At 37.4% G+C, this 213,313-nt stretch overlaps 3 protein-coding genes across 18 annotated transcripts; 1 reads left to right on the forward strand and 2 right to left on the reverse strand.

Annotated features, from left to right (window-relative positions):
- Positions 1-58,085: 58,085 nt before the first annotated feature.
- LOC122230427 (zinc finger protein 569) lies at positions 58,086-91,727 on the reverse strand. The gene is made up of 6 exons (XM_042968937.1): positions 91,638-91,727; positions 90,017-90,172; positions 79,658-79,715; positions 67,006-67,132; positions 66,598-66,693; positions 58,086-61,270 (listed from the first exon to the last, which is right to left on the reverse strand). Exons 3-6 carry the CDS (start codon positions 79,670-79,672, stop codon positions 59,445-59,447), a joined length of 2,064 nt encoding a protein of 687 aa, XP_042824871.1. The 5' UTR covers positions 79,673-79,715; positions 90,017-90,172; positions 91,638-91,727; the 3' UTR covers positions 58,086-59,444.
- An 86-nt stretch (positions 91,728-91,813) lies between these two features.
- Positions 91,814-130,343, forward strand: ZNF570 (zinc finger protein 570). 7 transcript variants are annotated; one of them, XM_042968978.1, is made up of 7 exons: positions 91,814-91,992; positions 92,675-93,128; positions 93,667-93,717; positions 101,134-101,217; positions 107,249-107,375; positions 107,701-107,796; positions 127,808-130,343. In XM_042968978.1, exons 2-7 carry the CDS (start codon positions 93,075-93,077, stop codon positions 129,163-129,165), a joined length of 1,770 nt encoding a protein of 589 aa, XP_042824912.1. In that variant the 5' UTR covers positions 91,814-91,992; positions 92,675-93,074; the 3' UTR covers positions 129,166-130,343. The 7 variants fall into 7 exon arrangements, with proteins under 7 accessions (XP_042824912.1, XP_042824914.1, XP_042824915.1 ...); XM_042968980.1 differs by lacking the exon at positions 92,675-93,128; XM_042968981.1 differs by lacking the exon at positions 92,675-93,128 and having other exon boundaries at positions 93,706-93,717.
- A 23,863-nt stretch (positions 130,344-154,206) lies between these two features.
- LOC102959756 (zinc finger protein 420) lies at positions 154,207-193,182 on the reverse strand. 10 transcript variants are annotated; one of them, XM_042968933.1, is made up of 5 exons: positions 193,161-193,182; positions 189,869-189,919; positions 174,211-174,299; positions 172,792-172,921; positions 154,207-157,359 (listed from the first exon to the last, which is right to left on the reverse strand). In XM_042968933.1, exons 3-5 carry the CDS (start codon positions 174,217-174,219, stop codon positions 155,429-155,431), a joined length of 2,070 nt encoding a protein of 689 aa, XP_042824867.1. In that variant the 5' UTR covers positions 174,220-174,299; positions 189,869-189,919; positions 193,161-193,182; the 3' UTR covers positions 154,207-155,428. The 10 variants fall into 10 exon arrangements, with proteins under 10 accessions (XP_042824867.1, XP_042824865.1, XP_007096932.2 ...); XM_042968931.1 differs by lacking the exon at positions 193,161-193,182 and adding an exon at positions 191,799-191,818; XM_007096870.3 differs by lacking the exon at positions 193,161-193,182 and adding an exon at positions 191,380-191,684.
- Between the last annotated feature and the right edge of the window lie 20,131 nt (positions 193,183-213,313).

Consider the following 213,313-nt stretch of genomic DNA (forward strand, 5'->3'; position numbering starts at 1 on the left):
TCATGGGTTCCTTTCCTATCTGGGAGACAGGAGTTCTGCCTCCTTCAAGAAAGATACTTTCATTGCTGTTTCCGCAGCTCTCACAAGTCTTTCTTCTGCTCTGCCCGGTCTGAGTCGAACAGTGACACCAGGAAAACCAAGCCTCCCAAAGTTTATCTCCATGCTTCTGAGCTAGGTCATAAGGCAAGAAGCTGCCAAAATTAATATGAACTTCGGGCTCCTTGGCTTACTGGTACCTTTGGACGAGCCCCACTAGAGCGCTCCTCTCCCAGGAGGAGCCTCACACTTCCAGGGCTTCTTGACAACAGCACCTGGGGGCTGCACTGGTGGGCAGGGGTCCATAGAACTGTCCTTCCTCCACCCTTCAGAGTTGATTCCTTTCCACCTCTGACTTCGGTGCCCTTCATCCGCCCCCCGCCAGTACCCCTTCTCTTGTGCAAGAACACCACTTGAGGCCCTAGCCCTAGCTTGGCTGGCTGGAACCGGAAGCCGAGGGGATTTGGCTCTGGGGCGCACCAGTGCCCGCCAGTTGTGCGGGTTAGATCACTCGGAGCACCTGCTTCTCCCTCCTGAACTACGAGCCCCAACGCCCTTCGAGACGGATCGTTTCCAGCCTTCCCCCAACTACATTTCCCAGAGTCCACCGGGGCCCTTTTGGGCCCTCTGATGCGCGTGGCAGCCTGCGTGCCTGGCCTTTCTTTAAGGTGAGAGGAGGGGGCGGGGTGTGTGTGTTTCGGTATGATTTTCGCAAAGGCGTTGGGCGCTGCTTCTCTCCTGCTGCACGTGAGGTGGTGCGGCCTCCTGCCCCTCTTCCTCCCTCCCACTCCCCGTCAGGAAAAAAAGTTGTGAACTCAAACTCCCAGAGCCTAGGGGCAAGTTCTGTGGAAGAATGCAGCCGTTTTGACCCGGATGCAGGCCCTCTTTGGTGTTTGAGTGACTCAAAACCAGACTTTTGGGGTTTTTTTTGGGGGGGGGGGCGTGAAGAATCTTAATGTGTATCAGGGGCCAGAGAAGGAAGCGGAATGAGTTTGAAATCATGCATGTTTGGAAGCTGCGAGACAGGTGTGGAGTCTTCTGTCTCCTTTTTCTTCCTCCAGACTTCTAGAACTCTAGTCCTAACAAGAGGAGCCTGAGGGAAGAAGTTTGCACTACTTAAAGCCTTAAAGTCTTGGCCAGGTGAGTTGTATCTTCCCTCTTTCTTCAAACACCGTCTTATTTGTCATGACTTATGCTCCATATTTTGTCTAAAGGTTGCTATCCTGACAGGCTTCTCTGGGCAGTTGGTCCTCAGTCCTCTCACTACAGTGGGTGAGAGGGCTAAAGATATGCTCGCAATTAGCCCACTCCCCACTCTGATTGTTCCTTCCCTCCCCACCCTGTCTTCATGTAATTCGGAAATTATTCCACACATCCAGGGAACTCGGTGCTCTGCACAGCTCTGATGGTGCAGAAATACATACCCTGGAGAGAATTAGCTTTGCAACTTGTGGGGTCATCTGGAGTATTTACCAGCCTATGAAGCACAGGCACTACCCAGCCAGAAAGACACAGGTCCCGGATGAAGCAAGGCCTTGGAAGCCGCCTGCTAGATCTGATGTTAACCTTTAGTTTCAAGATTGGGGAAATTGGGGAAGGGGATTTGAATAGCTCAGTTTGGAGGGTGGTTGGTGCAGCAGCTGTTTACCAACCATTTTATCAATCTGTAAGGCTCTAAGACTGACACATTCTCTTTGCATTTTAACATTTCTGAAGTTGGGATGCTTGTTTTTCAGTCAGTTCAGTTTAATGAAATAACAGTAACCTTGCCAGCATCATGCATAGCAGTTTTTAAAGCCACAAAGGAGATAGTCCTGACACCTGACAGGGGCCACCTGCTTTAGGAGGGATTTAAAAGGTTTGTGATTGAGGCCTTTAGCACAGAGATGTGGGTCAACAGGTAAGTTTGGGCAGAGAATTGATGGGGGATGAAGCACAGAGTTCATTATTATTTCTGAAGGGTCCGGTTAAAGTTGAAGGTTTGGGCAGTGAACATGTATGTGCAACTCTGGGTCAGCCTCCCCAGTTCGTCAGGGTGTGGTGGTGGACAGTTACAAGTCACAAGTAAGGAGATGATCTCCTTAACCTGAAGTTTGGGGACTCCCTAGACAAGTTCCTGGAGGCCCATGAACTCTCGATGTATGCACAGTGAGTTGTATATATTGCATGTTGGGGCCTAGCTGTATTTTTCTAGGCACCAGGTCTGAAATTTGGCTTAGATTCCTAAAGAGATATATAATTCCTGTCTTAGTTCAGGCTCCTATAACAGAATACCATAAACTGGGTGACTTACATAACATTCATTTCTCACAGTTCTGGAGTCTAGAAGCCAGATTCAGAGTGTTAGCATGGTTGGGTTCTGGTAGGGACCCTATTCCAGGCCGCAGACTGGCAACTTCTTATATCCTTACATCGCCCAAAGAATCCCTTTGGGCGCTCTGGTCCCTTTTTTGTCTTATATAAAGCACCCCCCCCCCCCCCATTCATGAGGGCTTTATCCCCAAGGCCTAATTGCCTCCGAAAAGCCCCACCTCCAAATACCATCATATTGGGTATTAGATTTCAACATGTGAATTTTGGGAAGATGTGTTCAGTCCATAACAACCCCCAAAGTGTTAAGAACCCCTAGACTATACTGTAAGAACTGGCAAGGGTGTTTGCAATAATCTTGCCCTAAATTGGTATATAACAGTGAATGTATAGCTAAGTAATTTATACATACCATAAACATGTAGCTAAGTAATTTGTACATACCATAGAACTTTGTACAACCATAAATCATATTTGATTGTTCACAATTACGCTGAATATAGACTGGATATTAGGTGATGTGAAGACTTATTGTTAATTTTGTTAGTGTGGTGCCATTTTGTGAGATGCTATTTTATTTATTTATTTATTTATTTATTTTATTATTATTATTTTTTTAATATATGAAATTTACTGTCAAGTTGGTTTCCATACAACACCCAGTGCTCATCCCAAAAGGTGCCCTCCTCAATACCCATCACCCACCCTGCCCTCCCTCCCACCCCCCATCAACCCTCAGTTTGTTCTCAGTTTTTAACAGTCTCTTATGCTTTGGCTCTCTCCCACTCTAACCTCTTTTTTTTTTTTTTTTCCTTCCCCTCCCCCATGGGTTTCTGTTACGTTTCTCAGGATCCACATAAGAGTGAAACCATATGGTATCTGTCTTTCTCTGTATGGCTTATTTCACTTAGCATCACACTCTCCAGTTCCATCCACGTTGCTACAAAAGGCCATATTTCATTTTTTCTCATTGCCACGTAGTATTCCATTGTGTATATAAACCACAATTTCTTTATCCATTCATCAGTTGATGGACATTTAGGCTCTTTCCATAATTTGGCTATTGTTGAGAGTACTGCTATAAACATTGGGGTACAAGTGCCCCTATGCATCAGTACTCCTGTATTCCTTGGATAAATTCCTAGCAGTGCTATTGCTGGGTCATAGGGTAGGTCTATTTTTAATTTTCTGAGGAACCTCCACACTGCTTTCCAGAGTGGCTGCACCAATTTGCATTCCCACCGACAGTGCAAGAGGGTTCCCGTTTCTCTACATCCTCTCCAGCATCTATAGTCTCCTGATTTCTTCATTTTGGCCACTCTGACTGGCGTGAGGTGGTATCTGAGTGTGGTTTTGATTTGTATTTCCCTGATAAGGAGCGACGTTGAACATCTTTTCATGTGCCTGTTGGCCATCCGGATGTCTTCTTTAGAGAAGTGTCTATTCATGTTTTCTGCCCATTTCTTCACTGGGTTATTTGTTTTTCGGGTGTGGAGTTTGATGAGCTCTTTATAGATTTTGGATACTAGCCCTTTGTCCGATGTGTCATTTGCAAATATCTTTTCCCATTCCGTTGGTTGCCTTTTAGTTTTGTTGGTTGTTTCCTTTGCTGTGCAGAAGCTTTTTATCTTCATAAGGTCCCAGTAATTCACTTTTGCTTCTAATTCCCTTGCCTTTGGGGATGTGCCGAGTAAGAGATTGCTACGGCTGAGGTCAGAGAGGTCTTTTCCTGCTTTCTCCTCTAAGGTTTTGATGGTTTCCTGTCTCACATTCAGGTCCTTTATCCATTTTGAGTTTATTTTTGTGAATGGTGTGAGAAAGTGGTCTAGTTCCAACCTTCTGCATGTTGCTGTCCAGTTCTCCCAGCACCATTTGTTAAAGAGACTGTCTTTTTTCCATTGGATGTTCTTTCCTGCTTTGTCAAAGATGAGTTGGCCATACGTTTGTGGGTCTAGTTCTGGGGTTTCTATTCTATTCCATTGGTCTATGTGTCTGTTTTTATGCCAATACCATGCTGTCTTGATGATTACAGCTTTGTAGTAGAGGCTAAAGTCTGGGATTGTGATGCCTCCTGCTTTGGTCTTCTTCAAAATTACTTTGGCTATTCGGGGTCTTTTGTGGTTCCATATGAATTTTAGGATTGCTTGTTCTAGTTTCGAGAAGAATGCTGGTGCAATTTTGATTGGGATTGCATTGAATGTGTAGATAGCTTTGGGTAGTATTGACATTTTGACAATATTTATTCTTCCAACCCATGAGCACGGAATGTTTTTCCATTTCTTTATATCTTCTTCAATTTCCTTCATAAGCTTTCTATAGTTTTCAGCATACAGATCTTTTACATCTTTGGTTAGATTTATTCCTAGGTATTTTATGCTTCTTGGTGCAGTTGTGAATGGGATCAGTTTCTTTATTTGTCTTTCTGTTGCTTCATTGTTAGTGTATAAGAATGCAACTGATTTCTGTACATTGATTTTGTATCCTGCAACTTTGCTGAATTCATGTATCAGTTCTAGCAGACTTTTGGTGGAGTCTATCGGATTTTCCATGTATAATAATATCATGTCATCTGCAAAAAGCGAAAGCTTGACTTCATCTTTGCCAATTTTGATGCCTTTGATTTCCTTTTGTTGTCTGATTGCTGATGCTAGAACTTCCAGCACTATATTAAACAACAGTGGTGAGAGTGGGCATCCCTGTCGTGTTCCTGATCTCAGGGAAAAAGCTCTCAGTTTTTCCCTGTTGAGGATGATGTTAGCTGTGGGCTTTTCATAAATGGCTTTTATGATCTTTAAGTATGTTCCTTCTATCCCGACTTTCTCAAGGGTTTTTGAGAAAGGTTTTTAAGAAAGGGTGCTGGATTTTGTCAAAGGCCTTTTCTGCATCGATTGACAGGATCATATGGTTCTTCTCTTTTTTTTTTGTTAATGTGATGTATCATGTTGATCGATTTGCGAATGTTGAACCAGCCCTGCATCCCAGGAATGAATCCCACTTGATCATGGTGAATAATTCTTTTTATATGCTGTTGAATTCGATTTGCTAGTATCTTATTGAGAATTTTTGCATCCATATTCATCAGAGATATTGGCCTGTAGTTCTCTTTTTTTACTGGGTCTCTGTCTGGTTTAGGAATCAAAGTAATACTGGCTTCATAGAATGAGTCTGGAAGTTTTCCTTCCCTTTCTATTTCTTGGAATAGCTTGAGAAGGATAGGTATTATGTCTGCTTTAAACGTCTGGTAGAACTCCCCTGGGAAGCCATCTGGTCCTGGACTCTTATTTGTTGGGAGATTTTTGATAACCGATTCAATTTCTTCGCTGGTTATGGGTCTGTTCAAGCTTTCTATTTCCTCCTGATTGAGTTTTGGAAGAGTGTGGGTGTTTAGGAATTTGTCCATTTCTTCCAGGTTGTCCAATTTGTTGGCATATAATTTTTCATAGTATTCCCTGATAATTGCTTGTATCTCTGAGGGATTGGTTGTAATAATTCCATTTTCATTCATGATTTTATCTATTTGGGTCATCTCCCTTTTCTTTTTGAGAAGCCTGGCTAGAGGTTTGTCAATTTTGTTTATTTTTTCAAAAAAACGACTCTTGGTTTCGTTGATCTGCTCTACAGTTTTTTTAGATTCTATATTGTTTATTTCTGCTCTGATCTTTATTATTTCTCTTCTGCTGGGCTTAGGCTGCCTTTGCTGTTCTATTTCCTTTAGGTGTGCTGTTAGATTTTGTATTTGGGATTTTTCTTGTTTCTTGAGATAGGCCTGGATTGCAATGTATTTTCCTCTCAGGACTGCCTTCGCTGCGTCCCAAAGCGTTTGGATTGTTGTATTTTCATTTTCGTTTGTTTCCATATATTTTTTAATTTCTTCTCTAATTGCCTGGTTGACCCACTCATTCGTTAGTAGGGTGTTCTTTAACCTCCATGCTTTTGGAGGTTTTCCAGACTTTTTCCTGTGGTTGATTTCAAGCTTCATAGCATTGTGGTCTGAAAGTATGCATGGTATAATTTCAATTCTTGTATACTTATGAAGGGCTGTTTTGTGACCCAGTATGTGATCTATCTTGGAGAATGTTCCATGTGCACTCGAGAAGAAAGTATATTCTGTTGCTTTGGGATGCAGAGTTCTAAATATATCTGTCAAGTCCATCTGATCCAATGTATCATTCAGGGCCCTTGTTTCTTTATTGACTGTGTGTCTAGATGATCTATCCATTTCTGTAAGTGGGGTGTTAAAGTCCCCTGCAATGACCACATTCTTATCAATAAGGTTGCTTATGTTTATGAGTAATTGTTTTATATATCTGGGGGCTCCGGTATTTGGCGCATAGACATTTATAATTGTTAGCTCTTCCTGATGGATAGACCCTGTAATTATTATATAATGCCCTTCTTCATCTCTTGTTACAGCCTTTAATTTAAAGTCTAGTTTGTCTGATATAAGTATGGCTACTCCAGCTTTCTTTTGGCTTCCAGTAGCATGATAAATAGTTCTCCATCCCCTCACTCTCAATCTAAAGGTGTCCTCAGATCTAAAATGAGTCTCTTGTAGACAGCAAATAGATGGGTCTTGTTTTTTTATCCATTCTGATACCCTATGTCTTTTGGTTGGCGCATTTAATCCATTTACATTCAGTGTTATTATAGAAAGATACGGGTTTAGAGTCATTGTGATGTCTGTATGTTTTATGCTTGTAGTGATGTCTCTGCTACTTTGTCTCACAGGATCCCCCTTAGGATCTCTTGTAGGGCTGGTTTCGTGGTGACAAATTCCTTCAGTTTTTGTTTGTTTGGGAAGACCTTTATCTCTCCTTCTATTCTAAATGACAGACTTGCTGGATAAAGGATTCTCGGCTGCATATTTTTTCTGTTTAGCACACTGAAGATCTCGTGCCAAGCCTTTCTGGCCTGCCAAGTTTCAAAGGAGAGATCAGTCACGAGTCTTACAGGTCTCCCTTTATATGTGAGGGCACGTTTATCCCTTGCTGCTTTCAGAATTTTCTCTTTATCCTTGTATTTTGCCAGTTTCACTATGATATGTCGTGCAGAAGATCGATTCAAGTTACGTCTGAAGGGAGTTCTCTGTGCCTCTTGGATTTCAATGCCTTTTTCCTTCCCCAGTTCAGGGAAGTTCTCAGCTATAATTTCTTCAAGTACCCCTTCAGCACCTTTCCCTCTCTCTTCCTCCTCTGGGATACCAATTATGCGTATATTATTTCTTTTTAGTGTATCACTTAGTTCTCTAATTTTCCCCTCATACTCCTGGATTTTTTTATCTCTCTTTCTTTCAGCTTCCTCTTTCTCCATAACTTTATCTTCTAGTTCACCTATTCTCTCCTCTGCCTCTTCAATCCGAGCCGTCGTGGTTTCCATTTTGTTTTGCATTTCGTTTAAAGCGTTTTTCAGCTCCTCGTGACTGTTCCTTAGTCCCTTGATCTCTGTGGCAAGAGATTCTCTGCTGTCCTGTATACTGTTTTCAAGCCCAGCGATTAATTTTATGACTATTATTCTAAATTCACTTTCTGTTATATTATTTAAATCCTTTTTGATCAGTTCATTAGCTGTTGTTATTTCCTGGAGATTCTTCTGAGGGGAATTCTTCCGTTTGGTCATTTTGGATAGTCCCTGGAGTGGTGAGGACCTGCAGGGCACTTCCCCTGTGCTGTGGTGTATAACTGGAGTTGGTGGGCGGGGCCACAGTCCGACCTGATGTCTGCCCCCAGCCCACCACTGGGGCCACAGTCAGACTGGTGTGTGCCTTCTCTTCCCCTCTCCTAGGGGCGGGATTCACTGTGGGGTGGCGTGGCCCGTCTGGGCTACCTGCACACTGCCAGGCTTGTGGTGCTGGGGATCTGGCGTATTAGCTGGGGTGGGTAGGCGAGGTGCACGGGGGCAGGAGGGGCAGGCTTAGCTCGCTTCTCCTTGGGTGATCCACTTCAGGAGGGGCCCTGTGGCAGCGAGGGAGTCAGACCTGCTGCCGGAGGTTTGGCTCCGCAGAAGCACAGAGTTGGGTGTTTGCGCGGAGCGAGCAAGTTCCCTGGCAGGAACGGGTTCCCTTTGGGATTTTGGCTGGGGGATGGGCAGGGGAGATGGCGCTGGCGAGCGCCTTTGTTCCCCGCCAAGCTGAGCTCTGCCGTCTGGGGGCTCAGCAGCTCTCCCTCCCTTTGTCCTCCAGCCTTCCCGCTTTCTGAGCAGAGCTGTTAACTTATGACCTCCCAGACGCTAAGTCGCGCTTGCTGTCGGAACACAGTCCGTCCGGCCCCTCCGCTTTTGCCAGCCAGACTCGGGTCTCTGCTTGGCCGGCAGGCTGCCCCTCCGTCCCGGCTCCCTCCCGCCAGTCTGTGGAGCGCGCACCGCCTCGCCGCCCTTCCTACCCTCTTCCGTGGGCCTCTCGTCTGCGCTTGGCTCCGGAGACTCCGTTCTGCTAATCCTCTGGCGGTTTTCTGGGTTCTTTAGGCAGGTGTAGGTGGAATCTAAGTGATCAGCAGGACGCGCGGTGAGCCCAGCGTCCTCCTACGCCGCCATCTTCCGGAACCGAGATGCTATTTTTTAGAGATGTAATCTAAACTATTTAGAGCTGAAATGTAGTCATATCTAATTTAAAGTAGTTTAGCAATATACATAAATAAAATATGGCACTATGTGAACAATCATTAAATATAAGTGATGATTATGAACCTGTTCATTGCTTTCCTTTGTATATTAGAAAAATTTCACAATAAAACCATTTTTAAAAATCATTTTTAAAAGATTTTATTTTTTATTTTATTTTTTAAAATTTTGTTTCATTTATTTATTATTAAATTTACATTCAAGTCAGTTATCATACAGTGCAACAATGACTTTAGGAATAGATTCCCTAATGCCCCACACCCATTTAGCCCATCCCCCCTCCTACAACCCCTCCAGCAACCCTCTGGTTGTTCTCCACATTCAAGAGTCTCCTATGTTTTGTCTCTCTCCCTGTTTTTATATTATTTTTGCTTCCCTTCCCTTATATTCATCTGTTTTGTATCTTAAAGTCCTCATATGAGTGAAGTCATATATTTGTCTTTCTCTGACTAATTTCGCTTAGCATAATACCCTCTAGTCCCATCCACGTAGTTGCAAATGGCAAGATTTCATTCTTTTTGATTGCTGAGTAATACTCCATTGTATATATATATACCACATCTTTTTTTTTAATGTTTTTTTAAATTTATTTTTGAGACAGAGACAGAACATGAGCAGAGGAGGGGCAGAGAGAGGGGGAGACACAGAATCAGAAGCAGGCTCCAGGCTCTGAGCTGTCAGCACAGAGCCTGATGCGGGGCTTGCACTCACAGGCTGTGAGATCATGACCTGAGCTGAAGTCGGACGCTTAACTGACTGAGCCACCCAGGCGCCCCGACATCTTCTTTATCCATTCATCCATCGATGGACATTTGGGCTCTTTCCATACTTTGGCTATTGTTGATAGTGCTGCTATAAACACTGGAGTGCATATGCCCCTTTGAAACAGCATACCTGTATTCCTTGGATAAATACCTAATAGTGTAATTGCTGGGTCATAGGGTATTCTATGTTTAACTTTTTTGAGGAGCCTCCATACTGTTTTCCAGAGTGGCTGCACCAGTTTGCCTTCCTACCAGCAGTGCAAAAGAGATTCTCTCTTTCTGCATCCTCACCAGCATCTGTTGTTGTCAGAGTTGTTAATGTTAGCCATTCTGACCTGTGTGTATCTCATTGTAGTTTCGATTTGTATTTCCCTGATGATGAGTGATGTTGAACATTTTTTCATGTGTTGGTTGACCATCTGGATGTCTTCTTTGGAGAAGTATCTATTCATGTCTTTTGCCCATTTCTTCACTGGATTATTTGTTTCTTGGGTATTGAGTTGATAAGTTCTTTATAGATTTTGGATACTAACCCTTTATCTGATATGTTGTTTGCGAATATCTTCTCCCATTCCATTGGTTGCCTTTTAGTTTTGCTGATTGTTTCCTTCACTGTGCATAAGTCTTTTATTTTGATGAGGTTCCAATGGTTCATTTTTGCTTTTGTTTCCCTTGCCTCTAGAAGCGTGTTGAGTAAGAAGTTGCTGCGGCCGAGGTCAAAGAGGTTTTTGCCTGCTTTCTTCTAGAGGATTTTGATGGCTTCCTGTTTTACATTTAGGTCTTTCATCCATTTTGAGTTTATTTTTGTGTATGGTGTAAGAAAATAGTCCAGGTTCATTTTTCTGCGTGTTGCTGTCCAGTTTTCCTAGCACCACTTGCTGAAAAGATAGTCTTTATTCCATTGGATATTCCTTCCCGCTTTGTCAAAGATTAGTTGGCCATATGTTTATGGGTCCATTTCTGGGTTTTTTATTCTGTTCCATTGATCTGAGTGTCTGTTCTTGTGCCAGTACCATACTGTCTTGATGATGACAGCTTTGTAGTACAGCTTGAAGTCTGGGATTGTGATGCCTCCAGCTTTGGTTTTATTTTTCAAGATTGCTTTGGCTATTCAGGGTCTTTTCTGGCTCCATACAAATTTTAGGATTGTTTGTTCTAGCTCTGTGAAGAATGTGGTGTTATTTTGCTAGGTATTATATTGAATATGTAGATTGCCTTGGGTAGTATTGACAATATTTGTTCTTTCTATCCAGGAGCATGGAATCTTTTTCCATTTTTTGGTATCTTTTTCAATTTCTTTCATAAGCTTTCTACAGTTTTCAGCATATAGATTTTTCACCTCTTTGGTTAGATTTATTCCTAGGTATTTTATGGTTTTGGTGCAATTGCAAATGGGATAAATTCATTGATTTCTCTTTCTGTTGCTTCATTATTGGTGTATAGGAATGCAACTGATTTCTGTGCATTGATTTTATATCCTGCCACTTTGCTGAATTCATGGATCAGTTCTAGCAGTTTTTTTGTGGAATCTTTTGGGTTTCCCATATAGAGTATCATGTCATCTGCAAAGAGTGAAAGTTTGACCTCCTCCTGGCTGATTTGGATGCCTTTTATTTCTTTGTGTCGTCTGATTGCTGAGGCTAAGACTTCCAATACTATGTTGGATAACTGTGGCAACAGTGAACATCGCTGTCTTGTTCCTGACCTTAGGGGGAAAGCTCTCAGTTTTTCTCCATTGAGGATGATATTAACGTTGGGTCTTTCATATATGGTTTTTATGATCTTGAGGTGTGATCCCTCTATCCCTACTTTCTTGAGGGTTTTTATCAAGAAAGGATGCCATATTTTGTCAAATGCTTTCTCTGCATCTATTGAGACGATCATGTGGTTCTTTTCCTTTCTTTTATTGATGTGATGAATCACATTGATTGTTTTGTGGATTTTGAACCAGCCCTGCATCCCAGGTATAAATCCCACTTGGTTGTGGTGAATAATTTTTTTAATGTATTGTTGGATCTGGTTCACTAATGTCTTGTTGAGGATTTTTGTGTCCATGTTCATCAGGGAAACTGGTTTTCCTTTTTAGTGGGGTCTTTGTCTGGTTTTGGAATCAAGGTAATGCTGGCTTCATAGAAAGAGTTTGGAAGTTTTCCTTCCATTTCTATTTTTTGGAACAGCTTCAAGAGAATAGGTGTTAACTCTTCCTTAAATGTTTGGTAGAATTCCCCTGGAAAGCCATCTGGCCCTTGACTCTTGTTTTTTGGGAGATTTTTGATGACTAATTCGATTTCTTTACTGGTTATGGGTCTGTTCAAAAGTTCTATTTCTTCCTGTTTCAGTTTTGGTAGTTTATATGTTTCTAGGAATTTGTTCATTTCTTCCAGATTGCCCATTTTATTGGTGTATAATTGCTCATAATATTCTCTTATTATTGTTTTTATTTCTGCTGTGTTGTTGTGATCGTCTCTTTCGTTCTTGATTTTATTCATTTGGGTCCTTTCCTTTTTTCTTTTTGATCAAACTGGCTAGCAGTTTATCAATTTTGTTAACTTTTTCAAAGAACCAGCTTCTGGTTTCATTGATGTGTTTTACTGTGTTCTTGATTTCGATAGCATTGATTTCTGCTTTAATCTTCATTATTTCCTGTCTTCTGCTAGTTTGGGGTTTTATTTGCTGTTCTTTTCCCAGCTCTTTAAGGTGCAAGCTTAGGTTGTGTATCTGAAACCTTTTTTCCTTCTTTAGGAAGGCCTGGATTGCTATATACTTCCCTCTTATGACTGCCTTTGCTGCATCCCAGAGGTTGTGGGCTGTGGTGTTACCATTTTCATTGGCTTCCATGTATTTTTTAATTTCTTCTTTAACTTCTTGGTTAGCCCATTCATTCTTTAGTAGGATGTTCTTCAGTCTCCAAGTATTTGTTAATCCTTCTAAATTTTTTCTTGTGGTTGATTTCGAGTTTCACAGTGCTGTGGTCTGAAAGTATGCAAGGTATGATCTCGATCTTTTTGTACTTGTTGAGGGCGGATTTGTATCCCAGTATGTGATGTATTCTGGAGAATGTTCCATGTGCACTGGAGAAGAATATATATTCCGCCGCTTTAGGATGAAATGGTCTGAATATATCTGATAAGTCCATCTGGTCCAGTGTGTCATTCAAAGCTGTTGTTTCCTTATTGATTTTTCTGTTTAGATTATCTGTCTATTGCTGTAAGTGGGGTGTTAAAATCCCTTAATATTATGGTATTATCAATGAGTTTCTTTATTTTTGTAATTAATTGATTTATATATTTGGGTGTTTCACATTTGGAGCATAATGTTTACAATTGTTAGGTCCTCTTGGTGGATAGAGCCCTTAATTATGATATAATGCCCTTCTTCATCTCTTGTTACAGTCTTTATTTTAAACTCTAGATTGTCTGATGTAAGTATGGCTACTCCAGCTTTCTCATGTCGACCATTAGCATGATAGATGGTTCTCCATCCCCTTACTTTCAATCTGAAGGTGTCTTTAGGTCTAAAGTGGGTTTCTTGTAAACAGCATATAGATGGATCTTGTTTTCTTATCCATTCTGTTATGCTATGTCTTTTGATTGGAGCATTTAGTCCATTGATGTTTAGAGTGAGTACTGAAAGGTATGAGTTTACTGCCATTGTGTTTCTTGTAGAGTTGGAGTTTCTGGTGGTGTTCTCTGGTCCTTTCTAGTCTTTGTTGCTTTTGGTCTTTTTTCCCCCCCATCTTTTCTCCCCTCAGAGAATCCCCCCTTAAAATTTCTTGCAGGGCTGGGTCAGTGGTCACAAACTCCTTTAATTTTTGTTTGGGAAACTTTTTATCTCTCCTTCTGTTTTGAATGATAGCCTTGCTGGATAAAGAATTCTTGGCTGCATATTTTTCCTATTCAGCACATTGAATATATCCTGCCACTCCTTTCTGGCCTGCCAAGTTTCTGTGGATAGGTCTGCTGCAAACCCGATCTGTCTTCCCTTGTAGATTAAGGACTGTTTTTCCCTTGCTGCTTTCATGATTCTCTACTTGCCTGAGTATTTTGGGAATTTGACTATGATATGCCTTGTTGATGGTCGGTTTTTGTTGAGTCTAATGGGAGTCCTCTGTGTTTCCTGGATTTTGATGTCTGTGTCTTTCTCCAGGTTAGGAAAGTTTTCTGCTCTGATTTGCTCACATAACCCTTCTACCCCTTTTTCTCTCTCTTCATCTTCTGGGACCCCTATGATTCTGATGTTGTACCTTTTTAATGAGTCACTGATTTCTCTAATTCTTTTTTTTTTTTTTTTAATTTTTTTTTTCAACGTTTTTTATTTTTGGGACAGAGAGAGACAGAGCATGAACAGGGGAGGAGCAGAGAGAGAGGGAGACACAGAATCGGAAACAGGCTCCAGGCTCCGAGCCATCAGCCCAGAGCCTGACGCGGGGCTCGAACTCACGGACCACGAGATCGTGACCTGGCTGAAGTCGGACGCTTAACCGACTGTGCCACCCAGGCGCCCCCTTTTTTTTTTTTTTTAATTTTTTTTTTTTTTGATTTCTCTAATTCTTAAATCGTGCTTTTTTGCCTTTGTCTCCCTCTTTTTTTCTGCTTCATTATTCTCCATAAATTTGTCCTCTATATCGCTGATTGGCTGTTCTGTCTCATCCATCCTTGCTACTGTGACATCCATCTGAGATGGCAGCTCAGCTATAACATTTTTATTTCATCCTGACTAGCTTTTACTTTTTATCTCCACAGAGAGGGATTCTAATCTGTTTTCAATCCCAGCTAGTATTCTTATTATCGTGATTCCAAATTCTGGTTCAGACATCTTGCTTGTATCTGTGTTCATTAAGTCCCTGGCTGTAGTTTCTTCCTACTCTTTCTTTTGGGGTGAATTCCTTCATTTTGTCATTTTGAAGGGAGAAAGAAGTTAATAAGGTAAAAAAATTAAAATTAAAAAATTAAAAACAACACACACACACACACACACACACACACAAACACACAAATCAAATAAATGATGCTAGATCCTAGGTGTGTTTTGGTCTAGTTGTTGAAAGGAGCTTGACAGATTAGAGAAAAAGGGGAAAAAAGAAAAAAAAAGTTTGAAAATTTGAAAAAATGAACACAATGAAATAGAATAAAATGAAATGATGGAAGTAAAATAGAATTTGAAAAATTTACAAAAAAATAAAAAAATATAGTAGAATTAAGGGAAAACATTTTTAATAAAAATTAAAAATAAAAATAAATTTTTTCTTTCTGTATTCAAGAAAAAAGAAATGAAAACGAGAAAAAAAAAAGAAAACAAAAAAAAGAATATTGAATAGGTGGACCAGCAAACAGACTGAAATACAATTGAAATTACATCATTTTCCCCTACAAGTCAAACTATGAAGCAACTTATAGTCCGTAAACTAAGCAGGCAGAGAAACTTGTGGTGTTCCTGAAGAGCGAGGTTGGCCCAGTTGGGCAGGGCTTAGTGTAATGGTTCCATTCTCCACTAGATAGCACTGCTGAGCTTACTGGGGTGGATGGTTGTGGCGCTTGTAGGTGTGTATGTGTATGCGTGGGAGGGGTGAAAATGGATCACCCAGCTACCCAGTCTTTAGTATCAGAACTCTGTTCTCCCTGATCAGCAATTGCGCACCCGTCCTTTGTCTCCGGCTTCTGTCACTCCCTGCTTTTACACTGTCACTGAGCCATCAGGTTGCCAGGCGGCACCTCCCTCCTGAGTTTTATCTCAGATGTGGCTGTGTTTCCCAACCCCTCACTTCTGAGAGACTGCGGCTTTGTCCCACTCAGACCTTCTGGGGGAGGGTCTCACTGAGCAATGGCTGGGTGCCGACCACACCCAGGAACGTTTGAGGGACTGTGCTGCTGCCAATGCCCAGAGACTGCAGCTGAGTGCCAGCCCGCCCCAGAAAACATTCACGCGACTGTGTAGCAGCAGCATTTCAGGATTATGGAAAATCATAACACACATCTGGCACCAGGCTTCACCCTTAGTGACCTTGTTCCAGCACCAGCTAACGTGGTTTTCCTCTGGGGTCTGCTGGCACCTTTGCCTGTAGGGGGGCCACACAGCTTCTACCAAATGTCCTCCCAGCAGGGGAACCGCCTCTCCCCATGTTGCCCGAGGACTGCCTGGACTTCACTCTGCTCTTGGGGATTCGCCCTTCCTACCAGCACACCGCCAGGTATTGAGCTGCGGAGTTTCAGACTCTGTGCTCCCCCTGTTTATAGAGTCTTAGTGGAATTTAAACCCTCTCCTTTCTCCTTTCTCCCTTTTTAGTTCAGTCCCTGTGGCTGTTTCCACTTTCTCTCCAGCTGCTTTTTGGGAGAGTGCTTTTCCCATACTCTCCTCCAGTCTCTGTCCTCTCTCTGCAAGCAAAAACAACTCCCTGCCCCCCGCGTCTACTCTCTCCCCCAGTTTACCTCTCCACGCCGTGTACCTGCTGAGATCTGTGGCTCAGGTTGTGCAAATTGTTGTGTTAATCCTCAAATCAATTTTCTAGGTGTGCAGGATGGTTTAGTGTTGATCTGACTGTATTTCATGGATGCAAGATGCAACAAAACCTTCCGTGCTGTTCCACCATCTTGGCTTCTCCAAGACTTTATTTTTTAGAATGGTTTTAGGTACATTGCAAAGTTAAGAAGAAGGTACAGAGATTTCCCATATGTATCTTGTCCCAAGACGTGCATAGCTTTCCCTATTACTAACATCACCCACCAGAGTGGTACACAGTTGATGAACTTACACTACCACATCATGTCACCCAAGTCCCTGGTTTACATTAGGGTTCACTCTTTGTGTTGTACAGTCATTGGGTTTGGACAAGTGTATAGTGACATGTATCCATTATTATAGTATCATACAGAGTATTTTCACAGCCCTAAAAATACTCTGTGCATCCCTCACCACCCCTCCCCCCCCCAATCTCTGGCAACTACTGATCTTTTTACTGTAGTTTTGTTTTCTCCACAATGTCATATGGTTGGAATCATATTGTATATAAACTTTTAAGATTGACTTCTTTCAGTTAGTAATATGCATTTAAGCTTCTTGCATGTCTTTTCATGGCTTCTTAATACATTTTTTTAGTGCTGAATGATATTCTGTTGTCTGCATGTACCACATTTATTTATCCATTTACCTACTGAAGGATATCTTGGTTATTTCCAAGTTTTGGCAGTTGTGAATAAAGCTGCTATAAACATCTGTGTACAGATTTTTGTGTGGACATAAGTTTTTAGCTCATTGGGTAAATACCAAGGAGTGTGACTGCTTGATCAGATCGTTAAGAGTAAGTTTAGTTTTAGGGCACCTGGGTGGCTCAGTTGGTTAAGCATTTGACTTCAGCTCAGGTCATGACCTTGTGGTTCATGAGTTCGAGCCCCGCATCAGGCTCTGTGCTGACCACTCAGAGCCTGGAGCCTGCTTTGGATTCTGTGTCTCCTTCTCTATCTGCCTCTTCCATGTTCACACTCTTTCTCTCTCTCTCAAATATATAAACATTAAAAAATGAAAAAAGAGTATGTTTTGTTTTGTAAGAAACTGCCAAACTTCCAAATGGCTGTACCATTTTGCATTCCCACCATTAATGTATGAGAGTTCCTATTCCACATCCTTTTAGCATTTGTTGTCAGTGTTCTGGATTTTGGCCATTTTAATAGGTGTGTGGTGGTAACTTTTTTTTTTTTTTAATTTTTTTTTTAACGTTTATTTATTTTTGAGACAGAGAGAGACAGAGCATGAATGGGGGAGGGGCAGAGAGAGAAGGAGACACAGAATCTGAAACAGGCTCCAGGTTCTGAGCCATCAGCACAGAGCCCGACTCGGGGCTGGAACTCACGGACCGCGAGATCGTGACCTGAGCCGAAGTCGGACGCTTAACCGACTGAGCCACCCAGGCGCCCCGGTGGTATCTTGTTTTAATTTCATTTCCCTGATGACATGATATGGAGCGTCTTTTCATATGCTTTATCATCTGTATGTCTTTTTTGGTGAGGTGTCCCGGTCTTTTGCCCATTTTTAAATCAGGTTTTGTTTTCTTATTGTTGTGTTTTAAGAGGTCTTTATATATTTTGTTTAACTCCTTTATCAGATATATCTTCTGCAAAAATGACTTGAACTCATGACCCCAAGATCAAGAGTTACATGCTCTTCCAACTGAGCCAGACAGGCACCCTGGAAGTTTTTGTATCTCTTAATCTCCTTCACCTATTTTGCCTAGCCCTTTTCCCTTTCTCCTCTGGCAACCACCAGTTGTTCTCTGTATTTATGAGTCTGCTTCTATTTTTTGTTTGTTTTGTTTTTAGATTCCACAGATCAGTGAAATAATATGGTGTTTGTCTCTGACTTATTTCACTTAGCATGATGTTGCCAAGGTCCATCCGTGTTGTTGCAAATGGTTTCTTTTTTTATGGCTAACATTCCTTTGTGTATATATACCACATCTTTTTTTTTTTTAAGTTTTTATTTAAATTCCAGTTAGTTAACATATGGTGTAATATTAGTTTCAGGTGTACAATTTACTGATTCAACACTTACATACAACAATTTCCCTCGTTAATCCCCATCACCTATTTAAACCCATCCCCCCCACCCAGTTCTCTATAGTTAAGAGTCTGTTTCCTGTTTTGCCTCTTTTCACCCCCCCCCCCCTTTGCTCATTTGTTTTATTTCTTAAATTCCATATATGAGTGAAATCATATGGTATTTGTCTCTCTCTGATGTATTTCACTTAGCGTGATACTCTATAGCTCCATCTATGTTGTTGCAAATGGCAAGATTTCATTCTTTTTTTATGGCAGAGTAATATCCCATTATATATATACACACACACACCACATCTTCTTTATCCATTCATCAGTCGATGGACATTCAGGCTCTTTCCATTATTTGGCTGTTGTTGATAACATTGCTATAAACATTGGGGTGCATGTATCCCTTTGAACTAGTATTTTTGTATTCTTTGTATACCACATCTTCTTTATCCATTCATTTATCTATGGACATCTAGGTTGCCTCGATATCCTGGCTATTGTAAATAATGCTGCAATATACATAGGGGTGCATATATCTTTTCAAATTAGTGTTTTTGTTTTCTTCAGTAAATATCCAGAAATGGAATTACTAGGTTGTATGGTATTTTGCTTTTTAATTTTTTTGAAGAACTGTTTTCCATAGTGACTACACCAGTTTCCATTCCTACCAGCAATGTACAATGGCTCCTTTTTCTCTACATTCTCACCAGCACTTGTTAAATTTCTTGTCTTTTTGATACTAGTCACTCTGACTGGTGTGAGTTGATATCTAATTGTGGTTTTGATTTGCATTTTCATGATGACTAATGATGCTGAGCATGTTTTCATGTGTTTGTTGGCCATTTGTATGTCGTTTTTTGGAAAAATGTCTATTTAAGTCTTTTGCCCATTTTTTAATCAGATTTTTTTTTGGTGTTAAACTTCTTTTACCCAGCAAAACTATGTCTAGTTCTTTATTTAACTGCTCCATAACATTGCAACTTTATTTGCCCACTGCCTGAGTGATGGATACTAGATTGCTTCTCTCCCACCATCAAACACCACCCCTTCAACAACACAACAAACAAGACTGATTAAAATTCTTCTATATCTCTCTTACGGAAATGTAAAAATTTCTTTGGGTTATATACCTGGGAATGGAATTGCTGTAATATAGGGCTCACTTGTGCTTCATTTGACTAAAAACTGCCAGGCCACTTTCCAGAAGAGAAGGGCTGGCTATTCCTGCCAGTAGCATACAGGAGTTCTTCTTTACCACACTACTAATCAACATCTGGCATTTATCTAGCTTTCTAACTCTTCACATTCAGGTAAGTATAATTGGTATCTTGTTTAAGTTTTATGTATCTATTGAAAAGTTCAAATATTGTTTATTTGACTTGTTAACTATTTGGTTTTCCCATTCTATAAATTGACTTCTCATATCTTTTTTTTTTTTTTTTTTAACTGGGATATTTATCTTTTTCTTTTTGGTTTGTATAGCTTAGCTGTGTATTCTACTTCATAGACTAGTTGATATTTATGTTAGTGTTAGATGTTACAAATATCTTCTCTTAGACTGTCATTTTTTTCCTAGTAACTTTGGGGTGCTTTGCTTAATAAACATTAATTTATTAGTAAATTAATTAATTATTTTTTGTTATTAACTATTAATTATGTAGTAAAAGCCATTAATTCCTTTTGTTTTTACTTACAATTTCTGCTGTTCTTGGCTCTTGTTTAAGATCTCCCCAATTTAGGTCACAAAAATATTCTATAAGACTTTCTCCCATTAATTTTATCTTTCACAATTAGGAGTTTATTCCACATGGAATCTTTATTTGTATATGGCACATGGTAATAACTCACTTTTATTTTTCTCTGTAATGAGCAGTTTCCTAATACTATTTTCTAAAAGTTTATCATTTCCTCATTGACAAAGAGAGTGTGTATATTTATTCCATTCCATTGGTCTATGTTTAAGTGTTGGTTCTCAACCTCTATAGTTCCCCATGTGAAATTTGAAATTGGCCCCTATACACAGAGGGCAAGGAGAGACTCAAGAAAGAGGCCCACCACTCCAGATTGGGTAGGTGGCAGGGTTTTGTTGTTGTTGTTTATTTTTATTTATTTGTTTTGTTTTTAGGTGGTAGTTTTAATAAGCAAGGGAACTTACATATGAGGCTTGTCTTGGGTGGCTGCAAGACCAGTAGATCCCCGCATCTGCCTGCCAGAATCCTAAAGGTTTATATAGAGACCTTAACAGGATTCAGTCACATATACCATCCAGATGGTCTCAACAACACATGACTCAAGGCTTGTCCTTGAAGTGGCTTCTAGTATGGGAAGAGTGGTGGAATGTACATCCCAAGGGCGGGAAGGAGGTAAGGAGCCTCCAAGTGTCTGAGTCCACTCATGGGTCAACTGGAGTCTTGAAGACCTCCTCCTACAGAAAGTAAGCAACTATTAAGTTAGAGGAAAGAGTCCACACAAAATCACACTCACTTCCAATACCAATTGCAAGTTGGGGGGGGGCTCCAAAAACTACCCTCAGTTCTCATAATTTGCTAGATAGGCTCAGAACTCACTGAAAGCTTTTATATTCACAGGTATGACTTATTACAGGGAAAAGATATAGATTAAAATAAGTCAAGGGAAGAAGTACATAGAAATGTGTCCAGGAAAAGGACCAGATGTGAAGCTTCTGTTGTCCTCTCCCTATGAGGTCAAGACAGTGTTTTTCCAACACTGATGTGTAATAATACACAGAGAGTACTGCAATCAGGGAAGTTCACCTGAGCCTTGGTGTTCAGAGTTTATACTGAGGCTCCAGCACATAGGCATCACTGATTGTGCATGTGGTAGTTCTGAGTCTCTTGTTTCCAGCCCCTCCAGAGGTTGATTGAACCCACATGCCTGAAACTCCCACTTTAAATCACATTGTTAGACTCTCCAGTGTGATCTAAAGCCCCTAAGCAAAGACATTCCTACCATGCATGACATTCAAAGATATGTTGAGAGGCTGGAACTAGTGTATTGAATTAAGAATATGGAGATTATGACCTGATGAATGAGGGGGCACAGGCCACCCACATGGGATTGATAGGTAGTTCTCTCAGCATCCAGGCTCCCCTTCTGGGGAAATGGGACCCACAGGGTAATTTTGATTGAAAGTGTAGTTTCAGTACCCCCACATAAAGGAAGTAGAGTCACAAGATTTATTATCACTTATGGATCCCAGAAGTGAAAGGGTGAAGTTGGAAGCCAGGGGGAAGGGGAGTCCTCCATCCCAGGTCAGGAGCAAGCAGGAGGTAATGAGGAGGGTAGTGAGCACCTATTACTTACCAGGTGGTTGGGGTGGAGGTCACTAACTTTTCATAGGCTTACCTCTAAGTGGTTATTTAAAAAGGTGCCTCGAAAATAAAGTGGGAACTTGTGTTTGGCATCCTAAACTCAAGTCCTTATCTAAATGTTTAGACTCTGGGTGTGAGCAGGGTTATCGTACTATAAAATGCCGAGGCAGCACCTCAGAAAAACAAAGTTGTTTTCCTCAAAGGTTGTTTTCTCATCACATAAGGGCCTAGACACTACCTCCTGGAAGCCAAGAGAAAAGGCCAGAACTCCTTTTGGGCAAGGTTAAATTCTTTACTACACAGTCTATTTGTCTGATCTTATGCTAGTACAATGCCATTTTCATTACTACATACAGCTTTGTAGTTTGTTTTTAATCTGGTAAGGCAAGTCACTTCCTGATATTCTTTTCTGCAGTTGACTTAGCTATTCATGGATTTTATTCCTCTGAATAGATTTTGGAATAAGATATTAAGATAACTCAAAAGTCCCACTGGAATCTTCTTGGGAATCTCACTGGATTTATATATTAATTTAGAGAAAATTGGTATCTTTATTTTGCTATGTCATCTGATCCAAGAACATAGAATATCTTTATCTTTATTCAAAATTTCTCCTTTAAGAATTCAAAAGTTTTTCCATAGAGGTTTGTGTGTTCTGTGTTAATTCCTACTCAATGCTCATGTAGAGAAATGCTGTTGTTTCTAATAAAATAATCTTGAATCCAGCAAACTAGCTAAATTCTTTTAATTGTCTAATAGTTTACATGTTGATTTGATTGGATTGTCTAAGTAGATGATCTTAGTTTCTTCAAACATTGATAGTTTTCTTCCTTCCTTTCTAGTCCTTGCACATCTTACTGTCTTAGAGCATTGTTCAGGAATTCTAGTAATATGTTACAGTAGTGGTCATTCTTGTCCTATATTTATATTTAAAAGACTGACTCTAAGGTTTCTTCATTATGAATTACATTTTGCCATGCGATTTTGGTAAGCTGCATCTAATTATCAAAGATCTCTTTTATCTGTAATTTGTTAGAGTTTTTTTTTTTTTGCTTTTGTTTTTCAGTGACTAGTTCTTGAATTAAATCAATTCAGTATTCACCTATTGAGATAATTGTATTTTTTCCCTTTACACCATTAATGTGGGGAATTATTTAGTTGGCTTTTGGTGTGTTGAACCATTCTTATAGTCCTAGAATAAAATTTACCTGAGTGAGAAGTAGGCTTTGATTACTATTTAAATTCCTTTAAAGGTTATTGATACATTCTAGTGTTCTATTTCCTCTTATACCTAGTTTTGTATTATAAATAATTTGTCCAATTCATTTTGGCTTTCAAAGTTAATTGTGTATAGTGGCTCCTAATATTTTATTTCTTTAATGTCTCCTTTGTTGTTATTTCTGACTTTCTTTCCTATTACTATACAATATTCAGAATTTTACTTCTTATTTAATTTCTGTGCCTCCTTGCCCTTGCCACCTAGGCTGGTGTCATCAGTTTCCTTGTGGGTGTAGTTTTTTGGCTTTGTGGATGACAGCAGACTTGGAAATCTATTTGTTCTGAATACAGATTTGAAACAAACTTCCTATTTTCAGCCTCCTTTTTCTTGCATCTCCTGAGTCTAGGGCTCTGTTGAGGCAAATCACCTCAAATTTCACACTGGTATGTCTTTTTACATGTACTAAATTGCAGAATTTTATGCTATGCTGAATCAATCATCAGTATTCCATACTTTAATCTTCTTTGAAAAACTATACAGTCTCTATATGCAACATATGCAGTCCTAAAAATCATCATGTTATGCTAAGTTACCTGATAAAAACCACAAGGCTTTTAAACAAGGATAAAGGCACAATGTCCAAAAATTTCACCAGTGACTCATTAGAAAATACAGGAACTTAATAAAAATGGCAGCACAGTTTTAAATGGCTAAGTACATTAAGTATTACAATATATAGTAATTCACCTCGAAAAAGACCTGAAGTTTTGGATGTGGGTATCTACACTCTCAGTGGCCAGCCAATCCCGCTGTCACTCCCACCACCCCATGTGCAAGAAGTAAATGAAAGAGAGAGAGAATAACAGTAACAGAAAAGACAGAAATACAGCAAAAGACAGAGGGAAAATACCAAACAGGTTGAGAAGAAAGAAGGGGAAATGAAAGGGAGGTGTGAGGCTGCAAGGCCCTGAGGACCATCTTGTTACTGTGAAGTGGTGGGAGGATGCTTATCTGAAATTGGACGGAAAGTTGTAACACATGCATGAGTGTGGCTCATTGTTTTTATGAGGTGTGTGTCTATATGAGGTTAGTGTTCTATATAGCTTGGTTCAGCTGAGTGCACTTATTGCATTCACTTAGTGTTTCTCAAATGAAATTACACTTAAGCAAATCAAAATCCATAGTAAACTCCAATTATTTCCTTATAATCATGTTAATACATTTTAAAAGGATTATTACAGAACTGACAATATTTGAAATCTTTACCCATGTTTTCTCCTTACTTGTTCTCTTTTTCCATGTGAATTAATTCCTACTGTTATTTTATGTGTTTCCAGGAAGAAGACATGTAGTCAATTTATTATGCTTAACCAGAAGTCCTAAAATGACTGTTCTTAAAATGCTAGCTCTGTATCTTGTGGTGTGGAATTAACTAAGGTATGGAATTAACCTCCATTGAGCTTTTTGGCTCTTTATTTGTAAAAGGATGGCAATAACTTTAACCTAATTGTGTATTTTTGAGATTAAAATGCATGCACCTGATGTAGAATAAATAGAAGGAACTAAAAAGGTTGTTACACATACTACTTTTATAGTTGTCAGTTTCTTTATGGAAAAGGTAGAATTTATAACAAAAGTCATATGGTGAGAATTGTTTTTTTAGTCTTTATTGTAGTATAATTAACAAATATAAACTACACATTTAAATGTACAAGTCAAAATGTACATTTTGACATATGTATACACATGTGAAACCATCACAATATTGCTAACACATCCATTACCTCTGAGAGTTTCCTTGTGCCTCTTTGTAATCCTACCCTCCTATCCTCCTGTACCTCCTCTCAAATCCCTGTTCTGTCCCAATAGATGATTTGCATTTCCTAAAGTTTTCTATAAATGGACTCATATGATATGTACTCTCCTTTCATCTGGCTTCTTTTTTTTTTTCTTCAAGTTTTTTTCAAGTTATCTGGCTTCCTTTGTATATATATGGTGTTTTCTTTCTTTCTTTTTTAAAAATTTATATTCAAGTTAGTTAACATACAGTGTAGTCTTGGCTTCAGGCGTAGAAGCCAGGGATTTATTTCTTACATATGACACCCAGTGCTCATCCCAAAAAGTGCCATCCTTAATGCCTGTCACCCAGTTAACCCATTCCCCTGCCTCCAGCAACCCTCAGTTTGTTCTCTGTATTTAAGAGTCTCTTATGGTTTGCCTCCCTCTTTTTTTCCCTTCCTTCCCCTATGTTCACCTCTTCAGTTTCTCAAATTCCACAAGTGAAATCATATATCTTTCTGTGGCTTAAATACCCTCTAGTTCCATCCACATTGTTGCAAATGGCAAGATTTCATTCTTTTTCATCGCTGAGTAGTAGTCCTTTGTGTATGTATGTACACACCACATCTTCTTTATCCATTCATCAGTTGATGGAGGGCTCTTTCCATAATTGACTATTGTTGATAGCGCTGCTATAAATATCTGGATTCTTTTATGCAGCATGATTATTTTGAGATCCATCCATGTGGCAATAATCCATTCCTTGTAATTATTGGTGAATGGAATTCCACTGTGTAGATACTACAATTTATCCGTTTACCTATTGATGCAATTGTAGTTTCTCTTCCCCTTAGGACCTGGCTATTGTAAACATAGCTGTTTTGCACATTTGTACAAGTCTTGATATGGATATGTGCCTTCATTTCTCTTGGTAAATATCTAGGAATGGAATGCTTCAGTCATATGGTAGTTACATGTTTAACTTTAAAAATATTTAAAAAGTTTTCTAAACTGTTTTCCAAGGTGGTTTACCATTTTATATTCCCAAAAGTATTATATGAGAACTAGTTCCTCCACATCCTTGCCAACACATGGTATGGTCAGTCTTTTTATACCCATTATAATAGGTACATAAAGTATCTCATGTGGTTTTAATTTGCATTTCCCTAATAACTGATGATGTTAGAATGTTGAACATGTTGATGTTTATTTGAAATCTGTATATATTCTTTGATCATATCTAAATGTTTTGCCTTTTTTTGTATATACATTAAAAAATTTTAAGTATAGGGGCACCTCAGTGGCTCACTGTCTGACTTTTGATTTCAGCTCATGATCTCACAGTTCATGGGATCGAACCCTGTGCCAGGCTCTGCTTGGGATTGTCTCACTTTCTCTCACCCCCTTTCCCACTTGGATGCTTCCTCTCTCTCTCTCAAAATAAATAAAAAAATTTTTAATTTAAGTGTAGTTGACACATGGTATATTAGTTTAAGGTGTACAATATAGTGCTTCAACAACTATATGTTATGTTATGCTTACCACGAGTGTAGCTACCATCTGCCACCCAACGATATTACAATACCATTGACTATATTCCTTCCCAGTGCTCTTTTATTCCCGTGACTGATTGATTCCATAATTGGAAGCCTGTTATCTCCTCCCTCTCAACATTTTGCCCATCCTCCCTCCCTTTTCCCTTCTGGCAACCATCATTTTGTCCTCAGTATTTATAGATCTGATCCTGCTTTTTGTTTTGTTTGAAAATTTTTAATGTTTATTTTTGAGAGAGTACATGTGTGAGTGAGGGAGGGACAGAAAGAAAGGGAGACACAGGATCTGAAGTGGGCTTGGTGCTGACAGCAGAGATCCCCTTGTGAGGCTCAAATTCATGATCAGTGAGATCATGATCTGAGCCAAAGTTGGACACTTAACCAACTGAGCCACCCAGGCACCCCATTTGTTTCTTAGATTCTATGTATGAGTGAAATAATATGCTATATGTCTTTCCCTTGTCTGACTGATTTTACTTAGAATAATATCACTTAGTTCTATGCATGTTATTGCAGATGGCATGATTTCATTCTTTTTATGGCTGGGGAATATTCCATGTGTGCAGGTGTATGTATCTTTATCCATTTATCTATTGATGGATACTTGGGTTGCTTCCATATCTTGGCTATTATAAATAATGCTGCAGTAAACATAAGGGTACATATATCTTCTTGAATTAGTGTTTTGTTTTTGTTGGGTAAATACCCAGTAGTGGAATTACAGGATCGTAAGGCATTTCTATTTTCAATTTTTTGAGGACTCTCCATACTGTTTTCCAGAGTGGCTGTACTAATTTACATTCCCACCAACAGGGCCCAAGGGTTCCTTGTTCTTCAAATGCTTGCCAACAATTGTTATTTCTTGTCCTTTTTATTTTAGCCATTCTGACAGGTGTAAGGTGATATCTTATTGTGGTTTTGATTTGCATTTCCCTGATGATTAGTAATACTGAACATCTTTTCATGTGTCTGTTGGCCATCTGTATTACCTTCTTTGGAAAAATGTCTATTCAGGTCCTCTGCCCATTGTAATTGGGATTATTTGTGTTTTGGGTTTGGATTAAGTTCTTTATATATTTTGGATATTAACCCCATATCATATATATCATTACAAATATCTTCTCCCATTCAGTAAGTTGCCTTTTTGTTTTGTTGGTTTTCTTCACTGTGCAAAAGCTTTTTATTTTGATATGCTCCCAATAGTTTTTCTGTTTACCTTGCCTTACGAGACATATCTAGAAAAATGTTGCTATGGTCGATGTCAGAGAAATTATTGCCTGTGTTCTCTTCCAGGAGTTTTGTGGTTTCAGTTCTCATATTTAGGTCTTTAATCCATTTTGATCCTTTTATGTATGGTATATAAAACTTGTCTGATTTTTTTGCAGGTAGCTGTCTAGTTTTCCCAGCACATTAAAAAATTTTTTTTCATCATTATAAGTGAATTCTTTAATCCCCATCAACTATTTCACCATCATCCCACCCACCCCCTCTCTGGTAACCATCAGTTTGTTCTCTATAGTTGAGTCTACTTATTGGTTTGTCTTTTTTTTCATTGCTTCGTTTCTTAAATTCCACATATGAGTGAAATCATACGGTATTTGTCTTTCTCTATTTCACTTAGCATTATACTCTCTAGCTACATCTATGTTATTGCAAATGGCAAGATTTCATTCTTTTTTATGGCTTAATAGTATTCTATTGTAGATATATCACATTTTCTTTATCCATTCACCTATTGATGGACACTTGGGCTGCTTTCATAATTTGGCTATTGTAAATACTGCTCTAAACATGGGTGCATGTATCTCATTGAATTAGTGTTTTTGTACTTTTTTTTGGTAAATACCCAGTAGTGTGATTACTGGATTGTAGGGTAGTTCTATATTTAATTTTTTGAGGAACCTCCATACTGTCTTCCACAGTGGCTCCACCAATTTGCATTCCCATCAATAATGTACGAATGTTCCTTTTTCTCTACATCCTCTCCAACACCTTGTTGTTTCTTGTATTATTGATTTTAGTCATTCTGACAGGTTCGAGGGGGATATTTTATTGTAGTTTTGATTTGCATTGCCCTCATGGTCAGTGATGTTGAGTAGTTTTTCGTGTGTCTGTTGGCCATCTGTATATCTTATTTGGAGAAATGTCTGTTCATGTTTTCTGCCCATTTTTAAGTGGATTATCTGTGTTTGGGGTGTTGAGTTGTATCAGTTCTTTTTTTATTTTTTAAGTTTGTTTGTTTGTTTGTTTAGAGAGTGAGCCAGCCAGATGCTCCCCTTAGTTGCTCTTTTAAATTGTGGCTTTCTTGGGGCACCTGGGTGGCTCAGTCAGTTAAGAATCCAACTCTTGATTTCAGCTCAGGGTCATGATCTCACAGTTTGTGAGTTTGAACCCTGCATCATGCTATGCACATTAACAGTGTGGAGTCTGCTTGCGATTCTCTCTTCTCTCTCTCAATTAATTAATTACACTTTAAAAAAATAAAAATAAATTTTGGCTTTTTTTTCCATGCCCCAGCGTATCTGGGGTTGGTGTAAGCTAGGAACGTGGGGCTCAGTGAGGTGACAGGCCAGCTACATATCTGGACCCTGCTGCAGTCTGCACTCTCAAGGTGGAAGAGTAGTATAAACCATAGTGCTCACCAACCCCTCTAACCTGGAGAGAGTTAAAGTCACTCTTCTACTGTTCAGTGGACTCTAGGGCTGGATCTTTTATGTATTAATTGCTCTTTTAAGCCATGGCTTTTTATTTGTGCCCCAGGGCAGATGAATTTGCTTCTGGCCCCCTGTACTATCCCTCCACACTGCAGTTTACTTGTTTGGACATTACCATGTCGCAATCTCTCATGCTATTCTCTGTTGTTTTAGCTTTTGTTTTGCAGAAGCTATTCAGTTATCCATCAGTTTTTCAGGAGGAAATGATCTGTAAATAGGTATTGATTCTGGTCTGTCTGGGGAGTGAGTTCAATGTCTTCCTACATCACCATCTTGGATTGGAGTTTCATGCATTAAATATGTTTAAGTACCTATTTACATCAACAGTGGCAGAAGATATATTCCCAGGCAGGGATAATTACCAAAAAATTGCCGAATTAATCATATAGACCATCCTTATGACAAATAGGAGTTTTATTGAGTCTTAAGGACAAAACATTGTATAGTAAGTGTACTGTGGTGCCAACTAGATATGAAATTGATTCCTTGCTATGCCATTTTCTCCATGTCCTTGGGAAAAACTTATATCTCTAAGTCTCAATTTCCTTATCTGTAAAATGGGGTAGCTGTGAGAATCAAACTGGAAAAAGACCTAAGCAAACTGTACCAAGAATTGGTAGCAATTATTCTTAAAGACAGGATGCACAGTATTTGGGTATAGGGGGTGAGTAGGGATTCTTGGTGAAAAGTGAGTTAGATATTCTTCAGAGTAAAATCATTTGACTAAATTAGAAGGTTATTTAATAAGTTATATTTAATAATGTGGTTATGTGTATTCCAGATGGCATGCAGCCTCAATTGCCTCATCCAGAACATTCTCAGACTTACTGACCTACAAGAGTGGCAGGCAGTGTTCTCTCCCCTGAGCCTTCAACACATGGTTGCTTACAGGGTACCTGGAAGGTGAAGGTAAGCCTTGATGATGGAGGCTTTAGCCATATCAGAGGCTCAAATATTCTGACTTCCTAGAGGCTATCCTTACTTTTCCTTTCCCCTTCACACTCCAAGGAGCATCACTGAGGTAGCACTTTTTTCTCTTATCCTGGGGAGACAGGATATTATTTCTTTTTCACCCCTAACTTTCCTGTATCTCTGTCTTTAATGCAGGGCTTGTCCTTCCACTAGTACAGATATAGGACACTCCACATCCTGCCCTTCCCACGCACAAAATGTCAAACCTACCCTTGACATTTCTTTGTCATTTGCTTGCTCTGGAAGCAACTCTCTTAGAATCAACAAGGTATAATGATGGATTAGAAATGAGCCAGGATTCATTTGACATTTTTCTCATTGTGAAGAGATCTCCAATTCTGCCTCTTGAATCTGGGGTGTTCTTAATGGTTTGCTTGACCAGTAGATTATGGCAGAAGTAATACTCTGTGATTTCTGAAGCTAGGTTATAAGAAGCCTATAGCTTCTGCCTAGTTGTCTTGGAACACTCAATCTTGGGATGCTCCACATGGGAACCGAACCACCATTAAAAAAAAAAAAAAGCCAAAACCCCCCTGGGGTCATATGTGAGTGTTGTCAAATGCACCAGTTGAGGTAATCAACCACTGGCATTAACTGCCATCCATATAAGTGAGCCATAGTGAGTGTCCCAGATTATATGAAACTACACATTGAAGAAGCTCAATGAACTCTAAGGTAGATAATCTCAGAGGTCCATGCTGAGACACAGTATAATTGTTGGAATACAAAGAGAATATCTTGAAAGCAGCGAGAGGAGAGACTTGTCACAGACAAGGGATCACCAATAAAATTAATAGCTGATTTCTCATGAGAAACCCATCTGGCCCAGAAGGCAATGGGATAAAAAATTAAAGTGCTGGGGGGAAAAAGCACTTTCGAGGAGTTCCGGAAGATGGCGGCGTAGGAGGACGCTGGGCTCACCGCGCGTCCTGCTGATCACTAGATTCCACCTACACCTGCCTAAAGAACCCAGAAAACCGCCAGAGGATTAGCAGAACGGAGTCTCCAGAGCCAAGCGCAGACGAGAGGCCCACGGAAGAGGGTAGGAAGGGCGGCGAGGCGGTGCGCGCTCCACGGACTGGCGGGAGGGAGCCGGGTCGGAGGGGCGGCTCGCCGGCCAAGCAGAGCCCCGAGTGGCTGGCAAACAAGGAGGGGCCGGACGGACTGTGTTCCGACAGCAAGCGCGACTTAGCGTCTGGGAGGTCATAAGTTAACAGCTCTGCTCAGAAAGCGGGAAGGCTGGAGGACAAAGGGAGGGAGAGCTGCTGAGCCCCCTGATGGCAGAGCTCAGCTTGGCGGGGAACAAAGGCTCTCGCCAGCGCCATCTCCCTCGCCCATCCCCCAGCCAAAATCCCAAAGAGAACCAGTTCCTGCCAGGGAACTTTCTTGCTCCGCGCAAACACCCAACTCTGTGCTTCTGCGGAGCCAAACCTCCGGCAGCAGGTCTGACTCCCTCGCTGCCACAGGGCCCCTCCTGAAGTGGATCACCCAAGGAGAAGCGAGCTAAGCCTGCCCCTCCTGCCCCCGTGCACCTCGCCTACCCACCCCAGCTAATACGCCAGATCCCCAGCACCACAAGCCTGGCAGTGTGCAGGTAGCCCAGACGGGCCACGCCACCCCACAGTGAATCCCGCCCCTAGGAGAGGGGAAGAGAAGGCACACACCAGTCTGACTGTGGCCCCAGTGGTGGGCTGGGGGCAGACATCAGGTCGGACTGCGGCCCCGCCCACCAACTCCAGTTATACACCACAGCACAGGGGAAGTGCCCTGCAGGTCCTCACCACTCCAGGGACTATCCAAAATGACCAAACGGAAGAATTCCCCTCAGAAGAATCTCCAGGAAATAACAACAGCTAATGAACTGATCAAAAAGGATTTAAATAATATAACAGAAAGTGAATTTAGAATAATAGTCATAAAATTAATCGCTGGGCTTGAAAACAGTATACAGGACAGCAGAGAATCTCTTGCCACAGAGATCAAGGGACTAAGGAACAGTCACGAGGAGCTGAAAAACGCTTTAAACGAAATGCAAAACAAAATGGAAACCACGACGGCTCGGATTGAAGAGGCAGAGGAGAGAATAGGTGAACTAGAAGATAAAGTTATGGAGAAAGAGGAAGCTGAAAGAAAGAGAGATAAAAAAATCCAGGAGTATGAGGGGAAAATTAGAGAACTAAGTGATACACTAAAAAGAAATAATATACGCATAATTGGTATCCCAGAGGAGGAAGAGAGAGGGAAAGGTGCTGAAGGGGTACTTGAAGAAATTATAGCTGAGAACTTCCCTGAACTGGGGAAGGAAAAAGGCATTGAAATCCAAGAGGCACAGAGAACTCCCTTCAGACGTAACTTGAATCGATCTTCTGCACGACATATCATAGTGAAACTGGCAAAATACAAGGATAAAGAGAAAATTCTGAAAGCAGCAAGGGATAAACGTGCCCTCACATATAAAGGGAGACCTGTAAGACTCGTGACTGATCTCTCCTTTGAAACTTGGCAGGCCAGAAAGGCTTGGCACGAGATCTTCAGTGTGCTAAACAAAAAATATGCAGCCGAGAATCCTTTATCCAGCAAGTCTGTCATTTAGAATAGAAGGAGAGATAAAGGTCTTCCCAAACAAACAAAAACTGAAGGAATTTGTCACCACGAAACCAGCCCTACAAGAGATCCTAAGGGGGATCCTGTGAGACAAAGTAGCAGAGACATCACTACAAGCATAAAACATACAGACATCACAATGACTCTAAACCCGTATCTTTCTATAATAACACTGAATGTAAATGGATTAAATGCGCCAACCAAAAGACATAGGGTATCAGAATGGATAAAAAAACAAGACCCATCTATTTGCTGTCTACAAGAGACTCATTTTAGATCTGAGGACACCTTTAGATTGAGAGTGAGGGGATGGAGAACTATTTATCATGCTACTGGAAGCCAAAAGAAAGCTGGAGTAGCCATACTTATATCAGACAAACTAGACTTTAAATTAAAGGCTGTAACAAGAGATGAAGAAGGGCATTATATAATAATTACAGGGTCTATCCATCAGGAAGAGCTAACAATTATAAATGTCTATGCGCCAAATACCGGAGCCCCCAGATATATAAAACAATTACTCATAAACGTAAGCAACCTTATTGATAAGAATGTGGTCATTGCAGGGGACTTTAACACCCCACTTACAGAAATGGATAGATCATCTAGACACACAGTCAATAAAGAAACAAGGGCCCTGAATGATACATTGGATCAGATGGACTTGACAGATATATTTAGAACTCTGCATCCCAAAGCAACAGAATATACTTTCTTCTCGAGTGCACATGGAACATTCTCCAAGATAGATCACATACTGGGTCACAAAACAGCCCTTCATAAGTATACAAGAATTGAAATTATACCATGCATACTTTCAGACCACAATGCTATGAAGCTTGAAATCAACCACAGGAAAAAGTCTGGAAAACCTCCAAAAGCATGGAGGTTAAAGAACACCCTACTAACGAATGAGTGGGTCAACCAGGCAATTAGAGAAGAAATTAAAAAATATATGGAAACAAACGAAAATGAAAATACAACAATCCAAACGCTTTGGGACGCAGCGAAGGCAGTCCTGAGAGGAAAATACATTGCAATCCAGGCCTATCTCAAGAAACAAGAAAAATCCCAAATACAAAATCTAACAGCACACCTAAAGGAAATAGAACAGCAAAGGCAGCCTAAGCCCAGCAGAAGAGAAATAATAAAGATCAGAGCAGAAATAAACAATATAGAATCTAAAAAAACTGTAGAGCAGATCAACGAAACCAAGAGTTGGTTTTTTGAAAAAATAAACAAAATTGACAAACCTCTAGCCAGGCTTCTCAAAAAGAAAAGGGAGATGACCCAAATAGATAAAATCATGAATGAAAATGGAATTATTACAACCAATCCCTCAGAGATACAAGCAATTATCAGGGAATACTATGAAAAATTATATGCCAACAAATTGGACAACCTGGAAGAAATCGACAAATTCCTAAACACCCACACTCTTCCAAAACTCAATCAGGAGGAAATAGAAAACTTGAACAGACCCATAACTAGCGAAGAAATTGAATCGGTTATCAAAAATCTCCCAACAAATAAGAGTCCAGGACCAGATGGCTTCCCAGGGGAGTTCTACCAGACGTTTAAAGCAGACATAATACCTATCCTTCTCAAGCTATTCCAAGAAATAGAAAGGGAAGGAAAACTTCCAGACTCATTCTATGAAGCCAGTATTACTTTGATTCCTAAACCAGACAGAGACCCAGTAAAAAAAGAGAACTACAGGCCAATATCTCTGATGAATATGGATGCAAACATTCTCAATAAGATACTAGCAAATCGAATTCAACAGCATATAAAAAGAATTATTCACCATGATCAAGTGGGATTCATTCCTGGGATGCAGGGCTGGTTCAACATTCGCAAATCGATCAACGTGATACATCACATTAACAAAAAAAAAGAGAAGAACCATATGATCCTGTCAATCGATGCAGAAAAGGCCTTTGACAAAATCCAGCACCCTTTCTTAATAAAAACCCTTGAGAAAGTCGGGATAGAAGGAACATACTTAAAGATCATAAAAGCCATTTATGAAAAGCCCACAGCTAACATCATCCTCAACGGGGAAAAACTAAGAGCTTTTTCCCTGAGATCAGGAACACGACAGGGATGCCCACTCTCAACGCTGTTGTTTAATATAGTGCTGGAAGTTCTAGCATCAGCAATCAGACAACAAAAGGAAATCAAAGGCATCAAAATTGACAAAGATGAAGTCAAGCTTTCGCTTTTTGCAGATGACATGATATTATACATGGAAAATCCGATAGACGCCACCAAAAGTCTGCTAGAACTGATACATGAATTCAGCAAAGTTGCAGGATACAAAATCAATGTACAGAAATCAGCTGCATTCTTATACACTAATAATGAAGCAACAGAAAGACAAATAAAGAAACTGATCCCATTCACAACTGCACCAAGAAGCATAAAATACCTAGGAATAAATCTAACCAAAGATGTAAAAGATCTGTATGCTGAAAACTATAGAAAGCTTATGCAGGTAATTGAAGAAGATATAAAGAAATGGAAAGACATTCCCTGCTCATGGATTGGAAGAATAAATATTGTCAAAATGTCAATACTACCCAAAGCTATCTACACATTCAATGCAATCCCAATCAAAATTGCACCAGCATTCTTCTCGAAACTAGAACAAGCAATCCTAAAATTCATATGGAACCACAAAAGACCCCGAATAGCCAAAGTAATTTTGAAGAAGAAGACCAAAGCAGGAGGCATCACAATCCCAGACTTTAGCCTCTACTACAAAGCTGTAATCATCAAGACAGCATGGTATTGGCATAAAAACAGACACATAGACCAATGGAATAGAATAGAAACCCCAGAACTAGACCCACAAACGTATGGCCAACTAATCTTTGACAAAGCAGGAAAGAACATCCAATGGAAAAAAGACAGTCTCTTTAACAAATGGTGCTGGGAGAACTGGACAGCAACATGCAGAAGGTTGAAACTAGACCACTTTCTCACACCATTCACAAAAATAAACTCAAAATGGATAAAGGACCTGAATGTGAGACAGGAAACCATCAAAACCTTAGAGGAGAAAGCAGGAAAAGACCTCTCTGACCTCAGCCGTAGCAATCTCTTACTCGGCACATCCCCAAAGGCAAGGGAATTAAAAGCAAAAGTGAATTACTGGGACCTTATGAAGATAAAAAGCTTCTGCACAGCAAAGGAAACAACCAACAAAACTAAAAGGCAACCAACGGAATGGGAAAAGATATTTGCAAATGACACATCGGACAAAGGGCTAGTATCCAAAATCTATAAAGAGCTCATCAAACTCCACACCCGAAAAACAAATAACCCAGTGAAGAAATGGGCAGAAAACATGAATAGACACTTCTCTAAAGAAGACATCCGGATGGCCAACAGGCACATGAAAAGATGTTCAACGTCGCTCCTTATCAGGGAAATACAAATCAAAACCACACTCAGATACCACCTCACGCCAGTCAGAGTGGCCAAAATGAAGAAATCAGGAGACTATAGATGCTGGAGAGGATGTAGAGAAACGGGAACCCTCTTGCACTGTCGGTGGGAATGCAAATTGGTGCAGCCGCTCTGGAAAGCAGTGTGGAGGTTCCTCAGAAAATTAAAAAATAGACCTACCCTATGACCCAGCAATAGCACTGCTAGGAATTTATCCAAGGGATACAGGAGTACTGATGCATAGGGGCACTTGTACCCCAATGTTTATAGCAGCACTCTCAACAATAGCCAAATTATGGAAAGAGCCTAAATGTCCATCAACTGATGAATGGATAAAGAAATTGTGGTTTATATACACAATGGAATACTACGTGGCAATGAGAAAAAATGAAATATGGCCTTTTGTAGCAACGTGGATGGAACTGGAGAGTGTGATGCTAAGTGAAATAAGCCATACAGAGAAAGACAGATACCATATGGTTTCACTCTTATGTGGATCCTGAGAAATGTAACAGAAACCCATGGGGGAGGGGAAGGAAAAAAAAAAAAAAAGAGGTTAGAGTGGGAGAGAGCCAAAGCATAAGAGACTGTTAAAAAACTGAGAACAAACTGAGGGTTGATGGGGGGTGGGAGGGAGGGCAGGGTGGGTGATGGGTATTGAGGAGGGCACCTTTTGGGATGAGCACTGGGTGTTGTATGGAAACCAATTTGACAGTAAATTTCATATATTAAAAAAATAAATAAATGAATAAACAGAAATTCTTAATTAAAAAAAAAAAAAAGAAAAGAAAAAGCACTTTCAACCAAGTCTCTGTTGGCAAAACTGCCCTTCAAAAATGAAGGAAAAACTAAGATAAACAAAAGGCAAGAGAATTGGCCTCTACTAGACCTCCCTGCAAGAAATGCTAAAGGGAGTTCTAAAGGCTGAAATAAAAGGACATGAGACAGTAATTCCAAGTCATACAAAGAAACAGATTACCAACAAAGGTAACTGCACAGGTGTATATATGAAAGCTAGTGTTACTGTATTTCTAATTTATCTCATTTTGTTTCCTACATGATTAAGAAGACAAATGCATAAAACAATAATTTGAAACCTGTGTCAATGGGCACATAATGTATAACGATGTAATTTGTGAAATTTCAACAAAAATTTGGGATGGTGTTGGACAGGAACAGAGGTACTGTGTTATTGAACTAATTTGGTATCAATTCAATGTAGATTGGTATAAGTTAAGAGTGTTAACTGTTATACCCATAGTAACCCCTAAGAAAATAAAGAATATACTAAAAAGAAATAAAGAGAAATAAAAATGGTACACTAGAAAAAAAAAAGTATTAGGAGAGTTGAGGAACAAACAGCAGAATGAATCCTGCATTATCAGTAATCATTTTAAATGTAAATGAACTAAACTTACGAATTAAAAAACAGGAATCATAGTGGGTTAAAAAAACCAAAAAAACCAACAATGCAACTGTATGCTGCACACAAGAGACTCATTTTAGAGCCAAAGACACTAGTAGATACAACATTAAGTTATGGAAAAAGAAACTCCATGCAAATAACAACCAAAAGAGATCTGGGGTAGCTCTATTAGTATACAGATGGATTTTAGGCTTAAATTTTTACACGAAACAAAGAAAATTATATAAGGGTCAATTCATCAAGAAGATATATGCACCAGACACTCAAAATATATGAAGTAAACCTGGACAGAATTGAAGGGAGAAGTAGTTCCACAACAACAACAGGTGGAGACTTAAACACTTCGCTTTCAATAATGGATAAAACATATAGACAGCAGATCAGTAAGTAACTGGAGGACTTGAACACTAAAACCCAGCTAGCCCCAACAGACACATTTGGACACTCCATCAACAGCAGCAGCTATACATTCTTCTCAGGTGCACATGAACATTATCCAGTATAGCCTGTGTGTTAGGCCATAAAGCAATTCTCATTTAAAACAACTAAAAGAATACAAAGTATCTTCTCTGACCAATAGAATGAGGGTAGGTTGGGGGGCGCCTGGGTGGCTCAGTCAGTTAAGCGGCCGACTTTGATCTCGCGGTCCGTGAGTTCGAGCCCCGCGTCGGGCTCTGTGCTGACGGCTCAGAGCCTGGAGCCTGTTTCGGATTCTGTGTCTCCCTCTCTCTGACCCTTCCCCATTCATGCTCTGTCTCTCTCTGTCTCACAAATAAATGCTTATTTAAAAAAAAAAAAAAAAAAGAATGAGGGTAGGCATCAATAATAGAAGGAAAACTGTAAAATTCACAGATGTATGGGACTTACAGTCTTAACCAGTTAGTCAAAGAAATCACTGTGTAAACTGGAAAATACTTTGAGATGAAGTACAACAAAAACATCAAAATTTATGACAGGCAATGAAGGCAGTGCTCAGAAGGGAATTTACAGCTGTAAATGCCTACTTAAAAAAGAAAGTCTCAACCTGACTTTACATCTTAATGAACTAGAAAATGAGGAGCAAACTAAACCCAAAGCTGGAAGAAGGAAGAAAATAGATGAAAACAGATAAACAATATGTAGAATAAAAAAATAGAATCAATGAAACCAAAAGTTGGTTCTTTGATATGATCAACAAAACTGACAAACTTTACATAAACTGTTTAAGAAATAAAAGATAATGCAAATAATTAAAATCAGAAATGAGAACATTACCATCCTTACAAGAATTAAAAAGGATATAGGTGAATATAAACAATTGTACACCATCAAATTAAATAATGTAGATTAAATATATAAAATTCTTACATACACAGAAATTACCAAAGTTGACTCAAAAGAAACAAAATCTAAAGCAACCTATAACAAAAGACTGAGTTGGTAGTTCAAGAGCTCCAAAAAAGAAAAGTCTAGAACTACATGACATCATCAGTGAAATTAAACATTTAAAGAAAATTTAACACCAATCCTACTCAAACTCTTTCAAAAGAAGAGGAAGGAATGCTTCCTAACCATGAGGCTAGAATTATCCTAATAACAAAGCCAGACAAAAGTACCACTAGAAATGAAAACTATAGATGAATATCTCTCATGGTCATAGATAAAAAAATACTGAACAAAATATTAGCAAATCATATCCAATAGCACATTAAAGGGATTCTACACATGATCAAGTGGGATTTTTGCTAGGAATGCAAAGTGGTTCAATATATGAAAATAAATCTATATAATACACTAAATAGAACAAAGGGGGAAAAAAAACCCATATCATCCTCCCAATTGAATTTGAAAAATTCAGCACCTTTTCAGGTAGCACCACTCAGCAAACTAGGAATAGAAGGGGATTTCCTTAATATGATTAAGGGTATTTATGAAAAACGCACAGCTAACATCTTCCCCAATAGTAAAAGATTGAAATCTTTCTCCTTAACATGAGGATAAAAATGAGAATATTAGCTTTCACCACCAATACTCAATTTGGTACTGGAAATCCTAGCCCAAGAAATTAGTCAAGAAAAATAAATAAAAGGTATCCCAATTGGATAGGATGAAGGAAAACTAACTCTACTTACAGATGACCTGATTCTCATTATAGAAAACCCTAAAATATTCACACACAAAAACTATTAGAGCTAATAAATTGAGCAAAATTATAAGGTACAGGGATCAGCACATAAAAATCACTTGTGTTGGGGCGCCTGGGTGGCTCAGTTAGTTAAGCGTCCAACTTCAGCTCAGGTCATCTGCATTCTGTGAGTCTGAGCCTCGCATTGGGCTCTGAGCTGACAGTGCAGACCCTGGAGCCTGCTTCAGATTCTGTGTCTCCCTCTCTCTGCCCCTCTCCTGCTTGTCTCTCTCCCCTCTCTCTCTCAAAAATAATAAACATTAAAAAAAAACTTTTTAAGTCAATTGTGTTTCTATTCACCAACAACCCCAAAGGAAATTAAGAATATGATTCTATTTATAATAGTGTCCAAAAGAAAATACCTAGGAATGAATTTAAAGAAATGAAAACTTCAAAATATTTCTGAACACAATTGAAAACATAATTAAATGTAAAGACATTTCATATTCATGGATTGGAAGACATAATCTCGTATTAATGTTCTAGGGCTACCATAGCAAAATACCACAGACTGGATGGCTTAAAAAATTTATTGCTAACAGTTCTAGAGGCTGGATATCCAAGATCAAGGTATTGGCAGATTTTTCCTGGGGTCTCTCTCCTTGACCAAAGGCAAATGGCCTTTTCTCTTTATGTGTGTTTTCCTCTTCTTATAAGAACATTATTCCTATTGGATTAAGGCCCCATCCTTATGCCTTCATCTAACTTTGACTCCTTAAAGGCCCTATCTCCAAATACAGTCACACTACGGGTTAAGGCTTCAACATATGAATTTTGGGGATACAATTCAGTTTATAACAACTGGTAAGATGGCAACATTCCCCAAAGTAATGTAGAGATTCAGCGCAGTTCCTATCACAATTCACAGTCTTTTTTTTTGCAAATTGGAAAAGCTGATCCTCAAAATCAAATGGAATTTCAAGAGCCCCCAAACAGCCAAAACAACATTGAAAAGGAAAGACAAGTTGGAAGACACACTTCCCAACTTCAGTATTTACTTCTACACTACAGTAATCAAAACAGTGTGTTACTATTATAAGGACAGACATAGAGACCAATGGGGTAGAGTTGAGAGGCTATACACTACCTTAAGAAAATGGGGTATGAAAATCATATGATCATTTCAGGAGATAATGAAAAAAAATTTACAAAATTGAACATGCATTCATAATAAAAACAACCAGATTTACAGGGAATATACCTCAACATAATGAAGGCTATATATGAAAAATCCACAGCTAACATCATACTCAATAGTGAAAATAGGCTTTTCTTCTAGGATAAGGTACAAGAGAAGGATGCCCACTCTCACCACCTTTATTCAACATAGTACTGGAATTTCTAGTCATAGCAGTTAGAGAATAAATAAAAGAAATTAAACTGTCACGACTTGCACATGACATGCTAGTATACATGAAAACCCCAAAGATGCCACAAAAAAATTACGAGAATAAGTGAATTCAGTAAAGTTGCAGGATACAAAGTTAATACCTGGAAATTGGTTGTGTGTCTATAATGCTCATAACAAAATAGCAGAATGAAAAATTAAGAAAACAATCCCATTTATAGTTGCACCAAAAAGAGTAAAACAAATAACTAGGAAGATGAAAGACCTATACTCTGAAAACCCTAAAACACTGATGAAAGAAATTGAAGATGACACAAACAAATGGAAAGCTATCCCAGGCTCAATGATTGAAAGAATATTGTTAAAATGTCCATACTACACAAAGCAAACTACAGATTGAATGTATTCCCTATCAAAATACCAACAGCATTTTTCACAGAATTAGAATAATTTATATGGGGCCACAAAAGACTGAGAAAAGCCAAAGCAATCTTGAAAAAGAACAAAGCTGAAGGTATTCCAATCCTGGATTTCAAGATATACTACAAAGCAATGATAGTCAAAACCATATGAAATTGGCACAAAAATAGACCAATGGAACAGAGAGCCCAGAAATAAACCCACACTTATATGGTCAATTAATCTATGATGACCGGGGGGGAAAGACAATCTCTTCAATAAATGGTGCTAAGAAAACTGGACAGCTGCCTGCAAAAGAATTGTACTTGGACCATTTTCTAAAACTATATATAAAAATAAACTGAAAATGAGTTAAAGACTTAAATGTAAGACTTGGGGCACCTGAATAGCTCAGTTGGTTAAAAGTGACCAACTCTTGGTCTTGGCTCAGGTCATGATCTCATGGATTTGTGGGTTTGAGCCTGTGTTGGGCTCTGTGCTGATGGTGTCGAGCCTGCTTGGGATTCTCTCTCTTTCTCTCTCTGTCTCTGGTTATCCTCCACTTGCGTTGTCTCAGTCTCTCTCAAAAAGAAAGTTAAAATAGATGTAAGGCTTATAACCATAAAAATCATAGAAAAGCACACAGACAGTAATTTCTCTGACATCAGGCATTGAAACATTTTTCTATATATATCTGTTAAGGCAAGGGAAACAAAAGCACAAATAAACAACTGGGAGTACCAAATAAAAGTTTTGTGGAGTGAAGGAAACCATTAACAAAACAAAAAGGCAGCCTAATGAATTGGAGATGATACTTACAAATGATATATCTGATAAGGGGTTTATATCCAAAATATATAAAGGACTTATACAAATCAAAAACCTAAAAACAAATAATATGATGAAAAAATAGGCAGATGACCTGAATAGTTTTCAAAAGAATACACAATCAGGGAAATGCAAATCAAAACCACAATAAGCAATCATCTTACACCTGTCAGAATGGCTGAAATAAAAAAGACAAAAACAAGTGTTGGTAAGGTTGTGGAGAAAAAGGAACCCTCATGCACTGCTGGTGGGAATGTAAATTTGTACAGCCACTGTGGAAAACAGTATGGTGGTTCATCAAAAAATTAAAAATAGAAATACCATATGATCCAATATTTCCACTATTGAGTATTTACTGAAAGAAAATGAAAACAGTTAATTCAAAAAGATATATGTATCCTACGTTTATGGCAGCATTATTTACAACTGCTAAAATATGGGAGATGTGGTACATATATACAATGGAATATTATGTAGCCACAAAAAGATGAGACCTTACCATTTGCAACAACATGGGTGGAACTAGAAGATATTATGCTGTGAAGTAAGTCACACTGAGAAACAGAAATACCATAAGATTTCACTTATATGTGGAATCTAAAAAAACAAATAAAGAAACAAAAATAGAATCGTACGTATGAATACAGAGAACAAAGTGATGGTTGCCAGAGGGGAGGTGGGTTGGGGGTATGGGAAAAAATAGGTGAAAGGGAGTGGTGGGAGATACAGGCTTTCAGTTATGGAATGAATAAGTCATGGGAATAAAAAGCATAGTACAGGGAATGTAGTCAGTGATCATGTAATACCATTTTATGGTGACAGATGGTAGCTCCATTTCTGGTGAGTATAGCATAACAGAGAAGTTGAATCACTATGTTGTACACCTGAACACAATGTAACATTGTGTGTCAACTACAGTTAAATAAGAAAAGTATAAAAACAATTGTAGAAGCAATAATGAGTTTCCCAGCTATGCAAAACCTAAAGGAATTATTTACCACTAAATGAGCTTAAGAAATATTAAAGGGACTTCTTTAATCAGGAAAGGAAAGGCCGTATCTAGAAATAAAATATATGAAAGAGAAAATCTCATTGGCAAAAGTATTTAATGTATACACACACACACACAAAAAAAACAAATATGACATAAACAATATATGGGGTTGTGTGTGAAAAAATGTAGTACTTTTAGAATGTGTTTGAACTTAAGTGACCACCAACCTAAAATATACATAGGTTGTTATATATGAACCTCATAGTAATCACAAACCAAAACTAAAGGTATACAAAACTAAAGAGAAAGGAATTCAAACATAACACTAAAGGCCTTAAAAGAGGCGCCTGGGTGGCTTAGTCGGCTAAGCATCTGACTCTTGATTTCGGCTCAGGTCATGATCTCACAGTCATGGGAGTGAGCCCCACATTGGGTTACACACTGGAGCCTGCTTGGGATTCTCTCTCTCCCTCTCCCTCTGCCCCTCTTCCCTACTCGTGCTCTCTCTCTCTCTCTCTCAAAATAAATAAATAAATAAATAAATAAATAAATAAATAAATAAATAAGCAAACAACAAAAAATAAAGTCATTATATCAGAAGGGAAGGGAGAGAAGAAATGAACTACTAAAACAATGACAAAAAAACCCCAACAAAATGGCAATAAATATATACCTGTCAATAATTACTTGAAATGTAAATGGAATAAATGCTCCAATCAAGAGATAAGGTGGCTGAATGGATTAAAAATCAAGACCAACCTACATTCTGCCTACAAGAGACTTACTTCAGTTATAAAAGTTACAGACTAAAGCAAAATGGTTGGGAAAAGATTCTACCAAATGGAAATGAAAATAATACTGGGGTAGCAATATTCATTGAACAAAATAGTCTTTAAAACCAAGGTGTGACAAGACACAAAGAAGGGCATTATGTAACAAATGGATCAATCCAACAAGGTATTACATTTGTATATATTTATGTGTTCAGCATTGGAGTATGTAAATATATAAAGCTAATATTAAACAGACACAATGAGAGAAATGGACAGTCATACACTAATAGTAGGGGTCTTTAACACCCTACTTACATCAGTGAATAGATCATCCATATAGAAAATAATTAAAAAAAAACAAGCAAGGTCTGGAATGGCTTGAAGATGGCAGTGTAGTAGGACGCTGGGCTCACCGCATCCTGCAAATCACTTATATTCCTCCCACACCTGCCTAAATGACCCAGAAAACCATCAGAAGACTAGCAGAACGGATTCTCTGGAGCCAAGCGTAGACGAGAGGCCCAGCCAAGAGGGTAGGAAGGGCGGAGAGGCGGTGCGCACTACACGGACTGGCGGGAGGGAGCCAGGTAGGAGGGACAGCCCACCGGAAAAGCAGAGCCCCCAAGTCTGGCTTGCAAAAGTGGAGGGGCCGGATGGAGTATGTTCTGACAGCAAGCGGGACTTAACATCTGGAAGGTTATAAGCTAACAGCTCTACTTGGAGAGTGGGAGGGCTGGAGGACAATGGGAGGGAGGGTTGTTGAGCCCCGGGTGACAGAGTGCAGCTTGGTGGAAACAAAGACGCTCGCCAGCGCCATCGCCCTCACCCATCCCCCAGCCAAAATCCCAAAGGGAACCAGTTCCTGTCAGGGAACTTGCTTGCACCGCGCAAACACCCAACGCTGTGCTCCTGAAGCGGATCCATCCCTCCGGTGGCAGGTCTGACCTCCTCCTGGTGCTGCAGGGCCCCTCCCGAAGCGGACCTCTGAAGGAAAAGCGAGCAGAGCCTGCCCCTCCCACCCCTGTGCACCTTGCGATCCACCCCAGCTAATATGCCAGATCCCCAACACCACAAGCCTGGCAATGTGCAAGTTGCCCAGATGGGCCATGCCACCCCACAGTGAATCCCGCCCCTAGGAGAGGGGAAGAGAAGGTACACACCAGTCTGACTGTGGCCCCAGCGGTGGGCTGGGGGCAGACATCAGGTCTGACTGTGGCACCGCCCACCAACGCAAGTTATTCAAGACAGCACAGGGGAAGTGCCCCGCAGTTCCGCACCACCCCAGGGACTATCCAAAATGACCAAACGCAAGAATTCCCCTCAAAAAAACCTCCAGGAAATGACAGCTAACGAACTGATCAAAAACGATTTAAACAACATAACAGAAAGTGAATTTAGAATAATAGTCATAAAATTAATCGCTGGGCTTGGAAACAGTATAAAAGACAACAGAGAATCTATTGCTACAGAGATCAAGGGACTCAGGAGCAGCCAGGAGGAGGTAAAAAATGCTATTAATGAGCTGCAAAATAAAGTGGAGATGACCACAGCTCGGATTGAAGAGGCAGAGGAGAGAATAGATGAACTAGAAGATAAAATTATGGAAAAATAAGAAGCTGAGAAAAAGATAAAAAAATCCAGGAGTATGAGGGGAAAATTAGAGAACTAAGTGATGCACTAAAGACAAATACTCTACGCATAATTGGTATTCCAGAGGAGGAAGAGAGAGGGAAAGGTGCTGAAGGTGTACTTGAAGAAATAATAGCTGAGAACGTCCCTGATCTGGGGAAGGAAAAAGGCATTGAAATCCAAGAGGCACAGAGAACTCCCTTCAGATGTAACTTGAATCGATCTTCTGCACGACATATCATAGTGAAACTGGCAAAATACAAGGATAAAGAGAAAATTCTGAAAGCAGCTATGGATAGACGTGCTCTAACATATAAAGGGAGACCGATAAGACTCGTGACGGATCTCTCTACTGAAACTTGGCAGGCCAGAAAGGAATGGCAGGAAATCTTCAATGTGATGAACAGAAAAAAATATGCAGCCGAGAATCCTCTATCCAGCAAATCTGTCATTTAGAATAGAAGGAGAGATAAAGGTCTTCCCAAACAAACAAAAACTGAAGGAATTTGTCACCACTAAACCAGCCCTACAAGAGATCCTAAGGGGGATCCTGTGAGACAAAGTACCAGAGACATCGCTACAAGCATGAAACCTACAGACATCACAATGACTCTAAACCCATATCTTTCTATAATAACATTGAATGTAAATGGACTAAATGCACCAACCAAAAGACATAGGGTATCAGAATGGATAAAAAAACAAGACCCATCTATTTGCTGTCTACAAGAGACTCATTTTAGACCTGAGGACACTTTCAGATTGAAAGTGAGGGGATGGAGAACTATTTATCATGCTACTGGAAGTCAAAAGAAAGCTGGAGTAGCCATACTTATATCAGACAAACTAGACTTTAAATTAAAGGTTGTAACAAGAGATGAAGAAGGGCATTATATAATAATTACAGGGTCTATCCATCAAGAAGAACTAACAATTATAAATGTCTATGTGCTGAATACGGGAGCTCCCAAATATATAAAACAATTACTCACAAACATAAGCAACCTTATTGACAAGAATGTGCTAATTGCAGGGGACTTTAATACCCCACTCACAGCAATGGATAGATCATCTAGACACGTGGTCAATAAAGAAACAAGGGCCCTGAATGATACACTGGATCAGATGGACTTGACAGATATATTTAGAACTCTGCATCCCAAAGCAACAGAATATACTTTCTTCTCGAGTGCACATGGAACATTCTCCAAGATAGATCACACACTGGGTCACAAAATGGCCTTTCATAAGTATACAAGAATTGAGATCATACCATGCATACTTTCAGACCACAATGCTATGAAGCTTGAAATCAACCACAGGAAAAAGTCTGGAAAACCTCCAAAAGCATGGAGGTTAAAGAACACCCTGCTAAAGAATGAATGGGTCAACCAGGCAATTAGAGAAGAAATTAAAAAATATATGGAAACAAACGAAAATGAAAATACAACAATCCAAACGCTTTGGGACGCAGCAAAGGCAGTCCTGAGAGGAGAATACACTGCAACCCAGGCCTATCTCAAGAAACAAGAAAAATCCCAAATACAAAATCTAATAGCACACCTAAAGGAAATAGAAGCAGAGCAGCAAAGACACTCTAAACCCAGCAGAAGAAGAGAAATAATAAAGATCAGAGCAGAAATAAACAATATAGAATCTAAAAAAACTGTAGAGCAGATCAATGAAACCAAGAGTTGGTTTTTTGAAAAAATAAACAAAATTGATAAACCTCTAGCCTGGCTTCTCAAAAAGAAAAGGGAGATGACCCAAATAAAGTCATGAATGAAAATGGAATTATTACAACCAATCCCTCAGAAATACAAGCAGTTATCAGGGAATACTATGAAAAATTATATGCCAACAAACTGGACAACCTGGAAGAAATCGACAAATTCCTAAACACCCACACACTTCCAAAACTCAAACAGGAGGAAATAGAAAACTTGAACAGACCCATAACCAGTGAAGAAATTGAATCAGTTATCAAAAATCTCCCAACAAATAAGAGTCCAGGACCAGATGGCTTCCCAGGGGAGTTCTACCAGACGTTTAAAGCAGAGATAATACCTATCCTTCTCAAGCTATTCGAAAAAATAGAAAGGGAAGGAAAACTTCCAGACTCATTCTATGAAGCCAGTATTACTTTGATTCCTAAACCAGACAGAGACCCAGTAAAAAAAAGAGAACTACAGGCCAATATCCCTGGTGAATATGGATGCAAACATTCTCAATAAGATACTAGCAAATCGAATTCAACAGCATATAAAAAGAATTACTCACCATGATCAAGTGGGATTCATTCCTGGGATGCAGGGCTGGTTCAACATTCTCAAATCAGTCAACGTGATACATCACATTAATAAAAGATAAGAACGATATGATCCTGTCAATCGATGCAGAAAAAGCATTTGACAAAATTCAGCATCTTTTCTTAATAAAAACCCTCAAAAAAGTCGTGACAGAAGGAACATACTTAAACATCATAAAAGCCATTTATGAAAAGCCCACAGCTAACAGCATCCTCAATGGGGAAAAACTAAGAGCTTTCCCCCTGAGATCAGGAACACAACAGGGATGTCCACTCTCACCGCTGTTGTTTAACATAGTGTTGGAAGTTCTAGCATCAGCAATCAGACAACAAAAGGAAATCAAAGGCATCAAAATTGGCAAATAAGAAGTCAAGCTTTCACTTTTTGCAGATGACATAATATTATACATGGAAAATCCGATAGACTCCACCAAAAGTCTGCTAGAACTGATACATGAATTCAGCAAAGTTGCAGGATACAAAATCAATGTACAGAAATCAGCTGCATTCTTATACACTAATAATGAAGCAACACAAAGACAAATAAAGAAACTGATCCCAATCACAATTGCACCAAGAAGCATAAAATACCTGGGAATAAATCTAACCAAAGATGTACAAGATTTGTATGCTGAAAACTATAGAAAGGTTATGAAGGAAATTGAAGAAGATATAAAGAAATGGAAAAACATTCCGTGCTCATGCGTTGGAAGAATAAATATTGTCAAAATGTCAATACTACCCAAAGCTGTCTACACATTCAATGCAATCCCAATCAAAATTGCACCAGCATTCTTCTCGAAACTAGAACAAGCAATCCTAAAATTCATATGGAACCACAAAAGGCCCCGAATAGCCAAAGTAATTTTGAAGAAGAAGACCAAAGCAGGAGGCATCACAATCCCAGACTTTAGCCTCTACTACAAAGCTGTAATCATCAAGACAGCATGGTATTGGCATAAAAACAGACACATAGACCAATGGAATAGAATAGAAACCCCAGAACTAGACCCACAAACGTATGGCCAACTAATCTTTGACAAAGCAGGAAAGAATATCCAATGGAAAAAAGACAGTCTCTTTAACAAATGGTGCTGGGAGAACTGGACAGCAACATGCAGAAGGTTGGAACTAGACCACTTTCTCACACCATTCACAAAAATAAACTCAAAATGGATAAAGGACCTGAATGTGAGACAGGAAACCATCAAAACTCTAGAGGAGAAAGCAGGAAAAGACCTCTCTGACCTCAGCTGTAGCAATTTCTTACTTGACACATCCCCAAAGGCAAGGGAATCAAAAGCAAAAATGAACTATTGGGACCTCATGAAGATAAAAAGCTTCTGCACAGCAAAGGAAACAATCAACAAAACTAAAAGGCAACCAACGGAATGGGAAAAGATATTTGCAAATGACATATCGGACAAAGGGCTAGTATCCAAAATCTATAAAGAGCTCTCACCAAACTCCACACCTGAAAAACAAATAACCCAGTGAAGAAATGGGCAGAAAACATGAATAGACACTTCTCTAAAGAAGACATCCAGATGGCCAACAGGCACATGAGAAGATGCTCAATGTCACTCCTCATCAGGGAAATACAAATCAAAACCACACTCAGACATCACCTCACGCCAGTCAGAGTGGCCAAAATGAACAAATCAGGAGACTATAGATGCAGAAGAGGATGAGGAGAAACGGGAATCCTCTCACAGTGCTGGTGGGAATGCAAACTGGTGCAGCCACTCTGGGAAACAGTGTGGAGGTTCCTCAAAAAATTAAAAAATAGACCTACCCTATGACCCAGCAGTAGCACTGCTAGGAATTTACCCAAGGGATACAGGAGTACTGATGCATAGGGGCACTTGTACCCCAATGTTTATAGCAGCACTCTCAACAATAGCCAAATTGTGGAAAGAGCCTAAATGTCCATCAGCTGATGAATGGATAAAGAAATTGTGGTTTATATACACAATGGAGTACTACGTGGCAACGAGAAAAAAATGAAATATGGCCCTTTGTAGCAACGTGGATGGAACTGGAGAGTGTGATGCTAAGTGAAATAAGCCATACAGAGAAAGACAGATACCATATGTTTTCACTCTTATGTGGATCCTGAGAAACTCTCATGGGGGAGGGGAAGGAAAAAAAAAAAAAAAGAGGTTAGAGTGGGAGAGAGCCAAAGCATAAGAGACTCTTAAAAACTGAGAACAAACTGAGGGTTGATGGGGGGGTGGGAGGGAGGGGGGGGTGGGTGATGGGTATTGAAGAGGGCATCTTTTGGGATGAGCACTGGGTGTTGTATGGAAACCAGTTTGACAATAAATTTCATATATTACAAAAAAAAAGAAAACAAGCATTAGCCTTAAACACATTAGAACAGATGGATTTAACAGATACATACAGGATATGCCACTCCAGAATACACATTCTTCTCAAGTGCACATGGAACAGTCTCCAGGATAAATCACATTTGAGGGCAGAAAACAAGTCCCAGTACATTTAAAAGATTGAAGACATATGAAGCATCTTTACCAACCACAATGGTATGAAACTAGAAATTAAGTAGAAGAAGAAAACTGAAGAAACAATATGTGGAGACAAAACAACATGGCTATTAAACCAATGGATCAACAAAGAAATCAAAGAGGAAATTTAAAAATACGTTAAGGCAAATAGAAATGAAAACACAGTACTCAAAATCTGTGGAATGCAGCAAAAACTGTTGTAAGAAAAGTTTATATCAACATAGGCCCACCTCAAGAAACAAAAGGAAGGAAAGATTCCAAACTCATTCTATGAAACCAGCATTATACTGATACCTAAACCAGTCAGGAGGGAAAGGGGTGGGGGGAAGGAGGGAAGGAAGGAAGTAAGAAAGGAAGGAAGTTAGCAGCAATTATCCCTGATGAGCAAGGATGCTAAAATCCTCAATAAAATACTGGCAAACTGAATTCAAAAATACATTAAAAGAATCATACACCATGATCAAGTAGATGGTTCCATATGTGCAAATCAATGTGATATACCATATTAAGAAAACAAAGGATAAAAATCATGAGATTGTGAACAGATCCAGAAAAAGCATCTGACAAAATTCATTATACATTTATGATAAAAACTCTCAACGAAGTGTTTATTATACAGGGAATGGACATCAACATAATAAAGGCTATATATGACAGACCACAACTAACATCATATTCAGTGGTGAAAAGCTAAAAGCTTTCCTCTGAGATCAGGAAGAAGACAAGGATGCCCACTCTCACCACTTTTATTCATGATAATATTGGAAATCCTAGCCACAGTAATTAGGCAAGAAAACTAAAAGGCATCTAAATCAGAAAGGAAGAAGTTAAACCATCACTACTTGCAGATGACATTATGCTATATATGGAAAATCCTAAAACTCCACCAAAAAACTAATAAAGGAATTCAGTGAAGTTGCAGGATACAAATGAATATACAAAAACCTAAAAAAAAAAAGACGAATATACAAAAATCTGTTGGCTATCTATATGCTATTTATCAGAAAAAAATTAATAGTCTCATTTACAATTGCATGAAAAAGAATAAAGTACCTAGGAATAAATTTATCGAAGGAGATGAAAGACCTGTACTCTGAAAACTGTAAGACACTGATGAAAGAAACTGAAAATGGGGTGCCTGGGTGGCTCAGTCAATTCAACGTCTGACTTTGGCCCAGGTCACGATCTCACGGCTCCTGAGTGTCGAGCTCTGTGCTGACAGTTCAGAGCCTGGAGCCTGCTTCAGATTCTCTGTCTCCCTCTCTCTCTGCCCCTCCCCTGCTCGCACGCTGTCTCCCTCTCTCTCTCAAAAATAAATAAAAAACATTAAAAAAGAAAAAAAAAAGAAACTGAAGATGACACAAACAAGAGGAAAATACTATGCTTGTGGATTGGAAGAATCTATACCCAAATGTCAATGGTGGTTTGCACAAAACTAGAACAAATGATTCTAACATTTGAGAAGAACCACAAAACACCCCAAAACATCCAAAGCAATCTTGAGAAAGCTGGAGGTATACTGATTTCTAGCTATACCACCAAGCTATAGTAATCAAAATAGAATGATACTGGCACAAAAACAGACATATATATCAGTGGAACAACAGATAGATAGAAATATACCCAGGTTAACATTGTCGATTAATCTATGATACAGGAGGCAAGAATATACAATGGCAAAAAGTCTCTTTTATAAATGATGTGGGGAAAACTGCACCAGTTTTCTTATGTATGGTATGTATCTTATACCATATACAGAAATAAAATCAAAATGGATTAAAGACTTAAATTTGAGACCTGATACCATAAAATTCCTAGAAGAAAACACAGGCAGTAAACTCTGACACCAGTCTTAGCAATCCCTTTCTGGATCTCCTTAGGCAAGGACAACAAAAATATAAAAATGGACTACATCAAACCAAAAAGCTATTGCATAGCATAGGAAACCATCAATAAAAAGAAAAAGCAACCTACTGAATGGAAGAAGCTATTTGTCAGTATATATCCATTAAACAGTTAACATTCAAAATATCTAAAAATCTCATACAACTCAGTATAAAAATAATCCAATTAAAAGAGGGCAGAAAATCTGAATAGGCATTTTCCCAAGGAAGATGACACATGAAAACATGCTCAACATCACTTAACCATCAGGGAAACGCAAATAAAAACCACAATGTGATATTACTTTGTATCTACCTATCAGAATGGCATATATATATATATATATATATATATATATATATATATATATATATACATACACACACACACACACACATATGAATGACAAGTGTTGGTAAAGATATGGAGAAAAGGGGGCCCTTATGCACTGTTGGTGGGAATGTAAATTGGTGTAGTCACTATGGGAAATACTGTGTAGGTCCTCTAAAATTTAAAAATAGAACTACCATAAAATCTAGTAGTAGGTAATTACTTGAAGAAAATGAATGTATCAACCCAAAAAGATATTTGTACCCTTACGCTCATCACAGAATTATTTATAATAGCCATAATATGGAAATAACCTAAATGTCTATTGATGGAGGAATGGATAAAGATCATGGTTTGTATACAACAGAATTTTACTTGGCCATAAAAAAAGAACAAAATTGCCAACTGTGACAACACGGACAAACCTAGATGATATGCTAAGAGAGATAAGTCAGACAGAAAAAAATACTGTATTATTTCACTTCTAGGTGAAATATAAAAAAACAAAAAATAGAAATAAACACTCAGATATGGAGAACTGATGGTTAGTGGGCAGAATGTAGTTTGGACAAAATAGTGAAGGGTCTTAAGTACAATCTTTCAGTTATAAAATAAGATGGGATGTAATGTACAGCATAGGGAACATAGTCAATAATACCGTAAGAATTTTGTATTGTGACAGATAATAACTAGATTACAGGGGTGACCATTTTGTCATGTATATAAATATTGATTCACTATGTTGTACATCTGAAACTAACATTGTATGTCAATTCTTCAATTTAATCAGAAGGGGAAAAAGAATGAAAGTATAAAACTCTTAGAAAACAGAAGTAAATTGGGGCGCCTGGGTGGCTCAGTCGGTTGAGAAGCCGACTTCGGCTCAGGTCATGATCTCACTGTCTGTGAGTTCGAGCCCCGCGTCGGGCTCTGTGCTGACAGCTCAGAGCCTGGAGCCTGTTTCAGATTCTGTGTCTCCCTCTCTCTGACCCTCCCCCGTTCATGCTCTGTCTCTCTCTGTCTCAAAAATAAATAAATGTTAAAAAAAAAAATTAAGAAAACAGAAGTAAATCTTATGTTGGATCTGTCCATTGATTTTTAGATCTGACACCAAAAGCAAAAAAAGACAAATTGGAGTTCATAAAAACTACAAACTTTTGTCTATGAAAGGACTTTATCAAAATGAAAACATACAGAATAGGAGAAAATGTTTGCAAATCATACATTTGGTTTGTCTTCTGGTTGGCTTTTTATTTGATTTTGATAAAGAACAGGGAAATGAAGCTGAATTAAAAGTATCTACTGAAAATATCTACTTACCCAGATTATTAACTAGAAATTGGAAATTCTTCCCCTCCATTTTATTGTGATACAGTCAACACAATGCACGTATAAGTTTAAGATATAAAGCATAATGAACTTACCTATGTTGTGAAACAACACTTCTATAGGTAAGAAAAAAAAAACTGCAATGAGAACTTTTAGGATCTACGCTCTTAACTTTAAAATATATAGCAGGAGAGCCTGGGTGGCTCTGTTGGTTAACTGTCTGACTTCGGCTCAGGTCCTCATCTCACAGTTCATGAATTTGAGCCCCACATCAGGCTCTGCACTGACAGTGCAGAGCTTGCTTGGGATTCTCTCTCACCCCATCTCTTTCTGCCCCTCTGCCACTCTCTCAGACTTAATAAAACCATATAGCAGTGTTAACCGTAGTCTTCATGTACATTACATCCCTAGTACTTATCTTACAACTGGAAGTTTGTATTTTTTGGCCACCTTTATTCAATTCCTCTTTGCCCTGTTCCTCGCCTCTGGTAACCACAAAACTGACCTCCTTTTCTAGGAGTTTTTTTGTTTTTATTTTTTAGATTCCACAGATAAGTGTGATCGTATGGTATTTGTCTTTCTCATTTGACTTCACTTAGCAAAATGCTCTCAAGGTCCATCCATGTTGTCACAAATGGCAGGATTTCCTTCTTTTGGATTTCCTTTCTTATGGCTCAGTATTCCACTGTGCGTATGTGTGCACGCACCACAAATTCATTATCCAGTTCATCCATCCAATCCATACACTTAGCTTGTTCCCTTATCTTGGTATGAACATGGGAGTGCACATACCTCTTCAACATAGGGTTTTTGTTTCCGTTGGATATATTCCCAGAAATAGAATTGCTGGATTATACAGTTGTTGTTTTTTTAAAGAAACTGCATATTGTTTTGCATAGTGGCTATACCAATTATGATACCACCAACAGTGCACAAGTGTTCCCCTTTCTCCACATCCTTGCCAGCATTTATCTCGTCTTTTTGATGATAGCCATTCTAACAGGAGTGAAGTATTATCTCATTGTGGTTTTGATTTCCATTTCCTTAATTACTAGTGATGTTGAGCATCTTTTCATGTACCTGTTGGGACATTCATGTATCTTCTGCACAAGGGATTCAAATCCTAACAACTCAGCTCGGTTGTAGCTCTGGTCATTTCAATTAAGAAAAAAAAAAAAAAAAAGCAATCAGCTTTTCACCCTCCCCTTTATCAGAGCCCAGTGCAGAATTAAGTTTCTATTCCTACCCAACAAGGTCTAGCAACAAGGTGTGGTGTTATCACTGTTTCCTCTCCATCCTCCACACCTCTGTTTCAGCTGGGCTGAATGGGGAGGTTGAACTTCTATCCCTACCCACTGAATATGAAGTGGGTATCAGTGCTCCACTTTTGCTTGGGTTGAGTCAGTGGGGCTCAGCAGGAACATCCACACCCACCTGTACACTAAAGCTATGCCTAAACTTACCTGCAGACAGGAGGTTAAGTAGGAGCTAGAGTCTCAGAACACAACACACAAAATGTTCAGGATAAAAATGAAAATCATTCATACATCATATCAAGGAATAGGAAAATCTCAAGCTTAATGAGAAGACAATCAAGAGACATCAATACTAAGGTAACTGGAGTTATTTGGCAAGGAATTTAAAGCAACCATCATAAAAGTGCTTCAGGTGAACAAATCATGTACACACTTGAAACAAATGAAAAAAAAGCTCAACAAAGAAAAATATAAAGAACATGAAATAATTTGAAATGAAAATTACAGTAACCAAAAGACTCAATGGATGTGTTCAGGAGTAGAATGGAGAGTACAGAGGAAAGTATCAGTGAACTTGAAGATAGAACAAAATAAATTACCTAATATGAACAACAAGAGGAAAAACATGTTGTCTTACAAGGGAAGGATAAAAAGTGTGAGGCTGGAAAAGCAGTAAAAGAAATAACAGCGGAAAATTCCTCAACTGTGGCAATAAACCTAAGTCTTCAGATTCAAGAAGCTGAGCAAACCCTAAACAGTATAAACCCAAAGAAATTCATGCTGAGATACATGATAATCAAACTTAAGAATACTGAAGACTAGAAACAATTTTTGAAAGCAGTTAGAAATGACACATTCCTCCTATAGAGGAATGGTTCAGATAAGAGATTTGTTATCAGAAAAAAAAAGGTCAAAGTGAAGTGGTCCCTTTTTCAAGTACTGAAACATCTGTCAACCAGAATTCTCTACCAGCAAAAAAACATCCTTTAGGAATGAAGGTGAAATGAAAACATACTCAAGACAAAGGATAACTAAGATAGTCTTTTTGTTGCCAGGAGACCTATACTAAAAGAGTGGCTGACGGAAATTCTTTCAGCAGAAATGATGAAGGAGTATAGAACATCTGGAATGAGGATAGAACAGAAACAGTAAAGATATGGGTACATTTAATAGAATACCTTTCTCCTGTGGTTTCCTAAATTATGCTAGATGGTTAAAGCAAAAAATGGTTAACACTGTCTCATATAGTTCTTATGGTATATAGGGGAAATACCTGGTACAATTATATAATAATAAAGGGGGAAAATAAAGAATCTTAGTTGAGATAAGGTTTTGAACTGGTTAAATGACAGATTGTGGAAGTTATATATGTATGATGTTAATACCTAGAACTACTAAAAAATCCATAGAGATACACTCAAGAACTCTAAAGTATAATTCTAAAAAAATATGAAGTAACCCACAGTAAGGCATGAAAAGTGACAGAGGAACAAAATAGACGGAACAAAACAACCAAATGGCAGATCAATGTTCATAGCAGGTTTTTGTAATAACCCAAAACTGGAAATGCAAATGTCTTTCAAAGGCTCGATGGTTAGAGAAACCATGGTATATTGATACCATGGAAAACTACTTGAGAAATTTTAAAACCAGAAAAATTTTATCTGTAATAACTGGGATTTATCTCAGGGCATCAGGTTGAATAAAAAACACCAATCTCAAAAGGTTATATAGTGTAGGTTCCATTTATAAAACACTCTTGATATTAAACGGTATATTATAGAATATAATAATCTTGAGATTATATATTAGTGCTTGCCAAAGGTAAGGAGTGGGAAGCACGAAGGGGAAAAGGGTTATGGGTGTGACTACAAAGGGACAGAACAAGGAATATTTGTGGTGTCAGAACTTCTGTATGTTGATTGTGGTGGCAGAGAAAAAATTGGAGTGGTAGTTAGGAGATAAAATTATATAGAACTACATTAACACACACAAGTGCATGCAAAACCAGTGAAATCTACTAATGTACAGATTGTGCCACTATGTTAAATTTGATATTGCACTGTAGTTATGTAAGATTTAACATTAGGGAAAATCGGACATAGGGCACACTAGCTAAACAGTACTATAGGGTATTGTTTCTGCAACTTCCTATAAACCTGTGTTTCTAAATAAAAACATCTTTTGAAAGTCCCAGTAGAAAACAAATAGACAAAATATATGAATGAGCTATTCACAGAAAAGTTAATTTGAGTTCCACATATATTTGAAAGGTCTGAATATATAACATTTTAGATGTGGTACAAGAAGAGCTTTCACACCCACAGGGCACGTACGTACACATATAAAATCACCAGCATGCGCATGACCATTTAAGGATTCAGAAACCAAATAAAGCTTTGTTGAGATATGCGAAAATTCCCTCTGGTCTGATGCAGGCATCTATCCTTGGCTTGCTTGACATGTCAGAACATTATTCACATTTTACAGTAGGTATGAATGGCCCCTACTCAATCTGAAACCAAGCCAAATATAGGTTTTGTTTTTTTTTCCCCAAGTGGAGAGCCAGTTATTCCAACAATTAACTATTTCTTTAGTTTCTTCACTGCCTTCAGCTAAGGAAGAATTTGTGTTTGAAATAAACAATTTTAAAATTGGCATCAATACACACACACACACACACACACACACACACACACACAATGAATCAACATTGTGAGGAGAGGGTAAGCAAAGTGTCATCTTAATTCAGGTTTTGTGTATCAGTAAAGAGAATTTCCTACAAATTTTAGTTTTGACCATAAAGAATCCATTTTTAAGTTGTTTCTATAGGTCGTGTCCCATTTGGTTCTTATTTTAGAGAAATTAGGAAAATAAGGAAAGGCAAAAAAGAATACAAAAATAGCAACATAATCTTGACAACCTGATTTGTTACCACCATTATATTTGCTTTCCTTTTTATTAAAGAAATGTTACAGGTAAATATAACAATTCCATCTGAAACTCTCCCATTTCCTGAAAGGCAACCAATGTCATATGTGGATTTATGACCAATACACAGTACTGTTCTTTGCATTATTTTATTAAACTTATACAAATGTTACATCTTCTCATTGTACATTTTGCTTTTTCCTCTCAATATTATGTACTGTGATCTACGTAACTATAGGTCACATTTATACCTTCTAAATATTGTATTCTATCATAGCAATAATTACGTGGTATTAATTTATCATTCTACTGAGAATTTATGTCCAATTTAGTGTAATACAAACCACAATGCAGTGAACAGAGATGTGTATCTCGTGCCTCTGTATGTGTGCCTCTGAGGCCAATACACCAAAAGAGAAATGACAGCTTCATATTTATGTGTTCTTAGAGTAATCCTTTTACTCTAAAATAATAAATCTATTTTACTTTCATCATAGTTTTAGAATTTTGCTTTTTATATTCTGGTCTTCAATCTATCTGGAGTTTATTTTTGTATATGGTATAGAGAGCTATCATTTTTTGTTCATACGAATCTTCCATTTATTGAATAGGCCATTCTTTCTCCAGTGACTTCAGTAGCACTATCATACACAAAATTTCTGTATCTCCTTTCTCCAATCCTTGTATCTGCTAATTTACTTAACAAGAACACATTTAGACACCAGCTTTAAATAAAAGTACGTGATGCTATCTAGTAGACTGTGCCTTCTCTTTTTTCACTGTTGTCTCTGCTATTTGTGGTCCTTTATATTCCTATGTAAAACTTTAAATCAGTTTGCGAAATTCTTAAAATATAATTAGCGAAAACTTTGAGTGGAAATACCTTAGAGATGAGAGAATTTCTGTTTTTAAAAATGTCACCTTTTTCAGACAATGTTATTTTTCTCAAAATTTCAGGTGTTATTTTGTGCTCTTGAAAATGTTTTATAACTTTATATGTATATATGTGTGCCTGGTAATTCACTGTTGTGTTTATCCTTAGACATTTTATATCAACATATTTTTGAATCAAATATTTCTTGTGTAAGAGGTTATTTTTATAGCTTCTCTTTCCCCCCAATCTTCTTCTTACTTAACACATTGGCTAGGAGCTCAATTGTAATATTGATATGCTGATAGTAGATATCTTGTTTCACATTTTAATAAGAATGCTGAATAAATATCTTTAGATATCTGTGAAGGTTTTTGATGTTCAGGTTATTTGTTTCACAATTTGTCACCTTGGTAAAAATACTCCTTGTTTCATAAATGTGTGACTTCTTCAAAAAGGCTTTCCACAGTCATAGTTTTCTGTTCTAGAACTGATTATGTGAAAGGAGATGCTAATTCTTTCTAAAGGCTTTTCCATATTCACAATATTCATAGTGTTCTACTGAGTATGAATTCTCTGGTGTCTAACAAGGTGTGACTTTTGGCTGAAAGCCTTACCACACTCATAACAATGATAAGGCTTCTCACCTGTATGTTTTCTCATATGAAGTGTAAGAGATGAGATTTGAGAGAAGGCTTTTCCACATTTACTACAGTCAAAGGGCTTCTCACCTGTATGACCTCGTATATGTATAGTAAGGGATGAGCTTTGGGAGAAGGCTTTTCCACATTTATTACATTCATAGGGTTTCTCACCTGTATGGCCTCTCATGTGCACAATAAGAGAAGTTCTTTGAGAGAAAGCTTTTCCACATTCATTACATACATAGGGCTTCTCACCAGTATGACTCCTCATATGTAAGTTGAGCAATGAGCACTGAGAGAAGGCTTTCCCACACTTATCACATTCATAAGGCTTTTCTCCTGTGTGACTTCTCAGATGAAGAGTAAGGGATGCAATTTGAGAAAAGGCTTTACCACATTCATTACAATCATAAGGTTTCTCTCCAGTGTGAACTTTCTGATGTGTAATAAAGTTTTGCTTTTGGCTGAAGGCTTTACCACATTCATTACATTCATAGGGTTTCTCTCCAGAATGAATTTTTTCATGTGCAATGAGATTTGATTTCTGGCTAAAGGCTTTGCCACATTCCTTACATACGTACGGTTTTTCTCCAGTGTGAATTCTCTGGTGTCTAACGAGATTTGACATTTGAATGAAAGCTTTCCCACATTCATTACATTCATAAGGTTTCTCTCTAGTATGAATCTTCTGGTGTGTAATGAAGTTTTTCTTGTGGCTGAAGGCTTTTCTACATTCCTTACACTCATAAGGTTTTTCACCAGTATGACTTCTCATATGTACAGTAAGGGCTGAACTTTGAGAGAAGGATTTTCCACATTCATTACATTCATAGGGTTTCTCACCCGTATGAATTCTTACATGTATAATAAGCATGGAAAATTGAGAGAAAGCTTTTCCACATTTATCACATTTATAAGGTTTTTCTCCTGTATGACTTCTCATGTGAAGAGCAAGGGATGCAATTCGAGGGAAGGCTTTACCACATTCATTACATGCATAAGGTTTCTCCCCAGTATGAACTTTCTGATGTGCAGTGAGGCTTTGCTTCTGACTGAATGCTTTCCCACACTCATTACATTCATAAGGTTTCTCTCCAGTATGAATTTTTTCATGATCAATGAGATTTGATTTCTGGCTGAAGGATTTCCCACATTCCTTACATGCATAGGGTTTCTCCCCAGTATGAATTCTTTGATGCCTAATGAGATTTGACATTTTAATGAAAGCTTTCCCACATTCATTACATTCATAAGACTGCTCCCTACTATGAGTTTTATGATGTTTAATGAGTTTTTCCTTGTGGCTGAAGGCTTTTCTACAGTTTTTACATTCATAGGGTTTCTCTCCAGTATGAATTCTGAGGTGTCTGATGAGGTCCAAAGTTTGACTGAATCCTTTCCCACAGTGATTACATTTAAAGGGGGTTACTACAAGATGGGATGGATTAATGACAAATGATTTCATAGGTTCATTATATTCAGAATGTTCCTTTCTTATAAAGATTCTATCACTATTATGACAGTCAAAGTTATTATGTTCTAAACACTTTCCAAATAAGTCATATTCATAGAGATTGTGACTGGAAGGAAAAAAGTCCAAGTTAAGAGGAAATGCATTGGCAAATTTCTTATGACATTCAATGACTTTTTCTTCAGTCAGTGTTTTTGTGAATTTATCTTCAAATTGTGTCAAAAGTCTGTCCTGGATTTTCTGATGCTCATCAATTCCCCATACTTCTCCTAAAACAGATTGCAAATAAATATCACTTGAAGTATTTTCCAGTATTGTAACGTGAAGAAAATTTCAGAAAATATGCTATCATGGGATTGATTCTTGGTTTAAGACGTAGTTTCCCATTATAAAGCAAATTCCAAGTGCATGTATCTCCTATTTCCTTAGCTTTAGGAAATTCCAGGAAAAATACGAGTGGAGGAAGATAGTTAGGAATACAAATAGCTTTGATTGTGTTTAAAAATGGGATCTGAAACAAAACAGATAAACTGTTGCATAAATAAAAGGAAGAATGCAGATGTATAAATAAAGTTAGAAATGACACAGGAAAAAACAAAAACAGGAAGTTAAAAATCATAAAACTATTTTGCAGGACTCTATTAAAATATAACTTTATAAACTGCTTGACATAAGTAATTTTCTGGAAAATGCAAATTACCAAAACTGTACCTGTAAGAGGTAGAAACCTATATAAACCAACTTCCACAAAATGAACAGAAAAATACAAAAAAGCAATCCCTCAAAAACAAAACAAATCAAAAGGTCCAGAGAGGTTCACATGGGCATTTGAACAAACATTTAGGGGACATTTGCTTTCATGCTCTGCAGAATGTTATAAAAGAAAAAAAAAGGAGAATTCCCATTTTTGTGCATGTGAAACAAACATAACATTAACACCAAAATCTGACAAAGATGACAACCAAAAAAGCAAACTATATACCAATTTTACTTATGAATATCAATGTAAAAATTCTACCTAAAATATCAAAATGACCCAGAAGGGAAAAAAAGTGACCTAGAGCACATTAAATATAAGATACATCATAATTGAGTAGGTTTTTTTCCAAGTACATACATATGTTTTGCTACTAGAAAAATCTGTTTCTAATCAGCAAATACATTAATAGGTCAAAAGTAAAAAATCAAGTAATCATTTCCAAAGGTATATTTAAAAGTTATAAAACTAAGTATCTATTTTCCATAAAGAAACCTTCAAAAAATGGGACTACTTATTTAACTTCAGAAAAAGTACAGTACAGCTTAAACACTTACAGTACACTTAAATCACAATTTTTAATAAGAAAAATCCCCCCCCCTCCACAAAAAGGAAAATCCCAAAGTATTAACATTAAAGTTAGTACTACCACCACTACAGTACTGGATAGTGCATTAACAGAAGAAGAAATCAGAGGTATAAAAACTTGGAAAGGAAAGTATAAGATTAACATTTTGGTCAACAATAAAACAATTTACCTACAAAATCAAGAGTGAAAAATCATTATAAAATATAAAAACTTCATTATATTCACTATATAGAGGAAATTAATATTTAGTTTCAATAACATTCATATATACACAACTATTTAGAAAACATAAGAATCATAATCACAACAAAAAATATGAAAAATATGTGAACAAATTTAATAAGAAATGTTGCAAAATTACAGAAAACTAAAATGCACACACAGATGTGACCAAATGGAAAGGTGTTATGGGCTGAACTGAATGTACCACAAAAAAGATATATTGAACTCCTAATGCCCATACCTCAGAATGTGAAGTTATTTGGAAAGAGGATCACTGCAGATGCAATTAGTTAAAATGAGGTCATTCTGGAGTTAGGGTGACTCAATCTACTATGACTGGTGTTCTTGCAAAAAAGGATTCAATGTGAAGAGACAGAAACACAGAACACCATGTGAAAATAAAGACACAGACTGGAGTTACGGTATCACAAGCCAAGGAATGTCTGGGGCTACTGGAAGCTGAAAGACACGAAGGAAGGGTCCTTCCACTACAGGCTTCAGATGGTGCATGGCCTGCCAACACCTCGATTTAGTATTTTTAAGCCTCCAGAACTGTGAGAATAAATTCCTCTTATTCTTTTTTTTTTTTTAATTATTTTTTTTTAATGTTTATTCATTCTTGAGAGACAGTGTGAGCAGGCGAGGGGCAGAGAGAGAGACACAGAATCTGAAGCAGTCTCCAGGCTCTGAGCTGTCAACACAGAGCCCAATGTGGGGCTCGAACTCGTGAACCACAAGATCCTGACCTGAGCAGAAGTCAGATGCTTAACCTGACTGAGTCACCCAGATGCCCCTAAATTCCTGTTATTCTAAGCCACCCAATTTGTTGTACTTTGTTATGGCAGCTCTAGGAAGCTAAGAATAAAGGCATTATCACATTGCTGGAAAAGAACATTCAATACCGAAAATAACACTTACTCACAAGCTAACCTAATTTCAATAAAAATGTTTGAAAATACTGGTAAGTAACAGCTCAAAGGAAAATGAAGATAGCGGTTGTCACCTTAGAGAGGAAATGTATAAGAGAATAACTACTTTTCAATGTGTCCTTTTGTACTATAAGCATGTATTATGTATTTTAAAAAGTAAATAAAGTTGTTCTGAATACTGCAGTAATAAAGTGAGGAAAAAAAGGGCAGGTTAAAATTGGATCAGAGAGCTGGAACATAAAACTGGAAGAGCCTACTTAGCATGACTGGATAGGGAATACATATGTACTGTGAGCAGAAGGGAAAACAAAGAGTGAAAAATTGAGCTTAAATACGGTAGAAGAAATACATGAATTTATCTCATCGCACTCCCAAGCACACCAATGTGAGATAAAGAAGGAAAAACATATCAACTAACAAAGACAAAGACCACTCTACCCTAAAGGAGATGGAGGATCTCTTAAGAAATGAAAGCAGAGGGGCGGTTGCATGGCTCAGTCAGGTTAAGCATCCAACTCTTCATTTAGGCTCAGGTTATGATCTCACTGTTGTGGGATCGAGCCAAGCCCTGTGACAGGCTCCATGCTCAGCTTGGGATTCCCCTCCCCCCGCTTGCTCAGTGTCTCTCTCTCTCTCTCTCACACACACTCACACTCACACACACACACACACACACACACACACACACACACACACACACTAAACAAACATTTAAAAGAGAAAAAAAAACGAAGCAGACATGCTGTAGAGTCAGGGACATGAGGCAGAGGAATACAGAGAAAAGGAACTGGCTCAGCATAGAGACAGTAAGTGCAAGTCTACGTACTGAAGGATTACATTCAGTTCCCTGTTGCTTCTTAGATCCGAGATGGGAAAATGGAGATTTTTCTCTCTCTCTGCCAGACTGATAATAAGGAAGGGAAAAATTACTGTGAAATTGTAAAGCAGGTAAAGTTAGAGAGTTGGTTGCAGATTACAAATGTAGAAAAGGCGGCAGAATACTAAGCTTTTGGGTCACTTCAGTTAGGGAAAAAAGAGCTTAATTAAGCAAAAGATTTTGAAGAAGGTACAATTAGGTTGCCAAAGTACTATCCCAACAGAAGTGAAGGGCCAGAAAGATGTAGGGGGGAAAAAAGCCAAAAACAAAATAAAGGAGAATTTCTAAAAATACAAAATACTGCTATCGAATTTTTTTTTTTTAAAGCAAATGAGTTAATAGGGAGCTGCAAAGAGAAGAGTAATTTGGAAGACATATCCAAAGTAATTACGGAGAAGGCCACATAGAGAAATAAGGAGGCAAAAAATAATAAAGGAAATGAAAAAAAAATATGGAGGAAAAAAGATCTAGGTTCTATCTTTAGGAGTCCCAGAATGAGAGTGTTGAGAAAATGAAGAAAAGCCAATATCTGATGATGTCAGCTGAGGAATGTGCAGAATTAATGAGGACAAAACAGGAAAATACTATGGTAATTTTATACCAACAGATTGGAGAATACAGATAAAATAAGTTATTATACAGACTACCCTGGAACTTTAGTATATGGTAAACCTTTACAGATAGAGAACAAACTTAAATATTTATAGAAATTATATTGTTCAATTCTGTGAAAATTAATTTGAAAACCAGAATTAGGTAATTTTGTAGAACAATACAACCTATTATGTCAAAAACTAATGCCAAAAGAGACAAAACATCTGCGTACAATTTATAAAGTAATAATGGAAAAAAAACGTCAAAGCACTTTCCCTTGATAATCCAAAAGGTCCAAATGGGCAAACAAGTAAGATAAACCAAAACTTTAAGGGAGTTATACACCAGTGCTATTATAAGTATTCCAGAACAAGAAGAAATGGTTCTAAATTCTATTTAGGAAACCAGTGTAAAATTGACTTCAAAGCCTGAAAAAGTTAGAACAATTATTTAAATTCATGGCAAATATGTGAGGATGAGTAATTACTAAGCAATGTGTAAACATAATTCACGCATATACATAAAAGGAAAAGATCACAGGATAATCTGCTGTAAAAAAGATTGTTATTTTAACTAAATGAACATTAAAGAAACTTAGGGTGGCAAAGAGTACTTCAAAGAGGAATGACCAACTGTGAAAAAACACTGGAACAACATACAACAAATAAAAGGCTAATCACATCAATATATTCATACAAATTAAGAATTCAACAGAAAAAAGGGCAAAAGACAAACCATTTATAAAGAAACCATTTTTAAGCATATGAAAACATCCTTGACAATACCATAATAAAGGAAATACAAATTTAAACTATAATAAATTGTTTTTCACCTATTAAATTGGCAAAAATTTTTAAAATTCTAAGACTGTATTGGCAGAAATTTTTGGTAGAAATAAATATGTTTCCTTGAAGGGCAAAAAAAGACTTGGCAATATCTACCAAACTAGAAATATATGTATAAATGTATGTATGCATTGTCTACATGTGATGCATGTATATATAAGTATGTATGTATACATGTGTGTATAACAAATGTGTGCACAAATACATGACAAATGTAGCAGAAAATGGAAGCTAAGAGAAAAGTATCACAGACTTTAAAACTTACTGAGTAAAAGGGTTGTAGCCATTACTAAAGTATGAGAGCAAAAGCTAAAAATACACTGGGAAATGTGCCTATGAGTACAAAATATAATGCTATGGCATTTACAATGAAAGGAGAAGATAAAGTAGAAAGGGCTATGAACGTCAACAGTATCCGAACAACTACAATTCTGTGAATATCTGAATGCAAAGGGAAAGGATCCTATGTAATAAGGTGGGCAGAGACTGAAGATGCTAATAACAGAATGATTGTCAAAGTAAAGATGGAAATGAGTTAGGAAATATTGATATCTAGCACACAAGTAAAAAGGCCAACTGGTCCTTTAAGTTCTGAGGAAAGAAGAATGTTATCTAGAAAAGACATCTTAAATTAGTAAAGAATTCAGAAGTTCACAGAAATTATCTCTATTAAAGTCTACAATCTTTAAGAAAATATTTTTGAAGAATATTTCAGAGGGTCATGGATTAACCATTAAAGGGGCATGGCCCCTTCTCACCTGTCTGGTTCCCTCCCTGACTAACCTGGACAGTGTCTCCTTAACACTTCTTCCTCCACCACCCAAGGTTCTTCTTCTTGCTCCAACTTGAAAATCACATCAGGTTTGGTGAATGGACAGCCTATCAAAGAGAAGTAACATAACGTTTGGGCACAAATACCAGGAACAAAAAAATCATTCAAGAACTGAGGCTAGCCCAGACAAACCAGGCTTTCTGAAGGACAAGAAAAGTGTGGTTTTGGGGATGCTGCCTCTGAAACATAAGCAAGGATGACATTTTATTTTAAAAGCTGCAGCATGCACACTCATACGAGCAAAGGCACCTAAAGGCCAAACTCACTCTAACATTTAAAGGTTCCACAAATTTCAGAAATTTGGAGAAAAAAAGGTACTTCACTCCCAGAATTTGAGTTATACAGGAAACTACCCTTACCCACTGTGATTAAGTTGTTGTAGTTTTCTAGCATCACATTCCGGTACAGGTTCCTTTGAGCAAGATCCAACTGTTGCCACTCTTCCTGGGTGAAGTCAATAGCCACATCTCTGAATGTCACTGTCCCCTGTAACAACATACTCCTACTCAACCTGAAGTCATCCATCTTAAATGATGTGGACAAAACAAATTGAACCATGTTCTCACAGTATGCAAAGGTAAGATGTTACTTAAAAATTTTCCTGGTTTTGCTATTTTCTAAAAGAAAAAACATTAGCAACATTCTGTCAGTTTATGTTCATTCACAAAAAGAAATTTTTAATGTTTATTTTTGAAGGAGGGTGAGACAGAGTACGAGCAGGGGAGGGTCAGAGAGAGAGACAGGGAGGCAGAATCTGAAGCAGGCTCTAGGCTCTGAGTTGTCAGCACAGAGCCCAACCCAGGGCTCAAACTCACGAACTGCAAGATCATGACCTGAGCCAAAGTCAGACGCTTAACTAACTGAACCATCCAGGCACCCCAACAAGCACGTATCTTTAATACCTACCATGGGTTAAAGAGATCCGGGGGACCAATTTATAACTGAGTATAGAAAATGGGGGAATATAAAACTTAACTGGTCTGGGAACTCACTGGATGCCTGTGACTCACTGAGGCAAGAGAAAATGAAAACTTGTTTGGATGGAAGCAGAAGCAGGGAGAGAATGGTATGCACAATTTGAAGTACAGTAGTAGCCGAAAGTATGGTTCATTAGGAGAAATCTAGAAAAATTAGGATTTATTGTTCATAAGCCTAAAATAAGTGCCTGCAGGAATGAAAACGGGATATGATTGCTAACAAAGTTCACATATATTGAAAAAAGAGGACAATAGACAGCATCATACAAATACCAACAGATAAATTTAAAAACTCATTAAAAAAGTTTTTTAAATAGTCTGAACTGGAATTACAACTAAAACCATGAGAAAACAGTATCAAGAAAGCTTTAGAATACTTTCCAGAAATGAGATGCTGGTGACAAGTTTCTTGAGAGCAATAACTGAAATGTTCAGAAGAGTATAAACATAAGGAAAAAAATCTTCAACAGCAATAGAACAAAGAGGGCTGTCTAAATTTCCTGCCCTTTGAAGAATTTCTGAGAGACTGGGTGGGATAAAAAGGGAGCTAATTCACAGTGTTTCTAGCATTTTATTTCTAGGTTTAAAAGGACCCAGTGAATATGAACATCTACTAACACTAAGGGTTCAGAGTAGGCTGTGGGATTGATACAAATCCTCTTTTGGAATCCTTCCTAATAAGTATCAAGGCCTTTGAAATAAACAAGTTTAAGAAACCAAAGGCCATATGGCTGAATAAGACATCCCTCATTTGTTACCCTGCCTCTGCAACAATCTGGCTTCCATCTATGGACATGAAGTACCTTTGCGGGAGCTGTTGGGTAGAGCACCATATGTCAAGAGACTCAGGGGGAGACTCGCCTACTTATGCATTGGGTAACAGGCATACAAGACCTCAGCCCCTGTGTGGACCCTGTAGTGACCCATGAACCAACTCTAGCCCCTCTTGGCTGTGGTCCAGGACTCCTGGAAAAAAATTGTCTTAAACAATCACCCATGGAGAACAGAACTTTTGTGGAAATCCAGGTTTGCAGCAGAAAAGTTCCAGCATATTGTCAGAGCAAAAACTGGAGGAGTTTGGACTCATCACAGAGGGTAAGAGGAAGAGTTTTTCTTTACTCACATCACCTATCCCTCAAGGCTGCACAGCTTAGGACCATGAGGGATTTTCTTGGCCAAGGAATTCATCTGTGGAGTGTGTATGAGTGACTTGGTTTCCTAGCTATGTGGGACAGTGCCAGAGTGGCTCATCTCTCTCTTACCCCATCCAGAATACTGAATTCTGGGCTACATGACTAAAGGGTAGAATGAGTATGGGAAAGCGACAGATAGGAGTCTCAAAGGGCATTAAGGGGATCCATGTCTGAGGCACCTGGGTGGCTCCATCTGTTAAGTGTCTGACTTAGGCTCAGGTCATGATCTCACAGTCGTGGGTTCAAGTCCCGCACTGAGCTCTGTGCTGACAGCTCAGAGCCTGAAGCCTGCTTCGGATTCTGTTTCTCCCTCTCTCTCTGCCCCTCTCCTGCTCATGCTTGCTCTCTCACTTAAAAAGAAACAAACATTAAAAAAATTACATTAAAAAAAAAAAGGGATCCAGATCTCACTTGTTGCAAACTCCACTAAGAAGCCTACTCATGAACTGCTGCATGTACTTTGCCTGTAGATCCTCCTCCCCCATGGGCACCCTCAGAATTCTGTAGGCTTCACCCCCCCTCCCACTCGTATCTTGTAGCAGAGAGCCCCAATCTGAGTGCAGACCAGGGAGAGACCACAAACATGAGCTTTAGTGCCACCTTTGGGAAAACAAAAAAGAAGCTGTCAGCAAGCACCCTGTGTGGTGTGCTGGCAGATCAAGAGAAGGCATCCAAGCTTCAGAATTCTGCCACAAGGAGGAGCAAGAAGAGCGGAGCAGGTACATCCATAGAATCTGAGAAAGCCTCAAAATCCCAGCAGTGCTGACAGAAGTTATTTTTCTCCTGAACGTAAAGACTGGAGGAGGTGACTGCTACTTCAAATGTGAAGACAGCAATGCAAAACTTTAAGGAACATGAAAACCTCAAGGATACATGATACCACAAAAGAATCACAATAATCTACCAGAAACTGATCTCAAAGACATGGAAACATGCAATTTACTCAATAAAGAATTCAAAATAGCTGTTTTATTTATTTTTGATTTTTATTTATTTTTAATTTTTATTTCTTTTTGAGAGAGAGAGAGTATGAGTGGGGGAGGGACAGAGAGAGAGGGAGACAGAATCCAAAGCAGGCTCCAGGCTCTGAGCTGACAGCACAGAGCTCAACACGGGACTCGAACTCACAAGCTGTGAGATCATGACCTGAGCTGAAGTCAGGCACTTAACAGATGGAGCCACCCAGGTGCCCCATTATTTATTTATTTTTAATATTTATTTATTTGGAGGGGAGGGAGACAGGGAAGGAGAGAGACAGAGAGAGAGAGAGAGAGAGAGAGAGACAGAGAGAGAGAGAGAGCATGAGTAGGGGAGGGGCAGAGAAAGAGAGAGGGAGAGAGAATACCAAGCAGGCTCTGTGCTCAGTGCAGAACCTGACATGGAGCTCAATCTCAAGACAGTGAGATCATGACCTGAGCCGAAATCAAGAGTCAAATGCTTAACTGACTGAGCTACCCAGACACCCTCAAAATAGTTGTTTTTAGGAAACTCAAAGAGCTATAAGAAAACACAGAAACAGAATTTGATATCAGAAAAACATACATGAACAAAATGATAAATTTCAGAAAGAAATCATAAAAAAGAACCAAACAAATTCTGGAGAAGAATACAAAAAAATGAAATGAAAAATGCACTAAAGAGCACCAACTTAATAAATGACATAAATGACAAGCCTACAGGTAACACAATAATTAATGGTAAAGGGTCAGTAACAAGGTGAAGGTGCCCACTCTCACCACTCCTATTCAGCACGGTCCTGGAAGTCCTAACCAGAGCAATCAGGCAAGAAAAGGAAATAAAAGGTATCATGGGGCACCTGGGTGGCTCAGTCAGTTAAGCATCCAACTTCGGTCAGGTCATGATCTTGCAGTTCGTGAGTTCAAGCCCTGCATCAGGCTCTGTGCTGACAGCTTGGAGCCTGGAGCCTGCCTCAGGTTCTGTGTCTCCCTCTCTCTCTGCCTCTCCCCCCTCATGTTCTGTCTCAAAAATAAAAATAAAACATTAAAAAAAAAAAAGAAATTAAAGGTATCCAAATAGAAAAGAAAGAAGTAAAACTGTCTTTGCAGATATGATCTTACATATAAAAAACTCCCAAAGACTCCAACAAAAAACTGTTAGAACTAATCAATGAATTCAGTAATCAACATACAGAACTCAGCTACATCTATACACTAACAACAAAGCAACTGTAACAATATGAAAGAAAACTCTATCCATAATATCATCAAAAACAATAAAATACTATGAAATAAATTCAACTGAGGATATGAAAGATCTGTATAGTGAATATTACACTTTGGTGAAAGAAATGGAAGAAGACACAAATGGAAAGACATCCCATGTTCATGGATCAGAAGAATTAATATTGTTAAAGTGTCCATACTTCCCCAAACCATCTACAGATTCAATGAAATCCCTATTAAATTCCAACAGCTTTTTTTTTTTTTAACGTTTATTTATTTTTGAGACAGAGAGAGACAGAGCATGAACGGGGGAGGGTCAGAGAGAGGGAGACACAGAATCTGAAACAGGCTCCAGGCTCTGAGCTGTCAGCACAGAGCCCGACGTGGGGCTCGAATTCACAGACCGCGAGATCATGACCTGAGCCGAAGTCGGACGCTTAACCGACTGAGCCACCCAGGCGCCCCTCCAACAGCTTTTTTCTCACAGAAATAGAAAAAGAAAAAAACACTAAAATTTGTATGGAACCACAAAAGACCCCACATACCCAAAGCAATCCTGAGAAAGAACAAAGCTGGAGACATCACCTTTCCTGATTTCCAACTATAATACAAAGTTAGAATAATCAAAACAGCATGGTACTGGCATAAAAATAGACATACAGGACAATTAGAATCAAGAATATAGAAATAATCCCATGTATACAAGGTCAATTAATATTTGACAAGGGAGTCAAAGGACAGTTTCTTCAACAAATGGTGTTAGGAAAATTGGATAATCACATGCAGAAGAATGAAATTGAACCCCTAGTATAACAGCCACTAAAATTAACTCATGATGGGTTAAAACTTACACATAAGACCTGAAACTATAAATCTCCTCAAAGAAAACATAAGGAAAAAACTTGACATTAGTTTTGACAAAGACTTTTTTGGATATGACCTCCAAAGCAAAAATAATTGAGATAACAATAAAGTAAAAAGCTTCTACAAAAAAACAAAGGAAACAATAAACAAAGTGAAAAGGGGATCAGTAGAATAAGGGAGAAATTATTTGCAAAACATGTATCTGATATGGGGTTAACATCCAAAATACACAAAACTCATACAACTCAATATCAAAAAATCAAACAATCTCTTGGGATGCCTGGGTGGCTCAGTAGGTTGAATGTCCGACTTTGGCTCAGGTCATGATCTCATGGTTCATGAGTTCAAGCTCTGCATCGGGCCCGCCACTGTCAGGGTAGAGCCGGTTTGGAGCCTCTGTCCTCCCCTCTCTCTGTCCCTCTCCCACTCACACACTCTCTCTCTCAAAGGTAAAAATAAACATTTATGTATATGTATATATATATACACATATATATATAGTGTGTGTGTATACATATATATATATGTATATATATATGTATACATATATATATATATGTATATGTGTATATATATATATATATATATATATATATATATATATATGTATACACACACACACACACACACACACACACTCTCTCTCTCTATATATATATATATCAGACAATGATTGGAGGACCTGAAAAGACACTTTTCCAAAGAAAACCTACAAATGGCCAAAAAGTATATGAAAAGATATATGACATCACTCATCATAAGGGAAATGATGATTAACTCAAAACTATGAGGTTTATCTCACACCTGTTAGGATGGCTGTCATCAAAAAGACAACAGATAAGAGATGATGAGGACGTGGAAAAAAGGCAACACTTGTGCACTGTTGGTGGTACAGCCACTGTGCAAAAGAGCATGAAGCTTCCTTACAAAATTCAAAATAGAATTGCCATATGACCCAGCATATATTTTTCTGGGCATATATCCAAAGGAAAAGAAATCAGGATCTTGAAAAGATATCTGCACTTCCATGTTCACTGCAGCATTATTCACAGCAGCCAAGATATAGAAACAACCTATCTATGGATGAATAAATAAAGAAGATGTGGTACACACACACACACACACACACACACACACACACACACACACACACACAGTGTTATTCAGCCTCAGCCATGAGAAAACGAAATCCTGCCATTTGCAACATGGGTGGACTCTGAGGGTATTATGCTAAGTGAAATAAATGAGACAGAGAACAACAAATACCCTATAATCTCACTTATATGTGAAATCTTAAAAAGCCAACTCTCAGAAACAGAGTGGTGGCACCAGGGACTGAGGGCAATGGGGGAGATGTTGGTTAATGGGTACAAACTTCTAATTATAAAACAATTTCTAGAAATCTAATGTGCAGCAAGGTGATTATAGTTAAGAATACTATATTACATACTTGGAAGTTGCTAAGAGAGTAGGTCTTAACGTTCTCAACACAAAAAAGAAATAATTATGTGACGGAATGGAGATGTTAGCTGATCCTGTGGTGGTAATAATTTTGTAATATACAAATATATCAAATCGACACTTTTGTATACTTTATTTTTTAAGGAATCCCTGTGCCTAGTGTGGGGACTGAACTCGTGACCCTGAGGTCAAGAGTCACATGCTCTATAAATTGAGCCAGCCATTTGACCCATCATTGTAATTTAAAACAACACAGTATTATATGTAAATTATAGCTCAATAAAGCTGCAGAAAGAAAGAAAACTGTCAAATTTTTAAGACCCTAAAATTCAGGGAGTTGTTGGGAATTCCCCTTAATTGGGATAAAGACCAAACTAAGCTTGAACAAAGCACCTGGTTAAGAAGTAGGGTTGAAGAGAAAACAAAATGTAGAAAGCTGGTCCTAGTAACTTCACTAATCACACTGAAGGACAGGAGCATATAAGATGAATTCTTGCTAACACTGCCTCAGTCTCAGATTTCTCCTCAGGAAGATGAATCAATAAACTAGTAAATAAAGTTTAAAAACCAACACCACAGATTTGGCAAGAAAATTCTAACTGCTCAAGAGTGAGAGAACTCAAAAAAAATTATTAAAATTAAAAAATATTTAAGAAAAAATTTAGTAAATGTGAAAATATAAATGTCTTAAAATTAGAAGTCCAGAACTTATATACATAAATCTCTATATTTAAAAGTTGATATTTTAAGCATAAATAATACAGGCAGCAAATGTTTAACAAGTTTAATGACGGAAACACGTTTAATGATGTTTAAAAACATACAGAATTAAAAATAAATACAGAAACAATCTCAATGAAAAATTTCGAGGAAATGAATAATTTCAAAGGTAATTTGGGAGGAAGGAGGAAAGATGGCAGAGTAAGATGATCCTGAGCTCACCACTTTGTCACACAGACACACTGAGGTAACAGCTACATACATTTATGCAACTAACCGGAAGCAATCTGAAGACTGGTAGAGACTGGTAGAACAAGCCTTCCACAGCTAATCACATAGAGAGAGGGCCACTTTCAAAAGGATAAGAGAGGTGGAGATGTGGTTGAGAACCAAACCCCTGGTGTGACTAACCGCAAAATGGAGGGACGTCATAAGCACAGAGAAGCGTTAGGATCAGACACCACACCAGACACACCAGGCACTGGAGACCTGCACTGCGAACATGAGGCCTAGTAAGGCCTGTGTTGAAAACCAGGAAGGCTTAACTCCGGGATCTTTAAAAATCAGTGGGATTAACTCTGGGAAAGCTGGAGGGCAACAGGAAACTGCCCTTAAAGAGGCAGCATACTAAATAAGTTGGTCTGAGAGAAAGCACAGAAACAGCAGTCTAAAAAGCACCTTGGGTATATGTGAAGAAGATTACTGACTAATCTTAGGAAGTGCTTGAGGGACAGGAACAAAAGTGCCGGTGGGAGCCATTTCTCTTCCCCTTTCCCAACCTAGATAAGCCAGAGGCTTGCAAAAGCCAACACTAACATTCTCCATCTACCTGCTAGCGCTGGTGCCCCAACACAATGTTCCCCTACTGACCTTCTCCATCCAACTCATCTACCTCAGAAGGCATCCCTCCAAAGCAGCTCCTATTTCCCCATCCTCGCAGGCAGCTCTGAACAGACTGGTGCCACTCCAATGGACGCCTGCCCCCACATACCAGTGCACATCAGGTTCTGCAGCAGAGTCTCTTAGCCCTTTGTTCAAGGAGCAAACCTGCCCTTGAGTGCACCTGCAGCTGTAGAGAGGCTAATTGTAGGTCGACAGGCTAAAAGCTGGCCCCACTCACCAACAAGCCCATGCTGGTGGCAGCCAGGCCTCTCAACAAATCAGGGAGCAAACCCTGCCCACTGTGCCCACAACAAGCAAGGCAGGTCATTGCAACTGGCTTGGCTTAAGACAAATGCAGCAAGGGTACTACATAGTGACAAAGGGATAAGTCCAATGGGAGGATATAACAATTTAAGTATCTATGCTCCCAATACAGGAGCACCTAAATACATAAAAGAAATTAATGGACATATTTGTAAACTTAATTCAATTCAATGTCAATACCTCAGTAGTTTTAATTATGGAAACTGAGTAATTCTAAAGTTTATATGAAAAATATAAATAGCTACAAGTAGCTAAGGCGATGCCGAAGAAGAACAAAGATGGAGGACTCATTTGCATTATCAGATCAAGATTTATAATATATGGTAATTAAGATAGAGTGGGAGTGACATAAGGAAATCAAAACAATGGAAAAGGACATAAAAGTCAGAGATACATATATTAACATGAATAGGTCTGAAAACACAATGTGGAGTGAAAAAAAAAGGAACTGCAGAACTGTAAGCCCATTATGTTCTCAGTTATTTAAAAATCTCAAACACAGAGCAACATATGTGGTGTTCACATATACAAATCTGTGTGATAAGAATATAAAACCATGAACTCTATGGGGGCGCCTGGGTGGCTCAGTCGGTTAAGTGTCCGACTTCAGCTCAGGTCATGATCTCGCGGTCCGTGGGTTCGAGCCCCACGTTGGGCTCTGTGCTGACGGCTCAGAGCCTGGAGCTTGTTTAGGATTCTGTGTCTTTCTCTCTCTCTGACCCTCCCCCGTTCATGCTCTGTCTCAAAAATAAATAAACGTTAAAAAAAAAAAATTAAAAAAACAAAAAAACCCATGAACTCTATGGATATAGGTAACATTCATGAGAGTGCATCTGGGGACAAAGTATCTGTAATATTCTAATTATTCTGTTGAAAAAAATCTTGAGGCCAAAAGGACAAAATACTAAAATATGCTAATTTGGGGAGCTGGGTATGTGGCCATTTATTCTACTTCTCCCTCCCTCTTCCTAGATTCTTTTTTAAGAGAGAGACAGCGTGCGTGAGCGGGCTACAGGGGCAGAGGGAGAGAGAATCTTAAGCAGGCTCCCTACTCAGTGCAGAGCCTGAGTGGGGCTCAATCCCATGACTCTGGGATAATGACCTGAACTGAAATCAAGAGCTGGACACTCAACTAACTGAGCCGCCCCATAGATTTTCAAATAATAAAGAAAGGAAGAAAAGAGAGAGACAGAGGAAGAAGCAGCTCTTTATTAGTTATACTATTTTGTGTTTTTCTAACTGACTTGTATTTTATTCTTACCAATTCCTTTATTTTCTTATTTTGTTTCTAATTACCAGAACTGTGTATTTTGTTCTTTCATTCTTTTGTTTATTAACATATTGTTTTCAGCCTGTGCAATGCTTTACTTATTAAAATTTTTTTTAATGTTTTATTTTTGAGAGAAAAAGAGAAAACGCACGCACATGCACACGCACGAGCAGGATAAGGGCAGAGAGAGCCCGAGACATAGAATCTGAAGCAGGCTCCAGGCTCTGAGCTGTCAGCACAGAACTCGATGCGGGGCTCCAACTCCCAAGTGGTGAGATCTTGACGTGAGCCGAAGTCGGATGCTCAACGGACTGAACTATCCAGGTGCCCCATGCATTGTTTTATTTTTTAAGATGTTCTGTAACATAAAGTTTTATGTCTCTGTTGATCTGAGTTGCTTATCTTAGTTTAAAAATTTCTATGTGAATGTTTTTCTTTTTGAATCTTTTATTATTTACTTCATATTTAATTGTATTGTAGAACTATCACATGTATAGTTTCTATGTTTGAAATTTATTAAATTTTATTCAGGCCTAATACATGGTCAGTTTTCAGGTTACTACATATCCAAATAAGGGATAGTAACTGTTTCCAGGCTATAAACTATCTTAATCTAGTAGCTCAATCAAATTTTTTTTACCATTTTTTAAAAACTTTTTATTTTTTAGAGACAGAGTATGTGCACATGGGGTGGGGACAGCAGAGAAAGAGGGAGAGCAAGAACCTGAAGCAGGCTCTGCGCTGTCAGCACAGAGCCCAATCTGGGGCTTGAACCCACGAACTGTGAGATCATGACTTGAGTCAAGGTCAGATGCTCAAATGACTGAGCCACCCAGGTGCCCCAACTCTATCAAATTATTATTGGTAAATACATTCTTTTCTTGGTCTAGTTTATCTAGCATGAGCTAAGACAGATCAATGAAAGTTTCCTATGGATATGTATCTTCTTATTTTCAGTGTTCTTTATAGTAATTTTGCTGCAGGTTATTTGATAAAGAAGCAGTCCTAAGCCATTTATCTTTATTAGCTATTGCACTCATCATTTTATTTTTTTAGAGTTTATTTATTTTGAGAGAGAGAGGGACAGCATGTGCACGTGTGAGTAGGAGAGGGGCAGAGAGAGAGAGAGAGGAGGGAGAAAGAGAATCCCAAGCAGGCTCTCTACTATCAGCACAGAGCCAAATGTGGAGCTTGAACTCCTAAACCCTGAGGATCGTGACCTGAGCCAAAATCAAGAGTCAGAGACTTAACCAACTGAGCCACCCAGGACCCCTGGACAACCACTTTGGAAAACTGTTTGTCAGTATCAATAAAAGGTGACATATATATATATGGTCTATAACTTAGCAATTCTAGTTTTGGTTTATATACAAAAGAATGTGTACATATATGCAACAAAAGACATCTATAAGACAATTCATAGCAATAGTATTTGTAATTGTCCTGAAATAAGAACTACCTAAATGGCAATCAATAACAGAATGGATAAATAAAATTATGGTTTATTTACATAACTGAATAATATACAGCAATCTGAAATTAACTGAACTACAACTACATGCAATAATTCAACATGAACCTGACAAACATAGTATTAGGCAAAAGAAATCAGACACAAAGTATATAGATGAATAATAGAAATCATCTATGGTGACAGTAGTTGAATAGTGGTTACCCTGGGGTGGGAGTAATGCCTTGGAAATGTGCAGAAGGAATCTCATGGTTTGTTAGATCTATTTCTTGATCTACTGCTTATGCAGGTTACACAGTGTGTTCACTGAAAATTAACTGAGTTTCAGGAAAAAACTAGATATACAGAGAAACTGCGAGATAGGGACACACCATCAAAGAAAGGTACATGTCAGTATAGGAAAGCTTTGAGCTGAGGGTGAAAAGGCAGTGAAGTGAGGTATGTTTAACAGCTAAGAGTGCAGGATAAACCTGAAAGAGAAAGATTCCAAAGGAAGTATAAAGAAAAAGATGAAGTTTTGAGGAAAAGGAATTATCCTTGAAGAGGAGGCAAACATCACTTATTCTAAGAGTAAAATGAAGAAGAAACAAGGAAACATGGATTCAATTCACTAAAACCATAAATACTCACAAAAACTATGTATACCAGGCATAGAATGTTCTAGGGGCTGGAGATATATAAGTAGCCAAATAAAAAATACTCTCTGTTCACATTTCAGTGGACTAAAATTATAAGAATTTACAAGAAATTATTAGACTGTGGCCCAATCTATAGCAAATACCCATTGAAAAATATAATTATGTAGGGTCATTTGAAAGACACACATCTTGTCTATTTCTTAGGATATTCTAGTATTCTTCTTTACTATTATGTATGATACATATAGAACAAATGGCAAATATACTAATCTTAAGTGCATAACCTGATACATTTTTATACATTTATATATTTGTGTACTTAGGTCAAAATAAGAACATTTTCAGCACTCCAGAAGATTCTCTCATATCCCCTCCCAGTAAATATCGTAGGGGTACCTACTATTCTGATTTCTATCACAAGGGATTAGTTTTCCCAGCTTTTAAACTTCATATAAATGGAACCATATCTTTGGTTTGTGAATTTACCTATATTGTTGTGACTAACCAGTATCTGCCATTTTTTTATTGTTGTGTGGTCTCCCTTTGCATGAAAGAGATAATTTATCATTTTTCCTGATACTCTTCATTTCCATTCTTTCCATTGCTGGCTATTTTAACGTACATTCTTTGTTTTCTCCTTCATCAAAACAGACCATCAAAATAGCTGGGTTTTTCAACTACAAGAGGTCACACTATAATATATTCACTGACCTACAACAATAGGTGCCAATGACAAACATACTTCTAAGAAATGTTCATTTTAATTCTTATTTACAATGCAAAGTATGTAATGAATTTCTGCTCTGGTTTGGTAATAATAATGAAATTGAAAGTTGAAGCCCAACTTTAATCTCTCTGAATGAATGTTGGTATTACCATTTTCACTCTTTCCTGGTCTTAAACTTCCAACTCTGTTTCCTCTGAAAATGCTTATGTATATAAGATTTTCCAATTTACTGTATGGATTACTGTAATCCCCTTAAACTACACTGTAGAATAAAGGAGAGAATATACTATTTAAAATTTACCTGGGACTCAGTCATTTCCTCTTCTGTCTGGTAATGGACAGGGCTTAAAAAGGCAGAGCTGGGAAAGAGAAGAAAAGCCATTAGACCAGGTGTGCTTTGTGGTTTCAGAAACCTGTACCCACAAGGTGGATTAAAGGTCAACCTGTAGCAAAATGATTCTTGGATCCATCAGAAAGGCCAAGAATATTCACACCAGAGGTGCTGAGAGGTATAAGGATGACTGGTAAGATCATGTATAGCTTAGGCATAAGGTGGATAAGAATACGATTTCACATGTGGGGGATGTCCCATGAATCTGTCAATAGCTCTGTATCAGAAAATAAATAGATCACAGGAAGCAGGAAGACACACAGCTTCATGAACACACATAACCAAGAAAATCAGAAAACTGACAAAACAGCTAAGGTATTTTAATGTATTGAGACATTACCAACTAAATGAGAATTTAAACAAAATGGTAATATAATTATATCCTTTCAAGGAAGGAGTAAGGAGAAGTTTGTGTGTCTGTGTGATATTTATTGGAGATTGGTGGTGGTAAGAGAATTTCTTTTTTGCCATAGTAAAAAAAATATATATAAGAAATCACACAAGAGCTGAAAGAGGTTTAAAAAAAGGTGAAAGTGTTTTTTTCTGGCAATAGGAATTAGGGATGGGAAAAAAAAACAGTACAGTTTTCCTTCTTTTTATTTCAAGTCTAGTAGCACTATTTCATTTTTTTAAATAAAATTCATATTAGGGTGCCTGGGTGGCTCAGTCAGTCGAGTGGCCAATTCTTGATTTCAGCTCACGTCATGATCTCACGGTTTAAGAATTCAAGCCCTGCGTCAAGCTCTGCACTCACAGCACAGAGCCTGCTTAGGGTTCTCTCTCTCCTCTCTCTGCCCCTCCGCTGCTCATGCACGTGCTCTCTCAAAATAAACAAACAAAAAAAAAAGAGAGGACAGAATAAGATGGTATCTCAGTAGTTTCCCAGCACCAACAGTACAAAATTCTGGAAAGAAAATTTGATGCTTCACTAAGCATAGAGAACCAGCATACTCCGAAAGGCCACATGTGGCAGATAATGTTACTAACAATAGCCATTGCCCTCATCTTATTCCTTGAAAAAGAAACCTTAATTTTTTCACATGCCAATATACCTTCTCCCAAGGATGAATCATGATTGATCCAGGTCAATGAGGGTAATCCTACTTCCCTTTGCCAGTTACTCACTTTCCCAGCATCCCCTGCAGCTATGAGTTACAATGTGACAAAATATTGGCTAAGAGGAGAAGGGTTATGGAAAAATTTGTGATATATATATATATATTTTCCCCCCTGCACATATCTCTTGCACACAGCCCCTTTGGCCTGAGGGTGCATACCAGCACATTCTGTTGTCCAGACAGTTCTGGCTCTCGTAGTGGACGTGGGTCTATGTGGGCATAGGTTAAAAGAGGAATTATCATATTAAGGGCATTTGCTTAAGGTGAACTGAAGTCGTCAACTAGCCAGACAGAAGACCCCAATCAGGACTCCCTCCTACTGTCTTTCTTCTTTCTCTGAATCATCAAATTTCTCAAGTACAGGCAAGAAACGGAAAGTGGAGAGAAAACTCCAAAATTTCTTTGAGGCACCTTATGATGAATTTCATTGTAGAATTTCTAATAGCAGTATGTGAACTGGAAGGATGGTTCAACAAAAACGACTTTATATATTGTTAAGGACTTACAAATGATGAAAAGAAATGAGAGCTCTTATTTAAAGAGGATTTCTTCCCCATCACCTTCAATGAAGTTATGCCACATTTATATTACAGTACAGGTAAATATATTTGTCTCATTCTGCCTTGCATTTTGGGTTCTACTTCCATCCTCATTGATATCTATAAAAAAGATTGCTAGGAATTTGATTGGGATTGCATTTAACCTAAAGATCAAAGAGACATGAAAACATGAGTCTTCCGATCCACGAATGTAGTATATTTCTGCACTTATTTTTTTTATTTCTTTCATCACAGTATTTTTTTTTTTTTTTTCGTTTTCAGCATACAGTGTCTACACATATTCTGTGAGATTTATTTTTAAGTATCTTATTTTGGGGAGTGTTACTAAATTTTTTATTTCAAATTCCAACTGTTCATTGCTGGAATGTAAAAATGATTTGACTTCATATACTGATTATGTATCTTGCAACCATGCTACATTCATTGAAGAGACCTAGGAGCTTTTCTGTAGATTCTTTGGGGTTTTCTTTTTTCTTTTTTTAATTTTTTAGTTTCAAACTATGTAAATACATATCTTTTTTTTTATGTTTATTTTTTTGAGAGAGAGACAGAGACAGGGCATGAGCGGGGGAGGGGCAGAGAGGGAGACACAGAATCCGAAGCCGGCTCCAGACTCTGAGCTGTCAGCACAGAGCCCAATGCAGGGCTCCAGCTCATGAACCGCAAGATCATGACCTGAGCTGAAGTCCGACACTTAACCGACTGAGCCACCCAGGTGCCCCTTGGGGTTTTCTATCTAGATAATCACGTTGCCTGCAAATAGAAACAGCCGTATTTCTTCCTTTCCGATTTATATGTCTTTGTTTTTCTCTTGCTTTATTGCACTGGCTAGGATTTGCAATACAAGGGTAAATAACGGTGGTGATAGAGGACATCTTCACTTTGTTGCTAATCTTAGAGGTAAAGCATTATCTCACCACTAAGTATAATGCAAACTCCAGTATTCAGGTTTTTTAGATGACCTTTAGTAAAGAACATTCCCTTCTGCTCCTAATTTGCTGAGAATTATTTTTTCATGAATAAATGTTGAATTTTGTCGTGCTTTTTCTGCATCTATTGAGATAATCATATGGTTCTTCTTTACTCTCTTTTGGTGAAGTACAGTCACTGATTTTCAAATAATGAACTTAAAATTCATTTTGTATTCCCAACATGAATCCATTTAGTCATGTTATATTATCCTTTTTATATTGCTAGATTCAATTTTTCAATTCAATGTTAAGGATTTTTGTATCTAAGTCCGTGAAAAATTCTGGTCTGTGGTTTTCTTGTCATGTCTTTGTCTGGTTTTGATATCAGGGTAAGGCTGGTCTCATAAAATGAGTTGGAAAGTGTTCTGCTTCTTCTACTTTCTGGGAGAGTTTATATAGAATTGTTACAGTTTCCTCCTTAGATGTTTGCTATTTCACTTGTGAAATTATTTGGGTGTATAGTTTCCTTTTTAGAAAGTTTTTTTGTTTACTGAGGTATAATTGACATATAACATTATATTGGTTTCAGGTGTACAATATAACGATTTGATATTTGGGTACACTGTGAAAGGATCATCAAAATAAGCCTAATTAATATACATCATCTTACATAGTTACAATTTTTTTCTTGTGATAAAAACTTTTAAGATCTATTCCCTTAGCAACTGTCACATATGCAGTAGAGTATTGCAAACTATAGTCATTATGCTATACATTACATCCCAGGACTTGTAACTAGAAGTTTGTACCTTTTGACCACCTTCACCTATTTGTCTTATCCCCTACCCTACCCCTGCTTCTGGCAACCCCCAATCTGTTTTCTTTACCTATGACCTTGGTATTTTGGGGAGGGGAGGCATTTTTAATTTTTTTTAGATTTCACATATAAATGCAATCATACAGTACTTGTCTTTCTCTGTCTGGCTTATTTCACTTAGCATAATGCCCTCGAGGTCCATCCATATTGTCACAAATGGCAAGATTTTATTCTTTCTTATGGCTGAATAATATCCCATTGGATATTATCTGGATCTACTTTACTCCGATATTCAGGATGTTCAAAAATCACCAAGCTGGCTAAACAGCAAAAATCCATACATAAGGATATCATACTCATGGAAAATCAAAAAAGAAAAGAATTTCAAAGAAGCCAGTAAAAAAGAAAACACCTTATGTATAACACGACAAGAATAAGAATTACAACAGAATTCTCATCAGAAACCATACAAACAAAAAGACAGTGGAGTAAAATATTTAAAGTATTAAAAGAAAATCCTACCAACATAGAATTCTCTAACCTGGGAAATTATCCTTCAAAAGCAAAGGAAACTAATATTACACTGTATGTCAACTAACTGGAATTTAAATTAAAACTTAAAAAAAAAGTGGAGAAATAAAGACTTTCTCAAATGAACAGAAACTGAACTTTATCACCAGTAGACCTGCCTTGCAAAAAATGTTAGAAGTTCTTCAGGCAGAAGAAAAATGATATAGGTCAGAAACTTGGACCTACATAAAGAAAAGTAGCGTATCAGAGAAGGGATAATGAAGTTAAAACAAAATCTTCTGGCTCTTTCATTCTTAATTTTTCTAAAAGAGAAATGTTTATTTAAAGAAATAATTATATTAGGTGATTATATGTATTAGGTGATTTTATAGCACATGCACAAGTAAAATGAATGACAGGAATGTCACAAGAATGAGAGGGAGGACTTCGGAATACAGTTGACCCTTGAACATCACAGGTTTGAACTATTTGGGTCTACTTATACGGGGATTTTTAAAAATAAATATAGTACAATACTGGGGCGCCTGGGTGGCCCAGTTGGTTAAGCATCCGACTTCAGCTCAGGTCATGATCTCGCGGTCCATGAGTTTGAGCCCCGCGTCGTGCTCTGTGCTGACAGCTCAGAGCCTGGAACCTGCGTCACATTCTGTGTCTCCCTCTCTCTCTGCCCCTCCTCTGCTGTGCTCTGTCTATCTCTGTCTCTCAAAAATAAACAAAACAACAAAAAAGTTTAAAAAATACAGTACAATACTGTAAATGTATTTTCTCTTCCTCATGATTTTAATACCTTTTCTCTAGCTTACTTTCCTGTAAGAATACAGTATATGATACATATAACTTAAAAAAAATACATGTTAATCAATAGTTTACATTATCAGTAAGGCTTCCAGTTAATAGCAGGCTATTAGTAATTAAGTTTTGGGGGAGTTAAAAGTTATAGGTGGACTTTGAACTTCACAGTGTTTGACACACCTAACTTCCATATTGTTCAAGGGTCAAGTGTACTGTTATAAAGCTCCCTGCACTTTATCTGAAGCACTATAGCATTTTTTGAGAGTGAACTCAGATTAGGTAAAAATATATATTGTAGGGGCACCTGGGTGGCTCAGTTGGTTAGGTGTCCAACTTCAGCTCAGGTCATGATCTCACAGTTCCTGAGTTCGAGCCCTGCATCGGACCCCATGCTGACAGGTCGGAGCCTAGAGCCTGCTTCGGATTCTGTGTCTGTCTGTCTGTCTGTCTGTCTCTCTCTCTCTGCCCCTCCCTTGCTTGTGCTCTGTCTCTCTCTCAAAAGTAAATGAACATTAAAAAATTTAACAAAAAAGAATGATAAAAATATATATAAACTCTAGAGTAATACCAATTTTCTTTTCACAAGGATAAATGATACAGTAAAAGAGTGGACAAAATGGAAACATGCTCAGTGAAAGACAGAAGTCCAGAAGGGAAAAAAAGAAACAGCAAATGGAACAAACAGAAAAGAGTTACAAAGATGACTGATATTAATTCAACTATATAAGTAATCATATGGGGGCGCCTGGGTGGCTCAGCTAGTTAAGCGACCGACTTTGGCTCAGGTCATGATCTCACAGTTTGTGAGTTTGAGCCCTGTGTCGGGCTCTGTGCTGACAGCTCAGAGCCTGGAGCCTACTTCAGATTCTATGCCTCCCCCTCTCTCTACCTTCCCCTGCTAATGCTCTGTGTCTCTGTGTCTCACAACAAATAAAAACGTTAAAAAAAAATTAAAAATAAATAAATAAACAAATAAATATATAAATAAATAATATGAAGTATAAATGGTCAAAATACAAAAATGGAAAAACAGGTTGTTACCAGTGGGTAAAAACACCAAGACCCAACTATATGTGCCTACAAGAAACACATGTTAAATATAAACATCAGATAGGTTAAAAGCAAAGGAATAGGAGTGACATCAGCAAAAATATAAGAGTAGGAAATTCTAGGGGTCCATGTCTGTTCAGAAACTGAAAAAACTAGCAAAACCTGTCAGGATCAGCCTGATAGTAACTCTGGAAGACAGTCAAAGGATACAAACAAGTAAATGCTTAATCAGGAGAGAGGTGAATTAAACACAGTAGGAGATCTCTGTGGTATTGTAACTAACCTATTCACAATCACAAAAGCAAGAAAAACACTAAGGTACTAAGAATAATGCAAACAAAAGCTGTGTAAGAGCCATTTATTCGATTTACTGATGTTCATTAAAAGTGGGCTTAAATAAATATCATGCTTTAAAATAGAAGTGAGCATGGTAATGATGACACCTTTCCCAATATTATCTATAAAATTAACATAATTCCAGTAGCCTTTCAAAAAACACTTTTCATTCAACTTGTCAAGTCAATCTTCAAATTTATTTAAGATGATCTGAGAAAAGTGAGATTAAAAATAACCCTAAAATTTATCTAAGAGGGATGATATGAATATACACATATCAAGCATATTTACTCATATTAAAAAATGGAATAGAACTCAAAAAAACTAAAAAAATTTTTAAAGTTACTAATAGGAGTAGAGAGAAACAAGGTAATAGAGGCACAAATATAATATAAACAAGACCTCTTTACCTTATCTGACCACAATGCTATGAAACCAGAAATGGGTCACAAGAAAAACCACAAATGCAGGGAGGTTAAACAACATGCTACTAAACAATGAACGGGTCAGCATGGGAAATCAAAGAAGAAATAAAGAAAAAAATACAAGGAAACAAATGAAAATGAAAACATGGCAGTTCAAAACCTATGGAATACAACAAAAAGCAGTCCTAAGAGGAAAATGTATAGCTATACAAGCCTATCTTAAGAAGCTAGAAAACTCTAAAATAAACAACCCAATCACCTAAAGGAGCTAGGAAAACAAATGAAGCCTAAAGCCAGCAGAAAGAAGGAAATAATAAAATTACAGCATAAATAAATGATATAGAAACTCTACTCCTGAAACCAATATTGCACTGTATGTTAACTAAAGTTAAAAACAAAAATAAAAACCAGACAACAGAACAGATCAATAAAACCGGGAGCTGGTTGTTTGAAAAAAACTGTAAAATTATAAACCTCCAGCCAGACTTATCAAGAAAAAAAGAGACAGGACCCAAATAAATAAAATCACAAATGAGAGAAGAGAAATAACTAACACCACAGAAATACAAACATGGATGAATAAATGAGCAAACAGAAGATACATTAATAAAACCAAAGTAAAAAGTGGGTAATTCTGAATTTTTAAAATTGGAAATAGCAATATGAACTCATGAAGTCCATTCTGTTAAGAATATACTTCCTGCTACAACATTAATGAACACTGAAAACATGCCAACTGAAAGAAGCCAGTCACAAAAGATGATATGTTGTATGATTTCATTTATACCAAATGTCTGGAAAAGGCAAATTTATAGAGACAGAAAGTTGATTATGGTTGATTACACTGGGATGAAGAAGGGGAATAGGAGACTGATTGCTAATATGTATTTCTTTTAGGAGGGGCAAAAATGTTCTAAAATTACATTATGATGATGGGTATACCTGTGAATATAGTAAAAAAAAACCAAACATTGAATTGTACACTTTAAATGGATAAAATATTATCAAGCTATTAAAAAATAAAAGAGTGTATTTCCTAGCTCTGTCCACCAAAAAGGAAAAAAAAAAAAACTCTAGAAACAATGACCCTGCCAATAACAACAAGCACTGTAACGGTGGTCTCAAAATATCATTTCCTAATAAAAGGAACCAGAGCACCATAAAAAAAATGCCTGATTCCATGCCTAAGGCAGGAAATATCCAAAATGATCTTGGAATAACCTTCATACCAGAAATGTAGGACACTATCAAAGACTTCCAGAGATGTGTTAAAAAAAAAAAAACAACAAAAAAAACTTAAAAGACATCTTGAAAAGACAACCAAAGATGGGAAAATTTGAGCTTAACAGAGAAAATAAGCACAATGGTTTGAATTACATCAAATATGCTAAAATCTATGAGTACATAACAGTAAAAATAACAACTCATTGGGAAATGCTAAGGAACCAATTCAATAGCCTGAAAACCTATAAAGGGAAAGAATCAGTGTATTCTGCTTTTCCTATAAAAACTTTCTTCAAGGTAACCAAAGGGTTGATGAGGGAAATTTTTTTCTTTACAATATTCCAGCCAGTAAATGAAGAAGGAATGCAGAACTCAAACACCATTTATACCAAATATCATTTTGTAACCCCTACTGAAATATAGCTGGTAATCTTCCATGTTTTCTTAAACTGATACAGTGGTAAAAAGAGGGATTGTTCTATTTTGAAAACATTTGACAAGTAAAGGAAAAATATCCCATCTCTCTACCTTACTTCCTCTAATATTTCAACCCAACAGTCCTTCAACCCCATCAGGAACTTCGTTCATTCTACCAATTTTTCACTGTCCCTCACCTCCTTCCTATCCTCACTCTTCTACTTACCTGGCCTAAAATTCAGTCAATCAATATAATTAATTCCTGCCAACTTAGACACCCTTGCCTCACATTACTCCTAATTAGTTCATGAAACCAACACTCTGGTTAAATCCAACTCCATCTACCCCTCTATTTCACTCCTCTTCCATTTAAAGAAAAACTTAAAGAATTATCTATAACAGGTATCTCCAAACTTTTTTCTCTATTTCTCTCTTTAGCCCCATACTCCACTGAAACTCCTCTTCAGGGTCACCAATGACTTTCATGTTGCTAAAGTCAACATTCCTTTCTCAGTCGTCTTTTCACTTGGCCTATCAGCAGCACTGCCACAGTTCTTGTTAACACACATTTTTCCTTTGGTTTCCAGGGTATCAAACTCACTTAGCTTCCCTCCAACCATTCTAGCTAGTCCCTTCCAGTCCTTTTTGCTTGTTCCTTCTCATTTCCCAGGCTTTGTTGGAGTGACCCAGATATAAGTCCTTTACCTCTATCTTTTTCTATCTATCCTACCCTTTAAGTGATCTCATTCAGTCTATTCACTTTAAATATCTACATATTGATAATTCCCAAATTTATGTCTCTAGCCTAGATCTCACATAATTTTTTTAAAAAAATGTTTATTTATTTTTTGAGAGAGAGTGTGCACGTGTGAGCACACAGATATGCATGAGAGCGGCAGTGGGGCAGAGAGAGACAGAGAGAAATCCCAAGCAGACTCCGTGCTAACCTAACCACTGAGCCACCCAGGCACCCCTCAGATTCTTCTTTTGAACTTCAGACTTGTATATCCCACTGCCAACTTAATATCTCTACTTGAATGTCCAATGGGCATCTCATGCTTCATATACTATATTCCAAACTGAAATCTCACTATCTCCCTTTGCCCCAAGTCAGTTTTTCCTACTTTCTTTCCTTTCTCAGTTAATGATAACTCTGTTCTTCAAGTGTGCCAGATTGAAAAATACTGTGTCCTCTTGTCACAATTATACTCCACATCAGTTCCTTCAGCAAACCCCATCAGCTCTATCTTTAAATTATATCCAATACATGACTACTTCTCACCATTTTTACTACTCTGTTCCAGGTCACGGACATCTTTTCCCTAGATTATTGTAAAGGTTTCCTAAATGGTCTCTTCTACCCTTGTCCCCCCACCCCCATCCTTCTTCGTATAGTTCCTCATCAGAGCAGCCAAAGTGATACTCTTACATTGTAGGCAAGATAATGTCACTCCCATGATCAAAACTCTCCAACAGCTTCCCACCTCATTCACAGTAAAAGCCAAATCATAATATGGCCCATGTTATGAACTTGATCTACCCTTCTTCCCTCCACTTACCTTTTTTCTCTCATTTCCCACTAGTCTCCATCTCATTTGCTCTATTTCAGCCATACCAGCCTCTCTGCTGTTAACAAGCAGGTTCCCACCTCAGGACGTTTATAACTGTTGTTCACTCTGCCTGGAATAACCTTCCCTCAATTACATGCATAAATAGCTCCTTTACTTCCTTCATATCTTTTGTTTTTTACATTTATTTTGAGAGAGAGAGCGCGCACACACGAGCAGGGGAAGGGCAGAGAGAGGGAAAGACAGGATGCCAAGCAGGTTCTGCAATGCCAGCATGGAGCCTGACTTGGGGCTCGAAACGATGAACCATGAGAGTAGCCGAAACTGAGTTGGATGCTTACCTGACTAAGACACCCCGGTGCTCCACTTCCATCATATCTTTATTACCTTTTCAGGATGCCTTCCCTAGCCACACCATCTAAAACTTGAATTCCCTTCTCTCACTGTATATACCCTTCTGTTTTACTTTGTCTCTTAATATTTTTCACTACTGAATGTATGTTATACTTAACTCACTTACCTTATTATCTGGTCCACGACAATGTAAGTACCATGACAGCAGAGAGTTTCTCTTTTGTTCAGTGCTATATCCCAAGCATCTAGAATTATTCCTTTCACACAGACAGCATTCAATAAAGGGAGTGCTGATGGATAAATGAATTAGTACCTGAAGAATCTAGAAAATAAATTTGAAAAGAGAATACTGCTTCAGAAAAATATTTTAGAAAACACCTACTTCACAAAGATTTTTAAAATGTAACCAGGGGCGCCTGGGTGGCTCAGTCGGTTAAGCGGCCGACTTCGGCTCAGGTCATGATCTTGCGGTCCGTGAGTTCAAGCCCCGCGTCGGGCTCTGTGCTGACAGCTCAGAGCCTGGAGCCTGTTTCAGATTCTGTGTCTCCCTCTCTCTGACCCTCCCCCGTTCATGCTGTGTCTCTCTCTGTCTCAAAAATAAATAAACGTTAAAAAAAATTAAAAAAAAAATAAATAAAAATAAAATGTAACCAAACTGCAAATTAATGAAATTTTACATCTATGAGGTTAGCAAAGATTACTAATAGTGGATAACCATTGTTATCAAGGGTGTATGAATACAGCAATCTTATACTATGCCACTAATACTGTAAATTATTGGAACCTTACAGGAGAATAATTGGATAGCTTTAAGGAGCCTTTAATAACCACATATATTTTGACCTATCAGTTCCCCTTCTAGAAGCCTACCCCTCCACCTCCTCCCCCAAATTAGTAAGTGCATTATAACATATGACAACTAGTTGTGATAAACACATTGTTCATAATGGCAAGAAACTGAAAAAAACAAATTACCCATCAACAGGGGTAAATGTATTAAACTGTAGAGCATGAAAAACTTTAAAATGACGACATACATTTGTAAATGTTTAAATGGGAAGATATTGTGTATTGTTAAATGACAAAGGCAGGTTACAGAACTGTATGTGTAGTGTGATACCAATTTCTTAGCTATTATAGACATATATAATAATATAGCAATGCATGAATGTATTCACAGAGGAGTGAAAAGATGAGAAGTAAATTTTGACGGTGGCTGGCAGAATTACGAACGTTGTTTTCCATGACCTTTTCTGTATTTTGCGATTTGGGGCGGGGAGTCGGGGGCAAGGAGCATGAAGTTGGTACGCAAACAACGAGGCTAATACACAAAAATAAAATTTAACGTAAATAAATACCAAGTGTTGGGGCTATCGATATCTCACATAAAAACACATTTTCAATTACCATAACCAAAGAAATGAGGCACTGATACAAACAGTCGCACAAACCTACACACACAACCGTGCTCTACCTTTCATCCACCGAGTTTATCATTCACTCACGATCCCACAATCACGCACGTTCGCACCCACATTCATACTGAAACGTAGAAAAGCACACCCACAAAATCCGCTTACACACACGTTCTCACGGCCACACTCAGTCACAAATGTCTGGCAAACAGTTCCATCACGCGCCACTCCCACGGCCGCAGGGAACCACCCGCACCTGCACAGCCCTGCCGGCATCCTCCTCCAGCACGCAGGCACGGGGTCCGCAGGCCCCTACTCCCAACCAGCACAAAGGGTCCAGGGCTCAGAGCTCGAGGCCTCCCGAAGACTCACCAAGGAGCCCGCGGATACAGGCCCAATCCCACAACTCAATGCCGCCCAAGTGGCACAACCCCTGCGGGCTGAGTCGGAGGCTCCTGTAAGGTCAGCGTCGGCTGTGACTGAGGGCAGCACGAGCCTCGGTCCGTTAGACGCCGGACAACACTTCCCAGAGGCCCCCGCGGCTCACGGGGGTGGGGGCGGGCCGGCTTTCTTGTTGGCGAGTAGCGGTAATTAGCGTACCGCTGCGTTTAAGGGCGCCAAGATCTGCCCTGGAGGCTCAACAGTTTTGCTGCAGCTGCTTCACTTGAGCCCGGCACTCCACTAGGAGCCTGGAAGTGCAACTTGGTGTTGAAAAGAATCTGAAAAGGTTAGCAACTTTTCGGCCGAGGACTACATTTCCCAGAGGCCTTCACGGCCAAGTCTATTTTCTGCGCAAAGTGCCTGCCTTCTTACGGTTGGCTGGGTCGCCGGTTTCCCGGTGTTACGGTGCCTGATACGTGAAGGAAGCTCCGCTGAGTGGGTTTAGTTCCGTCTTGTCCGGGCCCCACACGGACTTCAGCAGGGTGAAGACTGGGAAAAGTCAGGGGCCCGTGGCGGGACGAGATGGACCAGCTTGACCCTCAAGTTCCTGGCAGGCAGAAGAGGGGAGTGGTGTTGTGTCACCGTGTGTGGCAGATTTTGGCCGTGGACCTGGTGGTAGGGCGTCTATGGAGTCCAGAGACTCTCAGGTCCAGTGACTGAGGGTCGTGCGAATTTGCGACCATTTGTATGACAATGGTCGCGTTGTATGTTCTTGTGACCGTTTGATTCTGACCCTGCAGTTTTTTCAGATACTGTGTGCTTTTGTCAATTCTTTGTGTGTTTCTGCTTTTCGGACTCGAGCCTGTTACAATATTGAAACTTACAAGGTTCCGTTTATAAACCACAGTCACCAAGATATTAAATGGGAGGAATTTTAAACGTTTGTGAATCCATGTAACTGAAACACCCATGCTTTTTTATTCTCTGTTACTCCACTACTGCCCTAAAGATTTTTCCTTTTTTTTCAGCATTTCATATGGGTCAGGCTCTGACTTGAGAAGAAATAAAAAACCATTGACAATGAAAGTTGAAGACTCTGCAGTAATTTTGCAGAAGAGACTAAAATGGAGAAAATGCCTCTGAAAACACTAGCCCAGTGCTTTTCTGCTATGATAGGCTGGCAATGAGAACGAAATGCTGCAGACTACAGCATGCTAAATATCAGGAACTTGTAGTTGTTGGAGATTATCAGAGAGGCTACTGACTCATAAGCTTACCATGAAGCTATATAAAGCCCGTAGGACTATAGTACCTCTAGGATGTCTTCCTTTCACTAGATGATATTGGGCGCTGTTTCAGAGAGTGTGAATTGGTCTGGGAAGGGACAAGAAACTCCCAAACACTACGTAAAACGAACGTGCCCTCCAAATGAGTTTTGTTTGTATTTTGTCTTTACCAATAGTAAATTTTTTCCTGTCTTCTGTAAGAATTATTTTTGCTTATCATTTTGTTAAGAGATGATAAAAGAACAGAATTGGGTGTTCTATGTCCATCCAGCTTCCTGATTTTTTATACTTGGAGATTTGTCTAGATCTCCTTTTATTTCTGTTAACTTTGCCTTATATATTTTGAAGCTCTCTTATTGGATGGAATACATCTTGAGTTGTTTGAATTGTAATAATTTCCTGTTGGATCAGTCCTGTTGGAGTTTACTCTTTATTTATAATGGCTTTTTTTTTTAATTCTTGGTCTATTTTGATATTACTATAGTTTAACCATCCTTCTTTTGGTTAGTGCATGGTTTATCTCTATCCTTTTGTTTTTAACCTGTTTTATTTTTAAAGCATGTCTGTTATTAAACAACATTATTTTAAGATCAATAATGACAATCTTAATCTTTAATTTGACATATTTAGTGAATTACATTTAATGTAATTGGATTTTGGTCTACCACCTTAGAATATATTTTCTTTTTTGGCCTAGCTTTTAATATTAATTTTTTATTTTGAGATAATTCTAGATTTGCATAATTCAGAGATCCTGTGTGCCCTTTATCCAGTTTCCTCCAATGGTAAGTAACATCTTCCAAAATTATGTATAGTGTCACAACCTGGGTATTTACATTGATACAGTGAAGGCTTAGAATATTTACATCATCACAAAGATAGTTCATGTGTTCTTTTGTAGCCACACCCACTTCCTTCCTGCCCACAGCCCCCTGTTTAAGGCCCCACAACCCTAATCTGTTCTCCCATCTCTGTAATTTTACCTTTCAAGAATATTATATAAATGGAATGATATAATATGTAATTTAGGCATTGGCTTTTTCATGCAGCATAACTCCCTGGAGATTCATAAATGTTTTTACATGTATAAGTAATTCATTTTTATTACCGAGTGGTATTCCATGTGGATATACCACACATTGTTTAGTCAGTCACTCACTGAAGAACATGAGTTGTTTCCAACTTTTGGCTGTTATAACTAAAGCTGCTGTACACATTCATGTACAGTTTTTTGTGTGAACATAAATTTTCATTTCTTTTAGGTAAACACGTAGGAAGGATTTTAGAAGGAATTTGTCAATGTATACCAAAAGCACAAATGAAAAAAAAAAAACTATCTGGGATTTTGATTGAGATTGTGTTGAAAATACAGATCAATCGGGGGAGAAGTGCCATCTTTCAAATGGTGAAAGTCATCGCATGACCCATGAACATAGTATATATCTCCATTTATTTAGATCTTCATTCATGTCTCTCAGCAATATTTTGTAGTTTTTGACATAAAAGTAATGAAATCTTTTGTCAGATTTACCCCTAAGTATTTCACAGTTTTTGGTACTATTTTAAATGGAATTTTTAAAAATTTCACTTTCCAATTGTTCCTTGCCAATTTCTGATTGTACCTTGTATTTCATATAAGAACACAATTGATTTTTGTACCTTGATCTTGGAACCTATTAATTTGCTAAAGTCGCTTAGTGTTTCTACTAGAATTTTGGAGATTCCATTGGATTTTCTACATTAAATGATTATGTCACCTGTGAAAAAAGACATTGGTACCTTTTCCTATCTGTTGTGAATTGTGATACCCATTTATTTTCCAGTATGCAGGTACCACCCACAAAATTTGGGTGGGGTGTTGAGACTCTTGATGCCATACACACACCAAGAGGGTATGAAAAGTTTTATTACTCACATAATGAAGCTTCCTAGGAAAAGCAGGACAGGCTTCCCAAGAAAGTCTGCAAATGGTTTGCAAGAGGAAGGAAAGGAGACTGGCAGGGAGGGTTTTTTTTGTTTTTGTTTTTTTTAATATTTATTTATTTTCTTGAGAGAGAGAGAGAGCAGGGGAGGGGCAGAGAGACAAGGGGACCAGGGACCTGAAGCAGGCTCTGTGTTTACTGGATTAAGGTTGGTATGATATACTTTGTTTTCCTTTTAATATTTGTAGAATCTGTAGAGATGTCACTTCTCTCATTCCTGATATGGGTAGTTTATGTTATTTCCCTTTCCTTCCTCATCAGTCTGGCTAGTTTTATCATATTTATTAATCTCAAAGAACCACTTTATGGTTCCATTGATTTATTTTATTTGTTAGTTTTCTATTTCACTAATTTCTGCTCTGATCTTCATCATTTCCTTTGTTTTACTTACATTGTGTTTTATTTGCTCTTCTTTTTCTAGTATGTCAAAATGGAAAAGTCATTGATTTGAGACTTTGATTTCTTCTTTGCTAATATAGTATTTGTTTCTATAAATTTCTCCCTGAATACTGCTTCAGTGGCCTTCCATAATTTTTATATAGTTTTCATTTTCTTTTGGTTCAAAATACTTTCTAATTTCCTTTTTGATTTCTTCTTCAACCCATGGGTTATTTTGAAATGTATATGTTTCTGGGGTGCCTTGGTGGCTCAGTTGGTTAAGCGTCTGAATTCTGACTTTGGCTCAGGTCATGATCTTGTGGCTCTTGAGTTTGAGCCCCACATGGGGCTGTCTGCTGTCAGTCAGTACAGAGCCTGCTTTGGTTCTTCTTTCCCCCTCTCTCTGCCCCCCCTGCCCTGCTTGTATGCTCTCAAAAATAAACATTAAAAATATTTTAATGTATATGTTTCCAAATATTAGAGAATTACCCACATATTTTCAGTTACTGATTTCTAATTCAGTTTCATTGTGGAAAGAGGCTTGTTTTCTGGTCCAGTATATGTTCTACCTTTGTAAATCCTCCAGGTACACTTGAAAAAAATGAGTATTTTTTTTGCTATTTTTGGTTTTGCTCTGTAAATATCAATTAGCTCAATGACAGTGTTTTCCAAATCTTCTGTGTTTTAGCTTATTTACTGAGAGTGGTATTGGAATCTCTGACTTACCACTGTGGATTTTCTCTTTCTTAGTTTTATCAGTTGTTGTTTCATGTATTTTGAAACTATTGTTAGGTGCATTAAACATTTACAATTGTTATTTCCTCTTGATGAGCTGACCACTGTATTATTATGAAATTAACTTTATCCCTATTGTTTGTTCTGAAATCTTCTTTGTAGATATCAATACACCTACTCCAGTTTTCTTTTTTTTAATAGCTTTATTGAGATATAACTCACATGTCATACAATCCACCCATTTAAAGTATACACTTCCATTTGTGGTATGTTACATTATTAAATTTTTACATGACCATAAAATGTATAACACAAAATTTGTCATTTTAAGAATTTTTTTTATGTGTACAATTCAGTGGCATTAAGTATGTTCACAGTGTTGTACAATCACCAATACTATCTATTTCCAAAATTGTTATAACTTCTTTTTTTTTTTTAACATTCATTTTTGAAAGGCAGAGAGAGACAGAGTGCAAACGGGAGAGGGGCAGAGAGAGGGAGACACAGAAACAGAAGCAGGCTCCAGGCTCCAGGCTCCAGGCTCCAGGCTCCAGGCTGCAGGCTCCGAGCTATCAGCACAGAGCCCGATGTGGGGCTCCAACTCACGGACCATGAGATCATGACCTGAGCCGAAGTCAGCCACTTAACCGACTAAGCCACCCAGGCGCTCCCAAAATTGTTATCAACTTAAATGAAGACTCTGTAGTCACTAAACACACTAGGCAATCAACTCTCAATTCCTCCCTCCCCACATCCCCTGGTAACCTCTTATTTTCTTTCTCTATGAATTTGTCTAATCCAAATATTTCATATAAGCAGAATACAATATTTGTCCTTTGTGTAGGTTCAGTTCACTTTGCATAATTTTTTCAAGATTCATCCATGTAGTACCATATTATCAGAACTTTATTCCTTTTTATGGCTGAATAACATTCCATTGCATATATATACTACATTTTGTTTGTCAATTTATCTGTTGACGGACATGGGTTGTTTCCACCTAGTGGCTATTTTGAATAATGGTATAATGAACATTAGAATACAAGTATCTGTTCAAGTTCTTGCTATTACTGCCTTTGGGAGTGGAATTGCTGGGTCATATGGTAAACTATGCTAAGCTTTTGAAGAATTGCCAAACTGTTTTCTTTAAAAATTTTTTTTTTAATATTTATTCATTTTTGAGAGACAAAGACAGAGCGCAAGTGGAAGAAGGGCAGAGAGTGAGAGGGAGACACAGGCTCTGAGCTTGTCAGCACAGAGCCAGACATGGGGCTCCAACCCACGAACTGTGAGATCATGACCTGAGCCCAAATCAAGAGTGGGACGTTTAACTCACTGAGCCACCCAGGCACCCCTGTTTTTCATTTTGGTGAAGTCTGATATATCTCTTTTTTTCTTTGGTTGCTTGTGCTTTTGGTGTCGCATCTAAGAATCCATTGCCAAATCCAAGGTCATTCCAGCTTTCTCTACACAGCATTAGCATGGTGTATCTTTTTCCATCCTTGTACCTTTAACCTATTGGTGGAGTTAAATTCAGTTTCTCATAGGCAATATATGGTTGAGTCATGCTTTTTTATCCCCTATGACACTCTGTTGCCTCTTAATTGGATTTTCAGATAAATTATATTTAATCTGATTATTGATACAAACCTTCCGTCTTGCAATTTGTTTCCCATCTGTTTTTTGTTCCTTTCTTTATCTGACTTCTTTTGGATTGAGTGATTTATGATAATTTCTGATTCCATTCTATCTCCCTTGTTGGATTATTAGCTATAACTTTTTGTTTTCTTAGTTTAGTAGTTGCTATAGGACTTAGAGTATACATCTTTCACTTATGGTGTTTGTTCAAGTGATATTACTTCACACAGAATGGAAGAAACTTCCAATAGTTTATTTCCATTTACTTCTCTTCTCTTGGTCTTTGTGCAATTGTTGTCATATGATTTACATTCACATCCTAAACTACATTGTTTATATTTTTGTTTAAACAATAATTTATCTTTGGACAAGATTTAAATAATATTAAAAAAAGTCTTACATATTTACCCAGTAGTTATTATCTCTGATGCTCTTCATTCCTTGTGTAGATCCAGATTTTTATTTATTTTTAAAAAATTTTTTTTAAAATGTGCATTTATTTTTGAAAGAGAGACAGAGTGTGAGCGGGAGAGGGACAGAGAGAGAGACAGACAGAATCCGAAGTAGGATCCAGACTCGCAGCTGTCAGCACAGAGCCTGAGGTGGGGCTCGAACCCCTGAGCTGCAACATCATGACCTGAGCCAAAGTCTGATGCTTAACCGACTGAGCCATCCAGGTGCCCCCAGATTTTTGTTTTTAAATGTTTATTTATTTTTGAGAGCGAGTGAGTACAAGTGGGGGAAGGGCAGAAAGAGAGGGGGACAGAGGACCCGAGGCGGGCTCTACGCTGGCAGCAGAGAGCCAGATGCGGGGCTTGAACTCATAAACCGTGAGATCATGACCTGAGCCAAAGTCGGATGCTTAACCAACTGAACCACCCAGGCGTCCCTGGATCCAGATTTCTATTTGTTACTCAATTATACATGTAGGGACCCATGGGTAGCTCAGTTAAGCATCCAACTCTTGGTTTCAGCTCAGGTCATGGTTTCACGGTTCTTGGTTTCACAGTTAGGGGCTCATGGTTTCATGGTTCTGCACTGGTAGCATGGAGTCTGCTTGGGATTCTCTCTCTCTCCCTCCCTCTCTGCCCCTCCCTGCCCTCTCTATCAAAATAAGTAAACATTAAAACAAAATTACACATGTATTAAGCCTCTTGAGGTTACCCTTCTACTCACTTTCTATTTGCTATTTTTATCTTTATTTTTGTATTAATTTTTTTTTTTTACATTTATTTTTTAGAGACAGAGACAGAGCATGAGCAGGGTTGGGGCAGAGAGAGAAGGAGACACAGAATCTGAAGCAGGCTTCAGGCTCTGAGCAAGCTGTCAGCACAGAGCCTGATGCTGGGCTTGAACCCACACCCATGAGATCATGACCTGAGCCAAAGTCAGATGCTCAACTGACTGAGCCACCCAGGAGCCCCTCTATTTGCTATTTTTAAAAGGTTATTTTGTTTATGTCTATCCCAGCACCTCCAAGAGCATCTGGCACCCACTAGGTGCTTTCTAATTTGATACCACAAGGAAAAATTCCACACACCATCCACATCCACTAGTATAATCCTCAGGATCTGTCCACACACACTATTATATCACACTTCTACTCCACTTTACACCAGGCAGTCCCTTTCTATTATAGCACATTCTCACACACAACACAATCTCACACATGGTCACAGAAAAACAGCATGCCCGCCCCAACACCTAGGGTTTTACACGGACACACAATGACAGAATCAGAGGGTCGTGGCACCACTCACAAAATTAGCCAGGTTACAGAACTTGTTCAAATTTAAACACCATTCTAAGGGAGTATAGAGTCAGATTAAAGTGGTCAGAGTGGTGTGATCAGGGAAGGCATTTTTGGAGATGTGACATTTGTATCTGAATGGACAGAATAAGGGAACTTGGAAGACACCCGGTAGAAGAGCCATTTTAGGAAGGGAGGACACATTCACACCCATCATCACCAAATCACAAATACAAGAACGGTATGCAAGGGTGACACTTTATACCCCGACCCTTTCCCTGCGATCTTCGAGGTAACCATTTCCGAAGCTGAAACGCTCTAGGGAAGTCGGGACCTGCGCACTCTACTCCCTGCCCTCCCTGTCCCACACACTTTTTCGGGTACCCCAGCACAACTGTAGGTGCTCGCCCCTCACTCCGTTTGCGTGGGCGCGCGCTTCCGAACCTCACCTCCTGCGGCTGTTCCGCGACTCTAAGTTCCGCGCCTGGTTGCTAAGAGAGGTGGACGGAGCACTTGTGTCTGCGCACTTCAATCGTAGGCCATCTAGTTGACACTCTACCCCGTTCCCGTGGCGGACCCAGGCTCCGAAGTGAGATCTGGGCTCCCACTGTAGGGCCAGGAAGAAGTCAGCGTGGGAGGACCCAGGGCAGAGGGGCGGTGTTACGAATCCCCCGGCGGAGACGCGCCAGTGTAGTCGGACTCTGCAGCGCCGCTTTTTCTGGTCCGGACTACATTTCCCAGTGGCCCCTGCGATTACTGGGCCGGCGGCCCCTTTGTGTCCTCCGGAGGCCCAGTAGCTTCTTTCCGGGCCCGCGGGGGTGGGTTCCATCAGACTCTTAGGGCAGGAGGTGGGCCGGGGTAGAGATTGCCTGAGCATTCAGGGCGGAGACGGGATCTTCCCGCAGTTACTTCTGCAGGTAGGGAATGGGCTGAGGAATGGCTTGTGGGTCACCAGGTCGTCGGTTTCCGGGCCCTCGGCGTGACTCTAGGTGCGAGATCGTGGTTGGTTGTCATACAGTGTGAGACTGTCATCCGATGTGCCTGTGCACGTCGTATCTGTGACTGTGGGTGCGAGTGAGTCGATAGTTGATGCTACAGAGTGAGACTGTAAGTGGGGGGGTGTGGGGTGTGGAGGGTATTGTGTCCCCCGTTTGTTCCAGTACCCTCGGCCTCTTTGTGACTGGGGTTGTGAGAGTGAACGTCGGTTGCGATACTCTAGTGTTTGAGACTTCAAGCTTTGGGAGAGCGTGACGGTCGTGGCCGCTGACTGTTCTGTGTCAGCAGACGGTGGTTGGCGCTATAGTTTTTAAGAATGAGTATGTGGGGGGACTGATTGAGACTATGAAGCCAGCCAGGTGATGCCGGTGTGCCACCAAGTTTCAGAACCACTGGTCTATTGGAGAGGAGAGAGAGTGTGGAGTCAAGAAGACCTTTATTTGATCTTGGTACAGTTAGTCATTAGTTGTGTGCCTTTATGTAAATGATTACATTCCTCAGAGTCTTTATTTGTAAAAATCGAGAAAATCTGTTAAAATAATAAGGAAGTGATTTAGGCATGGGTTAACTTGTATGCAAACAAATTTCTAGGTCTCCAGTATGCTTTCTTTCTATTGGAAGGAAGGGTGTAACAGAGGAAAGAGAAGCCGAAAAATTCTAGGCTGGTGATTCTGGATGCTATAGGGAAACCCTACCTTTTCTTGTTCTTTTCCCCATCTCAGTCATCCAAGGACACTGCCATTTCCCAAGAGAAGAGCCAAGAAGAGGAAAGAATGGCTGTTGGACTTCTTAAAGCCATGTACCAGGTGAGTTGGTGTTTTCTATTTCCTGAATGATTTTCCTGCTCTTCAGATGTCAAAGCAGACATTAACTTTGCTTATGCTGACACTTTACTGAGTAACTAATCTCATGTCACTTATTAAAACTCTCCAGCAGTTGATTCCCACCTCATTCAGGATACATGCTGAAGTCCTTGCCTTGGCCGGCAAGACCATACATAATCTGGTCCCTGACTATCCTTCTGACCTCATTTTGTCACTCTGCAACTCACATACTCAGTTCTAGCCACACTAGCTAGCTTCCTTGTAGTGAACGGAGTACATTCTTTTTTTTTTTTTTTTTTTTGCTGAGTACGTTCTTAACTCATGACCTTGGCACTTGCTGTTTCCTCTGCCTGGAATGCTGTTCCCCAAGATACAGACCAACTTCTTCATTAGTCTCTGTCCAAACATTCATTCACTCAACATTTTTTAATTAAGCACCTATTAAGTAAAAGGTCTTAGTCTTTGGTCCTCTTCTTTTCTCTATCTACACTCACTCCTTTGGAGATCTCAGTCTGTCTTATGGCTTTAAATGCCATCTATATGCTGACAACCACCAAATTATATACAGCCCAGTCCTCTCTCCTGAAATCCAGACTTCTATATCCAATCAACTAGACTTAGTATCTTCACTTGGTTATGTAGTAGATATGTCAAACTCAAACGTCTCAAACTTGGTGAAACAAGCCACTGTAAGTTTGCGGGCATAGAAGTGACATATCTAACTCTCATTTAATAAAATCACTGGCTACTATTGAGAATTAACCGAATGGAACAAGGATAGAAACAGGGAAACCAATTAGGAAACTCTCACATACTTCCTTATCTCAGATGCTCAACTTAAAAGTCTTCCAATCGTGAAGTTCTATTTGTTCTATGTTCAAAATGTATCCAGAGGCTGACGACTTTTACTGCTGCTTCCATTCTTGTCTGAACTGTCATCTCCTACCTAGATTACTGCTATAGTCTTCTAACTTTTCTGTCTGCTTCCACCCTTCTTTTAGTCTATTCTCAACAAAGCAGTCAAAGTGATTCTGTTACACATGTTCTGTTATGTGATTCTTGCAGGAATAGAAATAATGGAAAATACAGACAACTCTTTCAAATAATTTAGCTGTAAGGAAGTAAGAGAGATGGGTGGTATCTGAAGGATAAACTGGTCAACAAGGTTTTTAATTTGAACTGTAATTTTTAATGTTTATTTGAGAGAGAGAGAGTGTACATGTGCAAGTGAGTTGGGGAGGGGTTAAGAGAGAGGAGAGAGAGAATCCCAAACGGACTTCATGTTCAGCATGGAGCGCAGTGTGGGCTTTATTCCATGACCATGGGATCACGACCTGAGCTAAAACCAAGCGTTGGTTACTCAACCAATTGAGCCACCCAGGTGCCCCAACAACAAGGTTTTTTAAAGATGGGTTTATATCTGTATGCTGATGTTCAAGATTCAGTAGAAAGGGAAATTTGAAGATGAAGAGAAGCAAAGAGGGGAGTGATGGAACACTGCTTGAGTAGGTGAGAGGAGCTGAGGTCTAGTGGACAAGTGGAAGGGTTGGCCTTTATTAGGAGAGTGGCTGTTCATATAGAGTAGTAATAGGAGCAAGTTAGAGTATGTAGGACAGATGCAGACATATGTGTAGATGTTGTAGGAATTTCTGGAAATTCTCTTTGAATGGCTTTTGGTTTTCCTAGTGAAACAGCAAGATCACTAGTAAGGATGAGGAAGGAGATATTGAAGACTTGAGGAGAGAGGAAAACATATGTAATGGTCATTTAGGAGAGTGGGGAAATGAATGGACTAGAGAAATGTATCATATAGGTAGCATTTTGGTCCACTTGACGTTAGTGTCATGAATTTAAAGTGAGACCAGATAGCATGATTGGTGTGACTTTCTCCAGCAAAGTTCAGCTGTTCAGGGTACAGAAGTAGAGTATTCTGAGAGATGGCTGTGGTTTAACCAGGTGACTAAGGGCAGGGAAACTGAGGGTATATCCATAACAAATGGTTGTGGTAGGAAGTGAGGGAATGTGGGGTTGAGAAACATTGAAAATGTGGTAAGTAGAACGTGATTTGTAGGTTCTAGTGGGGTCAGAGAATTTTCCTAATTGGGGTACTAGAGGACAAAAGTTGGAATATAGGAGGAAGAAGTCAGGATAGTGAGAGTTGAGATTATGGAGGGTTTGCTACTTATTGGTAATGACAAAGTCTGGGGCATGGCAATAGAAGTGAATGACTATACAAGTGTGGAAGACAAGACTACTGGAGGAGAGAAGCGACACAGCTGAGAGCCCTGGATGTTGGGAGGATTATTTATATAGATATTGAAAGGACCAAAGATTATATATGATAGGAGTAGTGCTGGAGAGAGTGACAGTGAGTCAGGTGCTGAGGTGTTAAAGGAATGACAGACTATTGGTATCTACCAGGAATTGGTAGGTAACTAAAACAGGGATGATAGAGTCTGATTTCATGAATGTTTAAAACTAGGTGGCTTTTAGGTAGGTGGGAGGGGTAATGGTCTAGAAACAAATTTAAGGAGCAAAGAGGTCTCTGGGTGCTGTGGTACAAGGAGTGTGGGAGATAAAACAGTCACCACATGACAGGGCTTCAGGGGAAGTAGTAGGTCCTCTCAGGTGGGAGCCATGTTTCTATGAAGGCAAAAAGGTGAAGGGAACTGTTGATTTTCTTCATACTGGCTTAATTATGAATGGATTTTGAAACCACACGTATTTGGTTAGAGGTTAAATTTATTTATTTTCATTTATTTATTTTTTTAAATTGCAGTGTAGTTAACTTCCAGTGCTTAGTTTCAGGTGTACAATATAGTGATCCAACAGTTCCGCACATTACTCAGTGCTCATCAAGACAAGTGCACTCCTAATCCCCTTCATCTATTTCACCTACCTCCCACACCTTTCCCCTGGTAACCATCTTTTTGTTTTCTATATTTAAGAATCTGTTTTTCCTTAAGAGACTCTTAAATACAGAGAACAAACTGAGGGTTGCTGGAGGGGTGTTGGGTGGAGGGACAGGCTAAATGGTGATGGGCATTAAGGAAGGCATTTGTTGGGATGAGCACTGAGTGTTATATGTAGGTGATAAATCACTGAATTTTACTCCTGAAATCATTATTATACTATATGTTAACTAACTTGGATTAAAATAAAATAAAATAAAATAAAATAAAATGTTTTCTGGTTTGTCTTTTTCCCTTTGTTCATTTGCTTTGTTTCTTAAATTTCACATATGAGTGAAATCGTATGGTATTTGTCTTTCTCTGACTGGCTTATTTTGCTTAGTATTATACTCTCTAGATCTATCATGTTGCTGCAAATGGCAAGATTTCATTCCATTTTATGGCTAAATAATATTCCATTGTATATATAGAGGTCAAATATTTTAAGAGATCATTTGTTAGAGGTCAAATATTTGAAAGTAATACTTTAAGCTCATTATATTGACATTGTCATTATTTTCATTAAATTTCATCAAAAGAATCATTGAGGGGTACTTCCTGGGTGTCTCAGTTGGTTGAGCGTCTATTAATTTCGGCTCAGGTCATGATCCCAGGGTTGTGGGATCAAGCCGTGTTGGGCTCCACGCTGACTGTGGAGCCTGCTTAAGTTTCTCTCCCTCTCTCTCTCTCTCTCTCTCCCTCTCTCCCCCTCCCTCCCTCCCTCTCTCTCCCACCTCTCTCCCTCTCTCTCTAAAATAAAAAAAAATAATAAAAAACAGAATCATTGAAAACATGTATGTCATATATTAAAAATAGTTATACATTTATTATATATATTTATATAAGGTAAGGAAAATGTTTTTGGAAGCATATATGTAACATATGAGGGATGTTATTGTTGGTAGAGCAGAGATGAAGAAACTCACAATCTACTTCATATAATTAAATAAGAAAAAAACTTATTGAGTGTTGTAAAACACTTCAATAATTTTTATTCTGTAGAGACAGTTTAACTATGACAAAATTTTATCAAATGCCCAATAAATATTTTCTTGCTTTGACAGATTCACCTCTTTTAATTTTGTAATACATAGTTACCTATATATAAATGTATGCATACATGCACACAAACACATATGTTAGTTTTCATCAGCAGGTGGTCACATTATAGACATCTAGAAATCCAGAATCCAGCTTAATCACAGCATAGCCCAAGTTTTTAAGAACTTTGCCCAGGCCCTGTAGGTAGAACCAGTATTATAAGCAGAACACCCATTTCTTTGCACAAAATTTTAAGTACTCTGGATTAAAGTATTTGAATTAAAAATTTTCTTTAATTTTATTTTTTTAATTTACATCCAAATTAGTTAGCATATAGTGCAACAATGATTTCAGGAGTAGATTCCTTAATGCCCCTGACCCATTTAATCCATCCCCCCTCCCACAACCCCTCCAATAACCCTCTGTTTGTTCTCCATATTTAAGAGTCTCTTATGTTTTGTCCCCCTCCCTGTTTTTATATAATTTTTGCTTCCCTTCCATTATGTTCATCTGTTTTGTATCTTAAAGTCTTTATATGAGTGAAGTCATATGATATTTGTCTTTCTCTGACTGTCTAATTTCACTTAGCATAATACCCTCTAGTCCCATCCACATAGTTGCAGATGGCAAGAGTTCATTCTTTTTGATTGCCGAGTAATACTCCATTGTATATATATACCACATCTTCTTTATCCATTCATCCATCAATGAACATTTCGGCTCTTTCCATTCTTTGGCTATTGTCGTTAGTGCTACTATAAACATTGGGGTGCATGTGCCCCTTTGAAACAGCATACCTGTTCCCTTGGATAAATACCTAGTAGAGCAATTGTAGGGTAGTTCTATTTTTAATTTTTTGAGGAACCTCCATACTGTTTTCCAGAGTGGCTGCACCAGCTTGCATTCCCACCACCAATGCAAAAGAGATCCTCTTTCTCCACATCCTCGCCAAGATCTGTTGTTGCCTGAGTTGTTAATGTTAGCCATTCTGACAGGTGTGAGGTGGTATCCCATTGTGGTTTTGTTATGTATTTCCCTGATGATGAGTGATGTTGAGCATTTTTTCATGTGTTGGTTGGCCATCTGGATGTCTTCTTTGGAGAAGTGCCTATTCATGTCTTCTGCCCATTTCTTCACTGGATTATTTGTTTTTTGGGTGTTGAGTTTGATAAGTTCTTTATAGATTTTGGGTACTAACCCTTTATCTGATATGTCATTTGCAAATATCTTCTCCCATTCTATTGGTTGCCTTTTAGTTTTGCTGATTGTTTCCTTCGATAAAAAAAAAAAATTTTTTTAATGTTTATGTATTTTTGAGAGAGAGGGACAGAGTGTGAGCAGGGGAGGGGCAGAGAGAGAGGGAGACACAGAATCCAAAGCAAGCTCCAGGCTCTGAGCTGTCAGCACAGAAACCAATGCAGGGCTCAAACTCATGAACCGTGAGATCATGACCTGAGCCGAAGTCAGACACCTAACTGACTGAGCCACCCAGGCACTCCAAAGTATTTGAATTTTAATGGAACTGGTGATTTTCTCTGCTTGGTCTAGCACAATTTTCAGAGATATAGCAAGCACTTTCTGGTCTCATTTTTGATCCTTTCATAGTTTCTTCAACTTTTCAAAACCATTCTTTCATTAATTCAATTTATCCAGCAAATATTTGAATGCCTCATGTGTGCCAAATACTCTTCTATAACTAGGGATATAGCAGTGAGCAAAGCAAAAATGTACTCTACCCTTATGGACTTCACATGTCAGTGGAGGTTGGGGCAGACAATAACAAAATAATTAAGTGCCATGGAGAACAATAAAGGAGGGCTAGGAAATGGGGAACAGGGGTAAGAGTTTGCTATTTTTATACAGAACGATCTGAGAAGTACAAAAGGCCTGAGGGGGAACATGCTTGACATATAGTTGAGGATGTAATATAAAGGAGAGCCCAGTATGCTTGGGGCAGAACAAATAAAGTGAGTATGTTAACAGATGAACTTATTTCACTTCATTTATTGATTTCATTTCAGGAGTTGGTGACCTTCAGAGATGTGGCTGTAGACTTCTCCAGAGAAGAGTGGGATTGTCTAAATTCTTCTCAAAGGCATCTGTACAGTAATGTGATGTTGGAGAATTATAGGATCTTGGTGTCCCTAGGTAAGAATATTTCTTCCAAAATTGAGTTTCTACTCATAAGGGCCTCTTTGCTACCACCATTATGAATCTTTGGATAGCATCCTCAGTGCTTGGCAGAATATCTGTTGCTGTGCCAAAGTAATGGTTTAATATTTGTGGAGTTGCCAGTGGATGGGTCTATTATTAATCTGTGTTGGAAGCTTTAGCTTTCCTGTACTTTGAACACATGTCTTTATACATTTGTCTCCAACTTACTGTAAGCTTCCTCTTCCACGTTAATCAAAGGATTGGTTATGAGTTCTGGGATATCACAGCATGACCAAATTGTTTCTTTTCATATATGCAGGACTTTGCTTTTCTAAGCCAAGTGTGATATTATTATTGGAACAAGGGAAAGAGCCCTGGATGGTGACGAGAGAGCTGGCCAAAGGCTTGTGCTCAGGTGAGTGAAGAGGAAATAGAAATAGGCAGGCAAAAACCTCTGCAGGTGACAGCTCTGCTGGACATAGAGGTGTCACCCCTTCACTCTTCTTTGGTGGCATGTTCTTGGATGTTCTAGGTTTTACTAGACACTGGGACCTTTTAGAGCATTCTCACAAATTTGTTTTTCTTCCTTTTAATGTTTATTTATTTATTTTGGGAGAGACGGAGAGAGAGAGCAAGACCTGGGGTGGGGGTGGGGGGGCGCAGTGGGCAGAGAGAGGGAGAGAGAATCCCAAGTAGGCTCCACCCTGTCAGCGCAGAGCCTGACACAGGGCTTGATCTCACAAACTGTGAGATTATGGCCTGAGCCAAAATCAAGAGTTGATGTTTAACCAACTGAGCCAGGCACCCCCCAAATTTGTTATTCTTAACTATCTCTCCGTTAATACTTTGCTCTCTCCTTTCTAAGAACTCTTCCAGTCTTCAAAAAATCTTTTCCTAACCTGATAAGCTTTTGAACTTTACAGACACCTGTAACTCAAGTGCCATGTTCAGATCTTGACACTTACAGGCAGTAAAATTTTGGGCAAGTTACTTAACCTTTCTATAAAATAGGATAATTCTTTTAAAGTACTTGAAGAGTTCCTGTCTCATACTGTGAACTCAAAGGCTGTTACTTGCTATTGCTGTAGTAGTAGTGAATCTCCAAATGCCTCATTTTTCTCTCAGTGGTCAGTTCATTCATTGTTTCATCAACATTTATTGAATTAAAATTTTTTTTTACTGTTTATTTTGAGGGGGGGAGGGGCAGAGAGAGATGGAAACACAGAATCTGAAGCAGCCTCCAGGCTGTGAGCTATCACCACAGAGCCTGACACAGGGCTGGAACTCACAGACCGTGAGATCATGACCTGAGCTGAAGTCAGATGCTTAACCGACCGAGTCACCCAGGTGCTCCAACATTTACTGAATTTTTTTTTTTTTTTCAACGTTTATTTATTTTTGGGACAGAGAGAGACAGAGCATGAACGGGGGAGGGACAGAGAGAGAGGGAGACACAGAATCGGAAACAGGCTCCAGGCTCTGAGCCATCAGCCCAGAGCCTGACGCGGGGCTCGAACTCACGGACCGTGAGATCGTGACCTGGCTGAAGTCGGACGCTTAACCGACTGCGCCACCCAGGCGCCCCCTGAATTTTTAAACAAAGTACATGCAAGATGTTAGAGCGCTTCATATTTGTATAAGTAATCAAACAATTGATAGACTAGTAGCAGAGATACAGTATTAACTATAAATAGCATATTTGAAAAGAAAGCTGGTATAAGGACGATCAGACAAAAAGGTGAGAGGCCAAGGAACCTGGGTAACTGAGAAGATGATGGTCTCTAACAAAAACACAGGTCAGGAACACCTGGGTGGCTCATTTGGTTAAGCATCCAACTTTGGTTCAGGTCATAATCTCACAGCCAGGGAGTTCAAGCCCCTCCTTGGGCTCTGTGCTGACAGCTCAGAACCTGGAGCCTGCTTCGGATTCTGTCTCTCTCTCTCTGCCCCAACCCCACTTGTGCTCTGTCTCTGACTCTCAAAAAATAAAAAATAGAAATAGAAATAAAAACAAATTAAAAACAACAACAACAAAAACACAGGGCAGAAGCTAGAAACCATTGCAGAGAGAAGAGACTAAAGAGTTTAGGGTTGTGGCATAGGAAGGATTTTTAGGGGCACCTGGGTGGCTCAGTCTGTTGAGCTTCCAACTATTGGTTTTGGCTGGGGTCATGATCTCTTGGTTTTGTGGGTTTGAGCCCCACATCAGGCTCTGTGCTAGCAGTGAGGAACCTGCTTATTAGGATTCTCTCCCTCTCTCTCTCTCTCTGTCCCTCCCCTGCTCACACTGTCTCCGTCTCTCTTAAATAAATAAAAACTTAAAAAAAAAAAAAGGAAGGATTTTTAGATAGACATAGGAAGCATTAAGGTAAAATGGAGGACTAAAGTTCAAAAGAAAATTAGGGACATTGTAAACATCTCTTGTCACTACCACTCCCCAACTCACCTCACCCCCCGCTACCTCTCTCCAGTCTTTTATGTCCTTGTTCAGTTTTTTAAGAAAAATATTTGATGTGGAACTGTAGTTTCAAGGAATATATGGTTAAATTTTATTTATTAATTATTATTAAATAAATCACACACACAGGAATGTATATTAATATATGTATATAGCTTAAATATTAATAGAACAAAAACCCAGGTACATACTTCTTAGCTTAAGAAATAGAAAATTGTTGGGGCACCTGACTGGCTCAGTAAAAAAAAAATAAAATCTTAAAAAAAAAAAGAAATAGAAAATTGTCAATGTTATTATAGACTCATGAGGGCCCCTGCCTAATGGTATACTATTCCCCACCTATGATCCATCCCCAACCCTCACTGGAGAAACCATTATTCTACAATTTTGTTATCTTTTCTTGCATTTTCTTTCTTTCTTTCTTTTTCTTTTCTTCTTTTTTTTTTTTTTTTTTGAAAGAGAGAGAGATTGAGACAGAGCATGGGGGAGGGGCAGAGGGAGAGTAAGAGAGAGAATTTTAAGCAGGCTCCATGCCCAGCTTGAGCACTATTCAGGGCTTGATTTCACAACTGTGAGATCATGACTTGAGTCGAAATAAAAAATTGGACACTTAACTGACTAAGCCACCCAGGCGCCCCATTCTTGCCTTTTCTTTAGTATACCATATACTCCTAAACAAAATATTATATTTTTGTGTTTTCAACTTTTTACATGTGGAAATATATTATGCATGTAATTCTGACTTTTTTTAAACTCAAAATTATATTCCTGAGATTTATCTGTGTTAATTTTAGTAGCTATGGTTTCCTGAATTTTTGTCTGCTCAAATGTAATGTATTCCACCATGTAAACCATAATTTATCCATTGAAGGTCATTTGAGTTGTTTTCATTTTGTGCTATTATAAATGTTAACTTCTGTGAACCTTATACGTGACTATTGGTGTACAAATGCTGGAGTTTGTATAGAGAACATAGCCAGGAATTTACTAAATAATGCTATTTACTTTCCAAAGTGCTTGTATTAATTTACATTTCTCATAGTTGTGTGTGAGAGTACTCACTGCTCTATACTCAAAATTGACCAATTAAAAATTTTTTTGCCAATTTGATGAGTGTGAAATATTATCTGCTATACTTGCCATCTGAATTTCTTTGATTACAAAATAAATTGGGCATCTTTTGGATTTGGATTTCCACTTTTGTGAGGTGCCTGCTCAAGTCTTTTGCTCATTTTGGGGAAGGTTGTCTTTTATATATATGCTTGTAGTTTATATTTTTGATTTTGGTATTTTGTTTTAAGTAAACTTTGTATTCTAAAATCATAAAGATATTCTCAAATTGTCTTCTAAAGATTTTCCTTTCATATTTAGGGCTTGAATCAATTGAAATTGATTTTTGAGATTGAAGTAAGAATTTAATTTCTGTGCCTTAGTGGAAAACCAAATGTCCTAGAGTTATTGAAGAAATGAGCTCTCTTTGCTCATTGTTCAGAATGTTACATGACTTGAGTCAAAATCAAGAATCAAATGCTTAACTGACTAAGCATCTTAATGTATCGGATTATAGTATATTTATGGGCCTGATTTTGAGCTCTATTCCATTTCATTGATCTCTGTTTCCTTATGCCAGTACCACACTTTCTTAATTAAAATACTTTATTATAAGATGGGATATCTGGAGCACCTGCGTGGCTCAGTCAGCTAAGTATCTGACTCTTGATTTCAGCTCAAGTGGTGATCTTACAATTCGTGGGATGGAGCCCCATGTCTGGCTCTATGCTGAGCATGGAGTCTGCTTGGGATTCTCTCTCTCTCTCTCTCTCTCTCTCTCTCTCTCTCTCTGTCCCTCCCCTACTCATGTACACTCTCCCTCTCTCTCAAAATAAATAAATAAACATTAAAAAAAAAAAAGAACAGGATATCTGTTAGGGCAAGTCCCCTACACCTTGTTTTATGTTTTTCAGAATTTCTTCTTTGCCCATTGGCCATCTGAATAGTTTAGAGCCAACTTGTCAATTTCCACCAGAAAACAACAAAAAAAGTGATTGGCTTTGATTGAAATTTTACTTATACTCTATATCAGTTTTGTAAATTTTTCTATTTGTAAATTTTTTATTCTGTAGTTTATCTCTCCATTTATTTAGGTTTTAAATTTTCCTTTGGTATGTTTTATAATTTTCTTCATAAAGGCCATGCATATCTTCTGTTAGAATAATTCCTAGGCATCTTAGTTTTGTTACTATGTTAAAATATTATATATATATATATATATATATATATATATATATATATATATATTTGTTGCTCATGTTTTAAAATGAACTTAACTTTTATACATTGACCTTATATCCAGCAATGCTGCCAAGCTTTCTCATTAATGCTAATAGTTTTTAGATTTCTTTGGATTTTTTTCTATGGGCAGGCTATCTGTGAATCATTTTAAATTCTTATACCTTTAATTTCTTTTTCCTATTGCCCTATCTTAGATCTCCAGTACAGTATGAACTAAAGTAGTGATAGCAGGCATTCTTTTTTTAAAGTTTTTATTTTAATTCTAGTTAGTTAACATATCATGTATTAGTTTCAGGTGTACAGTAAATGATTCAAAAATTTCATACATCACCCGGTGCTCATCACAAGTGCACTGCTTAATCCCCATCACCTATTTAACCTATCCTCCAACCCCCCCTTACCCCCAGTAACCATCAGTTCTCTGTATTTAAGTCTATTTCTTGGTTTGTCTCTTTTTCTCTCTTTTTTCCTCTTTGCTTGTTTGGTTTCTTAAATTCCACATGAATGAATTATATGGTATTTGTCTTTGTCTGACTTATTCCACTTAGCATAAGACTATCTAACTCTATCCATGTCATTGCAAATGGTAAGATTTCATTCTTTTTTATGACTGAATAATATTCCATTGTATATATATACCACATTGTCTTTATCCATTCATCAATCAATGAACATTTGGGCTGCTTCCATAATTTGGTTATTGTGAATAATGCTGCTATAAACATAGGGGTGCATGTATCCTTTTGAATTAGTGTTTTTGTATTCTTGGTAAACACCCAGTAATGCAATTGCTGGACCATAAGGTAGTTCTATATTTAACTTTTTGAGGAAGCTCCATACTGTTTTCCACAGTAGCTGCAACAGTGTGCATTCCCAACAGTGCATGAGGTATCCTTTTTCTCCACATCTTTGTCAACACCTGTTGTTTCTTGTGCTGTTGATTTTAGCCATCCTGACAGGTGTAAGAAGTGATATATCTCATTGTAGTTTCCATTGCATTTCCCTGATCATGAGTGATGATGAGCATCTTTTTATGTGTCTGTTGGCCACCTGTATATGTTCTTTGGAGAAATGTCTGTTTATGTCTTCTGCCCATTTTTTAAATGGATTATTTGGGGGTTGGCTATTGAGTTGTATAAGTCCTTTATATATAATTTTGGATAGTAACCCTTTATCAGATATGTTATTTGCAAATATTTTTGTGTATGGTGTAATAAAGTGGTCCAGTTTCATTCTTTTGCATGTTGCTGTCCAGTTCTCCTAACACCATTTTTTGAGGTGACTATCTTTTTTCCATTGGATATGCTTTCCTATTGTGTTGAAGATTAGATAACCATATAATTATTGGTTTATTTCTGGGTTTTCTATTCTATTCTGTTGATCTATATGTCTATTTTTGTGCCAGTACCATACTGTTTTTTTTTTAAAGATTTTATTTTTAAGTAATCTCTACACCACATGTGGAGCTCAAACTCACAACCCCAAGATCAAGAGTCAGTTGGCTCCACCAACTGAGCCAGCCAGGCAGGCACCCCTGGCACCATATACTGTTTTTATTATTACAGCCTTGTAATGTAACTTAAGTCTGGAATTATGATGCCTTCAGCTCTGCTTTGCTTTTTCAAAGTTGCTTTTGCTATTTGGGGTCTTTTCTGGTTCCATATACAAATTTTAGGATTATCTGCTCTTCTTCTGTGAAAAATGTTGTTGTTATTTTGCTACGGATTTCATTAAATGTTTAGATTGCTTTGGGTAGTACAGACACTTAAACAGTATTTGTTCTTCCAGTCCATGAGCATGGAATATCTTTCTGTTTCTTTATGTCATCTTTAGTTCCTTTCATCAGTGTTTTATAGTTTTCAGAATATAGGTCTTTTACCTCTTTGCTTAAGTTTATTCCAATGTATCTTACTGGTTTTGGTACAGTTGTAATTGGATTGTTTTCTTAATTTCTCTTTCTGCTGCTTCATAATTGGTGTATGAAATGCAACAGATTTTTGTACATTGATTTTGTATCCTGCAACTTTACTGAATTCATGTATCAGTTCTAGCAATTTTTTGGTGGAGTCTTTTGGATTTTCTATATAGAATATCATGTCGTCTACAAATAGTGAAAATTTGACTTCTTCCTTGCCTATTTGGATGCCTTTTATTTCTTTTTGTTGTGTGATGATAGCAGGCATTCTTTTCCCCTTTGGTCTTAATGAGAGTGCTTTCATATTTTGTTATTAATAATTCTGATGTTTAAAGGTTTTTGGTAGATACCTTTTTGTTCCTGTTTGCTAGAGTTTCATTGTGGAAAGCTTTTGAGTTTCAATAAATGTTTTTCTTTATCCATAGATGATTAGATGGTTTTTAGTTTTTTATCTGTTAATGTGGTGAATTACATATTACATTTTTAATGTTGAACCAACTTTGTAGTCCTGATACCAATCCATTTTTACAGCTTTTTCATTCATGGCTACTTGCTCTTTGCCAATATATTTAATATTTTTTGCATCTATGTTAATCAGTGAAGTTGACCTTCAGTTTTTCCTTCATGAACTCTTCTTGTCAGATTTTAGAATCAAGATACTAGTCTCATAAAATCTATTGGTGAGTATTCCTCTTTTTCTTCCTTAGAATAATTTGTGTAAAATCAAAATTCTTTGTTTTTTGAATGTTTGGTAGAACTTTGTTCATCTTGTCCTGTGATTTTCTTGTAAAAAGAATTTCTTGTGAAAAGAACTAATTCAGTTTGTTCTAAGATTCTGTTTCTCCTATAGTAATGAAGTTACAGCATTTTTTTCCTGAGAATTTTTATGTCCTATGTAAATTTTCAAATTTATTAAAGTTGTCCATTATCTTCTCTTATCTAAAGTTGGTAGTATATGTAACTATGACCTCTTTTTCCTCCCAAAAAGGGAGAAACAAATTTTTCCATGGATTTATCATTTTTTTTTAGTATTTTCAGTCATTTTTCTCTTCACTGACGCTCTCTAATTTATCTTTTTAAAAATTTCATTTATTCCTCCTCTTTATTAGTTAATTCCTCCTGCATTTATTTATGCTGTTCTCTTTTTTTAAGTTTTGGGTTTTTTCAAAAAAAATTTTAGTGTTTATTATTTATTTTTGAGAGACAGAGTACAAGTGGGGGAGGGGCAGAGAGAGAAAGACACACAGAATCTGAAGCAGGCTCCAGGCTCTGAGCTGTCAGCATAGAGCTAGATGCGGGGCTTTAACTCATAAACTACTAGATCATGACCTGAGCTTAAGTTGGATGCTTAACCAATTAAGCCACCCAGGTGCCCTTCTTTTCTTAAGTTTTAAAGTTAGATAATTCATTATTTTTGAGGCTTTCTTTTTTCTATTATAAGCACTTAAGACTATATTAGGGATATATTCCACATGTTTTGATATGTCATCTTTTTGTTGTCATGTATATCTAATCATTTCTAATTTCCATTGATTTCTTCTGGACCCATGAATTAAGTGGAATTTTTAAGTTCCAAATTAAAAATATTTTAATTGCATTGTGGTTAGAGAAGATGGTCTATTTAATTCAAATTCTTTGAAAACTTATTTTATGTCTTAGTGGTTAAGTGGTTGTTGTGTCCTAAAAAATGTTATCTGTTTCTGGTTGTGGAGTGTACAGCATTTGATATATGTTCATTGGATTAAGCTCATTAATTTTGCTGATCAAATCTTCTGTGTCTTTATTGATTTAAAAAAAATCTCTGAAGGGCACCTGGATGGCTCCAGCTGGTTGAGCGTCCAACTCTTGATTTTTGACTGAGGTCATGATTTCATGGTTTCATGGGTTCAAGCCCCATGTCAGGCTCTGTGCAGTGACCCTGTGGAGCCTGCTTTGGATTCTGTCTCTCTCCCCTTCTCTCTGGCTCTTCGCCATGCACGTACGCTTTCTCTCTCTCTCTCTATTTCTCTCTCTCTCTCAAAATAAATAAATAAACATTAAAAAATTATTTAAAAAATTCTGATGATGAATATATACATTTTTTTAGAATTCTGACAATTGGTTATTTCTGTTTTGAAAATATTTTATTAGGTCATATGTTTTTGGATTGTTCTATCTTTCTGGTAAATTCTTCCATATATTATTGTTACCCTTTTTAAATCTACTGATGATTTTTCTCTTAATTATTTTGCTTGATATTAGTGTAGCCATATTAGTCTTCTTTTGTTAATACTTGATGTAGTTTTTCTATCCCTTTATTCTCTTATTTTCTGTGTTTCTCTTGTAAACAGTATATATAGCTAAAAAGTTTTTTATTCTATGATAATCTGTGTTTTAACTAAATGATGGCAGTCAATTACATGTTTTGGTATTACTAATTGAATTGGACTTATTTCTACCATCTTATTTTCTTTTAATAAATTCTTTTTCCATTTTTTTCTTGTTTCTTGACTTTTTCTCCATCTGCTAATTTGAAAGTTATACAGTCTATTTTTTTTCTTGTATTGATTAGCTTAGAAAATTTAACATTTATGGGACACCTGGCTAGCTCAGTGAGCAGAGCCTTCAATCTTGATCTTGGAGTTGTAAGTTAGAGCCCCACATTGGGTTAGCAATTACTTAAAAATAAAATCTTTAAAAAAATTTAACTCTATAATCATCTTAACAAAGTCTAAAATCATTCTTTACCTTAATTTTTTCCTCCCTTAAAAATATAAGAACCTTAGAATGTTTTAACTTCACTTACTCTCATTTCAGTTCTTATTTCTTTTAATCTCATAAATGGTTATTTTGTTTTATGAAGTTACAAAAGTAGACCATTAATTTTAGTGTTGTTTAGATTTACCTACGTTTCATTTTCTTCATTCACCATTCTTCTCTATATACCAGAACTTTTACCTGTGTCAAATCCTTTATCAATAAATACACTATATAAACTATTTTGTTATTTATTCATTTGTTTTGTATATTTATTTTGATATCATGCATGTAAGAATCTTTTTATATATGCATTCATAAATTGACAGTTATTTTTCTCAGCACCTTAAAGATAACACTCTATACTTTTCTGCCTTCTATTGTTACTATTGAGAAGTCAGTTCTGTTAATATTTTCTTCCTTGCTTCTTTTAAAAACTTCCTTCTCTTTGTTCATGTTACTGTATATTTTCACTGTGGTTTATCTAAATGTAATTTTTTTAAGTTTATTTATTTGTTTTGAGAGAGAGAGTGGGGGCAGGGGAAGAGAGAGAGGGAGAGAGAAAGAATCCCAAGCTGGCTTTGCACTGTCAGTGCGAAGCCCTGTGTAGGGCTCCAGCTCACAAACCGTGAGATCATGACCTGAGCGAAAGTCAGATGCTTAACTGAATGAGCTACCTAGGCACCCCTAAATGTAGATTTCATTAAAAAAATTTTTTTTAATGTTTTTACTTATTTCTGAGACAGAGAGAGACAGAGTGTCAGCAGGGGAGGGGCAGAGAGAAAGGGAGACATAGAATCCAAAGCAGGCACCAGGCTCTGAGCTGTTAGCACAGAGCCTAACGTGGGGCTCGAACTTGTGAACCATGAGATCATGACCTGGGGTGAGGTTGGAGGCTCAACCAACTGAGCCACCCAGGTGCCCCATATTTCATTTTAATTGCTCTACTTAAGATTTATTATGATTCTTGTATCTGACCATTCTGGCCTTAACAGTTTCTGGGTAATGATCAATGGTTATTTCTTCACATATTATTACTCCCCTATTCACTGTATTTTCTTTTCCTAAAATTCCAGTTAGATGTGCCTATGACCTTCTTTCTCATCCAGGTTAAACTGATGCTTTAAACTGATCCAGGTTAAACAGTTGCCCCTTACTGACTCAAAAGTAACTTTTGAAGTCTTTTTGACCTCTGGGAGTTTACCTTAATTTTTTTGCCAGATTTGCAACACATCTAAAAAGATATTTTCTCTCTTTTACACAACATCTTAAGTTTGTTTGTTTTAATATGTCTGGTTTGTCATTTTAACTAGCCTGCTGTATTGCTGGATAGGGATCCTGTGTACTGTTAAAGGATCTAGTTACTCACTACCATGTTGCTCTAATTTTATACCCATATACACGCCCTCTGAATGAAAAAGGATGCATCTACACCTTTTGGTAACGTGGTAGATGAAATATAATATCATAATGTGTTTTCTTAGTTTTCTTTGAACACATGAGATTGATTTTGTTACATGCCTTTATTACCCAGTTATTTTTAAAATTGTCTCTTCACATCATTTGTCTGCTTTTTTTTTTTTAATTTTTTTTAACGTTTATTTATTTTTGAGACAGAGAGAGACAGAGCATGAACAGGGGAGGGGCAGAGAGAGAGAGAGGGAGACACAGAATCAGAAGCAGGCTCCAGGCTCTGAGCCATCAGCCCAGAGCCCGACGTGGGGCTCGAACTCACGGACCGCGAGATCGTGACCCGAGCTGAAGTCGGACGCTCAACCGACTGAGCCACCCAGGCGCCCCTCATTTGTCTGCTTTTAATGGACCATAGTTCTTTTTACTTATCTATAAGGTCTCTTCCTTATTCAGGATTTTATTCTTTTGTCTCACATTAAAAACAGATTAAAATTATTTTAATTATGGTAAGACACATATAACAAAATTTACTCTTAACTGTTTTTAAAGTACTGTCTATTCACTATCATTAAGTACTTTCATAGTGTTGTGCTACCATCACCAGCATCTTGCCATAGAACTCTTTTTATCTTGTAAGACTGAAACTATACACATTAAACAGTAATTCTCCATTCTCCCTTTCCCCAGTCTCAATAACCATCATTCCACCTTCTCTCTGTGACTTGCACAGCTGTAAGTACCTTACATAAGTAGAATCATACAGCGTTTGTCTTCTTTTGACTGGCTTATTTCACATGGGGTAATCAAAGTTCATTCATCTTGTAGCGTGTGTCACAGTTTCCTTTTTCTTTAATGTTTGCTTATTTATTTTGAGAGAGAAAGAGAGAGAGCGAGCAAGCCAGGGAGGGGCAGAGAAGGAGAGAGGATCCCAAGCAGGCTCCACGCTGTCAGCACAGAGCCCAACACGGGACTTGAACTCATGAACCATAAGATCATGACCTGAGCCCAAAATCAAGAGTCTGATGCTTAACTAACTGAGCCATCCAGGTGCCCCACAATTTCTTCCTTTTTAAAAGTGAAATAATATTCTATTGTATGTATATATCACATTTTGTTTATCCATTTAATGACATATGTTTTGGTTGCTTCCATCTTTTGGCTATTGTAAATAATGCTCCTATGAACATATGGGTAAAAATACCTGTTTGAAACCTTGCTTTCAGTTCTTTTGGGTATATACTTAGAAGTGGAATTGCTGGATCTTATGGTAATTTTATTTTTAATTTTTGAGGAACTGTTATACTGTTTTCCACAGAGGCTCTCCCATTTTACATTCTCACCAACAGTGCCAAAGGTTCCAGTTTCCCCACATTTTCACCAACACCTGTTCTTTTCTTGTTTGTTTTTAATCTTTTTTTTCCCCTTTTTTATTTTAGAGAGCGCGCGAGCAGGGGAGAAGGGCAGAGGGAGAGAGAGACTCTTGAGCAGGCTCCACACTCAGTTCAGAGCCCAACATGGGGCTCAGTCCCACAACCCTAGGATCATGACCTGAGCTGAAATCAAGAGTTGGATGCTCAACCAACTGAGCCACCCAGCCACCCTTTTCTTTCTTTCTTTTTTTTAACAGTAGCCATCCTAATGAGTATGAAGTGGCATTTTGTGGTTTTGATTTGCATTTCCCTAATGATTAGTGATGTTGAACATCTTTTCATGCTTGTTGGACATTTGTATCTCTTCTTTGGAAAAATGTGTATTCAAGACCTTTGTCTATTTTTAAATTGTTTTCTTACTGAGTTGTAGGAGTTCTTTATATATTCTGGATATATATGCATTTTCAGATGCATGATTTGCAGATGTTTCACCCCATTTTGTGGGTTGCTTTTTTACTTTGATGATTTTAATCTTTAATGCATAGAAGTTTTTAATTTTTATGAAATTCAGTTTTTTTACTTCCTCTTTTGTTGTCTATGTTTTATAGTATTATAACCAATAAATCATTGCTAAAGTCAATGTTATGAGGATTTTTTTTTCTCTATGTTAACACCTAAAAATATTTCAGTTTTAGGTCTTACATTTAGGTCTTTGATCCACTTGGGGTTAACTTTTGTATATGATGTAAAGCAAGAGCCCAGCTTTATTGTTTTGCATGTGGATATCCAATTTTCACCGCATTTGTTAAAAGCCTGTCCTTTCCCCATTGAATGGTCTTGGCACCCTTATCATCTGTATGTCTTCTTTGGAAAAATGTCTATTCATGTTTTCTACCCATTTCTTAACTGGATTGTTTTTTGGCTGTTGAGTTCTATAAGTTCTTTACAGATTTTGGATACCAACCCTTTATCAGATATGTCATTTGCAAAAACCTTCTCCCATTTTATAGGTTGCCTTTTAGTTTTATTGATTGTTTCCTTCACTGTGCAGAAGCTTCTTATTTTTATGAAGTCTCAATAGTTTATTTTTGCTTTTGTTTCCCTAGCCTCAGGAGACCTATCTAGTGAGAAGTTGCTACGACCAATGTCAAAGAGGTTACTGCTTGTGTTCTCCTCTAGGATTTTAATGGTTTCCTGCCTCACATTGAGGTCTTTAATCCATTTTGAATTTACTTTTGTGTATGGTGTAAGAAAGTGGTCCAGTTTCATTCTCTTGCGTGTTGCTGTCCAGTTTTCCCAATACCATTTGTTGAAGAGACTTTATTCTGTTGGATATTCTTTACTGCTTTGTCAAAGATTATTTGGCCATATAGTTTTGGGTTCATTCCTGGGTTTTCTTTTCTGTTCCATTGATCTATGTGTCTGTTTTCGTGCCAGTACCATATTGTCTTGATCACTACAGCTTTGTAATATAATATGAAGTCTGGAATTGTGATGCCTCCAGCTTTGCGTTTCTTTTTCAAGATTGCTTTGGCTATTCAGGGTCTTTTGTGGTTCCATACAAATTTTAGGATTGTTTGTTCTAGCTCTGTGAAAAATGCTATTGGTATTTTGCTAGGGATTGCATTGTGTAGATTGCTTTGGGTAGTATAGACAGGTTAACAATATTTGCTTTCCAATTCTTAAGTATGGAATGTTTTTCCATTTCTTTGTGTCGTCTTCAATTTCTTTCATCGGTGTTTTATAGTTTTCAGAGTATAGGTCTTTTCATCTCTTTGGTTAGATTTATTCCTAGGTATCTTATTGTTTTGGGTGCAGTTGCAAATGGGATTGATTCCTTGATTTCTGTTTCTGCTGCTTCATTATTGGTTTATACAAATGCAACAGATTTTTGTACATTGATTTTGTATCCTGAAACTTTACTGAATTCATGTATCAATTCTAGCAGTTTTTTGGTGGAGTCTTTTGGATTTTCTGTATAGAGTATCATGTCATCTACAAATAGTAGATCCTTGCCAATTTGGATGCCCTTTACTTCTTGTGGTTTCTGATTGCTGTGGCTTGTACTTCCAGTTCTATGTTAAATACCCGTGGTAAGAGTGGACATTCCTGTCTTGTTCCTGACCATAGTGGAAGAGTGCTCAGTTCTTCCTCAATGAGAATAAGATTAGCTGTGGGTTTTTCCTATTTGTTGGCACCCTTATCAAAAGTCATTTGACTATACATGTGAGGGTTTATTTTTGGACTTTCTGTTTTCTATTCCATTAGTCTGTATGTCTCTTTATGCCAGTACCACACTGTTTTGATTACTGTAGAACTTTGAAGAAAGTTCTGAAGTCAGGAAGTGTGAGATCTCCAACTTTCTTCTTCCTTTTCAAGATTGTTTTGACTATTCAGGGTCCATTGAGTTTCCATATGAATTTTTCTTATTTCTTGAAAAAAACATAATTGGAATTTCGATATGGATTGCACTGAATCTGTAGGTAGCTTTAGGTAGTATGGCTGTCTTAGTAATATTAATGTTGTAACCATGAATTCAGGATATCTCCATTTATTTACATCTTCTTTAATTTCTTTCAGCAAAGTTTTGTAGTTTTTTCATTGTACCAGTTTTTCATCTCGTTAATTCCTATTTTATTCTTTTTCATGCTATTGTAAATAGAGTTGTTTTCTTAATTTCCTTTTCAGATTGTTGATTGTGCATAGAAATACAACTGATTTTGGTGTGTTGACTTTGTATTTTGCTACTATGCTGAATTTGTTAATTCTAAGTGGTGGGGGTGATGTAGAGTCTTTAGTGTTTCTACATATAAGAGCATATCATCTACAAATTTTAGTTTTTCCTTTATAATTTGGATTTTTAAAATGTATTTTTCTTGACTAATTGCTCTGGCTAGAACATCTAGTACTATACTGACTAAAAGTGGTCAAAGTGGGCATTCTTGCCTTGTTCCTGATCTTAAAGGAGAGTTTTCAGTCCTTCACCATTGAATATGATGTTAGCTGTTGGCTTTTCACATATGGCTTCTATTATGTTGAAGTAGTTTCCTTTTGTTGCCAGTTTGTTCAGTGTTTTTATCATAAAAGGGTGTTGAATTTTATAAAATGCTTTTTCTGCATCATTTGAGTTTTTTCCTTCATTTTGTTAATGTGTGTTACATTAATTTTTGCTGAACCATCCTTGCATTCCAGCAACAAATTCAACTTGCTCATGCTGTATAAGCCTTATAATATGCTGTTGAATTCAGTTTGCTAGTATTTGTTGATGAGGTTTACATCAGTGCTCGTAAGGGATATTGGTCTCTAGTTTTCTTATGGTATCTTACTTTGGCTTTTGTATCAGAGTAATGCTGGCCACATAGAATTAATTTGGAAGTCTTCACTCCTCTTCATTTCTTTGGAAGAGTTTGAGGAGGATTATGTGAATTCTTAAACCTGTGATAGAATTCACCACAGACACTATCTGGTCTTAGGCCTTTATTTGTTGGAAGGCTTTGGATTACAGATTCAGTCAACTTACTAGTTATGGGTCTGTTCAGGTTTTCTTTCTTTATGATTCAGTCTTAGAAGGTTGTGTGTTTCTTAGAATTTGTCTGTTTTATCCAATTTATCGGCATGCAGTTGTCCATACTACTCTCTTATAATCCTTTTTATTTCTCTATAATTGGTAGTAATGTGGCCCCTTTCATTTCTGATTTTAGTTACTTGAGTCTTGTTTTTCCCCTAGTCAGTCCAACTAAAAGTTTGTCAGCTTTGTCAATCTTTTTGAAGAACTAACTCTTGGTTTTGTTGATTCTATTATTTTTCTATGTATTTTGTTGATCTCTACTTCAGTATATTCTTTTTCCTAGCTTTGGGTTTAGTTTGCTCTTTGTCTAGTTTGTTCACATGTAAAGTTAGGTTGTTGATTTGCAATCTTTCTTTTTTAATGTAAGCATTAACAGCTTTACATTTCCCTTTTAGCACTGCTTTTGATAATTTCCCATAATTTCCCATAATTTTTGGTATGTTATATTTTTCTTTTCATTGGTTTCAAGATACCCTGTGATTTCTTCTTTGACCCATTGGTTGTTTAAGTGTGTGTTGTTTAATTTCCACATATTTGTGGATTTTTCCAGTATTATTTTGCTATTGATTTCTAGTTTCATTTCATTATGATTGAGAAAGATAATTTGTATGATTTCAGTCTTTTAAAATTTATTAATGCACGGGGGCACCTGGGTGGCTCAGTTGGTTGAGCATCCAATTTCGGCTCAGGTCATGATCTCGCAGTTCACAGCTTCAAGCCCCATGTTGGGCTCTGGGCTAACAGCTCAGAGCCTGGAGCCTTCTTCAGATTCTGTGTCTCCCTGTCTCTCTCTGCCCCTCCCCTATCACGCTCTGTGTCTCTCTCAAAAATAAATAAAAACATTAAAAATTTTTTAAATTTATTAATGCATGTTTTATGGACAGCATATAGTCTTATCCTGGATACATGTTTACTATTTTGATAAACTTTAGGATTAAAAAAAAAAAATTCTTGAAGTCAGTTTGCCAAACTGAAAAATCTGAGAGAATGGTGCTCCACAAGACTGTGCTTATTTCAGATAGTTTCTGCAAGTTTGGGGATCTTCAGGGCCACTCTCATTTGACTAGCTGGCTACAGATAAGAGGGTGCCCACAGTCACCCTCAGGTTTGATAACTCACAACAGTGACCTCCAGAGGTCAGGAAAGAACCATATTATGATTACAGTTTTATTGTAACAAAAGATAACAAAGAACCAGCCAAAAGCAGAGCCACCAATGGCAAGGTCTGGCAGAGTTGCAAACATGAAAGGGCCTTCCAGACATCTCAATATTCAAAAGAATAAGCTTTCAAGAGAGCTTCAGTGTTACAGAGTTATTTGTTTGTGTTTTGGTTTAACTAGGTAGGTATGATTGAGTGGATCATTGCCCAATGCCCAATGTGATTCAGTCTCCATCCTCCTTCCCTTCCCAGACTGATACCATGATAGCTCAAAGCACCAACCCTTTAATCACATGGTTGGTCTTTCTGGCATGGCTAGACTCCATCCTAAGTCATCACATTAGCAAAAACTATCTAGGGGCATGCCATGAGTCATAAACTATAGCTATAAACTATCAAGTATGGGGGCACCTGGGTGGCTCAGTCAGTTAAGTGTCTGACTTTAGCTCAGGTCATGATCTCACAACTCGTGAGTTCAAGCCCTGCATCAGGCTCTGTGCTGAAGCTCAGGGCCGGAGCCTGCTTCAAATTCTGTGTCTCCCTCTCTCTCTGCCCCCTGCCTCCCCCCATTCGTGCTCTCTCTCTCTCTCTCTCTCTCTCTCTCTCTCTCTCAAAAGTAAATAAAATATTAAACTATCAGGTATGGTCCAAGGGCCTCACAATTATACTCCTTCCAGTAACTTAGAGTGGTTAGAGGGTTACCTCTTGGAACTATGGACAAAACCCTGCCAAATTCTTTATTACCCAGTTTTTAAAAAATTCACTATGAGACTCTGACTGTAATTGAATGAAAGTAATAGGTTAATTTTAGAATTAATGGCTTTACATTTTGGTTCTTCATATAGAAAAACCAAGTATGCATCTTCTCCCTTTATTCAAATTTAAGGGGGGGGGCAGGTCCCTCATTAGAATTGTAAAGCTTTTTGCTCATTTCTTGCAAAGTTTATTTTTAGGGTATTTTCCCTCTTCATTGTTGTTGTCAATGTTAGTTATCTCCTGATGTTATTTTCTTTATGCCTTCCTCTATTGATTTTTAAAATTGATTCAGAAGTTGCAAAATGATACAATCTTATTTGAAAAAAATAAGTATAAATAGTATAGTAATCTCCCTTCTTCTACATAGCTTCTACATTCTATTTGCCTTTTATTTATGGTATGATTCATTTCTGGTGTTTTGCAAGTCACAACATATTCATAATTCTTTTTAATGGTCACTATTATTAGCTGTTGTTATTATTACTTTTGTGACATTTCTTGACTAATATTCCAGTACTGTGTGTGTTTTGTGATTCTGTATTTTAATCTTTTTCAGTATAAATCATTGAACAAGTTGATTTTCAAAAAAAATTTTTTTAACATGTATTCATTTTTGAGAGATGGAAAGGGACAGAGCATGAGTGGAGTAGGGGCAGAGAGAGAAGGAGACACAGAATCTGAAGCAGGCTCCAAGCTCTGAGCTGTCAGTACAGAACCCAACGCGGGGCTTGAGCCCACAGACTGTGAGATCATGACCTGAGCTGAAGTTGGATACTTAACTGACTGAACCACCCAGGCACCCCAGAACAAGTTGATTTTCATTACATTTAATTTCATATCATGTGATATTAATATTCTTAGCCATGATTTTTTTGGTTTACATTTGTTCCTTCTTAATCTCTTTTGGTTTGTTCTCTTTTCCCAAATATCTTAATGTTGGAGTGCTCTGGGGTTCATTACTTGCTCCTTTCTCTTCTCTTTATACTCATTCTCTTGGTAATATATTCTCTTTAACTGCCATGTATATGCTGGCAATTTCTAGTTTAAAATCTCTAGTCCAGACTTCTATCTTAAATTCAGTCTTATGGGTCCATAACGCTGCCTTCTCAGCATTTCCATTTCAATGTCTAAAATCAACTTGGCTGGGTGGCTGTCAGTTAAGCGTCTGACTCTTAATTTCGGCTTGGGTCATGATCTTGCAGTTCGTGAGTTCGAGCTCTGGATCAGGCTCTGTGCAGACAGTGTGGAGCTTGCTTGGGATTCTCTCCCTCTCTTTCTGCCCCTCCCCCGCTCATGCCATCTCTCTCTTTCAAAATAAATAAATATTTTTAAAAATAAAAATTAAAAACACTTTAAGTTTATTATGTTCAAAACTGAACTCCAGATCTTACATATATCCCCACCTAAACCTGCTGTGCCCATGGCCTTTCCCATCAATGGTGATGGCTAATCCATTCTTCTATTGCTCAGAACATAAACTTTGAAGGCTTGCTCATCTCTTTTTACTGTTACTTTCCATATCCAATCTGTCAGGATATCCTCTTGGCATTTCCTACAAAATACATCTAGAATCTGGCCACCTCACTATACCTCCATTGATAGCTCTCTGGTCTGGATCCTCATCATCTTCACCTGGATTACTACATTCATAGGTCCCCTTACTTCTTCCATATTTGCCTCCATTCAGTATTTTCATTGAACTGTACATAAGTATCACTCCTGTACTCCACAGACACTTCCGTGGCTTTCCATCCCACTCAGGATAAGAACCAAATTCCTTAGAAAGTATATAAACCTTAAATAATCTTATCTTTTATTTCCTGACTTCATCTCCTACAACACCTCTCCAGACACACTGGCCTTCTTGCTATTCCCTAAACATATCATATGTGCTTCTACTTTTAGGCTATTTCTTCTGCCCACAATGCTGTTTCTCAATATCTAAGTGACTGACTTCTTCACTTATTTCAAATCTTTGCTTAAATGTTAATTTATTAATTATTCCTAATTTACCAACATTTGACTGACTTTACCAACATTCCTAATCTCTTTTACCCTGCTTTTCTTCTTCTGAAGCACTTAGTACCTTCTAACATATAATAAAATTTACTCATTTAGCATTTATTTCCTATCTCCCCCAAGAATATAAGGTCCATAAAGGTAAGGATCTTTGTTTTGTTTAATATCAAAAGCATTAGAAGACTTTGGCACAAGGTTTGATAAATATTCTTGCAAGAAACAACTATAATAATGGATGTTATTTCAGTGCTTGTATTATTCATACATGTGTAAAATTATAACCAAGTCCATCCATCTCCATAATTCCTTATTGACATGAGATTTACCTTTCTGATTTTTTAAAAAAATGTTTATTTTGAGAGAGAAAGTGTGAGGGAGGGGCAGAGAGGGGGGCAGGGACAGAGGATCCAAAGTGGGTTCCATGCTATCAGCACAGAGCCTGATGCAGGGCTTGACCTCACAAACCGCGAGATCATGACCTGAGCTGAAGTTGGATGCTTAACCGACTGAGCTACTCAGGCACCCCTACCTTACTAATTTTCTTAGAATTTCTAATCATTCCTCTTCAAGTTTCTGTATGATCTATTTTCAGTTTCTTACAAACATCAGAACTACAAAAGCCAATGTTCTTGTGGGTTTTATTTGTTATTAAATACACATACTTCACTTTATGAATGTAAATTCAGAAATGTTTCTTCTGGTACATCATAGAGGAGACATGTTTTTAAATTATTTTTCAGGCTGGGAATCTAGGTGTGAGACTGAAGAATTAACCTCAAAGCAAGATATTTATGAAGCACAGTCATCCCAGAAGATTCTAGAAAAACTTACAAGCTGTGGCCTTGAGTATTCCAGTTTAAGAGAAGAATGGAAATGTGAGGACCATTTTGAGACACAGCCAGTAAATCAGAAGGCATGTTTCAAGGAAGAGACAATCACTCATGAAGAACCCCTTGTTAATAAAAGAGCACAAGAATATAACAAATCTTGGGGAAATTTCCATCTGAACACACTGCTTCATACACAACAGATAACCACCAAAGAGGAGAAAGTACATAAACATGATACACATAAGAAAAGCTTTAAAAAAAATTTAATGGCCATTAAGCCCAAGAATATCTATACAGAGAAAAAACTTTTGAAATGTAATGACTGTGAAAAAGTCTTTAGCCAGAGCTCATCTCTTACTCTTCATCAAAGAATTCATACTGGAGAGAAACCATATAAATGTGTAGAATGTGGAAAAGCCTTCAGCCAGAGATCAAATCTTGTTCAACACCAGAGGATTCATACTGGAGAGAAACCCTATGAATGTAAGGAATGTAGGAAAGCCTTCAGTCAGAATGCACACCTAGTTCAGCATCTGAGAGTTCATACTGGAGAAAAACCTTATGAATGCAAAGTGTGTAGGAAAGCCTTTAGCCAGTTTGCTTACCTTGCTCAACATCAGAGAGTTCATACTGGAGAGAAGCCTTATGAATGTATTGAATGTGGAAAAGCATTTAGCAATAGATCATCCATTGCTCAACACCAGAGAGTTCATACTGGTGAGAAACCTTATGAATGTAGTGTCTGTGGGAAAGCATTTAGCCTTCGTGCATACCTTACTGTACACCAGAGAATACATACTGGAGAGAGACCCTATGAATGTAAGGAATGTGGGAAGGCTTTCAGCCAGAATTCACATCTTGCTCAACATCAGAGAATTCATACTGGAGAAAAACCTTATAAATGTCAAGAATGTAGGAAAGCATTCAGCCAGATTGCCTACCTTGCCCAACATCAAAGAGTTCATACTGGAGAGAAACCTTATGAATGTATTAAGTGTGGGAAGGCTTTTAGCAATGACTCATCCCTTACTCAGCATCAGAGAGTTCATACTGGAGAGAAGCCTTATGAATGTAACGTTTGTGGAAAGGCTTTCAGTTACTGTGGATCCCTTGCCCAGCATCAGAGAATTCATACTGGAGAGAGACCCTATGAATGTAAGGAATGCAAGAAAACTTTCAGGCAGCATGCACACCTTGCTCATCATCAGAGAATCCATCTTGGGGAGTCACTCTCACCACCCAATCCAGTCAATCACCAAGTTCTCTAGACACTATCTCATAAATATATCCAGAATTTATATTCTTTTTTTTTTCTATCTCTAAAGTCACCGTAGATTCATCTCACCTCAATCACCATACTGTAGCTTTCCAAGAGGTCTTCCTATATCAACTTTTGATCCCCTTAAATTCATTCCCACCATGCCCCAAACTGATTTTTTTGAGTATAAGAATACATCACTGCCTCCAGTTAAAACTTTTTTTCTTTTTTGGCTTATTATTTTCTTAAGCTAATATCCTCAGTCTTTAAATTGTCTATGAGGTGCTTCATTATCTGGTTCTTACATACCTTTCAGTCTTATTTTATTTATTCCAGTCTCCTTCACTGAGCACTAGGCACTTCCCAGGACTAAGAGCTTAGATTCTGGAAAATCAGCTCTACAACTGCTGTGGCATTGTATGACTTTGAGTAATTTGTTTGACTTATCTAAACCTCAGGGTTTTCTTTAATTCTTAAAATAGGGATAATAAAGGATACTGTATTGTAGAACTGTGATTATTAAATGATATAGTGTCTGTTGTAGACTGATGCATATAAAGGAATAAATTTGCATGTAAAGTGCTTCACGTAGCACATCAATTATAGCAGATATTCAATAAATCATAATAGCTAACGTGTATTGAGTGTCTACTCTGCACCAGGCACTGTTCTACATACTCAGCATATGTTAAGTTACTTACTCCACAGCTAGAACAAAATTCTTCAGTGGACAAAGTAGAACATCCCTGGGAAGCAGCAGGTCAGAATTAAGAAAACCTAAACATTTTAGAAACATAAGTGGGAGTCTTTGCACTCTAGATATGTAATCAGGATAGACAAGCAGTAGAACTACTAACACCTACAACCAGTTTTAGGAAGTTTCTAAAGAGAATTGGATAAACAATATAAGGAGAATGATGATTGAGAAGAATACAGAACTCACATTTAGATCAAGAAAAGAATAGAGGATCACAACTCCAAAAAACCAATAAACATAGAAATTCATACTGTCCCATAAAAATACACCAGGCCCACGCAATTGTATGGGTGAATCTAAGTAATTTAAGAAGCATTTAAATTGTTCTACACCACAGAAAAAGTATAAAGTTTGTGAATGTTTTAGCCAGTGGTTGTAAAATTTAAACCAAATAGGAATTGAGGGTAAAAAGCTACAGACAAATATATATAGGGTTTCCTATATATATTATATATATATATATATATATATATATATATATATATATATATAAAATTTCTCCTTCAGTGAATATTGAGTACCTACTGTTTGCTGGACATGGTTTTAGACACAAGGAGACAATAGTGATCAATACTAAGACTATGTCTTCATGGAGTTAAATTTCAAAGGCTAAAATCATTAACACTTAAATATAAAACAATAGATTTTCTAGACCTAGCAAAATGAAAAATAATCAACTGAGGAGTATTATACGGTCTAAGCTGAAGAGAGAGCCTAATAAAAGTTGTCAGCTATTCCTAATTCACAAATTCACTCCAATTAGAACCAAAATTCCTCAGGTCTTTTTTCCTTTTAATTTCACAGCTTTGTTCTAAATTCATCTATGAAGTGTGAACTCTTAAGCAAGACAGCTGTCGAGTCTGACCTATGTCTAGAAATTCTGCATATGATTAAGATGGCTTAGACCCATAGAGAAAAGATGGATTTGGGGTTATTAGAATAATTGTTTATATCCATTACAGTAAGGGAAAAGCAAACAAAACCATAGTGAACTATTTCAAAATCATTACATTGGCAAAAGCATCATAGTACCAATTACTGGAAAGATGTGGAGCAGTACGAATGTTCATACAGTGCTATTGGAAGTAGTTGTATTTAGGATAATTTAGCAATATCTAGTAAAGTTGAAAATGTAGATACTCTCTGACCCAGCAGTTCCACACTTAAACCTCTTATAGTCTCTCCTCTCTTCATGTGTCTAGAGAAGTATACATGAAAGTCTATTTCAGTATTATTTAAGAATGAAAAGCTTAAAGCAATCAAAATAACCATTAGGGTGAATAGAAGTTAGATCCCAAGTTAAAAAGAATGAAGTAGAGATATTTCTGTCAGCATGGATAAATCTTAAAACAATATTAATGAAATTGAACTAGACAGTATTTTGTATTATACGGTACCATTTATATAAAGTTTGAAAATATGCAAATTGATGCTGTGTGTATTTTCCATGGCTAAATACCATATAGATTTAGTATAACAACATTCATGGAAATAATAATTAAATCCAAAACAGTGGTGACCTCTGGAGGGGGAGAAAAATGAGCTTGAGAAAAGGATGCAAAAGGAGATATCTGTTAATCACTCACTTCTTTAAAAAATAAGCAAACATGGCCAATTCTTATAAATTGATAAAGCTGGTTGTTGGTTTATAGGTAGGTTCTTATTCTCTATATCTTTCTGTATATTTAAACTACTTCATAATAAAAAAATAACATTTAAGTATTTGCTTTTGTCAAGTTACTTCCTTACTATATCTCAGGCATGCCACTGGTGTTCCCATCCATATTCATCATTCTCTTCAGAAAGAAGATGACACATAATTGATTTCAGATGCAATCACTGTTAACAATTTGGTATATCAGTGTTTTGACAATGACTGTATTCTTATGCTGACAGTTTTGTGGCCTACTTATTACACATTTTGCCCCATCAGTCTTTTTCTTCCTCCCCAGCTTTACTGAGTTGTGACTGACAACACTGTATGTATAAAGGTGTACAATGTGATGTTTTCATACATTTATACATTGTGAAATGATTACTGCAATCAAGCTAATTAACATATCCATCACCTTACATGTTATCGTGTGTGTGTGTGTGTGTGTGTGTGGTGAAAACACTTGAGGTCTCTGCAAATTTCAAGTATACATTAACTATAAGTTACCATGCTTTACATTAGGTCTTCAGAACTTACCCTTATAAGTGAAAGTTTATACCTCTTGATCAATATCTCCCTTTCCCCCCACTCCCCAGCCACTCATCACCACCATTCTGTCACTGTGAGTTCAACTTATTATAGTTACCTGTAAGTTAGATCATACAATATTTGTTTTTCTGTGTCTGGCTTATTTCAGTTAGCATAATGTCCTCCAGGTTCATCTATGTTTTTGTAAATGGCAGGATTTTCTTTGTTTTTAAGGCTGAATAACATTCCATTGGATGTGTGTGTGTGTGTGTGTGTGTGTGTGTGTGTGTGTGTGTGTGTGTTTTCTTTACCCGTCTACAGACACTAAGGTTTTTCCATATCTTGGCTACTGTAAATAATGCTGCAATGAAGATGGGCATGCAGGTAAGTTTGAGATCCTGATTTCATTTCTTTGGAATATATATGCAGAAGTGGGGTCATATAGCAGATCTATTTTTAATTTTTTGAGAACACTACATACTGTTTTCCTTAATGCCTGTATCAATTCACATATTGACCAAAAGCGTACAAGGGTTTCCATTTCTCCATGTCCTCACCAACAGATATCTTTTGCCTTTTTGATAACAGCCATCCTAACAGGTGTGAGGTGATAACTTGTTGACATTTTTGTGGTTTTGATTTTCATTTCCCTTATAATTAATGATGTTGAGCACTTTTCATGTACTTGCTGGCCATTTGTATATCTTCTTTGGGAAAATGTTTATTTGGGTCCTTTGCCCATTTTTGTTATTGTGCTTTTTTTTGCCATTAAGTTACATTAGTTCCTTATATATTTTGGACATTAATCCCTTACCAGATATGTAGAATCATATTTTATGTATCTGGTAAGGGGTTAATATTTTCTCCCATTTCATAGATTGCCTTTAATTTTGTTGATTGATTCCTTTGCTGTGCAGAAGTTAGTTTGTTGTAGTTCCATTTGTTTATTTTTGCTTTATGTTGCCTGTGCTTTGGTGTCAAATACAAAAATCATTGCCAAGACCAATTTTAGTGAGCTTATTCCCTATGTTTTCTTATAGGAGTTTAATGATTCCAGGTCCAAATGAAAGTCTAATACATTCTGCATTAATTTTGGAGTATGGTATGAGATAAAGATCTAATTTTAATCTTTTGTATATGGGTAACCAGTTTCCCCAATACCATTTTTTAAAGAGATTATCCATTCCTCATTGCATTCTTGGTGACTTAGTAAAAAACTAGTTGACTGTATATGCAGAAATAAATCCATCATCATTGTTAACATTTACAGAGAACCTTTCTGTATGCACCATGATTTATTAATTCCCTGTTCTTTCCAACATTTTTAAATGTCTAGATTTTTCATAGGCCAATTACTATCCTTTCAGAACTTTTTCTCAGATGTTAAAAGGAGATAATACCTTTTTCATAGGATTGTTGTATGAATTATCATCACACATATTAATGCCTAGCAATGCTTAATGTTAGCTGTTACTATTCTATAAAATGTATGGGGGCAGTGGAAAGGGAACTGGAGAAGGGAAATGGTGTGAAGTCATTATAGTAGAAACAGGAGATTGAAATTCACTTAAGACAGGTATGTAGCACACAGGAACAAAGATATGTAGTAACTCTGGATTAAAAGATGTATGACTAAATTAACTTGGTCAGTATGTTTATAATCACTGTCCAGCATAATTTTTATTTCTGGTGACTTATATTTTTTCACTATACTTTTCCTATTTATAAGTCAAATGTAAACATAAGCAATTAAAATATCAAAGAACTTATTTACCACTGTCAGAACTTAAAAGAAGCCCCAGACCTATATGCCTGCATGATTGGGAATATTAACAGGGGATAGGATGACAGAATGAAGCAGAACACTTATCTACCACACTCCAGGGGATGAAAATTAGTAAAAGCAGTTAAAAAATAAAGTGCCCTCATTTCATGTCTATTACCTCATTAATAGCCTTTAGATGGAAATATATAGATGCACAGCACTATAGCTCAGTCCCTTATAGTAGCTTAGGAAAGAAATACTGTACTTAAATACTTTTGTCATAGGTCCCTAGGATCTGGAATGTCACTGTGCTTCTTATAGTCTGTGCTCATAAACAGCTCTGAGGTGGGCTATGTTCACCAGGCAGCCAGGTATTGAACAGGAAGGAATATACTCCTAAGTTTTTAGACTGACAAGTAGATACAAAAGAGAGAATCCAAATTTAAACTTCCCAGTTCCTAAGGCAATTCTCCATATATCTCTAGCCCTACTGAATTACAAAAAAAAAAAAAAAAAAAAAAAAAAAAAAAATACTGCATTACTAATTGTCAGATAATACTTAAAATAACTCTAAGCTCTCGCCATATTTTATCTGGAGTCTTTTCAATTTCCTTTTTTAAATTTTTTTTTTTTAACATTTATTTATTTTTGAGACAGCATGAACGGGGGAGGGGCAGAGAGAGAGGAAGACACAGAATCGGAAGCAGGCTCCAGGCTCTGGGCCATCAGCCCAGAGCCTGACGCGGGCTCGAACTCACAGACCGGACCGCAAGATCGTGACCTGAGCTGAAGTCGGACGCTCAACCGACTGAGCCACCCAGGCGCGCAAGGAGTCTTTTCAATTTCTGATGGGTTCCTTCTCAGCTATACTGAAGTAACTAGATCAGCACTGCCCAATAAAAATATATTATGAGCAATAGAACAATATATGTAATGTCAAATTTTCTAGTTGCCACATCAAAAACATAAAAGAAATAGGTGAACTTAATAGTAAGATATTTTACAAACTATATCTAAAATATTATTTCAACATGTAATAAAAAAATAGTGTGACATTTTACATTCTTTAATTCAGACTGACCACCTTTCAAGTGCTCAATATGTGTGACCAGTGTAACCATATTGGATAGCTAGAACTAGACCTTTATCAGAAGGAACAGGCAGGTAGAGAAAAACTGCTAAATATATAAAAACACTCCAGGAATCTAACAGAAGGACACCAAATAGAAAAAATGATACTCAATGAAACAGAATTGAAAGAAAAAAAGGGAGAGAATTTTTCTAAAGCTCTAATTGTATTCTCAGTGTACTAAAAAGGGAGCGTTCTGAAAATTTTTTTTTTAAATCGAAGATGATTCAAAGAAGGAAAAAGAAAGAAAATGATTATCGGAATAGATATTGTAGCTATTTCAAATGACTTTCTGAAAAACTAAAAATCAAATGGCAGGAGTACCAATAACCTCATTTGAAGAAGTAAAATATCAGATACTCTGCAGAAGGGAAAGAGGGACACAAACTCACCGACAATGGTGCAGGATCCTTGTGTTTCCCTCTCTCTTTCACTGTTTCTCTGGATTCCTTAATATTTATTGTGTGAGAAACCACTAAAAGAACTGAAACCAGGAACGGGTAAAAGATACTGTCTCTTAAAGGTGAGAGTGTAAATAAAACCTCTTTGATGAGTAACTTGGCAGGATCTTCAAAAATATAAAATGCAAATACCCCAATTCATGCCCATGTTGGTATAAAAGGCATGGAAAGAAAGGTGGATAGGAAACAAAATATGATTAAAATACTATTTTTTAAAAATAAAATTTTTCATTAACACTTCACTTCTCAAAGAAGAAGCCTTCAATCATTCCTACCTTCACTCTTAACTTCTGGTCTTATCACTTTACTTTGAAATATTTGTCACCAAGGACCATTTATTTTGTAATTCCAAAGGTCTAGGCTTTCCTTTTTTCTGAGTTTGGTACTTTTCTAACTCCCTTTCATATACTATTCTCTTCTTTCTTCTTAATAGCTAAAATCATATTGTCTTAGTTCTTCTATTTTATTTAGACACCCATAAGTCTTTTCTCTCAGTATTCATTCTTCATAACTGACCTCATTACCTCCCAAAATGTCAAGCATGTGGTTGATGCCACAATCATATCTGTAATCCTGAGGATGTTTTGATATTCAGTCTCAATTATCCACTTCAATTTTGCCCCTAAATCTCAAAATCTCAAACCTTAAGTTTCCCAAGCCAATTACATTGTGTGTGTGTGTGTGTGTGTGTGTAGGTATTTACCAAACCAACACTTCTGATGTCCCTTTATATGTATGTAAATGTCACAGTTTCCCTTCCAATCAAGCTTAAAGCTAAAATTTCAAATGTTTTCTAGGCTGTCATCTATAGTATCCTTTATTGGATACTTTAAAGGATATTGGATATTGGATATCCTTTATTGGAACCTTATGTGAATAATATTACATGGAAATATTATTATTCTCCATTATTTTATGCAATATTTGAAATTTCTGATCAAGTTTAATGTTCTCCATAAAGATCAAGCACATCTTTGCTACATTTTAAATTGTGGGTTTTTTTAAGTTTATTTATTTTGAGAGAGAGAACACAAGTGGGTCAGGGGCAGAGAGAGAAGGAGAGAGAGAATCCACGCTCTCAGGTGGATTGAACCAATGAACTGTGAGATCATGACCTGAGCCAAAATCAAGAGTCAAAGGCTCAACCAACTGAGCCACCCAGGCAGGTGTCCTTGTAAATTGTGTTTTTTAAAGTTTTTATGCTGATACATAAAAATACAATGGATTTTTGTTTAGTATTATATTCTGCACCTCTCTTAGTTCTAATATTTTTTCTATTGATTTAGATTCTCTTGGGCTTTCTATATCTTCTCTGAATAATGACAACTTCTCTTTTAGTAATCTTTCTATTGTGTCTTCTGGCCTTCCCTTCCCTTCTTCCTCTCTTCCCTTCTTCCTCTTATATTTTATTTGCTTTGCTAGAACCTCAGTATAATGGTGAATAGAAGTAGTATTGCTAGATATCCTTGTCTTATTTTGAATTTTTAAGGAAAAATAATTCTAATATGTTACACTTTAAGTATGATGTTTACTGTAGGTTTTTAAAGATAGATATCCTTTATCAGATTAAGAAATTTACACTCTTTCTGGTTTAATTTAAAAAAACAAGAACAGTTTTGAACTCCAACGAATATTTTTTTCTGAGATTCTTAATATGGTTTTTATTCTTTAAGCAATTAATATGGTTAAGTCTGTTAACAGATTTTTCTAATGTTAAGCTAGCCTTGCATTCCTAGGACAGACCACCTTGGTTGTAATGTGTGTATATATGTGTATAAAAGCCATATTTAGGGGCGCCTGGTGGCCTAGTAGGTTAAGCTTCTGATTTCAGCTCAGGTCATGATCTCATGGTTTGTGAGTTCGAGCCCACATCGGGCTCTGTGTTGACAGCCTGGAGCCTGCTTCAGATTCTGAGTCTCCCTCTTTCTCTCTCTCTTCCTTGCTCTGTCTCTGTCTCTGTCAAAAATAAGTAAACATAAAAAAATTTTTTTAAGCCATACTTATTTTCTAATATTTGGCTATTATTTTTGAGTTTATAATCATATGACTGATATTTAATTTTCCTTTACTTTTCTCCCCATTTTTGCCTTTATGGTATTCTTGGTTTTATACAGTGAATTAGCTGATGGGCATTTACTCCTATTCTTTGGAAAATTTGGAACATAAATGTAATTATTTGTTTTTTGAAAGCTTGGGGAAACTCAACAGTAAAACTGTTTGGCCTGATGTTTCTTTTTGGAGGTGTTAAAGTAGTTTTTCAAATTCTTTATTATCTATTTAAATGTTCTATTTTTTGTAGCTTTGGGAAGTTATTTTTCTGAGAAATTTTTCATAACAACTATATTTTCCAACTTATTAGTGTGGAGTTTTTCATATATTCTCTTATTTTGTGTATCTCTACAGCATCTCTTGTTGTGTCCCTACTTTTACTCCTAAAACTATTTGTAGCTTTGTTCTAGTTTTTAAAAACCCTGTCAACAGATCTTACATAGTTGACCCTTGAACAACACAGGAGTTAGGAATGCCAACCCCTCTGTGTAGAAAGAAATCTGTGTATAACTTTTGACTCTCCAAAAACTTAATTATTAATAGCCTACTACTAACCAGAAGACTTACTCATAACATAATCAACTAACATTTTTTTGTAATATTTAAAAAAATTTTAATGTTTATTATTTGAGAGAGAGCACTAGCAGGGGACGGGCAGAGAAAGAGGGAGACACAGAATCTGAAGAAGGCTCCAGGCTCTGAGCTGTCAGCACAGAGCCCCGTGCAGGGCTGGAGCTGGAGATGATGACCTGAGCTGAAGTCGGACTCTCAACCAACTGAGCCACCCAGACGCCCTTCAACTAACATATTTTTTATGTTATATGTATTACATAGCATATTCTTACAATAAAGTAAGCTAAAGAAAATTTATTTATTTCTGAGAGAGAGAGTGCATGCACGTGAGTGGGGGAGGGACAGAGAGACAGGGAGAGAGAGAATCCCAAATACGCTTCATGCTGACAGCGTAGGACTCAAACTCATGAACTGTGAGATGATGACCTGAGCTGACATCACGAGTTGGATGCTCTACTGACTGAGCCACCCACGTGCCCCAAGAAAAGAAGAAAATCATAAGGAAGAGAAAATATTTTAACAGTACTTTACCCTAGTTATTGGAAAGATCTGTGTATAAGTGGACCCATACAGTTCAAACCCATTTTGTACAAGGGTCGCTATGCTTCAATAGTCTCTTAATTAAAAAGCTTTTGTCTGTATCGGTCCATTCTTGTAGCTATACTTTCTAGTTCATTAATTTTTAAACTTACTTTTATTTTCTTTCTTCTATTTTTAGTTTTCTTTAACTCTTTGGGAAGAGACACTTCTGTCAATTCTGAGTGGGCTGCTATCTATATCTAAGTGTGTTTGTGAACAGATACATACACTGAGGTCAGCAGGCCAGGATACACTTGCTGTGCTTTCCAAATTAATCCTTCCCTTGATTTTGGATTTAGCCACCTCCTACTTCAGCTTCCACTCATTCTGGTTATGGGATACTCTTCAGGGCCTGCCTTTTGTGGTGTTAATATAGTATGAAGGAAGATAGTCTGAGCTGCCATTTACCTCTTTAATTTTATACACATTTTTAAAGTTTATTTATTTATTTTGAGAGAGACAGAGACTGCATGAGTGGGGGAGGGACAGAGAGAGTGAGAGAGAGAGAATCCCAAGCAGGCTCTGCACTGCCAGCACAGAGCCCAGTGCAAGGCTTGAACCCACGAAATCATGAGATCATGACCTGAGCCAAAGCCAAGAGTCGGATGCTTAACCAACTGAGCCACCCAGGCACCCCTTTCTTTAATATCATTTTATATTCATTCAATCTCTCAAAGATTTCTCAGTTTTGTGAGTGGTGATACTTTGTCTTCTTGTTTTTGAGCATGACTATATTTCTAACACACTGGCCTTTACTTTCTCAAAAAAAAAAAAGTTTTATTTTCTTTTTTTTTTTTTTTTTTTAATTTTTTTTTTCAACATTTTTTATTTATTTTTGGGACAGAGAGAGACAGAGCATGAACGGGGGAGGGGCAGAGAGAGAGGGAGACACAGAATCGGAAACAGGCTCCAGGCTCCAAGCCATCAGCCCAGAGCCTGACGCGGGGCTCGAACTCACGGACCGCGAGATCGTGACCTGGCTGAAGTCGGCCGCTTAACCGACTGCGCCACCCAGGCGCCCCAAAAGTTTTATTTTCTGACCAGTTATTATTCCCACTGTTTTTCTAACTAGTTATTATTCCACTATTTATTATGCATATTTATTTCCTCCAGAGCACTTCAAAAGTTGTATTTTAAATATATTTATTTGTTTATGAGGAACCTGGTCTGAAATTGAAGCTTTCTCCCTCCCTCTCTCTTTCTTTCTCTTACATGGAAAAAGAACTTTGTGTATTCATTAGGCCCATAGTCTTCTCACTCCATGGTGATTTTTATATATTGAATATGGGTAAATCACGTTTAAAAACCTCCAGTAAATGACTATCAATATCTGTCTCCTGATCTGAGTAGATTCTCATGAAGAACCCATACACTGAAAATCATCCATACTCTAACACAGAGACAAATACATAGGAGGTATTAATGCTGATTAACCTGTGCAGCAAGGGAAGTGATGTGCCATTACCAGTCTGATTCCTGAATTTCAACACGTTAGTGCTGTGGAGAAGAGATAAGCAAATGCATATTCTCATTTAGTGTTTATAATAATGCTGTGAGAAAGGGATTTCATTCACATCCCTATTATACAAAGAAAAATCTGAGGCTCAAAGCTGTTCCTAAAACTTTAATACCAATTTTCAAAATGAAATACTAGAAGTCTGATGGAAAATACAAGAATAAAATTATTTTATTGCTACCATTATCTTTTGTGAATGTGATGGGATCATGTCAAGGATATGAGAGGATATTGGAATAAGGAGAAAGGATTATATAATTCTTTGAGCTGTGTTTTTATAGATAGATAATTAGTAAACTGCTGTAAGACTTTTTAAAAATGTTTTTATTTATTTTTGAGAAAGAGAGAGAGACAGAGCATGAGTAGGGGAGGGTCAGAGAGAGAAAGGGAGACATAAAACCTGAAGCAGGCTCCAGGCTCTGAGTTGTCAGCACAGAGCATGACACAGAGCTCGAACTCATGAACTGCGAGATCATGACCCGAGCTGAAGAGAGACTTAACTGACTGAGCCACCCAGGCGCCTGCTGAATTGTACTTTTTAAAGGGTGAATTTTATTGTGTGTGGATTATATCTTAATAAAAGTAGATTAGAAGAAAACAATGTGCCTCATTTAAAAGTCTTACATTGGGGCGCCTAGGTGGCTCAGTTGTTAAGGGTCCAACTTTGGGACCAGGTCATGATCTCAGGGTTCATGAGTTCAAGCTCTGCTTGGGGCTCTCTGCTGTCAGCATGGAGCCCACTTTGGATCCTCTATCTCCCTCTGTCTGCCCCTACCCCATGCTCTCTCTCTCTCTCTCAAAAATATACACTAAAAAAAAAAAAAAATACAATCCAGCATTTTAAACACACACACACATGCACACACACACACAGTACGGCAGCCAGGCTCTGGCAACCACTAATCTACTTTCTGAGTCTTTGAATTTGCCTATTCTGGATATAAATGGAATCACAGAATATGTCATCTTTTATGATTGGCTTCTTTCCACTAGCATAATATATTCAAAATCCATCCATGTTGTAGCATGTAACATGCAGCATTTAAATTCATTTTCCTTTTTATACAAAAATACTTTATGCTTTAGAGAAGTTTTAGGTTCAGAGCAAAATTGATTGAAAGGTACAAAGATATCCCATATATCCCCTGTCCCCATACACATGTACCTGCCCCATTATCAACATCCCCCACTAGAGTGGTACATTTGTTATAGTTTATGAATCTTCATTGACATATCATTATCATCCCAAGTACATAATTTACATTAGGGTTCATTTTTGGTATTGTTTATTCGATGTGTTTGAATAAATTTATGATGACATGTTTTTACCATTACATTATACAGAGTAGTTTCACTGCCCTAAAACTTCCCTGTGTTCCTTTTATTTATCCATCCCTGCCCAACTGACCACTGGCAACCACAGATCTTTTTACTGTCTCCAAAGTTTTGCCTTTTCCAAAATGTTATATAGTTGGAATAATATAGTGTGTTTTTTTCAGACTGATTTCTTTCACTTAGTAACATGCATTTAAGTTTCCTCCATGTCTTTTCAAGGCTTGATATGTCATTTCTGTTTAGCATTGAATAATATTCCGTTGTTGGATGTATGACAGTTTATTTATTCATTTTGCTGCTGAAGGACATCTCGATCACTTCCAAGTCTTGGCAATAATGAATAAAGCTCATATAAACACTGTAAGCAGGTTTTTGGGTGTACATAAGTTTTCAACTCGTTTGAGTAAACACTACCATATGATGATTGCTGCATCATATGGTAAAAGCTTTATACCTTTTTATTGCTAAAAAAAATATTCCATTTATGGCTATGACACATTTTATCTATCCATTCATCAATGGATGGACATTTGAATTAATTCCACATTTTGACTTACATGAATATTGCTGCTGTGAACATTTGTGTATGAGGCTCTACATGGACATATGTTTTCATTTCTTTTGTATATATAACATAGAGTAGAACTGCTAGGTCATATGGTAATTCCATGTCTAATTTTTTGAGGAACTGCCAAGTGTTTTCCAAAGTGACCACATCATTCTCAACACCAGTGTATAATGGTTCCAACTTCCCCATATCTTCACCAACACTTGTTATTGTACATCCTTTAGAGTATAACCATCCCAGTGGGTATGAAGTGCTACTTATGATTTTGATTTGCATTTCCTTAATGACTAATGATGGTGATCATCTTTTCATGTGATCTTTTAATCATTTTTCTTTATTGGCAAAAAAAGGGGGATGCCTGGATGGCTAGGTTGGTTGAGTGTCTGACTCTTTATTTCAGCTCAGGTACGATCTAAGGATCATGGGATCCAGCCCCACATTGGACTCTGCACTGAGCATGGACCCAGCTTAAGATTCTCTCTCTCCCTCCCTCTCCTTCTCTCTCTCTCCCTCTGTGTGGGGCTCTCTGCTGTCAGCAGGGAGCCCACTTTGGATCCTCTGTCTCTCTCTCTCTCTCTCTGCCCCCCCAACTCCTCTCTCCTGATTGCACACGCTTTTTCTCTCAAATAAATAAACAAAAATAAATAAACAAATCACATGTTTATTGGCCATTTGTATATCTTTGAAGAAATGTCTATTCAAATCTTTTTTCCAATTTTTAAATTGATGTCTCAGTTCAGGCTGATATAACAGAATACCATAGATTGGGTGACTTAAACACATATTTACACAGTTATGGATATTAGAAGTCCAAGACCAAGGCCCTAGTTTGTAGATGGCCATCTTCTTGTTGTATTCTCACATGGTCAAGAAAGAAATCATCTTTCTCAAAAAAAAAAAAAAAAGAAATCATCTCCATGTTTCTTTTTATAAAAGCACTATTACATTCATGAGAGCTCTACCTTCATGATCTAGCTACCTCACAAGTGCTGTACCTCCCAATACCATCACATTGGAGGTTAGGATTTCAACATATGAATTTGGGGAGAACACAAATATTCAGTCTATAATGATTGGGTTCTCATTTTGTTGAGCTTCATATATTCATTCTTTATATATTCTGAACATACCTTCTGCTATGGTTTGAAGTTTGTGTTGCCCCCCCTCATCCCAGCCCACCCAAATTCATACATCAAATCCTAAAGCCCAATGTGATGGTAATTGGATGATGGGAGGCTTTGGAAAATGATTAGGTCATGAGGGCGATCTTTCATAAATGAAATTAATGCCCTTATAAAAGAGGCCCCAGAGTGACCCCTTGCCTCTAACTATGAACCAGAAAGCAGGTCCTACTAGACATGCAACCTGCTGACATCTTGATCTTAGACCTCCTAACCTCCAGAACTACAATAAATTTCTGTTGTTTATAAGCCACCCAGCTATGGTAATTATTTTTTATTTTTATTTTTTAATTTTAAGTAGACTCCACACCCAGCATGGAGCCCAACAGGGGGCTTGAACTCATGACCCTGAGATCAAGACATTGAGCTGAGATTAAGAGTTGGATGTTTAACCAACTGAGACACCTAGGTGCCCCTACTATAGTAATTTTTATAGTAGCCAGAAGGACTTAGACAAGTCCCTTATCAGATATGTTATTTGCAGACATTTTCTCCCATTTTGTAGGTTGTCTCTTGTAAACAAAAAATTTCAAAAATTTCTAATGTATCTATTTTATCTTTTGTTGCTTATGCTTTTGGTATCAGATCTAAGAAAACATTACTCAAAGGTCACAAAGATTTACACTTATATTTTGTTCTAAGAGATTTAGTTTTTGTTCTGACATATTTCTGTAGAAATTGATATGATCATATAGTTTTTCTCTTCATTCTATTAATGTAGCACATTACATTGATTTTCATAGGTTGAATGAACCACCCTCAAAGGACTGGGATAGATTCCATTTGATCATAGTATGTAATTCTTTTACTAGGCTGCTGAGTTCACTAGCATATTATTATTGCTAGTGTCATGTTGAGGATCTTTGCATCTATATTCATCTATATTCACAAAGGATACTGGCCTATAGTTATTTCCTTACAGTAGTTTTTTTGTTTGTTTTTGTTTTTGTTTTGTTTTTTGTTTTTTTATTTATTTTTTGGCTTTAGTAGCAAGGTAATGTTGACCTCACAGAATGAGTTTGGAAGTGATCCCTCTAATACAAGTTTTGGGAAGAGTTTGAGGAGTATTGGTGTTAATTCTTTAAATTTTTGTAAGAATTCACCATGAAGCCATTTGAACCTGGGCTTTCCTTTGTTAAGAGGCTTTTGCTTACTGATTTAATTTCCTTTTTGGTTATAGGTCTGTTCAAATTTCCTATTTCTTCTTGGGTTGTTTATGTAGTTTGTGTATTTCTAGGAGTATATTTCTAGGAGTTTGCCCATTTCATCAAGGTTATCAGATTGTTTAGCCTACAATTGTTTATAATATTATAATCCTTTTTATTTCTATAAAATTGGTAATGTCCTACTTTCATTTCTGATTTTAGTAATTTGAGTCTTCTCTCTTTTGTCTGTTTTCATAGTCAACCTAGCCAAAAGTTTGTCAATTTTGCTGTTATTATCAAGGAACTGACTTCTGGGTTTGCTGATCTTTATTTTATATGGTTTTGTTTATCTGTGCTCTAATCTTTATTATTTCTATTCTTCTTACAGCTTTGGGTTTAGATTATTCTTTATTCTAATATCATATGGAGTAAAGTTAGGTTATTGTTTTGAGATCTTTCCTTTTTTTAATGTAAATATTTACAGCTATAAATTTCTCTTAGCCTGATTTGGATGCATTCTGTAAGTTTTGGTGCATTTTGTTTTTCAGTTTGTCTGAAGATATTTTGATTTCCTTTGTGATTTATTCTTTGATGCATTGATTAAAAGTCTGTTTAATTTCCACATATTTGTGGATTTTCCACTTCTCCTGCTATTGATTTCTAGTTTCATTCCACTGGGTCCACTATATCCTATAAGTTTTGGTATGTTGTGTTTTCATCTTCATTCATCTCAAGCTATTTTATAATTTTAATTTTTGGAATTCTTATATAATCCAGTGTTCTTTAAAGAGTGTGTTGTTTAAAAAAAAAAAGACTCTTAAATACAGAGAAGGAACTTGTGGTTGCTACAGTAGAGGTTGGTGTGGGGATGGGGGTGGACAAAATAAAGGGAATTAAAAGGTATAAACTTCCAGTAATAAAATAAATAAGTCACAGAGATGAAAAGTATAACATAAGGAATACAGCCAATACTATTATAATAATGTTGTATGGTTACTACACTTACCATGGTGGGCACTGAGAAATGTATATAGAATTGCTGAATCCATGTTGTACACCTGAAACTAACAAAACTAACTGCATATTAATTACACTTCAAAAGAAGTGTGTGGTTTAATTTCCACATATTTGTGGACTTTCCCTCTGTCCTACTATTATTTCTAGTTTCTTTCCATTGTGACTGGTAAAGATATATGGCATATTTTCATTCTCTCAAAATGTATTAAGACTTGCTTTGTGGTTTATGATCTATCCTGGAGGATGTTCCATGGGCACTTAAGAAAAAAATCAGTGTTCTGCTGTCAGGGGTGGAGTATTCTGTATGTCTGTTGACTCAGTGTTGTTCAAGTCCTCTATTTCCTTATTGATCTTCTATTTCATTGTTTTATTCATTATTTTGTTTTGTTTTCAAGTTTTCATTTACATTCCAGTTAGTTAACATACACTGTAATATTAGCTTCGGGTATAGAATTTAGGGACTCATTGTTTTATTCATTATTGAAAGTGGAGTATTCAAGGCTGTAGGTATGATTGTATAATTATTTCTAATGTTCAGTGTTGTCACTTTTTGCTTCATAATATTTGGCACCTCTGTTGTTAGATGCATATTATAGACTGTGTGCCCCCCAAATTCATATGTTGAAGCCCTAACCCCTAATGTGATGGTATTGGGAGATGCAGCCTTTGGAAAATAATTTGGGTTAGAAAAAGGCATGAGGGACAAACCTTGATGATGGGATTAGTGGTCTGATTGTAAGAGACACCAGAGAGCTTATTTACTATTTCTCTGCACTTGGACAAAGAAGTGGTCATGTGAGCACACAGCAAGATCGCAGCCATCTGCAATCCAATAAAAGAGCTCTCATTACAAAAAAGAGCTCTCACCAGAAACTGACCATGTTGCGACACTGATCTCCAAATTCCAGCCTCTAGAACTGCTAAGAAAAATAAATTTCTCTTGCTTAAGACAGTCAGTCTATGGTATTGTTTTATAGAAGCCCAATCTAAGACAGTGTATATGATTATAATTGTTCTATTAATAATTATTATATTTACTTAGATTGAAGTTCTTTTTTTGACTATGGGAAGTGGCTTTATTATTTTTTTTCATTTAAATTTTAGCCAATATACAGTGCATTATTGGTTTCAGGAGAATTCAGTGATTCATCACTTACATACAATACCGAGTACTCATCACAAGTGCCCTCCTTAATTCCCATCTAGCCCATCTCCCACCCATCTCCTTCTATCAATGCTCAGTTTGTTCTCTATTGTTAAGACTTTCTTGTGGTTTCTTTCTTTTCTCTTCTCCCACATTTCCTTATGTTCATCTATTTTGTTTCTCAAGTTTGGATTGAAAAAAAAATTTTTTTTTTGAGAGTGAGAGAGAAGCAAGGCTCACCCAAAGTGGGGCTTGAGTGCACCCAAAGGGGGGCTCATGCTCACCTGAAGTGGAGCTTGTGCTCACCCAATGCGGGGCACAAGCTCACCCAAAGTGAGGCTTGAGCTTGCCTGAAGCAGGGGTTGAGTTCACCCAATATAGGACTCAAACTCACAAACCATGAGATCATGACCTGAGTCAAAGTCAGATGCTTTAATGAGTGAGCCACCGAGGCACCCCTAGATTGAAGTTTTAATCAATATCTCTGCCTGACCTCAGAGATAATGTAACAGAAACTTTGGTGACAACATGCAACATGGGAAATATACTTTGCAAAATAAATAAATAATAAACTTTCACTAAATAAATGGATGGCTTCAGTCTGCAACATACAAAAATCAGCAATCCCCAAGGAGGGAAAAATCTGATTTCCAGAGTTACATTATACTACTCAAAATGTCTAGATCTCAGTAACAAATTACAAAGCACTAAAAAAGGAAAGCATGTTCCATTCATATATAAAAAGAATAATTTTATAAAAAATGTTTTATTTATTTTTGAGAGAGAGAGAGAGAGCATGGAAGGCGCAGAAAGAGGTGGGGACAGAGGATCTGAAGTGGGCTCCGTGCTGACAGGAACAAGCCTGATATGGGGCTCAAACTCAGGAACCAAGAGATCATTACCTGAGCCGAAGGTGGACGCTCAACTAAGCCACCCAGCGCCCCAATAAAAAAGAATTTCATAGAAACTATCACTGAGGAAACCCAGACATTGAAATTACTAGTCAAATACATTAAAGCAGCTATCCAAAATATGCTAAATGAGCTAAGTAAAACACTGGAGAAAAGACTAAAGGAAATCAAGATAATAATATATGAACAAAAATGAAGGTTTTTAAAAAATGTTTATATTTCTTTATTTTTGAGAGAAAGTGCACATGCAGGTGGGGGAGGGGCAGAGAGAGAGGGAGAGAGAGAATCTGAAGTAGGCTCTGTGCTGATAGCACACAGCCTGACATGGAGCTAGATCTCACAAACTGACCTGAGCCAAAATCAAGAGTCAGATGCTTAACGACTGAGTCACTCAGGCGCCTCCAAAAATGAATGTTGATCAAAAAATAGAAATTATAAAAAGGAACGAAAAAGAAATTCTGAGGCTGAACAGTATGATAGCTGAAATGAAAAACTTATTAGAGGAGTTTAATGGCAGGTATGAGGAGGCAGAAAACTTCATGAACTAAAAGGTAAGGCAATTGAAATGATCTAGCCTGAAGAGTAGAAGCAAAAAGAATGGAAAAAAAAAAGAGGGCCTGAGAGGGCTATATGACACCATCAATCATATCATTATATGCATAACAGGAGCCCAGAAGGAGGAAGAAGCAGGAAAAATATTTGAAGAAATGACTGCCAAAACCTTCCCAAACTTAAAGACATGAAATATATACTTTCAAGACCCTCAATCAACTGCAAGCATGATAAACTCAAAGAGATCAACATTGAGACATGTTACACAATTAAATCATTGAAGAGCAAATACAAGGAATCTTGAAAGCAGTAGGAGGTAATCAATTTGCTACATACAAAGGTACTTCAATAAAATTAACTGTTACTCTGATGAGTAAGTTTCTACTCATCAGAAACAAGGGAAGACAGAAAAAAATTAGATTACATATTTAATGTTCTGAAAAAAATCCTGACAGCTATTCTGTATCTAGCCAAACTCACCTTCAAAAATGAAAGAGCAATTATGATATTCCAGGTAAATAAAAGCTGGGAAAGTTACTAGCACACCTCTGTTTTAACTTTGCTAAATTAGTATTTGTAAAGTAGAGCACCGCAGTGTTGGATGGTGAGTGGGAGTTCAACAAAAGGTCAAAAAAGAATTGAAATAGAGTTTATTACTCACAGTCCAGGAAGAGTTACACAGCACGTGTCCAGCGGCCACGCAGGGAGGTCCAGGCAGAATGCAGACAGTGCAGCAGGACCTAGGGCACATGCTTTTATTAGGGGCTGCAGGTGGTGTGTTTTAGGGTCCTAATGCTAAGGGAAGATTGGTTAATTCAAATCAAAAGGGTGAGGCTTGCATAAAATTCATGGGGGTCTTATAGAAGGGTAACCCAAGGGAAGGCTCTGGGGAGCAGGGGAAACTGTTTATTACAAGGACCATTAGGGAAGTCCTATCAAGAACTTATTTGTGAAGCTATAGGCTGTATTCTATGGTATGTACCAATGGAGGGACTAGTGTTTTAAGCCCTGGTTTCATTGATCTTTTCTATTTTTGTTTGTTTCTATTTACTTCTGCTCTATTATATCCTTCCTTCTGCTGGTTTGGGGTTTTCTTTTTCTTTTTCTAGCTCCTTTAGGTGGAAGGTTAGGCTGTTTTGAGATTTTTCTTGCTTCTTGAAGTAGGCCTGTATTGCTATAACCTTCTGCCTTAGAACAGCTTTTGCTGCATCTCAAAGATTTGTGGCTGTTGTATTTTCATTTTTACTTGTCTCCATGTATTTTTTTTTAATTTCCTCTTTGATTTCTTGGTTGACCCATTCATTGTTTAGTATCATGTTATTTAACCTCCATATATTTGTGGCCTTTTATTTTTTCTTGTGGTTGATATCTAATACCATAGTGTTGTAGCCAGAAAAGATGCATGGTAATGACTTCAATGTTTTTGAATTTGTTGAGACTTGTTTTGTAGCCTAATATGTGATGTATTCTGGAGAATATTCCTAGTGCACTTGAAAAGAATGTGTATTCTACTATTTTAGGATGGAATGTTCTGAATATATCTGTAGCTCCATCTGGTCCAATGTGTCTTTCAAAGCCATTGTTTCCTTGTTGATTTTCTGTTTGGATGATCTATCCATTGATAGAAGAGGTATATTAAGGTCCCCTACTATTATTGTTGTAACTCATTTGTGTTTCAAAGATTTGCCTCCTGCTTGCTCAACAAGTATAGATAGCTCTAGCCCTGGCACCCCCACCAAGATTCACCATTCAGTGGGGCTGAAACCACGCCTTCTATGATGAAATCTGAACCCCAGACTTAGAGATGGGGCCCACTTTCAAAATTTATCCTTTCTTGGATACTCTCCTTCAGTCTTTGGGTACTCTTCAGAGTTCTCTTACCATAACTCTTTTACCACAGCTTCATATTTCTTTATACTCCATCTTGGTCCAGAACTGGAAGTAAAATATATCCTTTAATAGCCACATTAAATATTTATACTAACTGTAAATAACAGTATACTGGGAGTTATTTCTATACTCCTATGGAAATTGTTGAGCCTATGAGAGGGAAGTTATGTATCACTTCTGATGTTTCACTTAGTCACAGAGCCATGACTGTCAAGGGAGAATGGGAGATTTGGTACATATCAGGGCAGCTAAGCGAAAGAAAGAAAAGAAAGAAGGAAAGAAAGAAAGAAAGAAAGAAAGAAAGAAAGAAAGAAAGAAAGAAAGAAAGAAAGAAAGAAAGAAAATTCTGGCAGTCTACCAAAATTATGGCATATCACTAAAAGAATATATAGCTATAACAATAATATGCCACCATAAAAACAAGGCAACTTCACATAGGAGAGGATCTCTGGGACGGAATATATTTCCCCAAAAGTCCCACCAAAATATAGCCTACCCCATATGCTCTACTTACAATATGACACTCTCCCATCAAGATGTAGCTGCCTAGGGCGCCTGGGTGGCTCAGTCAGTTGAGCGTCCAACTTCAGCTCAGGTCATAATCTTGCAGCCCATGAGTTCAAGGCCTGCATTGAGTTCTGTGCTGACAGCTCAGAGTCTGGAGCCTGCTTCAGATTCTCTGTCTCCCTCTCTCCCTGCTCCTCTCCTGCCCATGTTCTGTCTCTTTCTCAAAAATAAGTAAAGATTAAAAAAAAAAAAGATGGGGCATCTTTTGAAGTTGGTTGAGCATCCAACTTCAGCTCAGGTCGTGATCTCGCAGCTCCTGAGTTCGAGCCCCGCGTTGGGCTCTGTGCTGACAGCTCAGAGCCTGGATCCTGCTTCAGATTCTGTCTCCCTCTCTCTCTGCCCCAACCCACTCGCATTCTGTCTCTGTCTCTCTCAAAAATAAATAAACATTCAAAAAAAAAAAAAAAAAGATGTAGCTGCCTAAACAAGTAGAGAATGGCAGAAGCAAGATTATGTAACTTCCCAGGCTAGGTATGGAAGCATCTTTATGGCACACTGCATTTTCCAAACATGGTCACAATATATCCTATCCTGCAACCTCTTCTTAAAATGTGACACTTCTTTCATAGAGCTGTAATTGCCTCAGCTAATGGTGTATGACACAAGTGAGGTTATATGATTTCCAAGGCTAGATCATTAAAATTACATGCACTTCTACCTTGTTCTTTGGGACACACTCTTGGAACCCAAGATACCATGCTAAGCAGCCACAAAGAGATATCACATGTAGCTATTCTCGCTACCCACACTAAGGTCCAGCAAATAGCCAGAATCAACTGCCAGACATCCGAGCTTTTGAGTCTTCACATGACTCCGGCCTTCAGCCATCAAGTGACCCCCTACCTTTCACACCACCCCATCTGAAGCTGTGTAGATCAGAGATGAGCTATTGCTGCCAGGCCCTGTCCAAATTTTTATAGATGTGTGAGCTAAATAAATTAATTGTATCTTAAGCCAAGTTTTGGAGTGACTGTTATGCAGCAATACCGACTGGAATGATTGCCAAAACATGTAAGTGAAAAAAAAACCCTGCCTTACTTTTTTATTTACATATATTGGCGATCATTCCAGTCTCTATTGCTGCATAACAATCACTCCAAAACTTGGCTTAATATACATATTTTTAAAAAGCAAATGAAAAGAGAAACTATACTCTAGCTATATAGATATGTGTATATAGATACATATGTACATAGATCTATACATGTACATAGGCATACGAACATATACAGTTTTATATATATAGCCTTGGAAAAATTACATTAATGGGTCATTTCCTGATGGATTTGTTCCATCTTGGGAATTGTTTGGGGGATTTGAGTTGTAGGCGGTTGCAGGCTAGGATTGGGTTTCATTAGCGGTAGTACATTTCCTTTAAAAACTATAGGGGCTTTTAAAATATTTGTTACTGTTTAATTATAATGTCAAAGATTTTGTGTGAATAGTTTTAAGCCTAATTTCTTTTGCTTTCTGACCCCTTTGTGCTTTCATTTTTCTGTCCCTCTAATGTTGCCAGGCAATCATATTTTACATTAAATGTCTCACTTTGGTGACTATTTCATATCTCTTTTCTTCTGAACGCCAAACTTCTCGTCCCCCATATTTTCAGCTAACCCTGTCTGTCACTCATGGAATCACTGAAGTAATCAGAACAATTCCCAAAACTTTTCCCACCTTACTTCCCAGCAGCCCATATTCTGCTGTACTATTGCCAGGAATAAACTTTTCATATCTCCCAAAACAAATCTGTCCATCTGCTAAATCTTATATCCTCTCTCACTGACATAAGGTCATTGCTCCAGTAATTCTCACTTCTTTGTAATGAACTATTCCTCCCACCTGGATTATTCCAACCAGTATACACAATTGGTATTACTTCTCTTATTCTGGAAATAAACACACTCCTATTCTTACTGCCACACTAATTATTAACCTTTTTTTTTTTTTGCTTCATTTTTCAGCAAAACACTTCCAAGTAGTTGTCTCTATATTCATGGTCTCCAATTTCTATTTTTTAAAAAAGGTTTTTTAATTCAACCACTCCAAAAAAAAAAACCAAAAATACCCCTGCTCTACTCAAGATCAACAATAACAATGATATTGCTAAGTTCAATAGCCAATTCTCAAGTCTAGTATTATGTAAACTGCTAATGGTATCTGCAACCATTGATCATCCTTCCTTTGACTTTCATTTAGCTTCTTCAATGCCACACTATCTTGGTTTTCCTTCCATATCACTGTCCTTCTTAGCATCCTTTGCTAGTCTGTCCTTTTATCCGTGGATTCTTAATATTAGAAGGCACTGTGGATCAGTCTTTGTGTTCTTCTTTCCTCTATCTATACTCAGGTCCCTGATGATCTTATCCTGCCTCATGGTTTTATTATGTAAGTACAGGCAATACCCACCAAATTAATATAATCTCTAGAACAGTACAAGCTAAAACATCCAAGTACCTAATCATTTTGTCTAAAAGACATTTCAAACTCAACATGTTCAAAATTGAATTCCCAACCTTCCCCAACAAACCTGATGGAATTGCAGCTTTTCCCATCTCAAGTGATGGGAATACCATCTTTCCAGTTAAGACCAAAACCTGTGAGTCAAAGTCATTCCAGACCCACCCCCCCACACACCTGACATCTAAATCTTAAACAAAACTTGCTTGCTCACATTTGCCATATATCTCAAGTCCAACCACTTCTCACCGCCGTTACCACTGTAATGTGAGCCACCATCCTCTTTCATCTGAATTAAGACCATAACCTCTTATCCACTTGGATGTTATTGTATTTCACAATTGCTGTTTTTATCTAACATTATTGTTAGATAATATCCTCTGCTCAAAACACTCCAGTGGCTAAACATTCCCCTCAGAATAAAATACAGAATTCTTACAATGATTTGCAAGGCCTTACAAGATATGGCCCTGTTATCTCTCCAACTACTCTGTTAATCATCCCCTTGCAGAGACCTCAACAATAGCTTCCTTGATGTTCCTCAAGTACCACTGTCCCATTGTAGGGCCTTTGGTCTACTTTCTTCCTGTCTGGAATGTTCTTGCCTTAGATAACCACTGACTTACTCCTTCACATTTTCAAATCTTGATTCAAATCTTTCCTTATCCATGGTCTACTTCATAAACTTTCATATCCTGTTCAAGTACTTTTGAATGATCATTCTTCCATAACACTTATGTTCTAACACATATTCTACAATTTTTATCATTCTACCTCTTCCTGCTAGAATTGCTCATTACTATTATCACAAACCCCTAAGACAGTGGCTGGAATACAGCAATATATGAATTTACAGTAACCAGGATTGAATGCCTGTAGGCAGAGATAGCATCCTTTAACAAAACAATATCACTTTCAATCTATGCTAGTAGCCTCTGCAGCTAACTCTACACCAAATTCATCTTTTGCGGACATTACTAAAAGGAGCAAGAAACACCCAATACATTCTGAATCACTCATACCATTTCTACCAATATTATACCCTTAACTGGTAAAAGATCTGCCTTTTAAGACAGACTGGAGGAGTCTGACCAAATGTCCTGTCTATAAAAGCAAAAATCTTTAGATTTCTAGTCTTAACTGGGTTCTCATTCATGATGGCACCAAATCAATGCCATACTTGAGATTTCTTTTACCCATAGGACTCCACTGCCAGATAAAAAATTTTATGCCCTTAATACATTTTAGTGCCAATAACAGAATGACAACAGCATGAACAAATAAGTTTATTTTAATTTTATATAAAGAAATACAGGAGGCAGGCAGCCCAGAATTGGTACAGCTATTCCATAAAATCAGTATAGGTGTAGACCCATTCTGTATTTCTGCTCCATTATCCTTAGCATTCTCAAATTCCCCATAAAATCATCAGAGATGTAAATTAAATGTCCACATTGTAGGCAGGAAAACAAATGCAGAGAGAAAAAAGGTATTCTTAAATGTCCTATATGTACAAACAAATACCACTTTTATCTTGTTGACCTGCAAGAGAGACTGAGATAATTTTTCAGCCAAGAATTCTAAAGAAGGGGAAATGGATACTGGGTAGGGAAATAGTCTCTGACAGACTGTCATCATGTTTCACTGCAAAATACTGTCAGTTTACTTTTAGTTTAATTCAAAAGCTGTACATTCAAGTTTTTAGAAATTTCATAGTAGAAAATTTTGACTATCTAATTTTTTCACTTCTAAGTAATATTCTTAAATTGTGGTCAAAAATTATAGAAAATATGAGTTTTTGGACTTTGCTACAATTCACCTCATCCCTCTTCAACAATCCACTGATTAAATCTATGACTTTTTTAACTATGAATTTCCTCTTCTAGCATATAGGATGAAATGTGAATGAAAGCTTTCTCATATTCATTACAGCATACAGTGCTCCCCAGTCGGGGTCAAGGGTTAATGAAAAATATCTCCATATTCATTAGTTGTCCTCTTCTCATGCAAATTCTCTACAATCATACTAGTAATAATGATAGCTAATACTTGTGATATAATATGTTCAAGGCACTAAGAGCTTTACATGAAATGTTTCACATAATACTTCCAAGAATCTTACAAGGAAGGTATTATTCTTAGGCTTATCTTACAAATGATTAAACGAAAGCAGAGGTTAATTATGATAAATATCACAAAGAAAAGTAGCTGGAAGAGTCGAGATAATGTTGAAAAAGATATTCTACAGCTAAAGGCCTTCCTATATTTTACTATATTAACAGAACTCTATTATAATTTGCTGAAGTTTAATAGGTTTCCAGTAACTATAGGTTTTTCTACATAGATTCCATTAACAGTATCTTTCTCCCATTAGAATTCACTGATGCTGAACTTGAAGAGGAAAATATGCTCCCATATTCACATTTTAGGAATTCTTTGATGATAATGGATTAATGACCAGAGAAGGCTATTTTAATCACAAAGAATCAGATAATTCATATATAAACTTGTGAGCTATGACTGAAGTCTATCGCACATTCTTTATATTCAAAAGTTTTCTCACTGATATGAATTCTCTGATGTTGAGTTAGCTGTGAACCACGAGTAAAGGCCTTCCCACATTCCTTACATTGATATGGTTTCTCACCAGTATGGATTCTTTGATGTCGAGAAAGATGTGAGCTCTGAGTAAATGCTTTTCTGCATTCTTTGCATTCATAGGGCTTCTCACCAGTATGAATTCTCTGATGTAGAGTAAGTTGAGAGCCATGACTAAAGGCCTTCCCACATTCCTTGCATTCATAGGGCTTTTCTCCAGTGTGAATTCGCTGATGTTGAGTAAGTTGTGAACCACGAATAAAGGCCTTCCCACATTCCTTACACTGATATGGTTTCTCACCTGTATGAATTCTCTGATGCTGTATAAGTAGTAAACCACGGGCAAAGGCCTTCCCACATTCATTACATACATAGGGTTTCTCACCAGTATGAAGTCTCTGATGTTGAGAAAGATGTGAACTCTGAGTGAATGCCATTCTACATTCTTTACATTCATACGGTTTCTCACCAGTATGAATTCTCTGATGTTGAGTAAGCTGTGAGCCACGAATAAAAGACTTCCCACATTCCTTACATTCATATGGTTTCTCACCAGTATGAATCCTTTCATGTTGAGTAAGTTCTGAGCCGCGACTAAAAGTCTTTCCACATTCTTTACATTCATAGGGTTTTTCACCAGTATGAATCCTCTGATGTCGGGTAAGGAGTGAGCCACGATTAAAAGCCTTTCCACATTCCTTACACTGATAGGGTTTCTCACCAGTATGAATTCTCTGATGTTGAGTAAGTTGTGAGCCATGACTAAAGGTCTTTCCACATTCTTTACATTCATAGGGCTTCTCATTGGTATGAATTCTCTGGTGTTGAGTAAGTTGTGAGCCACGGATAAAGGCTTTTCCACATTCTTCACATTTATAGGGTTTTTCACCAGTATGTATCCTCTGATGTTGCATAAGTAACGAGCCACGAATAAAGGCCTTTCCACATTCCTTACATTCATATGGCTTTTCCCCATTATGAATTTTCTGATGTTGAGAAAGCTGTGAGCCACAAATAAAAGCTTTCCCACATTCCTTACATTCGTAGGGTTTTTCACCAGTGTGAATTCTCTTATGCAGAATAAGTTGTGAGAGCTGAGTAAAGACCTTTCTACATTCTTTACATTCATAAAGTTTCTCACCAGTATGAAGTCTCTGGTGCAGAGTAAGTTGTGAGTTCTGAGTAAAGGCCTTCCCACATTCTTTACATTCATAAGGTTTCTCACCAGTGTGGACTTTTTGATGTCGGGTGAGTTGTGAGCTACGAATAAAGGCTTTCCCACATTCTTCACATTTATACGGTTTTTCACCAGTATGAATTCTATGATGTAAAATAAGTTGTGAGCTCTGAGTAAAGGCCTTCCCACATTCCTTGCATGCATAGGGCTTCTCACCAGTATGAAGTCTCTGATGAAGAATAAGCTGTGAATCACGACTAAAGGCCTTCCCACACTGCTTGCATTCATAGGGTTTTTCACCAGTATGAATACTATGATGTTGAGTTAGGTGTGAGGCTCGTCTAAAGGCCTTCCCACATTCCTTACATTTATAGGGTTTCTCAGTAGAATGACACCTAGGATGTTGAGATAAGTAAGTATGCTGATTGAATATGGACATTTTTTCATATATGATCATCCCTTGCCTGAAATATTCCTCCTGATTTTCTTGTTGCTTTTCCAATGTGCCTCTGACTTCCAAATAATCTCTGGAACTCGATTCCTCAAGATCACAGTTTTCAAGCCTGGCACTCATTTCCCATTGGGATAATTCTGTTTCATAAGTATCCTTTTTTGGAGATAAGTCTTTATTTGCATTCCTTGAAGGTAAGTCTGAAAGATAAGAGAATATCAACAATTTCTGTTGTCATTTCAGAAGGAGAGTTTCCATAGTAGAAAAGACTATATATGGAAAAGATATACAGATGATAACCGACTAATGATGATTCATTCCACTTAAAATTTTTGGAACTTATGATAGTACAAAAGCAATATACATTCAGTAGAAATTATACTTCAAATTTTGAATTTTGATAATTTCTTGGGCTAGCAATATGCAGTAATATAGTACTCCTGTGATCCTGTAGCGGCAAGCTACAGTTCCCGGTAAGCCACGTGATTATGAGGGTAAACTGATATATGGAAAACCATTTTGTACCCATACAACAATTCTGTTTCTTGGTTTCAGTATTCAACAAATTACATGACATATTTGACACTTTATTATAAAATAGGCTTTATGTTAGATAATTTTGAACTGTAGACTAACATAAGTGTTATGAGCATGTTTAAGACAGGATAGACTAAGCTATGATGTTTGATAAGTATATTATAGGCATTTTCAACTTAAGACATTTTTAATTTACAATGAGTTTACTGGGACAGGAGCTGTAAGCTGAGGAAGATTTGGTATAGGGAACCAATACCCATGAGAAATAACTGGCCTACATCAGTGTTTTTCAGATATTATTTAACCATGACTTATAATAATACCTACTTACATTTCACATCATAACCTGACACATATAATTTCATTAAACAGTATCTACACTGTTTCATTTTTTCTATGCTATTCTAGTCTCTTCTCTGTCACACATACACAGACACTACACATACACACTCACAGCCAAAACCCACTAAAGTGATTTCATGCTGCAGTAATATGTTGCTGCCTAGGGTTTCAAAAAATATTAGTGTAGAATGACCTTACATACTAACATGTAAAAGGAACACTAGAGATCAGAGAATAATAAAAATCTAGTGAGAAAGTAAGGGAAGAGAAAATTTTTTTAAGCTAGTGGTTCTCAAATTGGTAGGGCTCAAAACCACCTGGGGACCTTGGTAAAATTAAAGATGCCCAGATACTGCACCAGACTAACTGAAACCGAATCTAGTTCATCAGAAAAAAAGCATGGAGATCTTTAGGTTTAATACTTTCTAAAATCTGACTCTGATTCAGATCATGATTTGCTATCTCTGCCTAAACTTTTAAATACCTTCCTAATTAAACACAGAATAAAATCCAAATGCTTCCCATGACTTGATAAAGCACTCCATGGTCTGGTCCCAATTTATTTATGATTTCTCCATGAGCCTTCTTGGCTTTACTGATTATTTGCCAAACATACTAATTACTTTTAGCTCTGAAAAACTCATAGAACCAATTTCAACTTACAACTAACAGGGCTTGTCAGACATCTCTGAACCGGTCTGCATGAGATATTGCATACTTTTTCTCATCCTTCAGGTTTCAATTTAAGTACCAGTTCATAAATCTTAAATATACATTTCTGCTAACAGAAGATTAGGTAATTTAAATCAACCTTCCTGATGAGAGCAATCACACAAAACATTACAGGCATCTGACTGAAGAAGGCATTGGAGAATTACAACTGGAATAAAGAGTTGGTTGGCTAAAAGTTAAAAAACATACAAATTCACAGAAATAAGCTTATCATTTCAAGCCACTTTTCCACTTGCAGAGGTCCTACAGGTCAAGACAACTGAGATGTGGAGAAACTAAGCAGTGTTTTGGACCATTTCATAAGGCTTGGGCAATAACTGGAGAACAGGGCCCACTATAAAGTTATACTTAGGGTTGGGAACCCTAAATTGGCAAAATTGTGGGGATAGAAAATAGGTCACAGGTTGTCAAAGGTTAGAAATGGGGAAAGAGTTGACAACAAAGGGACAGCATGAGGGTGTAATGGCACTGTTGTATATTGTAACTGTGACAGTGGAGTAAATGTTGAATAAAACATGAGAAACAACCTTCTAAAAGTATGCCAAGCTTAAAAGAAAGTAAAGAAGTTCCACAGGGTCCACAATGAAAAACCAGAAACTAGAAAGGTAAACATACTTTGAAGCCACAGCTACCCTTGGGACATCTGCTATCTTCAACTGCCTACATATGAAACTTAATGGTCTAAAAAAAATATCTGAGATAAGGCCCTGGACTTACAGTATGTCAGGAATTAGAAATAAACCTCTTCACAAAACTGTAACCATCCAAAGTCTGCAGTTCAGAGGGAGAGAAAAAATATTCCCTGGCTTCAAAGAAAATGACAAGGAAATCTTAAGTCTTAGCCATGTAAAAAATTCTGACTTTTATTCTGAGGATGAGGAGCCACTGGAGGGTTGTGAGAAGCAGCATGATAGTATCTGACTTTTGTTTAAAAATCAATCATTCTGGTTGTTTTAAAACATCAGAGAATCAATGGGAAAGTACAGAAGCTGGGTGGATAGAAGCTAGGAGGCTAAGGCAATAATCTACATGGCTTGGACCAGATGATTCTGGAGGAAGGAGCAGAGAAAATAAGATGGATTCTGGATATATTTTGAAGGTGTGATGAAGAGGATTTGATGATGAACTGGGCATGTAACATGAGAGAAGTCTAAGAGAACTCCAAGTATTTTGCCTGGGCATCCAGAACAATACCAGTGCCATTTACTGAGAACTTCTCATTGTAGTAGGAGCAGGTTTGAGAGAGAATATCAAGAGTTTGGTTTTGAACTATTAGATATTATAAAGATGTTGAGTAGGCCGGTATATGTCAAAGTATGGAGTTCTGAGGAGATATTTAGATGAGTTATGTGAATTTGAGAATTATCAATAAGTAGATGACTTTTAAAGCTATGGGATTTGATAAGATCACCCAGGGAGAGTTTTGGATACAAAAGGTACAGGAAAGGAAGGGAAGAAAAGAAAAAGGAAGTTTGAGGATTGAGACCTGGGACACTTGAACAGTTAGAGGTCAGGTAGATGAGAAGGAACCAGCAAAGGGAGACTAAAAAGGAAGAAAAAAAAAATTAGGAGAATGTGGAATCCCAGAAGCCAAGAGAAGAAAGTGTTTTGAGGAGAAATAATCAATTCTGTCAAATGTTGAGAGAGGTGACTTCTAATTTAACAAAGGCTTTAACAATATGGAGGTTACTTCTGATCTTCACAAGATAGTTTTGGTGGAATAATGGGGATAAGTTCTTTTTTTTGTTTTTAATGTTTATTTATTCTAGGGGAGAGACAGAGTGTGAGTGGGGGAGGGGCAGAGAGCGGGAGATACAGAATTCGAAGCAGGATCCGAGCTGCTCTGAGCTGTCAGCACAGAACCTGACATGGGGCTCGAACTCATGAGCCATGAGATTATGACCCGAGCTGAAGTTGGATGCTTAACTGAGTCACCCAGGCAACCCATAATGGGAATAAGTTTTGATTGAAGCAGATTTAAAAGATGACCTGGAGATATGAAGCATGGAAAACTCTTTTGAGTTTTGTTGTAAAAAGTAGCAGAGAAATAGGGCCATATCCCTATTTGCTTGTTCATCAGGAGATTTGTTTATCAATTTAAGATGGGAGAAATTACAGGTGTACAGATGCAAATGACTGTACCAGACACTGACAAATTGATGTTGCACAAGACTAACAGAACATTGCTCCAAGAATTTTACTAAACAGATGAAAAACGAGTGGAGTACAAAACGAGTACTAACGAGTACTAAATGAGTTTAGTACAAAAGTGGAGATACTAGCCTTAGATAAAGGCACATAAAGTTTATCTATCATAATAGGAAGAGGCCCAGTGAGTACAAAGCTGGGAGCCAGACTGATGAAGCAGCAGAAGCTTGTATAAGTTCTCCACTGATTACTCCCATTACCTCAGTGAATTTATGAATTCAGCTCAGGGCAATCATCTTAGAGTCAGGTAAGAGAAATTACAAGTCATGACTATGCAACTGAAAACTTAGCTCTGAAGTAAATAAACAAAAATTGATAGACATAAAAAAAGGAACTAATAAATCCAAAGTCATAGTAGAGAACCTGTGATATTGTGATACAATAAGAAATATATATTTAGTTTTTGTTCCTGATTTCTGGTACAGAACTCCTAAAACTCTTGGAAACAAGTCCCTTTCAACCACACTTAAATTTATGCTAAGGAAGTGACTTTTGGAAAGCCCCTAAGGAGGGTGGGCTGGTTGCCAGGGGAGTCAACCATGTGATCAGTGGGTTGGAACTTTTTTTTTAAATGTTTATTCATTTTTGAGAGAGAGACAGAGAGAGTGAGAGAGAGAGAGAGAGCACGAGCACGAGTGCGCGAGCAGGGGAGGGGCAGAGAGGGAGACACAGAATCTGAAGCAGGCTCCAGGCTCAGGGCTGTCAGCACAGTGCCTGACGCGGGGCCCAAACTCAGGAACGGTGAGATCATGACCTGAGCTGAAGTTGAACATTTAACCAACTGAGTCACCCAAGTGCCCCTCAGCGGGTTGGAACTTTTAGCCCCACCTCTGGAGAGGGCAAAGATGCTGGACGTCGAATAAATTATTCATGTCCAATGATTTTATCAATCATGCCCACCTAATGAAGCCTCCAGCAAAAACCCTGACTGAAGGGGTTCAGAGAGTTTCTGGGTTAGTGAACACAGTGCTGGGAGGGTATGCTGAGAGACAGCATGGAAGCTCCATACCCCTTCTCCATACCTTGCTAGAGTATAAGTCCTGATAGGTTTTTGTTTTTGTTTGTAAGGCACATGCCTGACTTAAGCTTTGATTGCTGAGGCATCCGCTTCAAAGAGGCATCCATCAAAGATGACTATATTACAAGCCACACTAAATAAAGGAGCCAGGCTGCCTCCCCCATCTGAGATTCCTTTGTTGATTTCAGTAACTAATCATTTGGACCACTTACTAAATTTTTTCTTGCTGCCCTCTTAAGTTCCCGCTTTCATTTTAAATTCAACAATACAGAGCCCAGAAACCCTAGGCCCTCATTCTCAACCTCAACAGAGGCAAAACCCTAGGTCTGTACACTATCTATACCCATGCCATCACTGTAGGGCCCAGGGTATGTTGTATCTTTTCTAGGTCCTCTAAGTCATAAATCTTTACTTTTTCAAAGTCTCCCAATGGTTATTACTAAAGGGCATCTTGCAATCATAGTAAGAACCATAAAAGCTGGTCCAGCCACAGCACTGGTGGTTGCTGATAGGCTGAGACCAGCACAAAAACACTTTCCCTGTGCATCTCTTCCATTGGGCTGTCCCTGAGTTGTATGTTTTATAATAAACTGGTAAATGTAAATGTTGCTCCAAGTTCTCTGAGCTCTTCTAGCAAATTATTAAACCTGAGAAGGGTACTGTGGGAACCTCTGATTTACAGCCAGTCAGTCATAAGTACGGGGACAACTTGGGAGTTACAATTGGCCTCTGGGGTAGTAGGCTGTGGGATTGAGCCCTTAAACAGTGGGTCTGTGCTAACTCTGGGCAGTTAGTATCAGAATTAAGTTAAATTTTAAGACACCCTACTGGTGTCTACCAGGCACTGGAGAACTGCCTCGTATGGGAAAATCCACACATCTGGTGTCAGAAGTACTGTGTGAGTAAAAGGAAATAGTTTTTTCCTTTTCTGTTTTAGGACAGTTATATAAACAGACTAAGAAGAAAGTACAGACTCAGAAGACTGGAACATAATTAATAAGATAGGTATTAACTATATAGATAGATAAAACTAATAATAAAACTAGAAATTGCAAAAACATAGAAAACAAATATAGAATCCTAGAATTAAGTAATTAAGATACTTCTATATAATGTTTGACATAAAAGGAAATAAAAATTAAACTTAAAATTTAGAGCAAAATACCAAGAGGAACTTGATGTGAAATCCCAAGACTCAGCTAATGAATCCTCAGAAAACTCACAGCTTTAAATGTACTTATTAGAAAACAAGAAATAATTAAAAACAAGAGAATTAAGATGTCAACTCAAGAAGAAGAGGGAGGAAAAAACAAAACAAACAAAAGAATTAGCTAGCTAAATGAGAAAGTGAGTAAACCAGAATTTAGAAGGAATAGAAACGGCCAGAAGTCCATTCATTTTTTCCAAAGCAAATAAATGGTACAAAAATATGACACGCTGGGGAAAAAAATCAGATTGGGCACAAATCCAAAACATTGGAAAGGATAAAGAATAGAAGAACATAAATCTAAGACAAGTGCTTATGAGAAAACCTATACATAACTGAACAGTAAATTAGAAAAACTAGTTGAAATGGATGAAAATAATAAAAGTGATCCATGAATAAAGAAAATCTGAGAATACATCAATAACTACATAAGAATTTTAAATTTGAGTTTAATGTCCATGCTCCTAAAAGGCCACAGACACTGATGATTGATGGTATGACTGGTAAGGTTATCCAAACCATTAAAGAATACACAATTAAATTCCTATGTAATTGTTGTTGAACATACAAAAACATGGAAATCCACCCAAGTCATTTCACATAGTTAAGTAAGAAACAAACCTGGACAATGAGAGCTCAGGAAAACAAAGTCAATCTTATGAACCAACATAGGTCAAATTTTTAAATAAACATTAGCAATGTAGAATATAGCTGTATTAAGGACTGAAACATCATGATTAAATACAATTTATCCCACAAATGGAGGAGTGATTCAACATCAGAAAATCTACTTGAGACCTTGTATTAAAAATTCTCTAGGGGTGCCTGGGTGGCTCAGTTGGTTAAGCGTCCAACTTTGGCTCAGGTCATGATCTCATGGTTTGTGAGTTTGAGCCCCGCATTGGGTTCTGTGCTGACAGCTCAGAGCCTGGAACGTGTTTCAGATTCTGTGTCTCCCTCTCACTCTGCCCCTCCCATGCTTGTGCTCTTTATCTCTCTCTCAAAAATAAACATTTTTTAAAAATGTAAAAAAATTCTCTAAAGCCAGAATGGCTCTTCTTTAACCTAATTAAGAGTATCAGAAATCTAAAGAAACATTTTCAGTAAACATTAGAAATACTTCCAATAAAGTTTGGAAAAAGACAAGAATTGTTTTTCAAATTGTGAAATATTCAAATACTCAGCTCCTACTGATTACAGTTTTAAAAAACTGGCACAAATAGAAAAGAAATAAATAATACATTATATATAAAATGCAAAAGTATCTACCTAGAAATCCACTATTATCCCCTGGACAATTATTAGATGTTTCTATAAGATTATTATCAACTTACAGATATCAACATTTTGCTAACCATATATAGATGTGTATTATGTGTGTGTGTGTGTGTGTGTGTGTGTGTGTATATGTATTAGCCATTCAGAAAATATCATACAATAAAACAGTCCTATACATAATATCAACATTTATAAAGTACTGAGAAAATTGCTTTAGAAGAAATGCAAAAGACCATTTAAGAAAAAACTATGAAATTTACCTAAGGACATCAAATGTAGATATAGAAGGTTCAAAGACAAAAGGATTCACAATTGTAAATATGTGAATGATGCATCAGATTTCTTGAAATCCTGTATAAAATATGACCTATATTCTTTTAAAAGCATGCCATACTTTTTTTAAAAAAGTAAAGAAGATCCAAAGGAGGTACAATGAAGTAAGAACCACAAACTAGAGGTAAACATGCTCTAAGTCACAACTACCCTCAGGATATTTGTTGATTTCAATTGCCAAACAGTTTGTATCTATCTTAATGGTCTGATATAACCCAAGACACAAGGCCATGGGCCCACAAAATTTCAGGGATTAATACTGAACCTCTTCACAAAATCAGAATTATCCAAGGCCTACAGTTCAGGTAAAGGAAAAAAAAGTCCATGTGATCTCAAAGGAAATGACAAGAAACACTGCAGTCTTGTCCTAGACTCTCAATGAAAAGGAGGGAAAAAAAATCATACTTCATCATTACACAAGAGCCCACATGAATGTAAGAAGTTGCAGAATTAGGCCTGTTCTCTACAAACTGAATTTTTTATATATAGAGCATTTATAAATGCTTGAAATATATGAAAATTAAAATATGAATTCAAAACCATGATAAAGGAACTAAATAGAAGTAAAAAAAAAATAAGATCTAGGAGAGGAAGAGAATATCAAATTTCTAGAAATAAAACGATATAATCAATTATATTAAAATCTTAAAGGCAGCCAGAGAGAAAATACCAATTACTTACAAAAGGAATAATAATGAGACAGAAGGCAGACTTCTCAAGAGCAACAATAGAAGCCAGAAGACAGTGGAATAATATCTTCAGAGTGCTGAGAAAAGAATAATTGTCAGTATAGAATTCTATACCAAGTGAAATCATCAGGCAGAAATGAAAGTGAAGCAAGGTTACTTTACTAAAAGAACAAAAATAAAAACAGAACATTTACTAACAATAAGCCTTACTTAATGTATTTCATGACAAATAAAATCATCTCAATGGAAGGTATAATGAAGAGGAATAGAGTGCAAATAAAAGGATAATCATATGAATAAATCTACAAGCAAACACTGTCATTATAAAACAAAAATAATGCCCATTTGGAGGGTTTAAAAGAAAACAATTAAAACATCAGACAGTAACATAATAGATGGGAAAGATGAACCATAGTTAAAGGCACTTTCAGATCCTTCATATATCTTTTATATTGTTCTGGGGACAAAGGAAACATTAACTTTAACCATTGTTAAATATTTAAGTGACACAAACAATAATGATAATGATTAAAGGACCAAAACAGGCAGAAATACTCCCAAAATATTTAAACTCACCAGCAATCACAGGTATGTAGTGTTGGTGAAGGTACAGAAAAAGAGTATAGTCATATACTGCTGGTATGCTCCTGACTTTTGACAGTGAAATATACATTTGACACAGAGGTCAGTGTTTCATCTCTCTATAGAAGCTCAACTCACTGTCACAACAGCTTCCAACTTATTTCAAGGTAGACCCAATCCTTTGTTTCTCAGCTGGTTGCCTTGAAATCCCAGGTGTGAGGGTGGGGCATATAGTTTACTCAGGACTTTTGCTGCTTCTTGTGTTATTAATTGTAGTCAGTTTGGTGTGAAGTGATACCTCACTGCAGTTTTGATTTGTAGTTCAGTGATGTTGAGCACCTTTTCATAACTGTTAGTCATCTCTGTCTTCTTTGGAAATATGTCTATTCATGTCTTCTGCCCATTTCTTAACTGGATTATTTGTTTTTTGGGTGTTGAGTTTGGTAAGTTCTTTTGTATACTAGCCCCTTATTAGATATGTGATTTACAAATATCTTCTCCTGTTCTGTATGTTGCCTTTTCGGTTTGTTGTTTCCTTCACTGTATGGATTTTTATTTTTATGTAGTACCAATAGTTTATTTTTGCTCGTTTCCCTAGCCTCAGGAGACCTATCTAGTGAGAAGTTGCTACGACCAATGTCAAAGACGTTACTGCCTGTGTTCTCCTTAGGATTTTGATAGTTTCCTGTCTCACAATTAGGTCTTCAATCCATTGAATTTATTTTTGTGTATTGTGTAAGAGAGTGGTCCAGTTTCATTCTTTTGCATGTTGCTGTCCAGTTTTCCCAACAACAGATGTTGGTCAGGATGCAGAGAAAGGGGAATCCTCTTACATTGTTGGTGGGAATGCAAACTAGTACAGCCACTCTGGAAACCAATATGGAGGTTCCTCAAAACGTTAAAAGTAGAACTATCCTATGAGCCAGCAATCGTACTACTAGATATTTACCCATATGATACAAAAGTACTGATTCAAAGGGATACATGTACCCCAATGCTTATAGCAGCATAGCCAAATAGCAACAACAGCCAAATTACAGAAACAACCCAAATGTCCATCGACTGACGAATGGATAAAGGTGTATATATATATATATATACACACACAATGCACTATTACTCAGCCATAAAAAAAAATGAAATCTTGCCATTTGCAACAACATGGATGGAACTAGAATGTATTATGCTAAGCGAAGTCAGTCAGAGAAAGACAACTGCTATATGATTTCATTCATATGTGCATTAAAAAATTTTTTTTTAAATGTTGATTTATTTTTGAGAGAGACAGACAGAGTGAGTGCCAGCAGGGGAGGGGTAGAGAGAGAGGGAGACACAGAACCTGAACCAGGCTCTAGGCTCAGCTGTCAGCACAGAGCCCAAGGCGGGGCTTGAACTCACAAACCGCGAGATCATGACCTGAGCCCAAGTTGGACACTTAACCGACAGCCACTCAGGCACCCCAAATATGTGGCATTTGAGAGACAAAATAAAAGAACATAGGGAGAAAAAAAGAAAAAGAGAGGCAAACCAAGAAACAGACTCTTTAATTATACAGAATTGATAGTTGCTGGAGGGGAGGTAGGTGGAGTAATGTGTTAAATAGGTGATGGGTATTAAGGAGGGCACTTGTGATGAGCACAGTGTTGTACATAGGTGATAAATCACTAAATTCTACAGCTGAAACTAGTGTTGTACTGTATGGGAATTGGAATTTAAATAAAAACTTTAAAAAAAGAAAAGACTTCTGCAAAGCAGTGTGCAAACACTGTATGTGGATTGAATGAGTGCCTTAATATTAAAACATTTAATAATTAATAAAATACTTAATTTAAATGTGTATATTTTTCAAACATCATTACAATTAATAAAAAGTACAAAACTATATTTGCATTAAAAGAAATAAAGTACATGTGACAAAAAATTAAAGATAACCACTAAGGATAAAAAATAGTATACATCTTCCAAATTAAACAAGGGGGAAAATGGAGTTTAAAAAAAACAAAACAAAACAGGGATGCCTGGGTGGCTCAGTCAGTTAAGCATCTAACTTCAGCTCAGGTCATGATCTCACGGTTCGTGAGTTCAAGCCCCACATCAAGCTCTCTGCTGTCAGTGCAGAGCCCACTTCAGATCCTCTCCCCCCATCTCTCTCTAGCCTACCTCGGCTCGTGTGTGTGCTCTCTCTCTTAAAAATAAATAAACATAAATAAAAAAAAAAGAGACGTATCCATCCTGATTATTAGGAAAGAAATAAAAGAAGGAAGCACAGAAGATTAAGAGTAGACAAAAAACATAAAATAGGGAAGAAATAAATCCAAGCATACTGGCAATAGCAACTAAATGGAGTGAACCGTCAAATAAAAAAATAGGGGCATCTGGGTGGCTCAGTTGGTTAATTGACCAACTGTTGATTTTGGCTCAGGTCATGATCTCATGGTTCCTGAGTTCAAGCCCCCCGTCAGGTTCTGCACTGAGAGTGCAGAGCCTGCTTGGGATTCTGTCTCCCTCTCTCTCTCTGCCCTTTCCCTGCTCTCTCTCAAAAATAAACAAACATTAATTATAAAACACTTTTTTTTTTTAACGTTTATTTATTTTTGAGACAGAGAGAGACAGAGCATGAACGGGGGAGGGGCAGAGAGAGAGGGAGACACAGAATCGGAAGCAGGCTCCAGGCTCTGAGCCATCAGCCCAGAGCCCGACGGGGGGCTCGAACTCACGGACCGCGAGATCGTGACCTGAGCTGAAGTCGGACGCTTAACTGACTAAGCCACCCAGGGGCCCAAACACTTATTTTTGAGAGAGAGAGACACACACACACAGCGTGAGTGGGGGAGGGGCAGAGAAAGAGGGAGACAGAATCAGAAGCACACTCCAGGCTCAGAACTGTCAGCACAGAGCCCAACACAGGGCTCAAACCCACAAACCACGAGGTCATGACCTGAGCCAAAGTCAGACGCAACGCTTAACCTGACTGAGCCACCCAGGCGCCCCAAAATAAACAAAAATTTAAAACAAAAATAAATTTTGGGGCGCCTGGGTGGCTCAGTTGGTTGAGCAGCTGACTCTTTGATTTCGGCTCAGGACATGATTCCAGGGTCATGAGATTGAGCCCTGCCTCGGGCTCCATGCTGAGAGTGGAACCTGCTTAAGATTCTCTTTCTCTCTCTGTTTCTCCCTCCCTCCTTCTTCCCCTGTCTCCCACTCACATGTCTTCTCTGTCTAAAAATATATCTAAAATAAAATAATAAAATAAATACATAAATTTATTCTTAGGTAATATATTGTAGTGGTTACCAAGCATGTCTGAACATTTGAACAACCTAAGTAGCTTCAAAACATAATATTTGTATCCCATGCTAAGAGATTGTGATTTAATTGGTCTGAGGTGTGGCCAGGGATCTGGAATTTTTAAACGAACTCCAGCTATGCATACAAATTTAGAAATTATTTCCATATTTTTCCCCAAAGTGTTCAAATATAATTCACATACCTACAGTTTATTCATTTAAAGTATATAATTCAATGATTTTTTTCCAATTCAATGATTTTTAGTATTCACAGAATTGTGCAATGACCACAATCTAGAGATTGTATTCTTATCACCTCAAAAAGAAACCTGTGTCTATTAGCAGTCATTTCCAATTTCTCTATTTCCATTCTCCAATTCACCTTCATCTCCCACCCCCAGCACTTGGCAACCACTAATCTACTTTCTGTCCCTATAGTTGTCTATTGTAGACATTTCATATAAATGAAATAATGTAATATACAGTCTTTGCATCTGGCTTCTTTCACTTAGCATGTTTTCAAGGCTCATCCATGTTGTAGTATGTATCAGAACTCCTTTTTATTGCTAAATAATACTCCATTTAAGGATATAACAAATTTTATTCATCCATTCATCAGCTGCTAGACATCTGAGTCGTTTCCACGTTTTGGCTGTTGTATTGCTAAATAGTAATCCCTTGTAAAATTTTGTTTATTTATCCAGTCAATAGCACTTCATGTCTGTTGGCTATTTGTATTTCCTTTCCCTTTTTTTTTTAAAACAAAATAGTGATATTAACCCCTTATCAGACATATCATTTGTAAATATCTTCTCCCATTCAGTAGGTTGTCTTTTCATTTTATTCATGGGTTTCCTTTGGTGTACAAAAGCTTTTTATTTTCATGTAGTCCCAAGAGTTTATTAAAAGATTAGTGCTTATGTATTCTTTTAGTTTAATGATTTCAGGTCTCAAATTTAGGTCTTAAACCCATTTTGAGTTTATTTTTGTGTATGGTGTAAGAAAGTAGTGTAGTTTCATTCCTTTGCATGTAGCTCTCCAGTTTTTCCAGAACAAAGAAAACCATTTATTCAAAAGACTCTCTTTCCCCCAACTGGCTATTGTTGCCTCCTTTGTTGTAGATTAATTATTTTAGCTTTAGTTTTATGAAAAATACTATTGGCATCTTGTTAGGTATTGCACTGAATCTGTGGTTCGCTTTGGGTAGTATGGACATTTTAACAATTACTAATTCTTCCAATCCATGAGCAGTGTATATCTTTCCAATTGTATTATCTTGAATTTCTTTCATCAATGTTTCATAGTTTTCAGAGTATAGGTCTTTTACCTCCTTGATTTGTTATTTCCTTTTCCTTGAACTGCCTATGAATGTCTTTTACCCACTTTTTAAAAACAAAATATTTCCTTTTCCTTAATCTATAAAAGCTTTTTAATTCTAGGTATTAATTTCATTGTTGTCAATATGAATTGCAAATATATTCACCCAATTCAAGGCCTTTTATTTTCTTTATGTCTTTTTATAAAGAAAACAATTTTCATTCAAACTTATCAATCTATTGATGATTATTTTTAAAAATATCTAAACAGAACAACCTTTAGAAATGTTCTTAGTTCTCTTTCAAATCTGACCCTCTATGAAAATCTCTTATTGCTTGTTATTTTTGTGATTTAGCTTATTTCTTTAAACATTTCACCAACATTTTATATTTATATCTAAAAATACCAATATGTGAAATCATTTGCCATGTAATCTGTTGTTTCTTTAGATTATCTATCACTCACCTATGACCTGTTTCCTTGTGGGTTGGATGATCTTTGTGATCTCATCTTTTGTTGATCTTAATTTGTGAGAATTCTAAAACCCTCTTACTTTCCTTCAGAGAGGATGTGCATTTTCTTACACTAGAAGTCAGAGGGCACCACCTCAAAGCATAAAATCTGAACTCCTTTTCTGGAGTTGCCAAATTATATTTATTTCTTAATTACTCTATCATTCACTCTTCTTTAATTATGCTTTTCTGTTCCTCCTACTAAGTTAACACCCACCCTAAACTCTCTACGTTTACTACTCCATCTGTCTGCAATACTGTTCCTGCATAGACTGGCCTGACTCCTGCCCTTACTTCAGTCAAGTCTTTGTTCAAATATTACCTCCTTAGAGATGTTTTTTAAAAATCTACCTATCTAAAATAGCCCACCCATACTCCCCAGTTAATTTGCCTACTCTCCTTTACTTTCAAATTCCTTATTGTTGCCTGCAAACTATTATATTTATTAAATAAATGTATATATGTAAATATATACACACAAACACATATATTTTTATTTCTCCCAGAGAATGTAGCAGAACACAAACTTTATCTAGATCATCATTTCTCCAATACCTACTACAGTCCTTGGTAAAGAATAGGCTCTTAATAAATATATTTTGAATGAATGAATACATTTTAAAGGGAGACAATAATATAAATCTAAATACAAAAAAAAATCTAGAAAGGAATTGACTCCCAAGTTTACATACCACTGGAGAAAAGGAAGAGCTCCTCCTTTGAGAGTGGGAAGGACTATCATAAGAGACCAAAAGGGAGAAGAGTAGGGATTAGGTGGGATTCCTTAGAGAGATTGTGCTGAAAAGCCCTTGCTTTTCTTCTCAAGTCAGAAGTCTTTTTTCCACATGACTTGGGTCTCAAAGGCAGTGTACCAACCAGTAACTTCATAAAGCCTTCAGAGAAAAGAGGAGTGAATGGGTAAAAGACAGGGACTTCAAGAGTCTAAAGAATAAAGTGATCATTTAGGTTGGAAAATCACTTGTTAAAAGTTTTAACTGATATAGGATGTCTCTTATTTTGTTATAGGAAAAATCCAACAAACTTTCTTAGACAATCACACGTTCTTCCTGAGCTATTTTCCAATAGAAGGTGGTTCTAGCACATTCATTCAATGAACAATACAAAGTTCTTAAAATGTAATATTCAACTACAAAACACAAATAGGAGCGAAAGAATTTGTTGTAATGGATTGTTTACCTGACCTAATCTACCCTATTACTATGTAAATAATATAAGCTCTTCTATTGTCCAAAAAACAATATATTTCTGGATCTAATTTTCAAAATATTTTTAACTCCTTTAGCATATCTAAATTGTAACAATGCATAGCCTGTTTTTCCTGACAATATTGTAAGTGTCCCAGAATTCATATCTAGCCCCTTGCTTATCAAATAAGAGAGAAAGAAGAGCGATAATTACACTGGAAAATGGAGAAAGCAAATATGCCCTATGAAATATTACTATTTCCAGTAATTGAAATATTCTCATTCCTTTGAGAATAATAAGAGGCAATTCAGTTACTTAAAAACAATCGAAGAAAGCAGCCATTCCAAAGGTAGATCCTGAAATACTAGGGGTACATTTCCTTACCTACTAGTGACACCAAGTTACTATAGTTCTCCAACATCACATCTCTATACAAATCCCTTTGAGCAGAGTCCAGGCATTCCCACTCTTCCTGAGAGAAGTCAATGGCAACATCCCTGAACATCACTGATCTCTGAAACAACAAATATAATACCAGTTGTGGAAATAAAGAAAATATTTTTTTCAACAGAGGGGAAATGACAGGGTACTCTCCACAAAGGAGGTAAAAAAACAGCAGAAAGCCACTGACATAAATGAGACACTAAAGAAATCAATTCTTCTGAAGTACCAACATATTCCTGTTGCTATAGGTAATTCCTGCATATAGAACATCTCATTATGCAGATAAGTCTGGAAATTAAAGATGTAAAGTCGCAACTAAAAGAAATAGCACACAAAGGCAACCTGTACAATACTCTACCATTCACTCTTCTTTAATTACACTTGTATCTTGTATATCATACGTTCTCAATAAATTCAAGTTTCTCTTCCTTATTCTTTAAGAAATAAGAAAAATAACTGGGGAAGTTTTTTTGTAAAATCTCATAAAATCTGCTTCTTATAAATTTTGTGTAAAATTAAGGAATTTATTGAAACCTCAATCCATCATTGTATTAGGATATTATCTCATAAGCATTTTCCTTCTTACCAATAATTTAGTATATATTTTAATAGGCTGCAAAATAGCTCCATATAATGAATGTCTGACTTACGAAGTGTGCATTATTTACACATTTAGCTTATATAATAATCTCATAAGCATTTCTTACTTTTGGGAGTCTACAATTCTCAACAACTTTTGCGTGTGAATGATGATCTTTCTTGTTACTATTTATCACTTATAAAATGTACATTTTTCCTTGTTCTAAGCAACAGAAAGGTAGAAAAGATCATCTAAACTTACATGTACAAGATTAACACATAACTCTGACTCTCAAAGTTATCCATATTATTGCTTTATGTCAATTATGGATTACCAGGGAAAATCCCTGATCTCTTTCAGGCTCTAATCATGTTCTAATGGATCTTAAAAGCTCACAAAGCATGAGCTCTGAGGCTAGTCAAAACTAATGATCTTGTCTAACCAGGAAACTTAGGTATAAAGAGAAGTTCAAAGTTTTCTCATGTGTGGTACACTTAACAACCTTCTCTATCTTATAAAATCAGGGAATCTGCTTTTGTTAAATCAGTGCTTCTAGTCAAAGATGCTCCAAGTATTTTTGAATAATTATGTGAATATAGGTTGATTAGAAAGACAAACTTAGGAAAGATCCGCATCACTTATAAGACTGGAATGCTGGGGAGCACATTGCTGAGTGGGGTCAGTTAGGAAGGACATTTCAGAAATAAGGAATGCAAATATGCACATACTCTGTAAAAAAAGTGACTACTTAAACAGAGCATGAAAAAACACCAATTTACCTGAGCCATGGTTTTTAGTGCTCCAAGAAATGATCAATCCTCCTCTGGATTCCTATCTTAGAGAAGCACACAGTCTGAAAAAGGCAGAGCTAGAGACAAGAAAACCGAACCATGAGACCATGCTTTTTGCAAAGTTCCAAGTGAGTAAGTTAGAATTATCTTTGTTGCTCTCTTCTTCCTGTCTCTTGCTCCCATCACCAAAAAAATACTAACTGGGACACATACAGGTGATGGTTGTTACTCTGATCAAACTTAATGTTCTCTATATACAAAAAGACAATATTTACAACAACTTCTCTACTCTTTCTGAAAAAAAATTATAGATAATACATTTATATCCTTTATGCCAAAAATAGAGATAATGACCAACAGTTATACACATTAAAAGGCACAATTAAATGCTTGCTTGCAACTACTTAAAATAAACAAATCAGATTTATAAGATGACAATATTCAACTAAGCATATTTTTAAGTTCCATTTAAAAAATTTTAATTCCAGTATAGTTAACATACGTTATATTGTTTTCAGGTGTACAATATACTGATTAAACAATTCTATACATTATTCAGTGCTTATCATGTTAAGTGTACTCTTAATCCCCTTCACCTATTTTATATACAACCCCACCCAACTGCCCCTCTGGTAACCATCAGTTTGTTCTCTATAGTTAAGAGCCTATTTCTTGGTTTGTCTTCTTGCTTTCTTTGCTTTCTTTCTTAAATTTCACATTAGTGAAATCATACAGTATTTGTCTTCCTCTAATTTCATTTAGCATTATACTCTCTAGATCCATTCATGTTGTTGTAAATGGCAATATTTCATTCTTTCTTAGGACTAGGTAATATTCCATTGTGTGTGTGTGTGTGTGTGTATGTATGTGTGTGTGTGTATATATATATATACACATACTACTTCTTTATCCACTCATCTATAAATGGACACTTGGGCTGTTTCTATAATTTAGATATTATTAATAATGCTGCAGTAAACATAGGGGTACCTATATCTTTTTAAATTCGTGTTCTCATAGTCTTTGGGTAAATATCAATAGTGCAATTACTAGATAATATGGTAATATCTTGGCTATTGTAAATAATGCTGCTACAAACATAGGGATGTACGTATCCCTTTGAATTAGTGTTTTGGTATTCTTTGGGTAAATACTGGTTGTACAATTGCTGGATCATAGGGTAGTTCTATTTATAATTTTTTGAGGAACCCACAGTTTCCCAGAGTGGCTGCACCAGTTTGCATTTCTACCAATTGTGCACCAGGGTTCCTTTTTCTCTACATCGTCACCAATACATATTGTTTCTTGTGTTTTTGATTTTAGCCATTCTGACAGGTGTGAGGTAATTCTCATTGTGGTTTTGACTTGCATTTCCCTGATGACGAGTGATATGGAGCCTCTCTTTATGTTTGTTGGCCATCTGTGGGTCTTCCTTGAAAAAAATGTTCATGTCTTCTGCCCATTTTTTAATTGATTAGGGGTTTTTGTTGATTTATATAGCTTTTTTTAAATATATATTTTGGATTCTACCCCTTTATCAGATATGTCATTTGCAAATATCTTCTCCCATTCAATAAGCTGTCTTTTAGTTTTGCTGAATGTTTCTTTTGCTGTGCAAAGCTTTTTATTTTGAAGTAATCCCAATAGTTTATTTTTGTTTTTGTTCCCCCTGCCTCAAGAGACATATCTAGAAAAGTGTTGCTATGGCTGATCAGAGTAATTACTGTCTGTGTTTTCTTTTAGAATTTTTATGGTTTCAGATCTCACATTTAGATTCTTAACTGACTTTTAAATTTTTATATATGGTATAAGACAGTGATCCAGTTTCATTCTTTTGTATGTAGCTGTTCGATTTTCCAAACACCATTTGTTGAAGAGACTTCTTCCCATTGCATACCCTTGCCTCCTTTGTGAAAGACTAATTGACCATATAATCGTGGGTTTATGCCTGAGCACTCTATTCTGTTCCACCAATCTGTTTTTGTGCCAGTACCACACTATATTGATTACTATAGCTTTTTAGTATACCTTGAAATCTGGAATTGTTATACCTCCAGCTTTGTTCTTCTTTCTCAAGATGGCTAATGGGGGTCTTTTGTGGTTCCATATGAATTTTAGGGTTACTGCTCTAGTTCTGTGAAAAATGATGTTGGTATTTTGACAGAGATTTCATTAAATCTGTAGATTGCTTTGGGAAGTATGGACATTTTAACAGTATTTGTTCTTCCAACCCATGAGCATGGAATATCTTTACATTTGTGTTGTCTTAAATTTCTTTCTTTTTTCAATTTCATCAATTTCAATTTCTTTAATCTTTCATTTATTTTAAAGTTTTCCGAGTATAGATCTGTCACCTCCTTGGTTAAGTTTATTCCTAAGTATTTTATTCTTTTTGGTACAATTGTAAATGGGATTATTTTCTATTATTTATTTATTTTGAGAGAGTGAGCATGTGAGCAGGAGAGGGCAGAGAGAGAGAATCCTAAGGAGGTTCTGCACTGTCAACATGGAGCCTGAGGCAGGGGCCCAAACCCATGAACTGTGAGATCATGACCTGAGCCAAAATCAAGAGTCAGACGCTTAGCTGACTGAGCCACCCAGGTACCCCCTCCCCAGGATTGTTTTAACTTTTCTTTCTGTGTGTTTTTTTTTAATTGTTAATTTATTTTTGAGTGGGGGAGGGATAGAGAGAGAAGACAGAGGATCTGAAGCAGGCTCTGTGCTGACAGCAGAGAGCCTGATGCAGGGCTTGAACCCACAAACCATGAGTTCATGACGTGAGCCAAAGTCGGACTCTTAACTAAGACTGAGCCACCCAGGCACCCCTTGTTCTGCTGTTTAATGGATTTCTGTATATTGATTTTGTATCCTGTGAACTTAGTGAATTCATTTATCACTTCTCGTAGTTTTTTGGTAGAATCTTTTGGGTTTTAAATATATATTATGTCATCTGCAAATAGTGAAAGTTTCACTGCTTCCTTACTGATTTAGATGCCTTTTACTTCTTTTTGTTGTCTGATTACTATGACTAGGCCTTCCAGTACTATGTTGAAAAAAGTGGTAAGAGTGGGGGCGCCTGATGACTCAGCAGGTTAAGCTTCTGACTCTGGATTTCAGCTCAGGTCATGATCTCATGGTTCATGAGACCTAGTCCCACGTCAGGCTGTGCACTGACAGCATGGAGACTGCTTGGGATTCTCTCTCTGCCTCTTCCCCATGTACCCGCACACCTCTCAAAATGGATAAACATTTAAAACAAAACACTGTGAGAGTGGACGTCCTTGTCTTGTTCCTGGTCTTAGGGTTTCCCAGTTTTTCCCATTAAGTATGATGTTAGGTATCGGTTTTTCATAGATGGCCTTTACTATCTTGAGGACTGTTCTCTCTAAATCTACTTTGTTGAGGGTTTTTATCATAAATGGATATACTTTGTCAAGTGCTTTTTCTGCATCTACTGAAATGCATGAAATGATCATATGGTATTTATCCTTTCTCTTGTTGATGTGATGTATGACACTGATTAATTTGTGAATACTGAACAACCCTTGCATCTCAGGAATAAATCCCACGTGATCACGGTGAATGATTTTTTTTTTAATGTATTGTTGGATGCGGTTTGGTAGTATTTTATTGAAGAATTTTGCATCTATGTTCAACAGAGATATTGGCCTGTATTTCTTTTTTTTTTTTAATTAAATGTTTATTTATTTTTGAAAGAGAGAGACACAGAGCATGAACAGGGGAGGGGCAGAGAGAGGGAGACACAGAATCTGAAGCAGGCTCCAGGCTCTGAGCTGTCAGCACAGAGCCTGATGCAGGGCTTGAACTCACAAACTGGGAGATCATGACCTGAGCTGAAGTCGGACGCTTAACCGACTGAGCCACCCAGATGCCCCTGTATTTCTCTTTTTTACTGGTGTCTTTATCTGGTTTTGGTCTCAGGGTAATGCTGGCCTCATAGAATGAAAGAAGAAGTTTTCCTTCCTCCTCTGTTTTTTGCAATAGTTTGAGACTAGGCATTAACTCTTTAATAAATGTTTGGTAGAATTCACCTGTGAAGCCATCTGGTCCTGGAATTTCATTTATTGGGAGTTTTTTGATTACTGATTCAATTTCATTGCTAGTAACCAGGCTATTCAAATTTTCTATTTTTTCCAGTTCAATTTTGGTAGTTTACATGTTTCTAGAAATTCCTCAATTTCTTCTAGGTTGTCCAGTTTGTTAGCATATAATTTTTCATAATATTCTCTTATAATCTTTTGTATTTCTGTAGTGTCAGTTATTTCTCCTTCATTTATGATTTTGTTTAGATTCCTCTTTTTTTTTTTTTGTCTTTTTGATTAGTCTGCCTAAATGTTTATTAATTTTGTTGATCTTTTCAAAGAACCAGCTATTTCTTTTTCAAGTTTCTATTTCATTTACTTGGGCTCTAATCTTTATTATTTCCTTCCTTCTACTGGTTTGGGGTCTTGTTAGTTCTCTTTCTAGCTGCTTTAGGTGTAAGTTTAAGTTGTTTATTTAAGATTTTTCTTGCTCCTTGAGGTAGGCATGTATTGCTACAAACTTCCCTCTTAGAACAGCTTTTGCTGCATCCCAAAGGTTTTGGATCATTGTGTTTTCATTTTCATTTATCTCTATGTATTTTTTGATTTCCTCTTTTCTTGCTTGGCCCATTCATTGTTTAATAGCATGTTACTTAACCTCCATGTATTTTGTGTTCTTTCCAGATTTTTTCTTATGGTTGATCTAGCTTAATAGTGTTGTGTTTGGAAAAGTTGCATAATAAGGACTTTAATCTTTTGAATTTGTTGAAACTTGTATTTTTTTATTTTTTTAATGTTTATTCATTTTTGAGAGACAACAGCATGAGTGGGGGAGGGACAGAGAGAGAGGGAGACACAGAATCTGAAGAAGGCTCCAGGCTCTGAGCTATCAGCACAGAGCCCAACACGATGGCAACTCACAGATGGCAAATCATGACCTGAGCTGAAGTTGGACACTTAACCAACTGAGCCACCGAGGTGCCACTGTTGAGACTTGTTTTATTGCCTAATATGTGATCTATTCTGGAGAACATTCCATTTGCACTTGAATAGAATGTATATTCTGCTGTTTTAGGATGGAATGTTCTGAATATATCATTTGATCCATCTGGTTGAATGTGTCTTTCAAAGCCATGGTTTCCCTATTGATTTTCTTTTGGATGATTTGTCTATTGATGTAAGTAGGATGGTAAAGTCTCCTATTATTATATTACTATCAATTACTTCCTCCCTTTATGTTTGTTATTAGATGCTTTATTTATTTGGGTGTCCCATGTTTGGTGCGTAAGTATTTACAATTGATATATATTCTTGTTGGGTTGTTCCTTTTATCATTAGATAGTGTGCTTTGTCTATTTTTACATTTTTGTTGTTTTAATGTCTTATTTTGTCCGATATAAGTATTGCTACCCCAACGTTCTTTTCACTTACATTTACATGACAACTGTTCTTCTAACCCTTCACTTTCAATCTGCATGTGTCTTCAGATCTGAAATGAGTCTCCTGTATGCAACACAGAGATGGGTCTTGCATTTTTCCCCATTCTGTCACCCTATGCCTTTTGATTGCAGTGTTTAGTCCATGTACATTCAAAGTAATTATTGATGTGTGTCCCTATTGCCATTTTGTTTACTTGTTTTACATTTTGTTACAGTTGTTTTTGTATGTCTTCTCTATTCCTTTCTTCTCTCATTAGGTTTCTTTAGTGATATACTTGGATTCCTTCCTCTTTATTTTTTGCATATCTATTTCTGGTTTTCTATTTTGGTTACAATTAGGTTTGTGTATAACATCTTCTGCATATAGTGGTCTATATTAAGTTGGTGGTTGCTTAAGTTTGAACCCATTCTTTACTCCTCCCCCCTCTGCATTTTAGGTATATGGTGTCATACTTTACATCCTTTTCTTTTGTGAATCCCTTGACTGATTTTTATAGATATACTTAATTTTATTGCTTTTGTTCTTCCTACTTTTTTTTTTTAATGTTTATTTATTTTTGAGACAGAGACAGAGCATGAACAGGGGAGGGTCAGAGAGAGGGAGACACAGAATCTGAAACAGGCTCCAGGCTCTGAGCTGTCAGCACAGAGCCCGATGTGGGGCTCGAACTCACGGACCGTGAGATCATGACCTGAGCCGAAGTTGGCCGCTTAACCGACTGAGCCACCCAGGTGCCCGTGTTCTTCCTACTTTATTATTACTACTTATGGTCTTTCCTTTCCACTCAGAGTCTCCTTTAACGTTCCATGTAGGGCTGGTTTAGTGGTCATGAATTTTTTTAACTTTTTTCTGGGAAACTCTTTGTCTCTTCTTCTATTCTGAATGATAGTTCTGCCAGAGTATTCTTAACTGCAGGGTTTTCTTTCAGCACTCTATGTATATCATGGCATTCCCTTCTGGCCTGCAAAGCTTCTGCCAAAAAATAAGCTGATAGCCTTATGGGATTTTCCCTTGTATGTAACTTTTGTCTTCTCTTGCTTTTAGAATTTTCTCTTTATCACTCCTTTTTGCCATTTGAATTACTGTGTGTCTTGGTGTGGACCTCCGTGTGCTGATTTTGTTGGGGGTTCTCTGTGCCTCCGGATCTGGATTTGTTTCCTTTCCCAAATTTGGGAAGTTTCTGCTATTATTTCTTCAAATAAGTTTTCTACCTTCTTTGCTCTCTCTTCTCCTTCTGGGATCCTTATAAAGTGAATGTGATTACACTTGATGGTTTCAGTTTTCTGAGACGATTCTCATTTTTTAAATTATTTTTTCTCTTTCTTATTCAGCATGATTGCTTTCCATTACTGCCCTCCTGTTTTTTCTGCTTTCTCTAGCCTACTACTGATTCCATCTAGTGTATTTTTAATTTCAGTTATTGAGTTCATCTCTGATTGGTTCTTTTTTATGTTTTCTCTTTGTTAAGTGTCTCACTGAGGTCCTCCACTCTTTTCTCAAGTCTAGTGAGTATCTTTATGACCATTACTTTAAATTCTCTACCAGGCATATATTACTTATCTCTATTTTGCTTAGGTCTCCTGCTGTGATTTTGTTTTGTTCTTCCGTTTGAGACACATTCCTTTGTCTCTTCATTTTATCTCTTTATGTCTGTTTCCATGCGTTAGGAAAGTCAGCTATGCCTACTGCTCTTAAAAGTAGCGCCTTATGAAGAAGAGGTCCTATAGTGCCCTGCAGTGCAATGTCCCCTGTTCACCAGAACCTGGCACTTCAGGAGTGTCTTTTATGTGTGTCGCATGCGGTCTCCTGTTGTGGCTGAGCCATTTGTGGACAGATTTTGGTCCCTGTGTTGTTTATGGGCAAGTCGGGGGCTGCACTGGGCTTAAGGTGAGTCACACCGGGTGTTTGCCAGAGATGCAGTGGCACCAAACTGCAGGGCACATTCCATGCACTGTCCCCTGAGAAGCTTTCATTGGTGGGCAGGGACTGTAGTCAGACCAGAGATCTGCCCCCAGCTCACTGCTGGGGCTACAGGTAGACTGGTATATGTGGTTATCTTCCCTTCTCCCCCAGGCAGGAGTCACACTGGAGTGACTGCTGGCTCATGTCAGGGCTACTTGCACACTGCCAAGCTTGTGGCACCACTTTTGGAAAAGCTTCAGCCTAGCATATTGGAGGGGCAGGTCCTCAGGAGAATGCAGGTGTTGGGTGTAGGGTATTCACAAAGTTTGCACAGGTCTGCTGTGGGAAGGGACCTGGAGCAGAGGCCTGGCTGGAAGGGGCAGATCCACAGAAATATTCAGGGACAGGGACATTGTTAGCAAATTATGTAACAAATATTAGTGCTGTACTGGCTCTCATAGGTGTCTGTGTGTGTAGGCTGGGGGCTGGGGAAGGAAAACTGGTACCTGTCAGCCCTTTTGTTCTTGGAGATGTCTCCCAATGATTCCTGACCCTTCAGCACAAGTTCTGAGATTAGTAAACAAATCCCCCCAACATACTCCAAGCATTTTTTAAACTACTGCTTTTATCTTGTATCTCTGTGGGGCTGTTTATTGTGCTGTGTCTCTAAGAGCAGAGACTCAGTTTCCTCTCACCTTCCCAACTCTCCCAGAGCCAAGCCTAGTGATTTTTAAAGTTCCAGGTGTTAAGCCCCACTGTTTCCAAGAACTTATGAAATTCAGCCACTCTGATTTTCTAAAGTTTTGGGGTTTTTGAGAGAGAGAGAAAGAAAGAGAGACAGCACATGCATGCAAGTGGGGGAGGGGCAGAGAGAGAGCGGGAGAGAGAGAATCCCAAGCAGGCTCCACACTGTCAGCGAGATCATGACCTGAGCCAAAGTTGGATGCTTAACCAACCGACAGAACCACCCAGGTACCCCAGCCCCTCTTATTTTCAAAGACAAACGTTAAGGGGGTTCATCTCCCCATGTGGAAGTGCTTGGTGTGAGGGTCTCTCTCTTTTTTTTTCCCCTTTCCATGCCTACAGCAGTGTCCTTCTCTCCCATAGTACTGTGGGTCTACTTAGCTCCCAACTGCATCTCTACCCTCCTACCCTCTACAATGTGGCCTATTCTCTACATTTAGCTGTGGAGAGTCTGTTCTGCCAGTCTTCAGGTCGTTTTGTGAATTATTTACACTGATGTGGGTTTTATCTACTTGTATCCATGGGACGAGGTGAGCTTAGGTTCCTCCTACTCTAGCATCTTCCCCAGAAGTCTTCAACTAAGTAATGGTGACAACTTTTATTTATATTTGATATTTTGAAATAAGGTCTATATATGTGTATTTATGTATGTGTATATATGTATGTGTGTGATATGTTCATGTGTGTGTACAAAATCAATGAAATTTGTTATCTACAAATGCAAGCTTCTACAAGTATGTGATACTGGTAAGGAAACTATCACAAGTGGTGTTGTGATCAGTGCTGTAACTTTTTCACTTGTTTAAAAAAATCTCGATAAATTTCTGAATAAAACAAAGTATAATCTTTTCTCAATCATTCCTGGAAGATTCAGCTAATAGTAAAACCATGCAATAACAGCAACATGATGAATTCAAAAGTTTGTAAAAATCATGCAAAAATAATGTGTTATGTGAGAAGTTCTAGACCCAGTTAATTATAAACACATTCTTTTCCATAGCAATGGTCTTCATTTTACAGGTCATAGAATAATTATTTGCTGTGTACTGCAGAACATCTAGATTAGAAGTTAGCAGGGGCGCCTGGGTGGCTCAGTTGGTTAAGCATCCGACTTCGGCTCAGGTCGTGATCTCGCGGTTTGTGAGTTTGAACCCCGCGTCGGGCTCTGTCCTGACAGCTCAGAGCCTGGAGCCTGCTTCAGATTCTGTGTCTCCCTCTCTCTCTGCCCCTCCCCTGCTCACGCTCTGTCTCTGTCTTTCAATAATAAATAAACGTTTAAAAAAAAAAGTTAGCAAACTACTGCCCACAAATATTTTTGTAAATAAATTTTACTGGAACACATCTACACTCGTTTGTTTATAAACTGTCTTTGACTACTTTCACACTACAGTAGCAGAACTGATTAACTGCAACAGAGACCATCTGGCCCATAAAGCTTAAAGTATTTACTGTCTATCCCTTTATAGAAAAGTTCTCTGTCCTGTAATTAAGATCCATGGCTTCAGTCCTTCAAAAAGCCAGAAGATTTCACATTCAACTCAGTTATTTTAACATTCAAAAGCATCCAGATATATTTCTAAAACACTTTCTAGGGAGAACCACTGCCCCTATAGAAAGTCAATCATGTAGGTATTTGATAAACATTTAATTATAAATTCTACTTCTTCCACATGTGGAAAGCTCAATAGATAACTGACCATGTTAACAACCAAAAATACTTCAGATAAGATGAAAAATCATAACTTCAGCACAAAGCTAAAGACACAAGGAAATTTAAGGGTACTAACTATAAAAAGTGCCAAGCACTTCTTAAGAGATATATAGGGGAGCTCCTGTCCCCAGCAGGGATTAAACTAAATTGTAATTTCATTAAAGGTCAATAGTCCAACCACTCCAATTAAAAGACAATGTCAGGGCGCCTGGGTGGCTTGGTCGGTTGGGCGTCTGACTGGCTTGGTCGGTTGGGCGTCCGACTTCGGCTCAGGTCATGATCTCACCGGCCGTGAGTTCGAGCCCCGCGTCGGGCTCTGTGCTGACAGCTCAGAGCCTGGAGTCTGTTTTGGATTCTGTGTCTCCCTCTCTCTCTGCCCCTCCCCTGTTCATGCTCTGTCTCTCTCTGTCTCAAAAATAAATAAACGTTTAAAAAAAAAAAAAAAAGACAATGTCAAGACAAGGGAAAAAAGCAAATTCCAACTTTATGCTCTTTATAAGAAATGTGCTTTAAGTTTAAAGATATAAATGGGTTGAAAGTAAAATTGTGGAGGAAGATACACCATATAAATACTAAGCATAAGAAAACCTACATACCTATATTAATATAAGACAACAAACACATGAAAAGATGCTCAAATCACTGATCATCAGGGAAATACAAATCAAAACCACAATGAGATATCACCTCACATCTGTCAGAATGGCTAAAATCAACAATATAAGAAACAACAGGTCGTGGCGAGGATGTGGTGAAAGGGGAACCCCTGTGCACTGTTGGCAGGAATGCAAACTGGTGCAGCCACTCTGGAAAATAGAATGGAGATTCCTCAAAAAGCTAAAAATAGAACTACCCCACAATCCAGCAATTACACTATTGGACATTTATCCAAAGAATACAAAAATACAAATTTGAAAAAAAAAAATTTAATTCAAAGGGATTCATGCACACTAATGTTTATACCAGCACTGTCAACAATAGCCAAACTATAGAAACAGCCCAAGTATCCACTGACTGATGAATGGATAAAGAAGATGTAGTGTATATGTGGGTTTACACACACACACACACACACACACACACACACAGAGGAATATTACTCAGCCATAAAAAGAATGAAATCTTGTAATTTGCAACAACATGGATGGAGCTAGAGAGTATTACACTAAGCAAAATACCTCAGTCCAAGAAAGACAAATACCGTAAGATTTCACTATATGTAGAATTTAAAAAACAAAACAAATGAACAAAGGGAAAAGAAAAGAAAGTCAAACCAAGAAACAGACTCTTAACTATAGAGAACAAACTGATGGTTACCAGAGGTGAAGTAGCTGGGAGAATTGGTAACATAGGTGATAGAGATTAAGGAGTGCACTTGCTGAGATGAGCATTGGGTCTTGTATGGAAGTGCTGAATCACTATATTATACACCAGAAAGTAATATTACACTGTATCTTAACTAACTGAAATTTAAATAAAAACTTAAAAAAAAAGAGAGAGGCAGAAAAGATATACCTCCACCATTTTATAGTAGTAAGCATACGAAAGCCTGTGTAGCTGTATTAATATAAGACAAAACAGAGACCAAGACAGAGTAATATAAGAGAAAAAGAGGACAAATTCATCAAGAAGACAGAAATCCTAAAGGTACACAGATTTAATAAAGCATCAAAATATATGAAGCAAAAACTAACAGAACTAAAGGAAGAAATGGACAGATCCACAATCAGTTTTAGAAATTTTAACATCTTTCTCTCAGTAACTAACAGAACAAGTAAATGAAAATGTCAGTAACAATACAGAGGATTTATATACACTATCAAGAACCTTGACAAAATTGATACCACACCCACTATCAAAAAAGGAGCTGAAAATAGTTGAGCTGCTAGTTGTCAGAAAAACTAAGACAATAAGCCAAAATGAAAGTAACAGTCAAGCTTTTAAATACTTACTAGTCAAGTAAAGCACCCAAAGAAAGCACTAGCTCTCACACTGTTCTATTTTCCCCCATGGAACAGCCCCAACAGAGGGTCAGATGGATCAGCACAGATGTAGAGAATCGTTTCACTGCCAACGGAGTACCACACAAAAGCCTTCTCCCATTTCAGGGACCAGGGCCACAGAATCCAAAAGGAACCAAATCAGAGGGGATAAAGAGGATCCCATAGGCCAAAGATGAACAATCGGAGTATGAAAAAGAACAGTAATTGCTATAGAGTGACACATGTAAAATATAATTAAATCCACAAGTCCATAAAAATAATTCTTTTAAAGTTTCTTTATTTATTTTGAGAGAGAGAGAGAAAATGAGCGGGGGGAGCAGAGAGAGGGGGAGAGAGAGAATCTCAAGCAGGCTCTGCACTGTTGGCATGGAACTTGATGCAGGGCTTGAACTCACAAATCATGAGATCATGAGCTGAGCCAAAATCAAGAGTCAGGCACTTGACTGAGCCACCTAGGCGTCCCATATATAATAATTTAAAAGGAAAACACAGGATGAACTTTCAAAGATGCTGAAAAACAATGAGAAAAATCAAGCTTTTATCCTAATATTTTTTTACATAAGTTATACTTCAGAGTAACCAAGACACTGATGACAGGATGGTTCCCTTTACAGAAGTATTCTAGCTAATAACTGCAGAAGAAATGACAGAATTACAGTATCATTTTATGACTCCTGATAAAATAATAAATTCCAAGAAAAGACAACCTATGGCTGCTAATATCACATAAAGGAAAACAACCAAATGTTATGCACCATGTCATAGATATACGCACCATTATGTACAAAGGATTAGTACAAAGCAAACAAGCAAAACCACAAAAAAACGTCATCAAGCCTCTAGAATTAAATACCAGTTTAGAAGAAATACAAAACATGTTAAATGACACAACACATAAGCAAGCAACAAAATCCAGAATATGGGTAACTTTATAAGAAAACTCTGTTTCTGGAACAAATAAACTGTAAGAGAAGAGAAAGAAAGATCAAGAAACATATCACACTATTACACTAAATAGACTAAATAGGCATTGTTGGATCTCAATTCTAATGCATATTTATGGACAATAGGAGAAATCTTAACACTGACTGGCTATTTCATAACATTAAGACAGTAGCAAGGATTTTTTTTAAGTAGTAATGATATTGTGCTTATGTTCTTTAAATAAAAAGCTCTTATCTTTTAGAAACACGTATTAAAATATTTGTGGATGAAATTTCATATCTGCAATTTACTTCAAAATAATCCTTTTTTTTGTGAGGAGAGGGATCTAGAGATGAAACATGTTTAGCTATAAACTGATATTTGCTGAAGGTGAGTGATGGGTAGGGTACAGGGGGATGCACTACACCATACTTTTTACTTTCATATATGTTTGAAATTTTCTATAAACTTTATAGAAAAAGTTTCCATTTTATTATTGCTCAAGAGTTGTAATTCAGGTAGAATCTATGTCAAAAACCACAACATAAGCTAAAAGTAGGCCAGAAATCTGAAAGATAAACCTTTACAAATAGAAACCATACATACTGTTATTGATTGCTATATTATACAATGGAAAAATATTGGGGCAAAAACCAAATGCCCACTCAGAAGACTGGGTGAATAGGGGCACCTGGGTGGCTCAGTCAGTTAAGCATCCAACATCAGTTCAGGCCATGGTCTCATGGTTTGTGGGTTTGAGCCCTACATTGGGCTCTGAGTAACAGCTCAGAGCCTGGAGACTGCTTTGGATTCTGTGTCTCCCTCTCTCTCTCTCTGCCCCACCCCCCTGCCACTCACACCCTCTTTCTGTCTCTCAAAAATGAATAAATGTTAAAAAAAAATTTTTTAATAAAAATTAAAAGACTGGGTGAATAAACTATTACTGCCAATCAAGAAATAGATAATTATAAAATAGAATAAGAAAGATCTCTCTAGGCTGCTAAAAAATGATCTCCAGAATACATTAAACATATGAGAAAGAAAAAGATATAGTGTAGTATACGTACAATACTCCCTTTTAGTTACATACATATACATACAAACACATATACATAAACATGTACCATTTAAAAGAAAAATAGAAGAACAAACCAAAGTACAGGTAGTTATCTATAGAAGGAAAAAGGGAACAGGGTGGAAAGGACAGGAATGGACACCAGACTTCTCTGAATTTACCTTGTCTGTAGTTTTTATTTTGGAAATAAATAAATATTTTATATAATTTTAAAATAAAATTAAATCAAAGGGGGGGGGGGAATCACTAAAAGTATAAGATGAAACAAATGAGCCTAACTGTAGGACAGGTTTTATCCTATTGAACTCCAGGAAGTCTTGATTGTTTTTCTGTATTCAGATGGTTAGTAAAAATATTGGTATTGTTAGTTTGACACTCTCTCCACCAATCCAATAGAAGGCAGAAAAGGAAAAGAGAATAGGGAACAGATGGGACAAGATGATGGATTTGACCCAAACCACATCAATAATCACACTAAATATAAATGGTATAAATACTTTAATTATAAGACAGAAATTGTCAAACTGTATAAAAACTGAATATGGCCGACAAAAAATGCCCCCTAATACCAGAACACAAACAGGTTAAAAAAAAAGGATAGAAAAAGATATTGCATGCTAACACAAACGAAAAGAAAGCTGGAGTGGCAACATTAAATATCAGACAAAGTAGATGCTCAGAGCAAAGACTACTACCAGGAATAAAGAAGAGCATTTCATAAGGATAAAGGGATCAATTTACCATTAGGACATACTATCTAAAACATTTATGATCTAAGAACAGAGTTTCAAAATACATGAAACAGAAACCCATAGAAATTACAAGGAGAAAGAAATAAATCCAAGACAGAAAATCAGTAAAGTTACAGAGGATTTAAGCAATGCTATCAATCTACCTTACCTAGCTGACATTTATGGAACATTCCACTCAACAATAGCAGAATAGTCTTTCTAAGTGCATACCAAACATTTACTAAGATAGACCACACATTTTGGGGTCACAAAACCAATCTTAATGAATTTTAAAGAATTCAAGTCATACAATGTATTTCTCTGAACACAATGGAATGAAATCAGTAACAAAAAGATCTCTGGAAGATCCTCATAATACCCAAAAACTAAATAACATATTTCTAAATAACCCATAAATCAAAGAAGAAATCAAGAGGCTAATTAGAAAGGAGTTTGAACTGAAGGCAGAATAAATAAGATTGGCAAGTGATACCTTTTGAGCTGGGCCTATGATGGTTCATTATACTTTTGTGTACGTTTGAAAATTAATAAACAGGAAAAGTAAAAAAAAAACCCATAATACTGCTATGTCAGAAATAACACAATATAGGGGTGCCTGGGTGGCTCAGTCAGTTAAGCGTCTGACTTCAGCTCAGGTCATGATCTCACAGCTTGTGGGTTCAAGCCCCATGTGGGGTTCTGTGCTGACAGCTCAGAGCCTGGAGTCGGCTTCAGATTCTGTCTCCCTCTCTCAGCCCCTCCCCCACTTGTGCACTTGTGCTGTCTCTCTCTCTCTCTCTCTCAAAAATAAACATTTAAAAAAATTTTTAAAAAAGAACACAATATTATCTCCTTTTAAAATGTATGAATCTCAAATCCATACTTCCTCACTATTGGGAAGTATCTATCATAATTAACTACACATATTCCATGCTCCCAATCTACAGAAAATTGCCTTGCCACCTCCATCATTTGAGAAAGCTTAACTAGGAAATTTCAAAAAGAAAACAAAGATTCCTATATCCTGAAAAAATAAAAGCATTTCCGGAAACTAAGAGGTAACATCTACTCACCTTGGACTTTGGTTTTGAATGTGTAACAGCCATTTTTTCCTCTTCTGGGCTCTACTCTCAGGAAAAGAAAAACCAATCATGAGATACTTGGCCTTTCTTAGGATATACTCTAAATCAGAATACACTCTCTTTCCCCTCCCCCATCTACCCTTCATTTAATGTGGAGGAAAATCAGAAGACTAGAACTTTCTGTATCGGAAAGAAGGTCCAAGATCACAGCTGTCCTGGGCTAGAATTTATTTCCGGATTCAAAACTGTCCACTGGAGATAGAGCCCTGCAGCGAAGTGCCACAGGCCCTACAGTGTGTGACTGACTGGCTCCTCTAGCACATTCTCTGGAACCCCATTACATTTCCAAATGGCCTGTTTTGAAGGTGCTATCTGCTGTGGTTTAGAAGTAACTCATAGTCTTCATTCAGAGGCTCAAATTTCTGACTTCCTTCCTTCCTGTCATTTTTCTCCATTCAGTATCCTTAAGGCTATAAGGTGAGAGGACACCTGGAAGCCGCAGGGAACCTACATCTACAATCCCACTGTGAACTAAGGATGAATACAGAAATGAAGCAATATAGGCCATGTGTGAAGGAGAGGTGGGGGTGGGGGGGAGTCACTGAGGTCAGAAGAGAAAGAGGTCAAGTTCTTTAAGGACAAAGTCACAAGAGATTCATGATACAAAGGCAGACAGCCCCAGAATGAACCCCCAAAATACAAACGCCCAAATTTATCTGTGTATCTCACTAAACTCCCATAAGGTCACAGGCTATAAAATATATAAATGACTAGACAAAGTCACGCACAATCACATTTCCATAGTCAAGCAGCCAGAGTCACAACTGCCAAATTAACGTTATATCCTCAGACCACCTTTTGTCTTTAAAATCCAATCATATACAGAGCATATACACACTCCAGCACATCCAAGCACCCTATCAGAGATACCCATGGCCCAAAACACACTTTCACAACACTTTTACTCTCTTCACACAGTCATGAGAAAGTGGCACACTCACAGTCCCACAGTCACATATATGGCACGCACTCAAAAGAGAAAAACACAGCCGTACCAGGTCAAGGAAAACAAGTGGACACAAACACCGTTGTCACAGTAGCACTCTCATAACGCCTCAAAATCGCAAGGAAGCCCCAGTAATACACAAAATACACAATCGTATTAATAACCTCAAAATGACCCAAGTCCATCTAAACACCCTGTCGCAGCAGTCCTGTCGCACAGCTCACGGTCACAAGCAAACCACCAGTCACACAAGAGGTACACACACAATCACACTGTCACATGGCACATTCCCCGTCAGGTAAGCACGCGGTCACAAATACACTGTGACAGCAGTTATTACTCAGAGCTGCAACTCTCACTCACGCAAACGCTCACACACAAAACCAGAGCCGCATACGTCCATTCGCCCATACCATCATCAGGCACAAAACGGCAAGAAACCGCCACACACACAATTCCAGTGACGCTTCCGCCTCAGCATTCCGGACATCCTCACCTCGACAGAAGCTGCAGTTCAGGATCCAGGATCTGGCGCCTGGGGTCCAAGCCCCGGTTTCGGGTTCGCCCGCCCAACGGGAGCCGGGCCAAGCTCCTCCAGACGCTGCCCTCCCCACGCGAGGCCCCCAAATCGCACGAACAAACGGAAATGAAGCCGCATTGGGGACGCGGCGGCTCTGGGAAATGTAGTCCAACACCAGGAAGCCTGCGGCTGGCCGGCCGGGACGCTGGGAGGCCCAGTCTACTAACCCTCCCCTCGGTTCGTGGATTCCGCCGCTCGAACCCGCTCGCCCAAAGGCCGCGCCGCGGGTGTTTCTGGGAGTGCCCGCCTGAGCTCAATGCGCAGGCGTCGGGCGCGCCCTAGTGGAGTGATTGGGCCAGGAGACTGCTAGGGTGTGGAGCAGTCTAGGGTCTTACCGGATTTGCAGAAGGCGGGACCCTCAGGCGGGCAGGTGCCGTTGGGGGGGGGGGGGGGGGGGGCAGCTGGAACTGAGGCGGGGACAAGCCGGAGCCTCAGACTCGCAGAGACCCTCGGGGTATCTTGACAGGCCCTTCGGTGTGTATGTGTGTGAGACCACACCGGATACAGTCGGGCAGACTGGGAGTTCCTCGGCGGCTGGGTGTGTGGTTGTATGCTTCATGCTTTTGGGTGAGGTGGTTCGTGCTTGAAGCTGCATGGTAATGACATTTTCTAACTGTGGGATTGGCTGACAGAAGAAGGGACCTCTGCTGTTGTGGTTTGTTTTTGTCCATAATTAACAATGGTTGCGTGACTGATGATGATTTGTGTTATGCAAACATGCTTTTCTCCTGCCTTTAGTGTCTGTAGGACTCGCAGAAGAGCATGTGTGTGACTGAAAAACCGATAAGATGGTCAAGTTATTTCTTTCTTGAACACTAATTTGATCTGGTTAAAAAAAAAAGTTATCAATTTATCTGACAAACAATTTAGACATGATCTTTCTGTTGGATCCAATATACGTGTTATGGGGAAGAACGCAAAATCAACAGTTTTGTTTGTTTGCGAGAAACATGATTTCAAAGCCAGTCCTAGCATAACTGCCTTTTCCTCTGACACAGTCCCACGAAGTAGGCATCCATTCTTTTCTAATATTATGGGGACATTATTGGTTAAGGTTGAGAGGCCATGGACTAATAAAATAATAAAATAACTTTATACATAAAAAGATGTTACCGTGGTTCACGGAGAGAGAGAAACTTAAAGTTGTACGTTTTTTTGGTAAGCCTGAACTTGTCTCATGGCTTTTTTTTTTTTTTTTTTTTTTTTTTTTTTATGACAAAAGTTTGAACTTCCAGTACAGAGGCGGATAGAATTGTAAATGCACCACTCTTCCGGGGTTGGGGGAGTGGAATAATAAAACTTCCTCTTTCAGGACCTTATACTGAACACTTTGATCTCTTCCCAGTAATGTGACTGTATTAGCAAGTTTGGTGCCCAGGATTGTTGAGTGAATGAACCTGTGTACAGTAATCCACTGTAAATGTGAAATAAAGATGGTCAAATTGCACTGACTTAGAGTGGGTCAAAGTGACCAAAAAACTGGTCCAAATCCAAATCAAGGTTGTACATTGCACTGGATGGAACTATCTTTACACAGACACACACCCCACACAAATACATTTATTTCTTACATATCTAGAAGCTGGGAAATTCAAGATCATATACAGATGGATTTGGTGCCTGGTGAGAGCCCCTTCCTTGTTTGTAAACCTTCCTATCATGTCCCTGTTTCCTTACATGGTGGAGAGAAAACATACCTTTTTAGTTTCTTTAAATGTGAGCAGTGTTCCTTTCACCTGCTTTCATGTTTCACAATGACATTTCTGATGAATCTAGAATGTTTATCTTGTAGAACAGCTAACATTCTGAATATGTTTTGTCATGAACAGGTTAAGTTTAAATATATTTGGCAAGAATACTATGGGTGGTGGTGTGTTCTTCCTATTGCATGACATCAAGAAGCAGACAATTTGAGTTTGATCCATTTTGGTGATACTAAATTTGATCCATTTGGTTCAAGTAGTGTGTGGACCTGATCTCTTTCTGGTAAATCAAGAAGCCAGTCAAGAAGTAATTTGTCTTTGTAAGTCAAGAAGTAATCTGATGGGGATATTTTGAGACCATTTTACACATAGCCTTTTAACTAATGGTTTTAGAATTTATTGATGATCCTTGCCTAAATAAGTTCTTAAATTTAGGGCTACAATGGTGATTTTTTCATGTTATCCTTCCTTCTTTTGTGTATAAGAGCTTTGCTTCCTCCTCCCCCTCTCCCTCTTCTGTTTTTTCTGTTTTAAGTACTTATCACTATGATTCATGGATTTTTTTTTTCCATTCAGAGTATTTTAGCTCTTTGTTATCATCATTCTTTATGTTGCTCATATTGTCCCAAATTTGGCCTCTCAAGCTGGCTCGTCTGTCCTCATTTGTCTTTGAGCACTTCCTTACTTTTTGACACAGATAGTCCAGACTCACATTGTACAGACCTGGAATTAGCCACTTTCTTAGAATTTTTAAGGTGATATTTTCAAATGTATGTCCTTAATAAAGTTAAGTAATTTGTGGTAAACATGCAGTGGAATGTTATACACCTGATGAACTTGAGTTTATAAAGATTATAAATTTTAAATTAACAAAAATTAATCTTAAAGCTTTACTCAGCATTATATCAGTGACATATGTCAATATTAATTATTAATGTTTTATGTCATAAATGTGAATGGCTAGATAGATACTATTCCATTGTTCAGATTTATCACAATTTATTTGAATCATTTCTCTCTGGTGAATATGTTGAAACCATTAGCTAACACAGCCCAGGTGTTTGATTAACAAGAATCATATTTGACAATTTTACTTGAGAAGTTGCCTTAAAAGTTCCAGTACAAGGGTGCTTGGCTGGAGTGCTTGGGTGGCTCAGTCAGTTAAGTGTCCAACTGTGCCTCAGGTCATGATCTCACAGTTCCTGAGTTCGAGCCCTGCATCAGACTCACTGCTGTCAGTGCAGAGCCTGCTTAGAATTCTCTGTCCCTCTCTCTCTCTCTCTGTCAAAAATAAATAGGGGCGCCTGGTGGCATCCGACTTCAGCTCAGGTCATGATTTCACGTCAGGCCCTGTGCTGACAGCTCAGAGCCTGGAACCTGCTTGGGATTCTGTGTCTCCCTCTCTCTCTGCCCCTCTCCTGCTTGTGCTCTGTCTCTCTCTGCCTCAAAAATAAATAAAAACATTTTTTAAAAATTAAAAATAAATAAATAAAAACACATAAAAAAATTTTTTTAAAACATGGGTGCTTTGGGGCGCCTGGGTGGCTCAGTCGGTTAAGCGGCCGACTTTGGCTCAGGTCATGATCTCGCGGTCCATGAGTTCGAGCCCCGCGTCGGGCTCTGTGCGGACAGCTCAGAGCCTGGAGCCTGTTTCAGATTCTGTGTCTCCCTCTCTCTGACCCTCCCCGTTCATGCTCTGTCTCTCTCTGTCTCAAAAATAAATAAACGTTAAAAAAAAGAAATTAAAAAAAAAAACAACAACAAGGGTGCTTCTCTGTCTCAACTGGTGGAGTATGTGACTCTTCATCTTGGGCTGTAAGCTCGGACCCACATTAGGTATAGAGATTACTTAAAATCTAAAAAAAAAAAAAAACCCACAACCCTCCATATTGTTTAAAAAAAAAAGTTACAGTACAGTGGGGAAAATTGAGTCCACTTCAGGATGACTTACCAAAAGAATTTCACTTTCACTCCCTCTTTTGATCTGTAGCATTCAAAGGTAGTTTCTATTAAATATTGAGTAGATACAAAAAGAACACTAATGAAATGCATGTAAGGTATAATGATTCACAATACAGCAAAACACTGTATACCAACTACCTATTTTAAGAAAGAGAATGTTACTGTTAACTTTGAAGATCCTATTCCTTTTCCTTTCTCCTCAAATACAACAATTATCTACAATTTTGTGTTAAAATTCTGTTGCTTTTCTTTATAATTTCAACTATTCAACCCCAAAATATGTTGTTTAGCTATGCATATTTTTGAGTTTTGTATAAATATTTTATGCATTCTGTGACTTGCTTTTTTTTGTCACTATAAGATCCTGAGATTTAGCTATATAGCTATAATTCATTTTCCTTGCTGTATGGTGGTCCATTGTATGTCTTTATCACAATTTTTAACTGATTCTCTATTGATAGAAATGTAGGTTGTTTCAAAATTTGATATTATACAGCTGCTATAAACATTCTTGTACATATTTACTAATGGATATGCAGAGATTTCTCTAGGGCAGAGGCTGGAAAACTTTTTCTGTAAAAGGAAATATAGGAAATATATTAGGCTTTGTAGGTCATATGGTTTCTGTCACAGCCACTCAATTTTGCCATTGTAGCATGAAAGCAGCCATGGACAGTAGGCAAGAGAATAGGTGTGGCTGTATTCCAATAAAACTTTATTTACAAAGACAGGCAGTAGTAGGATTAGCTTATGAGCTATATTTTGCCAACCACTGTTCTAGGATATCTATTAGGAATATGGTATTACTGAACATAGGGTATTTGGAGCATGCAAATATCTTCAACTTTACTAGGAAATATGCAATATTTTCCAAGGGAAATTTTCCAAAAAGCCTCTCACACTCTGTCTCTCAAAAATAAATAAACATTAAAAAAAATTTTTTAGGGGCACCTGGGTGGCTCAGTTGGTTGAGCGGCTGACTTCAGCTCAGGTCATGATCTCACAGTTCATGAGTTTGAGCCCTGCATTGGGCTCTGTGATGACAGCTCAGCGCCCGGAGCCTGCTTCAGATTCTGTGTCTCCCTCTCTGTCCCTCCCCTGCTCATGCTCTGTCTCTGTCTCAAAAATAAATAAATATTAAAATTTTTTTTAAAATTTTTTATTTATTTGGGATATTTATGTTTCTTAATTTTTTTTTAACATTTATTTATTTTTGAGAGACAGAGCATGAGTGGGGGAAGGGCAGAGAGAGGGAGACAGAATCTGAAGCAGGCTCCAGGCTCTGAGTTGTCAGCACAGAGCCTAAGGTGGCGCTCAAACTCACAAACCATGAGATCATGACCTGAGCTGAAGTTGGACACTTTACTGACTGAGCATCCCAGGTGCCCTGGGGATGTTTATATTTCATATGTGTCAAACATCTAGTTTATAGCTTGTTTTTTCATTATTTAGTGATCTTTTAATAAATAGAAGCAGTCTGTTTTGGGTCACCTGGGTGGCTCACTCAGGTAAGTGGCTGACTCTTGACTTTGGCTCAGGTCATGATCTCATGGTTGTGAGATCAAGCCCCATATCCAGCTCCATGCTGGGCATGGAGCCTGCTTGAGATTCTCTCTCCCTCTGCCCCTCCCCTGCTCTTGTGCATGCATTGTCTCTCTCTCTCAAAAACAAAAACAAAAAAAAACTACTCTGTTTTAATGTCCAATTTATTTAATTTTTCTTTATGTCTTGTAATTTTTTATGTTTTGTTTAAGAAGCTCTGCTCTAGGGGCGCCTGGGTGGCTCAGTCGGTTAAGTGTGGGACTTTGCCTCAGGTCATGATCTTGCAGTTCATGGGTTCAAGCCCTACGTTGGGCTCTGTGCTGACAGCTCAGAGCCTGGAGCTTGCTTCAGATTCTGTGTCTCCCTCTCTCTCTGCCCCTCCACCACTCATGCTCTGTCTTATCTCTCAAAACTAAACAAACATTAAAGAAAAAAAAAATTATCCTCTACACTAAGGTCATAATTTCAGTTTTCTACATTATCTTCCTAAAGCTTTATAGTTTTGCCTTACACAATTTTTTTTTTTTGTTATAAAATCTCTTAGAATGGGGGCGCCTGGGTTGCTCAGTTGAGTGTCCAACTCTTGATTTTGGCTCAGGTCATGATTTCAGGGTAGTGAGATAAAGCCCTGTGTCAGATAGCATGGAGCTTATTTAAGATTCTCTCTCTCTCTCTCTGCCCTTCTCCCACGCGCTTCCATGCTAAAAAATAAAAATAAGTAAATAATAATACAAAGATAAAAGCTCTTGGAATCAAACTCTTTCTGTAAGATAAAGAAGGGGTACAACGTGTGTGTGTATGTGTATGTGTATGTGTACATGTACCAATTGTCTTACATTATGAAAAGGCTATCCTTTCCCCTCTTACTGACAGTAATAAACTGGTCTGTTGGGGGCACTTTTTATTCAATTCTGTGGTCAATTTATTATTCCCAGCACTATATATATGCTCTTAATTAACATAGTGTTATAATAATTTTTGGTATATGATAATACAAAGACCTATTTGGGACCTTATTAATCCTCTTCATTATATAGCTCTTTTACTGTTCCCTTTATTTCTTATTCTTTCTTATTGCTTTGCTTTCTTTCAGTTTATTCTACAATTTTTTCTCACATTTTAAGTTGGATACTTAGGTAATTAATCTTTATACTTCTAACATAAATTCTTAAGGTTGTAACTTTTCCTTTATGTACTACTTTGGCTGCATCCTACAAATTTTGGTATGTAGTAGTCTCATCGTGCACTTTTAAATTCTTCTTTTTAAATTTATGATATGATTTTTCACCCATAAATAATTTGGAAGGATATTTCTTAAGCATATGGATTTTTTTCTAATTATTCTTTGGTGGCTTATTATCTAACATAACTTTTGTGAGCACTGAAGTTGGTCTATATGAAATGAGTCCATTGAAGGGTGTCTGGGTGGCTCAGTGGGTTGAACATCCAACTCTTGATTTAGGCTCAGGGCATGATCCCAGGGTCATGGGACTGAGCCCTGCTTCAGCCTCCACACTGAGCGTGGAGCCTGCTTAACACTCTCTCTCTTCCTCTGCCCCTCTCCCTCACTCATACACTTACTCTAAAGTTAAAAAAAATAAAATTAGTCCATTGAAATTTTTTCAGATTTGCTTTGTGGCCTAATATATGTCTGTTTTTTCTGAATATTCAATATATCTTTAAAAATAATTTGTCTTCTGCAGTTATTGTGTATATATAGTATTTTTAAAAATGTATCCATTAGATAAAGCTTATAAGTTTTTGGTCTAAATCCTCTATAATCTTGTTGATTTTTGTCTCTCATGTATCAATTAGTAAAAGAAATATGCAAAATCTCCTACTATGGTTTTGATTTTATTTTTTCCTTGTTTTACTAATTTTCGTTTAAATGTGTATATTTGGTAACATAAGTTTAGAATTTATGTATTCTTGGAGATGTAATCATTTCATCATTATGTACTGATCTTTTTATAATAATGCTATTATTTAAGTCTATTTTATCCAATATTAACATAGCTACATCAACTTTCTTTTATATATGTTTAATGTAGGTGCCCCTACATCAACTTTCTTTTCATTAGTATTTTGACTGATGTTTTTTCAGGAGTTCCCTCATTTTCAGCCTTTCTGTGTGATTCTCTTAATGTGTCTCTTGACAATAGCATATAATTAGATTTTATTTATCCAATCAGACATTTACTGACATATTTGTATTTATTTCTACCATTTTATCACATCACTATATATGTCATATGTAACCCTTTAATATTTCCATTTTCCGCCTTTATTCCTTCTTTTGATTGTTCCCCTCTGCCTTTATTTCCTCCTCTTTTGGAAGGTATATATTCTATTTTGGTGCCTTTGCTAAAGCTTTAATTTAACAGGACATACCTGGGGCACCTAGGTGGCTCAGTCGGTTAAGCATCCAACTTCAGCTCAGGTCATGATCTCACTGTTCATGGTTTCGAGCTCCACGTCAGGCTCTATGCTGAACAGTTCAGAGCCTGGAGACTGCTTCAGATTCTGTGTGTGTGTATCTCTCTTTGCCCCTTCCCCCCTCGTGTTCTCTCTCTCTCTCTCTCTCTCTCTCAAAAATAAACATTAAAAAAAAAAAAAAAGAAAATCAAATTGGAGACATTCTCCAAAGACGGACTTACAGTCATCAAAAGTGTCAAGATTATAAAAGGGCAAGACTGAGAAACTTTCAGACTAAAGAAGATTAAAGAGACATGACATTTCAACACAATGTGTGATTCTGAACTGAATCCTTTAGTGCAAATGACATTATTGGCATACCTGGTGAAACTTGGATGGAATCTAATATAGATGGTAGTAATGTATTAATATTAATTTCTTGATTTTGATAATATATTGTGGTTATGTAGGGACATCTTCAGGGGTGATGTGGCATTAGGTCAGCAATTTAGTCTCAAATGGTTCAGGGAAAAAAAGCTCTTTGCACTATATTTGCAACTTTTCTGTGATTTTGAGATTTGATAGATGGATTTTTTTTTAAGTATGGTGCAGTCTTTAAAAATATCTTGTGAGTTATACTTCTAATCTTAAAATAATTTTTAAAATTCAAATTGAAGCTCCATAGGCCATATATTGGTGCTTCCAAACAGTGAGGTTATTCTTGGCTTTTGATGGATCATAAAATCTTAAGATTGTTCCCCCATAAGGTGATTGACCTTATTTACCTAGAGATTTCTAGTGTGACTTGTCTGGAGCTACTAAGTAAGCCTGATTGTTCATGGCTTCTTTTTCACCCAGGTTGGCCATTTCAAGATTCTACTTCTCTCCCAGGAAGAAATGATCAAGTCTCAAATGAGTTTTAAATAATGTGTTTCTTTTACTTTTTTATTCTGCACTGCAGATAAAGTAGGTCACAATAATCTCAACAATAAGATGAGAAACTAAATGGATATAAATATGTCAGGAAAAAATATAAATTAGTAAGACCATGCAAAAATTGCAATTAGACTATACATAAATAAGTTAATTTAGAATTGAGCTTTAAATTTGAATCTGACCTTCAAAGGAAAAACAAATTAGGACATAAAATTAGCAAGATTGATTACATAGTTTATGTTGTCTTCCATTTATAAAGCTAATTAATATCTCAGAGGAAAATAAACAATTTTCATGGATACAAAGTAAAGTACTTTTGCATAATTTTGAAGTTGTGGCCCATAGTTAGTCTTTCCTAAGCCTTCTTTACTTTGGTCTCTAAAAATGAAGTGTTTCTCCTCTCAAAAATATTGTATTATCTTTTCTATTCTTGATCCCATTTTTTCCTGTGTCTTCTAGGACATTTCTTCATCTGTTAATACTTAAATATATGAAATAGTTCTTTCTTTACACATTCCCCTTTCTTTACTTATGTCACTTTCCATATCTTAGCAGAAAAACAATTCTTCTATGTGTCCCTATTAGTTAATTCTGATAATAATAGAGGTTAAGTGCATAGACTTAAGAGATAAAAAGGTTTCAATCCTGGCTCCATCACTTTATGTGTGACCATGGGCAAGTTACTTAAGCTGTCACTACCTTAGTTTTATCACCTAAAGATGAGTCTAAATTTTTGGATGGTGGTTTTTTTTTTTTTTTTTTTGAGAATTAATGAGTTGTTACATATGACTTGTTTAGAGCAGTGATTGGTACTATTAAGTGTTGAATTAATGTTTGTCAGATTTTTTCTGTCAGGAATAGTACTAACTTAGATCTTGGTGATATCTTTCTATCTCATCCCATTTGTATTATTTTTGTAAGAAAGTCCTCAAAGTATAGGATGTATGAAAGTAAGGATGCCTCACTTTCTTATTTCCATTACAAATGATTTTTTTCTTATTCTGTACTCTTGGAAGTTAGGTTTTTTGTTTTTTGTTGTTTTGTTAGTTTTATAAGAAGGAAAGTTAAAATCTGGTCTTCATGACCTTTTTTTTTTTTTTTTAAGAAATTTGAAATCTCAGGGTGCCTGGGTGGCTCAGTCAGGTAAGTGTCCGACTCTTGGTTTCAGCTCAGGTCGCGATCCCGCAGTTCATGAGTTCGAGCCCCATGTCAGTCTCTGTGCTGACAGCTCAGAGCCTGGAGCTTGTTTTGGTTTCTGTGTCTCCCTCTCTCTGCCCTTCCCCTGCTCACTCCATCTCCCTCTCTCTCTCAAAAATAAATAAACATTAAAAAAAATTAAAGAAAAGAAATCTGAAATCTCTTCTTTAGCTTCATAAATCCTAATAGGGATCCTTCATAGATCCTAATGGGGTTGGGGGGGAGGGGCTCGATCCCATGAACAGAGAGATCATGACCTGAGCCAAAATCAAGAGTAGGATGCTATTTTGGGATGAGCACTGGGTGTTGTATGGAAACCAATTTGACAATAAATTTCATATATTGAAAAAAAAAAAAGAGTAGGATGCTAAACTGACTGAGCCAGCCAGGCACCCCAATATATCTGTTAATGAATAGACTATCAACTCACCAATCCAGATATCATTTTTAAGCTGGAGCAGAAAGAAAAGCCTTGGATTGTAGAGAAAGAAATGTTACGATGTTCAGATAAGTGACTGATACATGTGTGAATGGTACAAAGTCACATAACAGTTGTTTAGAAGATAACACCTCTGAAATGTTTTCCAATGTTATTGTCTTAAAAGTCCCAGTCTTTTGAGTGGTAGTTGCTATAACTTCTCAGATACCTAGATGGCACTTCAATATATTTCTTATACGTCAGGTCTTTCTTTTTATTGAAATTTAGGGGATTATATTCTGGATACCAAGTATCCCCACTTTTTTTGCACTTTGTTTTCATGATTATTTTCCCTTTTACTTGCATTTTTATTCTTTACCTCACCTGCTTTCTTATAGTTATTTGTTTATGTATTCAGTCCTTCAGAATTCTGGTCTTACCAAAACTATTTGACACACAGTTTCATTTTTCATTTCTTTCTCATTTAACTCTTTTCATACATTGTGAAATGGCTCAGAATCATAAATTTAGAGCCATAGGCATAACTTTCATTGCCCTTTTAATGCCTATATCATACTTTAAAAAACTCTCCCATTCCACCCCCATTTTGTTATATAAGTTGCTGCCTTCCTGCCAGCCCAACTCTAGCCTTACTACCCTGTGGGTTTTTTGGTTCTTTTTTTTCTACCAGTTATCTTGTGAAATATAACAAACTATCAAAAATGCATAAAACATAAATGTATGACTTTTTTTCAAGTTTTTCAATTACAGTTAGTTAACATATAGTGTAATATTAGCTTCAGAAGTAGAATTCAGTGATAAATCACTTCTATACAACACCCAGTGCTCATCGCAACAACTGCCCTCCTTAATACCCATCACCCATTTAATCCATCCCCCCCACCTCCCCTCCAGCAACCCTAAGTTTGTTCTCTATAGTTAAGAGTCTGTTTTATGGTTGCTTATCTCTCTTTTTCCCCCTCTATTCATCTGTTTCATTTCTTAAATTCTACATATGAGTGAAACCATGTGGTATTTGTCTTTCTCTGACTTATTTCACTTAGCATAATACACTCTAGCTCCATTCATGCCATTGCAAATGGAACATTTCATTCTTTTTATGGCTGAGTAATATTCTGAATGTATGTATATATACATACATTCATTCATCACTCAGTGGACATTTGAGCTCTTTCCATAGTTTGCCTATTGTTGGTAATGCCGCTATAAACATTGAGGTGCATGTGTCCATCCAAATTAGTATTTTTGTATTCTTTGGGTAAATACTTAGTAGTGCAATGGCCGGATCATAGAGCGTGGGGGATAAGCTTAGGAATCCCCCGGGGCTTACACCAATGAGTTAACAAGGCATAAAGAAATACAAAGTCATAAAATGCTCACACCTGAGTTTGGGTAAATCAGATTGGCACCCCAAGAATAGGGAGGCACAAAGGTGCCAGGATTAGGGAGGTGCAGATGCACCCCAAAATAGAGAGGGGGGTGCAGAGCCCCCAAAATAGGGAGAGGCAAAGGCCTGAAATAGAAATGGTGCAAAGGTGCCCAACACATAGGTATATGAAATAAACAAGATTAGATATTCAGGATGGAAGCACCCCCAATTTAGTACTATAGCAGAAAAGCTGCTTTCACCGGAGAATAGAGCCAAGTTAGGTAAATTGGTGAATTGGACTATGGACCGCTGCGCAGCGGGCAAAGCAGCTGGAGTGGAGATGGTTAACAAAAGAAAAGGTGCCTTGTCAACCCTGAGGTTATTCCCCCTATCTGTCTCATCCTCAGGCTAGCCAAGATAAACCAAGGTGCTGCCTCATGTCCGCTGTAAACAACCTTTCTCCTGACTGCCCAGCGCCTGGATTTTGTTTTGTATTAACCTAAACCCCTAACCACGGGTATCTTCAAGACTCCTTTTTCCTCATGTCCACAAGTAAATGTTCACAGATCCATTGCCTTTTGTACACGTCCATCACCATGTTTGTAAGCCTTCTGATCCTAATAAAAATGGGGTAAGGACCCTTATTCGGGGTTCATGTCTTTTCCCAGACATTAGCCGTCTCTTGCTTTCAATCCTGCGTCCCGCTCTTTTGCTAGACAAGAGAGAACTTTAGACCCAGAGTCTACGACAATAGAGTAGTTTTATTTTTAACTTTTTGAGGAACCTCCATACTGTTTTCCAAGTGGCTGCACTAGTTTGCATTCCCATTAACAGTATAAGAGTATAACATAACAAATTATTATTAAACATCCATGTAAGCAGTATCCTGGTTAAGATACAGAACATTGCCAATTCCCCAAAAGCCCTTCATCAATGCCTTGCAATCACTATTCCAACCCTTTATCCTAAATGTAACAATATCCTGACCTTTATGATCATAACTTTTTTCTTTTTAGTTTCCATAGAGTGTTTTTAATTTTTCCAAATCAATTTTATTGAGGAGTAATATGCTATATTAGTTTTCCAGGACTGCCATAACAAGGTACCACAAACTGTGTGGCTTAAACAACATAAATCATTGTCTCATAATTCTGGAGGCTACAAGTCTGATATCAAGATGTTGGCAAGGCTGGTTCCTTTTGAGGGCCGTGAGGGAAAGATCAGTCCCAGTTCATGCTCCTTGGCTTGTAGATGGCTATTTTCTTCCTGTGTGTTCACATCATCTTCCCACTGTACATGTGTGTCCTAATCTATGTTTTTTGTTTTTTTTTAAGTAAGCTCTGCACTCAATGTGGGGTCTGAACTCATGACCCCGAGATCAAGAGTTGTATGCTTTACTGACTGAGCCAGCCAGATGCCCCTGTCCTAATCTATTCTTCTTTTTTCTTTTCCTCTTTCTTTTTTAAAATAATTTATTATTTTTTTAAAATTTATATCCAAGTTAGCATATAGTGCAACAATGATCTCAGGAGTAGATTCCTTAATGCCCCTCACCCATTTACCCCTTTCCCCTTCCCACAACCCCTCCAGCAACCCTCTTTCTCTATATTTGTCTCTTATGTTTTGTCCCCTTCCTGGTTTTTATATTATTCTTGCTTCCCTTCCCTTATGTTCATCTGTTTTGTATCTTAAATGTCTTAATCTATTCTTATAACAATACCAGTCACATTGAATTAGGGGCCTACCCTAATCCAGTATGATCTCATCTTAACTAATTATGTCTGCAATGACCCTATTTCCAAATAAAGTCATATTCTAAGGTGACTGGGATTACGACTTCAACCTATGGGGGTGTCTAGGTGGCTCAGTCAGTTGAGTGTCTGACTCTTGATTTTAGCTCACTACAACCTGAGACCAAAGTGGAATGTTGTTTGACTTTCTGGAGAAATCTAAATGCCAAGGGAAGGGTTGACTAATGCTGCTTTTCCATCAGCCAACAATCTCAGAGTGTATCCAGAATAAGAATGCATGAATGTTTCCCAAGGACCAGATGTGGCCCTAGGTCTAATAAAGGAAAGCCACTTAGAGAATTGAATAAACTTTAGCATAGAGAATTTAGAAGTATTATTAAAATCCTAAGGGCTGGAGATACATTTGTCTGAATCAAAGGAACTGTAGGGGCACCTGGGTGACTCAGTGGTTGAGCGTCCTACCCTTGACTTCGGGTTGTGGTCCTGGGGTTGTGGGATCAAGCCCCGTGTTGGGCTCTGTACTGAGCATGGAACCTACATGAGATTCTCTCCCTCTGTCCCCCATCTCTAAAATAAAAAATAATAAAACAATTTTTAAAAGGAACTGCAAGTTCCCAACTGCTGGCTGTTCTCCAAAGAATGCACAAAAGCATTCCATTAGGTAGTCATCTATAAATATCTGCCAATTGCAGATAATCACAATGTTGAATCACACAGTCAAGTAAGAAATTACCTGAACCCTTTTCCTTATTTTAGGTCTAATCTTGAAGAGATCAGAAATTAACACCATTTGCAACATGATAGATCTAGAGAGTATTATGCTAAGCGAAATAAGTCAGTCAGAGAAGGGCAAAAACCATATGATTACACTCATATGTGGAATTTAAGAAACAAAATAAACAGTCATGGGGGAAAAAGAGAGGAAAACCAAGAAACCAACTTTTAGTAACTATAGAGAACAAACTGATGGTTGCCAGAGGGGAGGTGGAGGGGGTAATGGGCTAAATAGGTGATGGGGATTAAGGAGTGCAGTTGATGATAAGCATCACATGTTGTATATAAATGTTGAATCACGAAAGTGTACACCTGAAACTAATACTCCACTGTATGTTAACCAACTGGAATTTAAATAAAAACCTAAAAAAAAAACAAAAACTAGTTAGCCAACTAAGTGATGAGTAAAAGTACTACCATGGTAAAGACAAGTTATTTCTATCACTCTCCTTCCCTGATGGAGACTGCAACAGACTGAAATGTAATTAAGGAGAAGCCTCAAAAGATAAAGTTTGAAGTCTTCATATACCGGATTGCCTAAGAATGACTGAAACCAATGAGTTCCCATGTTTCATCTGGTGGAAGAACCAACCTCAGTGAATTCACTGAATAAATTTAAGTGGGCACCAGGCAATAAAAATAGTTGCCAAGGATCCAACCTATTAATTAGCTGCACACAGTAAAGAGGCAGTACAGAAAAGTGGTTAAGTGTACAGACTTGAAGCAGACTACTCCAAGTTTAACTATAAAAACTTCTATTTTCTCAGATCCAGTAAGACAGTACTTTATGTGGAAAAGCATTGCCAGCAATATTGTGCTTCATTATGAAAACAGAGTTGCCGTCATTTTCATAAGTATCTCCACAGTTTGGTCTGAATCATGGCTCTGCCACTGTAGCTTTGCAAACTTGGCCAAGTTATTTTATTTCCTTGTGCCTCACTTTCCTCACCTAAAATGGAGATAACAATTTCTACATACAGGTGGTGTGAGGATTCAGTAAGTTTATATACAAATGGTAAGTAGACATGTTCTAAGGAATATTGTCTGGCACTATAAACATTCTATAAATGATAACCATTATATATTCCAGGATATCTTGTGGTAAGAATTCCATACATGATCTCTTTTTAACCAGATTCAACTACCCAAAACAGGAAACTAGTGTGCACTGTGAGTCACACGTAGGGAGATTACACCTATCAACACAGTGGCAACAGTCTTTGATTCTCATTGGCTGAAGCCCTGGTAGAGTCAGTTCTCAGAATCATGGGGACTGAGTGGCAGGGGTAGTGACAATGGTTTTTCCACTAGCCCAATGATGTGTTCCAAGATTTCTCTTGGTTTTACTGTCCTTGATCCTTTGCCCTCACCTTCACACCTGAGATTCTGAAAACTATCCTTTAATAAACCCCTTTCTACTTAAACTAGCTATAACTCTGCTGTGGATTAAAAACTTTGACAGGAGAAACAGATAAACTATAACATATATGTAATGGAATATTAGTCCAGACACAAAAATAAACTTTATTTGTATATCTCAGCCTGAATAGGTCTCAAAAATAAATAAGGAAATTTATGGAAAGGTAGTATCATTTGAGGAAATTATAAACTATGCAAAATAACATGTTAATAGGTACATATACATTATCTCTCATGATTTGAACATGTACTATCCAAATATTCAGTGTTTAAAATTTTTTACCCCACATGCACCATCTGAATAAAAACCTCAATAATTAATCTTAATTCTCATACTATGTAAAAAGTTTAAATTGAAGCAAGTCTGGGTGATAGGATGTAGAGTATTGTGGTCACATCTCGGCCAACCTAATTGATTTTGTTTCAGACTTCTATTTCTGTTTAAACATGTTCACTATCACTATCATTTCTCCAAGCATGTAGCCCTTTATAGAATCCAATTCACTTCCACTATGTGTTCAGGAGCACTACCAACATTTAATTTAGAGTATTTTTTACATTATATCTTTGTTGGGTTTAATTAGAGAACATGCCATGATCTCAGTTTGTGAGTTCGAGCCCTGCATTGGGCTCTGTGCTAACAGCTCAGAGCCTGGAGCCTGCTTCAGATTCTGTGTCTCCTCCTCTCTCTGCCCCTCCCATGCTCATGCTCTGTCTCTGCCTCTCAATAAGAAATAAATGTTAAAAAAAAATAAAAAAAAAAAAGAATCACGTGTTTAAATGCTTTATGTTCATAAGTTTTTAGTGGATTATTTTATAGATGATAAAGAGTATCTTAGTTGCATTAAGAAAAGTGGAGTTTGGGAATGAGATAAATACACAGTACTAAGAAATGGCTCCTACCACTTCAAAATTACCCATCCAGAGGCACCTAGGTGGCTCAGTTGAGCATCTCTCTCTCTTTTTTAAAAGTGTTTATTTATTTTGAGAGAGAGACAAAGTGTGAGCAGGGAAGGGAAGAGAGAGAGGGAGACACAGAACCCAAAGCAGCATTCAGGCTCTGAGCTGTTAGCACAGAGCCCAACGCAGGGCTCAAACCCACATACTGTGAGACCACGACCTGAGCTGAAGTCAGAGGCTTAACCATCTGAGCCACCCAGGCGCCCCAAGCATCTGATTCTTACTTTTGGCTCAGGTCATGATCCCAGGGTTGTGGATTGAGCCCCACTTTGGGCTCTGCACTGAGCATGGAGCCTGTTTAAGATTCTCTCTCCCTCTCTCTCTCTCCCCCCTCTGCCCCTCTCCCCTGCTCATGTGCTCTCTAAAATAAAATAGTTTGAAAAAATAAAAATTAGCCATCCAACACATTTAGGGAATAAATTAGATCTGGAAAAGTGATAGATACCTATATATGGGCTAGAATTATACACACTAAATCTATAGGGGTACCTGGGTGGCTCAGTCCGTTGAACATCTGACTTTGGCTCTGGTCATTATTTTGCAGTTGGTGGGTTGGAGACCCACATGGGGCTCACTGCTGTCAGCATGGAGCCTGCTCTGGATCCTCTGTCTCTCTTTGCACCTCCTCCACTCATCCTCTCTCTCTCAAAAATGAATAAACATACATACATACATAAATAAATAGATAAATCTATAATAGGGCTGCCTCAGGAAAAGGTTTGAGAAACAATGGGTCTTTGACATTCATAGTTAATGTTTCATATATTTACTATAAAAATATGAAGCAAACATATATGTTAACATGTATTAATTTTACATAATACATGAGAACCTTGTCGCATTTTCTGAACTATTCAAAAGAATTTACCCATCCCATTCGTTGCATACTAATCAGAAAGTTAAAAATTATTATGTATACCATGGAAAGGTCTAGTAGTCACTACCTTAATCAGTAAACAAATTTAGCAGTACCAATACTAGGACAACTTATTTTACTTATATAATTATATTTAATACTTTATATTCTACACAGTGTATCTTCTGCTATAGTAAGTACATATCATCATTCTATTTATTTTTTACCAAAACTGCTTCTCCTGCATTTATTCATGAGGAAATAGACAAATTTTAAAAGTTGGACATTCTGCTAAGCCTAGATTCTAAAAATGGTAGTGTCTAAAAGAATGAGATGAGATGAGAGCCTCGATCAGATCCTTGTTTGGAAAAACATTTCATAAGCCAGTTTTGAGATAATTTGGGAACTTATGGAATTATTTTTAATTTTCTAATATCGTGCTCTTATAATTAAGACAATCTCCTTATTTTTAGATTATGCATGAAGTATTTAGGAGTGAAATGTAACTCCTAATAAAGTAGGAGTAATAAAATAAAAATAACTCCATATAAAATTAATAAAGATGTGGCAGGATGTTAACAACTAAGTCAACCTAGGATGTGATGGATAGTCATTGCACTATTATTTTAGCTTTCCTGTAGTTTTAGAAACCTTCAGTAGAAAAATTTGGGGGGAAATTTAGCTTAAAAAGACTTTAAAATACAAAAAATATTAGAAGATATTTAGGAAAATGTGAATAATCTTGGGGTGTATGTAGGAAACACTCTATGTAGATTATATTTCATTCCATAAAAGTAAAAATAAAATCTATGACAAAGGATATATTAAAAAACAAAACAGACTGAAAAATTATTTTTACAACACATATGATAAAGATAATAGCCATAAACACAAAAAACTTCTACAAATTAATGAAAGAAAAAAATACAATAGAAATTGCGCAGACTATCAATAGGTAATTTACAGAAAATTCATATGGCTCGTAAGCAAATGATATCATGCTCAATATACCCAATATTTAAATAAAATTAAAGCAATGACATATTTTTCATCAGAAAGACTGACAAAGAGCACCGAGTGCTGTTAAATTGTGGGAAAATGAAAATGGGCAACTCAAACAGTGTTGATGGACTGAATGTACTATATCTGGAAAGTAATGTTACTAGCTATTATAATAAAAAAAATACACATACTACCTGATGTAAGAATCTATCTTACAGAAATAAAAACATATATATGCAAGTATTTATGCATAAAGATATTTATTGACAATTGTCTAACGCAACAAGGAAGTGGAAACAATATAAACATTCATCAATAAACAATATGAACATATTAATACTTCTACATACGTAGTATTCTGTAGCTACTAACACTAAAATGAGTAAGTTAGATTTATATGTACCTGGAATGATGTCCATGATGTATTTTATAGGAAAAGTCACAGTTTGATGTCCATATAGTGATCCTTTTTAAATATATAAATATCCACAAACAACCATGAAAAAAAGAACCATGTATAAACATGTACATTTCAGCATACAGAAAGCTACAGAAAAGTATTAATGAGGCTTCTAACATGTTAGTTTAGGAAGCCATATTTTCTTTTTCCTTTATGTATATTTGCTATAATTTCTCATTTTGGAGGTAATTGCATTATGTAATTTCAGAAGGCAATTCAGTCCAATATGATAAGAAAAACTACATAAAAATATAAGTTTAATTTCTAACACTTCTTTTGAGAATAAGTAAAAAACCATTAGAAATAGAGAACAAAGTAATGGCACCATGGTCCACTTGACCATCTTTATTCTTCTATTTGTTATACCATTTACCTTAAAAAAACAACCTCTAATTCTGAAAGCTTGATTTATGGACTAGATATATCCGTGATAAAGCCATTTATTTTATTACCATGCTTCTAAAATCCCACAAACCTGTTTTCTTGTTTTTTGTTTTCAATATCTCATTAAGTTGAACTAAGAAGTGGGGTATAGGGAAGAGTAAGAAAGGACTGTGAAGGAAGATTATTACATAGAGGGATTTCCCTTTTTTAAAAGGACAAGGGTCCCATATGTAGAAGAAGAATGTGACTGGTTTGCAGAGAAAGCAACTTGCTCTCTCATAAACTTAGTGGGCTTCAAGCTATAATGGTTTAGAATTTCCACCCCTGAGATTATTTCTTTCAGCTAGAGCAGTGTTTACAAAAATAGTTCACATGCAAAAGATATTAATAGGCATTATAAGAAGGGATTTATGGTCAAGTAAGTTTGGCACATCATGAGGTGAAGTTGAAAAAGCTGCTTTACTACAATATTTATTACAGCCCTGATGAAATACAATGAACTTATTGCTTCAAAAAGACCTTGAGAAACTTAACAGAAGACCATGGGGGAAGGGAAGGAGAAAAAAAAATAGTTACAAACAGAGAGGGAGGGAGGCAAACTATAAGAGACTCTTAATACAGGGAACAAACTGAGGATGGACAGGGGTGGGGGGAGAGGGAAAATGGGTGATAGGCATTGAGGAGGGCACTTGTTGGGATGAGCATTGGGTGTTGTATATAAGTCAATCTGACAATAAATTATATTAAAAAAAAGTGATGTGAAATATGCCATGATTTACAGGCTTGTTTGATCACACAGTCTTTCTTTCTAATACCATCTGAGTTCTAGCATTACTTGAAATTACTACAGGAAATTTTAGGCTAACATATTATCTGTGGAATTAAATTAACACAGAGATATGGTCCTTAGTAAAAGGATTCAAAACAAATCGTTTTAAGGTAGCACATGCTACATTACTTTTACATCATTATAAAAATATTTTTCATGAGACATCCTATAGAGGCACCTGGGTGGCTCAGCTGGTTAAGCTTCTGACTCTTGATTTCGGCTCAGGTCATGATCCCAGGTCATAGGATCAAGCCCCGTGTTGGGCTCCACACTGAGCACGGAGCCTGCTTAAGATTCACTCTCTTTCCATCTGCTCCCCACCCTGCTCATACACTCTCTAAAATAAAAAAGAAAACACATCCTATAAAATGACAATAATCAAGGCAGTGTAATATTGGCAGAGGGATAGATACATAGATCAATGGAATAGAAGAGAAAACCCAGAGATAAGATATACACAAATACATTCAATAGATTTTTGACAGAGGTACAAAGGCAATTTAATGGAGGAAACACAGACTTTTCAGCAAATGGTGCTAAAGTAAACGGACATCCATAAGCCAAAACAAATTAAGAAAGAACACCAAGCTAAAGCATACAATATACATGAAAAGTTAACTCAAAATGTATCACAGACTTATGTGTAAAACATAAAATCATGAAAAATTTATGCAAAAACATAGGAAAAAAGTCTTCAGGATGTGGGCTAGGCAAAGAATCCTTAGATTTGACAGCAAAGCAAGATCCATAAAAGGAAAAACTGGTAAAGCAGACCTTATCAAAATTGACAACTTTTGCTCTTCAAAAGACCCTCTTAAAGGGGTGCCTGAGTGGCTCAGTCAGTTAAGTGTCTGACTCTTGACATTGGCTCAGGTCATGATCTCATGGTTTGCAGGATCAAGCCCCACGTGGGGCTCTGCACTGATAGTGCTGAGCCTGCTTAGGATTCTGTGTCTCCTCTCTCTCTGTTCCTCCCCTGCTTGCACACACACACACTTTCTGTCTCTCTCAAAACAAACAAACAAACAAACAAACAAACAAACAAACAAACACCCTTAAAAAAAAAAGGAAAAAAAGATAAGCTACGCACCTGGGAAAATATTTGCAAACCACATAACAAAGGACTACTATCATCTAGAATACAGAAAATACTCTTTCAAAACCTAGGAGTGAAAAATAAAACAATTCAAAAATGACTAAAAGACACAAACAGGCATTTCACCAAAACAGATATACAGATGACAAGCACATGAAAAGGTGTTCACCATCATTAGCCATTAGGGAAATTCATATTAAGACCACAAAGAGACATCACCATACCTAACATGAGGGCTAAAACAAAAAGTGATGACAACACCAAATGCTGAAACACTGGGTTACTCATATGCTCCTGGTGTAAATGTAAAATGGTAAAGCAATTTTAGAAAATACTTTGTCCATTTCTTGTATGAGAAAACGTGACTTTAGTGTAAGACCAAGAAATTGTACTCTTAGGCATTTATACCAGAGAAATGGAAATTTACATTCACATAAAAATCTATACACAAATGTTCATAAATAGCTTCATTTGTAACACCTAAAAACTTATTTTTTTTCCTTAAGGTTTCCTTCTAGTAAGAATTTTAATGTTCAGAATGAGGTACAACCTCACATTAATTATATGAGGACATTCTGCTCCAAAATCATTTATCTGATGATTAGTAAGAATGATAAAAGATTTACCTTATGTACTGTATTTGAAAAGTCTTCCTCTCATTTGAATTCTATAATAGTACACAATTAAAATACTGAAAAAAAGAAACCCCCCTGCACTGTTGGTGGGAATGTAAATTGATGCAACCACTGTGGAAAA

Source organism: Panthera tigris, chromosome E2 (genome assembly GCF_018350195.1).
Source record: "Panthera tigris isolate Pti1 chromosome E2, P.tigris_Pti1_mat1.1, whole genome shotgun sequence".
NCBI classification, from domain to species: Eukaryota; Metazoa; Chordata; class Mammalia; order Carnivora; family Felidae; genus Panthera; species Panthera tigris.

Coding starts and splice junctions, on each gene's coding strand:
- LOC122230427 (XM_042968937.1), bottom strand. Junction 66,694..67,005: donor CAACAACTTAATCACAGTGG/GTAAGGGTAGTT, acceptor TCTCTTTGATAG/GCTGTCCATTCACCAAACCT. Junction 61,271..66,597: donor GTTAAGGAGACACTGTCCAG/GTTAGTCAGGGA, acceptor AATCTGTTTTAG/GAGAAGTATGGGGAATTGAT.
- ZNF570 (XM_042968978.1), top strand. CDS start 93,075: ATGAGTTTTGTTTGTATTTTGTCTTTACCAATAGTAAATTTTTTCCTG. Junction 101,218..107,248: donor TTCTTAAAGCCATGTACCAG/GTGAGTTGGTGT, acceptor ATTTCATTTCAG/GAGTTGGTGACCTTCAGAGA. Junction 107,797..127,807: donor GGCCAAAGGCTTGTGCTCAG/GTGAGTGAAGAG, acceptor ATTATTTTTCAG/GCTGGGAATCTAGGTGTGAG.
- LOC102959756 (XM_042968933.1), bottom strand. Junction 157,360..172,791: donor TAACTTGGTGTCACTAGTAG/GTAAGGAAATGT, acceptor CTTATCTTTCAG/ACTTACCTTCAAGGAATGCA.